Source organism: Actinia tenebrosa, unplaced genomic scaffold, assembly GCF_029948245.1.
Source record: "Actinia tenebrosa isolate PJP-AT-01 unplaced genomic scaffold, QUT_ActTen_1.0 PGA_scaffold6__47_contigs__length_16458017, whole genome shotgun sequence".
NCBI classification, from domain to species: domain Eukaryota; kingdom Metazoa; phylum Cnidaria; class Anthozoa; order Actiniaria; family Actiniidae; genus Actinia; species Actinia tenebrosa.
Genome location: NW_028292583.1, coordinates 4,385,574 through 4,671,164, shown reverse-complemented (window position 1 = coordinate 4,671,164; position 285,591 = coordinate 4,385,574). Strand labels below are relative to the sequence as shown.

Here is a 285,591-nt window from a genome sequence, read left to right as displayed (position 1 = left end):
GTCAATACGCTTGTCTTTTGTATTGTTTGCCCTGAACCTTAGCATTTTCCACCTCGATGATCAGTGTCCCTGCAATCATAGCTTTCTTGGCTGTGATTCTCTGCTTTCTCATACGTATTTTGAACCTAACCGATCGAGAGCTAATGCCAGAAACCTTTGACTCCGGGAGCGACTTTGTAAAGGCAATCAAGGCTTCTTGTCCATTCTTGAAGGAGAAGTAAGTAAAAAATCTGTACTTATAACCAATATTTGATCACTAGTGGTAAAACAAGACTCCTCGTTATATTTATGAATCGAATCAGTTAGTGTTGGCTATTTATTATTTAGCTTAGAAATGACTGGTTTGTAATGTTCATTTTAAATTCTGTTCTGACAAAGAGAAGGCTGGGAAACCTCTGTTTATATGGGCTAAATAACATCAATCTTAGTAATAATCTTCACACAATATTGAGAGACCAAAATAAAGGCTGCCATTAATGCAGCCAAGGGCAATTATAACACTGCTTTTCTTAGCTTGGTATTTTTTATTCAGCGAGGCTGTGTAATAAATCGGTAAATGATTGCATGCTTAATTTTGTACTTTGAACCTTCGAGAATTCAGTAAATTCTATATTTATTTAATTTTCAACCCGAAATAATCTGCTTTTGCCGCTTAAAACCTATGTTATTGAAGAGAAAAAGGCTTTGAAATGTGTTCTTCTAGAGAGTTCTGCATAATTAATGGTATTACTAGTGATAGACGTTGTTTTTGTTTTCTATTAACGACTGGTCTTGTGTTAAATTAATTAAGCTTGTTTTTTTGGCTGTGCAGTTCCAAACATCCTCGATTTTTTTATTCTATTAACGACTAAGCTAACTATAAAGTCCTTCGGTAGATAAACTCCGATATATCCTTTCAATGCATAAATTAATGAAATTGGTTTCACCAAATATTATGTATTATCCTGCATTTCATTTTCATTTCACTTGTCTCATTTTTGAATGCAAAATTTTTTTAATTTTTACATTTCATAGACATATTTTTTTGTGCTTTATCATTCTTGTCATCCTTGTTTTTCTCTTAATATCGTTTAAACAAATCATTCTTTTTGCAAATAGTTATTAATATTAAATGAAAAGATTTATAAAAGACAGAAACGTGTGCTGAATATTCAATAATTTTGATATCTTTACATATGGTAGCTTAATAAATGACTGCATAATTAATATTCTTAATGCCAAACAGCTGGTTTCAAGCAGAGACAAAATATGAGTCTTAATGGCTTTGAGTCAAAAATAAATGATGGGTTTCCAAAATTATGAAGATTTCCTAGAAGAAAGATGAGTAACCTGAGTATAAGTTTGAATATATCTTCAGGCATAAGATTTAAATTCAGAATTAATCTTTCCCATGTTAATCAAGAGAAAAAACTATTAAATATTTTGGGAATGAAATTGAAATAAAAAACTACAGTTTGATATTTTAGAGTGCAAGCCATATTTCCATGAAATAGCGCAAAAACTAAATAGCACTAAACTCATTCTGTTTCTTTTGTTTAAATTAGAGTGCAAACAGTTAATCCATGAAATGAGGAATGGCTGACCTGGTGCTAATTAAACACTAGAAAACAATTCAATTTGCATGAAATTGTGCTATTTACATGTAGTATATACTAAATTTGCACGGTTATATTGTTTGCACTCTAGTCGTTTCATGTTTAATAAGCTAGTTCTATTTCATGGATATGATATATGGTTTGCACTCTACCCACATCCTATATTTAATACAGTACTTTTATTTTATTTATGATTTAGTTTTATATTAATTGTTCAAATTTGGATTGCACATTGCTCAAATTGCTGTTTCTTTTCTTTCACTTTACTTTCACCCCTCTATAAAATAAAATAGCAGCTGCTTCCCATACTTTAAGTGCTTCTTCACAGTATCTTGCCCTGACAACTCAAGTAGGATCTTGTGATATAATCAATAATACCTCCCACTAGATCACTCATGTTAAGATGAGCTATTTCCTCCCAGACAAACTTAACTATTGTTTCTTTATTTTATGATAGCATACTTTCATTATATCAAGGTTTTTTAGTCCTCTTCACTCCACCGGGGACATTCATTCAGCAGGGCCCGATTGTAAGAAGGGTGAATAGCGCTATCTGGCATATAAATCCTTATCCAGTGGATAAGTTGATGTTGTTATCCAATAAATTTATCCACTGGATAAGATTTATCCATCGGATAGTGCTATCCAGGCTTTGTAGGACCGGGCCCTGGGTGGCAAAATTAAATTACTCTGTTGCCTCACCTGCAAGTGGGGTGAAAAAGAATGAATTTGTTTTCCATAATCAGGGAAGTTTTCTGGGTGCAAGGAATTAGCCCACAGCCCAACCCCCAACCTGGAGGGCCAAGGGATCACTCTTCATCTGGTCTCTATCCTTTGACCTATTCGGCATGGTGTAAGAAATTTATATGGGTATCTTATTTGCTTCTCAGGTATGTTCCTCCAGTATGGGCAAGAAGTGGACACATGCAGACATTGTTTGCTAGTCAGGTTGGCAGAGTAAATGCACCAACTTTATTAGGCAAGCACCATACGGTTAAGATGAAAGATGGAGCCACTATGACCTTTGATGTTTATGAACCAGAAATGACTAAGAGAGAAGAGGTATGGATTTAATCTTACTGTAGAAATATACATTCAAGAATTAATCCATTCATCTGGATCTGCCCGTCCATGTAGTTCATCTAACTATCCATTTATCCATGTATTCATATGTTCAGAATTCAATACATCTACATCCATCCAAATACTTTTTTCCATCTGTCAGTCCCTCTACCTATAGATCCAACCAACCATCCATTTCAACTGCCTGTCTGTGCAACCATCCATTCATCAGCCTAGTCATCCATCCATGTGTCCATCCGTCATTCCATTCATCCATCCATCCATCCATCTATGCATCCATCCCTCTGTCCCTCCCTCCATCCCTCCATCCATCCATCCATCCATCCATCCATCCATCCATCCATTTATTATCAATTTATTTGTTGATTAATTTCAAGATTTGATCTTTTTTCTTCAGAAATTAAATACCATTATCATAGTTCCTGGAATAGGGAATTGTAGTGACACCAAGTATGTACGCACCTTTGCTGGTTATGCCTTAAATCATAATTTCCGAGTGGCTGTTCTGGATCATCTTGGAGCCAGAGAGAACATTAGGCTGACTTCTCCAAGAATATTTACATACGGTACATATTGAAACTGCTTTTTTATAAAAATATTAAGGTGGATGAGCTTGTATACTGTATAATTAATACTTAAATACTAGGACCTTGGGAAAACTGTGTGTTTTGTTGTCCTTTGACTGTGATGTTAGATGTAGAGCTCTACAGTACTGCAGTAGTTCATGCCTGCCAGCTGGGTCTTGGGTTATTAAGAAATACTCAACTGAACTGCATACATGTATATATGATTATGTGAGTTTACCAGTACTGTAGTTTGTTTGAGTTTGCTCTCTCCCTTGCTTGCCAAAAGGATCAACATTGGCTACTCATAATTACACAACATTTTGACCATGTTGAAATAAAGAAGAGGACAAACCATCAAAAAGTTATCAAAAAGTTTGTTTGTTTGTTCCTTCGTTTGTTCGTTCCTTCGTCGTTCCTTCATCGTTCCTTCGTTCGTTCCTTTGTTTGTTCATTTGTTTGTTTGTTCGTTCATTTGTTAGTTCCTTTGTTCATTCATTGGTTGGTTGGTTCCTTGGTTGGTTGGTTCGTACATTCGGGGTTTTTTGTTGTTGTAGGTTTGTTTGTTCATTCTTTTGTTTCTTCCTTCCTTCCTCCCTTCCTTTGTTCATTCATTCGTTCATTTGTTTGTTGGTTTGTTCATTCATTCATTCACTCACTCACTCATCCATCCATCCGTCCGTCCGTCTGTCCGTCCTTCCGTCCGTCCGTTCATTCATTTATTCATTCATTATTCATTTATTCATTCATTCATTCATTTATTCGTTGGTTCGTCTGCTCATTTGTTTATATTTTCTTAAAGTTCAAATTTTAAAATACATAATTTCACACCAGTTTGTTAATGATTTCTTACTCTAACTGAAACAGGAAGCACAGATGAGTTGAGAGTCCTGGTCAAGCAAGTCATAGCAAGGTACAACTGTCATCATCTAATTGGAGTTGGGTTTTCCATGGGAGCTAATGTTCTTCTCAAGTATCTTGGGGAGAAACCAGAAAGACAAAAGAACTTCACTTGTGCTATATCTGTTTGTCAAGGGTATGACATTATCAGGTAAGCACTTGTAGTATTGACTGATGGGCCCCTAGTTGTCACATGGTATACTTTGTGATACAGTCACCAAAATGTCTCTAGACATTGTTATCTGATTGCTGTACAGATGTATTAACTTTTGAGCAAATTATCAATTTAACTTCTTTATTTGGCTCCCTAAAGCAAAACCTTGTTATTTAATCCCGATTTAAAATGTCCTTTCTATTTTTTTTAGGAGAAAAAATAAACAAATCATATATTTGAATAACAATGTCCTGAACATTTTGAAATTTTATTCCTAAGCTAGAAAAGAAGTATAGAATAGTTTATCATTTCTCAATAGCTGTAAGGGGAACTTTTCGGATGCCTGTCAGATGCTCTAACACTGAGCTACATTTTGGTGACAATGTTTTGGTAAACACAAAGCATACTATTACATTGGCCGCTAAAGGGCTAATTAACTTTCATGCCATGATTCTTCAGTTGAAGCATCGTTGAACTGTAAAGAAGTTAAATCAGCATTCTTTGTTAGTGTGCTGTCACTCTCTGCTATGTTCATGGGCTTAAGCCTCTGACTCACCATCAAGCTGAGGTCCTCATTGGTTCTCTCCAGACCTGTATTTTATGGATTTTCACTGGATTCTATGTTTCCTCGCACCACAAAAAGTGTCTTCTACATTAGATCTTTTTTTCCATCCACCTGCTTCCCACCATTCCATGCTCTTATCCCATGCATTGAGCTTTTTTTTTCCCTCAAAATTTTCCAATAAATTATCATTTCTTCTTTTTCGTTTTTAACAGTGCATCACAATTATTCTGTGACTGGGAGGGTGCAAGAAGATTCTACAGCTTTGCCATGGCACAAAACATGAAGGCTCTAATACTTAGGAATGAGCACATTCTGTTCAGAGACCCTGAAATGTGCATGCAAAAGGCTCATGTCTGCAGTGCTACATCACTGAACGAACTAGATGAAGCATTCAACAGGTTAATGTTTGTTTTATGATCACCAGTACTTGATAATGTTTTGTTTTACAATCACCAGTTACTTGAAAATAATACTTTGTTTTTGCAAAACATTGATGCCTGAAAACTTCAAGGTCAAATTTATCAAAATGCTTGAATTTTCTTTTAAATTTTCTGAAGCTTGAGCAAATAACCTATCCTCTTCGGCTTTACTTAAGTGGAATTTAAAAACCAATATCAAAAATGGGCAACAAAGCAAAGCACCAACACTTAACAGTGATAGAAACCATTATAAAAACTTTTCTTAAAATCTGGGAAATAGTTATTTTTTTCTATTAAATTGTTTGCACCCACAATTTTTTTAATTTGAAGTGGAAAGCTAGCAGAAAACCCCATCAAGCCTTAACTTGGGCATAATGGTTTCCCATTTTAGACCACATTATATGGGTAGCATGGGTGGCGTAGTAGTTTACCGCTTGCATCTCACCCCTGTGGTCTGGACTTGAGCCTGGCCGGCTTGGAATGGATCATATGTGAGTCGAGTTTGTTGATGTAGTCTCTCGCTTGCTACAAGGGTTTTCTCTGGGTTCTCCGGCTTATATTGTAAATATGGAATGTAGTGGTAACATGTGTTGAGAGCCTCACGGAAGGGCCCCATACAGGAAATGATGGTTGTAAATTATGAGTTTTTTTATTCCCTCAAGAATAATTAGATTCTTTATTTCATTCATGTCTTTTCATGCGCAACTGTTAAACAAAGAAATGATACTCTAAGGAATGCCACATGCTTCTGAAATGGGAAAATATTTATGCACATTTATGCGAAATAAACTGACATTTGATAATGATTGTTTTATTGACTAGGAGAATGGCACACTTTGATGATATAAAATCATTTTATGAAGAAAACAGCAGCTGTAAATTCATGACTAATGTAAGTGGAAAATAATATAATTGCATGTTCCTCTACCTTTTAATCCTTTCACCACTTGTGGCCCCTTTAACTGCCACTAGAAAAATATACCCACAACACTTGTGCCCTATTGAGCGGCCACTAGAAAAATATACCCACAACACTTGTGGCCAATTGAGCAGCCACTAGGAAAATATATGCACAACACTTGTGGCCAATTTAGCAGCCACTAGAAAAATACACCACAACACTCATGTCCTCTTTTGCAGCCAAATCATTAGCATACGCGTTTTACTCCAAAACAAGCATATCCATATATTGGGGTCTAGAAATTGGTCATTACCTAGGGTAAGGTTTGAGTAACAAAATAACATTACTTCATTTATATCAAGATTAATTCTTCTTTATGATATTTCAGTTTTAAGCAAACATAAGTAATTTGGGTACCAAAAGTACCAAATTAGCTGGTGTATAGGGTACATTAAGAAAAAAACGAGTTGTGGTGAAAGGGTTAATGATAATAATTAATAACTTATTGATTTATATTGCGCATATTTTGATAAAAAATATCATATGTGCATTACAATTATAATATAAAATTAGTTTAAAATAATAATTTTCAAAAATTAAAACAGAAAGACTTTAATGCTTAGACTAACATTTTTCCCCTTCAGATTAAGATGCCTGTTCTGTTGCTTAATGCTCGTGATGATCCCATTATTCCTGAGCAATTATTTGCTTCTCCTTTAAAACATGTTGGTAAGTGTTTCCAGCTACATGTACATATAGTTTCTCTGGAAAACACCCATAGGACTACCACCTTCATTGGGATGGGAAAGTTGATGGATTGGGTATTGGGGAACGTAGGGACAAGGTACTGTATGAACAGTATGAGTATGTTCTGGTTCTACCTTTGTCTGCTTTTGATTTCTGTTATAAAAAGAAGTGTGGCCTTGAAACAGTACACATAGTGCACTCAACTCTCACCTCTGGGGTCTTACGTTCATTTCCTAGACCCGTCATCACTTGCAAGTAGAGTTTGTCAGGTCTCTGCCTGCATTCAAGGGTTTTATCTGGGTTCTCCAGTTTTCCTCACTCTGCAAAACCTAACGAGCTAAATTCCAATTTCATATACGAGTAAGCCATGCCCTGACTTTCATCAGCCAAGTGGTCGTTCTGGCAAAGTAAGATCTGTGAGTAAGCTGTGCCCTTACTTTCATTAGCTCAGAGGTTGTTTCAGGGTTCAATAAGTTGATCAATCTACAATTCCTTATTGATCTATCCATCCCATTCATTAATCCATCCATCTGTCCATCCATCCATCCCTCTCCTCCCTCCCCATCCATCTGTCCATCCATCCATCCCTCCCTCCCTCCCTCCCTCCCTTCCTCCCTCCCTTCCTCCATCTCTTCCTCCATCCCTCCCTCCCTCCCTCCATACATCCATCTAGTATCCATCCATCCATTTCCATCCCTCCCTCCCTCCATACATCCACCCACCCTTCCATTGCTAATTCATTTGTTCTTCGTTCATTCTTTCTTTCGTTCCTTCCTTCCTTATTTCCTTTCTTCATCCTTTCGTTTATTCATCACCTTATTCTCTGACTGCACAAATCTCACAATATTTTTCAACTACTTTCTTTGATTGCAGAGGAGAATCCTCAAGCATTGTTTGTGTTGACGAAACATGGTGGTCACCTAGGGTACTACGAAGGAGGGCTGTTTGGAGTCTCCAAGATAACATGGATGGATAAGTCAATTTTACAGTATATTTTAGCTGCCATAAGTATTTCTACTATCCACAACTTCTCAAAGGCCTCAAAGAGCTGATGATCATTTTGTAGTTTATATAAAATAATAATTAATGAAGTGTTTTAAGCACTTAAGGTGGCTCCATATAGTTTTTGTACGCGCATGCGCCAGGTTGTGCACAAACATGCGCAGTACCAGAACTTTTATTTTGATGATGTCACGAAAAGTTGGTTGTATGCGTTATTTAAGAAAAAAAACTCAAAAGCTACTTGGTCAAATATCTTTAAATTCAAAGTGTTTTTTCTTCGTAGAATGATAAGTCAGCTGATGCAATATAGAAAATATTTTGACTACAGTAAACTTTTTATCTTGAAAAATCAAAATTTCTTTAATATCTTGGTTTCTGTAGTCACAATTTCAATAAAGCCCTGTCATATAATAGGTAACAAAACAAACTTTCGTATTACACAATCAAAAGATTTTCATTTTTTAATGGCAAAAAGGGCCGCATTTTGTGGCTAACTTCTAAATTCTAAATTTTCACAAAAAATGATTCCTAAACACAGTCTTTAATATGGTCAGCATATCAGATATCAAGATATAGATCTGTATTTGCTATGAAATAATTTCTAGTTCTATTACTCTAAAGCCCGAAACTATATGAAGCCACCTTAAAGCACTGGTAAAAGTGGGGCTCTCTTGTAAAACAAGTATGTGTGGGTGTAGGTTACAGTATTGACAGTAATAATGCATCTTAAGGGTCAAGAGGTTACTGTAGACAGTAGAACCTACTCCTAATGGAATATTGTGTTGTCAAAGTAACCCCTAGCTCACAAGATCTGTTATGGCAACAACTTTGGTTGCCATAACAACATATCTAATTTCTTAAACTAGGACCTTTATTAGAGTGCAAACAATTAATCCGTGAAATGCTAATTGCTAATTAATAGTACAAAATAGTGCTAATTAAACAATAGAAAACAATGGACAATTTACATATAATTGTGCTATTTAGTATTACTAAATTAAGTTTCACGGTTATATTGTTTGCACTCTAACATAATTAAACTACCATGTGACATACTAAAGAAGTTGAAATTACTGACAACTACGTGCAAATGACTTTGATTACCATGACAACACCAAGTGCCAAATGCAAATGACTTTGATTACCATGACAACACCAAGTGCCAAATGCAAATGACTTTGATTACCATGACAACACCAAGTGCCAAATGCAAATGACTTTGATTACCATGACAACACCAAGTACCAAATGCAAATGACTTTGATTACCATGACAACACCAAGTGCCAAATGCAAATGACTTTGAATACCATGACAACATCAACAGAGATACAAATGACTTAGGTTACCATGACAATCTAAAGTGTCACACGCAAATGACTTTGCTACCATGGCAACCTAAATCGCTAAATGCACTGGGACCTTTGTTACCATGACAACTTATACATAAAAAATATGTTCATCTCAACCTTAATTATTATTTTTTAAATTGGAGTTCATTGGTTACCTGTTTATTTATTAGGTATATATGACTAGCACATCAGCTTGTGAAAAGTTAAACCCTTGTAAAACTCAGGTTGATAGTTAGATACCATACCATTCTTTGCTAAATTTTTCCATCTTTAGGAAGGCTTTTACCTTTGGAAGAAAAAAAATAATGAGGAAAAGAAAAAGATTATAAAAATATTTATATTTCTATGTAATTTAAACTGAAAACAAGAATCAATTAACATATTATTTCAGTTGCAGATCCAGGGGAGGTTTGCGGATCCAGAGTTGGTTCTATAGAACCCCACCTTTACGATATTTGGTTTTTACGCTCAGTAGAATGGAACCCCTCTTTGTAAAGCTGATCATACCAGCTTTTTCTGCATGTAGCTAAGGGCCATTTTGGAACTGGCCTTTTTAAATTCCTAGAACCGCCCCTGGATTGTATAAGATGAATATAAGTAACATAATTGTAACATCTTGTTAGGGAATCACACAAGAATAAAGGAATTTATTTTTAAATAAAGATCTTCTATTATTTTCCTGTAAACTCTCTTTCACCATTACACATGGAAAGGCTGGTGATGTGTTTAACAATACTTATATCTTTGATTTCCAAGGACTTTGAACTTTAGTCTAAAAAAATAAATGTGACCAGCATATAATTCCATGTGGAATGTTTGTATAATAGTGCCAGGTAGACTAAATACACCTCATTGCAACATCCTTAAAAATTAAAAAATTATCGATAGAAATTAATTTTTAAAAATATTTTTGATATCTTGATTTTAAAGCCCTCTAGGTAGATAATAATGACTATTTATTATATACCAACAAGGCAATCTTAAAAATTTTAGTCCATACCTTCAAAACAGTGGTAAAACTACATCTGTTTTGTTTAAAGTAATAATTTCTTCCTATTTGTTATTCTTTTGTTCTTAATTTTATATATGACAACGTTACAACAATTAACAATTGTAAACACCAAGTAGAAAAAACGTTAAATCATCAAAGCCAATACCGAGGGGTGTTCTGGGAAGTTGATATCCTGGGCATAAAAGGTATATATTTCTCTCTCTAGAACGCCTTCCTTACTGATCACCTTTTCCATCTCCAATTCATTTATCCCTATCTGCAACAGATCCTTTTAAGCTTCGTATGCAAACTTTTCGTTTCAGATCACATGACATTCCCTTGAGAACTATTCTTTTATAACATACAGACACGTATGAAGAGTGGCAAAATGCTTTGTTCAGTAACTTGCATCTATGTTTGAGATCTGCAGAACTGCAATATGCATAACATGATTAGCCTCATTAGCTGTTTACCCAGAACACCTATCGGTCTAAGCTTTGATTATTAAACTTGACAACGTACTTTTTCATTTACTAGTTTTTCAATACTATTTGTTTCATAGGAAGACTGATATTTGTTAAAGTTAAATGCAAAAAATAAATTAATTTCAAATATACAAGTCTTGTTTTTTTATGATTATGGGCAAAAAGGGTTGAGTTTGATCAAGAAAAGCGCGCTGGTTGGAAAACAGACCACATCACTGCATGCTGTTCATATTTATTTACTTGAAATTTTAGCGTATATAAAATGCGTGGCTTTAATGTCCAGATCTAAGTTGGAAAATTAGGAACTGAAAAAATGATAAATTAATTTTGATATAGAAATCCGAAATTCACTGTCGTATTCATGACACATGCGCAGATCATAAGACGAGGACATCCCACACGTATTAATGGGTCCTGAGAAAAGAGGTTACTATAACGAGTTTCCAATACATTCAAATAGGACATAGGAAATACATTCAAATAGGAATCCTATCCTGGAATTCGGGTAATCCGAACAGAACACTGTATGCATAGTTCTTGAACTTAGTGATTGCATGACATGATTCAAGGAAAAGTGAGCTTTATTTCATGAAGCAGGAATAATTTTCAACTAATCCGATTAATGAAATGTTCCTTTTTTAGAGGGATATACAATTTGAATATAATTATTTTCGGGATTGTTTGTTGTTCCATTTCAGACCATGTGATGCCACTCTTTGGAGTTGATTCTTTCATGTGTAAAGATTTGAAAATGTTCGTCATAAAAGAACAATTCTCAAGAGAATGTCATGTGATCAGAAACGGAAAATGTGCATACGAAGCTTAAGAGGGTCTATTGCAGATAAGGATAAATGAATTGGAGATGGAAAAGGTGATCAGTAATGATGGCGTTCTAGAGAGAGAAATATATACCTTTTATGGCATGATGGTCATGAAATATTTTCTTAAATAGTCGATAAAAAGATAAAGAAATAAATAGTTAGGACTTTAATAAGTAGATAAAAGCGACTTATAACAAATACTAACAAATATTAACAAATATTAATAAAAGATATTTGATAAAATATGTCCCCCTTTTATCTGCGCAAACATTAAATGTCTTAGCAATGATTCCTTTGGAAAAAGTGAATGTTCACTGCGCGTGTAATTTTAAATCAAGAAAATTTCATTCTGAAATGCCTCGCTGATAAGATGTGCATAACAATATATGATGCGCATCCCACATGGAAAAGCCTGGAACAAATTTTGTTATGCGCCGCATGCTAATTCCCAAGGGATTCGATGTATTTTTTTCAAATTTATTGCTTATTTCGTACGGCCGCATATTTATTTGATCGAGCAAGAAAGGAAACTTGTACAAAGATTGTACATCCCACATGGACCACGGTGTTGGTATTACCTAGCTAGTTGCATTTTTATGAGACGGGGAGGTAGGATGGGGATGAGGAGGATCCTATGTGAGTTTTCAGCCACTTTTCCAAGGATCTACCAATGTTGACATCCTTCCTTGCTGGATACCCAGATTTATGCGTCTTCCATAATATCTTCCCGTACAGAATAGTACGATAAAGGGCTAAATTAAAGATACTTGCTCGAACAGAAATCATGATAAATTGTACATTTGTTAACAAATTGTACATCCCACATGGACAGTTGTGTTTAAAAGATAGAGAAGGAAGGCACCTGCATGGGGAGGAGGAGGGTGTAGATGGAGGACGAAATTATGAAACGAAACTTAGACATTCTAGAGTGTCTCTATAATTGACACTTGTTATAAAGTCTAAGATTCTTAATTGGTCTTTAGGGGTCGGATCAAAAGTACCCCCTTTAAAGAATCAAAAAATAAAATTGTTTTGGTATAAAAAAAAAATGAAGTTAAAAATAAAAAAGATAAAAAATAAAAAATAAAAAAAAACAAATGAAAAAAATGTTAAGGTTAGGGTTAGGATAAAAATCGTTAGGGTTAGGGTTAACACTAACCCTAACCCTAACCCTAACACAATTACTCTAACCCTAACCCTAACGATTTTTATCCTAACCCTAACCCTAACGATTTTTCTTTTGATTTTTTTCTTTTGATTTGATTTTTTGATTCTTAACACCTTTATTTTTTATACCATAAAACTTTTTTTTTGATTCTTCAAAGGGGGTACTTTTGATCCGACCCTTTAAGAGACTAATTAAGAATCTTAGACTTTATAACAAGTGTCAATTATAGAGACACTCTAGAATGTCTAAGTTTCGTTTCATAATTTCGTTCTCCATCTACCCCCTCCTCCTCCCTATGCAGATGCCTTCCTTCTCTATCTTTTGAACACAACTGTCCATGTGGGATGTACAATTTGTTAACAAATGTACAATTTATCATGATTTCTGTTCGAGCAAGTATCTTTAATTTAGCCCTTTATCGTACTATTCTGTACGGGAAGATATTATGGAAGACGCATAAATCTGGGTATCCAGCAAGGAAGGATGTCAACATTGGAAGATCCTTGGAAAAGTGGCTGAAAACTCACATAGGATCCTCCTCATCCCCATCCTACCTCCCCGTCTCATAAAAATGCAACTACCTAGGTAATACCAACACCGTGGTCCATGTGGGATGTACAATCTTTGTACAAGTTTCCTTTCTTGCTCAAACAGATGAAAAATGCGGCCGTAAGAAATAAGCAATAAATTTGAAAAAAAATACATCGAATCCCTTGGGAATTAGAATGCGGCGCATAACATAACCTATGCAAGGCTTTTTCATATGGGATGCGTGAATTCTTTAATAGTTGTAGGTTTGTATCGGCTATCTAGAATATGTATGAGGCGCGCACTGCTGTTACTTTTAATTTTGGCAATTCCTACTTATTATCCTACAAGTTGCTTCAATTTCGTTTTCCTTCTTTTCTACCAGCTGTGTATTTCACAGCGTTCCATGTTAAAGCACACAGTGTACATAGTCTTTTTGTTTTGGCCATCTCACCAGTGATTGACCCAGGAAGTGCAATGGGTCAAGTGTGGTGGTCATCAGCTAGGAGGGGTCCTACTAGGACGCCGACCGCACGCCGGGGTTGTGAGCCCCGCCCTCCAACAAAAACGTAGACAAGCATAGCCTTATGATTTCTCGCATTGGCTTTGCCTTTTACGACTGAGAAAATATTAATCACAAAATACCCTCTCTCCCATAGAACATAAGTGGATCACCACTCATTGAATTATAAGTTTCGATTTACATTATTATTTCTCGAAAAGCCAACTTTCACTATTCTGGTTGCTTGGTGAAGTAAAAAGAAATCCGAATAAATTGCAAGGCAAAAATTGTGCAAAATTGTAATAGATCGCAGTTACTCTTATTTGTTTCCCCCAGAGCTCCCGTTTGTGTTCCAAATTCCTTCTCAACAATGTCATCGAGAACATGACTGGTTCACATCGCGATTTAAACAAAACCGATTACTCTAGGTCACCACTATCTGCTCCAAACTCTGACACGTGTGGGACCCATTAATCAGCCCTTGCGCATGCGCAAATTGTGCGCATTCAAGAAAAAAGTGAGTTTCTCCAGTTTCGAATAATTCCGTTCAGCGATCGATTAAAAAACGTTGGTTTGATTGGCTCCGAGTTTTATCCGAGAATTGAATTGGACTATTCAACTCGGCACCAACTATAAAAAAGACAAAATGAAATGAAATGTGAAAATTTATTTAATTTCGTTCTAAACTAATATAGGTTTACATTACATATACTTAATGAATAATGAATATCTTACTGAGTCTTACTGAGTATATGACTACTATGCTATCAACTATCCGGTTTTAGGTGCAATTTCGCTGGCACTGCTGAATCTGAAACGTAAAAAGTAAATAAACAACAACAATTACTAATAATATGATGATTAAAGAGAAGAGAATGAAAAGCAATAAGTCAAACAAACAAAATAACAATAATGATAATGACGAAAATGATAATGATGATGGTGATGAAGATGATGATGAAGATGATGATAACGATGATGGTGGTGATGATGATGATGATAATGACGGTGATGATGATGATAATGATGAAAATGATGATGTTGATGGTGATGAAGATGATGATAATGATGGTGGTGATGATGATGATGATGATGATGATAATGACGGTGATGATGATGATAATGATGATAATGATGATGTTGATGGTGATGAAGATGATGATAATGATGGTGGTGATGATGATGATGATGATGATAATGATGATGATAATATATGACGGTGATGATGATGATAATGATGATGTTGATCATAACAACAACAACAACAACAACAACAACAACAACACAAGAAAGAAGAAATATTAGTTCATAGTGAATTTTGGCCAGTGTCTAGATAGCTTCAAACGCTTATGGTAGCATGGGTGGCGTTCGCGGCTAACGCGTCGTCTTTCACCGCTGTGAGTCCAACGGGTCGGGTGTTGGTTCGTTTGATGTGTTGTTCTCTCCTATGCTACGAGGGTTTTCTCCGGGTTCTCCGGTTTCCTCCCCGTAAAAATCAACATATGTGAGTTGAACGTTGTGTGCATAAAATATTACCAATATAATGTAGTGGTAGTGCGTGTGAGCGAAAAGTGTCCCCAATTAGTGCGAAAGCGCTAGAACGACTAGACACTTTTTATTCCTACTTACCGGCAATTTTTAACAGCATCTCTTAGCGTACACGCAGGCTTCACTTTTAGCATCGTCTGTCCACCAACAATCCTCTTCAATCGAATGACAGTACTTCAACTTGTTAGTGGGGCAAGGACCTAGATAGACAGGTGGAAAATAGATTATGACATGACCAGAAGAATGCAATGTGGAAGTTATATTGGGAATCAAGGTTGGGGTAGCGGTAGTAAGCTAACGGGGCTCTTTATTAATTCTTGGGGCTCAAGCTCGATTGCTCGAGTACTCGGCGTAGCGGCATCACACGTGGGTAGAGTTTGCAAGGTCTCTCCCTTCAGATTCGAAGGTTAATTCGCGTTTTTCTTCGGGTTTTCTGGTTTGTGTCCCTTCCTAAAACCCCAAGACGCTTAATTCCAATTCGATCAGTGAGTTAGAGATGCTCTAAATTTTTATTTTGTTTTTAGAGGCTAGTTGCTTAATTCGGCGTTTGGTCTGAAAGTTTTTTCATTGGCTGTATCAGGATTCTATCTTTAACCGACCACCATGAGTTTAAGAATGTCCTGTTTTTACATGAGGTTGTGTAGGGCTCGTGACCATTTTGAATAATGTAATGACAGATTGTGGCAATGAAACCAGCTTTATACTTAGTAATTTCAAAATATCTCATACTTACTCTCTCGTTTAGCTTCTAAAATATCATCATCAACTAAAAGCGAAGAAAATGGTTGAAAAAAAAATAAAAATATTTCAAATTAAATTTTTTTTTACCAAAGTGTTTGAGACTAATGAAGAAAAAAGACTAATAAAATCGAAGAAACAAAAGGATTTTATAACAAAACTAATAATAATAGAATGGAAAAGGGTACTTTACATTTAACGTCGTCATTTCATTAAATTCATTTTTTTCCCGTATTTTTTAAACTTGTTATTGTGATCGTTTTGTGTTGTCGCTTAGCGGCAAAGGATACCGGACCGCGCGCGCGGGTAGATACTAGAGAGTTTTAGATTGACTTTTTTTTCTCCCCGCAAACGGCAAACATGACCACGTTTTCATAGTTTTCGTGTATTTTACTTTACCTTTTACAAACCTTCTCACCAAGCGCAAATATTCTTTTGTTTTTCTACTACTTGGACTTTTTTCCGATTCTTTTTTAGTCATTTAAAAGAATTTTTTACTGGTCAACTGACGTTTCACGTTTGCCGTGAACGTAAATCTAAAACTCTCTATTGACAAAATACCGCCCGCTCAAACAGCCAATAAGAACGCACGATTTTTTAGGATACCGGACCGGAAAAAAATTAAAACATTTAAGTTTGTTAGCTTTACTGGATAACCATTCTCATTGGAAGCCATTTTAATGTTACTACATGAAGTACCGTCAGTATACGATAATCATTCTTATGGGAAGCTATTTCAATGTTACGGCATGTCGTACCGTGTACGTGCTGTAAGGGAGTACCGTATGTTTCCCACTCATATGAAAACTGCCCTATCAATGTAGTTGAGGACCCGCCAGCTCAGACTTTGTGGCGAATTTCAAATTTAAAACGGCCTTGTTAACGAATACGATATCCAGACTAGGAATATAATTTGATAACTGGACAGATCTTAATTTCGTTTCTCTAGATTTGAGTATGTTTTTATCCTTTAATCAATCGGGCAGGCACACTGACTATAATTATAACTATAATTATAACTATAAGTCGACGGGTATTTTTCCTCGTAAATTCTTAATTGTAGTCAGCTTTGTTAACTCTTACCTGCTGGTAAAGCTGTTGTGAAACTAGCAAGAGCCACAAGAAGGGTGAAGATCAGGGCAGCCTTGTACATTTTCAGAGGTTGTCTGCTTTAAGAGATACTAGCTGTGATACCAAGTGTCCAAGATTTGAATGAAAGGTTAGTAGACTATTCCTGCGTATTTGTGCTCTTCTGTGATGGACCATAATCACCACAAACACGTGGTGACCAACATTGATGATCATTGGACACGTGACACCAAGGTAACCAACAGAACTAAGAATTATCTCAGTAGGAATGACGAGGTTTCGATTAAAAAGGTTATCGAATAAAGGGGAAAAACTTAGTAGAACTACAATGGAAGATCAAAGAAAACATTACTCTTAGAAACGAAATACTCTTAACCTCTTTAATTTTGAATTATATTTTGAAACTTGGAAATGGAAGTTTGCTGATCCACATTCCATCTTTTCGAGGACCAAAATCCATAGCAATACGGAACACCATGCTGATGTACATGTATAACAGTATGTATTGCTACCTTGCCAACAGGAGTATGACTATTCTGTTAACTAAACATGTTCCTTACACGTTTGAAACATCAGCTCAGTGAGTTAGCACTGCAGCTGAATTCCCTGGAATTTTGAAATATTTCAGGGACTTCTCTTATCTAAAACGTTTTGTAGCTTGGCACTCGAACCAATTCAAATTATTACAGGATCTGCTTCAAAACTCAACAAAATAACAAAGAATTAAGCAACGTAGAAATTTTTAAAAAAAATACAAGGGCGGTTGCTCAGTCTTGCTTCGAATACTTGGAATTTAAACAAGTATAAGAAAAGCATTGGGAACCTAAACTGTTAAAAGTACAACTATTATCCACGAGTTCGTCAAAGGGCGGTTTGATTATGAGGAAAGTAGCCCAAAACAATCAGCGTGGGGTTTGTTGATCACGGTTGCTCAATGTTACCGAGTTATGACTATGATTGTTGAAGAAAGAAAGTCAATTTGAGCCCGCGATGTGCACGCGCTCAAAACCCGCTGAAAAATCTACAAGGTTTTGTTGAAGAACCATACGCGTTTTGAGCTTCAACCATGGGATGTAAGAGAATATTTGGTTTGTGACGGGGAAAATGCTTGTTAGTAGACCAAATAAATCACTAATTACTCGATTGGATCGTTCTATCCATATTTTATTGATTGTTAGATGAATAAACATGAATTCCATAGTCTTTTTGACTACCTTTTGCTTTGATAAAACTCGCCACTGTGCACTCCTCAGTCGTCCCCTCCTCTTCCCTTCCACTCCACTCCATCCCGCCCGCACCGATCCTCAGCTTGTTTGGTCATATTTGGCAGTCAAAGAGATTGGTTGCAAAAAACATTTACCCGTGTTGTGCTGAAAGCAGACATTTTATGAGCAAAGACTTTCGCTTTGAGCATCATGCCAGCGAATTCATTGAAGCTAGGCCGACTAGCACTGGTCGCAAGAGGTCAACTGCTCAAGTACTGTCAAAGCCCTAAGGAGAGACCAACCACAGTCAAAATTGAAGCCTAATGAATTTTTTATTTTATTTGATATCTTTAAGTGAGCAACGAGGGAAACGTTGCGTGACCGACACTAAGAACCTCTGCGTAGAAGGCTAGAATAAACCCAGCTATTGCTTCCTCTTTAATACCCTCGCGTGTGAGCGGTGGAAAACTGAGTTGCGCGTGTGACACTGCGTGAAATCTTTCTCGACGTACCTCTGCGCGGCGTTCCAATCGGCTGATCGAATCTGCAGTGTTCAGCCTGACCTTACTGAATAGTACATAATAAAACCTTTATTGACTGAATTAGATTGCTGGCGAATTCCAAAGATCGAAAGGCAAAAAAATGCTTTTTTTCCTTCCTTCCCTGTCTCTATCACTGTTTGTGTCTTGTCGTTTTTTTCAGTACCTTTCTATGAATATATAACTTTCTCCTGTTCTCCTTTTTTTCTCCTTTATTTTTCTTTACCATTTTATTTCGATTTATCAACACCAACTTACTAACCACCAGTGAAATAATAGCCGAGCGTTTGTGGCCCTGAACAGGCCAAACCAGAGCATGAAATTCAAGGGGTGTATTAATCCTTCACCTTGTATTACCTTCCAGATCTCCAAATGAGTGATCGGTATTTAGTTCCTCGACAAGGAAAGACGTGTACAGACTTGTGGAGAAGCTCCTTAACTTACTCTGTAACGTATGCAATGCCCTCAAGTGTCTTAATTGCTCCATAAGTACTTCACAACAGACCCTTATTCGCCCAAAAAGTAACTGTTAAAATAAATGTTTTAGCGTCTATGAAAATTTTTTATCGACTTCGTTTTTGACCATGTAACAAGAGAGCGTTTAAGCTCTATTGCATGTATATTTTACCGAGCTTTAGGACGTGTCGTCCATTATCAGAGCTGGAAATTACCGAAAATAAAAACAAAAACGCACGAGCTAGCTAATTATACAAGTGATATTAACTCGAAGAAATAAAATTCGGAGTTTTTGTCTAAATTCTTAAAACCAGGGAACATAGTATAAGATAGAGTACTTATGAGATAGCAGGATGATAAATAATAGTAGAATAGAATAATATTTTAACCTTGCTAAAGACAGATCAACCTAAAGCTTGAAACATGCCTTATCACAAAGCGATATGTATACCGTAGTATCAATTACCTACGGTCAGGACACAGTGTTGTAAGAACTATTTTTAAAATGAAATTGAAACTATACCCCACATAAATATGACCGCTGCATTAAGAACTGGTCTTAACAGTGGCTGAAGCTTGTGGGTTGTTCGGAACAATGGCTCTCAGTCACGTAGTTTTTGTTTGTATTTTGGTGGTTGCGTTTTGGGATTTTAAGACTGTTGCGTATCCTGATTTTATCGAAGAAAATGGTTTGAATATCAATGGGTAAGCACTAAAAAGTCTGCCTAAAGACTAGATAAAGAAACTAGATATTATTAACTCGAAAATTTATACTAGCTACTTTATACACCACTGTATAATTAATTCACATTTGTAATCTCTATTTTTTTATTTTCTCCTTTAATTTTACTATTAAGCGTGACTTTCAGTAATTCATGTGCACAATAAACTCAAGTAGGTCAAGTCAATATATTAATATGCAAGTTTACTAATCAAACATTTGCCTTTTATTAGTTCCAATATTTGCCAAGATCCCACTTCCAAAACCAAAAACGTCACATTTCGAGAAAAAGTCAAGAAGAAAGTGTCTTACGCCGTCCCATGCTATCATTTGATTCCAATGATTATAGTGATATCGAAAGTACTTGTTAAAAATTGCACCAAATACAAGTAGGTGTTTAAGTATATAGAATATGTTTTTATGACCTGAGTGAAGCACTGGAAATGTCTCAGAGTTTGACTTTTTGTTGGTTCTAGAACAGAGATAGAGGAAATAGAAAAAGTATTTCCCCAAAAGCTCCACGGGTATTCATTACGCTGCTGTTATGGATGGAAGAAGATCAACCAAAACGATACAGAATGCTTGAAACGTAAGTTTATACATTGAGAGACTTTACGCATTGGGCATTCAAGTGGGACTTTACGCATTGGGCATTCAAGTGGTAGTTCCTTTACATACTTTTCTTTTTTTATATGGATAAGCAATATGCGTCCATGGATGTAAACACGGCAAGTGTGTGGCAGCTGATACTTGTGCCTGTGATCGAGGTTGGATAGGCTTCACGTGTAGCCAAGGTAAGGCGTGGTTCGTTATATTGGTAAAAAAAAAAAAGAACAAACAAAAAATGCTTAAAGTTCTCTGTTATTCTGTCATAAATAAATCGTTTGATATCGTATTGAAGCAAATTCTTTTATATTTAGAATGTAAGAACACTCTAGGCCCGTAATTCTTGAAAGGAACTTAATATTTCAATTCTTTGCTTGACTTTCTTATGAAGACGTCAACGAATGTGACAAGAACAATGGCGGCTGTCAACAAGAATGTCTCAACACTCCAGGTTCACATACGTGTGGCTGTACAAGAGGATACATCACTGATGCTACGGACAAAACCAAATGTAAAGGTATGGCATAATACTCTAGCCACACCGTTTAAAAATGTCCATGCTAATAATGCTATTTCCTTATCATTATCAAACAGATATCAATGAATGCCAGGCACCACAGCCACGTTGTCTCTGCGCTAACAGCGTTCCACAATGCAATGCAACTTGTGTGAACACTATTGGTAACTTCAAATGCGTCTGTCCTAAAGGGTACCAATTAAACGGGCCTAACACCTGCACTGGTTAGTGACTTTTTCCTTTAGCTACGCTATATGCTTTGACCTAAATTCATCGGTCTGCTTCTGTATTGATAGATGTAGACGAATGTCTGTCCAGCATTACTAACGACTGTCCACACAAGTGCATCAACAAGCCAGGAAGCTATGAATGTCCATGCTTTAAAGGATTCAAGTACGACAAGAAGACCAGTACTTGCAAGGGTAATGCACAAATTGAATGATTTACAAATGAAAAATCAATGGGGTCAAACAAATGGTGGGAGTATGGATGGAAGGATTGAATGAGGGGTGCATGGGATGAATGGATAGATTGAAGAATAAATGTATACAACTAATCAATGTACTATCTATAATGATCGTTCCACGTCAGATTTAAACGAATGTGCAGACAACAACGGTGGATGTGAGCACAGATGTCTAAATTTCTACGGTTCGTATCGTTGTCGTTGTAATCGTGGCTACCGCATGGCACCAGACCGTAGGAAGTGTCTACCATATATATAAAGGTAACCTACCAACACGATAAATCTTATCAAGATTGATATTCTAGAACGCAAGTCTTCCTGATAATCGTGAACCGCATAAATTGGTTGCTATAAAAGAGAGCCGAAGAGAAGTCAAGACCAAATCTCCGTACATAATATTAAAACGATCGACACGGAGGATGGAAGTCAAGTCAGCAATCATACATATTATCTTGCATTTTATTAGTATTCGAGTTTTCACATATTTTGACCTGGTTAGTTAATGCACTAAATATATTTCGTTTTTCAGTGAACACACCGTAAAACTATCCTTGGAAGATTCATTGAATTACGCCGGAAGAAATTGGAAATATACCCTAAAGGAAGACAAGAATTATCAAGCAGTTTTAATACTGACAACTAAAATCAGCATGTTATACATTAAAAAAATAGCTGAGGGTGGGGGATATCTAAGAAATTATCACAACCTAATCTAGTCAGTGAAAGCCCTTATTAAACTGTAATGGCATGTCGAACATACATTTTTAGATAAACATTGGGTTGGCACATTTAACGTTAGAAGCATAGAATCAATTTTTCTGAGCTATTTTTCAACCCGGCATGTCCCTATTAATCGTTTTATCATAGCGTGATTGTCTATGGTGTTTATAATGCATGTTTTAATGATGTATATCTGGACATTTAAACTACACATGTTATAAACAAAAAAATTGAGAAAATAAAGATTGTTATTAAAAAACAATAATATAGTGTTACATGTCATGGTATCTTATCCAACTTTTGCTGAACTTTCACGAATGAAGTGTCGAGATGAGGAGTTATATGTAAGTTCAATATCGGATAAAATTGCAAACATGATAGGTATTTCAAGGCTGGAACAACGGGGTGTTGACGCACCCAGTTTGTTTTCTTCAGCAAACACCAAAACAAACCGATACCAAAAGCAACAGCAACTACAACGACAACAACAACGACGACAACAACAACAAACAAACAAACAAACAAAAACAGTCACACAAAACTTATATTAAGGTGTTTTCCGAGAGATGGTTTGCACTTTTATTAAGGTCAGCGATAAGATTGTATTTCATTTTGTAAAGCAACCGTCACGTTTCGTGCTTTAGCAAAAAGGGCAAAATAACTCAGGCCTGGCAAGTTACCGCCTTATCCTGCAGCTATTTCATTGTGAAATAGATATTTACTAATACACTTAGTATTTCACTAGTTATATGCCTTAACTCTATGCAACAGATGAGGATTTTCAGTGGCAAATGAGATCTGATAAGAGTGAAAATGTTATTTTCAGTCAATTGGGTACTAAGTGGAGGAGCTAATAATAATGTAATTTAGATATCATGTTAAAGGTCAAAATTATCAGGAATGTGCTTCCTTGTTTTGTTCTGTCTTGTTTTCTCATACCAAAATAACGTGATGATCCTCAATGATGGCCAGTGGCCAGACTGTAATGTTTTCTCAATTATTTTCTAGCTACCTGCAAAGTTTACTATCCATTTTTGAGGAGTTATTATGTCATCGTCTATATGGATTAACATTGCAGAGAAGGAACGGGGACTGATTCATGCGTCTTGTATGTAAATGTAACACCAAGCAATTTGCAATGCTAGAATATGATTTCATATGTACTGTAAGGCCGACAACACGAAAAACTCGATATGGCTTAATAGAGCTTTTAAAGGATACTCGCTTTGAATCCACTTGAACTTTGATTCATGGTTCAGGCAAGTTGGAACATATCGGTGGACTGTGGGGAAATAAACAACCTTTTTACTTGTGGCTGGAGGGACGTTTCCATGTCTTTAGTGAATTCTAATTGCTTTGTGCGAACTTTTGTCACTCAAAAATGAATTTTCCTTGTAAATGTTCTTTATAAAAGCCAACTAGCCTTAGATCTCACACAGTGTGAATGAATCAAAATAAATACTAAAATAAGTCGGAGAGCCGATATCGATATTTCGGTAGAAGGATTAGATGTTGCTTGGAATGTTGTTCCTGTTTTGATCCCAATATTAGAAAGCAAACAAGGTTTTTGTTACATGTGCACCAGTAACATTAGAAGCTTGAAAAAAAAGATAATAATAATTCTACGAGTCACCCAAAACGCCAGGCTCGCTTTGAGGCCCGTAATTTAGTAGACTTGAACTAATAATGTCATCCTTGCAAACTGGGCTTTAGATTTTATTTGTAGCTGTTTTTTTAAGGAAAGATGTTCAAGAATTGGAGTTTTCAGTTTTTAATTCTACTGCTCACTTTGGTTCTTGTCTACTCCCAGAAGGTGCTAAACCCCGATATGTTCTACCTCAAAGGGTATGAAGTTAACTTAGTAGCTATGGGTGTGTATGCATGAGTTTATTCATTGTAGACAATGGGCGAGTAAATGTTACGAAGCACAAGTAACCACTTAATAGATGAGGCAATGGGATTCAAATCATTTGGACTACAATATGAAATCGTTGTTAAAAAATAATAGTTTTATTTACATAAATTTTCAATTGACTTGAAATCCACGCGAAATAATCGCAATCTAAAGGCTCTATAAGTCTCTTTTCTCAAGGGGATACCGAACAAAGACCAATTCAGCAGGGCCTTTACTATTGCTTTCGTTGTTTTATATTGATTTTTCAAGTTGTATAAAAACATTAATTCAAATATTAAAATATCACGGAAATTGCTAAAAAAATTGTTGCTAAAGCTATGCCGATCAGGACCAAATGAAAAGACATTTTTACCCATGGGAGCGCCAGCATGGAGGCGACGTTTTGTAAACTCTCCAGATTTCTTCAAATTTTTGCTCATATTTACATCCTTTTACAAGCTAAACAGAACCATCTTGGCAAGCGTACAATAACCACCTCAGCTACTTATCATTACGAGTAAATTCTATGAATCTATTATTTATTCATTTTTATTCATTATTGTATTACTGTTGTGTAATTTAAGCTTAAAGTCTGTAAAGGGTTGTTGAATCTTGTAGAATTGACGCTATATAAAGTAAAGGTATTATTATTATTTATTATTCGTTGTTTATTATGTTAATATTTGTCTTGGTTCTAATTATGCATAGAGGAAATGTTTGCCAAAACACAAGTTATGAAAGTTTTACTTACCCTCCGATGCCGGAAGTTACCCATTTCATGGAAACAAGGGAAACCTCATGTGGACTTTTTGGTTGGAGTCGTTGCAATGTAAGAAGGTGAGGTATTCAACACGTACAACCTCGAGATCAGGGGAAAACCGGGGTCTATCCCGTCATGTGTTGCACAAGTAGTATAGGGGATGGGGGTTCCAGCGCAACGACCAACGGAGGATTACCCGTCTAAAGTGAATTCCTCGATTCGTACCGCGATTACCCGCATCCCGTGTCTATGTAGTTAAATATGTTAGTCTATATATGGAGTGCGAAGATTGTAAAGAGTTTGTTTATGACTTCTGTGTAAAGTGCTTGAAACCTAAGTTTGTACCTACTAAGCCAAATAAGTATATTTGTTGTGGTAAGAAAATGCAAATAGAAGACGACACGTCAGCACAGTGTTACGAGTGTGGTAAGAATATTCGTAATGCCGTACCGAATGCTACCAGAGAGCAGTATTACGCCAATGGAGGTCGTAAGAAAACACCTTATAAGAGAATAAAATACTTTAGGGACTGGATGAGTCATATCCAAGGTTTACACCCGGTATATTTAGACAACGAAGTAAAGAAGAAAATCATAGACCACTTATTTTCGTATGTTGGCAAATGTGGCATTTCTTTGCCTTGGTAAAAGCCTCCTGGTTCTCTTTGGTAAATACCATCTTCTTTGGGTGTCTTAATTGTTCTCTTATCTCTTCCTCCTCTTCTCGCAATGCTTCTAGAAACTCATTAGCTGCGTTCTTACCTCGGTAAATCACAGGAGGGTCGGCCTTACCATCTGATCTGACTACTACGTAACCAAAGGAGCAGATCTCGTGCAATCCCACCTTATTCGTGGCACCACTTTTCTGCTCTTCCTTAGTTATCAACGCTTCAAAGTCTGCATATATCACGTAAGGCACCTGCATCTGCTTTTGATGGTCTGAGTACGATAGGTTCTTATCTGTGGGCATCTGGATCCGTTGCGCCACTTCTTCGACTCCGCGACATATTTCGTCGTGATCCTTTAGAGCTTTAACGCTGGTAAAGGATAACAAACAACAGTCGCAGAAGTATTTCTTGCCTTTGTGTTTGGTGTGTCTGTAAAATAGTCTGCTAACATGTTTGACCCACGAATAATGTCCGCCGTGGTAGAAAAGGTGTATTCGTTCTCCTTTACTCTTTCACAGCACTAGTGGCACTATCGTTTGGTCTCTTGCTCCGTAAACGTTAATGGCTAGGTCATTTTCCTGCTCGAATATCGGTATGTCTATCAACTGCATTGGGAACTCTACGCCATCCCACTCCAAATCATCTGTTGGGTACTTGCTTGGTCTACATGGATCCTTATCTACTGGATACAGTGCGGATCGTATTGCCCACATAAAGCATCTGTTGTCATCATTTTTTACGTTGACTATGGCTTTCTTCCTTTCTACCCACGTTGGTAGGGGCACGTAACTTCCTCCTCGTATTGGCACGTACCTTGCCATGCTAACCTCCATACCTTCTACCTCCTCCACTGTCCAACCTGATCCTTCTTTCGTGTAGTTAAACAGCGACTCCATTATTGCTTCTAAGGCTTCGCTGAGTGACCTATCCAGATTCGTGGACTCTAATATCACTAACGACTTCGATCGCAACATTGCTGTCGTCATTACCTCGTCTTTTGATAGACTCACTTCTACCATTATGCTTGCTTTCAGGGCTCCTAATTCTTCTATACCTTTTCGAAGCGTTCTCTTGACCTTCCTTTCTGACTGCCGCCAAAACTGTCTAACGTCAATCTCACCGTTACTGGGTATTGACACCGTTTCGAAATTGCTTTGGGATTCCATCTATATAATAGGAAATATCTTATACCTAATTCCAGACCCTTTTCAGATCGTCGTAGTCATACTCACAATCCTGACAATGCCAAAACAATTTAACCTTAGTCTCAAACTTCTTACCACATCCACAATCATAGCTGCTCATACATTTCGTCTTCATCTTCAAATGCTTCTTTAAGTCCACTTCTTTCTTAAAAGTTCTCTTACAATCTTCGCACTCCATATATAGACTAACATATTTAACTACATAGACACGGGATGCGGGTAATCGCGGTACGAATCGAGGAATTCACTTTAGACGGGTAATCCTCCGGTGGTCGTTGCGCTGGAACCCCCATCCCCTATACTACTTGCACATCATAATATACCTATGAAATACAGTATGAATTTTAATTTATCAGAAGGATTCTGATGATGATGATGCCGATGAAGATGATGATGATCGTAATGGTGATAAAGACAGTCAGGGTGATGAGTGATTTTGTAAATTTTTGTAAATCTCTCTCTCTCATAATCCTGAATCTACCGGAGCACTTGATAATTTTCGTAAAGCTTCTATCCATTAATCCACTATATTTCGTTGTTGTTACTTCGGATTAGAAAAGCAACAAAAACTCTATATGTCATTCGAACTGGAACAGAGCCAGTGATTCAGTTGTACTGCTGTCCTGGATGGAGGTCGAACACGACCATTGATGGCAAAAAAGTTTGTGACCAACGTAAGTATAATAAAGTTAGTCCGCTATAGTTAAAAAAACAAACAAACAAACAAAAAAGAAATACCAGAAGCTCTCCTTCAGCTTATTATATATTTTTGAGGCCAAAGTTTTTGTGTGTTTTACAGCACCTTAAAATAACTTTGAGCAGTCCATCAAATATGTGTGGTGAGGTGTGGTATGATATTGTGTGGTCCAGTTTAGTATAGTATGGTATTTTATGGTGGTGTGGTATGGTGTGGAATGGTATGGTATGATATGATATAAGGTATGGTAGGTTACGGTACGGTACGGTACGGTACGGTACGGTACGGTACGGTACGGTATAGTATGGAATGGTATGTTATGATATGATATGATATGATATGATATGATATGATATTTTATGGTACGGTATGGTCTAGTGGCGTGTGATATGGTGTGGCATTTTTTGGCATCACTGGGTGTGGTTTTCTGCAGGCTTTGAAGTGTTACGATCAAAATGATAGTATTCAATTCCTACATTCCTTTTAGCTACTATAGGTCTTTAATAGAGACGAAGCATATAGGGTACATTTGTAACAACAACATTTAACAACCTTGCAACAACACATGACACATTATCAAATCCCAAACTACCATGCTATCTACACCACACCACAACACCACCAGAAAATACCAGAGCACACCATACTAAACACACACACCAAAACATGTTAAATAAATATTTTCCTCAATTTATAGCAACTTGTTCTCTTGGTTGTGGTCCCAATGGTGGAGAATGTGTAGCACCAGACACATGCAAGTGTAAATCGGGATGGACTGGTACCTTCTGTGGAAGAGGCAAGACCTTTTGTGCATGGCTTGGCTATAACGCCTCAATATGTGGTTAAATTGGTTATTACGACAATGGTTATTTACGTTTTGTTCAGGGAATTTTAATTAAACTAACAAACATGACTCTGCTTCTCTTTTTAGTTTATATTGAATGTATAAATAATGATAATAATAATAATAATTATTATTATTATTATCATATGTTTATTTCAACTTCAGACATTTTTGCTACATGAATACAGAATATTGCGGGCATGAATAGTCTAAGCAAATTATCTGCATGACTGGTTTTACAAAGGTGTATACAAATTTAACAATTGTACAGACGTTTCACAATCTCACAGTTCTGTGAAATAACCCATTTCTGACACTTTCTTACATTTTTTAGACCATCAGTGAGGCCTACATCAGCCAGTTTACTAATCAAATCCGTGTGATACCCAGATAGAAAATCAAATACTATGTTGACTTGCGTTACTTTATATCCAGGGTACATTCTTTTAAGACTAGATCTTAAGTCAGTATATTTAACAGTTTTATTTTTATCCCTATGAAGTATCTCTCCTACATTACAGACTGTTCCTTCAAATATAATTAACTTTTGGAGGGCTGTCTTGGTAGATAGGGATATTCCACAGTACTTTTGCTTCATCATTTTCGACAGTGCTCTTTGGGGGTAGTTCTTTGTGCCAAGGTGTTACGTTGTCTTTATCATCAGAAAGTTCAAACTTCTTAAGTATCGCGTGATACGCAGGTCTAATCGTGTGATCATGTCTTGATGTGTAGAGCGATTGGGCTATGGCCGAGCATTTGCACATGATGTGTGCAATACTCTCATCTCCAGATTGGCAAAGCCGACATTTCAGATCTTCTTCTTCACCTTTCAGTTTCTTTGCCTTATAGACTTTAGTTGGCAATAGTTGTTGAATAATACTTGTGTGAATACTGTACAACAGTTGGAATGTTTTTCCAGACTTTTGAGATGTCACACCATTCTTTGTGCAGGTCTTTGTTTTTCCACTGTTTAGCCATGAATTGCCCAACCCAGGGTTGCTGTTCAACTTCGAGTTCGTACTTTCTCACTAATTCGTTCTTTACGATGGACTTGATGCTTTTAGGTTGACAGTTATTCACTTCTATAACTGTGTCGTTGGAGGTTAAGATATATTTATTGCTTTCGGCATTATACGTTATGTCCACATTGAGTTGGGCTGCAAATGTTCTTGCGTACTTGATGATAGATCTTAAGAGTGGCTGTCCGTAACGGTCGAGAATGGCGGGACAGCGAAGGAATTTTCAAATTTCTCATATTTTGTCAGAAGACAACCTTTGGTAAGCTCTTTTAAAAAATCCAGTTTAAAACTTCGAGCGCTTTTTTATTTTGGCGAATTTTACGAAAATCTAAAACTCGACTTCCGGTTCGCTCTGGACCGGTGTGAACAGCCCAAAATATTACCCATATTTAAGAAGGCCTCACTCGTTCAAAAATACTCCTATCGATCTGATACTTTTTCAACATTTTAACTAACTATCAGACTCCAAAAGGGATAAATAATATTTTTGGGAAAATATTTTTTTCTCGCTTTTTGGGATTTTTTTTCGATGGCATTTCAAGCAGCTACGACGCGAAGCAAATTTTAGCCTAAGTTGAATGCCCTAAATCATCACCTGGTATATATTTTATTTTCACTAAAACTATATGATCTGAAAGCTTGTTTATTGTAATTCTTTTCCTGAAAGTATCAGCTTTGGAACGCAAATACGTCCTCGCGATTAATCGACTCTTCTATGTAGCATACGGCGGTCTAATTTCGGATTCAGAATCAAAGCGCCTGCTTTATAAATACTCAAAAACTTTCTTGGATCACCCAGAATGAACATTTTAATCGTAAACAACATTAGTTTGATGACTGTAAACTATACTCCAGCTATATATTATTGACTTATTCTTTTGTACTGGAATGTTTTAGAGAGTAAGGACTTAAGCGTACGAATTCTAAGTTAGAAAAAAAACCTTTAGACCCCATCAAACGCAGGGTTTTTTTATTTTTCTCTTTTCTTTGTTTTTGTTGAATATACTTGCTCAAAATCCTCCCAAATTTCAATTAGTTCCACGTTATTCGTAGAAAAAACAAACTCATTTTCGTACTTTCTCAAAATTAATGGAATAAGTTAGAGGACATTATGATTGAATAAACAAACTGAATTAGTTGAGAAGCGTGGCACGTGAACGTCGATCACTTGTACCTTTCTTGAATTATATGAACTAAACAAACAACCTTTATGTTTTGTATTTTTTGTCTTTATCTCTTGTCAAAATTAATAATAACTAGTGACTAAAGTGCGTGCAGTTGCTTTCGTACTATTTCATTTAAGCCCCTTTCCCGATAACGTCACACATTTGATCCGCATCAACACTGCCTACTCTGCTTTTTTTCCCTTCTCTTTTGTTGCTGTTTTTGCTTGTTTTTATATGGGGTTTCAGAATTGATTGATTTAACTTGATTCTAAATGAAAAAGCCAAAAATCGTCCTTGTTTCATTAAGAGAAGTCAGTGGCTAACAAACCTGTTTCCTTTCCTATTCATTCGCCTAGAATAAACTGTTTGACAGGAACAACAAGTATCTTTTTACCAATAATAATAACATATTATATATACATATATATATATATATATATACAGCCATTTGCAAAAACTATGGCCGCTTCCAATACATATACGAGTATATCGAAAGCATATCAAGTATTATGGGATATCTTCCACTATATATTTTTCAAGTTGTCTATCATTAGGGCTTTCTGGAAAAAAATATCAAGAATGATATCCCGCCCTGTCTGATATACTTTCGATATAGTTGTATTTATATTTGAAACGGCCATAATTTTTGCAAATGGCTGTATATATATATATATATAACAAAGTATGTAATGTGGTCTATACTGGTGAAACAGTGCTCGATGCGTAGGGATGCAGAGCAACAGATATATAGTAAAGATTGGATTAAAGACGAGACATGTTCACTGTAACTCCGAGTTTCGTGCTTACGCACTCATCAGACAGACGTTTTTTTCAGAATGAGTGGCCGTGTTGTATCCGATATACAAACACGAGGCGTAGCCGAGTGATTGTATATCGAATACAACACGGCCACTCATACTGTAGATTGCTTATCAAACGTCTAGGTTAGTTCCTTTGTGTTTCACTAAAATTTTCAAAATTGAAGTGAATCTGGCCAAGAAAATCCAAGTTTAAGTTTATGCAAATGAAGACGAATCTATATCAGATATAAAACCTCCTTCATGGTCGTGATTTCTATTGTGTTTTCCTCATGAATTATTTATGAGTTTGATTAAAAAATATATATATATATATATATATCAAATTATGCTTTACAACATTAATGTTTATAGCCAAGATTCAGGTAATAGCTGCTCAGTAGGCAAGCTAATCGTCGAGCTGAGCAGCCGGTTTTTTTTTTTCTTTTTCTTATTCTTTTTTTTAACATTTTGACAGGAACAATTGTATGGTTTCTATCAATTACAGCCGCAATAGTAAACTACATTCTTAATTAAATGAAGGTATGGTGCTCTGGCGGCGGCTGCGTGCGAGTGCGAAGATTCTCTGTTCTTGAAAAGCATTTTTCTCTTGAGAGATGGTCGAAATCTCTTGAGAAACAATCGCTATTTGATCTTGCTAAGGCCGTCAAATACAAAGCTTGGAAGAGGGGGTTGGGGTTTCTACCGACCCTAAAATTCTCGTCTAGTAATATGAGGACCTCGGATTTATCTGCTGAAGAGGCTGGGCTCTCAAAGAAAATAAAAAGTCTGACCGCTTTATCAAAAAACAGAGAACCTACTTGGTCAACAAGCTCAACATTGAGTAAACCTTAGGAAGAAAGTTAAACCCAGAATTTGTAGAAAAGGTCATGAGACGTGCTCGAGGTCCCGACGGCTTGCGTCTTTTCAAGTACTCGGCCAGACCGTCCCTGAAGACCTTGCTATCTCCCCAAACGCAATAGAGGAAGATGATAATTTTCCCAGTACAATACTGTAGAAGCAGCTATCTCGACTTTCCAACCAGGGCCGTAACCAGAACTTTTACAGGGAGGGTGCACATCGAATAAAAAAATCGGCGGACCTTAAGCTTTTATGTGGGGGTGCACGTGCACCCTGTGCCCCCCCTGGTTACGGCCCTGCCAACTACAGCACCCTGTCACTTACGACCAATACGATATATGTTCCAATGGTGAAAAATGACAGACTTAAAAACTCTCTAGGTAACAATGCTGCAGATTTTCTGTGAGGCTCTAGAGTTACATGTTCCTGTTCCCCTAAAAGAGCAAAGCACCAAATACCTTGAATGTAGTTTACGATTGCGGCCGTAATTGATAGAAACCATACAATTGTTCCTGTCAAACAGTTCATTCTAGACGAATGAATAAGAAAGGAAACAGGTTTGTTAGCCACTGACTTCTCTTAAAACAAGGACGATTTATAAAAAACAGAGTAGGCAGTGTTGATGCGAATCAAATGTGTGACGTTATCGGGAAAGGGGCTTAAATGAAATAGTACGAAAGCAACTGCACGCACTTTAGTCACTAGTTATTATTAATTTTGACAAGAGATAAAGACAAAAAATACAAACCATAAAGGTTGTTTGTTTAGTTCATATAATTCAAGAAAGGTACAAGTGATCGACGTTCACGTGCCACGCTTCTCAACTAATTCAGTTTGTTTATTCAATCATAGTGTCCTCTAACTTATTCCATTAATTTTGAGAAAGTACAAAAATGAGTTTGTTTTTTCTACGAATAACGTGGAACTAATTGAAATTTGGGAGGATTTTGAGCAAGTATATTCAACAAAAACAAAGAAAAGAGAAAAATAAAAAAACCCTGCGTTTGATGGGGTCTAAAGGTTTTTTTTCTAACTTAGAATTCGTACGCTTAAGTCCTTACTCTCTAAAATATTCCAGTACAAAAGTATAAGTCAATAATATATAGCTGGAGTATAGTTTACAGTCATCAAACTAATGTTGTTTACGATTAAAATGTTCATTCTGGGTGATCCAAGAAAGTTTTTGAGTATTTATAAAGCAGGCGCTTTGATTCTGAATCCGAAATTAGACCGCCGTATGCTACATAGAAGAGTCGATTAATCGCGAGGAAGTATTTGCGTTCCAAGGCTAATACTTTCAGGAAAAGAAGTACAATAAACAAGCTTTCAGATCATATAGTATTAGTGAAAATAAAATATATACCAGGTGATGATTTAGGGCATTCAACTTAGGCTAAAATTTGCTTCGCGTCGTAGCTGCTTGAAATGCCATCGAAAAAAAATCCCAAAAAGCGAGAACAAAATATTTTCCCAAAAATATTATTTATCCCTTTTGGAGTCTGATAGTTAGTTAAAATGTTGAAAAAGTATCAGATCGTTAGGAGTATTTTTGAACGAGTGAGGCCTTCTTAAATATGGGTAATATTTTGGGCTGTTCACACCGGTCCAGAGCAAACCGGAAGTCGAGTTTTAGATTTTCGTAAAATTCGCCAAAATAAAAAAGCGCTTGAAGTTTTAAACTGGATTTTTTAAAAGAGCTTACCAAAGGTTGTCTTCTGACAAAATATGAGAAATTTGAAAATTCCTTCGCTGTCCCGCCATTCTCGACCGTTACGGACAGCCACTCTTAAGGATTTCATTTCTTTGGCGTCTTGGTACGTTCTTACTAGCTCAACATGTGGATCAGAGCTGCATGTGATGTAGTGGGCGAGTTTTATCTTTGTGGTCTTGTACAAGCTTTCGATTTCAGTCAGGCCTTTGCCTCCTTTAGCAGTTGGAAGGTAGAGGAGGGGTAGAGATTCATGCTTGTTTTTACAGCCGCAGTCATTAATAACTCGACGGGTTCGTCTGTCAAGTTCTTTAAGTTTGTCTATAGGCCAGTCAGTAGACCACATGTGGTGTTGCAAAACGGGAATAGCAAACGCTTGAGTAGCTTTGACTTTCCGTTGAATAGATAAAGGTTATTAAAATAATAATAATAATTATTATTATTATTATTATCATTATTATTATAGCCGTATATAAATGAGAACAAGCTAAATAGCTTAAATAGTACAATAGGGCGCTATGTATTGCGTAACCTAGAGCACAGGTAGCCCAAGCTAGGTTTCTGTGGTGTCATATACACATATATACCCACACACACACACACTTAGATGACTCGACATTGCATCTTTGGTTTTGTGGTTTTGTTACACGAATATGTGGTGCTTACTCTATTGTTGTTTAACTCATAAGAATCTCTTTTTTTTATCAGACATTAACGAATGTAACAAAAATAATGGTAACTGTCAGCACACGTGCACCAACAAACCAGGATCATACGAATGCGGATGCCACAGAGGATACGTGAAACACAAAATCATTGATAATATGGAGATATGCATAGGTATCTGGATTACTGACACAATTACTCAAGTTTAGCTCATTTCACATAAGCAGCGGAACGCATTAATATTCCACTCCAAATCGAGGTTGACCCAGCTAGGTAACAGTACGCAAATGCATAATTGAGTTTCACATGCAAATTGCATTCCAAAAGGTAGTGTGTATCTTTCTTGCCTGATTTGATTTTTTTTGATTTTAAGAATATGATCTTCCTATAATTTCTTTTTTTTTCTATTTCTTTTCTTTACATTTCTTTCAATTTTTAAGGATTTTTTCTCCTTTGTTTTGAGATCTTGACGAGTGTAAATACCAAAAAGATCCACCGGCTTGTAGATGTGCAAATATCAAAGAAGCGGAATGCAACGCGACCTGCATCAATGAAATAGGAAGTTACAGGTGTACTTGTAACAAGGGCTACAGATTAATAGCTTCAACGATTTGCGAAGGTACTCAATTGAAAGGTCAGAAATTATATTGCATAACATTTTGATGAAGAATGTTTCAACACCTTTTATATTACAACTTATTTTTGGTTTGTTCTAATTCCAAAGTGCAGTTTTGTGATATGCTGTACTAAGGACGGTTTTATTGTGTGTTTTAGCTCTGAACATTCAGAGGTGGTTCTTAACACCTTAGTGGAGCTTATTGGAACTTAAAACTTAGAATTTGATTGCAAGGAAACTGTCATTTGTTAACCATCTTGCGTATCCAGAATCTTTTAGGGATTTGCACGGTTTCTGGGGACACATTGAAGTATCAAACACTGATTAGCTATGTTTCCCTTATGTAGATATTGATGAATGTATTTCTCCAACCACAAATAATTGTAACCTAAAGTGTTTAAATTTGCCTGGTTCTTATTCATGCCATTGTCCCAGAGGGTTCCTACTCGGAAAAGATGGTTCCACATGCGAAGGTAAGTGGGAATGAGACAGACAGTCAGGAGTGATTATAAAAAGGTGTGCTCAGGGGGAGAAGTACAATGGAACAAGTACAATGTTCATTGTTCTCAAAGAAAAGCATTTCTGAAGAACTATTACCTAGCTTTATACACTATGGTAATTAGAATGAAAAACAAATGAGCCTGTCCTATGTAGACATTTTCGTAATTGAATCAGAGATTTTGTGCGATTTCTATTGGTTTTTACCTTAATTTTTAAACAGTTTCTTTTATAGTTGTTTTGGAATATCTGAACTGATAAGGTTTCGTTTATTTATTTATTTTTCAGATGAAAACGAATGCAAGACAAAGAAGGGTTGTCAGCACAGGTGCATAAACACCTTTGGAAGTTTCAGGTGTCGATGTCGTAGAGGGTTCAGAATACATCCAAATGGCCGTCAATGTATAGGTAAGTTGAGGGCTTTAATGATTTAGTGTATGAGCCAGTTAGTCAGTCGGTCAGTCAGTCATTCACATGGTAGGTTTGTTGCTTGGTCGGTCGGTCAGTCAATCAGTCGATCAGTCAGGAAGTCAGTTTTTTGTTACTAACTTAATATATTCTTTTTTTCCTTTTTACATCGGTGGTTCAGATGTTGATGAGTGCAAGGTTTTTAAACCATGCGACATGAAGTGCATCAACTTGCAAGGAAGCTATCGTTGCTCATGTCCAAATGGATACAAATTAAACAATGATAACTTTACTTGTTCAGGTGGGTCTTTTAGTGCAGTTAAGTTGATAAGAGAGAAAACATATAACTGCAAATACTGTGTGTACTTGTTATTCAAGTCATCTGAAATGACATTATGACTAGGGGTTTTCCAACATAGCACAATTGAAGCAATAATAATCCATTATCTTTTTGTGAGTCACAGATATCGATGAATGCCGCCCCGGGAACACCTCTCTTTCCGACTGTGAACAGTTGTGCATAAATACTCAAGGTTCATTTAAGTGCTCGTGTAAACGTGGATATCGACTTCGACGGAACGAAAAAGCATGTAAAGGTATATACAAAGAAGACAAACAAGTTAAAGACCGAAGATATTTTTTGCGTTAGCACACTAACTCAAATGCAGTTAAACAGTTATAAATATTAAATAATCAACTCACAATTTTATCCTGGTTTCAGATGTAGACGAATGCCTGACTGGCACTCACAAATGCGATCAGAAATGTCAAAATAGTATTGGATCTTACGTTTGCTCTTGTGGGCCTGGCTACAAGCTGAAAGACAAGAAAAAGTGTCAAGGTATGTTAAATTACCTTATATTGATTTAATGACATTATTCAGTTGAGCCTAAAGCGTAATGGAGTCATATGTATATTTTAGCACTTCCATGTGAGTCTATTGAGGGTCCATCTCGTGGTAGCATGAAATGTAATGGCTTTTCCACTGGCTCAATATGTACGTTCCAGTGTGACCTCGAATATGACTTGGTTGGATCCGAGGAATCAACGTGTCTACCTTCAGGGAAGTGGAATGGCACTAGAGCGACATGCAAAGGTGAAAAAGCAACTGCAACACTTTTTTAAAATAACATTAAAAACTCAATGTCTTTATTAACACTTGAATTTCAACAACAACAACAACAACAACAAAAGGCGTAAAAAGTGGGGCTCTATGTTTATGTTCTTCAATGGAGATCCTTTTACATGTTTTCCCATTTCAAACCTCTATTAGCAAAACTTCTTGGTTAAAATCTGGCAAACAAGGAAATTATAAATAACGGAATTACACGCGACCTGGAATGTGAAGACAATAAGCATCAATTATAAATACAACTTTTAAATGTGTTGGCTTCTCATTACACAATCCTTTTCCAATCTTTTAGTTAAACAATGTCCTAAGTTGGCTGCACCAGAAAATGCCGAGGTTTTCTTGCCTTGTCACAACACAATAAGATCAAGATGTTTGTTGAAATGTGTGGATGGATTTCACAGCGCAGAAGGTGGTGTAGCGACATGTCAGCTTGAGAGCTTCTCTGGTTTTGGGAAATGGAATTTAAAGAATTTCCATTGCAAAGGTAATTTCTATTTGTCTACAAAGATTATCTTACAACATACGTACACCTGTTAGGATCAATTATTAACTTATTTATACTAATTTCCAATTACGATTGACTAAGAAATTATATAATTTAATTACAGAGCTGAAACTTTGCTCACCAAATCCGTGCTTAAATGGTGGGAAATGTTCACTTCACAACAACAATAAATTTTATTGTGACTGTGCAGACACTGGCTTTGAAGGTCCACGGTGTGAAACAGGTATCATAACAACGCCCACATATCAGAGACTAAAAATAAACCAAGAGTCCAAAGTATACCATCTAAACGCACAACCAAAGAGTGAGCTTAGGGTAACCATCAGATCGACCCAAGCAGTCTTGGTGAAACCACAAAGTGAGTTACGAATTTCAAAACTGTCTCGACAGGTGGCATTCACTCTTGTTTCCAGGAAACCAGGGTTGCACATTATTGCATATACTTTAGACGGCGATGATGCAAAGGTTTTTAAGGCTCCAGAGGAGAACACGATCTTTGTTGGTCCCGATAGTGTCAGCAAGGATAACGTATACAACCGCCTTCAGATTTCGAAAGGGAATCTACCAGAAGGTTGCCATGAGTTGCCAAAATTGTTCCAATGCAATGCACGTCTAACTTCAACTTTTCCTTGGGGTACTCCAAGTGCCACATCAACTGAAGGTATAGTTCACTTACGAACTAAGAGCTTGAACATTCCCATTTCCCTCTTCGGAGTGAGCTTGAATGAACTTTCTTTTACAAGAGAACAGTTACTTAGCAAGATCGAAGAAACCTCCCTTCAAGACGTACCAGCTAAAACTGACTTGTCCTTCATAAGAGATGGAAAGTGTCACTCCACTCCTATGAAAAAAGATTACTTGTTTGATTTTATTCAAAATGATGCCTTGCCAAGGTCCATCTTTAGGTCTCTGTCAAGTGTTCTGCCACCGTGGATTGAGTTGCAGCTTGATCAAAGTAATGACGTCTTTGATGTTACCAACCTAATGGTCAGTGTGGGTAAACCCATGAGCGATGGATCAGGAATGTGTGAACAGCTTCCAATATCTCCTTCAAGTGTTTTCTTCAAACCTAGCATAGCATTCAACACTAAAATCGGCGATGAGACAAAAGCATTCAAATCAGAAGAGCGTGTCTGCCTGGCCCTTGATGTCTGTCAAAGCAAGTCGTTTATAGATCTCTCATCTCAGGCCAGGAAAAGATTTCAGCAAATGAAAATATTCAAAGACATGAAGAGAACAGGTTGGGATTTTAAAGTTTCTAGCTTTGGAATGCAGAATAATAGATCTGATGATGCAGTTGGTAAAAATAATTTTGACATTTGGATGAAAGGCGAGATAAAAGTACGCATGACGGGTCCTCGAGTTGGTGTTCAACTTAACAGCACAGGAGAGATTTTCACAACGTCGGACTGCCCAAAGAAGGTTAGTAAACCTAATTCACATATACTTTTTGATATATGTATGACTCTACCTTCTTTTATGGGGGATTATGAGAGAGCCAAAGCTTTTTTCGCACGTTTTAAATAGCCCACCGTAGCCTTTGGTTTTATATACATATAGGACAGTACCAACTTTGTGTTCTAGAAGAAAAATGTTTTTCACGTATCATTGGATTGTAAATCATAGATTATCTAGTCTGAAAGACGTATATGTATAAATAATATTTACATGAGTAAATAAGTCAATTCAATGCAATTTAATTCAATTCAAAGCACTTGAAGCCTACGTTTGTGCGTTTTTCTTGCAGCTTCTTTCCAGACAGCTTACCTGTTCAATATCAGGCTCTGCTAATGGAAGGATAACGATGCAAACCTCAATAAAAACTGGCGATTCTGAACTAATTCCATTGAAGTTGAAATCGGAAAATATGGTTGGACAATTCCTGCTTGGAGGTAAGGAACAACATGCATGACATAACTCAGGATTCCAGATAGATTGAAGTTCGAAACAACAACAGACATAACAACAACAACAAATAGTAACACTATTAAATTAGAGTAAAACTCAAACGCGCAGAGCTAAAACTCTATCTTTCACTGTCATTTACCAGGAGATAAGTGTGACCAAGGCATCAACCTCACCTTGACATCCTCAGAAAATCCCGTAAAAGGAACCATGTTATCTCAATTCATTCTTCCATATCTAAAATACCCAATGAATGTTACCATCAACCACGACATAGTAGGCGGAGGTGGACAAAGTGGTGTGCGAATTCCAAGAAATTTAGGCACCACAGTCATACTCCTTGGATTCATAATGCAGCAATTCCAGTTCACTGCGCAAAGTATTCCTAATGTGGTGCCAGATTTAAGCTCTGATGCAAACAAATTGCTAGACATTGTCAATGATGTGAATGCTCAAGCGACCAGAATGAGGCAACTTGTCATGTCAAGTATAGACAAAACTTTAGTAAACCAAGAAGCTAAGAGTATAATAAACACGGTTGAAATCTTGAACGAAAAGATTGAGAGTATCCTAACAAGGACAACCGCGCTTTCTCAGAAGCTTTTGTCGCATACCTCAAATCCAATGGTATCGGGGATAATAGCTCAACTTCAAGGTTTTCACACCAACGTGGAACTTTACGCAAAATCACTGAAGCTTGATACTGAACGATCTCCGGTCAAACAAATTCTTAAAGGGTTATCCATTGGTATGATGTCACAAGTCTGTATAGGTAGGTTGTGTGTGCCAGATGTAAAGGCAAAAATACTCGCGAATAACGATGTAACCACGACTGCCTGCCTAAGGAAGAACACAAGTGCTGGAGCAACAGTAAAACAACGAACATTTCCTTATGTGTTTATCTCACCATCTAAAAACATCGAGCTTGGGAGACTGCTACAGGTGAAGGAAGGTGAAGAGATGAGAATGGACGTTTTTAAGAATCTAATGCGCTTTAAAACCACAATGCATTTATTTGGAATGACAAAAACGGTCAACCTGAACATTACAAACCAACAGCTCTATGTTAAAGTGAGAGGGAATATTTTTAACAAGTTCGAATCAGAGATTAACGTAACTGCTGATACTAAGGTCGACGACTGGGAGTCATTGATTTTCAAAGCAAGTGGAAAAATGGGTCAAGGCTCTCAACTTCCAAGAATGCTGGAAAACGCAGTCAACGAATATGCTATCACAATGGTTCGAAAAGCTGAAAATAGAATAAGAAAGGCGAAGACACTTTTAGAAAGTACCGTTAATAAGACGAAAAATACAGACGCGATTTTAATTTCCAAAAAAAATGACTGGGATCTCTCGATTAAGAACAAAAAGAATTTAGAAAACATGCTTAAGAGAAAGAGGGCGGACTTTAATGAATATTTTCAAAAATTTGAAGATGCTGTACAAGATTATGATAAATTCACAAAACGCCTGTTAAGCAAAAGTTGCAATCTTACTGACTGTAAAAGATTGTGCAGCAAAACTTGTATACCAGATATGTGCTGGGACAAAGCAATCATTCAATATCAAAAACATGATTGTGTGGAAGTGAATGCAAAGTACATCAAGTTTGTACCGGGAGAAGTTACTCGTAAAGTGACGTACCCAACGACACCCCAGATAAGAAGAGATGTTGGCAAGTGCAAGTCCTTTTTAACAGCTTTGGGTGAGGGACTCATAAAGGGAGGTGCTAAACTGGCGTTTTCATCCTTATTGGGCAGAAGAAAAAAACGAAGCATCACAAATGGACAAGACTTTCAAAATGTTCCTAATTTTAATGAACTTCTTAAAAAGTCTAACCCAAATCTACCACGTGATTTTGACATCAACGGTGAACTTCGAAAAATATCTAGTAAGCTCCCAAAAGACTTTGATTTAAATAAGCTTTTGGCTTCCTACTTTATAAAGCAACATAAATTCGATCCGAGTGAAATTTTGAAGAGGTATTTCCCAGCACTTCCTGCAGATTTTGATTTTGATGAAGAAGTAATAAAAGCTGTGCCTGAACTTAGAAACAATTTTGACTTCGACCAAGTAATGAAAGATGTTATATTCAAAGCCCAAAGACTCAAAAGGAAGGTCGATTTGAAAAGGGAGCTGGTGAAAAGGATACCGGAACTGAGAAATATCGATCTTGATAGAGTGCTAAAAGAGTCCTTACCTCCACTTAAATCTTTGAAGAATATCACAGGACATATACAGACTTCTTTGGATGATGTTTTGTCTTTTAAGGTAAAGAAAACATTGCTTGAAAGGTTTGATGTCAACGATATCATAAAGACTAAACTTCGAGGTCTGCATAGGGATGTGGACTTAAATAAGCTACTAAAAAAAAGAATACCACAACTTGGTAAAAACTTTAATTTGAATAGACTGATTATTAATGCTGTAAAACGTAACCCAGGAAACCTTGGTGAGCTTAACCTGAACAAACTGGTTCGAGGTGATATGGGATCCATACCTGGACTACAAAACTTCAATCTACAGAACACTTTACAAGATATGGTGCCTGGATTTGCAAAGGGCCTTAACTTCGAAAAATTTATTAATAACAAGCTGCGAGACGTCGTATCGGTTGATATTAACCCTCTCAAACTCGAAAAATTAAATTTCAATAACATAATAAATAAACAATTGCCAATTATCAAGGACCTTGGCGTTAACAAGATTTTCAAAAGTGCTTTTCCGACACTTGGAGAGATGCCAAGCGTTGGAAAGATTCTTAGTGAAGCAGGCTCACTGATGAACATGGTTGAAGATTTTAACGTAAATGGTATCGTAAAGGGAGCATTTAAACATCTCCCCGTAAACTTAAACCTCAATATAGGAGATGCACTAAGAAGGAACATACCCGCTTTGAGGGGAGTGCTCAATATTGAAGGAATTTTGAATAAAGGTTTGAAACAGTTTATCAACCCCAATATTGGAAATATCCTAAAGAACGTTCCAGGCTTGCCAAATCTACCGGGCTTACAAAATCTACCAGGCATGCTGAACCTACCGGACTTGCCCAATTTGGAAATAAGAGAACTATTTAAAAACTTAAAAGCAGCATTCAGTGAAGACATTTTTGCAAACATTGGCGACGCTTTCCAGAACTTTGGTCAGAATCTGATGAAAAATTTTGCTGGATCGTTTGGCAACATAGTAGGCGACTCATTTATGTCGGCTTTCCAAAATTCTGGATGTAAACATAAGTACGTAACTGAAGCTGGACCAACCGAGTACCGAAGTTACCAGGAAACAAGAGCAATAATGGTGGGAAAACAGTTTTCAGAAATCAAATGGAAGTGTACCAATCCGAGAACAGTCAACATGACGTCGGAAGGGTTTAAGCCTAGGTCTTGCTGTAGAAAAGACATCAAGTGTGTTGAATTTTTAGATCCACAATGTGTTAAAAGAAACCAAGAATGCTTCAAAGAAAAGAAAAACATATTTAAACAAGAACAATCATTTTATAATGCGTCGATTTTATTTGAATATCCCCATCTGATAGAATCGGAAAAGGAATTGGCTCACATAGAATTACGGCTTGAGGAAGCAAGATTACGAGAACAAAATGCTGCACATGATTATAGAATCGTCAGTGCTCGGCTTCGGCAACTTCAAGCTTTGGAGAACGCCAGCATGATTTCCTTGTCTAAGATGAAGAGCATTCCTGATGTTGACTTAGGTCTTAAGATCGGGACTATTTTAAACAAGTCTTATAAGGAGCGACCATTTCGAATGTTATCGCTATACTTCCATACAAAAACATCATCGCTGTCAAAGTCGCGCCTTCCTTTAAAAGGAACAGTAACAACTAAAAATGGACCTGACTTGACATTCAACTTTATCATGGATTTTGAGGATGTTAAGTTATCAATAGAACACACTACGAAATCAGTCATTCAAAAACTTGCACAATCCATCGAAACATCAAGAAAAAGAAGATCCGTAGAAATAGACTTTTCAAACTCAAGCCAAAAGTCAGATCCTATAAAAGAAAATGAAAATTGTTTACTGGCTAGAAACACAAGTTTGTTCTTCTCTGAGATGCTTAGTGCTCTTCATAAACTTTTAGAGTCTAAATTTGCACAAGATAATGAGATATCAAATGAAATTACTGCCATAGACAACCTGGAAGTAACCCTTGCTGATGATGCTGCACGATCGTCTGAAAACGATTTGTCAAAAAGCTATGTTAAGACTATCTCATCTTATAAAGAACAACGAAAAGAGCAATCAAGAATGGCCTCTTGGAATGAGACTATTGTTGGATGGAGGAACTTTGTCGAAAACATCTCCAAAACAAGAGATCTAAAGGACTGCTCAAATGCCCTCGACTGTGTTAAAGAACAGAGTGAACGTCTCGTAGAACTGTACAAATCTGTAAAAAATAGCACAAAAGCAAGAGAAATGCAGACTTTGTTACCAAGATTAGCTGATGGAATGAAAGAACTAATGGAAGAAGAACTAGAGATGGAAGAGGTTAGATCGAGACTTCAGAACCTAACTATGCTGTTAAACGAAACATACGATGACAGTCTTCTCTGTGGCGAGAAGCCAGTTATATTGACAAAAGACAGCAAACAAGTAAACCGACTCGTTGGTGAGAGTATCAAGCTTTCGTGTCTCGCAAAAAGCCAGACAAAAGTAATTTACACATGGAGAAGGGATAACACAGTCATAAAGGTTTCTGACAAAAGTGGCGATCTTGAATTACGATTACTGAATGAAACCAGTCAAGGATTGTACAGATGTGAAGCTGCAAATCACAAGGGAAGTATCTTCTCAGGAATAACTGCGCTAGTCATACAAAAAAAGCCAACAATTGTCGAGCATCCAACAAATGTACAAGTTCCTTTGAACAAGCAGTCAGGGGTTACATTCTCATGTGCTGTTAATGCAAAACCGTTGGCGACTATAAAATGGCTTTTTGAACCATTGTCATCGAATTTATCAGTGGAGCTGACCAACGAGAATAGTAATCTGTTGTACGTAGTTCCAGACGAAGTCGAGAAAAGTGGTCACTATTATTGCGAGGCAAGTAATGAGAGAGGTAAAGCTGTGAGCAGAAAAGCAAGGCTCGATGTGTTAAACATTGCAGCAACAAATCCAAAGATAGCTGTTATCTTCAATGCTACAAATAAATGTCAAGTTTCGTCAAGTTGTCAAGGTGAAAATACTCTAGGTATTCCCTCTCGCTTGGACAAGACTTTAAAGACGAGTATTACGAGCTTAGTGACTACAGCAATGAATGTATCTAGAAAGAGCATCTCTAATATGAGATACATCCCTTTATCGAAATCCATGGCAAAAGTATACTTCTTCCTTAGTGAAAGTGTCAAGCTCGAAGCCATAGATTTCCGGCTTCAGGAAGAAGTCATGGAGAGATTTTCAGAGGCGCGTCTTAATGTTGTTGGGAAATTAAAACAATTGATGCACGCTATGAACAGAACAACGTTTGTATCACAAGGATCAAAGGCAAACCTCACTGGTATTGCCAAATCTCTTGGATTTCTCTACATGGCACCTGACTGCCCATCTGGTCAGTACTTGCATGACAATGGATATATGTGTGGTAAGTTCAATATATGTTTAGAAAACTGTCAGGTAACTTAAAAACATAAACATGCATTTTGATCCAGTTCAGGCGTTATTTTCAGGAGTTAAGTAAAACGAAAGTTTGTTGTTACTGGTTTAAAATGATTCACAGGGAAAAATAAAAGGCTTATTACTTGAGATCACAAAACAAAATAGACTGATGACATTCATGTTCCATTTTGTTTTATATTCGTAGTACAATGTCCACCTGGTTCATATAAAGACGGCATAGAAGAAACATGCACTAAATGTCCCATTGGAACATACCAGCCCAAACCAGGTCAAGTCACCTGTCTTAAATGTGATCAAGATAAGACAACCTTGCAGAGAAGCACCATTGAAAAATCACAATGCATCGAGAAAGGTTTGCTCAAGAGTCTAGTTTGAGATTTCTGGTGCTAGTATTTAATTTTTCTAATACATGACATATTTAATGTGTAGAGCTGTGTCCTCCTGGAACATTCGACCAAGTTCTTGATGACATATGCCGTAAATGTCCCATTGGAACCTACCAGCCCCGACCAGGACAAACCAGTTGCATTAAGTGTGGTCCACTCAAGACTACCTTATTGGAAGGCTCCAGCAATCGATCGCAGTGTATTCAAAAAGGTTTGTATTTTAAACCTAGGTTTATAGAGCAGTTTCTGTATAACTATGAAAATCTTAAGGCTAAACTAAACAGTGTGTCTTGACTTTCCATACTCATTAACAATCTGCTCTTTGCCATCTAATCAGTGAATTATGTTATATGACAAAGCAACCCGATGCTTTATCTACTGTATTTCCAGTCCTGACCTATGTTTAAAAAATGATGAACTCCCTCGTTCATTAATTCATTACAGATGTATGCCCTCCTGGGACGTTTTTAGATGGAGGATGCATGAAATGTCCCATTGGCACCTATCAGGATCTACCAGGACAAACGAGATGTGTCAAATGTAGTCCTGAAAAGACGACCTGGTTTCAAGGCTCCATTAATGAAACGCAATGCGTTAAGAAAGGTTTGAAAATGACAGTACCTTTTAATGTAATATATTCTTCTACAATTCAACTGGGAAATGACTTTGTTGCGCAATATTAAAATAGTTGTAGCTTATTTTGAACGTGGCTTTAAGCTTGTTTTATGTTTGTTTTATCCCTACAAAAAGAATGTCTACCAGGAACCTTTGAAGAAAAAGACGGCAACTGTACAAAGTGTCCACCAAAAACATTCCAACCACAAGCTGGGCAGAAGCGATGTATTCCTTGTATTTATTCATTGGGACCGCTTAAAGACGTGGAAGGGAGGAAAACATGCGAGAAACCAGGTAATTTTTTTTCATTAGCTCAAAGTACAAAAGTGGCCCCTCATTCTTTCTGTAAGGAATCCAGTATCAGGGTGTGAACCCTAGAGTTCAAGAGAGAACCCAGATTCCAAATTCCAAACCGGCAAAAAGTGACGCAAAAGGGCAAGGTAAATTGGATCGTTCGTAAGCATGATCAAAATGGAATCTTATATTTTTCAGGTCCAGGCAAACCTCGTAGCCTTATGGCATTTTCACTTGGATCAGACTCACTTAAAATCGTATGGTGGAAACCTGAGACTAGTGAAGTCAGCCATTACGACCTTGAATATGGATTTATCAAAAAAACTCCTTTACAGACCATTCGAGTTATTCCTGGAAAAAATTGGGCAAGTGGCGAGATATACAGGTTGAGAGGTCTTCTTAAGTACACTGCGTACAGGGTCAAGGTTTATACTGTTGTGAATAATGAGCGTAGTAAGCCTGCTATCATTACTGTTCGTACTATGGATGATGGTAAGCCTATAGAGCTTATTCTTCGTTTGCATGACGTCCTAGCCGGCATCTTGGTTGAATTTAGCAAAAGACTTGTCAATGAATTCTTTTGTTATATCATCCAACATGGCCACCTTGTCTTTCATTATTTTACTCTCTTGGGGATGATTGAAAACCATCAATAGCAGATGATTTCCATGTACGTTCTCCTGGTTTTCCATCGCCTATTACCAGAGTTTTTATCACACCTCATTTCCCCCTTTATCCGAAACAACATCAGCTATGTCTCACTTTTCCTACCACATAATCATGGTAATCTAATTTGTATTTTGGCTGTATTTATTTTCTGGGTTGAGTGAATTGTTAAGAGCAATTTTCATCTGTTTTTTTCAAAGTTCCTGGAAGGTCTCCAACAATTACATCTGCTACTGCCATCAATGCAACAGCCATCAAAGTAACGTGGCAACAACTACCCATCAGTCAAAGAAATGGTATCATCCTTGGTTATGAAGTTTATATCAAGATAAAGTCAGATTCCTTCTTCAAAAAACAGAATATAGATAGGGGAGACCAACTATCAACCGTTTTGACCAACCTCAAAGAAGACACACTATACTGTATCAAAATGACAGCCTTTACACGCAAGGGTGCCTATCCACATTGGCAGAGAAAAGGCTGTAAATATGCCAGGACACCAATAAAAGGTTTCCACACACTATAATTATTTATCAAATACCATGGATTTTTGTTTGTCAGTTCATGCCTGGGTCATTTATCATTACAAAAAGCCATGGGTGGGTCATTGGAGTTGATTTTCATGAGATAGTACATAGATTTAAGGATTTGCTTTAAACAAAGAAGAGGTATGAAATAATTTAAAAGTTCAGTATAGATATATATATAAGAACATTCTACCATATTCTCTTATGCTATTCACTTTCTAGTCTCAAAGATATTTGGTAATGTTACTGCACATGTTATTGGCCAGAATGTTGCAACCATCACCTGGAAGAATAAAGATGGAGATCTGAAAAGCCAATTTGTCGTGTACTATGGAAAACAAGAAATGAAACTGGACCAAACAGCAACATGTCAAGCTCAGCTATGCACAATCCTTAACCTTGAGGGTGGCACCACCTATTATGCACAAGTCCATGCTGTTGGCCAAAGTGATGTTTCTAAAGTTATATCTTTTTCAACAGCACTGACGTAATCATAAGTCATGTTGCTATTTGTACATAATTATGCATGGATCCTGAACAAAACATTTCAGCATTATTGATATAAGTATATGTAATTTGCCATATTATGAATTGCAATAGTTCCAAAGTATAGAAATGAATGGATGACCTATAATCGGGAGTTCAAACATTAATTCTGCATTGTGTTGACATTTTCTGATACCTTTTAATCAAAAATATAGCATATCAAAAATTTTAATTCCGCAAAAAAAAAAAAAAAAAAAAAAAAAAAAGAAAAGAAAGAAATGCAAGATTTATTGTCCCGACTGGCATCATAATTAAGCCACAGATTCAATGTTCAGTTTTCAAGATCACATTCTAAGGAATTTAACTTCCATAATTAACTACCATAATTTGTAATGTTCACTTGTTCACTTCTTATTTCTTGGTGTTAAAGGGGAGATTTAGGGGATAATGAAGATGTTGATGAAAATGATAATAATAATAAAAAATTAAAGAATAAGATGAAATCCTAAGATATGTTAGCCTTTTATAGTCAAATTATGTAAGCCTCTTTTAGTCACTCCTCTAAAAATTAAACAAATCATAGTTAAAAGAGGGGAACTATGGCTCAAACGAGTAGTACTAGAGGTGGTTAGTTTTTAATATGTTGTAAAAATGATCTTTTGCATATCTTTCTAGAATCTTATCTTTAATATTATGTTAGTAATTTAGAGTATCATATTAAAAACTATACAATGTTCTAGTCTAACAAAGGAAAGAAAGAAAGAGATTGGGGAGAGAGGGGTATGGTTGATGACAATCAGAACTAAAACAAGCAAATAAAGCTAACAGAAACAACCACAGAAACGAAACAAATACAACGCATGTAACATACTTGAAAAGTGAAATGACACAACATCTACATTTCGCTCCATCTTTCTAAATTCTAAAAGTAAAAAAAAAAAAACTTTTCTTACCTTATCGCAAGTGAGTGAGAGTTCAGCATGTTGAAGTTTCCTTTGACAACATTAATGAAAGAACATCCATTGAACATTTCTGAGCTCTCAGAAGTCTCTAGGTATACAGTCAATTCAAAAAACGTTGTCGTCGACCGGCTCAAGCCTACGCGACTGGACCGAAAGGAATATGGGTAAAAATCACTGAAGCGGTTAAATATTCGTTCTGAATAAATTGTTCCCGCTAGTAATAAGATAATAATGGCGAGAAACAATCCATCAAATGTATGTCTTTGGGTTTAGGGAAAGAAAATCAAAGTAGTTATGATTCAGTTCAGATTTCCGAAAATATGAAGGCATTAAAAAAACGTCTCCTTCAACACTTCCCGCTCGCCTACGAAGGTTCGTGCTGTAAACCAGGCATAACTAGTCAGATAAAATTATGGAGTCAACTCGGCTTCAATGATTACTACCCAGAGTTCCTTTCGGTCCAGTCGCTTAGGCTTGAGTTGGTCGACGACAACACTTTTTGAATTGACTGTATACATATTGATTTGTCGTTACGATAGAAGAGAATCATTTAGTTTTCTCGTTGATTTTACGACATTTCTTCATTGAAAGATCACAACTATCGATAGACTCTTCCACTGTCTCTCACTCGTACGTTCCGTCTCCACGCTTATAGACTGTAACGGTACAATGACCGAAAGGACTTTGGGTCCCGAAAACTTGGACCCGGCGGAGACCCGGCGGAGACCCGGCGGAGACCCGGCGTGCGTTGGCGTGCGGCGAAAACGAGAGAGGCTGTGGATGAGTCTAAACTATACCTTCCAGCAACTTCCAGCTATACCTTCCGAGACCTTCAGCCATGATCTTGAATGTAATCTATCGAGTAATTTGATTGGTTGATAACAAAATCAAGGGTAAAAAATACTGCCCAATGAAATTACAGGACAAGAAAAAAGTAATCGATATGAAAACAAAACGAAATATAATAATAATAATAATAATAATAATAATAATAATAATAATTTACAATTTATTTAAATATAACTAATAATAAAATAACAAATATATATAATATTTACTTATTTATCTATGAAAACATATTTGTAAAATAAATTAATAGCTCAAAACAAATGACTAATAATTAATTTATTATTATTATTATCATTATTATTATTATTATTATCATTATTATAAAAAGGCTTTGTCATTGTAGTTTTTTATAATTCTTTTTATATTATTTATTTAGTTGTTTAGTTTTTCTTTAGGGAAGTTAGAATACCTAAGGTTTATGGTTTAAACCTGGTCAAATTGTATGAACTTTATTGTCAAGAATAAAATAATAATAATAATTTTTAAAAAATCTACCATTAATTTCTCACTAAGAAAAAAATTGTAATGATAATAATAACAATAATAATAATAATAATGATAATAGAATTGATAATAATATTGATAATAATTATCATTATTATTATTATTATTATTATTATTATTATTATTATTATAGACTACTATGATTTGATGCGAGGTAAAAGCTAAATAAATAAATACAGTCCTTTGACTAAATGTTGTCGTTTGATCGGCTTCATCACTACGCGCCTAGACCGAACAGGATCATGGGGATAATTAATTCACAGTAACTAGCTGCCGCTTAAGCAATAGAAAATTTTTTCCGTGTTTACATAGCCTGATAGCAACACGAGGGGAGGTTGGGAGAATTCGAGACAGTTATGCAAACCCGAGACGTAGTCGAGGGTTTGCATAACTGTCGAGAATTCTCCCAACCCCCCGAGTGTTGCTATCAGGCTATGTAAACACAGAGAAAAAGTTTTCTATTCCTTTTATAAAATATATAATAAGGAAAAACATTACCACTTGCAAGAAAATAAATCTTTATTTGAATTTGATTCTCATATCAAAATACAAATTCTCCATACATCACAAACTTCAATCGTTAGCCAATCAAATTTCGTGTAATAGACGGCAAGGAGGCAAATGTGAAGCGAGAAAGAATCGCTAGCTATTTTAAACATTTATCATTCTAAAACTTTAAAACAAATACGAAGAAATGTTCAAAGATTGAATAGAAATCTTGATAAAAGATTTCAGAATTGATTATCTTTACGAAAGTGATCAAAAGTAGATAACTGAGTGTCACTGTGGCTGGAATTCTCGGTTGAAAGAAACGTGGTTTTGCTAAATTTGACAGCCAGAAAAAATGGCAGCGAATTTGAATGTTTCGTCTTGCTTCGAGAAGATATTTTGTGGAGCTGAAGAGCTATCGCTGGAAAAAGTTTGAAGCTGCTGACTGTCTCCTTGAAATAGTTGTATTCCTTATCGGGCGCGGTGCATTTAAATCATGAGAAAGCACGTCGCTGAACAACCGAAGCTGTCCTGACGAAGGACATGTGGGGCCGTGTTGTATCTCCTGAGGGAATTCTCTTTGCGGTGACCAACGAGAGATTAGAGAGTTTTAGATTTACGTTCACGGCAAACGTGAAACGTCAGTTGACCAGTAAAAAATTCTTTTAAATTACTGAAAAAGAATCGCAAAAAAGTCCAAGTAGTAGAAAAACAAAAGAGTATTTGCGCTTGGTGAGAAGGTTTGTAAAAGGTAAAGTAAAATACAGGAAAACTATGAAAACGTGGTCACGTTTGCCGTTTGCGGGGAGGAAAAAAAGTCAATCTAAAACTCTCTATTGTCATGATATTACGATCAGAAAGACCTGCATGAGACCATAGGGTTATGCCTGTGGCCCTGACACAAGTCAAAATTTGGAACTTCATCTTCAAAACACATTTTTGGGGGCGTTTTTTTCCTCGAAAGAAACTGTAAAGTTTTAATTTTTGAACTTGTACTGGGAAAACACGAAAGTTGTGACGTCACAACTGTGTTTACATATCCTCATGCAAACATGGCTATCAACCAATCACAGCGTGCGTACTATTTAATTTATTTTATAAATATGTTATCTAACACGTCTTGAGCTCGCTAGCAGGGGGGGAATTTTGTCTGCGCATAGAATAAATTTCATATATATTAAAACTGGGCACCAAGAATTATAGGTTCTACCGCCGTAACTCCTCTCGTAAATCGGAAGTTTTTGTGCGTACGTAAATTTAAAAAATATTTTCATGCCCGGCCGAATTTTTCCGATGTTATAATTATGTTAAATGAATGGTTGAATACGTAAAGAAAAGTAAAATGAAAGAAATTTTTTGGAGGGTTCGGTAAATTTTGAGCTACATTTAAAAAAAATTCGTAATTGAGTCAAAAAATCGAGGATTAGAATCTTTCTGATAAATTTTTCCACACATTTTTTTAAACGTCAAACAAAATGTATTCATTGAAGAACATCAAAGCATCATTTGCAAATGCAATGCAGTTGCTAACCTTTCTCCTTCTTTTAAAGTGACCAAACTTCGAGTTTTTCAAGGCTTAGCCAAACTTAGTCTCCATGACCACGTAAAATGCATTGATAAGCGTTGATACATCAAAACATCGTCGTGATTCATAAGACATTTGGTAGGCTAGATGTAATTGATCAGTATGTAATTAAAGAAATCCTTCAAAAAGGTTTTGAATTTTTTAGATGTTGTTTGAACCAAGACCATGTGCTGCTAAGGGTTTCATCAAAGCCACCAGTGATATGATCGAAGTTTTAAAAAAATCTTACAGCGAGAAAAAAGTCCTTTTGTACTTTTTATAGGGTAGAACTAATGCCTCAGATTTAATTTTAGCAAAAATCCTCCATTTCCTGCAAGTTTTCAACGGGAAATATCTGAATAAAATCACCTTTCACTACAAATCCTTCGAAAAGTAAACAAATTGGCGCTTTTATGTGGAAGCCCGCGAATTTTTTGGCCAGCGTTCGCAAAATTCCCCCCTGCTGAGCTCGCTGTTTTTGATCCCATTTAATTTTCTAAAACCATGCCTCGAGCATATGGCGAAGATTTAACGCTGGCGAGCAGTTTGGATAACGGATAATTTACCCGTTATCCTTTTCGGTCTAGGCGCGTAGGCCGCGTAGAATGATCCGATCAACGACGTTTAGTGAAAGGACTGTATTCAAATGAACTTTTGCCAATATGAAGGCGTGTGTACGTGCTATATAACTGTTGAGACTCGCACGTCGCGCGGGATTAGCACGAAAGAGAAGGAATGGTCATCAATGTTACAAGATAAGTGATACGATAGTTTTCGTTGGCTTCTCAATACAATACAATACAATACAATTTTATTTGCTCATACAAGAAAATTTACATGAAATGTGAAAAACAACTATAGAAAACAACTAAGAAAATAAAGAATAGATAATTGTCAAAAGAACATAATTCAGAGCCTGGGGTCTAAATTAACCATAAGGTTTTCGAGTTAGACCCCAGCAATTTAAAATTTAACATTGGAGTAAACTGAAGAAGAACCAAGTACATAAAGAATAATTACAATTTAACTGAACAATAAAACTGTTAATCCACAATTAGAGTAATGACATGTATGGTATATATTAACATATATGAAGAAAGAAATAGAATATTTAGAAAAAGGAAAATCTAAGGAAGAACTAAATTTTTATCTGTAATTGGTCGGCAAGTAAATAACTTTTTAATTTTTTCGCAAACGAAAATACATTAACATTTTTTAAGTGGCTAGGAATTTGTTCCCAGAGTTCAATCGCCATATTAGCCGTCATTTGCTTGCCTATATTGGTACGCACTTGTGATTTATGCAAGTTTTGCTTTGCTGCGTATCTGGTATTGTAAGGATGGATATCTTTTGCACATTTGAAAAAAGAGGAAAGTGTCTCTGGGAGCTTACCTTTGTGCCATAAATGAGTAAATTTTAAAGCATGAAGACGATAAATATTATTTACTGTGAGAAGCTCCAAGAGATTTAGCAAGGGAAGAGCGCTTTCGGTGTTTTCGCCAAAAGATACAGCAAAGAACATTATTCTTACAACTATATTCTGTTTGACTTGCACTTTCTTAATGTGCGTTTTATAAGCGCTTCCCCAGGCCAATATTGCATATGATATGTAGGGATAAACAAGGTTGTAATAAATTTGTTTCAGTTGATGAATGGAGAGATAATGCCGTAATTTTGATATCACTCCAATATTTCGTGAAATTTTTGAGCAGACATAAGAAATATGGTATCTCCATGATATGCAGTCATCAATTATGACTCCTAAATATTTTATGTGGTCTTTTCTTTGTAAAGAATAGCTTGAACCATCTCTGTTTTGAAATTTCAGATCAATTACCGCGTCTTTCTTTTTACTTGATTTCGCGATCATGAAATTTGTTTTTGTATAATTAATTGATAGTTTATTTGCGTCACACCATGTCTTAACTTTTTGGAGCTCAGAGTTCATTAGTTTTTCAAGTTCCCTTAAGTCATAGTGCGAGGCAAAGACATTCGTGTCATCAGCAAATATTCTAAATTTCAGAGTATCAGAGCAGTTTGGCAAATCATTAATATATAATAAAAACAAGAGAGGTCCAAGAGAGCTACCCTGAGGAATTCCACAATTCATCGTTTGTTTTGAGGATACGTTGTTACCAAAAGCAACATATTGTTGCCTATTTGTTAAATAACTGGTAAACCAATTTAGCGCAATACCTCTGACTCCATATAGTTCTAACTTTTCTACTAGAATTTTGTGATTAACAGTATCAAAGGCCTTTGAAAAATCTAAAAATGCACCACAAGTATACATTTTATTGTCTATTGCTTTCCTTAGGTTGTCCGCTATTTCAGTAATGGCTAGTGAAGTTGAGTGGCCTTTTCGAAATCCAAACTGAAACTCCAATAAAAAATTGTGTTTTTCAATGTAATTGATCAACTGTTTGTAGACGAGCTTTTCGAAAATTTGAGTAAAAGCTGATAAAGTTGAAATTGGGCGATAATTAGCTGGATCCATGGCATCTCCTCCTTTGGCGACAGGTGTTACCTTAGAAATTTTAAGAACATCGGGAACAATACCTTGAAGCAGGGATTGATTAAATATTATTGTTAATGCTTCACTAAGGTGGTTGCTCGATATTCTTATGCACTTTTGCGGAACACCAATGCATGATTTGTTCAATTTCAGGTTTAGAATTTCATCGTGTACCTCATTTGAAAGTATCCCACGAAACATGAAGCTACTTGGATTCGATGTTTTTATGTATTGGCTTGGATTGACATCAACCTCCGGTATTTTCCCAGCAAGATCTTGGCCAACATTTATAAAATATGAATTTAACTGATGACAAATGCTAGCTTTATCAGTATGACATTTATTGTTATGAATGATCTTTTCGATACTTGTTACTGACGATGCTTTTTTCCTTTCGATAATCATACCAATGAGCTTCCATGTAGTTTTTAAGTTTTCTTTGTTTAAATCAAACTGTGCTCTAAAGTAATTTGTTTTAGCAGCTTCTTTGATTTTATTTAATCTATTGTTATACGTTTTATAATACTTAATTTTTTCCGGGTCATTACTTAAGAAGTGTGTTTTAAAGAGCTTTTGTTTTTTCTTAATTGAGTTAAGTACAGCAGCGGTAATCCATGGTCTTTTCAATTGTCTTCTTTTTTGCTTAGTTACCTTCCGTATTGGAGCGTGACAATCAGATATCTTCTGAAGCGTTTCAACAAGTCTATTCATACTTTCGTTAACATCATTTGTAATAAGGCTTTTAAAGTCAACATTTTTTATGTCTTTCAAGAAAGCATCATTATCAAAGTTCGAATAATCTCTATAATACTTATTTTCGCCTGTCACAGGGAGCCTGTTTGATACTGTACAAAATACCGGAAGGTGATCGGTAATATCAGCTAAACAAATTCCTGCTTTCAATATTTTATGAGGTACATTCGTATAAATGTGATCTATTAAAGTTGAGGTATGATCCGTGATTCTTGTTGCTTTAGTAATAAGAGGAAAAAATCCAAGGTTCAACAACATATCAAGAAACTCGGATGTTTGATTATCGACATTATATTTCAAGAAGTTGATATTTATATCTCCTAAAATAAATACCTCATACCCCTTATTGTTAAATTTTTCCAATTGGTCCTTCATAGTTTCACTAAAAAGCTCACGGTCACCAGAGGGATGCCTATAGATACAACCAATCATAATGTTTTTTCCTTTCTTACGCATAATTTCAATCCAGCATGACTCGACGTCAATTGTTGATAATTCAAGGTCTTTTCTTCGGACAAATTCCAATTGATTAGACAAATAAAGGCCAACACCTCCAGCCGAAGTTTTGGAATTTGTATTCAAGAATTCGTATCCTGGTATGCTAATATTTAGCCGACTATTTTCGTTAAGTTTCGTTTCAGAAATAGCTATAACATCTGGAACCTCTTTTGTTATAGAAAGAATATCATGCAGCATAGATATATTTTTAGATAGACTGCGTATATTGCAATGTATCATGGAGAATCCATTCTTCCTGCTGGTCTCAGTGAAAAAATTTCCCATTTGTTTAATGGTATAATATTTAGATTCGATATTACTCCCATAATCCTGAAATCCTGGATCTTTATCTGGGCTTTCAATTACATCTTGGAAAAGATCTTTTGAGTCTAGCAAAGTGGCAGAGGAATGATAAATCCATGCCCCAGTTGCTTTAAGAAACTCTTCTAAGTCTAAACCGTAAAAAGGCAATTCAGAAAGAAAGTTATCCGCCGTTGGCATTAAGTGATCTTAAATTAAATTAAACCTGTTATATAAACCTTTAAGCACATAATAAAGAAAGAATATTAATAGTTATAGTACATTATACTCTTACTTGACTCGATATTGGAATTTTAATAAAAGTTCACAGCATATGTACGGTGCCCATCGGCGTTCAAGCTTGAAGGATAGCAACTGTATATTTCTATTCATATCGTGATTCAAAGTTTTCAAAGTCTTCTTCGGTGTCAAAACTGTACGTTGGAGTTCCCTCTGCTTGCTTTAGAAATATTCTTCCATTCCAGGTCCAGATAAATTTCCAGTGCCAACGTTTTTTCAGCTTATTCACATCGCCAAAAAGCTTTTTCTTGTACGGGGTTAAAGATTCGGATATGAATACACGATGGTCAGAAGTTAATTGAAGATCTGGTAGATCTTTGATCTTCTTATTTGCAAGGTTCTTGCGCTTCGAGTAGAAATTATTCCTAACATCTCTTCGAGTGAATTTGACGATGATTTTTGGCGGCGCATCTTTGTTATAGGAAGGTAAAGGATGTGCGATAGAAATATCTTCTTGTGTGATAGGCACACCAATGGCTTTACCAACCGATCCGGCAATGGCTCCAGCAGTACAATCCCTCGTTGCTTCAATCCCAGATATTTCTAGACAATCCCTTCTTAGGTACTGGGCTAGCTCTTCTATTTGATTCTTTGCTTCTGAGGCAGATTTTTCGACATTTTCCATTTGAAGCCTCATATACTTGATACTCGAACTGTGAGTAGAGATTTTCTCGTTCACAGATTTGACTTGAGTAAGTAACTCATCGTATTTTGCCGATAGAAATTTAACAGTTTTGTTCATTTCATCGAAGGTTTCCTTCAAGTTTTCTAATGTAGAATGAATTGGCGATAGTTCAATCTTCAGTAACTCCTTTATCTCTTCCAAAGATGCCATAATGGCCACTTAGCGTCTTTTTTTAGGAGGAACGTGTTAAACACGTCCATCCACCATTACGACATATGCTAATCTCTATGCGTTCTCAGAATAGCCTCAGGATCCGAAAATATGGGGTCTTGGTAAAGTGCGAGTCCGATAGTTGCAAGTTGCGAGTTGCGAGTTGTGAGTTGCAAGTTATTGAACTTCACACTTGTAAAATTATCAAAATCATGGTTATCAAAACCCAAGCAACAAAAGTTTCATTTATTATCATTCGGTACATTGAGGCGTTCCGTTTCTTGTTACATATGCAAACAACACTGTCACAGCAAAAAACAAAAAACAAAACAAAACAAAAAACCAGCAATAAATTAGCAGATATGTTTAAAAATGTAGGGGTTCGTGACGGTACGTTCTAACATTTTACCACCGACGTACTTTCAAAATGTTTAATGATGACAAGAAGATATCTTGTACATAATTATCGTAAAGTCTTGAAAAAAGATGATGCTGCCAGTAGGAGAAAATGCGACGTTGGCTCTGAGTTTGTCGACTTGGCAAATCTTCATTGACTTCCACTACTGATCGGCAGAGAAACCAGAGAAACAATAAAGCTTATATATTTTTTACAATTTCGTGCAAATGTACATTCTTAGACTAGCTTTTATCAGACGTCTTATCTTGAGTTCCTTAAAATGGGACGGCTCTATCAGTCTGTGTCGGGTTGTCGTGTTTACATAGCTTCAAACAACAGTCTTCTTCCTCTTCTGTGCACGAATCGAAGATTTCAGGTTGTAATAACGATGGGTTCACACTGGCTTCAAAGTTGGAACTTCAACCAAAAAAAATATCGCGCAACCTCTTCTGCTGGAAGAAACACATCTAACTGTACGCAAAAAAAAAAAAAAAAAAAAAAAAAAAAAACGTGCAAGGGTTGAGCCAAAAAAATAAATATCGTATCATGCAACCAAAATTCCTGCAACCCCCCCATCAATTCTCTTTGGACCGTTATTCCTAAGTATATTACTTATGTTGTGCCTGTCAATTTTTGCAACACGAGAGCCACCCGATGTCAGGTTGCTGGGCGTTTGCTGTTTACATAAGGGAATATCTTTTTTTTATATAGCGCATTAGATTTTTCGAATCTGAACTTATTTTTTGTCTTTGTTTTTTCGCTTGGGCAGCTTTGTATTTTTATTTGTTTAGTGCACCGCTCTTGCTGTTCACAAATTTAAACTAACCTTATTTTTCCATTTTCTTGTTTATTTTGTCAATTTTTAATTTTAATTTCCATGCCAACAGTAGCCTTAAAAAGCCATACAAGTCAAGTGTTCTATGAAGAAAACATCCGAGTTGTTTTTAAAGTACAATAACGTGTATTTTGACCCGGAAGCCATTTTAATCCTCAGTAAATATCGAGTTTATCGGCCTCCCTTTGTCCTGTAAGAGGAGTTTAAATGAATATCATGAAAACTTCAAAAAGTGTCATGATAAATATCCAAGCAACACCAGGTCACTGATGAGATTGTGCGGGCTGTGAGGTCTCAAGTTAAAATTGCACAATGGTAGTCTTGTATAAATATCATACAACAGTATTATTTTCAATGCAAAAATAATAGATTCATTGTTTTCCCATATGTGCAATAATAATATTATTTGAAGTTAATATTTGGAAAACAATATATAAAACTGCTTTCTTTATTTAACTTTTTTCCTTTAATTTCTTTTTGCCGATTTTATCCTTTTACGTTATTTGCTTTAAATCCAAATGGAACACACTTTCCTTTACAAAAATATGACTTCCAAACTTTTATATTTGAAATCATCATAATGATTTGTTTCTAAAGGGGGATTTACACAAAACAGGAAGACAGGAAGACGTTTGACCTTGTGGGACAAAATAACACGATCTCCTTAACACTCATGGTGGGACGAAAATAAATACAACAGGGTAAGACACGCACATCTTGATGATACATTTTTGGCATGTCAGATCAAGTTAGCAGAACACAGAAGACGTCAAAAAGCCAGAATTGCAAATTGCATATCTAATAATGATAATAAGACGAATATCTATGCAGGATGAAGACCCTTCAACAATAATGCTGTTATCAATGGGGGTCCTGCTAAAAATAACATGTGAAAAATGTTGATGTAGATGTTGATTTGTGTAGTGAAACAAGTTCATACAAGTACTAACTCAGGGTTAATGGCCATCGGTCCACTTGGCTCAAGTTATATTATGTTTCTCTTATAACTTGTCTCTTCTCATCCAGAAGTACGGCTTTCACGTGTCATCAAGGCTTCTCGTATTTCGTCAGAAATAAAATAAAGAGCCGTTTATCAGCCAAATGAACAGCATTTTAATGGAAGAGCTGTTCAGGAAACGTCTTTTCACTTGCACTTATTGGGGCGATGAGCTACTTTAATCCATTGCTTGGGGCCTTGCTTCTGGTCTTGACTTTTCAACAAAGCAATGAAAGTGGACCGTATTCCTGGGCGTAAGTTATCTTTTATGTTATAACTTTATTTTTTGGCATAAAGCTTCCCTCAGTGCTAGTTTACGTATGACTTAATGATTTTTTGATTTTAGAAGTCACGTTTGCTCGAGTCCTAAATACTTTACTGCTTACGAATCGTACCATGCTTCCAAATTAACCTACCGCCATTATTATACAAGTTGTGGGTTGTGGGGATGGTCGAGATGCAAGAGATCAAGGTATGTTATATCAATCCATCTAAAACATAGTAAAAAGTTTAAGATTTGACAATTAATTTCAAATGTTATGCACCAAGTCATAAATATAATGCATGTTGTTGTTTTCCATAATTTTACTTATTTCAATATAAATGCGGTAACAATGTTTTTCCGCTCTTTGTTTCTCAATTTCTATGGTGAGCCACAACTGTTCCTAGTGTAGAGGTCCAGGGGACAGGATGGGAAGGAGGAGGGATGTTGTCTATAGAGGATAACATCTCAAGGATATTAAATTTCGAATTTCGAACTAGAGCTATATTAATTATTGCAATTTCATAATAGGTCTTACCGGATCTACACTCTTGGGCAAAGATCTATGGCAAAGCTTGAAAGCAACTACTACTGTTGTAGTGGATGGAGAAGAAGCGGACGTTACTGCTCAATACGTATGTTATCAGATATTTATTTCATGTTCAGATGATAAAGATAATAAAGATAAACTTGCCACTTATCACACAGGGAGCCCGTCTCTACATAAACAAATAAATCAATTAAGTACTCTGGGTTTCCGGTGTAAAGAGATTTAAAAAAGACTGACGTAGTCGTATTAGGGTGTGGGAAGAACGCGAGTCAAAAAGTTGCGAGTTGCGAGTTGCGAGTTGCGCGTTGCGAGTTGCTGAAATGAAAAAAATACATAAACTACAAAAATTAAAATAAAAAATTGACAAAATAAACAAGTAAATGGAAAAATAAGGTTAGTTTAAATTTGTTAGCAAGATTGAGATCGAACAGCAAGAGCGGTGCACTAAACAAATAAAATACAAAGCTGCCAAAGCGAAAAAACAAAGACAAAAAAAAGTTCAGATTCGAAAAATCTAATAAGTGCTAATTTATAGTGTAAAAAGTAATGGTATAAAACCAATCACTTAAACAGTTATAACAGTTATCTCGACTTTGTTTCGGTTATAATTCATCGATATTCACTTCGCCCCCGGTTAATAATTGTTAACTATGCTGAGTGTATTTTCTGAAGTCATGTACGTTTTTCAGATCAGTGGACGAGGATTTTCGTGAGGATTTTCTTTTACAATGGAGAACGAGGTATACTGGCTTGAAGAAGACGAAAGTCATTGCGCTATAAAATATTATTCGAAAATATATAATTAACAGACTAGTTTTACCTCTAAATCAAAGCATAGCAATACTAGTATCCACATCAAATCGAATAGTAGAAATTATAATGTAATTTAAGACGTATGTTTTAGATAGAATGTTCATAAAATTATCAAAATCATGGTTATCAAAATAACCCAAGCAACAAAAGTTTCATTTATTATCACTCAGTACATTGAGGCGTTCTGTTTCTTGTTACATATGCAAACAGCACTCTCACAGCAAAAAAAAAAAAAAAAAAAAAAACAGCAATAAATTAGCAGATATGTTTAAAAATGTAGGGGTTCGTGACGGTACGTTTTAACATTTTACCACCGACGTACTTTCACAATGTTTAAATATTCGTTCGGATATTTATGTGACAGGAGGTCGTAGAAAATGATCTCCTATTTACCTGTCATCAACTTGACATTCTTGAGTTTTGTTGCTTGGGTTTCGATAACCATGATTTTGATAGTTTTACAAAGTGAAGTTATCGTTAAAGTATAATTTTTTCAACAACTCGCAACTCGCAACTCGCAACTCGCAACTATCGGACTCGCACTTTACCAAGACCCGTCGTATTACCAGTAACAATAGCAGATTAACGTAAACGTAAACGTAGCTTGAGAGGAGCTTAAAATTCAAATCTAATTATCAAGTTACGTATTTTAAAACGTCTTGTTTCAACACACTGGAAACCTAGAGTACTTTGTTGATTTATTTGTTCATGTACAGCCGGGCTCCCTGTGCTTATCAGCCACCACAGTAACTGTAATCTGCATGAATCTTTTAAAAGATTAATTATTTTTTAATTTTTATGTCATTTTAAAAATTGGTTTCTTAATTGAATTTATACTTTGCCTGCTGTTGTCTGTACGATACTAATTATAAGTTTATTCCAAGTTATTTTTGCGTGTACAGACCATCAAGGGTTTTGGTCTTACAGAAAATGTATTGACTTACGAAAAAATGCTTAAAATTTACCTTAAACGTCTTCAAGCTTCTATCTTTTTCTGTTTTTTTACTTCTTCATCATATTTTTGGATACCAAACAAGGTATTGTCAACATTAATAAGTGGGTTTTTACCCTCTGGTTACTCCCCAAAGACGCAAAGTAGTATGGGGATGTGAAAGTAGAGAATATAGACTTCTTGACTTACATTTGTATTTTGCACAAATGTGGTATTTATTCAAGGGCGCCAGGACAGACGGATTGGGTTTTAAATATGTGTGATTGTTTCAGTTATTCGTAGATTTTATAAGTGAATTGATATATGTTTGTTTCTAAATGGATACTAAATAGTGTTCACTTATCTTTCCATCCAACGGTCTTTCTGGTTCGAATCAGCCGTACGATATGAATATATTTACCACGTCCACCAACGGTCTTTCTGGTTTGAATCAGCTGTACGTACGCTCTGAGTATTTACCGCTGCACTATCCGTGCCAAGCAGCGCCGGCGCCGCTTCGTTAGCGATTACTCACCTTTAATAAGTTTATCAAATTTACCTTCAGTACAGTAAAATAGACCGGGGTAGGAAAGCAAGAGCGGTTCTTTTGTGCTCTCGTCTGCTCGGATAATCCAATTATTTTGGCAGCACATAGGGCACTTTGTTTACACAGCGATGACAGATAGGACTTTGGCGAACGCAAAACGAAGCCCGAACCACGGTTCGTTCTTCGTAATACGACACTTTTTCGATGACAGACCCGTCCTCGAGAACATGCCCGTGTGTGCCTCAGTGTAACGTACTTTTTGCAATAGTGGGTATAAAGTAATCGCAAATAGATCATAGGAACAAAACAAATGGGAAATCGAAAGCAAACCCTGCTAGAGAAAAAGCCGTATGTACTTAGACAGGAACCCACGCAATAATAATCAACATGTGTAGAGAAAGTTAGATGACGATACATATTAACTATATCACAGATCATATATCACATGTCGATCGGTTGGCTACAAATGGGCCCAGATGGGGCATTTATTTTTTTGAGAATCTAAAAATATTTCGGGCATTTATTTTGTTATTGATTTTGAAGATATTTCAGGAACCCACTACCTTACCAATGACTATGACCCTACGAACCGCACCATAACACACTTGTAAATTGAACACAATGATCGTTGGCTAGCTTGACCTCGAGTTCGTATTACGAAGAACGAACCGTGGTTCGGGCTTCGTTTTGCGTTCGCCAAAGTCCTATCTGTCATCGCTGTGTAAACAAAGTGCCCTATGTGCTGCCAAAATAATTGGATTATCCGAGCAGACGAGAGCACAAAAGAACCGCTCTTGCTTTCCTACCCCGGTCTATTTTACTGTACTGAAGGTAAATCTGATTAACTTATTAAATGTGAGTAATCGCTAACAAAGCGACGCCGGCGCTGCTTGGCACGGATAGTGCAGCGGTAAATACTCAGAGCGTACGTACAGCTGATTCAAACCAGAAAGACCGTTGGTGGACGTGGTAAATATATTCATATCGTACGGCTGATTCGAACCAGAAAGACCGTTGGATGGAAAGATAAGTGAACACTATTTAGTATCCATTTAGAAACAAACATATATCAATTCAATTAGAAATCTACGAATAACTGAAACAATCACACATATTTAAAACCCAATCCGTCTGTCCTGGCGCCCTTGATTTATTAATAAGGTTTCGTTTCAGTACCGGCTTTTTACTCGGGCTTCCTTAGAAATGCCCGAGGTATAAATTCGGTTTCATTTACCTTTTTTTTTTTTTTTGCGTTCAGTCACGAATCGCTGTGGGGTTTCTTAAGCGCATGCGTGAAGTCTAAGCGCATGCGTAGAATGAGCCATATATATGAGCACATGGTTGTGCAAAGGCGGATTTGTCGAAAGTCTCGTCGCTGAATGTAAGCATGAATACTATGATATCAAGACCGCAAAGAACCTCGTCCGCAAAGCTCTTGACACTGGCTCAGACCCATACATAGCGATACTTGACTTTCGCAATACACCGACATAAGGGATGGACTCGATTTCAGTACAGCGCCTATGAGCCGAAGGACGCGAAAACTCCTGCCCACAACCAAAGTTCTCCTGCAACCCAGAACTGCGCACAGAGACAGAGAGATCAAGGATTTGACAAAACGACAACAACAATCTAACTACTACAACCAACACATTCGCGACCTACCTCCCTTAACTGAGGGTGAAGTAGTACGAATGAAGCCCTTCCAAGTTGGGGACAAGGTGTGGAAGAAAGGTACAGTAATGCACGTCTAGACTAGATGAGATACATGGTAGAAACACCCGACGGAGCAGTGTACAGGAGAAACTGCTGCCACCTCAAGAAGACGAAAGAGGTGAAGCCTGACAATACAGAAACGACGCCTATGGGATGCCCTGAAGAACATCCCCCGCCGAGTGTGCCTACATAAAAGCTCGACCACACCGCATCCGACGACCCACATCCTATGTGAAGGATTACGTTCCGTAGATGACAGCTGCACGGTTACTGAGCCAGAAAGTACATTAGAGACTTAGAATTAACTTTATGATTAATAACTCGAATATGATTCCTGCGAATTTATATATCATATTACTCCTTCTATCAGCATTGAGCTATTCTGAGTCGTTATAATCGTTGTAATAAAACCAAGAGAATATGAAGTTAGATTTTCAAGAAACTTTCATGGTTACAGACCCATGTATGGGAGATGTGCTCTCTTACTTAATATTCTCTTGAATAAAACACATTGAAACAGGTTGGTCAACGAGAGATCAATATACGAGCGAACAATCGTGAGTGAGCCTATCGAGAATCATGCTATATCAAATGAGCTATCTCATGTTAAGTCAAATAAGCATCATCATCGTGAGCCCACTAGAATATGTTACGAACTCTAAAACGTCTCAGAAACAAAAGCAGGAAGCTTAGAGAGTTTATTTACGAAAGTCTTCGTCCAAGTATACCAAAGTCCTGTTATATGTACGCTGCATTCTTATTTGAAGGTTAGGAAACTTCCAAAAATGTATATAATATACAAAGAGAATAAATAAAATCACAGAACATAAAACGCTAGGAAATTAGGCTCAAAATTCCCTGTTAAAGATAAACCACGCCTTAAGCACAAGCACCACCTCGTATATAAAGCTACATGCCCAGAACCAAAGCGCTCTTCAACATATATCGGGGAGACGGCTAGAAGACTTGAAGAGCGCATAATAGATCACGGAACCAGGGACAAGAAATCTACTCTCTTTAAACACAGTAAAACCAACAACCACGAACATGTGGAATTGATCAGGACGACTTCCAAGTACTTGCTGAGAATTATCCTTGGCAACAAAAACGAAAAATAGCTGAAGCCATCCTAATTAAAGAACAAAAACCAGACTTGAACGAACAAGGACAATCTGTCGCTCTAAAACTATTAAATTGAACAATATCTATGTACGCATATTAGTCCCTAGGGTTTACAGTACTTCATTAATACGTATTAGTCCCTAGGGCTAAAGTATTCACTGTAATGTAACACTTATGAAGTCATTAAACTGATGATGGACGATGGATATCGTCCGAAATATCTACTCAAGAAACTTCAAGTTATTCTTTTTGTCTATAAACTCTTAGCCCAAAGAAACATTTTCATAAAAGAGAAGCTTTGTTTAATTACTCTAGGAGGCTTTATCAGAGGTAATACCATGATCACCTCGGATTCTTTTGTCTTTACAAACCCGAATTTCCCGTACTAAATTTCCCTGTCGCATATATTAAATGAAGGGAAATTTAGTAAAAGACAAAAGATATCATTTCATCGCATCGCATCGCATCGCATCGCATCGCATCGCATCGCATCGCATCGCATCGCATCGCATCGCATCGCATCGCATCGCATCGCATCGCATCACATCACATCACATCAAGGCCAATCTGCATGCCAGTGAAAGCTCGTTTAGTATGGTGACGTTATTCATAGAGGGTAACACCGATGACCCGTGGCCCTCTGTCTACTGAAATTATGACGACTATACGTTATATTTTGAATAAATAGAAATCCTGCCCCCTAGTCTCCCTCGCAGTCGCTATCAGTGTCATCACGCAACGCTTAGGGGAGAAAGCATTGCATGACGACATTAATAGCGGCTGCGAGGGAGACTAGCCCCTTCCCTGTTCGGTGATAACCTATGTCCTTACCAAAATTACTTAAAAACTATATTTTGAATGTATAATTAGCAATCTGTTCCAGTGGGTGTGCCCATGGATCGTGCACGTCACCAGATACGTGCTCCTGTTATAGAGGATGGCAAGGATCAAGATGCCAGTATGGTAAGGCCCTTTTACAACCATGATTCACTACGTTACTTAAAATGTACCTTTAACCCCTGATACATTAATGATTTCAGTATTGATTCTACAAAGTGAATAGTTGAATGTTAAAATATTTTTGCCATTTGCATTGGGTCTTTTTACTTCCATTATGTTAATGACCGTGACGTCATCCCAGGCTTGATTAAATATACACATTTTGACTGGTTCCCACACACAGTTTTTTAAAAAGCATCCATCATTATACTCAAGGTTTCTACAATATTTACTGTAAATTTGATGTCTCTATGGCTAGTGTTTAGTGCTGAAAATTAAAACAAATACACTCAAAAGCCTGCAGTGATGTCACAGTCAGTAACAGCTTTGAAAATGCGTGAGAAAATTGCTTGACAGAACTTGACTCGCAATAAATCAAATAATCAAGCCAAACATCGATAATAAAAAAGATCGTAAATATTTTCATTGTATTACGTTAAAACAAAATATTAGATAGACAGTTTTGTGGAGTGAATACAAGTGTGGACTTGGAGCCTTTATTAGGCTCTGGCTAAACGAGGAAACACGTTTCCAGAAACATGTTTCCCGCGCGCATGTTCAATCAGTGATAGATTGTGGCAATTCTACTTTCTCTAAAATCCTGAATTTAGAATCTAAAAATCACAATTAATTCAGCTTTTACAATATATTTTCTTTCTTAGGACGTCAATAATCCTACCCTTTTCATAGATTTAAAAAATAAATTCAAATGATTAGAAAAGGTACCTTTTTAGTTGATAAAAAGTTAGAACATTTAGTGTTTTATCTATGAATGGATGTGATGAAATTTCCCACCTTTTTTCAAGTTTCACCCTTTGAAGGAAATCCGAAAAGCAGATAAAAAGGTACCTGTTTTTGCCGTTTTGGTATATTGGTAATATTCTTCTTGACAAAAGGTAGCAATAAATCATACTCAGGACGGTTGATTATCTTATTATTTCTACTAAGATAAAAACGAGTGTTCTTCCAACAACGGAGGCTGCCAACAAAACTGTATCAACTACAGTGGCTCATACAAATGTGCATGCTATCGTGGATACACGGGATCAAAATCATGTCGAGGTCAGTTCTCTGAAAATTGTTTTTAATGTTAACCTAACTATTACCGCCACTTATTATACAGTCGTTTCTTCTTCCACTTCTTCTTTTCTTCCCTTATACAGTAAAAACCGCATATAAGAACCAGTGGATTAAGAACCACTAGGCTAAAATTTGCTTTTTAAGCACCAATTATACAAGAACCACTTTAGCCTAAAAATTGGACTGGTTCTTATATAAAAGGTTAACTTTGTTGGGTGATTTTGAAAACATAAATTAAGATTATGAAAATTTTACCAATTTTGTTTATTTTTGCTCGCGCGTCCGTATCTAACAAAATAAAAGTTAGCATTTTGACCTCACAAAGGATTGAATTTTTTGTGCAGGAGATTTAAAAGAAATTGTTGGAGTCGATTTTGAGAAAAGTGGTTCTAACTTCGGTTATTTCTCAATTGACACGGTTTTCTTTGTTATTCACAAGGCTTTATTTTTGTTATAACCCTCATTATAAATGCGAGGTCAATATATAGTTATTAACTCGGTTAATAACTATATATAGACCGTTCGCATTTATAATGAGCAACATTTGATAGAAAACCTTCTCAATTGATAAATAAAATACTTAATTACCTCGAACGTCGGCAAATAGCCTATACATCCCTCGGGCCTGCGGCCCTCGGGATGTATATGGCTTATTGCCTCCGTTCGAGGTAATTAACTCTTACTTTTGCATGATATATTTTCATTTGCATTTTATCATATGAGCCTCTCGAAAATAAAAATAATTAAGAAAAAGAAAGCGCGCGGATTCGAGCAGGGCCGGACGGGTTTTTCCGGCCCGCTTGCGTCAACCCGTCCGGCCCCCATCACGTGACTTTTTCCAATGGTTTTATTAGAGCGCGCGAGCAGGGCCGTACGGGTCATATGATAAAATATAATACGCAATTTTAAAAGTTTGACATTGTATGTAAATTCACAAGTTTCACATTTGTGAATTTTGTGACATTTATTATTGTATGGTTATATTGTTATATATTGTTACAGGGGCGGACCCAGGAGAGGGGTGCAGGGGGTGCGCACCCCTCCATTGTTCCAATTTGTGCCTCTACTTCGAAGATAACCAAAACTATTTTTACATCTGATTCTAAGGGGTGCACCCCTCCCTGGGTTAACATTGTGTGCGGCATCCCTACCTGAACAAAATCCTGGATCCGCCCCTGTGATATGATAATAACTTATTATACGCTATATGAGGAAATTAATTGTTTTGGTTCTACATATAAGAACCAGTTAAGAACCCCCTTACCCTAACCTCTCACTAGATACCAAATATATAAGAACCAGTTTAGCATAACCTTGAAAATAGATGGTTCTTATATGCAGGTTTTTACTTAATTAGATTTTAACGAATGCAATAAATCGCCATGTCGCTGTGCGTCGAGCACTACTGCTTGTGGAGCCAGGTGTTTAAACACAAAAGGCAGCTATAGATGTTCTTGTGGAACAGGCTTTAAGCTGGTTGGCAGTACAGTGTGTACAGGTAAGTCAAACCGAGCAATTTGTTTAGTTGCACATGATAACAAACGGTCAGCAGGTAAACGGCATGCTATCTTTGTATCCAAATTGTTCCGGGCTTTGATAAAGGGTTTTGCTTGCGTCTTCAAGTCTGGCACCTGCTAGAAGTAGAGCCCGGATTTTCGAATTCTCCGAATCAAACATTTTTCGGACTTCGAGGTTGTTGAAAAGTTGGTTAAAAATAAAAAATAAAAAAATAAAAAAAAAGACAAAACACGAGAAAATGCACAGGGAGCCCAATTTAGATAAAAGTGATAGGTGAAAATAATATCGGAAAAATGAAATAATTAATTAGTTTTTTAATTCGAGGTGAACATATTATTACCCGTAATATGAAAGAGCAAACAATCGATTAAAAATGCACTTAAACATTCTTTTCGCGCTCACTTTTGCCATATAATTCCTCTAGTATGGATAGAGTACGTACAAACACTATGTGTGTAACATAAATACCACTAAATACTGCTAAATTATGCTAATCCTATTGTTTTCTATTGTTTAATTAGCACTACTTACTACTAAATAGTGCAAAGTGTTGCACACTTTTAGTGTTTGTACTCTACCATGATATAGATACCAGATATATACCTAGATGGGGGAATTATATAGAAAAACAAAGATGCTCCCTGTGGAAATTGCGTTTTTCGCTTCTGCTGGCTTTCTGGATCGAGGAACATTGCGTACAAAGCTTTCTAATCTCAATTTCCACCTTCTACTTCATGAACAGATACGGACGAATGTGCAGAAAACGTTTGCCAACAAACATGTGTAAACACTATTGGAAGTTATAGATGTTCCTGTCGTCAAGGATACCGACAAAATGGAACATTGTGTGATGGTTTGCCATTTTTATTTTCAATTGTAGATTAATAATATTTCATTAACGAGTACACGATTATGAGTCAATCTATAGTCCAAAGTATACTAGGCGTACTACGGTAAGATAAGCCACTTATATAAGCTTACATATTAATCTCTGGGACAACATGAAAACCACTGAACTAGTTTTCGTTTTCTCCAGCACGTGACCCGCCCGCATGCAAATTACTACATTATCATACATCAATTATTATTTCAGAGTTGTGGAAATGGATACTATAGGCTATATTTCTGGATCCAATTTAGATATTGACGAATGCAAGAAGAATAATGGCAAATGTGAACAAATTTGTAACAACACTGCTGGCTCAAGGCAATGCGCGTGTAGAAAAGGATATCGCCTGGAGGAAAATGAAATGGCTTGCACAGGTGAGATTATGTTTTTGAGGTAATACTATAAATTAATAGCCATTTTGAGACGGCAATATCGCAAAAAAATGACGGTTAGTTGGGAGAAAATATATAATCCGTATTGGGCGGAGTCGCGAAGCGTTGGAGCCCAATTCGTGAATATATTTTTTATCAACGCCGTCAGTATTTCGTGGTATTGTTCCGTCTCAAAATCGTTTTGTATCGCAATTCTCCTCAATTCAAAAATAAAGGAAAAAGCAAGTAAATCGATTCTGATTTGAGATTCTCACTGACTGAACAGTGGTCTTCCTAACAACGGTTTCTGACCGGGAAAGTTTGAGAAAATGGACGTTTAGCGTTTTTGAAAACTTTGTTTTCATCAACATTCCACTATCATTATAAAAAAGAATTAGATTAAGTTTAAAAGAATTTTATTGCTTCATCTGTTTTCGCTGATATTTTTTTACTTCAGTTTTACATGCTAATGCATAAAAAAAAGTCAATAAAGGATAACTGATTCTACGATTTTTCTGTCATATATGCAATCAATTTGTTGTAAGCTTAAAGCAAATTTTCGTCGAAGCGTAGCTTGAAAGGCAACAAATTTTGTACGATATTTTTCACCCACCTGTAGCAGAAAGTGCAAGATATATAGCTCAAAGGCGTACGCAGAGGGAGGGGGGCAAGGGGGCCACTTCCCCTCTCCCCACATTCGTGGCAACAAAACAGCGATTTTTTTAGAAATCAAGTACAACGTGTATAAGCTACTAGTTTTCAAGTTTTTTTTTTTTTACTTTTTTGTATAACTTAAACGTAAAACCCAATGCCGTTTTGGGGGTTCGTCGTTTTGGAAGCTCAAACAAAATGGCGGATTTTTGAATGTGTCCCTCCCCCACTCCCCCTCCTGCCGTCAATCAAATGGTATTAAACAATCGAGAGTGGTAATTCTAGGCCACGGCTCTTATAGGAGAATCGCGATACTGCAATCTATTAATCCACCTTTATATTTCAAGAAGATGACACTAAGGTGTATTTATGACTTTCATTATTATCCTCTAGATATTGACGAGTGTTCAGAGGACAATCCTTGTCATCACAATTGCACGAACAGAATCGGTAGTTTCACCTGTTTTTGTAGGAAGGGATATCAACTGAACCCCGACAACAGCACATGTTCAGGTATATGAGAGATTTAATAACGAGTCTATGAAATTGGCTAGTTTTACAGCTGCAATTTTTGTACCTAGAACGTTTTGTGGAGGTCTATTAAATGGTGACATTTTCATTCTTATCTAGATATCGATGAATGCCAATCGCACAAGATAGATGGTCTTTTTAATGCAAAGTATTCCCTGTCTAACTGCGAGCATACATGCCTCAACACGAAAGGCAGCTACACTTGTGGGTGTCGAAGTGGATTCGCATTACAAAGAGACAGAAGAAGTTGTGAAGGTTCGTAAAAAAGATAGTAATCATCTCAGTATAAGTTGCTTCTATTATTATTAGTATATGTAATAGGACTCCATGCTGTCCAATTAAGAAATAATTGGACGAGAAAAATTCCGAGGACTGACAAAATTGGAGGAGGCCGTAGGCCGAGTCCAATTTGGCAGTTAGAGGAATTTTTCGAGTCTAATTATTTCTTGATTGGGGAGCATGAAATCCCATTACCTATTAATTATATAGCTGCCTAATTAATCCCATATCAACAAGACCTGTCCAATTAAGAAAATAATTGGACAGTTACCTATATGGGATTAATGAGAAGCTGTATAATAATAATAATAATAATAATAATTATTATTATTATTATTATTATCATGACAGCAGTATAAAATTAGATATGCTCATCAATAAAATATTAACAAATCTTACAGTTATTTACAATATAAGTCGTAAAACGTAAATACAGGCTAATATTTGCTCAAAATCTCTCTCATAATTGATTTACATTTTATAATTTATCGATATTTTTTAATGAATCGCCATTTTTTGAAGGAAAATTAAAGGAGATCATACGCTCAGAACGGCAAAGATCAAACCCTGGAAAAGAAGTCTTAAAAATAAATAAATATTGCTATGTACCTTATGTTCCTTTGTGAGTAGACTTTGAAGCCAAAACAGTTAATATAAATACATAAAAATAGGTTATAAGAATATATTGTCAAGTTCAAGAAAATAACGAGTCATACCGAATGAAATATTTGTTTACTACAATATCGCTTATCGTATAATTCTGACTCTTGAAACCCTGTTCTCCTCATCGATCTTCGCTTGTTCGTGCAGAAAATACTGTTCGAGTAGATGAATCATGAATAGATGAACCAAAACAAGGTTTTGCACATGAAGTTCATTGGAAATTCTTGGGAATAATCGCTTCAACTTCTCTGCTTGAAATCCTTGACTGCGAAATTGATAGTAAATTAATATTTCTAGTTCGGCTGTCTTTTATTACGGCGGTCAACGAAATAGAGCATGCGTAGACATAAACCTGTGCCACGTGATCTGCTAGCTCCGCCCTCTCTTGATCACTTGACAACAAATGATAACATTGATTGACATCTGATATATGATAATTGATTGGAGTATAGATGGGAACCCTATAGCAGATACCCACAAAGGTCTTTTGGGTAAGTTCGTGAAGACCCATGGGTACTATTGCGCAACTTGTTCAAATTGTTTTGCAGGAATCAGAAAAAAAACAAAGGCATTTTATACCTGGTATACCACAGTTCTTCTTCGGTCAATAATGTTCTATATCATGTTGTATACAAATGTTCATGTTATGATCTTAAATGTCCTTGCTATAGTTAAAGTTATTATCATTATTAATATTATTATTATTTGTGTCCTGCATCAGATATTGACGAGTGTATGATGGGAACCCACAAGTGCAGCCAGACATGCATCAATACGCGAGGAACGTATACATGTAGCTGCGTCACTGGATATGAGCTTCATAAGGATGGCAAATCCTGTAGAGGTATGCCATGTTTATTGTGAGAACTTTAATATTAGTAATATATACAGTATGAATGGCCGTGTTGTATCAGATATACAGCTACGAGGCGTAGCCGAGTGATTGTATATCTGATACAACACGGACACGAATGCTGTATATGACTTATCAAACGTCTAGGTCAGTTCCTTTGTGTTTCACTAAAGTTTTCAAAATTAAAGTGAATTTGGCCAAGAAAATACAACTTAAAGTTTATGCAAATGAACACAGTTTTGTTTCATATTTACAATGAGTTTGATAATGAAGTTTTAACGTATAACTTACCGATATGTTTCAGCACTTCCTTGTCCGACTCTCGTACAACAACCTCATGGAACAATGACCTGTACTGGCATGGCAACCAACGACAACTGCTCATTTGCATGTAGCCATGGCTACTACATGGAGGGTCCTTCCAGCATAACCTGTATGCCAACGTCACGATGGAGTGGTCCACAAGCAATATGCAAAGGCACAGTCTTAGTAAAATTGATTTTCGTTTTATTGTGATTTTCGAAATCTTATAGATGACAATTTTTCTCTGTTATAGCCAAGATGTGTGACATGATCAAACCACCAGTCAATGCAATCCTGTCCCTGCCATGTTTCAGGACTTATGGTTCTTCCTGTACCATGCGATGTGCATCTGGATTTTATCATACCGGGAACAGCAATTTATCTTGCGTCCTCACAGCAGATAAAATGGGAGTGGCTTGGAAAAACAACTTTCAATGTCATCGTAAGTAAAATGTTTATTTTTTTTAGTCGTTAATACTCCAAGCAAGTGTTTTTATTTATTATTCTTCCTTTCCTTTATTTTTTTTTCTACAAAAGATGCGAGGTCCTGCATGCCCAACCCCTGTCGTCATGGAGGTAAATGTACACCACTCACATCCAAGGATTTTCAATGCGACTGCTCTAACACTGGTTATGAAGGGAAACAATGTGAGCACGGAGTAATAAACGTTCCATTATTTCCAAAGCTCAAGGAAAATATTCAGTCTTTGCCATTATCTTTTAAAGCCAAACCCTCAAAAGAAATTCAGATCTCTATTCAATCCGACGAAAATGTGATTGCTCAACCTTCGAAGCCGAAATTATTCAAATCAAGTAACAAAGCAGACGTTACTTTAGAATCCAAACAGCCTGGTCTGAAGGTGTTATCATTTTCCGTTCATGGAGAAAGTGCAAAGGACTACATGAATCCTGCAGAGAGCGTTCTTTTTGTTAGCCCAGAGACTCCCAATCAGAAAAATATCTTCACGCAAATCCCACTTTTACCAGGGGAACTACCTGTTGGCTGTTACTTGAAGAGGGCTGACATGTTCAAATGTCCTGCGCAATTGTCATCAACGCAGCCATGGAAACAAAACCCATCAACTAGACAAATATCGACAAAGGGATTAGTGCATTTAATCTCTAAAGAGGGACACCCCATTCCTTTGTCTTTAATTGGTGTAGACTTTTCATCAAAACCTTCTGAGGGTTTTTTAAACAGAGTTAAGCAGATAAGTCAAATGAACAAAAACGTGAGAATTAAAAAGATTAACTCAAAACATGCTTGCGAAACAACAACATTAGATTTACCTCAGATAATGGAACTTGTCGAACACGATGTCTTTACTGCATCTTTCTTGCGCACGTTCTCGAAATCAACTCCACTATGGCTGCAAATACAAGAGAAGAAAAATTCTAGTTCCTTTGATTTGAGGAATATCTATGCCAATATTGGATCCAACTCCAAGATTTGTTCCTCTATCTTCAAATCATCGAGTGCAATCATGACATATGAGCCCAGCATCGGATCGATGATAACCCTTGATGAAGACATCACTTTACCTGATGAGAGAGGCTTTTGTTATGCAATCGATGTGTGTACCTCAGACGTTGGCTTCGCCTTTCCAATTGAAAGTACAAAAACAATCAAGTCATCAGTACTTTTCCAAGACATAAGAAACGCTGGCTGGGACATTGGTCTTACTGGTGCCATGTTTCCTGGAAATGGAAAAGCTATAGTTACCATCGGGCAGAGCTTATGGTATGGAAGGCAGTTTGAGAATCTTGAATCGCATGAATATAAAGTAGTGCTTAAAGGAACGATAAAGACAAAACTAGAGAACGAAAATACCAAGATGTCGTTGGATTATCAGGGAGAAGTTTTTGTTGACACCTTCAACATAACCGAAGTAAGTGGTTTCAAACAAAGGTAGATTACGGAATTGTAAAATTATTGATTTTGTATTACTGTTTCACAAGGTTTTGCACTATGGATTTGCACGGAACATCACAGGAATATGGAAAGGAAAGGCAGCTCTTAACATGACGACAACTGTCTTTAACAAACAGCTTAATATAGAATTACCATCCGAAGACGTCCTTGGAAAATCTATCTGGGGTGGTAAGTTTAACATTACCATCATGTTTGAAACGTAGTCATGGTTTTCAACAGAAGATCCTTAAAACATTTTTAAAATTTTCTTTTGCTTTAATGTATGCAGGAAGCGCCTTACGCCAGGGGATTTCTTTGAAATGGAAAAAAGTTCCTCGACTGCTTCAAGGTACGCCTCTTAAGACCATGATACGCCCAGCAATGAACCAACCTGTCTTTGTCTCACTGGACCACCAAGTACAAGGAGGAAAACAGACAGTAATCGTGAACTTAAATGATTACAATATCAAATTAATGAAAATAGGTTTTCTAGTTTTTCAACTTAAAGGAATTATGAATAACCCACAAATGGATGGTTTAGCGAAAAAAGAAAATATAAGAAGATGGACAAATTTTATCGATGAATTGAACACTCTCGTAAGTGACATTCGTTCTATCATCGGGACTCTTCCTTCCAAGAATAAATTAAAATTTTCGCTTTTGATCTCTCGTTTGCGAAACAAACTTCGCGATACCAAATTCCTGTGCAAAGTAATCGAATCAACAGCAAAGATAAAGATACCAACGACAGGAAGCCTCCTTGTTGCCCAAGTAAATCAAATAGTAATCAGTTTTCCTGAAATTCCCAATCTGGTTTTCAAGCGTTCAGCAGTCTCAAAACGTTTCAATGGTTTCAAAATATTATTCCAAGGAAAAATTTGCTCTAAACGACTTTGCTTCGAAGGCTTGAACGTAACACTAGACAGCAGTCGTTCCAAGACGGACCAAGCACCGAATCATTCCAGCATTATTGTTCAAGGAAAAGCCTTGAAGTCTTTGCAATTAGGTAAACTTATGTCCCTAAATAAAGCCAAGAAAATTTTACTAAACGTACCAAGAGGAGAAGCAGCAAGCATTTTATCCTTCAATCCAACTATTAATTTCATGGGGTTAGAAAAGAGTGTCCGTTGTAAGATAGAACAAGATATACTTTCTTTCAATACATCAGGCTTACTTTATGGAAGACACGAGGTTTTGATGAACGTTAGTGCAAAAACAGAGGTTTCGGACTGGTCTTTACTTAAGTATCACGTTTCAGGGAAAATAAAGAAGAACTCTCGTCTTCCCCAACAGCTCCAGAGAAAAGTCAATAACCACATTAAAGACTTAGCGCAGAAAGCAATTCAACGAATAGAAAATGCGGAGAATTCTGCCAGGGAAGCAGAACATAAATTTGACAGTTTTCAGAAAACACTACAAGAAAGGCAAAAGGCCCTCAAATCGTTAGGGGAACTAAAGAAAAAGGTGATAAAAACCAGGGCAATGGTAGAGACAGAATATGAACAGGAGAAAGTTTATGTATATGATAACTATGGCGAAGATGTAAATACCTTACCAGATTGTAAACTAAAGCAATGTAAATGGGAATGTTCAACAACTACACACTGCACTTATAAAAGTGAGAAGCTAAAGTTAAACGTCGATGAATATAAATGTGAAGAAAAAGAAAGAACAGTCGTTAAAGAACGAATCGTACGGAAAAGTGGAACAGGGTATTATGAGAAGAAAACGTTTGTGCTTGTTGCCAAAGGGAATTGCGGAAAAAGGAATTACGAAAAAATACTCGGACCAGTTGGAGCAATTTTAGGTACAAAAATACCTGTACCTGTAGTCGGACAAGCTATTGGATATTTGATAGGACATATGGTTGGAAAAGTTCTCTCTGTTTTAGCAGATGCAATCTTTGGCTGCGATCAGACTTATGAAATGGTTCCTGGTCCAATGAAGAGTGTATCATATACAAAAGTATGGAATGAGAGAAAAAGTTATGAATTGCAAGAAAAAGTATTTGATTGCACTGGCCCTTTCAAGGTATTAAAAGTCATAGAAAATAGCTACGCTCCGCCAACACTAATCTGTATGAACGATACCTGCAGTACAAAGATTATGAATGCACAATGTATCAAAAGAAACAATGCATGTTATAATGAGAAGCAACTTTACAGACTGAATATTCCGAATGCAAACCTAGAATATGAGAAAGAAAAGACCCAGGACTTTGTTCGATTACATCGTCTTGCTAATAGGCTGGAAATTGCAACCATCGACCTTTATAAGGCAGAAGCTAAATACAATAAAATGTTAGAAGAAACCAAAATGGCAAAAGCACAGTTGAAACATTTAGAGCTGGCTAAAAATCTAACTAAGGCTGTAATACCCGAAGTGAAGGTCTTCCCGAGCACTAAAATTGGCCTAAGGCTGTCAAGACTTCTGGAGGAAAGAACTAATGAACGGGTAGTTTATGTATCAGATTTTATATTTGATTTCACCTTCACAGAGCAAACCAAAAGACAAATACCAATTACTATTGCCGTGAAATCCATAGATGGAATGAAAAAGGACTTGTCTGTTTTATTTGATTTCGACAAGGAGGAGATTTCACTTCACAAAATAGTGGTAAAAGCCATAAAAGAATTGTACGAAGAGAAAAAAGGTGCCAGAAGGAAAAGATCCATTTCCGAAGAACTTTACAACAGAATCAACAAAACTGTCGGGGACAATCAAGATGGAATTCAGACTTTGAAGAATCACGATCTTTGCCTCGAAACCAGAAAAGCAAATGCTTTCTATAAAGACATTGTAAAGTCTCTTGAAAACCTCGTTAATGCAAGAGAGCATGTTGAACGTGTCAACAGGAATGACATTGAAAAACTTACTTCTGTTTACCAAACATTTGAAAATGTGACATCAAATGGCACTCAGGATGAAAATGAAACCAAGACTTCGCAAGATATGACAAGATCGTATCTAGATTATTTAGGTTCAATTATTGAAAACAAGAAAAACTTTTCGATGATGTCATGGAACGAGACTTTGGTCAGCTGGAGAGCATTTCTAGAAGTTCTTACCAAAGAGGAATCATTTCTAAATTGCGCAGGTGCTCAAGATTGTCTAATCGATATTGGTGAAGATTTGGATGAGCTTTATCTCTATGAAAGTGACTTTGCACGAGCAAAAAACATAAGAATGGGGTTGTCTAATATTACGGCACGTCTCATCGACTTGATCTCACAGAACTTTACAGTGGAGGAAATTCGGTATAAGCTATGGGATCTGCACTACCTCTTGAACCATACAGAAGACACTAATGTCCTCTGTGGAAGAAAACCAGAAATTACCCTTGTATCATTTAGGCCTGAGGTTGTGATAGAGAACGAGACTTTGACTTTGTTTTGTAATGCAACCAGCGATACAAAGGTAACTTACCAGTGGATACACAACAATGAATCAGTCATCCAATCAGATAATGGTTTGTTGACTATACGAAAGGTTAATACAAGTCATGCAGGCTCCTACAAGTGCAAGGCGATAAACAGAAAAGGTTTCACTACATCCAATGTAACCATTATTTATGTAAAAAGCAAACCAAAGATAACAGAGCATCCCAATGACACTAACGTGTATGCTAAAGATGGGAAGGGACTTTTGTTAGTGTGTAATGCAACAGGTGACCCTGAGCCTGATATCGAATGGTTCTTCATTTCTCAGTATCCAAACAGCTCAGAAGTCAAGATCTATAATGATAATGGAACTTTCTTGTACTACGAGCAACCCACCACAAATTACTCTGGATATTACTATTGTATTGCTCGTAACAGTTATGGACAAGTGCGGAGCAGAAAAGCAAAGGTTTGGGTGTTAGACTTGTCTCCTGGTGAACCAAGGCTAGGAGCAAGAATTAATGTCACCAAAACATGTAAAATTGAACGTAGCTTGTCTTGGTGTGGAAAAGTCCATGCGAGAAGAGACCTCCCTCGTCTCAAGAAAGCCCTCGCCATGTCTTTAAATAATCCAGTATCTAATGTCAAAAACATAAACTTTGCATCAAATGGCTTACAGATTGCCACTGTCAGCTTTTTGTACGCAAGCAAAAAAACATCAAAGGAATTCATCAATGAACCTCTCGTTCCAGCTGTTGAGTCGTTTGCAAGAAAACGGAAAAGGTTGGTGAATGGTTTGCAAACCTGGTACCAAAAACTGAAAAATGATACATCTCCTATTGTAACCAATTATTATGAAGTAATCAATGGGAATGCGGGCAGTTTAACTGCATGGATTGCTCAGCTAGGATGTTCAATGGGGCAAGGACCTCATTCCAATGGATACATGTGCTGTAAGTGATATATTTACTATTTTACGTAAAATTATGCATGATAATTTTAACCGTATCCGCCTTTTATATGTTCAGACAACTGTCCTCCTGGAACATATGGGGATGCAGATGGTCTGTGCACTTCATGTCCTATCAAAACCTACCAGTATGAACAAGGACAAACCAAGTGTATTCCTTGTCCATACGGATTCATTACCAAAAGAGAGGGAGCCTTGAGTCCTGATGAATGTTACGACATGCGTAAGTTCTTAAAAACTACCTGGATACCAAACAATTATAAAACGAGGCTGTGCAGAAGTAAGCTGCATGCAGATAAACCTATTTTATGAATAAATTATTGCATGCATGTTTATAATAAATTTGTTACGTTCACACGCTATGCACAATAGCAGTCACTATGGATGCCTGCAAATGAGATGAACACCTGCGGTAACACTTAAAAAAGACCATTGCATTAAGTCTAAAACTACTCAAAAGATACAATAATACATTCACTATGGAATAGATTACATTTGCAAACTCGGTTTTGACATTTTGTATGGCAGGTCCATCGCCACCAAAAGAACTACGAGCAACTGTAATAAGTTCGACAATGCTTCGGGTCAGTTGGCTTGTCCCTAAAGAAAACAGCAAGTCAATTTCAAGTTATTTCATTAGAGTAAGAATTCAATTCTATAGCATTTTATAATTAGATTTATACTCTTGAGAGGATCAACAGTAACCTTACCGTGAAAGTTCTTGATTCTTCTTCAAATTTTTTTCATCTCAAATACGTAGATCCCATAATGCGTCCTAACAGGCACTCTCTCTACCCCATTGTCCTTTTTATTCTAAAATCAATTATTTGCTCGTTTTCTTTTTGTCGTGCATCTCATATTCTTTGATATGAATTATCTATCAGTACAGAGAGCCAAAGACTAGATTGAAGACAGTAAGAGTACCCAAGACTGTGACCACATGGACCTTGACACGCCTTAAGAAGTTCACCGATTATCACATTGAAGTGTATGCAGTAAACTCTTATGGAATTAGAGCATCCAAGATTATCATCAAATCAGGAGAGGATGGTAAGAAAGATATCATTATGAATTGAATGGTTTAATGAACGAATAATTCTTTTGAAAACTATTTTCCTTTAGTTTTTGGATTACAGCGCACGTTATAATAATAATAGTTACAATAATGCACGTATTGTGCTCAAAACTCAACAGCTGTGTTAAATTATTCAGTTAACAATCTATATATAAATTACATGAAACAGATCAAGAAAAACGTAGTTATATTAGTCAACTTTAAAGGAATAGGAAACAATTCTTGGCTCCTGTGTATGACCTCATGATACTTAACAAGTTATTATTGGTGGAATATTTACCGATCCGCGAGAATTATTTTTAGTATAATTTTATACTTTTCAATTAAAACGTTTTAGTATTACTTCCACTCCGGTAAACTTGGAAAAACCTCATAATCCACGCTTGAGCAGTGATTATCGTCTCAGAATCACTGGTCGCTCGAGCAATCACAGCACGAGAAACTATTTTCAAGTCCACAATTATACTAATATCAAATAAACGACTCATAAAAACTGCCTCAATAGGTGACGACATTTCACTTGTTTATTTTTTTTCAGTCCCTAATGCGGCCCCAGTTATTGCCCAGTGCATTCCAGTCAGTTACGAAAATATGAGCGTAATATGGCAACCAATACCCTTACATGAACGTAATGGCATCATCCGCGGTTATCACATCTACTTCAAAGAACTTACCGAGTACAAATGGCAAGTCTATACCACACCAACTGGGAATCTGACCAGTGCCATTGTTCCTGGACTGCAGGCGTATACAGAGTACTGTGTGAAGATATCTCCTTTTACTAGTAAAGGAGAATATCCTAAATGGAAAAATGCACCTTGCAAGAACCTGAAAAGTAAGACACGTGGTATTTTGTGTTTTTACAGCCCGTCAATCAAATTTGCGACTGGTCGATTGCGTCATCCGATCATGGGCGACAGATATTCCCGAGACTCGACAGCGTTTTCCAATATCGAGCAAAATATCAAAATTAAGAGGTTGCATATTAAAAGAACTAAACCTGCCCTTCTTTTCTACTTTATGGACATTCTCTGATCTGGTAACATTCTTTTCTCAGTACCGTACACAAATCTCGAATTTATAATTCGTTACTGTTAATAATACCTTTTTCCCCCCAGCTCCTTCTCGTCCAGTTAAAGTATCAGGCCGTGCATTAAGTCCAAGAGAAATCCTTTTGAAGTTCAAAAAGCCTAGCCGGTCCAGTGCATACAATGCGTTTGTGGTTCACTACGGTAAACAGCAAGATCGTTTGGATATAACAACAGCATGTTACTCGTCTTCTTGTGTAATCAGCAATCTTCAGGAAGATACCGTGTACTTCTTCAAGGTGCTCGAGGACATAGCACAGGCTGGAGAATCTGCAGCTGAGATCCACATAAAAACAAAGAAAAGAGGTTTGTATATTATTAAGTCTTTATGTTGTTTAGTTCTAGTTTTTTTCCTTCATCCATCAGGAATTTCTCATATACTTTTGTATTTCTCAAATCGGGTCCAAAATAAGCTTTCAATACACGTGCACCGATTTAAGATATAGCGACCAGTTTGAATATCTATTAATGATGGTAATTGAACTGAGTGGAGTGCGTAGCGGGAGTGCAATTTGTAATTGCAAATTTGATTTCAGACCAAAAATGCACGAAACGAAGTTTAATTACCACTTAATCATATCCTTTTTGTAATCATACACAAGAGAGAAAAAATACAATAAAGAGTGCAGAATAATCAATTTAATGTAGTAAAAGAACTAAATGTGAACAAATTTTTTGCTTTGATTTTCTTGCTTTATTTTGTTTTATTTTATTGTTTAAAAAAAATCTTTTTCAGGATGCGATTAAGAGCTCCTAAGGATTCGATTTGGGAATTAATCGCACTCCTCTGAACCAATCAGATTGCAGGATTTGGTAGTGATTACAAAAAGGATATGATTAATTAATTAACTAGCCTCGTGGAAACACAAAAGCAATTTCACATGTAAGAGAGGCTAGTCAGTCCAGAACAATACAGTTATTCAAAGTCTATTATTTCGAGTGACAATGTTAAGTTTGCTGTTTTTCAGGTTCCTAATGTGGTGTCCTTATGAAGTCACAAGCATAACAAAATAAAGTGCCCTGAAGATGAACAAATAATCAAAAAATTAAATAATCCCGGCAAATACCATAAGTACGATTGCATAAAGGAGGAAGACGAATACTTCGGGCCAAAATCGAATAGTTGAAAAAACGAATAGTCCGGGCCAAAATCCAATACTTAAAAAAAAAACAAACAAACAAAAACATGAATGCCAAGTCAAATAAACCCTTGATTTAAAATCTTATAAGAAGGAAGTAAATGTAATGTAAATCTAGACCTAGCAAATTTCGAAGAATACGAACAAAAAGTGATATTGCAATCGTGTTTGTCATCAAAAAGGTAAATTACTTTGCGCAAATTGAAGTCAATAACCTTTAAAAATCAAAAGTTTCATTACATTTTGAAACGATATGTAAAGCGCTAACAAAGTATAAGAATTAGCGCTATATAAAGTTTACATTTACATATTATTATTATCATTATTATTATTATTACTATTTTTAATTCATTTATTGCACCATGGAAAATAAACGATCATTAACTGAGAGATTTTGGGTAGAGTATGCATGAAGTTTAACGTAATTATAATATAATCAAACTTCGGCCCCCGTTTTCAGTTTAGGATTTGTTGATCATTTTCTTGGTCTAAAATATTTCCAGAACGCATGGCAATACCACTTCTGGAAATCATATTTAAGACTAAGAGTTTCCTTGAAAGCATGCCCTCAGACCTCCTCTCTCAGCAGTGAGATTCGTCTCAACGGACCCCAAATTGCCCCTCCCCCTCTTTGTCTAAAATTCCTGGATAAATACTAAACCGTATGTGAACACTGATTGACGCTCCTGCACTCCTGGATAGTACGAAATAATTCATGAGATGTATTTTGAATAAGATAGCCGATCCGAGGCACCTCCCTTCGTGACAGCCTACCCTAATACTGCCTTTATTTAACACCTCTGGGGTTTTTTTCCCATTACGATCTAAGTAACCATACGTGGATGCTTAAAGCTGTTTCTTGAATGTATTTATTCTTAATAATATTTAAATAATTATTCAACCTTCACCTTTGATTTACCCCAATAGCTACGACAATCAAATATCTTCAAACTCTAGACTGAAGGATTCTAGCATATCATAAGTTGTTGCCTGATGTCGTCTATTCGGTCGATGGGATTTTCTTTTCTATTGACAAATATAGAATTTCCATCTCCTGTCCCTGCAAAGGAGGAGATCGCAACAAGAAGTTAATAAGTGCCCTCGGTTCGTAATTCAGACTTGCAAAATAGGCAAGAACAGTTTAATGGTTTAAGGAAGAAGAGAAGAAATATGATAAAAAGAAAGAGAGAAAGGAAAAGGAAGGGAAAAGAAGAGGGTATGGCAAGGAAAGGCAAGGCAAGTATAAATAACCGTTTCTCTACATACTGGTAATCATTGATATGATAGCTGTAAGCGCCAGCCAAGTAGTACCCAGATGGCACATCGTAGTTCATGTCACCATCCCAATTATTGACATAAGACGTCCATTTGCAGTTTCTCCGCAGGCGAGTCCCATCACAACATTTAAAATCAAACCTTCGATCGTTGTAGACGTTACTGAACGTATTGGCGTGCATTCCCTCAATGTAACCATTTCTGGGACATATGAAATTCACATTTCCATTGTAGTCATTAAGATACTGATTGTTAGGGAGGCTCCAGGCACAGGTTGTTGTGATGTATGGGTTATGACGACAATGGTAGCCCCATACTCGATCATCATGGTGATTTTCATGGGCACTTTGAATGTTCCATATGCTTTCCTTCGTCCCTTTACCTGTTGACAATAAAAAATGAATGAATAGAAAATACCATTGAACACAGCTTGTTTCAGGGTTTGTTTAAATAGATGTCTATATTGAAGATGAAATTATCAGCCGAGAGGTTGTTTTACGGTTTGTTAAAATAGCGAATGTTCACGAGCACGAATCCGTTGCACAAAGCATGATGGAAAGCCGAGTTTTTGCACTTTTTCTCTAAAAGTTAATCTGACAGTTTTACTTTTGACATTTTCTATTTTCTTCTATTTCTAAGTGTAAGTATTTCAACAGACGAAAATATTAATACATATAAATTTCCCAGAGTGCCTTTCCTGGTTAACAAATAGTGTCATGTACGAGAAATTAAGGTATTCAGCACATAGTACTTACAGACCCATGAGAAGGACTCCAAAAATTTGGTATCCCAGTTGAGATATCGACGGGACATGCCATTTTGTCGGGAGTTACCGGAGCTTGACGAACCGCCACATCCTTGCACGACGTTAAACAAGGAAGTGCACAGGAAGAAACAAACACAAATAAAAAGCGCCTTTATCTTGATCGACATGGTGAAAATTGATGCTAAAAAGAAAAGGAGAGAAAAAAAAGAAAAAAAACAAATCAAAACCAGAAAAGATAAAATATTTAAATTTCGATATAGGATGTCTATTAAAACGACAAATCTATGGAAGAAAATTTTTTTTGAAAATATGTCTCACCTGAATGATGATCACTACAGCTTAGCTGATGAACACTGTCTGTATTCTAAAGTACAGCGCCATTATTTATACCAGAAAATAAAGGTATTATTTTTCTTAAAAAGAGAATTTAATCCCTTTGATTTTAGATTAGTCAATAGTTCTAGAAAACCGCGTAAGCAAAGCCGGAAAACGTTTGAACCTTTTTCTGACCTCTAAAATATGAATATAAAAGAAAATGTATACCAACTGCTCGACTACAAAAAGAATGCGCTCCAGGACAAGGGAATGAAATTCTAAGTCTGTTTTTTTTTAAACCTTCATTTCCGTGTATTTGTTATATACCAGCATGTCCCAACAGTGTGGTGACACTCCAGGCATATCCCCACAGTGTGTGACATGCTGACACAGAACAAATGTTTGGACAGCACAATCATTATAGACTGCTATTAGTTGAAAGTTTCCAAATTTCTCACCCCCTTTTTTTTTTTTTTTTTGGCTTTCTTCCTTGTTGGCTGACTCACTTGACCCTCTCATATCAAAAGGTCTAGGATTTCTAACGGAAACAACAAGAATTAATGCCTATTAATATATTTGTAAGGACTCAGAATTCATATCATTGTATTTACTTTTTATTTCATGTTTTTTTTCCGAGTTGGTAGTAGATGAATTTACAAAAATTAGCAAAAGATAGCGCGAAAAGGTTCATGTGACTTTTGCCTTCAAAAGGAAAGGGTTACGTAACTATATAAATTATTTTAAAGTTGATTAAATAATATTTAGCAGAATTACAAGGACCAAATTAAAAAAAATAATTCTAAATTCAATTTAAAATTTATATACATGGTGCTTAGCTACGGCGAAACATGTATCCTATGAATAAATTAACACAAATATGGTCATACTATTAACTATGAGCCATTTAACTATTGGCCATTTCATCTCATTTGTGGCCCACTAGCATTGAAAAGCGAGGCATACTGAGTTGAGTCATGGCCCACTCAAGCTGTGGATCTGATTATTAAACATATTATAATTCAATCAATATTCCTTACATGTAAATGAGACGTTATATCATGAGATATCCTTTTGCGTATCTCCACTCCCCCCTTTCTCCAACCCCAGCATTTTGTACTGCGTATTTTCACCACCGCGAGAATGGCCAATGTCTTAGACTTTTACAGATCTATAGAAGCTTTGCACTATCAACTGATAGCAGCCATGACAGGAGACAGGAACAATTGAATCTGGTCTAATCTGATTTGCATGACAAAGAATTAAGTTTCCAAGGAGAACAAGACTCTAAGTGTTGTGCCTCCTGTCATGGCTGCCATCACTTGATGGTGCAAGGCCTTTGTCTATTTCTAACAAATTACCCAGGTTTTCCAATATCGTTTACCTAGCTTTATAGATATATAATCATTATTTTACCACATCCCAGGGTTTTTCGTTCAATTTCAATCACTATCCCCTGGAATTCCTAAGGCACTCCACCTTGAAATACACAAATTTGATGCAGCTGCCCATTAATATTGTTATACTAAACTCCCTGGGTTGACGAATATAAGAGGATACAGTTAGTAAGCTAGTGCGAGTCTACTAAAGACAACTCCTTCTTCACACATGATTTGAAGCCTTCCCAGCCAACTTTATCTGTCACTGGAATCTAAAATTTCAGATATCTTATTAGTACCTGTATGCACAGCTGACTATAATGCTTTTGTGAGAGTGGCCAACATGGTACATTTGTATTATGGTACAGCTTGGGTACAAACATTTATTATATGGTGTCGTTTGTACCCAAGCTAGACCAGAATGCATCCTATTTACAGAACCCAGGCTTATTCTGACAATGATGAAATGTTTCTTATTATTCTTATTCTTATTTATTATTTTATTTTTATTAGTACTTACCCTGAAACCGCGTTTCTGCCTGTCCTTCATTAATTCAATAAATTCGTTATAACTCAACTTCCCATCTCCTACAAGAATTACATAACGAATCTCAAAATGAATAGAGGTTTTGCACCACGCTCATAATACTGCTTGGGCCTCCTGTGGTTAGATGGCAGAACAATAAAATCCCTTTTCCCTTTGGGAATTGAATTCTTTCTTATGTAAGACGATTGAATCGTTCCTGCAATCTAACATGGTTGTCGTCACTTGATGGTGAAAAACCTCTATTGACTGTGAGATAAACGCATTGGTAGGCATATTCTAGTTGCTCAATGATTTGGCATTCTTCATGGTTTATTAGTAAACTTCCTTACTGGGCTTCCTGTGGGTTAGGAATATCAAAGAGGCTGGAGGGACTGGGTTCTAGATAAAAACGGTTGCAATAGCGCAGCGCAACCGTGACGTCATAAAAACGAAGGAGGCGAAATTCGGACAAACAAACTTACAAGTTTACTTTCAGAAGATAATTTTCACAGCCGATCGCAGTTGATCTTACTTTACATGGGTTATTATTGTAACTTTAAGTAAAAATTATAAAATCGGTTCGTATAATCCTCGTAGCGGTTAAACAGAATGCAATGTTTGTCCGAATCTTTAAGCTATTTCTAGAATCAGTGCGCTGCGCAATCCACCACTTTCCATACATCGCCAGTTAACTGGTGAAACACAAAGCACTGAATAGAGGCTACAAGGCATTTTCAAAGGATTGATGAAATTTGAACCTCGCAGCCTCGGTTGAATGCTTTGTGTTTGACCAATGAACGGATGTATAAAAAATATTAAATGAATTCACAAAAATCCTAGCATGTCTTTTCAACAGCTTGTTAGAGCAGGCTATATTACCAGGTAATCAGAACTACGATAAAACCACGTTAACTTACCATCAATATCAAACAGCTGGAATATGGTATGGACAACATATGGATCTATGGTGTGACCAGTTGAAATACGAACAGCACGCTGGAACTCATCTGTCGAAAGAAATATACATTCATGTACTCGTCTCCTTATTCTTTAGTCTGTATAGACTACTTTTATTAAACTTGGGCGTAAAGTTTCCCCATTTCCAACCACGAGTCTTTTGAGAATAAGTTTCTTTGTTTGAGTTGTATCCATGTTCATGTGTCTTCCGATGCACAACCGTTAAGCAAAGAGGCGATACTCTAGGGAATGACACATGGTCTTGAGAACAAGATCCGTTGTTTGGATAACATCCATATTCATGTGTCTTCCGATGCACAGCCGTTAAACAAAAAAATGAAACTCAAGAGAATGACACATGGTCTTGAGAACAAGATTCTTTGTTTGAGTTGTATCCATATTTATGTGTCTTCTCATGTGCAACCGTTAAACAAAGAAATCAAACTCAAGAGAATGACACATGGTCTTGAGAACAAGATTCTTTGTTTGAGTTGTATCCATATTCATGTGTCTTCTCATGTGCAACCGTTAAACAAAGAAATGAAACATGGCCTGATATAGGACAATTTTACGCACAATCCAAGCATTCCTAGTTGGTTTTTCTCGGGACTTAACAAGATTGGGGCCCAACCTCTCCTGTGCCAACTAGGAAGTTTTGCGACGCAGGCTAATTTGTACAAGTTTAAAATAAAAATATAATCATAAGCCAGACTAGTATCTATGATTGGGCATTAAAACAAAGAAACCCTTAAAGGCCACGATAAACGATCCTAACATTTGACCCAACATTTAGCTAACCTTTGTTGGGTCAAATATTGGGATCGTTTGTCGTGGCCTTCAGAAAAGCTCCCTTCGTATCAGCCTAAATTGACAAAATTCGTTATGATGGTTTTAGCTACACTTCCCTTGAATAACGATGGGCCTATCTTGGCCCAAGGGGAGGGAGGAGGGGAGGAGCAGAGAGGGCCTGAAACTCAGGTTAATTTCATCTAGAAGCTAAGAGTAAAACGTGCACATCTTGAAAAAATTAACAAGCCAAGCAAAATGCTAACAACGTGTTGGGCTGGTAAATTGAGTTTGGGAAAAGACGGACTGCAATTTTTAAAAGCTTCATTAGATGATCCAGCTGGAAGGCAATTTAGGCACCAATGAAGGAGTTACGTTGCTTTGCTATGTTCTAAGTCATCTAAATCTTCAAAAAATGTAGAAAATAAAACATTAAAAATTCTTTTAAATCTTTATGTTTAGTATTTTGAGAGAGAATAACACAGCTCGAAGAAAACAACACCCAGGGAAACGTTTGTCACTATAGCAACACTGGTTTTTATAAAAAATCTAACAGCTTGAGTTTAATTATGAGATTAAGGAAATCGCAGGTGTTTTGCGCAGCTAATGCGCCGCCTCTCATCCATATGACCTCGGTCGTATGTGATCAGAGTTAAAGTTGGTCGTAGATTTCCTGCTGTGCTTCTCCTGGTTCTCCGGTTTTTTCCCCCTCCTCAAAAATTAACGTCTAAATTCTAATTTGATCGATCGGTCGCCTTATCGAGTGGTTTGTAAAACGTGTCAGGTTTTTGGCCGTCTACTCTGGAATGGTAAATCTCATTAAATTTGTCCTTTTGTACATAAAAACTCACTTCGAATAATCATTGGATTGCATATTCATTGAGAATAAATTTTTCGATAAATTTTTGGCATAATGTTTTCTAGTCATTGTATAGGAATAAAATTTGGGATAACGGGTGCGTTTTAATCCGTACCATCTGCGCAAACAAAGATATAATAATTAATCTTGTGCTGTGATTTTTTTGTCTCTTTTATCAATTTAAGGAAATCCCCTAATGAATATGAATATCACGTCTGTTGAATTGGCAAAAGTAAACTATTTTCTAAGTTATTCGCTCAAATAGACTTTACAATTGTATTTAAAATCATTTCTTTTCATTCAAAATAATAATGATTCTCATATAAAGGCGTATTTTATTTATATTACTTTTTGCTATGCTTTTGCTAGTGATGGTTGTCGTAGTTACTGACAAATTGACAACGGATGTATAAATTGCGTTATGTAATCTTTAAATCGTTTGCACGGAAATGTGATTTAACGTAAATACTATTTATTTTACCGTAAATGTAATTTACGTGAATGCCGACATCGTTGATCTTTTTTTTTGATATTATCTTTCTAAAAAAATATGACACTGGTAATTCTACAGATGTGCTGCAAAAAAAAAACAACAACAACAAAACAAACAAAAAACAAAAACAAAAAAAAAACAAAAAAAACCAAAACAAAACAAACAAAAAACCAAAAAAAAAAACCAAAAAAAAAAAAACAAAAAAAAAAAAAAAAAAAAAAAAAAAAAAAAAAAAAAAAAAAAAAAAAAAAAAAAAAAAAAAAAAACAAAAAAAAAACAAAAAAACAAAACAAAAAAAAAAACCAACAAAAAACAAAAGAACAAAAAAAACAAAAAACAAACAAAAAAAACAACAAAAAAAAAAAAAAAAAAAAAAAAAAACAATATAATATCAAAAAAAAAAAAACAAAAAAAAAACAATCGCACAAAACGACAACAATATTATTTTAATTTCAAACTTAGAACGAATTACTGAATACTCGGCATTTCTTGAGATTTGGGACTTTTTAAGGCAATTCAATAAGTACGCCACGAACTAATTCATTAATACAACCAAAAGAATATACTTTGTTACAGCCATTCTCAATAACACGTGCCGCTCTAGCGATTGTTTCTCTCGCGACGAAGAAGCTTTTGGTGGACGTCAATCAAGGCGTTTCCATGACATTCTATAAGCACGTGACCTTATAGCTTTGTGTTTTCCGACAATGTCATGGAAACGCCTTGTGATTGACGTCCACCAAAATCATGTTCGTCGCGACAGAAACAATCGCTAGAGGGCCCGTGTGATTGAGAATGGCTGTAAGACAGGTGTGCCGAATATTAACTAGCATGCAATCAAGTGTGCAAGATCATTAAGAATCCGATCGAACTATAAACCAGCGCACTAAGCCAGCCTTGCTTCTAACAAAAAACAGGATTTAAAGCCACTCAGGTGTGATTTTTAGATATCTTTTTCGCGGACAGAAATGTTTTGCTTCTTAAAATTAGTCTTTTTAATGACGATTTTAATTGTTTAATTGTTCTAATTTAAAAATCCCAGGTGGCTTAAATGGCTATTCACGAATATATCTCGTAATAAATGGCGAAAAGCCTCTCGAAGACAAAGTGCACATACTGCACTTATTCAACATGTATCTATGAATCTATCTATTTTAGCTGTTGTATCGCAGCGCGCGGACCCATCAAAAGAGGGCCTGCTCAATCTAGGCGAAAGCCCAAGTTAGAAGTTGAGAAGTTATTTTTGAGGACGGAGGAAAATCGGAGAAGCAGGAGAAAAACCCCTCGAAGAAGAATAAAACGCACCATTTTTAATTAAGCAAATTTTGCAAATCAGCTGTTCACCTTTACGTGTGAAGTCCATGCATAAATCATAATCAACACCTTAATAAAAACCTACAAACAAATGACTACCATAATCGAGAGTTCACTCGGAATCACACAGAGAGACCAAAAAGCCGAAGACATAACTTATCAAGTGCATAACTGAATGATTATTTTAGGTAATGCAGTAAGGAAGCAGTACGATAAATACAAACGATATCCCACGTATCGAGAGCATTGTATAGCCAAACTTCTCAGTTCCACAGAAGATTTAGACCACCTGTCTTCAAAGTAAAATCAAGTGAAGAAAATATCACACTACAGCTTCTTCCACAAAAGAAGCAGCCAGTAAGAATACTACTCTTGTAGGTGCGTCGGAAGAAAAGCATTTCATTTTTTGTGTGTGCTTAATGGGCACAAAAAGACCGAAATTATTGATCTACAAAAAATATCATTTTCCGGATAACCATAAGAACAAATGCTTGCAGAGATTCGCCCAGAGGAATCGACGATTATCTTCCTTCTCTATTGGAAAACCAAACGATACCAAACAAATTCAAGAAAAGCTGGTAATCCGATTAATATATACATATATATTCGTAAATCAATGATATTTTTTTTAGCTCGTTAGGTCTTTTTTATTTCGTTAGATGACATTATTATTAAAAGCTTGTTCAAGATAACTCTAAGAGGTCCGTTCGATCACTCTAAGAGGTCCGTTCGATAGTTATCTGAATTCAGTTTATATATTTGAAACTGAGAAAAGTAAACTTTGAATTTGAATATTGAATATATATATATATATATTCACACATTGAATATTGTATAGACCACATTACATACTTTGTTATATATATATATATATATATATATATATATATATATATGTAGATCAATGATATTTTTTTAGTTCGTTAGGTCTTTTTTATTTCGTTAGAGCATCGTTATTAACGCTTGCTTAAGGTCACTCTAAGAGGTCCGTTCGATCACTCTAAGAGGTCCGTTCGATAGCTATCTGAATTCAGTTTATATTTGAAACTGAGAAAAGTAAACTCAAAATCTGTTTTGAGTAAACACTATTCTATTAATATTAGCATAAGGGATTTTTCTTTATACTGTTTCTGATGAAGCCGTTGGCGGCTTTTCGGAATCTTAAAGCCCTATTTGATAAACATTTACTATTTCCATCTACGGAACAACTGAGTTTCAGTTTAGTGCGGCATAGCATTGCCGCATAACGTCCAATAGTATCCACAGAGACGTTGTTCGAACAAGCAAATATAAATTCAGTTCTAACGATTGAAAAGTCCATCAAAGTACCTGTTCGAATTTCCGTGTCAAGTGAAAGAAGTCACATGTTAAGTCGATAAGATATATCGATATTTTATTGTGTTTACGTCCTATCGATATTGAAAAGTCTATATGTAAGGTAACTGCTTGAATGTTCATAGATAATACACAAGTGAATGAAGTCATATGTTAAGCCGATAAAGTATATCAATATTTCATTATGTTTACAGGGAAACAGCCGCAAAGACAATACACTGCATATGATTTGAGACAGGCCTTGTTTGAACAAAATTAAACCGGACAATCACAACTTGAATCCATCTTTTTTCGTTTAATTTGATTTGAAAAAGATTGGTGCTTCAGAATGGTTGAGTTTCCAACTAATGCCCTTCAGCCAGAACTACAAGCACGAAGCACTGCTGAGATCGTCATTGAAACAGTCATCATGGTATTCATTGCTATCACGGCTACGTTTGGTAATCTCATGGTATGCTGGGCTGTATTCCGCAACAACAGGCTCCGCACCATACCAAACATCTACATTGTAACACTAGCCATCTCGGACATCCTGATGGCGACGCTCTGTATGCCTTTGTCGGTTGAGGTACTGATAACGTCCAAGTGGACCAAATCTTTCGACGTCTGCCAATTCCAAGGCTTCTTCTGCTTCTTTTTAGCATTCACGTCGCTTCAGATCATGACAGCCATGGCTATCAACCGATATTACCGCGTGGTAAAGCCATCCAAGTACGGCAAGTATTTTACCGTTAGACGCACCGTTGCTTCAGTTGTAATCGTAATGGCGTTGGCTTCAGTCGGTGCGGCCTTGCACCTTGTGTGCAACTGGGCAATCTACACCATACATTATGGAAAAGTTATTTGTTTCACAACGTTCATAAGCTCGCAACATGAGAAGGGATATATCGCATTCCTTGACGTTTGTTATATCTTTTCTCCCGTCTTGATCATTACGATTTGTTATATAAAGATATTCAGGGCAGTGAACGCTCACAAGAAATCACTGTTCAAAAGACAAACGCCACTCGATAACAACCAGGGCGATGCTGGCGAGACTAGTGCAAACGGGACGCAAGAAAACCAACAAAGGAAGGTCACTAAACTCCAGATCAACGTCGAAGAAGTTAAAATCGCAAAGACATTGTTTGTGACTGTATTAGGATTCATAACATGCTGGTCTCCCATTGCCATCATAGACATGATTGATTCCTATTCTTCGCACACTTTTCCGTTCCCACGACAAGTATTCCTATTTTGGATTTACATGGGTTACGGTAGTAGTTCTATAAATCCCTTTATTTACGGAATACTCAATCGATCTTTCCGAAATGAGTTTCTACGAATCTTCCGCCTTCAATGCGGGCGTCGAATACAAGCACTACCGACAACTCACACAATTTCGGTGATATCGTTTCAAACTAGAATGAAACAGGGTGATCAATTGCAAGGCGTAAAACGCGCAGGCACATTTGAAACATCTACAAACTAAAGAAAAGATGACTTTACTATCTCCTTAATACTTTCAAAACAATACCAAAGTCGTAGTTTAGTTATTCTAAATCGAACCTGGACCCGGTTGTACGATAGCTGGATAGCGTTTTCCGACGGATAAATCCTTATCCAATGGATAAGTCGATGCTATTCAATAAATTTATCCACTGGATTAGATTTATCCATCGATCGGATAGTGCTATCCACCCTTCGTACGACCGGGCCCTGGAGAACCGATAAATGAGAATTAGGAAGGCAGAGAATTATTTGCGAAGCAGAGTCAATATTTGTACGAAGAAATGCTTTTTCAATTGGAATATTGTGGACAATGAAATTACCCTGGTTTTTCTTTAATTGAAATGGAGGTATTAACATATTTCGTTTAACGTGCGAAAAAATATCAACCACAAACATTAACGTAATAGAATGTTCATGTTATAAAAGACAAGAAGAAGAAAGATGGAGAAGAAAAATGAAGTAAAGAAAAAGAAAAACTAAGAAAGCATGAAAGAGCAAAAAATAAAAAATAAAAAAAATAAATAAATAAATAAAAGAGAGAGAAGATAAGGATAAGAAAAAGATGGAAAAAGAGAAAGTCAAAGAGAAAGAGAAAAGAAAAGGAAAACAAACAAGTTTACAGCGATCTCAAAATTTCATTACAAAATGTGGCAGGTGAATACTAAAAGAAAACACAGATATAATATTGGCATTAATATATCTATGAATAAAGTCAATAAAAGTTAAATTAGATTCTATCTAGAACTGGAGTAATTCTTAAATTGCCTATCACACTTCTGACAATACTCTCAGTATTGATTCTACTAGGGACACGCTGTTAAATGACCCCCCAAAAATTTATAGTTTGAGTGCAGCTTCTGGAAGTTATAAAGGTTTTTCCATGCCATATGCTAATGCTGTGACGTATGAGGAGTAATCATTTAATATACGAAAAATTACTGCCACAGATAAATTAAATTTGAAATACGTCATTGTTTTCCCCATTGCTCTTAAAGAAATTATTGCAAATTAGTTTTCACATAGTAGCCGGTGTTTCAAATTACAAGGAACAACAAATAAACATAAAAGCTTCATCATACGTCACAGCATTAGCATAAGGCATTAAAAAACCTTTATACCTTCAAGCCGCACTCAAACTATAGCTTTTTTTCCGGGTCATTCAACAGCTTACGCCATGTAGAATCAATACTGAGAATATTGTTAGAAGGGTGATAGGCACTTTAAACATTTATGAAACGTTAATGTAACAGAATGTTCGTGTTGGAACGAAACGGCAATATACAAGAGGCACTGTACATGTCAAACATAAGAAGAAGAAAGATGGAGAAAAAAATAAGGTAGAGAAGAAGAAAAATTAAGAAAGTAAGAAAGAGTGAAAAAAAAGAAAAGAAAATAAGGACAAGAAAAAGATGGAAAAAGAGAAAGTCAGAGAGAAAGAGAGCAGAAAACAAACAAGTTCACAGCGATCTCAAAATGTCATTACAAAATACTGCAGGTGAATACCAAAAGAAAAGATTAACCACAATATTGGCAATAATATCTATGAATACAAGTCATTAAAAGTTAAATTATATCCTATCTAGAACTGGAGTAGTTCTTAATCTTAGTACTGTTATAACCAATATTCCTAGATCGAACATAATAAGTCAAATTGCGCTTCCCATTAAAATACAGAGGCGAAATAGTGTTATATATTTACGGCGGTCCCATTGTACTCCTGATTGCGAATTTTGAGAGGTGAAACTGACGGGTCTCGGCACGGCACGCCTGAAAAGCACGGCACGCCTGAAAAGCAGTGTATCTGAGTCGTTAACCGTGGATAAATAAAGTTAATTCAGTCATTCATTCATTCATCTCTCCAAAGAACCGAAACAGCGTGATAAAAAAAAAACAACAACAAGGAGATCAACCACATACCAGGGAAGGGAGACTAAATATCATCGGAGCTATGACCGACGGGTGTTCTGGGTAAACAGCAATCATGCTGACATTATGTTTCAGTTTCTTACAGAGCTCTCACCTCAAACATTGATTCAAGTTACCGAATTAACAGATCAAAAACAGTTTTCCGTGTTTCATACTCTGATCAAAACAAGCGGGATGTCGAGAGAACACGAGAGGAGCGTAGGAAACCACGACGCGTAGCTTCTCTCAACATCTCCGCAAGTGTTGTGATCCGGCAGAGTATCAAACACGGAAAACTGTTTTTTGGATCTGTTTTATAAAATATTAAACACGCCAAAAAAAATATCGTATTATTCTGATGTATTTGTAAAGGATGACGCGAGCGTGTTTCGATATCCTCCTCAAACATGGTTTTCGACCAATCGTGGTGCGCGTACTATCACAATTATTTTATAACAAAGTATTTTGTCGATCCGTTCATGCATGTCTATGCAAACACTCTCCAAATACTCAGGATATCAACTACTCAGAATATCTCTTTCTCTCGATTATAGTTTCGAACATTTAACATTTTGAACCCGAACGATGATTTTTGAATTCGGTGTATATGGAAAAAATAGGATTTTTGTTTTCGTGCCTCAAGTTTTTACATCTATCAGTCACGTTCGTCCGCGGTCAGTTGCGTCACCGACTATCGTCCTAAAAGTAATGATCTACAATATATAATCTTAAGTTACTACAGGATGTTTGACTGAGTTGAAACAAAACGTACATTTACGCATACAAACTCCAGTACAATGCTAGATTTCTGGTCACATTATCCAGGTCGTTTCCTTCATTTATTCATTCGTAATTTCCTCGACTGTATTCAATATTCCTTTTATTGTTTCATTTTTAAAGTCCTGTACAACAGGATGTCTATTTGTTGTCATGAACTCGGATATTTTCGCCCACATATATCTCACCATTGTCCAAATTGCATTTCCTCTATTTTGTTCGCCTCAAGAGAATATCAACTAGTAAATTTTCAACAATTATCGATTTGAATCTTTTAAAGAGTCCTGTGGGGTCATTACATTGTTTACAATATGCTTCAATGATTCTGTTAAATGGGAAATCAGTTTTACCATATTTTTTAATGTTTTATTTTATTCCACTTTTTTAAATTCCTGGGTTGCAACCACACGATTGAAAAATACCTTGAAATATAAATAACATATAAAACAGCCGTAATATGCACCCAAATAATTGCTTCCTCCATTTTGTGTTCCCTTGTAATACTTTTAAAAAGAACCTTTTAAAAGTCTTTTCGGGACCTATATAATGACTTATGCTATGTTTTAATGGTTTCTGGTCGATGTGGAGTGAATTCAAAGGATTACAGAATCCTTTGTAGGGACATTCGTATGGAATTCTGGTTTGAATTGTTTCAGTTATTCCCTTCATTAATCTAACCGGAACAATCCCCAAGTAAAGAACATATGCGAGAGAAAACTATTGCATGATTGCGCTCTTTGCTCTAATAATGCAATTATTTCCTGACTAAGAATTCGATAGTTTTTTAGGTTAACCACCTAAGACTAGGATCAGTACTACCGAGTGCCTCGCACTAAGCAGTACAGATTGAATTTTTTCATTTAGATCGTGATATACTGATTGATGTTGTAAAATGGTCGAGTTCCCGACTTTCAGATATCAGGCCGAACTACAGTCTCGCAGCAGTACTGAGGTCGTCATTGAAACAGCCATCATGATATTCATCGCTACCACGGCTACTTTTGGTAATCTCATGGTATGCTGGGCTGTATTGCGCAACAAGAGGCTCCGCACCATACCAAACATTTACATCGTAGCATTAGCCATCTCGGACATCCTGATGGCGACGATCTGTATGCCTATGTCGATCGAAGTGCAGATCACTTCTAATTTTATAAAATCTTTCAGTTTCTGCCAATTCCAAGGCTTTTTTGGTTTCTTCTCGGGTTTCACGTCGATTCAGATCATGACAGCCATGGCTATCAACCGATATTACCGCGTGGTAAAGCCATCCAAGTAGAATAGAATAGAATAGAATACCTTTATTTAAACACGATAAAATTTAAAGCTAAAAGCTTGTGGGGTCGTGCATAAAATAAATTAAATAAATAAAATATAATATAAGTATGAATCTGTAAAAATAGCTAATTAACTTAGATAACTTTAAATATCTTATATATAATTCTCACACACATTCACATACACAAACTGCGCAAGCTATTAGACCCGCCAGGGGCAGAAAACACAGACAAATGCGGTGAACACCGTGTCAATAGGCATTCACCCCATCTGAACAGCACCCGCCACCCATAGCGAGTCCAACAGCCCGCGCAGTTACATTCACTCCATAATAAAATAATGTTACATATATACAAAGTCCTTTTTTCTAAAGCGAGACGTCGAGGCAGTAGAGTCAAAATTGAAATTTATAAAATAGTCCTTGGCACTGAGCTGTACTTTGATGTCCTTAAAATTTGAATGTGTTACCTTATCAATATTACAAATTATTAGATTCCATAGAACTGAGCCTCGATACACCAATGAGTCCTTTAAAAATCTGCTTTCAAACCTTGGAATTGCGAGAGTTTCATTTCCGCGTAAAGAATATTTACTATTGCGCTTTATAAAAATACTTTCTGATAAAGATTCTGGTAGACTACGATTGCTTGCTTTATGAAAAATCTTAAATATTTCTAATTTATAATCTAACTTAATTGTTGTCCATTTGTCAAATGCAAGTACATCAGATGACGCCATATCTTTGGGTAAATTGAAGATAATCCTAGCTGCCCTACAATGTAATCTCTCAATGGAATTGAAAATTTCTGAATTACAGCACGAACCCCATAAAACTAAGCCATATTTTACAGAGGGCAAAATTACTCTAAAGTAGAAGTTCCGTAAGATATCCTTAGGTAGAAATCTTGAACGTTTTAGCAGTTCTAATTTGTTGACAAAGTTCTTCTTTAGTTCCAACGCATGTGGTACCCAACTAAGCTTGTCGTCCACAGTCATACCCAGAAGACGCGTTTCTGAAACGTATCGTAAAACTGAGTTGCCCAGAAGCACAGGAGCTAACGGTCCAGTAATGGTCTTCCTGCTAATTATCATCACTTCGCTTTTTCCTGGATGTGGTGTTAAACGGTTGACCAAGCACCAGCTATAAACTTCTCGTAAGGCTTTATTGAGATGAGAGACAGCAATATCTGCAGATTCGCCGATACAGAAAATTGTTGTGTCATCTGCATACATATACGACGATCCTGAGACAACAACAGATGGTAAATCGTTAGCAAATAGTGTAAAGAGTGTTGGACCTAACACGGATCCTTGAGGAATTCCGGTAGACACTGGCAGCAGTTCAGATGTAACTCCATTCAACACAGTAAATTGCTGTCTTCCTTCTAGATAACTCTTCATCCACTCTAATAGGCCACCTTTGATGCCGAAATTATTTTCCAGTTTACGCCCCAAGATGTCGTGCGAAACGCTATCGAACGCCTTTTTGAAATCGATAAAGGCTACTGCCACGACCTTACCCGAGTCTACGGCCTTTCTCCACATCTCCGTCAAATGAACCAACAACAGTTCTGTTGAATATCCAGCACGATATGCCCATTGCCTTTCTGAGATTAGATTATTGTTCTTAAAGACATGCTGCACCAGTCTGTCGTTAACCTCACTTTCCAAGATCTTACTCGGGACACTAAGTAAAGAGACGGGCCGATAGTTACCACAGTCAGTATCATCGTCCTTTTTAAAGATTGGTGTCAGCCTTGCGGTCTTCCAAGCCGTGAAAACTGTCGTGTGGTCAATGCTATATCTGTAAATGTCAACAAGTGATGGAACTATGGCGTTTCCCGCAAGTTTAAGAATCTTGGGTGAGATACCATCAGGTCCGGTTGACTTGTTAGCTTTAAGTTTACTGATCTTTTCATGGACTGTGCGGTGAGAAATTAATGTCATCGCTAATGGTGATGGTTGATGCTGCAATACTACGTCATCATGTTGACAGTTATCTTCAGATGCTGGTAGCGTATTTACTAAGTTTTCCCCAATCGTAGCAAAATAAGAATTCATCAGCTGAGCTTTCTCCTTGTCTGTCAATACGAGAGTACCATCATCTTTTTTGAGAGGGCCAATTTTACTTTTGCAGACTGTGCGATTTGTGGCCTTATTAATTAAATTCCAGTAAGTACTTGATTTTTTGACTTTATTGAACATCTGATTAAAATAGGTTGCTTTGGCTTTCCTTAAGGCTGAAGTAACTTCGTTCCGAGCCTTCCTGTACTCCTTCCACAACTCAGGAGATCTCGTAGATATAGCCGCTTTAAACAGCTTGTATCTTCGGTTGATTTTAAAACGAATGTCATTCGTTATCCACGGTGCAGACTTGCTTCTAATCTTTACCTCTTTCCAAGGAGTGTGTTCATCACAAATATTAGTAAACAGTTTCTGCCAAGCCCACAAAACATCATCTGGATCGTTAAAAACTGAGGCGATATGAAATGGCGCAGTTTCAATGTCATTTCTAAAATTATCCAAGTTAAGATTCTTGTAGTCCCTTGTCTTGATGTATTTTGGTGGCGGTCTTTTGTTCTTCAGTCTCATTGTCGCATATATTAAGTTGTGATCTGAAATGCCCAAAGGGAAAACTCCACTGGTACTAATGAGATCTTTTCTTGTCGTAACAATAAGATCGATTAAAGAACGTGATGTTGAAGTGATTCTTGTGTTTTCCACTACGACATTCTGCATATTAAACATCTCGAAAATGGAACGTAGTTTTTCGGTGTTAATATTTAGCCCAGAATCTTCTTTAAAATCACAGTTAAAATCCCCCAATAGGACTATATTAGATGTTTTTAACCAAGCCTTTTCCAAAGGGGATACGATGAGGTCGAAGAATTGACTCGCATCTGGTGGTCTGTATATCACTGAAAACAGAACAGAAGTACTTGGGAATTTGACTTGCAACCAGACCGCCTCTACTCCAGTTGTAGATAGATCCTTGCGATGAATTGCTTGTAAGTGTTCCGCGTAATAAAGTATACATCCTCCACCTCTACGTCCTTTCCGATCTAGTCTCACAAACTTCATTCCAGGAATATCTATCGCTGTATCGGGGACAGATTTGTCAAGATGAGTTTCGGTGATCGCTATCACTTCAAATCTGCACAGAAGTTGTAAACATTTAAGCTCCTCGATCTTATTCCTCAGACTACATATATTTAAGTGTGCTACTCTTAAATCCTTGTTTGAGCTGGCTTCTAGTTGTTTTACCAGATCTGATAGATCTTGCTGACTTTCTTGATCATACTGGGTGGCATCGGCTTGAGCAGCTTGTTCATCGGTGAAGGATGACAAATCCGACACGGAGGTAAAAGGAAGGGCTGACAAATCCACATCACATCCTACAGTAGGCTTACTAATGCATTCGGGACATGACCATATCATCGGGTCATTTCTTTGCAACTGTTTGAATAGTTTCGGTGTAACTTTACCACACTTGATGTGAGATTTACCTCTACATGAATTGCAGTCGAGCGACCGATGATTTCGGGCGATGGTTCTAGAGCAGATATTGCACTTTGGTTTTACGGAACTTGGGCCAGGATTCAAGTTTATATCCCAACTTATTAACAGTCGAATGAGCTGGAATGTAGATTGGCTGTTCGGGTATCTACTTATTCGACGTCCATAATATTTCCGAGAAGGCGCTCGTAGGAGCTCAAAATGGCGTCTATTGTGAAGTTCACACATGGACATTTGACAGCAAAAACCATCGCTATCAGAACTCTGCTTAGTAATTCCTTCTGAAAACCTGTAGATACAGCTATCAAATAAGTAAAGGTTTCGTTTCCATCCATAATTGTGTAAGATAGTGAAGGGAATAAGGTATATGAGGACGCATCTAAGTACAGCACGTCCTACCGCCATCTTGCCATCTTACATAGTACGGCAAGTATTTTACCGTAAGACGCACCATTGGTTCAGTTGTGATGGTCGTTATCGTGGCCGCATTTGGAGCTGGCTTGCATCTTGTGTGTAGATGGGCTATGCATGCCATACATTATGGAAAAGTGACATGTTTTACCACGTTTAAGACCCCGCAACATGAAAAAAGATACATCGCATTCCTGTCTATTTGTTACATCATGTTTCCCGCCTGTGTCACCTCCGTTTGCTATCTGAAGATTTTCAGATCCGTGAGCAATCACAAAAAAATGGCATTCAAGCAGCTCCCTAACACACAAGGTGGAAGTGCAAACGGGACGCTAGAAACACAGCAAGGAAAGCCGCCGAAACTCCAAACCAAGGTGGAAGAAGTTAAAATCACCAAGACTTTATTTGTGACTGTATTAGGATTCACAGCGTGCTGGACTCCCATTGCCATCATAGACATGATTGAGTCTTTTTCCTCGCATACTTTACCAATCCCACGGCAAGTCTTCCTTCTTTGGATCTATCTAGCAAACGTCAGTAGTTCCATAAACCCATTCATATACGGAGTGCTCAACCGATCATTCCGAAAGGAGTTTCGAAGAATTATCCACTTCAAAAGTAGAAATCAAATAGACGGAACACATAAAGCCGTGTCTATACGAGGAAACGCCGCAGCAGAAGTACGAAGCTGAACGTTTTCGGATAATTGTTTCTGGGCCTAACCTAGTATGTAAACTTAGTGAAGCTAGGCTAAACTAGGTTCGCAGTCATAGTAAGATTTGAGAGACTGGGAATGATGATTATGAATATATTATATTATTATTAAAAACACTCGCTCTTACTTAGTTTGGAAGGAAAAGTGGAACTCTCTCAGTCTAGATTATGATCCTCAAGGAAGCCAGACTGACAGTATACAAGTAGACTACCTTCCAGTCTACAATATCGCCTGATGAAGACTAGAAGTAGCAGTCGTAAGGAAGCCAGACTGGCAGTATACAAGTAGACTACCTTCCAGTCTACAACATCGTCTGATGAAGACTAGCAGTAGCAGTCGTAAGGAAGCCAGACTGACAGTATACAAGTAGACTACCTTCCAGTCTACAACATCGCCTGATGAAGACTAGCAGTAGCAGTCGTAAGCGAGCCAGACTGACAGTATACAAGTAGACTACCTTCCAGTCTACACCATCGCCTGATGAAGACTAGCAGTAGCAGTCGTAAGAGAGCCAGACTGACAGTATACAAGTAGACTATCTTCCAGTCTACACCATCGCCTGATGAAGACTAGCAGTAGCAGTCGTAAGGGAGCCAGACTGACAGTATACAAGTAGACTACCTTCCAGTCTACACCATTGCTTGATGAAGACTAGCAGTAGCAGTCGTAAGGAAGCCAGACTGACAGTATATAAGAAGACTACCTTCCAGTCTACAACATCGCCTGATGAAGACTAGCAGTAGCAGTCGTAAGGGAGCCAGACTGACAGTATATAAGAAGACTACCTTCCAGTCTACAACATCGCCTGATGAAGACTAGCAGTAGCAGTCGTAAGGGAGCCAGACTGACAGTATATAAGAAGACTACCTTCCAGTCTACAACATCGCCTGATGAAGACTAGCAGTAGCAGTCGTAACGTCGCATTCCTCCTAACTCCGCAACCGTGATAAATAAGTTTAATCTTTGATTTATATCCACGATGGATAATCTTTTCCATTTTATGTTAATAATTTATTGCCCACGAAAGTCACTGAATATTGGATTCTTGGAAGGTGTCTTAGTCTCTGATCTCGGGTATCGAGGGTGGGAATTAAAAAGAACTCTTACATAACCTTTAAGCAATTACATTTCAGTGCGCGTTTATCATTAATTAATGAATTATTTAGTTTGAATTCCATTTGTAGTTTCTTGAAAATGTAGTATAATAATTGATTAAAAAAAAACAAAAACGCTTAGAATGTTGAGTTCTGTAAAGAGCTCCTGTAAAGAAACGAGTTGGATTGCAGGTTCCATGCAGGCAAACCCTGATTCGTAAAACTAGTAGAATCTTGGAAACTACAGATGTATTATAGTTATAAACATCATTAGTTATCATAATCATTTATAAGCATCATCATCATATCACCATTAGTGAAAAAAATCCTTTCTTTGTAAATATTTAAGAAAAGTTAGAGTGGGTTTAAAGAGGTTGAAGCAACAAGATAAGTGAATATTTTAAGACTCATACGATATATATATGGGTTAAAGGAAGAACATAGAAGCTGATACAGAAAGGTATGCTGGAAAATGAATTAAGTATCCTCTGAAAACAAATGTAAAAAAGCCTCAATGCTTTCAGATTAGTTTTTTACTAGATACATGTACATACATCTAATTAACATTCTTTCCATGTATCACTTGGGTCTCAGCTTCTATGTTTTATGTTCTATGTTTTTCAACCATACATGTACATGTAGGATAATTTTGCAATTGAGTGTATATACAATACATAAACATCTATATACAATATATAATATAATATATACATTTTAAGATTGATATTTTAAGATTACCTTGAGTTACCGGTTGGCCAGCAATGGAATAGATCCTCATGGCCATTGCAAAGTCATCTAAGTTATTGAGAAATAGACAGAAGTCCACATACTGGTGAAGAGTGATGCCCTGGAAGATCATATAACAGGATTATTTTAACATCTGCATGTCTATCTTTTCATATCCCTACCCCCACCCCCCAGAGATTATACAGCTCCCTGCTGGTTAGTTTATTTGGTAAGTCAGCAGTATTGGCCTGTTGTGCAGGCCCATTCATAAACTGTACAATTAATATAATAAAAAAGCTGACAATTCTCTTATGATGTTAAGATATAATTCTTTTTATGAAACCAATGTTTAGAATTGAGAAATAAATCCTTCTGTTACTGTATGTGGTATTTATAGAGCGTTTTCACTCACATGAGAAGGCAGCCATAAACAACAGAAATTTTCTGCACAGTGTTTGCATAAAAATAAAGTTCAATTCCTGGAGGATAGAAAATGTATTGTTTTGGTACCCCTTAATGGCCGCTGTGACGTCACGTGAAAACGCTCTATATATTAACAATTTTAACATTGGCTTAACATGATATGTCCTTGTCCTCTTATTTACCCCAATTTGATGTCAACAGTGGGTCAAAATGCTAGGTACCCATGAGGAGTAGTCAAGAGTTGATACACAGCAGAGGACAAAGCAACGTTGTCACCTTACACCACTCCCTTTCCCATTCCTTTTCCCCAATCTTTCTTGACCACCCAATGCCAAGGGTTGCTAAACAGACTATATAGACCCTTTCAGCTTGGATATGTTTTAATTCTCATTTCAGACCACATGTCATTCCCTGGAGTACCATTTGTTCGTTAACAGTTGTTATGAGAAGACACATAAAATGAATGCAACTCAAACAAAGAAATCTTATTCTCAAGAGAATGACATGTGGTCTGAAATGGGAACACATTACAACCAAGTCTATTGATGCTTAGGCCTAGGGCAAACGTCAAACTTTCCATGCACCAAACTCATTAAAAACAATGGATATCAGGTGATAATGAGGCGGCATTCTTTGATGTAATTAAGTTCGGTGCATGGAAAGTTCGATGTTTGCCCTAGGCCTTAGATAAAACAATTTGCCAACCTTTCTGACTTTTAACCGGTTGTTCAGCCTATCAATATACTGTTGGATTTGTTCAGTTTCCAATGCTGTGTTTCTGAGCAAGAGACGGCTAAAACTCTCTTCTGGTACAGTCGGCATTCCACGTGAATACTCCATGAAGTGGTAAATGTTAAGAATAATATCTCACATCAAGTTATTTAAATTCGTTATATATAACAGTTTTCACATACAGCTGTAACATTGTGCACCAGACAACTTCATTTATAAGTCTGTAACTAATCAAAGCACCATCATATGTTTATTTATGAAATATAAAGTAAGAGAGTTATATTCAAAATAAAAGGATATTTCCATCTCAGAAACCTCAATTTGGAGATCAACCATAAACCTGTCAAAAGTAAACATAAAAGAAATGTATACCTTATTGCAGAGGCAGATCCAGGGGTGGTAAAAGGGGTGACTAGTCACCCCCCCTCCCTTTGCTCAAATTTCTCAGTATATTGTTAGTAACAGTCACCCCCCCCCCCCCTTCCCACCCCACCCCATTTTACTTTACTCAAATTCCTGGTAAAACCTTTGTAATAATCACTGCCCTTCTAAAATTCCTGGATCCCAATACTACATGGATTATGAGGTAATTCTCTATTCTATTCACAGGACAGTAAACTATTGAAACAATTCATAATAAATTTTCCGCCATCAGTTTTAAATTCTGAGATATTCTAGCTAATTTGCTGAGCTTGTGGGACATAGCAACGGTAACTAAGGGGAGTCAAAACCACAAATAGATTTACATACTTTGAAAACTGATCAAAAGTTAATTGCCCATTTCCTCTAGGTGTAAAGAAATGCACCAGCAAAGTACTTGTATTTCCTGGAATGGTATCAGAGATGATACTGCTTTTCCGTGTCTCCATTGATTTGGCTTCCTGTTCAACAAACATATAATGTGTAGTTCCAGAAATTAGCCATACCCACATCACAGAGGAATTCGGAATTTCCGAAGAGAAGGGGAGTCAGAGGAAGAATGAAAATTACAGAGTTTGTATGGAAGAAAATTGGAATTTCTGGGGATAGGGGGGGGGGGGGGGGGTCTTAAAAAAATTCTTCCTTGGAAACGGTATGGATAATTTCTGGAACTACACGATGATATTATGATTGAAATTATGATTTTCATTTACACTGATTACATTCATTTTGATTTCACTTGTGGAATCATCAAGTCAAAGCAGGTTTTTTTGGACATGAATCAAAGCTTTTCCACGACACTCCATGGACAATGGACAATGTCATGGAAACATATATTGATACATCAATCAATACATAAAAAGAGTCTGTGTTAAATTAATGAAGTAGCCAACATGTACAGAAATATCACTAACCATTGATTTTGATGTTGATTTTCTATTCACCATTTCTTCAAGCTGAAATTAAAATAATAACTCGGAATGAGTTTATAGCTACTGTATACTTCGATAAATACAAAATTTAAATTATCGATCTGAGTTCCTGTACAAACAATCATTCAACCTTAAGTCCTCTAATTTATTATGTCATTACGACAATGACATTTCAGCTATTTTTTGTGATGTCTTTTAACGTTGTAACTTCTATTGCAGACATCTCTTACTTTTTAAATATCATCCAATAGCAGATGGATGCATGCAAATGAGATGTTAATGAGAAACAAGCTTCGTATGCACTTGTATGATTCTTAAACAAAAGAATATCTCATTGCAGGCTCAACTGTAATAACAGCTATGGCTGGGCTACCTGTGTCTGTAATAGTTTAGCTGACACAGGAAGACCAGAGAAGAAAAAAAATGCAATTACAAGATGCACTACCTTTTAAACCTACATGCAGAATCTTGCAATCCAAATAATACTCACTGATACATGGATACTTACGACTAAAAATTCTTCTTTGGAAAGTTGCTGGTTACCATCTTTATCAAGCATGCAATAGCCAATTTCTAGGCCTCGTTTTGACTCTAAGGTTGTAATTATTGCAAAACATTAATTAACACTGTCCTTAAAAAATAATATGAAATAATAAATAACTTATTAATGTAATAATACTGATAGTACTGTACAATTTTATACTTACTTGTAAGGATAGTAACAAGGAACAGATATTCTGAATATGTTATAATTCCTAGAAAACAAAATATTATATATTACGACAAAAATATCAATATGCTGAAATCAACAAGGATTTAAAAATTGATGCTACTTACCTTTGTCATGTAAATTTCTAAAGAACTTGCTGGAGCCTTTTGACAATGCTGGTGTCCTGTACACCATATTTTCAATATCCTAACACAAAAAAATTTTGAAATAACTGGTAATTACGCCAGTAAAGTAGACATACAAGTACATTGTAAAAGTTATTGAGCAGTTTCCGTGACATTGCAAGGCATATGCCAGAGCAATCACATGCAAAAGCATTTACTCTCCATCCAATCAAATGCTTGAAACACTGCATGAACACGGTGTGGACACAAGCCAAGGTCAAGGCACTGCCAAACCATAATCACATTACGTGAAAAAAAAAAACCAAATCAAAATTAAAGAAAACATCATGGTCACAATAAGGCACGCATATGGCACTGACTTTTTCACAGTCATATGTAACTACTCTATTATCACATTTATCAAGGGCCTGTAGGCAAAGGTGTAAAATACTGAGAAAAGGTGATTGAAAATTAAATATGGGTCAGTATGTATATGATAACCTAGCTATTGTTAAAATGGTTGACAGATTAATATAACGATGGCAATTACCCTATTTCACTATGACGTCACTGCTTGTTTATGTGGGGGATAGAATCGCCAAATCTAATAGAAAATTCAGCAAAATTTGCTCCCAGCGAAACAGTTTAATCTAAAATGGCCTGATTTTCAGATATAATATGTGTTAATATGTACTAAAAAATATTCTGAGAGTTTGCTAGCTATTCTACTTCTCTTCATGGATTGATACAGATTTTTGAACAATTTTCAGTGAATTTGGCTGCGTTGATTTGACCCCCTCCAATGACCATGGATAAACAATGGATTATTTTGATGTGACGTCATAGTGAAATTGGGCAATTAATGTATTTTACATCCATGCGCCTATTGGTAGTGTGCATAATACAACTTTCAATTTAATTCTAAAAGGTATAACAGCATATTAATTGTTAGCTTCATCTAACCTTTTGTGTTAGCTGTCTTTTCCTGCTCCACCCTGTTAACCACAATACACACAAAACTTAATACATGCATACATTCACAAGTAGCCCTTTTCTTCACAGATATACATCTCTACATTCACTTTTATTAACCCCTTCTACAAGCTATAAAAGGAAAAGATGTTCAAGATGTACATAAATAATGATTTCATGAGAGGTACAAGTCTGTGCACTAGAAAGCCACCCCTCTCCCCCCAAGAAATTCCATTCAGTGGAATCCCTTCACAACAGTGTTGTAAATGTAATGTGCACATGAAGCCGGGTGTATTATTGAAGAAGGGAATACCTGTAATGCAGGCCAATAGCACAAGAATTATGTGCAACAAATAAACTGTCCGTTTTCAATACCTGGTAAGTCTTGGTGCATTAAAGACTCAAGAAAGTCAGCCGGGGTCATAAGATACTGTCCATCCATCTCACAAGACGCAAACTTCTCAAACCTCGCTTGTCGTCTAGTATGTGGCGTACTACGACCAGACCTTGCCAACACTACCCCAACAGGTGAACTTGGCATCTGACCGCCATTTTGTCTTCCTTTCCACGCTCCGAACGCGACTCCTCCGCCTAAAGCTCCAACAGCAATACCAACCAAACCCTTCTTACCAACTATTCTGGCAAACATACTGGTAAAATTGTCCTTCAAACAGCTAGAAGTACATATTTTTCGGGCTCAAACTTGATCAACTTGTAAACAAAACTTCGACTCAAAATGAATTCCACTCCTTCCTTGGTCGAGTAGGACTTGGGAGGAGTTGATGTCCGCTGTTCAAACCGGAAGTGTGTAGGCTCAAACCGGAAGTAATATAACCAAACATGACCGCTGTTCAAAGGCTTAGGGGCTCATACATTGTGACATTCCAATTATTATTTGAGCACAACACAAGTTTTTTATCAACTTTATTCTTACATTTAGTGCTTGAAATCATGACTTCTGCTGTCACTGACTACTGTAGATCCTTGGTAAGTATTGGAGATTGAGTGATTTGGAGTTTATGGTGATGTTGTGTGGTTGTTTTATAGGGTATTTTTGTGTTTTGTTAGGGGGCGAATGGACGACAACTTCGTTTGGCGGGTCATGTTGGATTTGACAGTTTACCCGATCAACTCGTAAATAAATCTGTAAATAGTGGTTTTGCCTTCAACATTTTATGTATAGGTAAGAGAAACATGTCCTTCAGAGTCAAGAAAAATTGTGTTCTGTGTCCTTTAGTGATTCCTTTGTTAAGCTAGGAGGGACGGCGCAAGAATGTGCCAAGCTTCCGTTTGTAAAACCCTGAACTTATTAACTCAGATTTTGTTGTTTTGTTAGGAGAAACTGGGATTGGAAAATCTACTTTGATGGATTGTCTTTTCAAGACCACATTTGAAGGTACATTACGGACTAAACCTTCATATTTCTGGTCGTAGTTTGTTAATTTTTGAAGGTGTTTTGTAAGTACTTGAATGAAGTGTTCAAAATGAATGAAAGGCGTTTCCCATTTTGAACAGAATGTTTTCATTAAAATGCTTGCAACAGGTGGGCTTGAATTGCATTGGAATATGCTTGAGTTTGTCTTTTAAGCTAACATTGAAAATATTTTTCAATAATCTGAAAGAAGTAAAGAGAAAATCTTGCTAAAATGTTTTTTCTTATTTTCGTTTTTGATTGATTTTGTTTTGTATATAAATTAAATGAACGTACGAACTCCAAAATGTATTCATATGTAATATTATGCTTACGTTTTTTTTAAATATTTTATAAGTTGAAACAAAAGATTTGTAGCAATATTCAGACAAGGAATTTTGTAACATCTTTGTGGTTGTTTTTACAGGAGAACCTCACTCACATCATCTTCCTGGAGTTCAAATTGAACACCACAGTTATGGTATGAGGCATGATAAATTTATTCTATAAACAGGGATTGTGGAAAACATTGATCAACAAAAATTGATGATAACATTGTAGGACGTTTCAACATCTCATTTATCATTAATTTTTGTTGTTCAAAATTTATTCTAAAACACTTAAGTATTTTGTATGTAATTTGGTATGATGTACACTATGCAATTTATGTTTTTAAGAATTTTTTAAAAAATGCATAGAAAGTATTTATATAATACGTGTACCTCAATAAGGCACAGAGAGTGTGGTTGTTGATAGACTCTTTCTTTCTCTTCTCCAATGAAGTTCTATAATATATCGCCAAAATACTAAACTCTCTTCAGATCCTCCCGTCCCTTGGAAGTTGATCTACACAGGTCTGAAGTATTTCTACCAAATGCATGGGTGGTGGTGTTGATCATGATAGCATAGACCCCATTCCCTTACTACATGTACTTATAGCTACTATAAATTTCCATGGTTACCCATTACATGCTCTTCTCAGATCCTCCCTACCATTTTGAAGCTTTAACCCCTTCTGATGAGTAGGGTATCCCATTATTTACATGACATGATTTTCTTTAGATTTAAAGGAAAGTAATGTGAGGCTAAAGCTGACAGTAGTGGATACAGTAGGATATGGTGATCAGATCAACAAAGAAGATAGGTACGTTATTGCAGGGACGGTGAAGATAGAGGGGCTGGGAGTGCTACTATATACTTACTCCATCGCCCCCTCCTTCCCCCTCCCCCTCCTCCTCCTTCTCCCATAGGATTATTATTATTTTAGGGTTATCAATATCGATTTTCGCCTTTTTTAGCCATACTCCTATTATAGACTACATAGACAAACAGTTTGAAGCATATCTGCACCAAGAAATGAAGATAAAGAGGGCTCTAAATACCTTCAGTGACACTAGAGTACATGCTTGTCTGTACTTTGTATCTCCTACTGGACACTCGTAAGTAGAACATAAGTACCCATTAACTTTTCGCAGTTCACAATTTGGTGTTTCTCAATTACATGAAAGTGTTATTTTCTTCTTAGCAACAACATAACCATGAGATTCTTTACTACGTTCATAAAAATTTTAATTTAAAAAGAGATAAAACTTATGTATCTCAGACAGCTTTACACATATAAAACAAATCCTAGATATGTAAAATTGAATTAATATGTCCTTTTTTCTCGACAGACTAAAGTCTCTTGATTTAGTGTGCATGAAAAAATTAGACAAAAAGGTAATGATTTGATTGTTCATTCAAACCTTTTCCCTCCACTTGGATTGTGGCATCTTTAGACATGTATACATCCAGGATTCATGGAATTCCTCAAAAATCCTGGAACTTATAATTTATCCATTTTAAAGAGCACTTCTCAGCGCCCTTGATTACTCTTTAAAAAATTGCTAATCTTGTTGTGGCTGGAAAAAAAATCAAATAGATATGCTGCTAGAAAAAATATGGCGAATTTACCATAAAATTACTCCATTGCCAACTTAAATTCATTCAACATTCACGTTATTTGACTGGAAATGTTTTGTCACTTTTGCATAGGTCAATATCATACCAATTATTGCCAAAGCAGACACCATTGCTAAGAGTGAGCTACAGGCATTCAAAGAAAAGGTAATAGGACTGGTACTGTGGTGGTAATTAAAACTTATATCATTAAAGCTAAATTTATTAATATTTGCTAATTGTTTTAATTCTAAAGATCACGGAGGAGCTGGAGAGCAATGGAGTTGAAATCTATAAGTTTCCAACTGATGACGAAACTGTAGCTGAGATGAATAATTCAATGAATGTAAGTTTACTGATATGTGTCTACTATTCTTTACCATCGGCTTCTATTGATAGCAGTTGAATTTCAACTGAAGGAACTACCGACGTTAAATATAGGTACTTTACCTTTTTTTTAATGCTTTAATTTATGTACAATAAATTCTTTTTTTTTTTTTGCAGGGTGAAATCCCATTTGCTGTCGTGGGTAGCAGGGACGAAGTAGCTGTCAACAAAAAAAATGTTAGAGCACGAGTTTATCCATGGGGCACTGTAGAAGGTATTATGAATGTTTACAGATTATGTATATTAATAATACTTTAGAGCTGTATTCATATTCCTTGCAATATATAAACAATAGCTTGTGTACAGCTGCTTCTTACCCCAGGGGAGACGGATGGATTGGCTGTTCACAGGCTATATAAGTCAAAATTGCCCTATTTCACTACAATGTATGACATCACTGCTTGTTTATGTGGGGGATAGAATCTGCAAATCCAATAGAAAATTCAACAAAACTTGCTCCTAGAGAAACAGTTTAATCTAAGATGGCCTGGTTTTCAGATATACAAATATGTGTTAACTTTTACTAAAAATATTCTGAGCGTTTGCTGGCTATTCTACTTCTCTTAATAGATTGATAGGGGTTTTAGAACAATTTTCAGTGAATTTGCGTTGATTTGACCCGCTCCGACGACCATGATCCTTTGCATTTAAACAATAGATTGTTTTGATGTGACGTCATAGTGAAATAGGGCAATTGAAACTCTTACTATTGAAAACAGGGACCAGTACTTGGTATTCGCATTGTAAAACTATGAGAAAATTTAAAGAAAACATAAATGCTACAGGATATTTTAGGATTATTGTAAGCAATTCTAACAAGGGATGCTTTTAATTTCAGTTGAAAATGAGAACCACTGTGACTTCGTGAAACTTAGGGAAATGCTGATAAGGTACATGTGATAACTGTAACCAGTAGATATACATGGTATATACACCTAATTCAAAAAACGTTGTCATCGCCAAAGGCGATAGGCAATAGGTCATTCCGACATGGAAATGGTTTCGTTGAATACAAAGAACATCGAATCAATCTCAGCACGAAGGTCCATACTCTTGACGAGAAGAAGAAGAAGAAACACAAGTCATTTCGAGCTATTCTTGGATCTTGGAATAACATATATCCTATCACTTTTCACTTATCGCCTATTGCCTATTGCCTTTGGCGATGACGTTTTTTGAATTAGGTATATACAGTACTGGGAGGAAAAGCACGCAACTCAAAGAAACAAAAAAGATCGAATTGGAATTTAGATCGTTAGTTTTTTTCTGAGGGAGGAAAACTAGAGAACCCAGGTAAAACCCTTGAATCAAGGCAGAGACCTGACAAACTCTACTCACATGTAATGCTGAATCCAGGAATCGAACCTGAGACCCCAGATGTAAGAAGCCAATAAACTACCACTACACTACTCTTGATTCTCAATAGTCCCCTTCACCGTTCCCTGCGCCATCTTGAAATTGAAGGGTGAGCTTGCAATGATAGAGACCTTTTTTAACACCTTGGACAATTATTCACATGTCTCTATCACTGCAAGCTCACCATTCGTCTCGCTTCAATGCAAAACACTGCTACTTTTACCTTACTATTCTAAACTCTCATCATAAATATTTAATGTTGTGTCACAGAACCAACATGCAAGCCCTGATTGACAAGACCCATGCCTTTCATTTTGAGCTGTATCGACGGAGCAAGCTAGAGGATATGGGCTTTAGTGATGGTGATGCAAACCACGAGCCCCATAGTCTGCAAGAAACTTATGAACAGCGCCGTAAGGAATACATGCAGGAGTTCCAAGAGAGAGAAGAAAAAATGAGACAGAGATTTGTACAGAAAGTTAAGGATAAAGAGAGTGAACTCAAGATGGCTGAACAAGAGGTAATGCTTTTGAGTCATTTTAAGCATTTTCCCTGACAATGGGCGTTAAGCCTAAAAGCTTGGAATAAAAAAAAACAAGGTTGTTAATATATGTAATATGGATTCAACCAAAAATCTATCCTAGTTTTATTTTATTTTTTTCCAAGCCTATTTGAAACATAATAATTGTAGATAAATTGCTTCAACTACCTTAAAAATTATAAATTTAATACCAGCCTACAAAGAAACACTTAATGTAATAATAATTGTTTATCATGACGTCTTTAGCTTCACGCTAAGTTTGATCACCTGAAGAAAGTGCAGGCTGATGAAAAGAGAAAGATTGAAGAAAAACGTCATATGTTGGTGAGTAAATATATAAGGTGTGGTCTTACTTCCAAGGACGCAAAGGATCATAAATTTAATTCGTTCTCAAAAGAAATCCTAGAAAAACGTTATTTGAGATTGCATGTCCACTGATACGAAATCCTTTAAGCCATGTTTTATACTAAGAAAACATGATAAGAACTTTTGAAGGAGTGACAGGATCGTCACAAGGACCACTGCGGTTTCAATTCCAGCCAATCAGAGCTGGTGCGTCCGAGTTGAGGAAGCTATAAACACACTTTGGTCTTTAGTAGGAGTTTAGAAATGATTAGTGAATGAGTCGTACTGTATACCATGTTATTCATAGTTCCAACTCAGATAATAGCGAACTACGAGGATTACGAGCCCTTCTCTATTCTATTCACAGGGCAGTAAACTATTGAAACAATTCATAATCAATTTTCCGCCATCAGTTTTAAATTCTGAGACATTCCATATAATTTTTTAAGCTTGTGGGACATAACAACGGTAACTAAGGGGAGTCGGAACCATAAATTATCTTACGTTTCTGAGCGAGAAGACAGGGTAAAGACGAATTGACAGCTAAATCTCCGTATATTCGTACCTATTTTTGATTGGTCCATAGCGGAAGCCACTTCAGTGCCAACATGCCTTAATGTTTTCCACTCACATCTTGATTTATCTATCATTGATAGGAAGAAGAAATAAGCCTGTTCACCAAGAAGAAAGCAGCAGTTACCGCTGCTCAAGCCTCGGCACAACAAGCAACAGCACAGGTCGCTAAAGAACAACTCAAGAGCAAGAAGAAGTAAAAACACCCAATGTTTTTTGGTGTACTTTTTCTTTTCATCGATAAATTTTAATCGGCTAGTGATATAACTCGTTATTAGTCACGACTCCGTCTGTATTATTAAGTATTATATTATTATTAAATTAAAGAACATATTAAGCAACTTTTCCTTAATATCTTAATGATCTTGTTAGTGCAATGTACAAAACCTTTTATTGATTTGAGTTTATTACTATTAAATGGTATCCGATATTGATTCATGTGGAATTTTGTTTCGTTTTGTTTGGTTCTTTGTTGGATGTTTCTCGCGCAATGCGTCAGCCGAAACCCAGGTGCATGCTGGGATACATGACGAAGATCGTTCCCTCTTCGTCCTCAACTTTTAAGGACAAATCGTAGCAGCTGAGGCGACTCTAGGAACAAGGATGTATTGAAGGTTAAAGCGAAATAGGGATGACGCACTTTTAAAAACGTTAGCAGCTCGTATAAATAGACGCGCAAATCAAATATGTAAAACCTAATTAGATAAAGATACCGCATTGGATGGGCAGCGATGGTATGATTAGCTTCTCGACTCCTGATTTTAAGGAAACGCAATAACGGCATCAGCTTACCCACAGACTAACCACTCTTATAAAGAACGGAGAAGCAATTATTTGTTTCAAAGGTTATATATTGTAACTTATCAGAGTGATTAGCTTGTGACTTACCTGGTTTTAAAAACCTTACCTGAAAATGTATTTCTTGCTTTGTTTGAAAGATAACGCGTTGCGCGCGCGTACGTGTTGCGAGAAAAGGGGGATCCGAAGACATGGAAAATATCCCTAATTCCTCCCATACGAATACTAACGGGTCTTTGATGACAGTGAGAGGAAAATTCAAATAACTGGTACGCAATCACCCCGACGCTACCTGTGCCGAGCGCATCTTGGTCAACGCGTGAGAAGGGACTCAACTAACACTAGAATAAGTAGATAGTTTAGAGCCCCCTTGCGGTATTTTTTTGATATGGTCGTGGCAAAACTCCCACAGCATTATCATCAATACGTCATTTTTAATGACTAACTATCTCGAGCACTTGGAATATTTTATACTCGACTAAGTATATGAATAGTAAACTTACATAACCCTCCTGCCTCTGTCATGAACTGCGACTGGCGGAAGTACAGTGTGCCTTTCCCGAATGGTTTTAGCGGGAGACTGCGTTACGTAAGTTTCCCACTCGTACGAATTCTTCCCTATTGTACTGTTATTACAATTCTCATTTTACATTTTGAGCTAGAGAAATAGACAAGCGAAAAATGAGAGATTTTTTTTGCGTAGCTTTTTCCATAACATTTACACCTTAACGAAAAAAGTCCTATCTTAACCCCTCCGAGGGGATATTTCAAATTGAAATTAGTAAGTAAAAACCCTTCAGATCAAAGAATCGATCGTGAATCACCAACAATTATGAATTATAATCTTCTATTTTGTGCTTTGATTTCTCTTCAGTCGGTGCATCATCACTTAAATACATTTCCCTAGTATATTTAATTTCGTTTGGAAATCGAAATGAATTAATAAAAATCCTACATTCGGTTATTAGCCATTAACATATGGCTTGACATGCTATTAATTGAACTGTACGTTTTGGAGCATGCGTCGTTTTGTCACCAAAACTAATATCGTAACGAATCTCGCTCCCAAATCATAACCGCTCTATAATTTTCGATTATGCAGTGCTTTCTCATACATCTTAAATATTGAAATTTACCATTACATTATACAATTATATGTCATAAGATTATTATTATTTAGTTATACTTTTAAAGAGAAAGCCAAGTGATACCTGTTTAGTCTTGCGGATACTAAATAATAATTTGGGCCCCCTGTGGTTTTCATGTGGATAACCCTCCTCCCTACCCACCTCCCTGGTAAAACCGCTGACTAGATCCTGAACAAATCCTCGATACGCTTTACATAGACAGACACTGTTCGATTACTTTATAGCGAGGAGAATAGCCTGTAAAACTAGGCTTGTGCCATCCTCGGGAACGCAGGGATAAAATTCTGTCGCTCGTTTCTCGCACAGAATTTTATTCCTGGTTTTCAGAGGATGGGAGTGTGCTATTTACAGATGACCTGTGAGTTTAGAGGTATGTTTATAGTAGAGAAATTATGTATCGCTTGCTTCTAGGGATTCGAGAACATTATGAGACAGAAACAGGTTGAGCCTACGATTATATTAATGGCCAGCGGCTGAAGTCCGTTGCTATGGCGAGTATGCTTCCTGATGCTAATCCTGCTACGAGACACCTAGAAACAAAGAAATATGATCAGAGAGAATCTCATACGTTTTCAGAAATTCAGGAACGGTTTGTACCTGACGCTCAAACAACACTAGAGTTTTCTAAATTGTTCGTAACACGTCAAAGTGCAGTTGTACGATTGGGGTTGTTGAGTTCGCAATGCAGTTGTGGTTTGTTGTCATGTGGTCTGGTGTGGTGTGATGTGGTGTGGTGTGGTGTGATGTGGTGTGGTGTGGTATGGTGTGGTGTGGTGTGGTGTGGTGTGGTGTGGTGTGGTGTGGTGTGGTGTGATGTGGTGTGGTGTGGTGTGATGTGGTGTGGTGTGGTGTGGTGTGATGTGGTGTGGTGTGGTGTGGTGTGGTGTGGTGTGGTGTGGTGTGGTGTGGTTTGTGGAGGATAGTGTGGGGTGGTGCAGTGTGGTGCGGTGCAGTGTGGTGTGGTGCAGTGTGGTGTGGTGCGGTGTGGTGTGCCGTAGTGTGGTGCGGGTGGTCGTAGTGCGGTGTAGTGCGGTGTGGACAGTGGTGAGGTGTGTGGTGCAGTGTATTGGGTTTAGGAAGGATAGGGTATGCTTGGAAGCAGTAGGCAGGTAGTATTCTAAGCAACTTTCTTCAATGCAAGACTTTAGCTTACTTTTCATCTGTGGATATCGCCAAGGCACGAATACTCCCATCACAGGGTGGATAAGTATGGATTAAGGCCAAGTCATGAGTCCGCCATACTGTCAAGTATCGACTGAATCCACCAGCTAACATAAAAGAACCATCCTTGGAAACTGCAATGGCCTGCGACCATAAAAGCATAACCGACGTAAAAACGATAATATACGGTATTGTTGTAAGATACCAATATGGAGGAAATGATGCTTTTTAGTGAGGTGGAAGGGATAAAGTCGTAACGGATTGCAACACATATCACATTAAAAGTGATATGTGTCTGCGCAATATGCAATGCAATGTTCACTCATTTAGGAACGATGTCACTGCCCCTAGGGCTTAGCCACTCGTGACAATGTTCCCGTCCCCATCCCTCCAAAAAAATATTGGCCTCTCTTACAAAAAAGATCTTTTGGATGTCTTACCAGCACATGATCATCTAGTTTCTTGGCCTCAATCATCATGCCATTGATAGTAAAGACTGCTAGGTGACCACTGTTGTCTGTATAGTTGACTAGTATCATACCCGATGATAGTAGACGAACCAGACGTGGTCTAATGCAGTCACTTGGTGCGTAGAGAATATGGAGACGATCCCCTGTCAGGGTGTGCACCAAACAGGGACCCTCTAGAATAACAAGATTTTTTATAAACGATTAAAATGAGAGCTGGTCTAAATAAGGGAACGATTGACTAACACATTTGATCTATATATTCCAGTTTCGAGTTCCGTGTTGCTTAGGGTTAGCCTCGAATTTGTGCAGAATATTCACGTGTTTCAGTGAAGATCCGTGGAATTTCAAAGTGTTTGTATTGTTGAAGTTGTGCATGCATTCTTTACTTTACCGTTGTTATTTGTGAATAATTAGACACTGATTCGAGGCTAATCCTGTGTAAATGAGTCTGTAATCAAGGAACACAGCGGTAATTTGGAACTCGAAATTCGGTCTATTGTTGAGTTAGCGGAAGGTGGTATACTGCATAATCCTTTATTTATTGGATGAAGATAAATGTTTACTGACCTTGTGATCCACTAACCACTAGTCCTAATGACGCATTGACATCTACACAAGTGATAGGCTGTTCATGGCCGGTCAAGATCGCCAGAGGAGATGGACTAGCATCTACAAAACATTGATGTCCAAAATTAAATGTATATGCAATACATCCCTCCTTGAGACAAAACAATATTACAATCCTATTTCTTTAACATTCCCTCACCTTCTCCTTCTCTAATTCAATCTCTCTTTGTCCTCGTCTCCCCATTCCTCTCTTTCTCTCTCTCTCTCCCACTCTACGTCTCTTTTTTTTGTCTTCCTTCTCTACTCCTTTTTATCTATATCTCTCTTTCATTTTTTCATGCCTCTGCTCTCACCTCCCTGTCCCTCCCCGCTTCTATTTTAATTCCATCTCCCTCCACGTCCATTTACTTCCCTTCTTTCCCTAAACCCTTTCTCGTCCTCATTCCCTACAGTTATACCGTACTTGCGTAGCGAAGAGGCACTCACCAGTTGATCCGTCCGTCGCGACAATTCTCTGCATCCGTTCGTTCCAGTGCCACACCAACAGTGTTGCGTCACGTGATCCTGACACTACGATCCCATAACCTCCCATCAGACCAGCGTGTTGATTGTAGGCAAGACACATGACCACGTCCCAGTGCCCAAACACGCACTGTGTTAATTTACCTGGGGGGAAAAATATCCATGTTGTAACAACACTATACCAACATTATCTTGGATCTGTTTTTGTACCCATTTTCATAATAATTGCTCGACCCAAAACCTGTAAACATACCGCTATCAGTGGAAAAGCATTTAAAACTGTTATCCCAGTAGCCGCACGCCATAATCGTCCTGTTATCACCAGTGACAACAAAACAGGAGGCGCTTGGGGTGACGTTCTGATCCAGTGGTTCACCAAGCTGACGTCTTTGACGACCCGCAGGAGTCGCTATGGAAAGAAAACATTTGTATTGGTTTTTGTCTAGTGGTTCTTAGCAGTTGGTTCAGTTCTACTGTATTTCTCGATGCTTTTGTTTTTTGATAAAACAGCTTTTAACGCGCTCCGCTTAGTAATAAAGCACGCAGGAAATGATGTAAGAACGCCTCAGCAGCCGTGCTTCGTACACTTATAAAGCACAGTTCTCGACCAATCAGAGCGTGCATACTATCTAATATCTATAAACAAATAAATGAAATAACTGAAATATATGTATGAGAGGAAAGATTACCTAGCATGGGATCCTGTTCTATCTGAGCTCCACGAAGACTTTGCAACGAATCTGGGGAAAATAGACGTCGTCGTGATCGTCATCATCATATAAAACTAATACAAATAATCTCAACGACTTAGAATTAAGGAATCTTTTTCAATCAGCGAATTTCAAAAAGCCAGAAAAGTCATTCAAAAACAAACCAAAACCTTAGCAACGCCATAACATATAAATAAAAAAAAACAAAATGTGGTTTTGACATCTGGTTGCCTTGGAAGCGCGATGTTGACGTCACTGGTATTTTGACTAAACCACGTGACTATCAAGTTCAGTATTTTTAGATCAATCTTACCTATATTCACCCAGCGATTGATAGAAAAGCACTGGTTACAACTGATGGTGACCACGGCGGGATAGACTTGATGATTAGCTGTGTGCGCAGCAACGTATGTTACAGGTACATTCTCTGTTACCTTGAATGTTAAGTATATACCTGTATATACACCACAAAAATCACACGGTTACGCAGTGGATCTACACAATTATAATATACCGTGAACCTACGAAAATAAGTCCCTTATAACATGATTCTATTGTTTTTCTTTTGTTCTAAGACCCAGGGCTTATTTTCGGCGGTTTACGGTCTGTAAATGGTATGAATTTCGCTTTGTAATTGGTTGAGAGCGCGTGGTTTGTGAGAGCACAAAGCACGTGTGCGTACTTCCAGTTGCATCCTTGCTATAGGAAAAAACGGCTATTCTATTTCGTATTTTAAAAAACGCTTGCTGTACTGAGTGGAGTTATATAAATGTACTTGGGGATTAGTATCTGCGTGTACTTTAAAACTGCAGAGCACCCACGCGCGTTTTTTCTATTTCTTCGTTCCAAATAGCATGTATTATAACATGTCTGTTTTTGCTATTATGATTGTGATGCAGTTCTCAATTCCATTAAAATATTAAGACTTACTCTTAAATGGCTCTTTATTGAGTAGGGCCTGAAATAAGAAGAAAAATAGGGTTCACAAAAAGACGATACGATAATACGAAAAACGTTTTTACATCTATACTGATACGGTGGTGTTGCTCTTTTGCTAACAAACCTGTTGTTCTGGTGTGATACGAGGTAAATGAGGTTCTAATAATAACTGTGATGGTGTTTGTCCAAAGCTCTTGATTTGCTGCTGTACAGCCTGGAAACCACAGTAAAAACAATCAACCAGAATGAAAAGAGGGGGGAAGAGGGAAAGAAAAAGAAGATAAAGTGATAACATAGAGAGCAAAAAATGAGAAAGTGGGATAAGGCAGAGAAAAGCAATGAAAAGGAATAAAAGGGAATTGAGAAAATTAATGACGGGAAAAAAGGTAAGAGAGGAAAAGAGGGTCGAAAAGGAGTAGAACATGAAGAAGGTAAATATCGATGACAAAGGAAGAATGGAAAGAGAATGAAAAGGTGGGGGGAAAGGTAGAGGGTATGAACAGAAAAAATGGGAAAAGGGAAAATAGCAAATAAAAACAAAAAAGAAAGAGAGAAAGAAAGAAAGTAAAAAGGGATAAAAGGAGTAGAAGATCAAGAGGGTAAGTATCAATGACAAAGGAAGAATGAGAAGAGAATGAAAAGGTGGAGGAAAAGGTAGAGGGTATGAAAAGAAAAAATGGGAATAGGGAAATTGGCAAACAAAAACAAAAAAGAAAGAGAGAAAGAAAGAAAGAAAGTAAAAAGGATTAAAGGAGTAGAAGATCAAGAAGGTAAATATCAATAACAAAGGAAGAATGGAAGAGGAAGAGAATGAAAAGAGGGGTGGGGGAAGGAAGAGGGTGTGAAAAGAAAAATGGGAAAAGGGAAAATGGCAAACAAAAAAGAAATATAGAAAGAAAGAAAATAAAAATTAGAAGTCGGGGAAAAAGAAATAGCGAGAAGAAGAAAGACGGTTATTTATTGCGGTAAGTGTAGCATACCTTTCATCGTTATGTCATTTTTACATTTATATCTTGTACGACACGCTTTCTTTACGAAACAAACGACGACTCTCTCTCTCTCCAGGCTTCCTCTCCTTAACAACACAGGGTTCCCTAGTCTTAACCTAATACGCATAAACATTGTCTTACCTCTTTCATGACGGGATCACTGATGGAATCTAGATCAACACTGCCTTCATACGTCAGATGAAAGAACACATTCGTTGCTTTAACAGCCTCAGGACCTGAAGATAAAAACACCAGTCTTATTAATAGTCCTTTGTGAGGCAGTGCTATTGAGCTCTCGCGTCTTTCATCTCTTTCCTACTAGAAGAGTGAATGAATGATCTTTAATTCAAGGGGGTAACACACGACAGTTATAATTTAAAAAATCATACTGATAACCCACTGGCCCTTATGTCTTTCTTATGAAAATTCTGACGAGACATCGTGCATCAAGACATCTACTATTTCTTTCACAGGATTCGTCTGTGGGAGACTCTGCAAGCTGAACTTGATTATTGTCTACTGTACCTCTTTGTTTGAAGCCGAAGATTAGGTCAATCCATTCATGTAGATATAGTGAAACATAATCTGACTCGAGAGCCTGCAATATAAAAAACAACAATCTATAAGACTAGTATTACATGTGTGTGTTGTTGTGTCGGGGAGGGGAGGGGAGGGGAAGAGGGTGCGCATGACTTTCATACTAAAGAATACAGAGAATCAAATGAATATCTTACCGCCCTGTGCAAGGTGATGAAATGTTCAGCAGACGACGCCCATACAGGAAGATCTACGTCATCGATGACCGTCCCGTCATCGTCTACTCCAAATGTGAACTGTTTAGAAGCAAACCAAATTCAATCAAACTAAATATCAATCAAGTTTTAAAGCAGGCTTACCAAGTATCGCATCCTTTTGGTTTGTCAGGAAAGTACAACAAATAAATATAAATACTTCGCTGCTTGAAGTGGATTTTATCAACTATGATTTTATATCAGCGCGAAAGATGACTGCACGTGACACGGTCACGGCACAGACTGAACTACATCGATACATACATGACTATATTACTAAGGGCTATTAGTACTTTTAATCTTACCCTGTTACTGTTGCGGAACATTTCAGGAAGGTAGAAAAGTTCAGGGATCAGTTCCTAAGGAAGTAATGATGATAAGAAATGAGAGTCAAACAAGCTAATGGGCTATAACAAATCCAGCATTAAGATTGTCCCTGCTATTTTTAGTATTTAGAAACAGCCCACTGGTAGATATCTGTTATAATCCATCTATAATCACTGCCTGACTAGTTCGTGAGTCAAATGGCTCACTTGTGCTGCAGGTCTAACTGTTTTGATTAAAATTACGATTCCCAAGCCTAAAATACGATGCAATTTTTAAAATCTCGTTTTACATTTACTGAACAGCTACACGATCTTACCTTGACGTCTGAGGTATCCCTTTGACAATTATTCCAAGCCCTCTGAATGCTACAGAACGTTCTACCGGGATGGTCAAATTTACCGCCTTGAAGGTTAAGGAACATGGTTGCAAAAGGTTCCTACAAGGCAGAGAGTGTACTCATTGTTTAGCTTCTCTTGGCCTCGATAACACTGCTTAAATAAGCGCAAGTACAAATGCAAATGCAAGTGTAGAGAAGTACAGAAACAAGCGTTAATGCCGCTAATGTGGAGGTAAATGAAAATATCATGCAACACTCGAGACGCTAGTAAAAAAACAAGGCTAAACTTACAGTATGGACAAATATAAAACACGCTGAAATAGCCTTCAGAAGCAGTGTGCTTATAAACTTACCAAGCGTATGAGCCAAGCAAGAGTGAATCCTGATGTAGAGTAGTGAGTACCGTAGTGGAATGGAGGAATGTCATCATTCTCGTCCCAAGATGCGTAGCGCTCTACGAACTGACTGTGACGACTTGGGTTCAAAGCACCAATGGGCTAAACAAACAAACAAAATGGATAAGGGGAAAATTGTTGGATCAATGACAATAAAAACCGAGCATGACTTGCTAAAGTAAGGAATGGGTCCGCCAGGTTATTCGATAACAGACAATGGAAATATACCAAGCACGATTTGCGGCTAAAGACAGGAACTAATCCCTCCGCTCCCCTAGATCGCCTGCCTGATCACCCGCTCGATCGCTTGCCGTCCGTCCGTCCATTTAATTATTTCATCACATTCATTCATCTTATCTCATTCATTCATGTCTATCTTTCGCTTGTTTGATTAATCCCTTCAATCTCTCTCAAAGAAGACATTTAAAATCTACGTTACAAACAGGGAATTGGTCATTCAGGAGTCGATAAAATCCTGGTGATCCCCAGGATAGCAAGAGAAATCTTAAGGGATCACTAACCTTAGAGAGATCTCTGTAGTTGTTATGATCTTTCAGATCAATAGTTGGCGAGTCATAGTTTGTTAACACCCACGGGAAGACTGGATACTGGTTCAAATCACAGTAAGTGCGTCCTAACAACAAAAACAATAAAGGAAATTAGGCGTTTCATAGACTTCTTTCCCTTGAGCATCATTTCTTTGTTTAATGGTTGTGCTTGAGGAGACACGTGAGTATGGACCAACTCAAACAAAGAATCTTATTCTCAAGGAATGACACGTGGTTTGAAATGGAAAATTACGCCCAAGGTAAAGAGGTAAATTAACATATAGAGCTTTTAAGTGTGAGGTCAATCGTCTTTCTAGCATATTGAATTTAGATTTCTTTGAATCCAGTAAAGGCATTACTAACCACGGTAACCGGTCATGACCCCACCCTTAACTACCCTCATAGAACCGACTAGGAAATTCACTAATGGCAGCCATACAACTGCTTCCAAACATTTCTGTATGCGTCACATACCCGCTATGGTGTTAAGGAACATGAGATATTGGAAGTTATCGATCTCTCCTCGCTGCCATCGTTGTGTCATGGTGGACTTCTGGAAAAGTTGTTTTGGAGAATATAGCGAAGCGGCTCTGAAATATGGCAGCATAACTATATATTATTATAAACCGTCTTATGGTCTATCACAAATTCTATGCTCTGATTGGCTAAGCTACTAGTGTTTTTTTAAGTGATAAAACGCAAAAAGAAAAAAAATCATTTCAACCGAAATTCAAGATTGGGTGTATCCATTTATTTAGTTTATACTAAAACAGTTAAACTTCTTGCCCCCAAGGTCCATTCGGGATGCCGATGCAATCGTTAAATAGAATTCCAGATTACGCTAGAAAGCATCACCTACAGCTTCCTGAAACACAAGCCTACAACAGCAGCCCCTTGTTACTGAACCGTTATTTTGGTGATAGAAGTCAGTAAATGAAATTCATAATGTAATGAGATGTATTACGGGTACCTTGTTTGTGTGACTCCATAGAACGACCCCACCCCTACAGGGGGAAGTGCCCTCACCACTTTCTTCACGGTCTGTTGATCAGAAAACTTGAACATCGCAGAAGCTAAAAACGAGATAAATAAAGGTGTTTATTTGACTATAAAGATCATTTATTAGACGGAGTTCCTGATTACATGACTGCTAAATTAACTGATTATTTAAGGTTTAAGGGAATGGGTAGTCAGCCACTTTCCTGAGCCCCCCTCCCCGTCCCCCCTCGATGCTTGGGAGACCTGGGTCCTTCTGGCCACTGTGACTTGGCGTTCCGTTACCGTAACGGCGCCGCACCCGAGCGCTAGCATTTTAATTAAATGAGGAGTGAGCTTTTAATCAATCCAGTATCTAGCGTGTTGTGATAGGTTTACAGAATGTTGTCAATTCCGTGCCGTGCCTGTGCCGTCCCGTTTTACAGTTATGTGCAATCTACTCGTATAATTCATGACTTACATCCACCAGCAAAGAAAATCTCCGTAGCACAATTTTGTAGTAAATATCTCCTGGAAAAGATAGCCTTGATTTGTTCGACAGGCCATTTGCCTTGCAGACCATCCAAATAAAGCAGAACCTGAAACACAATGTGATAGACCTTGAGGAATAAACGCGACAGTTTACACCATGTTGGAAGACAAATAAGAAGGAATCTGGTACAATAATAGAACGGGTTACAGCAAGCGAGGTGCTTCTTGAATCGCATCTGCGCTTGTTATTACTGGTCTTTCTAGATGGCCTAAGATTTCCAATAGCCAAGCTGTATCCACATATAGCACAGAGAACGGAAGTTAAGGTCAGTAGGACCCAATCAACAAATATTTAGAGGGGTATCTTTTATCCAATATTTATCAAATATGCTTTTTATGTGATCTAAAATCGGTACAAACTTTTTTCTTTCATCATGCCTTATGTGTTGTTTTAACAAAGCTAGACCACAATGCATCCTGTTTATTGAACTTAGCAACTCCTTAGAAATTCTGCGTTTAACCTTGGACAAGAGAATATTCTCTTGCCCTGGACCAACACTATAATGCCATGAATGATTTACGAAGTATTTTCTAACGACCAAAGAATATCTTTTGGCGTACACTATATTACTGACATTATATTGTTAGAATGACTCATTAATATTTAATAAGAGACTCTAGACATCTGCGTTTGATTCTTGAAATACTAGGATAAATCTCTTGACCTAGCATGCAAGAAGTCAAATGAGCATCCAGGGGTCACACTGAGCAACACTATAGCTGGTAGATAGATACTGGTTACTGGAGTTAACACACTCGCCCCCTCTTACACACACACACGCACACACAATCACACCGCATTGACAAACCTATCAACATAGACAGATAAACACGTCTAGACTTCTAAACAATCAGTCGAAAAAACACTTGGATTCAATAACGACCTGACTGACATTAGTTGATAAACAAACTGACGGAAACAGTCAAAGCCTCTGGAAGAAACTCAAATTAATTATGATAATGTGTATCCGATAATACCAGAAGCCAACAGAGGATTAACGAACCGACAAAAACACTAAATTCGTAAATCGTCGATAAAAATATAATCTTCCTATTTTAAAAACTCTTTCAGGATTTATTTGACTAATTTCCGTGATTTCCGTCTTAAAACCCATATTAAAACTATATCTTCTTGTTAACAGAACGTTTATTAAGTGCTACTTATTTTCGTTTAAAGAATTTAAAATAATTATTCCTAGACCTATAAATACTGCATTGACGTAGAGTGGCCTTGTTACTATGGTGACATGGCTTGACGCGCGCGCGCGGTAAGAAATTCTTAAATTCCCGCCAAATTTGCGCTTAAGCGGTTTATTTCGTTCAACTCAAAACCGAAACAAAATTAAGAAAAACGAATATTAGAAGACCACGAGGGGGTCACATAATTAGATAATAATCTCGCTTTTCATATAAGAGGTAAGATAGGGATTTGTACGAGTGAGAGCCGTATATTGAGCGGTTCTTGCTTGTGGGATTACAACCCTAACAAAGTTGCAAATATTTGATGTTAATTCCTTTTGTTTCGCCATGCAAATGTTTCTAATTTTCAAATTTTTCCGACGATATCTCGTTTAGCTGGTCTTATTGGAGGAAAGCTCTTGATCCACTTATCCAAGGCTCGTTGTTGAGGCGCCGCGGGAACGCTGTGATTGACTGCCGCGAAGCCCGCGATACGTATTATGACGTCACGCGGTTATCTCAAGAAAAACGAGAAGATTCCATTCAAATTATCATCTCGACATTATCGTTTAAGGAGCGCTAATCCAAACAGCAGATACTTAACAATTCAGCCGCAAAGATGTCTCGTCCTATAGAAAAACTCTTAAGAAAACTACGCTGAAATGAGGGCAAACGCAACAAATGAAGACAGCGTAAACTAGAAATGTGAACCAATTTTAGTATAAGTGGAAAACGACTGACAAGAGACTTTATTTGGTTACGAATAGAAGATACTCGATAACTGTTATCGCAAGAAGGATACGTGTTCAAATAATACTGTTGACAAGTACTCTAGAAAATTAGACGACGCGAACGTTTAACACTTTAACAGCTCAATCCCGTCTCTTGGAGCAGCTCTATCGAGCCGCCAGGGTAAACTGAATGTTTGTTCCGAAAGGAAATGCATAATTAGTACGTTTAATTAAAAATAAAAGGAACTAAAACACAAATTTATGAAAGCTGTGTCGAATGATTGAGTTATTCTAGACATGATTTGTAATGAAGATGTTTTTTTTTTAGTTATTTAAAAAGAAGCCATTCGAGTAGTAGAAAAGTGAACGAGAATAACTATTCCCTACAAGAATAGATTCGCAAATATTTTCTTAAAATAAAGTCAATAAACCTTGGCAAAGTAAGTGGTGAAAAGGAATATTGTATAATTGTTGGTCTTTCAGGTTTTTTCTCTTTTTTTTTTTCTTTCTTTTTTTTAGTTTCAGTTTACGCAAGTTAGGAGCGCGAGGGTTCCAATGCCAAGTTAATATATTTTAAATTATCCAATCCATCTAATACTTGACAACGAAGCAATTAACAAACTAGAGACGAAAGATCTTCATATTGCTGATAAGGTTTTTAATCTAAAATGTAAAGATTTCAATTAGAACACAGAGGAAATAGAAGTCAAAAATTATCAATGCCCTAACTTGAAGAACGGATTATTTTCATCAAGAAATAATGAAGCTTTATTGGGGGATAATTTTGCAAATCTAGTACAACTTAACTTAAGTAAAAATACAATAACAGCTTGAGTAAATTCCCTACCAAACTGTCTAAATAAAACGCGTTCCCGATTTTGTAAAAACTTCGTTTTGGATTTTGGATAACGTAAAACAAGTTTTTTAAGAACAAGTTGAAATGTTTTAAAAGAACTAACAAAAATGTTAAATAACGATAGAAAAAATTAGATAAATAGGTCTGGATAGTTTGGCTGACAAAGACAATTCGTTGGGATACTATCATTGTCAATACTAAGAAGGATAAACTACTTTTTGGAATAATAGAAATATTGAATAAAACGTTGTTGTTGTAAACTTCGCTGGCAAAGAGGCAAAAGTGATACGTTGTCTGTTAAAAGTAGACGTACGTTGAATAGCAAATATACGAGAGCTTATTCAATCTTGAAACTTGCCCGATTTTATTCTTTTTGGGGTTTAAAGAAAGTTCATGTAGAAATGTGTGACCGACCTGTTGTTCATTGGAAATGGCAGAGTTAGAAAAGTATTACTTTTTTAGTAAATCTGCTGTTAACTTCGTGCAAACATTTCATTTTTCTTCTCTAAAAATACATGTTCACTTGAAAAATAAGCAGATACAATTTATCTGTGAGAAAAACTTTGTAATAAGCAAGGCACTTTTTCTTTTGGAATAGGATTCGTGTAAATCCTAAAAATTGTAAAATTTAAATGCAGCTGACTTAAATAAAGTATTATATAGAAATGGTTAGAAATGAAATACAAAGAATTGATAAAGCATTAATGAACGATACTGTCGACACTAAAAACTAGCTTCGTTATAAAGTCAAATACTGTGGCCATTTTGAGCCACGTGCTCGAAATCAGAATCGTATTTTCATTTTCTTTCGCGACAGAAATAGTTTCAAGGATTACCATCATTTTAATGCTATTATTGATGAAATTAAGAAAAAAGTTGAAAGAGAAACCGAAAATTAAAGCGAAGACAAAGAAAGGCTTTGCTGGCCGCAAAAAACAATAGAAATGTTTCTTCCTCGAATTGGCGCAAATTACCGCGAGAATGTTCGTCTGTAGAGCATGAGGAAGACATTAAAGTTGAATCAAGAGTATTTGAAATTCTACAAGAACACATACTAAATTATTCTAAAAAAAGTTTTTTTTGAAAAGGAAAGAGGATGGGGTGAAAAAGTTTATGACTTCTAAGAAAAGTAAAAAATAATAAGGAAAATTGAATTAAAAAAACTAGACATTATTTAAAATTATGTCAAAAAGATGAGAGAAGTACTACAACTTTAAAAAAGAGAATAGAGAAATGAAACAAATGAGAATAACTGAAAGCAAAACAAAACAAGCAAAGAAGGAAACAAAAATTAAATATGAATGAAAAATATAAAAGGAAAAAGCAACAAAAAGGGGAAAGAAAACATAAAGAAAGAAAAAGAATACAAAATAGAAAACTAAACAAAACAAAAAGAAAGGGAAAGAGAAAGAGAAAACTAAATAGAGAAGTGAAGAGAAGAGAAGAGAAAGGAAAGGAAAGGAAAGGAAAGGAAAGGAAAGGAAAGAAAAGGAAAGGAAAGTTAAAAGGAAAGGAAACGGTAGAAAACTATTAATAATAGAGGAGCTTAATTTAGTGATTTCTCTGCTGTCAACCTGCAAGACAAATGGACTATTACCATCTTCATTTCCTGTACAAGTAACGCCCTTTACCATCAAATAGAAAACATTTACAAAACATCCATCAACCTTTCTTAAATAACTGATTACAGACCCTCAACAGGTCATACAGGATAAAAACACTTACAATCACTATAAAACAAACTTCAAATATCAAACACCACCAAAAATAGTAATTCATTAATATCATTATATTCTTCAATAAATTAATAATATTTTGTACTTGGTACATTTGTGCTCTAAATATAACCTTAGATATAGCACTTGATTTAAATAAATCTTTTAACATCATAGCTTAAGGTCCTTGAACTCTATTTCTTATTAATCACTACGGTTCTTGACCTCCGGAAGGTGCTGTATTGGTATTAAGGGCACATGTAAACGTTCAACAGTGACCTTGGGGTGGAGTAGATACTCCCATGGACATTCTCAAGAGGCAAGTCTCAGTTATGAGGTACAAATATTTCATAACGATTCAAATCCTATAGGGTTTGTCGTCAAGTCTCGAGCTAGAATCCATACTTGCTTGGCTGCTTGATCTAACGAAGTCTTGGATTTTCCATTAAATAAGTCGACGCCCTTTAAAAAAAAATGAGGACATTTTCTGCATTGAAGACAGGAGACCAGCTGGAGTAATACCCCATTGATTCTGTCGAACAAGCAGTCTTCATCCCATTCATATTCCCTCGGATGCTTTTCACATTCGTACAGGACTAAGTTTGTTAGATGAACGTATTCGATTGGATCTCCAGTGATGTTAAGATGTTTATCGCACAAAGCCTTCAACATGCTTACACACAGCTTTCGGCATCCACCGCTTAGCAAGAGTTCCTCTGCTTCCGTAAATGACAAGACCCAAGCATCGCCTTCGGTGTTGATCGGTTTGGCTGCAGGATAAGGATCCCGAGCTAACAAGTTAAAACCCCGCATTTTGACGTTCGCTATGGCTGGCTGGCTTGGCCAAGCTGTGCCCAGTGTTGGCCAAACACATGTGTTTTGGGGCCATATCGACCCGCAACGAAAAGCAGGGACAATTTCAACTGTATAAATATCCGTCACACTTAGAACAGTAGAGAAACTGTTCGTTGAAATAATACGTACTTGAGCTTGAAGGTTGCCTCGTCGGATGGCTTCAGAAACCAGCGAAGTAAACCTGGAGCGCATTTTACGTGCGGAGAGATAGCCAGACGCGGTTATGAACTCAGTCCAGAGTGACATCGACCTCTTACGCTCGTCACTCAGCTTTAACATAGCACAGCCAGATGGACAGCCATCGTCGATAAAATTAAATACTCCCATTTGATTGAGAAACAAGCTCACCTCGAGATGCCTTGGTGAGAGGACTTGAAGTCCAGCATAGCGTCCATCGACTTGTTTAAGGGATGAGATGAAGCGCGGTTCCAAGGCCTCGACATGTTTGAGAACATCTTGCATGATACGGCAGACAGTAGTTACAGCTTGGTAGATATCGCTCTTTCTTCGGTGTACACGATTTCGCACGAAGTGTTTCATATTGATTTGCCTTTGGCTAAGAAAACATGCCATTCCTTGAAGACCGGTTTTGATAGTGTGAGCAGCTCGTGGCCAAACTCGAGCAGGTCGTAGTGGCCAAATGAATATATGTCTGTGTAACCGGTGTACTTCACAGTAAAGTTTTCCGGACCAAGGTATTAAGGTGCCATAGTTGAAGCAATTGAATCTGTCACGACCTATTAATCTCCTTAACAAAGACCAAAACCGACTCAGAGCCAATAAAACACGAGGGTCGGTAATTTTGTCCGATCATTCAAGTGATTCTATTAAATCAATCTCTCGGGATATTACACCGATCTGCCTCACTTCTGCGCGCGCTTGCATCCGCTCGACGCTGTAAATTAAGACTTTCTCGCTCGAATCCCCTCTGGAATCCACAAAAAAAGCTTTTTTGAGTGAAAACTTGCTTGTTTAAGAGCTAAAACGGTGCTTATTTCATCGGTCGGTCTTTATCACATGCCAACCGTTTGCTTATCTTATTAAACTTTCTAAACAACGACCGCCCATCGTTTGTGTATTATTGCAGACGATATTGAAACCTTGCCTTGGGATAGCCGGTTTTATTACAGTCACTGAAGCAGGAAGAACTGCATTCCAGCCTTATTGGCTACAATGAAATCTTTCTAGAACTGTAAATAATCAATAACCCAAATAACAATCTCAGTACCTGTTTTACTTCTAGTGTCCAAGGGTGCTACTTTCATCTTCCTAGTTTTTAATAAGCAAAATCGTTTTACTTTACCGGCGGTCTGAGTCAAAAAAGCAATAAACTAGAACAAACACTAGCGGCATAAAGACAGCCGGCAAAAAGCGAACACATGAAAAAATAACCAAGGTTTAAGTTTATAGTGACCACTTTTTTTGATTAACTGCCATTATGGTGGTGAATTAGAGGCAAGCTAAACTCTAGCAACAAAAGCGATGGTAATTTCGTCCTTTTAGGAGAGAAAACAAGGTGCGAATGAAGCTTCATGGAATCGCGTGAAAAACTAAACAAGAATGAAACCACATCAGGACTTTGGGGATTTAGTGGTTTTGGAAGATGGGCGTGATTTTGAAGGTAAGCCGATAATACTGCTAAGCGATAAGGACATCCCAAGCTGCAGAAACAAGAGCGCCTCCAAATCCTCTCCTAACTCAAGGATTGGAAGAAGTGAAGGACAAAAATGAACCATAAAGATAGCAATGACTGCGGCAGATTAGCATGATAGCGTCGCATGTCACTTGGCAGTTGGATTACCATTTGGTGTTGACCTGCTGAGAGCCGCTAAACTATTGAGGGTGTTCCTTGATAAACACCAAGAACACCATCACAATGACTTCACAACAGCCCTAGTGATTCATGTGTCAAGACTTATTTACATCAGGACAGAAATAGCCCCAGAAGAGTATTTGATGGCTGTTTGTGCTTGCTCTGCTCACTAAAAAAAGCGGAAGTGTCAGGAAGATTTGATCATTTTGTTGTTCATTAAGGGATTCTGCTGAGGCCTTTCAATTGACGTGTTGTTTTTGTATGACCGGATCTTCATGCATTTATACCTCCGGTTCTGACTAAACAGCCACCGTTAGACTTATTATCCACGACTTTCAAAACTCTCCCTTTTTTTAATAAGATCCATGAATGGACACTTGCAATGATGGGCTCTGTTCAAAGCTATTCGCTCGCTTGACAGTCCATTGGAAACAACTAGAACTTGTCGGGTATCAAACCATCGGTTCATAATTGGCCCGGTTGTTTGATAAAGAGAGCCCTCAATTCAAAGCTCTTGACGCCAACACCGTCAGACTGTAAACAAAAGGCTAGATGATTAAAATCGAACATAGCAGATATTGATAATAAAATACCTAATAAAACCGTGCAACGCTTCGCTGGGCCTGCAGATTAAAATAAACTGGCGTGAGTTCTGTGCGTTTGATTATTAGGTGCCACTCAAGCCACACCGTACGAATAAGACACACAAGGCTAGTTTACCTAAAGAAAACAACAGTCCGGGTTTGGTGTCCAAGATTTACCGTTTTATAGTGTTTACACAAGCGTGGAAGTAGCTGTTAATTGAATAAGCATCACCTTTTTTGTAATTCGCGACAAGACCATAAAACTTCAACACAATTCACTTCATTCTCGCTGAATTTGAACAGTAGTTTCGGGCAGTCAATGATTCACACTCAGAAGCCTTCTCAACGTGATGTTATTCTTTTCAAAGCGGTTTATTGTTCTTAAAAGAGCGCTCTTTCAGTCAATTAAATCTTAAATGCAGACAGCTTGCAGTTGATGTTTCAATAGCTGTTGTTTCATGACACCGTTGCGAGTGAGCCATGGTCAACGAAAATCACAGTCTATTAGAATTTGCTTTTTTTGCTTTGGAATAAAATCACAATTTCGTATTCATTGAGATTTTTATGTGATGCTAAAAGAAGAAGAATATAAGTACATATAATAAACATACTTTTTATCTTTTCGAGATTGAAATCAAGACAAAGGGTTCTTTTTTTAATAGCTGGATTCATTTTAAATTCGTTTTTATTTTTTCGTTTTATTTCTGCAGCAGACGATTTCAACACTGTCTTTGATCGACAAAGTTCTCTTGTCTAAAGCAGGACGATTTGGTCCTCGTTCTTAGGCGAAAAAAAATCAAAAACAAAAAACTACAAAAGCTTTTTTTTTCTTGTTTCATCCCTCAAAAGTAAAAAAAAGTCAAGCTTTCATGTGTGTTTTCCAACTTAGAAAAGAAATTTCAGCTTCAATTATTAAAAACAATCCAAAAATAAATGTCAAAATAGAGTGGGGTTTTTAATGTGAAGACCTTTGAATTCTCCGCCTCTGCGGACCCAAACAATGTAATTTTTTTTAGTTCTAAATATTGAAAATCAAAGGAAACAATTACATGAGATCTTAGTTCATAATCTTAGTAAAGTTTTTCCGGCAGCACTGCAAAAATTACTAAACCCAACTCCTCATTTCTATAGATATTACGAAAAGACTCTCCCATCTATTGTGCTTGTGTAATCTATCTTCACTTGATCAAGTCAACTCGTAAACTTTCTTATAGAATCAAGCAAATAAGCGCAAACTATTGATAAATAATCAATGAAGTGATTGAACGCTTTCTTATTAGACAGACCCTGTAGTCACCAGAAACTGCATGTGGATATGGTAAAAAGAGCTTTGTATTACACCGGTAGTTTTAGTGTAGTGAAATAGGAGGTAAAGATTGATCATTTGGGTTACACAAGCAGAGCAAAGTAAAAAAAATAAAATAAAATCTCAACGCCTTAAACATGAGTATGGATTGAATCAATCCTGTTCCTTTTCTTTGTACATTTATCCCTCGCCACATTATATCTTCTAGGGATTTCTAATAATTAGTACTAAAAGCAATTCAAGCGATATAAAAATGACTTTACCACACAGGTGAAAACGAACGTCTTTTCCAGCTAGCTAAAGAGCCAAAAAGGTTTTTAAAACATACTAAATCAATTCGATGATAAAATGAGACATTTATTAGCACTTAAAGAGGACCACGACGGCATAAATACTAGTAATAAAAACCCCAGCACTTAGAAAAACGACTATCTAATCGATGAAATTTGAGCAAGAATTGTCATCCAATTTGAACTAAAAATTATCGCCTTGCTTTTAGTTTTTAAGAGATCATAAATCGAATTAATTGATTAAATGAAGTTTGAAAGGAACTGAGCTGTAAATTAAAGAACTATTAATTAACTAGGATGAAGTTAAACATGGGCTGAAAATGAGATTAAGTGGAATGGATGCTGTTTTTATTCATTTTTGTGTTTTTAATATTGTAGACAAGAATGTCATATCAAAAACATAACGAAACTTTCCGGCAACGAAGCTAAAGAAGTACTTTGATGCTTCGATGGTATGGAATTCAAATACTAGCCGATTCTGTAGCTCTTAGAAATGAAAAGAAATAAAGAAAAAAGAAAAAAAACTTTCCGGCAACAAAGCTAAAGAAATACTTTGATGCTTCGATGGTATGGAATTCAAACACTAGCCGATTCTGTAGCTCTTAGAAATGAAAGAAAAAAAAGGAAAAGGGAAAGAATGGACAGACGCCGGAGAAAAGAAAGGAAAGAAACCTTTTGTGCAATTTTCTCTCCAGCTTAGGTTGTTTGAAATAGTATGTTCAATACCGTCTATGAGACGCCCTTATCTAAGGCAAATTGTCTTGCATATGTTAGACTGAAAAAGGCCAACTTCTAACATTGATAACCAGACATTAGAAGTAGAGATCTCGCCACAAATACTACAAGAAATATGCTACCAATCTGATTTCATTCAACATTGAAGTTCATAGGGAAAAACAAAGCAATTGAGATGGTTATCTATAACGTTTATTACACTCGAGATGGCAGGATAGCAGTCCAATATCTTTTTACTTTTTTCATTTTGAAAGATTCACAAACTCGACTCGCGACAATGTAATAGATGATAATGTTCGCCTTAAAGACTAACATTGAATTCAAATAATTAAAACGATCAGGCAAAGAATTGATCTTTTTGGAACAAAAAGAAGAAAAATAAACACTGTTATCTTTGACTTGATAATACAGAAATTAAATTCAAAGACTATAAAACCACTTCTAGTTTCTCCACCCGCACAATCAAAGTATTGGTTCAATTCACACGATTAGCAATCAAGATGGTTATCTATCAAGTTCATTACACTCAGAAACGTAAAAAGGCCTGTCTTCCTGATACTGCATGTTAAAGAATAAACACAAACCAAAAAAACTGCTTAATCCTACGATGAGTTGCGTGATCCGGATAAAATTAAAACATCATAAAAGCATTTTGTACTAAAAAGTGGAAATCCTAAGCCAATAAAGAAATAATCAGGACAAAAAATACACTTAAGTCTAAAAAACAACATTAATCTTTAAGTCAGTACCAAGAAGGTTGGATTCTGTCAGTGAGACAAAAGGTTGGCAATAAATCGGTAGTAGTAAGACTGTAGGTGTTGACAGGTATATGGAATGATGTGATTGTACACGGTTTATCCCACACAAATACTAATTAAATTAAACTCTACTCGAGGACACACCTAAACAAGGTATAGATAACAATCGGTGTAAATTGGATTTTTTTGGTTGGGATCAAACTAGTGTCGGAACCTGGTTCTGACAAAGAGGAGATGGACGATATTCTCCTTTGTGGTGTGGTTTTGCATACCAATGCCTCAGGAATCAGCTGAGCAATCAGTAAAACGGGAGGAACAATAAGCATCAACAGTTGTCGTGTGTTGAAGAATTTCAGAGAAAAGATTTGAAAAAGTGTTGGGAAAGCTTAGCTCGATTTTCTATATATGAAATGGAAAAGAAAAACGACGAGAAAAACAACTGAAAAAAGAAAATGAAAAAGAAAATTTTCTCATGAAACATTTTCAAAAATATTGGGAGAGCTTACTTGAGGTATAAAATATAATTTAAAAAAAATAAAATTAGGGGAAAAAACGAATGGAGAAGTGTGAGTGTTGAAGAACCTATCCATAAACATTTTGAAAAGTGTTGGGAGAAGTTAGCTTGGTGTTCAATATATAACAGACAAATAATCATCTGTTCTTAAATAAATGTATAAAAAATTCTCACGACATAGTAGATGACTATTTTGTGTCGACCGCGCAGGGAGTGCCCTCATTTTATCTCCCGCACCATCGTTAGAAAGTGGATTGAGTGCGGCTTTCGAAATAAGAGAGCTTTAGCACGACGTTATCGCTAGCCCAGCAAACCTCAAACTGCAATTTGACGTGAGGCGTTTTTCGTCAAACTTTTGAAATTTAGAAAGGTGTCATAACGAAGTTGTTGCTGGACGAGCCGCCATATTAAATGCCATTGATGCCGAGTGTTTCCCCGTGTTTGCGGGCGTTTTTCGGGGCCATATTCCTAGCGTTTAGTGGTGAGCAGTAAACCCGATGCTAAAGGCTGGTCTCTATTGATTTTGATCTAGCCTGGATATAGAATTGTGGAAAAAAACCTGATTTTTTCTTCTATATTGTCTAAAATTATCTAGTTCAGCCCAATCTATAACTAGAGTAATATCCCTACAGGTCAACTACAAATATATGACATCTTTATCTTCGTCAAGTACGCGCTGTTCACTCTTGATCACTACATCGCCCCACTTTTTCATAACCGTAATCTCACAGCAATCAATAAACAATAACGTACCTGAGAAGATTGGTTAGTACTTGGAACTCCTTACAGTAAGTTTGATTACATCTCTTATCAGTTTATAAGAGAGTGTAGTCTATTTTATATAGTAGGTATCACTAGATAAATCTGCTTTAACCATGCTGCACAAAATCATCTTGGTGTTTATTTTCAGGGAGGTGAGAGCTGTGTGTATAGAATATTCGAATATAGTAACGAGTGTGTATGGAGGATACGCGGTCCCATAAGCTTATAGCTTATCTTGAAAGCTTACATTGTGTTTAAATAAGTAAAAAATATTTTATTCTATTCTATCGTGTTGTCAGAATTATGAGGTATTTTGTAGTGTAACATGAATAAAATGGAAACGAAACCTTTGGCGATGGCCCTCTAACTTTCAAAAAGAGAAATCACCTTGCTAAGCTATTATTGACAAATTTCTTATTGGAAATAAGAGAAGCTCAAATTCGTAAAATCCTGCAGTTCTCCAACTATTTATAAACAACTTTTATTTTAGTTGAGAAAGAAGGATGCTAAGCTACCGAACGACTTTGCAGTATCAAACCAACAATGAAGTAAACGGGAATAGAAAAGGAATGACAAAATGAACTATAAAGTTCCGATGAGAGAGTTTGTTTACTAAGGGCAGGGATCGACGCGTAAGTTATCATGCGCAAAGAACAAAAAGAGCATCAAGACAAAGTCAGCTTTGAGAAACGCAAGCGTCTGACTGAAATTGGGTTGGATATAACTAGTAAGACTTTTGGCTGCAGGAGTAGGTTTTATGGCTCTTTCTAGATAAAAACTGGGGGAAAGGCAACAGGAATTGTCCACAAAGTTCTCTGTTGAGAGTACAAAGGATTGTCAAGCAAAAATGTTTCTTTGGGGGAGAGGTGGGGGGGGGGGGGGGGGGGGGGCTAATGACATTTCTTATTATTAAGCAATAGAAGTAGAAGTAGAAACGGGGAGGTATAAGAGGCCTTATCTCATTTACGATGAAAGGATTTGCCCAGTGTGTAAGTCGGGAGTAGAAAACGAAAAACACTTTCTAGTTTGGTGTCCACTATATGACTCTCATAGAAACGACTTAAGAGAGTTCATAGAAAAAAACACCAGCATTAATTTCAACAATATGAGCGCTGACAGTCGTTTTATGTTCTTAATCAATTCAAAATCAGCGTCTCTACAAAGAGCCATATCAGCATACATTCATCAATGTATGCTGATACGTGAAAATGAATTAAGAAAATTACCTAATACATAGTATATATATATACCTATAATATATTTGGAATCAAACACTCATGTACTATTAGTATAAGGTGCCAAATAAAATTGTATTGTATTGTATTGTAATGTTGTGCACACAACCGAGTTAAAAATGCATGAGAAAAGCTTGAATACTTTCAAAAACGATGTTAACATCAGCAACAACGAAAACAAAAACGACAAGAAATGAAGGATTTGTTTTCACTTCATTCAAATATAGTAGTCAGCCTGTAGGTATTTCACATCACAAAAACGTAGGTTCGATTAGGAGTACACCTTGATTAACAATCGGCTCTGTTTGGTATCATATGCAGTTTCTTTTAACTTATAGCGAGAACCCTTGAATTAACGAATAACGTGATTACTAAAACGACTTAACCAGTAATAATAAAGAACCGCTCCCAATTATCAGAGTCTTCGTATAAAGCTACAATAAGTTGGATGATCTAAAACAAAACGCACCGAATTCATTACTGAGATTTAGGGCTTGAGGCGAATCAGTGTTAGTGTGCCAGAGAAACAGGACATATTCTAACTGACCCCTGCCACTATGAGAATAGTGCACTAGAAAATGAATAATATTATATTATTATTACATGTTATATGTGTTCTAGATTTAAACATGAAAAATATCAGCTTATTATATATTATATATTTTATAGTATTACAACCACGAGGTACAGTAAGTACAATATTTACGTACAAAAAAAGCGAAAGACTACCAAGCCAGGCGCTACCGACTGAAAAGCCAAAAGACGCACGCTTGCTTTACAAAAAGGTTTGTTAAACTAAGTAAGCAAAACTGGAGATAAAAATAAAGGAAAATCAAACACTAGAATGAATCTACGAACCTTGGGGTCGAGTTTACGATATTCTTCATCATCTTCGTCAGCGGAGAAGAACAGTGCGGTCGAGGTGATAGTCAAGGAGCCTGGGACGACCACACATGGCGCAATCATGTGACAATTTGTAGAGAACAGGACCTGACCGGAATCATCAGTTTCCAGGCTCTTCTCGTCCGTGATGATCTCATTGAGGATATCCTCTTCGTCTAAGGAGTAGGAGTCTTCGATAGCAGACGATGAGATTTTGGCGAAGTTGAGTTTTTGTTGTGCTTCCTTGCTCAATAGGTCTTCGGTGTCTGTTGATAAGGGCGATTTCAAATAGTGTCAAACGGACCCTTTAGCTTGGGTTTATAATGTTTTATTTATTTATTTTTTCTTTCGTGTTTTTTCCATTTCACGAGAAATATTTTCTCATTTCAAGTGTCATTCGCTTAAAAATTTTTCTTTGTTTAGGTTCCATCTATAACCATGTCTTCCCATGCGTAACCGTTAAACAAAGAAATGATGCTCAAGGGAATGACACGTAGTCTGAAATGGGACAATATGGACCAAATCCACATGTATTTTTTTTTAGAATAGATTCTTTATTTGAGTTGTATCCATATTCACGTGCCTTCTCTTGGCAATCATTAAACAAAGAAATGATACTCAAGGGAATGACACGTAGTCTGAAATGGGAAAACATTAAGCTGAGCGCATCCGACCAGAGGAGGCCTATAAAAGACAATGAAGAAGCAATGTATAGTAAAACTTTTTTTTTCCGTTCCCTGTGTCAATATATTAATTACAGTACATTTTTGGTTGACCTTTGCATATGACCCAGTGTCCTATTGGTCAGTTCTTCAACCAGTTTGGCAGAGCGTATTGGATTTTTGGATTTTTTGTATATATATTTATGCTTTTGTAGGGTTGTGTCTTCTTTATGTATAGTTCGTGTTAAAATTGAAAATTAAAAAATTAAAAAATTACCTTGTAAGGATTGGATTAGAGTAGCCTCTGGGTGACTCGATCCATGCTGGTTCTTGACGAGCAGCATTCGTCGTCTGCTGTCGTCCTCACATAAAGCAAGACGATGGAACGATACTTCATAGGATGGTTCAGCTGGTGCCCAAGCTCCTTGTTCACTCGTTAGGATGTCTTGGATCTGCAAGGATGAAAATTAGATATAGATAAAATGCCTATGATTTAAAATTAACCCGGGTCTTCTGTTAGGTTACTTAGGGTTTGAAGCATGGTGTAATAGTGTGAGCAGCCCCGCAATAGGTTGCGTTGCATAGGGAAGTCCTTTAAGCTTCTGTGAAAACAAATTAAACCAGAATTAACTGTCCCCAACCTCACCCCACCCACCCACCCTGACACCATTCCTACAGTGATATGTAGTGTTTCTGAAACGAACGTTTTTCCATTTCAGACCACGTGTCATTCTTTTGAGAATAAGTATGCAATACCGTTAAGCAAAGAAATGATACTCTAGGGAATGACACGTGGTCTGAAATGGGAAAGCATTACGTCCAAGCTAAAGAGGTCTATAGACTCCTTGCATTGATTTCCTAGAGGATTATTGTTCTGGAAGTTCTTATGCAAAAAACAAAACAAAACAAAACAAAAAACAAACAAACAAACAAATCCATTATTTCGTTCCCCAGAACAATTTATCTCGGGACTCAATGCTAGTGGTGTGTAGGAAGGGCGAAAAGAGAGTTCAATCTTTGAAACGTTTCAAGACCTCGTGTCAGTTTTTATTCTCACCTTAACGAGCAGGCCTTTAGCTACACTACTATCTCGTCGTCTTGAAGCAACCAACATCTTGCTTTGCAGGTCTTCGCTCTCCAAATAAAGATCTCGGGTGAGCCTACTGAGTTCTTCAAACTGGACATGCTTCTGCTTTGAGATGTCCTGTAGTTTGGCCATGATGACGTATGCCTCGCTGGTTGTCATGACAATGCGTTCACGCATCGCATGGGACAGTAATCGGCCTTCGTTGATCAGCTCCATAAAAGCAGCACCTCCATGTCTATTATACAGAGACAACACTATTAGTAAATCTGCAATAAATCTTTATTCTTAAATCCATTAATAAAGTCCTAGAGCCATGTCTGTCTGTCTGTCCATGTCAGTCACTGGCTATTAAGTGCTACCCTTGTGAAAACAAGGACGAATAATACAGCTTTGTCAAATAGCTAAAAAAATAATAAAACAAACCTCTGTAACGAGTTCTGCCATTCCTGAGAGCACAGAAGCATGACGAGCTCAACACTAGAATCACTTTTTTGACAAGACAATCCCTCAAACACCAACTCTTGCCCGTGGCTTCCAAGCAACACGCGGGACAAAAACGGGCTGAAGTCCAGAAGAATTTCTTTTAACAGAGAACCACATGATTTAAATCCGACCTCGACTTTCTCCGATAAGCTTAACCGACTGAATTCCGACGTCTTTGGAATGGTGGGTATCGCAATCGATTCCTCTTGGTAAGAGAAAACGTCATCTTCGGCGTCTACTGTTTTGCTTCGCTGACCACCCCAGCTGGCGGCTCTGTTTCTTGTTTTGTCTACTCCATTTATGTTGAGCGTGTTTTCTTCTGAAAATCAAATAACAAACGGTTAAAAGACATAAGTAAAGACTCCTTCTTGGGGGGGGGAGAGGTCTTAACTTGACCATTATGTCAAGGGTAAAGATCAAGCAAACGAACTGGGGTTTGGTAAAAGACATTAGTAAAGACTTTTTCTTGGGAGGGAGGAGGTCTACACTTGACCATTACATCAAGGGTAAAGTTCAAATAAGTGGAAATGGAGAAAAGAATGAAAATCCTCAACTGGGGCGAGTTGTGAGGGGAGGGGAATAGGGACTTAGAAATGAAAGCGTTAGGGTACAAAGCAAAGTCTGAGCCATGTTTGTGCTACCTGACAAAAGCATTAAAATCAAGCTACTATTGTGGAAATATCAATGCGGGGGATCAAATATTCCAAGCCAGAGGATTTTAGACTGATTCCATAAGTCGGTGTTTTCGCTCTTTAGTCGATTCTGGATATCGCTAACACAACCCACAAAGGAGCGAAAACTACGACTTATGGAATTAGTCTAAGAGGATTTATCATTTAGCAGTACAATCATCTTACGACAGGGACCTTTTACCTGCAGAAGGTGATGTATTAAACCTGCCTCTACCATCTCCCTCATCACTCTTCAGTAGATCCCTATACCTAGCTACCATCATGACAGCGATGAAGTACACTACTGTCAATGCAAGGAACTGAGCCTGTCTGCTGTCCTCGAAGTCGCGGTATACCACAGCACGCAGTCGGTTCACGTCCATCTCTTGCAGAAGCTTTTCGGGATCAGTAACGGTGGTCATGTGGCCGGGGATATTCTGAAGCATATCCTATAAAGATTAATATGAAATAAAATAAAGATTATATTTCAAATGACTAGCGAGCTAATCATTCCTATAGTAAGTCATGACTGTAAACGCCACAGCACGGTAGTGGTACGTAATTGACAAACATTTTTGGACCAATCACAGAGCGCGAAAACAGTGCGGTTTGTTCATTAAGAATGCTCAGACATGGAACCGTTACGGTCACGGTACCACACAATTGTAACGTGATTATTTTACAGTCTGAAGATTCTGAAATGCGCTCTTTTTTAGGGCGCTCTTCGTTAGAATGACATAGGGACCGCTTATTTTTACCGGGGAGGGGACGGGGTAGAGCGGTGGGCTAAAGAGGGGACCACACAAAAAAAATCAATAACAAGAATCGAAAACTAGGGTGGTCCTATTCTTTAAGCGACAACGGAGAGGGTGGGTGGGATTTCTTGTATGAGATACCAAGCAAATTCCAATGCTTCTCCCCCCCCCCCTCCCCCTGATAATAAGAAATGGTCCTAAAGGTCATTGACATACCATCTCAGATGGAGGCTCCGTCGAAGCGATAAGTGCCTTGATTGCTTCGCGTGTTTCTTTCAGGGTTTTCTTGGTAACCCGGCCGTCTTTGGCCAGCGGAAATATTGGTCGGTTGCGTTGTCGACAGACGAGTCGATTGCGTGCCGCACAACAAAACACTACAAGAAAATCGTATTCGTTAGTCATGATTTAATGGTATAAATGGAGATTTCTACGAGTTATTTATTCCAGCCTTAAGTTGAAACGAAAACGTGCCACAATTTTCCGTAACACAAATTGTTTATAATAGGGAAGAAAAAGTAGTAAAAGCTATCGTCTTAATAGACCCATATAGATCAGATTGGGATTTTCTCAGTTGTTTTCCCATTTCAGACCACCACAAGTCATTCCCTTGACAATGAAATTATCTTATCTTTTCAAGTGTTTCTGGTAAGCAAAGAAACGATGCTCAAGGGAATGACACGTAGTCTGAAATAGAAAAACATTAGGCCCAAAATAAATAGACCTCCTCGGCTCTGACGTAATGTTTTCCCATTTCAGACCACGTGTCATTCCCTAGAGTATCATTTCTTTGTTTAAGGTTTGCGCTCGGTTGCACATGGGAAGACACATGAATATGGATACAACTCAAACAAAGAATCTTATTCTCAAAGAATGACACATGGTCTGAAATGGGACAACATTACGCCGAGCCGAGGATGTCTGTTAAGAAGGTAATAGGTTATTTTTCGCAACTCACCGAGTCTAAGACACTGTCTCAGAAAACCCCCATTACTCATGTTTCTATTCGACTCTACTCCACCAAACGCAAGAGAACTGGTAAACACAATCACATCCACCAATGACATTAGTCGATTAAGAAACGAGAAGCTCGTCTCCAGGTTCATTCCGCCACAGGGTTGGATGACGTCCTGGGTATAGTCACGTGACGTTACGGAGGACAAGAGAGGAAGCAAGTCTCCACATGCGTAGACGATGTTGTCCGCGAGTACGGAGACGAAGTGAGCGAGATTCCAGATGTATGTAGTGTTTTCTTTGGAATTGACGAAATCCATGACAGTTTTACGAGTGTGGCTGAAAAGTAAGAAACGATCAAAAATCAAAGCAAAGAAAGGAAGCAGGAAGGAAGGAAAAGAGAGATGAGTATGGATGAAGGGAAGAGAAGGATGGACGGGTGGGAAGAAAGAAAGAATAAAAGAAGGGAGGGGTGGAGGAAGGGAGAAAGGGAAGGACGGAGCTGGGAAAGAATTAAGAAAGGATGGAAAAAGAGAAATAAGGAAGATTGAAGTCAGAACTATCCAGCTGAATAAAATATTTATGCGAAAGCTTGGGGCAGGTGAAATCTTTAAATGACAAACAATTTCTTAAGACCCCCCCCCCCCCCTTGAAGTTCCCAAAAAAATAACTATCCCCCCCGGGCAATCTCTTGTAGCTTCTTCTAAAAATTTTGCATCCCCCCCCAATTTTCTGAAAAAAATTTTCAAACCCCCCATTTTACTGGTAAAAATTTTTCCGATCCCCCGGCCTAAATTTCACCTGCCCCCCCTCCCCCCTCTGCCATACATTTTGAACGCAGCCTTATACCTAGTTATAACTAACCTTCGCCAAACCTGTAAATCTGATTCGATAGCAAAGAGTAAATCACCAAGTAAACGCTGATGCATCGTAGACCAAAGAAACTCGGGAATATTCACATGTGCACGATACTGAGAAGCCTCTTCTGGGCTTGCTGCGGTCGTGTCGGTATTTCTACTTGGAGAACCCTGGGCACTAGTACACGGAGATTCTGACGTGCTTCCGCTTGGTTCCGGAGACTGCGCACCTGGGGACGCACCGCTGGCTTCATCGTCTGTACTTTGTGCTTCAGTTTTTGCTCCTCTTGGGGAATTATTTACAACTTCATTTTCATTCTCAGAGGTAGCAGCTGTTGCTCCTATGAACGAGCTTTTCATTGTTAAACTAATACTACTATCCTGGTCTTTCGCTCTTTCTTCAGCTAACAATTCCCCATTCTCCATGTGGGATGGTCCTTCAGAGTTCGTTTTAGATTTATCATTGTCACTAATACTTTGTTCTCCAGATTCCTCTTTAGGTGACTTTACTTCAAGTCCTTCAGTAACTTCAGATCCTTTTGGTATCGAAACAACACTAGAATCATCTTCTTTGACGACTGCCTCAGAAATCGTTGCGATTTCTTTTTCTTCGCTTTCATTCTTAATTTCACTACCATTATCATCATTACCCGATCCTGATCCCTTTCTTTCATTTTCAACTTTCTCTTCTAAATCTTTCTTGGGCGAATCCACGCACACAGCAAGACCAGGAACGCTCTTTGAAACATTTTTACTTTGAGAATCAGCAACTTCAGTACCCCGCACATCAGATCCAACACCTGTTACACTTCTTTCGTTTTCCTCTTCCTTATTATCTATTTCTGGCTCAGGTTTTTCCTTAGTATCATCACCGACATCCTGCGCAGTTTTATCTCCGACTTCCCTACCTTCTTGACTATCTAAATTTTCTTTTACGCCTTCCTCGCGGGAAATTGCAGTCTCATTTTTGTCTTCACTAGGAGATTCAGATTCTTTCTCCAGATGTATATCTGTTTCCTTCTCCTTCGTGTCATTATTTTTCGCGCTGTCTTCTGATGTAGCAACAGAAGTATTCCCCTCTAATCCTTCAGTCTCTGTGCTTCCAGTCTTTTCATCGATAACAGGAGCCTTCTCAGAAACAGGTAGCCCAGACACATCACCATCTTCCTCTGATGAGCAAGCATGGTTCTCTGGAGTTTCGTTTTCCTTAGAGCTTTTAGGAATCTCATCGGTTGATTCCTTCTCCTCAAGAATAGGTCCAATCTTCTCGCTACTAGAAGCGCTCTTTCCCTTTAATATCGACTGGAAAAACTTCTTTTTTTCATCATCAGATTCTGGAGATTTTGGTCTTCGTCTAGAGGGGTCGGCGTCAGAGTCACTTTTTGTCCGAACGAGGTGCTGCGAGCGAACTAGATGTGAATCACTTTTTGTCTTTGGAGGTTTGTTTTTCTTGGCATCTGCTTCCTTTTCTTCTTTTTCTTTGTCGTATTGGCTGACCTAGAAAACAAGATAATGCGTTTATATTAAGTAGGAGTTTGTACCCCTGTAAACACATGGACAATAGAGGTCATGTTGGTCGTTTGTATTTGTTGTGGCTGGCAGTAAATGTATAGAGCTGTTAAACAGCTATGGGTAGTAGGGTCTCAATGGGATGGTGTTAAAATCTCACGATACGAATTCATGCTGTTCTGTGACCGTGAATATGCAGTGTTCTTGGGCTTTCGCTTGTTGAATGACCAATTAAATGAAGTCTATGGATCCATTCAGCTTGGGCGTAATGTTTTCCCATTTCAGACCACATGGCATTTCCATATTGATATATCTTTGTGCGTCATCGATAAAAAAATAAAACACAAGGGGATAATACATGTGATGAAATGACGTCAAAGCTACTAATGACGTCAAAATTGGTCTATTGATCTTGACTGTGCCGTGCCATGCCCTTTCAGTTATGCTAAATATTGTCCAATGAAAACTTGCTGCTTAATTTTTACGCGTCATAGCTAGGTTATGTAATATTACCTTTCCATGTAAAATAGCCAGTGTATCCACCCAGATCCGCCAGCCTTCTCGTTCTTCTTGGAACGCATGGTGAAGAAGCATCCGAAACAACGAGAACACTGTGTCTGTTGTCCTCTGCTCGACTGAATAATAATATACCCACATGAGAAAACGTCAAGGAAACAGTCATCATTATTATACAAGTATGTGAGTAAAGGTCTTACGGGAAGATGATAAGGTGTATGATAGTAAGAGGAAAAGTAGAATGGGAATGAAATGAAGGGAAATTGGAATATGTATGGGTAGTAAGGTGAAAGGGATGCAGACTGAAGAAGCATATGAAATAAGACAGGTTGATATGAAACAGGATGGAAGAAAAGAATAGAAGGGAAGGGAAGGGAAAGGAAAGGAAAGGAGAATAAAGACGAAAGAAAACAAATTGATAGAAAAATTATTATTTTAAAGGTTTAGAGCCTCGTATCATAAAACAGAAAAAAGCTTGAGTGAATTTCAAGAAAATGAATCCTACCTTTGTCTTTCGGTTCTATGTAAGCTAAAGAAAACAGCCAGTCTTGCCAGCAGGAGAGCTGTAAGAGTATACTGAAGGAAAAAATGATAACAGATATTCGATATTTTTTTCTCTATGCAAAAGAGCTATAACTATTAACAAAACAGCGGTAGCTATAAACAATGGTAGGGACCATGGCTGTGGGAATAAAATAGATCATATAATAAATATTACGCAAAAAACTGGCACACCTTAGTCTTAGCGAAAAGTGTCAGCTTTTTAAACCAAAACATCAAACAGAACTTTAATTCAAAAGTTGATTGCATCTATACATTTGACCGAATAGATGAATTTGACTAAAAAAAAATATCCTTTCGCCCTCCCGGCCTTTGAGTCAATAGCCCATTCGGGCTCGGGGACTCATTCCTAAACAGTCTCACTCTTCCCTCCATTGCCACAGGAAACCCAGAGAAAAAAGGGCATAAAGAAGGACTCCTGTGGTTGGGCCTTGACATACCAATCAATAGTAAGGGGCTTGCCGGATTTTTATTTTTTATTTTCATACCTTCGATTTTCTTTGCTATGATTGAGGAGCAGAACCAGATCAGACAAGAACAGGCGTTTGAGGTCGTGTTTTCCATTTGGTGAAGAGTTGCTGCTTGATTCAATCGACGCTTCTGCTGCTGAAGCTTCTGGGAGCTCATTTAGTGGAGACTTGTCTTCGAGTTGGTGCAGCATTTTGACGATAACAGGGGCGAGATCTAAAACAAACATGTTATAACGTGTGACAAAGAACGTTTAATCTGCTACCGTTAACCCGAGGCTGCAATCCTCGTTTCACTACGTTAAGGAATACACACGAATTCACACGAATAAACAAAACGACAAAATCTTACTTGGATTATGAATGACATAGCTGGCGTCTGGCTCAGGGTGTCGTGCACTGACTATTTGTTTGGATACACGTCCAACAAATATCTTCAACACAAAACATGGTATTTAATTTCATCATCCTAACCAACTTGGGCGCTGGCTGAAGTAAAACAGGCCTCAGAGAAATAGAGAGTGCGGGGAAACGCTAAAAAGAATCTTGGAGAAATTCAACTTCAACTTTCTGTTTAGAATGAAAAAGTCAGAAAAATCTAAACAGTCTCGCATCTTGCTGCGGACCCGAAAGTTTTTTTGTTTTTTTTTTTTTCACGCGACTAACTCGCAAAGCCAAAAGCATCTCATTATAGAGGTTTTGGATCATCACGTGACGGCAGCCATGTTAGATGTCAAGAACAATACAATCGTTTTTACATGAGTAAAAATTCAATTCCCGAGAGCAAAGGGATTTTATTGTCCTGCCATCTAACCACAGGCGGCCCAAGCAGTATTGTGGGATGGGCACGTGATGATGCAAAACCTCTATTTGGTGAGGAAAAGACGAGTATACTCACTTCAAATAGTACATTGTACGTGGTGAGCGTCAGGCCATGTATCATGATTTTCTTCCCGATCATTGAAAACAAACCATAATGTTGTAGAAGCTCCACTTTTCGCCTGAAGAACAAAAGCCATAACGATAAGAAAAGGGCGATTTTAGAAACACGGATAAAGACAAGAGCCCTGCCCTTTTTGCTTCGTGATTATTTAACTCTTGTAATGAGACAGCTACATGGCAGTAGAGTGACCACACTGCTTTTGTTTTTAGTGTGTCCACTTGGGAAAGAGACTAATGGATTATCCCTAGCACTAGGGCCATTCTACCTTTATGTAAAGGGTATCTATATTGTGACGCACGTACTTAATATTACAGTTATGGATGAAACAACCAATGATCTTCAAGGCAAATACACGGACAGACTCTAGAGAGGCGTCTAGAAACTTGAAAATAATCCTATAGAAATATAATTAAGAAAAAAAATCATTTAGTTATTAGTTCGTTCGTTCGTTTACTCATTCTCCCATTCTTGCATCTATCACTTTCTCTTGTATCTCTCTCCCTCCCTTTCTTCCTTGTTTTCTTTCTCTCTTTGTTTTTATTTATTCATTTATTTAATTTTTTTCTCCTTTCTATCTATCGTTTTTTCTTTCATTTTCTTTCACTCTTATTTTTTCTCTACGCACCTTAAACCATCTACTTTATCCAGAGCAGGAACAGCTGTTTCAGGTTTCTCTGTCATGATCGATAACACCAGCTGCAATACGTCCAGGATATTTTCTTCCTGGAATAACAACAATTATATTCAAATGTTAGTTAAACACAGATCCAAGAACTCCTGACAGGGGCTCTCTGGGGTAGGGTATTGGTAGAGCATAGGTAGGGCATGGTAGAGCATGGTAGAGCATAGGTAGGGCATAGGTAGAGCATATGCCCTTCTCGCTCTCCAAACCCTACCTATATCTGCTTACGATGAGGTTAATAACTAAATATTTGAAATGTTTAAGGATTGGGTATGCTTGCGTACAAGGGGCCACTTCCAACCTCTTCCCATAACACATGAATACAACCAACTCTAATGGGAATTGGCACAGTATTGCTTCTGCAAAAAGGAGCATACATCACAATAAAACCTCACTTCCCTCCTCCAGCATATCTCTGAAACGTTAACAGGAAAAATAAATAAGAAAGAGAATATACAGACCTCTTTAGTAGCAACCAAGTAGGCTAAAATACCATACAATTCATCTTCTGCTATACCGTGATCCTAAAACAGTAAAAAAGAAAAAGTTGGCTTCTTCAAAGACGTCAAAAAGGCCCAAACATAAAGAAACCAATTCTTGTTTACCTTCAGGACAAGCTGTTTTACTAGAAGAAGTAGGAATGCTCGAAGAGACTTGACGTCTTCTTTACTAGGACGTGGGGTGCCTTAAAAGAATGACATTAAAACTTACGAACTTTTCTAATGGAAAACTGGCGATGGAATCATATGTTAAAATGTTGAGCGCGCATCTGTCTCTGAAACAACGAAATAGCCGCGCGCGCAGCTGGTAAGACGAATGATTTATTTTGCTCCCTCAAGGACGTGTGCGCAACACTTAATTCACTTAAATGTGCGCAATTAATGCACCGCATCCCGTCGCGTGGTCGTAACTTCGATCCTAGCTCAGACAGTTATCATATATGATAAGAGCTTTTCTTTGATTTTCTCCTTTCACAAAAGTCAACACTTCCAAATTCTCATTAATTCAATGACAGAGCGACTAAGAGGGCCTTAGGTTATTTAGCGTTGCCTTTATAAACATGGACGGTGTGTATGTGTATGCGTGCATCCTTACCATTGTCAATCTGTTCGACAGGGCGATCAAGCCAGTAATATTTTTTTAACATGTACATCAGTCTTCTGACTCCAACCTCTCGTCGAATATGTGCAGCACCCCCTAATCCCGTCACAAGGTCTGTCGCAAATACACTGAATAGCTGAAGTTGTACCTAGGGAGGAGTGGGTGGTGGTCAAGCGAAATTAAACAAAAGCAGTGGGATTTAGGAATAAAATACTTCAAGTTCTTTCTGGTCGGCTAGTTCTTCTCATTATGCATTCTTGCTTGAGCAATTAATAAATGTAATAAATGCGCACATAATCTTCAGGCCGCAAAAAACACACACGCCATCAAAAAAAAGACAAGAAAGAAAAAGATTGAAATTGCAAATGGAAAGCGTGAATGAAGGAACAATAACAAGAAAAAGTAGGGTTTTGTGAAACGGAATAAAAGCAAGAAAGAAGAAAGCTGTGGGTATTTTTACCCAAATGCTTTGCGCTCTCGCCTCGCGACAAATACATGTAAACCAAAAGCCTGACCTCCCATTTACTCCTTTCAAAAGTAATCAGCTATGTACAAGACTGGAAATAATACCTTAGCAGAAGTCTTCACCCATAGGTTAGGGTTGAACAACACGTGATCTAGAAGGCTACCTAGCAACGGTCCACCTCCTGGGGTATACAACAGATGCCTGAAACAATATCAAAATAGAAAACACTTAGTAATCCTGAAATAAGATCTTAGGGATTATTATTTCTGAGTGCATAATATCTTGCTCTGCAGATTCTTAATCTCCATTGACAACGGAAGAGTATTATCAGCTTATCCACTTGTAAGGGTTAATCTGAAGTTGACGCGCAGTATCATTGTCTAGTTGTCCATCTTCAACGACAAGAACGATAAGAAAGCAACAGCATCTACATTCTTGTTTTTTTTTTTTATTTCCTATATTCTCGTTTGGTTTCAGGCAAGAAATAAAGGAGTGTAGGTAAATATGGCCATTACTTTTGTGATGCACTAACACAACGGAGACAACGGGAAAAGTTAAAAAAATCAAAATAAATAAAACCAGAAAATGAACATTTTGTAGACCAAAAAAAAAAAAGGGAACATGTCAAAAGTGCATTCCTTTGGAGGCCTTTTTTCGAACGACGTCAAGTTTTATGGTGTTCGATCACACTTTTTAATGATCACAGTTAAAACAGTTATCTATTCCTCAACGTCAGCTGTATATATATCGTTTCCGATGTAAAGATACGAGTATTCCACGATTTCAGTAACCGGTTTAATACACTACCTTGCAAGGGAGAGCAGTATGTTCAATGACTGTTCCGTGAGGTAAGGTACGCTTGTCTGTTAGAATAACAACATACTCAAAGTCAGGAAATAATTAGGACAATATCGTGGTCATGGTGGAGAACGTAGGGTTAATAGGCTGTTCAACTTGTAAGTGGAAAATCTAATCGCTTCCGGTAACCGTCACGCACATGTATGGAGTCACATGGAGTCGAATAGAGTCATAGTCGCGAGAATACAAAGTCTCTCTTAGTGTTGATGTTGGGATCGGTATTAGCCATTCCGAGGTTAAGAAAAAGACTAGGTCGAGTTGGCAATGCATTATGGGACTGAGACGAATGGACGCCATCTTGGAAATATGTCCCTCTAAAAGAGACCCACAATGCACTGCAATGCCAACTCGACTAAGTCCTTTCCTCAAGCTCGTAATGGCTGATAGTATCTCCTGTGGTGTGATGATGTAGCTAGGAGACGGTTTTTTTTTCAACGCAGTGAACCCCAATAGTTTTTCCTGTACCTTTTCAAGAATGTTACTGATAACAAGGAATCCCTGACATCGCATCATCTGCTGTTGACTCGTGGAAGAACTTTTGAGTAGATCGGAAAGCAGAGACAGCAAAACAGCACTACAAAAGACAAAATAAGAATCAGCTCCGTAAACGAAAATATCACATTCTGAATAGGAATAAGAAGGGGAGAAATAGTTATCTTAGTCTGGTGAATGACGTCATAACCTGTTTCCACCTGTGCCACAGGCCTCCCAATTTTAAAATCTAACGTTCAGAAGAACCTTACCATATCGTTACGTCTGGTGCGGATTCATTTTCGTCTTGCGCAAAATCAAGTTGAGTAAAGAGAGGAAGAAGCATCTAAATGGAAATTATAAAGCCTTTTAAAATAGGTAAACAAAACACTTGAACCGGCACAGATTAGGACGAGCAGTTGTGATAAAATGGTAGATAATCAAACATACCTGAATTCCGCCAAGTGAATGAAGCGCACTTTGAAATGAATGAGTGATTACAGCCTGGACACCCTAAAAGACCAATGAAGGAAAAAATAAAACAAATTTTTTTTCATTGTGGCAACTCCTTCACGCATTTTTTTTCCTCTTTTTCTTTTCTTTTTTTTTTTTTTTTTTTTTTTTTTTGCTTTTTTTTTTTTTTTTTTTTTTTTTTTTTTTTTTTTTTTTTTTTTTTTTTTTTTTTTTTTTTTTTATTTTTTTTACTTTTTTTTTTTTTTTTTTTGTGCCGGCTTGATTTTCTTTACTAAGAGGAGAGGTTGTGCAATATATCTTTCATAGGTGAAGTGCTTGCTCGATATTATTTTAAGATTTAAGATTTACGCCACCCCCCCCCCCCTCCTCCTCCTAAATGATCTAATGATCCATCCCTTATATATCCTGTGCATGGCACAATTTTTCTCCTTACCTCAAGCATAAGTGCGTGAGGGGAATGACAAAAATATGAGGTGTTTTCAGTAGGTGAGGCTTCCATGCACAACTGTTGGTCACACGACTTAGGACTGTACATGAACATGATACTTGATGCAAGATGTCCATCATAGAGAACCTGAAAAAAACAAATGATTGTTTGATGAAATACAATGCGAATGCAACTTAGCTTAGGCTGGCAGAAATTCAATTCCATTCGTACCCTTCTGTCTTGCTCTGAGATAGGAATATCAATTTCCGCTGCAAATTTGAACTGTCCCTGTAAAAAAAGAACACAAATAAATACCATAAAACTTTTATAAAGTGATCGACCCCATTGAATTTTTTCAGAAACATTTGTTGCAATCATAAAGAGGAAAACCTTCAAGGGCGGAGGGGGGAGGGGGGGGGCTGTATCATAGGAATGTTAAAAATGTTCTAAATAGACCAACATCATTGGGATGATATTTCCCGCACTTTGAAGGACAATGACTAGAAACAATGACAATGACTAGGAACCCAGGGAATCACCCTGCAGCTGCTATTCACAAATACAATTGGCACTAAAAACAATTGAAAATATCTAAAATTTCATTGTACGCGGCAATGTGGGAATCATATTCAGCATAAAATAAGGCTTCCTACCATGTATCCTGGACCCAGTCTGTGGATAGCTGCTATAGTATTAGGTGTTAAGGCGTCTGAGAACACATAGACAGCAGCTGTTTGGCCATGGAAGACACTGGTCACATCTGCCTTGGGGGATGACCCAATGTAGCACTTGTCAAAAGGCTGATAAATAACATGTAGAAAAAATATTATTACCTGTCCACCAAACTTCTAATGCAAACATCATCGGGAAATAATCATAAAACACTGGTCACTAACTAGAGGTTGGCCCCTTATAATAAATGTATAAATACATTGGTAGATCTAGGGGAGGGATGTCTTACTTCATTAGTATGCAGCAATGTCAGATCTCCTGATGACGAAAGTTTTCCATTGACAAAACAGCGCACTTCACTGGACCTGAATCGGTTGTAAGTGTACACTACTGTAACCATGTACCACTGAAAATAGAAACCAGGATTCAAATAAGGGGATTTTTAAAAATGCTCGACTCAAAGTGATGAAGCTGTCTAGCGCATGCACATCTCTCTTTTGGGATCTATTTCAAACTTGGCATCACATGTGGTATTTCTCAAGTTTTTCCAGTTTCAAAACGATAAATTATAACTCCATCTGTGAGTCAATTAGCTCAACTTTGACTTAGATCAGCCTAGAGGTTGTTTCAGGGTCCAGTCTGAGAGTTTGCCATACCCTGACTTTGATCAGTCAGAGATCGTTTCCAGGCAGTGATAAAATTCGACCAGAAGGTACAGTACATTTCTCCTTACATGTGTATATATGGGTACTACAGTAAATGATTGTTAGGGGATAACCTGCCAAGATGCAGAGTACCCTATAATGAACTTCCGCGTTATCTACAGAGTAAGAGGAAGGGGAAGAGAAAGAAGTGATACTCCTATGATGGAATTTAGCATCTTAAGAAATACAGAACTGGTTAAGAACTGAAATTAAGGACTGTTTTTGCCACAAACGTACTCCCTATGTTTTTTCATCTCTGAATATGAGCATATTAAAAAAATTCCAAATTAAGAATTTCCAAAGAATTTTAAAAATTCTAATCAATAACAGAAAAAGTACTGTACTTATCAAAGTGATGTACATGAATCTACCTGTTGCGGGCGGAAATCAAATTTGACAAGATGAGTGTGGACTTTGTTCTCCTTTTTGCCAGCCTTCACAGCTGCTTCAAGTACAAGCATTGGACCAGAGAAGTGAGCAGAGTAACCAAGGCCTTTGCCTGTGCGAAAACTAATGAAAAAATTCACAATAATAAACAATTAGTCAATTTTCAGGGGATCGGGAAATTAGACCATTTTTTATTGGAAGGTCTTATAAATAAGAGAAACAAGGTGTGTGGTGCTAAATGCACTATGGGCTTGTTGTCATATATGTATGAGTATGGAGTTGCTTGTCAGTTCTCTCGTGTTTCAAGGGTTTTTCTTCAGTTGTCCTCCCTTTGCAAAAATCAATTCCTAAATTCCAATTCTATCTTTCATCCAAATCATAAAATGTGGGCCTCTTATTCAGGAGACTGATCAATCATGTTCAATGTAAAATAGATTTTTTTTGTAAACTTTTTTTGACATATCCATGGTTTTAACTCATAGGAAAAAAAATTCAACCTCCAGCACATAGAGTCACATATATCACAACCAAGTTAACCCAGAACTGGCCAATAAAAGGATCCAGATACAGACTTACCAATAAAGAAATGGTTTACATTTCGGAGCATCAGCCATGTGTGAAGTGTCAAGACAAACCCAGGTAGAAAATGTAAAGCCACTCTGCAGTGGCCATTTGGAGATGGGAGGAAGAGTGATAGCCTGTGACAGACAAGGAGTGTTTATATTACAGTAGTTACAGTATAACAGGAATATTTTGCTTTCTACCCTATGCAATGTATCAACCCACTAGTTACTAGTGGTGACTATTGAGCACTTTTTCCCTAATGCAATAGCATTGCAATATTTGTTCCAACAATAATATTGCGATAGTATTGCGATAGTAGACTAGATATTGCGATAGTATTGCGATAGTGGAAACTTGCAGTTAAATTGATGTGTATTATAGAAAATAGAAATGCCTTTGTTTGTCGCCATGTTTTTCTTCAAGAGCTTGTAGAGGGCCCTGGGGACGAGCTTGGACTGAATTTTATGCTTCCCCAAATCCTTGTTACCAGGCTCTCACACTTTTAAAGATGGTGACTCGACAGAAGTGTTTTGTGAGATTTTATTCAAGCAGGCGTAATCTGAAGCAGCAAAATGAGTAATTTGTGCACCACACATTGTCTACTAACAATTTTTTATGTTTCTTATCATTTCAGAGTGAGACAATTGATACAATCGATAGTCAAAGTCAACTATCACAATAGTTATCGATAATACAATGTTTCCATCAATGCATCACTATCGTGGCTTTAATATTGCGATAAATCGATATTCCAAAGCATCGTTACACCCATACTAGTTACTGACTATATGTACTTACAGCTCCATCCTGTCCAGTAAAGTTGAAGTACACATCTGGTCCATGCTTCTCTAACATCAGTTTCAATACTTTCAGTAGCTTTATAGCATGAAGTGGCTGAAGAAAGACATATCAGGAAATGCTTGATAAACCACTATTAAATACCATTTTTTAAGAAAAGAGTGAAACCCTTTAATTTGCAAAACATTATTACCAAGGACAGATCCAGAAGGGATACAAGATACAAGATTTACTTTAAACCTGGCAAAACTATCTAAATTCTAAAATTATTCTAAAATTATGAGAATTTATGAATAATTTACCACCACCCAGTTAGCTCAGTTGGTAAGAGCTTTGGTGCGGGAGGTCGTGGTTCAAGCCTTGGCCGACCAACAATCAGGGTCTTAAAATAACTGAGGCCTGCAAATGGTTAGGGTCTACCTTAACGTGGCTTGGATGATCATGTTAATGGACAGTCCCTTCCCTAATTAACTACAGGTGCCACAAGTTTATCAGTTGAATTACTGTTATCCTATATAAACAAAGTTAATTAATTAAAACAATCAACTGAACTTCAGTTATGACAGGGGGTCCTATCCCTCCTCACCCTTCCCCTGATCATAATTCTGCTTCTGATTATTATACAGTAATAATAGTATATAAGGTACCAGTTTTTATTACCCATGACTCTTGGTCTCCCTTCAATGCACCAAGTAGGTTCTTTAGTTCTTTTACTGTAATACTATAACTGGACAATATTCCTAGTAACTCCACAAGCTTATCTATAAAATAAATGAACAATCAATAAAATTTTTAAGCCATTTTCATATGACTGTATTAAATGAAGAAATAGAAAACACACGCGCATGCTGTGTGCAGTTATAAAGCATGCAGGGGTTGGCAGAACACGAGAGAAGTGTTAGGAGAAGCACGACGCATAGCGGAGTACTTCTCGACACTCCTCGAGCATTCTGCCAATCCCCAAGTGCTTTATAACTCCACACAGCACAGCAAGCATGTTTTTTATTTTCTTTATAAAATACAAATTACAATAACCGCTATTTTAGATAGGAATGCTGTACTAAAAGTGAGAGCACATGCTGTGTGCTCTCATAAAGCATGCGCTCCCAACCAATCAGAATGCCAGATTCATAACAGTTATTTAATAATAGAATATACATGTACATGTATGTTATTGTATTGTGGTATTTGTGTCATGCGTGGTATTTAAATCAGGCCATAAAACAAGGTATAAAAATATGATATTCCCTCAATATGCATACTCAGTTTATTTGCATCTAGGTGCAAACACCAGACATCAAAACATATTCCAACTGGGTCCTAAAAACTTTCTACAATGTTTGACAGCTAAAAGCTTAACATTTGTGTGAATTTCAAACGAGACCACCTCTGGAATCAACAAATGCTAACATTTTTAGAAGACAAATATACAAATTTCAGGAACCAGATTGGTACTTTAACATGAACATTTTGCTGTCTCATGTTAGATGCAAAAGACTGACATTTCTTAAATATCAACAACAATTATGACATTTTAAATAACTTACGAGCCACTATTTCTGGTTCAGTGGGCAGACGGCTAAGAATTCGTTCAATTAATCCTATTTTAGTAGCTGCCTGGAGGTTAGGAACACTTTTCCTTAGAATAGCAATCAATAGACCAAGTATTTCAACCTAATAAAAAGAAAATATACAATACAATATATGTTTTAAAAAAAGTTTCATAAAAGCTAAAATATCTTGATATAAGGCATACACTTCATCACATCTCTCCACCCATCAAACAAGAAGTTATAATTTGAGGAAACCGGCTTTCCATTTAAAAATCATATCTGGTCATCATGCATTTACAGTGTAGTAAAGCTGCTGCCCAACTGTGGCACAAGCTACAACAGAACATCAAGGACCATCAATAACATTGTATTGAAAAAAATCTAGGATGAAAGCAATTTTGTTAAAGGGGGTTGGTGACGTTAAATGAATATTTTATCATTATAATTATTTCTTTTCTCGTGCAGTAATATAGAGTGCCACTGAACTCAAAGAAATGGTACTGTAGTTTCATTAATAAATGTCTTGTTTATTTTATAAGACATGTTATTTTCAAAAAATGCCTACAGTAGGTAATCAACGAGTTTGGTAAACATGCTAAAAATCCTTCATTATCATGCATACACTCAATTGAAGAATCATTGTCGGGTTCAGAAACATAGAACATAGAAGCTGATACCGAAATGGCACATAGGAAATGACATAATTATATTATAATTTATTCATTTACGCCATCCATGCAGTCGGTTTAGAATGCAAATGTGTATTAAAAACAATGGATGATGCCATGGGTCGCCGGTCACAGCATGCATCTAATTAACATACTTCCCATATGCCACTTCAGTCTATGTTCTATGTTTCTGAACCCAGCAACGATTCTTCAATTGAATGTATATGATATTTATAATATGTAGACAAAATTGCAAACAAAATTGAATGAAAACTATTTTAATTTATTGTTATCATAATAATAATTATCAGAATTTTATTTATAACTACATGATACTCAAAAGTTTTAGTAAGAAATATATTTCATTGCACAAAATGTAATGTTCATTATCTAATCAACTATTAGTATGAACAATTCCTTATTTCATGCTTAAAAGCTAACGAATGATTTGCCTTTCATCACAATCAGATCTATAATTATACCTTATTCATTTGCACATTAAAAAATCATTTATTAATTTATAAACATAGCATTTTTTTTAATTTTTTAATTTTTTATTTTTCAAGATGAATCTCATTAATATTGATTAGCAGAGCCTACACTTAAAATTCATACCTTGATTTTTTTGTTTTGTTTAGTCTATTTGCTTGTTCATTTATTTATTTTTTTACTTGCACACGTCATAACATGAAATTTTATACATTTTGAGTTCAGTAAATATTGTTTTTATTTTTTATTTTTTCAACTAGATGAATCTCATTAATATTATAATGGTTAGCAGAGCCTAAACTTAAAATATCATACCTTGATTTTTTTTGTTTTGTTTAGTCTATTTGCGTGTTCATTCATTAATTTTTTTACTTGCACACGTCATAACATGAAATTTCATACATTTTGAGTTCATTAAATATCTGAATGCATCCTTATAACTTATGATTATAAGAATATAAAAGCCATATGAAATGACTGTCTAGACTTTGAATTGATGATCTAAAACTTACAAAATAATTATGAATATTAAGTTAATATTAACCATTAAAAACAATATCACTGAGCAAATTTAAAATAGATATTTCAGTTATGTTATATTATGCTATCAGATATGTCACAAGGATGCAAGTTTTATCAATTAAAAACAATTGAAAATTTTTCATGTTGACTGAATAAGAAGAAAGTTAATTAACACTCCATCCTTAGTTAGAACACTAACCTTCAAATTCTAAGATGTCCACTTTTATGTTATTATTCATAGCTCAATGACAAAATTCAATTTGTTGTTGAATTAAAAAGAAAAGAAAATCTAGAACAATACATCATTCAAAACATGTACAGAAAATACAAAACATGTTTTGTTAATTCATAAACATTTAAAAAAATTTTAAATTTCACAGATAAAAACTTAATAAATATTTGGAACAATTTCACAAGTATTTGGATATCTAAATATAATTATTAGTATTTTAATATTTTTTTTCCATTTAAAAAGAATCAATATTTTCCACAAATAAGAAGATTTCAAATGTGTATATTATAATCTGATACAAGTGATTTATTCATGTCAAATCAGCCTTGCACTGACTTTGCTCAGAGGTTGTTTCAGGCATTTACGTGTTAATTAATGAAAAAATATATAAATGTTTAACATTTTCTTTACGAGAATGAAAATAAAAGAAAATACTTTATTTTTTGGCTTTGAAATTGTAGCTGTTTTTTAGCTTATTTATTTCCTTCTTCACTGGTTCATTAATTCAAAAATCTTTTTACTGTACTTTCTCAAAGTAGGTCAATAAAAATGCATTACTAGAAACTAAATAGGTACATGTAGATATCTAAAACTATATTTCTAAACAACTTTGTTAGTCGTCATTCTCATAACTGCATAATTAACATTTTTTTTAAATTTTTATCTAAAATTTGTATGAAATGCAATGTTTTAAAAAAAATTAAAATCGAATTCTACAAATGGTTTTCTGGTGAAGAATGATCAATTTATAAGCTTTTCGCAATGCACAATAAGTTTCCAGGAAATTTCAAACACAAAAACACAATTAAACCTTAGAGTGAATGGGGAAAATCGAATTCACTAGCTTACAAAATATTCTAGATACATATGTAGGTTTCTCTAAACAGATCATAGCCAAATAATTAGAAAACGTCAAGAACAATACATGTATGTCAAAATAGAATGCAGCTGCCATGAAACATAAAGACTTTTTGTCAAAGATAAAAAATCAGTATTACTTACAACGCCGAAATTTAAATGAAATATTTAGAAAAAGAATGGAAAAAGTGGAAGATCAAAAATTGACATTTTAAAATACTTTTATAGTGGCTGTGCTGATCATGAGATTTTTGGTTTTCCCTTAATATACTCTATGGTTTCGCTAGATATGATAGGAAATTAATACCAAGGGCCTATAATTTCGTAATATTGGATTTTAGACCTCAAGAACTAGATTTAATCATTATATTAGATCACACGCAAGTTACCTTGAGTGAGACATTACAGTGTTCAAGAAGCTCTAGTAAAATCAGTAAGTCAGCTGAATCTTGGATGGTAAAGCGACCTTCAAGATCAAATGTTCCTCCCACGAGCTATGGAAATTCAAGAAAAGTATTTTAGGAAACAGAATGTAAAGGATTTTTTTTCGCAAATGAACGAGCGCTCATTGTAATCGGGAGGAGTTTTGTGGTATGGTTATTGTATGAATGAGACCAAAAATAACAGAGCGGTTGTGGGGTCTAAGTGGAGCTCACGATTTCCTCCTAAGAGCCGTGCCTTTGTTTTGCGTTGTGTCAGCTCTTTGAGCTACAGACAAGAGAGTTTCCCCTTCATTAGAGGGTTGTTTACAAGCACTCCACCTACCGAGTCAAACACTTTATCCGCAACTTTCTTATGATCAGTTTTACCATCGCTCTCCGCTTCACTTGCAATCTGGATTAACGAAGCTAACTTATTCCTAGCCACAAGACTTGCAGTACTGAAGGACCTCAGTCTATCTAGCTTGCCTCTTGGTGGGTTTTCGTCGTCTTTAGGCTCGTGGTTTTCTTGTTCTTCGGGAGGTTTTACTGACCTTTCATCTTCGCCTTCCGCGTCCGCCATGTTTTTTCCATTCCTCCTAGTGCGCCTGCGTACTAAGGACCCTCGTGACCAGCCAGACGCGTCCTTCGATACCAAGTAAGTCATCTTGATCAACACAACTCATCTTCTACTCCACTTTAAAACCTTTTTTTCTCCACATAGATAATCATTCAGCTTATTTTAACCCCTGAGTAACCTTCATAACGATTTTTAGAAGTCTAAAAAGACCAAAAATGCCAACGGGGAGGTCAAGATCGAAGGTAAAAACACCATCAAATGAACAAGCTGTTTTATGTTCGGTTGTCAACTTTGGCAGGTTATTTTTACGTCTTTCAATAATCTCATCACGACTTCATGGCAATTAAAATCAACAAGCTAAGGCAGTTAGGAATAATGCAATGTTTGAAAAACTAGAAAAGGTCTATTTTAAAAGGAGTTTGTTTTTGCTTGACTCCAAAAAGTCGTCGTCGTTCACATTCCTCTCCAAAAGTTTGTTTACGTTTTGTGTTGTGGAATTTTCGCATTATATAACCACTAATTGAACTCATAATCCATATAATAAGATTAGTTAAGTTCATTTTGCTCAGATTGTTCTCTGTTATTAACAAATGTTAAGGAAACGCACACAGCAATGTTCAAGTTTATTTATTAAAATATATTATATTTTCTTTTTCGTAGAGGTATAGCTCAGAATACAAGAGTCATTACAAGAAGTTTGAGTCAAAGCGTCCCAACACAGTCAAGGGAGAGCTCACAAGATCAATCATTCCTAACGACATACAGAGTATTTCATCAACTCCAAGGGCAGGGCTCCAGTCAACACAACTTGGAGTTATTCATGAACCGCCATTACAAAGAAAACGAATAGTTCCTTATGAGAAAAATCATAATATATTTCCAACTGGCACTATAAAAGAGCTGCAAGACAGGGAATGGCTGGATGTCGACAATACTTCAAGAACTGAACGAGTACCTCCATCAAGACATAAGGAGACTCATGCATCAATGAAAGTAGGTCTAAACTTGATGTGCAAACTCTATACACCAAATAGAAATATGGTGACCAATTTAAATCTATAGTTTTGCACTGACTTATCCACCGACTAGCCTTGTGTTCATGTGGAAGTGTTTTCACATGAGTGAGAGGCTAGTCATGCAGTCGCTAGTCAGCCCAGAGCAATACATAATTATTCAAATCATATTTCAATATGATGTATAGCACACCCCTCGATTCCTTCCCCACTTCCCCCCACCCCCACTCCCCTAATGTTCACAAGAGAAAGGAATCACAGATACCCCACCTTTGTCTATCTATGTGTGCCAGGTTGGTACTAAGCGCTTGACATTGACCTTCACCAACCAGTTCACAGGCACCCCAGTACCCTCAGAATATACCCCCTCCCACTGCAGCTGTTTACATCAAAATTATTATTTTGACATCTGACATATTGCAGATTGATGGCCAGTGCTTTACCAACAAATGGCTAAACAAACCGAGACATGTGTGTTACCACTAATAGTACTGGTCAGCTAATATCTTTCTTTCTCATTGTTAAACTTAGGCCAAAAGTAGTGACCTTCATAGAACAGAGTCTCCAATTCTTGCTGCTGAAAAGAAAATATTGAGAAACACAGCAGAAAGACCAAGAGGATATCCATATGTACCTGATGGAGTCAAAAGAAGAAGCACCTATGATCAAGACTTTGGGGCGAATGGACGCAAAAGCAAGACTACCAACAGAAGTAAAATTGAAAAATCCCCAATAAGAGGTAAAAAGACTAAGCTTGCTATTGGTGGGAAAAAATTTGGTAATTACTTGTAAAATAACCCTTTTAGTGTTATTTCTTTTGATAAAAATTTTGATATTTTTTTCTATTTGGTAAAAATAGGAGGTAAATTTGTTCTTTATCCATTATAATTTTATGATATCTAAAAATGAATTTTTATCAATGAGGTATTACTCCAGATCGCATGGCTCCTGCTGGCATACAAACGATGACAAGTATTGGAGACAAAAGACTCATACAACCTTCTGATAACTCACAGTACTTGAAATCACCTGAGAGAGAAGATGCCAGGTATACTCCAGTTTCGATTTCTTTTTGCTCAGCCTTAGTCACACACATTAATGATTTTCCCGTTTTGATTACTTAATTACTTACCCATATCTTTACCTTTTTTAATGATCTAGGGTATTTGACTCAGAATATAGCAGCCGATTTAAGTATGTTGATGGAGCGTGGATTGAGTCTCCAGAATTCCAAGGCCGTCCAAGCCCTGTAAGTGCAAGATTTTTTCACCAATTTCATATTTTAAAAAATTATTTCAGTAAAAATTTTTAAAAACATAGCCTGCAAATGAGTAGTAAAAGATTGAGAGGATGGTAAAGTATGTGTGGAAAGTTATTTAATCTATGGCTTTTTTTATCCAATAGGTTAAGAACAAATTGGATTGGTACAAAGAGGTAAAGACAATGTTTATAAATGCTTTTTAATTGTACTATTCTAACATTAAGTATGTTTTATCCAGGCCATTACAAGACGTAATGAGGCATATGGTTATGCAAAGCAAGCAAGAGGAACACACTTTTCTCGAGAGGAACTTGATCATCAGAATCGACTAAATGCCCAATATCTTGATGATCATGAAGATTCTGTGTCATCAGTCTCTGAAACCTCTGTCAGTCATTCTTCCAAAAAGAATAAAAGGACAAATGGAAATGCACACAAGGAAGGAAAAAGAGAAAATGAGAAAATGAGGAAACATGTCATCAAAGATGAGAGACCACCACCAAGAAGAGAAGCTTGGGGGAAAAGACCACCTTCACCAGTAGAGTCAGATAGGTCATTTTCAACTTCTTACTCAGGAACAACAGAAACTACAGCAGATCAATTCTTTCTTGAGCGAGGCCGTTCACCAACCCCAGAACTACGAGAAACTGGACAAGCAAGGAGACACCATTATGATATGACCACCAACATCCTGAACGAAAAGCTAAGAAAATCTCTTACATTTTCAGATGAAAAGAAAAAAGGTCCTGTAAATGGACATCATAGACAGACAGTTCCTTTGAGTGTGAGAAGTCAAGATGGATCATACGTGGCAAAACACAGAGATGATGATGTTATGTCAGAGGTGTCTATGGCTAGCCGTGCATCAACGGCATCCAAAATGCTGGAGAAAGCTAGAGAAAGGAGAGATAACTTTTGGCATAAGGAAAATGGACAATACGAAAACTAAAGCAGAGGGGTCCTCAGTTCTCGATTAACTAAAGATCCCAAAATCCAGAGTCCCTTGGTTTATGAATTCCACTTCGCTTATTCCATATAGGTCGAGGTCGGGTTCCGTTCCAAGTCTATTTAGGGTTGTTTTCTGTATATAAAAGTTTTAAAATGTGATTTACATTATAATTTTAACCTGTCTGTTGTTGTGTAACTGGGTTTTTTAGTAATTTTATTAAAAACAAAAAAATAAAAATGAATGGTATTAATGATGTAAATATGATATTTGTATATGTATGACCATAAATATATGAAAAATTGAAGTATTGAAGGTGATACTAACTGAAAAATAGATACATTTAATTAAAAAAGAGAAGCAATAGAATTTAAAGAACATAAAAGGGTGCGAAAGTTAAAAGAAAAATATTAGTGGCAGCGGTGGGATTCGAACCCACGCCTCTGACGAGACTGGTGCCTTAAACCAGCGCCTTAGACCGCTCGGCCACGCTACCATTTCATACGATTAGGGGTAGATAATATTAGCTTAATAATTAATCATGCCGCAGCTAGTTGCGTAAAACTCCTTTGGATTTTTTTTCTAGGCACTTAATTCCATTTTAAGTAGAAAGAAATAAAAAGATTGAAGTTAACATAATGAACTGAAAAGCATTCATTAGGCATGTCACGGTAGTTCAGTTATATATAAGCGTGACTGTCACAAAATCGTCACGAAGGTGTTTTGGAATTCAGGACCATAGCTGAGCAAACAAAAACTAGTAATTTCTGCCAACAAAATTTTAGCTTTATTTTCCTAGTTTTTAACGTCCTAATTTCCCTTCGTAAACTCTAGCTTTATTGACAAGTATTGAAAAAATTGCCTTTACTTTATTTTCAATCTCCTACCCAGAGCTTCCTCTTGGTCAGTACCCAGAATGACCAAGAGGAACGTGTGGTCTTGGTACGAGAATGCTTTATTTCGAGGTGCACCCAATGACCCCACCCCTCCCCCGTTAGTCTTGTACCGTGTACATTCAATGACCCCACCTCTCCTCCGTTAGTCTTGTGTCGTATCATCCTCTAGAGATTAAAGAAGAATAGGTCATTGCTGCATAATACGCAAAGTGCAAATTGAGTGCGACTTTCAACACATCTGAGTACTTAGCGAATGTTAAGTACTTACCTTGTATACAAACTTCTAACCATGATAGCATCATATGATGTTTTGAGAAAACAGCGTCAAACATGAAGCAGATAAAGCCACACCATAAAAATGAACTACCCAGCTGTTTGAAAAAACTTGGAATAGTTTTACCACAAGCAAACAAAACCAAAGGTAGGATTTCATACCATGGCAACCTTCGTCATACTTAATAAACAGTACTTTTCGTAACAAAAATAATCAACATCTGATATTCAAAAATTTCGTTTATATATTCTTTTGACAGGTATTTATGCGGACAAGACTCAAACGCTTGAAAAAGATAAAGGACTAAGTACATATAGGGAAGATTTCAAGGATTTTTCAGACTTGAAGCTGAAGGCTGTCAGATGGCATCAGTTTGACGTTCAAAATGTCAACGCAGACAGAGGTACTGTATTCGATTAAACAGTGTGTTTATATTTAGTACAAATCTTCAAGACTAATGGAATAATGACATTCTGCGCAGCGATTCAAGCCAACGTTTATGAACATTTCTTGTTGTTGCTTTGTAAGATGTTTTGTTGTCTAAATAAGAATATCACTGTGACTAAGAATAGCAAGTTTGTTTTTTTTTTGAAATGATCATAGGCTTGTCGGACCAAGAGTTGCAACCATCGTCACCCTTGACAACAACCTTTCGTTCTAGTTACAAAGGTGAACACGGTGCTCCTGCTCTTAGCTGTCGGTACGTATTCTTTTACTGGGTTAGTCACGCTACTCTTTGAAATCATGTTTAAGGGTTCCGACTAGAGAAACCATATTCACATATTCGCAACAGTTCGGTTTAACTGGTTTAGCCATACTGAGGTGATCGTATCACGCAGGTCGGTTGGTGAGACCGTTGTTGTCACTAGGTGCAAAGTAATCTAAAATAGCTAAAATTTGATCAGACTGGTTGCTTATTTTTAATACCTATTTTGCTTCATAAACTCTTTCAGCCCTAAATGATCTGCCCAACCTCCTCATAGACCAGGACCAAGTGGATATTCAATAGACTTTGCAGTCAAACCGTTGAAAAAGAGGTCTCCCCCACCAACGAGAAGAGGCAACGTACTGGACACTTATCCAAGGAACGTGCTCCTACCATACACACGACCAGAGCAGGTACGCCATACTTACGACTTGACCCATTACCCGACATAGTACTCAGTGTAATATGCTTAACTAGAAAACTTGGAAAATGCCAGAGCTTTGGACTTCTTGAGCAATAAAAATAATGAATCAACCCCGTTGGGGCTTTACGATATATTTAAGGCAATACCAAACTAACTTCACTGTAAGATACCTAGAGTCATAGTATAATGTGGTAAATTCCCATTCTTGCTTCATGCAGAACCCTTCATCTCATTCAAAGAAGCGCTATTTCCTTTTCTTTCAAATTAAAAAAAAAACACTGTTACCTATCATTGAAGGATCAGCTATTTTAAGATGGCCATTTGTCCTATTCTTGACATTCATTTATTTGATTCAATCCGCAGATTGTCACAGTTTGGAAGCCTTTTCCTATTTTACCTCCAGTAAAAAATGGATTGAAAACTTCTGATCTTCTGGATCTGCTATCAAAGGATTCCTTCAGCTCCACCTACAGACAAGACTACGTACGATAAGAGACTCGAGTTCATGAAGTCTGCATGCGTTAGTGATGCTAAGAAGGTGTTGATAAACTTGGCACGACATGATGCTTTCTGTTTAAATCAAAAACCAGTATCCATATAGTTATCTTTTTTTTTATATAGTTATCTTTGAACCATTTTTAGGCACCATGTTTTAGAATCACACCGATCACTTTATAGCTGAGGGCCCCTCACTTACGCACGTTGGCCCATAAGGGACATGCAGCACGTTTGAGAGTTGCTGAAAATGAGAAACGAGTTGCTGCATGTTAGACGAGTTGCTGCATGTTAGACGAGTTGCTGCAAATAAGAAATGAGTTGTCGCATGTTATATAGACGAGTTGCTGCAAATAATAAACAAGTTGCTGCAAAAGATAAACGAGTTGCTGCATGTTAGACGAGTTGCTGCATGTTAGACGAGTTGCGACTTGAGAAACAGCTTGTTTCTTTTTTGCAGCAACTCGTTTCTTATTTGCAGCACTCGTCTACCTTGCAGCAACTCGTTTTGTATTTGTAGCAGCTCGTCTAGCACCCATGCAGGAACTAGTTTCTTATTTGCAGCAAGTCGTCTAACTTATAACATGTCCCCTTTTGAGTCATTGTACCTCATGATGACGCGAGGCTTCTCCTATTTGTGTTAGGTCTTATCTGCTGACGTCTCAGTGGCATCAAACAGCCAACAACTGTTGGAGTTAATTAAAACTCACTATTGTATATTTTTTACCTATAATTGCTTTTTTTACGTTATTTTTAATATCTTGTAACATAAGTTTGGTGTGTTCATCGGGCTGTTCGGATTTCAAATCATATAATACACTCAACAAATTTACTTGGCTCTGATTGGACAATAGGAGTACAATTAAATCCAAAATCGTACTTTGTAGAGTCCCAATTAAGTTTCTCAATTTTGTTGAGTGTGATTATAAACAATCGCACGATATTCTCGTACAATTCGGAATTTATAGATACTCGTGATGAAAGTTCTCAAACTGGACTGGCCTGAAGGCTCTTTCAATTTTGAAAACCATCACTAACTCGTACCTATAAATTCCGAATTGTACGAGAATATCGTGCGATTTCCTATACAGATTATCATATAATGTTTCCCCATTACAACAGAAATTCGTTACACGTCGTGACATCGATCTTTTGGTTTACACATGGTATCATAATGATGCTACTTTCTTTACTACAGATTTTATATGAGTGGGAAAAAAGTCGTTGCATTATTTTGTTTTAATGTGTTCCCTAATATTGTCAGGTGTTGCTGAACACGTTAACTGCAAATGCAGTCATTCATTTATCGGTTTAGCAAGGATTGCCTTTAACTAATACTGCCGCCTAACTAACAAGTAAAGCTGGTTAGCCTAGCTAGATCTAGAGCTAGTTATTTATACCAACCTATCTATACGCCGAGACAAATACATAAAGAGTGTGTACGTATCTAGAGATCAAGTCTCCCCCATCAAACAACTCTCCAACAAATTCTAAGACATAATCATGCCTTTGTCTGAAGGTAATGCGGTTCCATATCTGGGCTTGGTCGGCACCAACGCGTTTGATCTCAAAATGACCTAGTTCGTTCCCTCTCCGGAATCTATACCGAATATCTGGCTTCCTGTAGCCTAGGAATCAAATTATAAAATGTGGGATTAATGGACTTGTTCAGTTTGGGAACAGTGTTCGTTTTTTAACCACGTGTCATTCTCTTTGTTATGATTTCTTTGTTGACAGGTAATGCTTGAAATGAAGTTAATATGGATAATGCCACAGAAAACAAATAAATATTTTGTCCTGAAGTAATGGCAAACACGTGGTTTTAAATGGAAAACCGTTAACCCCAAGGCGAATGGGTCTATCAGCAATATACTAATGTATATAAATATAATTAGTCCAATCCAACTAGTAGCCTATCATCAGTGCTGCGTTCTAATCAATCACTATGTAATCACTCCTAAAACTTGTGTCTGCAGAGAAAATTGCATTCACCGTGTAATCGCGCCTTAAAACAATAAGTCCTCTCGCCCTCATGGCCTTAGTCAATACCCCATTCGGGCTCGAGGACTAATTGCTAATTAGTTTCAAATAAGGTTTGCTGTAAGTCATTTACATAGAGTTCATACAACCACGGGAAGTGCAATGCGGGAGGTGGAGATGACACAAGTGAAAAACGTCTACGCATGCGCTAAGTCCGTATGCAAATTCGTCGAAACGTGTACGTACTATTTTAAAAATATGTAAATTTGACTTTCAAACATGCCTGATAAATGGACTTCAGAAAATGCCAAAACTTGGGGTAATTGAGGCTAATTCATATTATCATTACACTCGCGAATTTTTTTGTATACTCGGAGAAAACGAACATTTATTTTCTCACTCAAACTCTAAATTTTTAGAAAACGTGCTGAAAGGCACGCATGCGCAAACGGTTTTCTCTATAGTGTGGTTAGAGATTATAATTAACCCTGCAAAACTGTAAATCATCATTTCCTTGTTACCATACCTTGAGCAATTATTTTGTAGGCGAATATATTCCCTGGTGGTGAACCAACTACGATATTGAAGGTCCAGAACTGATACACTTTGTCCTTTAATTGCGAACAAGCTCGGTCGCCTTCAGGACAATTGCGCAGACATTTACTGTAAAGAAACAAAAACCAAAGTTGCAGTTTTCTCTCTAAAGGAATATGGATTGGCTGGATTGCGGATTTTTGGAATCTGGTTAGTTAGGTTTGGTCTCCTATTTAAGTGTCTGTGGCATCCAAATCAAGAATTTCAGCATTCATTCTACAATAAGTGAATGGATTAATGGTTGATAAAATATTTTTACATGAATTTGAGTGATGCGTCTTGGATATATCATGGTTTATACTTCCAATATGTTAATGAGTGTGATGTCATAGGAGGCATTTGAGTTTATTTGTCATCATTTGTTAATTGAACCACTGATTATTATGAGAAAACAAACTTGCAATGATCTTTCTATAAACCTTGTATGAATAAGACAATGATTTTTTATACAGAATATTTTACTGCCCCAGAAAAGTTTCGTATATTTAATAATAATAATGCCTCTTTTGACGTCACACTCATTAACATATTGGAAGTATAAACTATCGTATACAACACGCTCGCGCCATCCTACAACTCCAGTCGTAGCGTGTAAATCAAGTCTACAACTCGCCTACGACAGACGCGAGCGTGTTGTATACGATAGTTGTAGGCGAAAATCGTACCGTCTAAACCGGCATTCAAAGATCCATCACTCAAATCATGTAAGAATATTTTACTATCTAACTATTCAGGTCACGAGAATCAATGATGAAAATATTGATTGATGTGACATATGCACTTAACGAGTCAAAGCCATGCCTACCTATCACCTTGCAATGAATAATAGGGCCGAGGACAGGAGAATGGAATGCATCGGTAGTGGCCATTAGTGTTACGGCAGAGCGTCCCACGACCACAGATTGCTGAACCTTGTTTGCACTCGTCAATATCTGGGGGGGAATATAGTATTTTTAACAAGAAGTCGCCTTGCAAAAGTAACAGGCAGCCTTAATCATGATTTACAAAGAATGCAAAAATGTGTATTACTTCCTTGGACTTTGTAGTTCAAGGTAGTCTTCCGTTTTCTAGCTCAAAAGAGCATAAATCTTGGTTACCTTCAACTAAGTACGAAATCTGCACATTTTTCATCCCCCCCCCCCCCCCCCCCCACTTTCCCCCACACCTCTGGGGCATTTCGCATTGTTTGTAACGAATTTTTATGATTGGTTTAAAATACATTAGGAATAAGGATTAAATGAAAATAGATCGGTCTCCCAACAATCACCGAAAGTAAAAGGAACATGAACACTCATCCAACTCCACACTCTCCCCTTCCTACCACCGGCCGCACCCCACCCCTTCCCACCCCACCCTCCTTTGAACTGAGAGGTGCATCAGCATAACCATATTTACTATTGGTGAACAACATACCACGGCATGAATGTCTATCGGCTGTTTGTTCATATCCTGATGGACATTCACATCTGTAGCTTCCAACAATATTGGTGCAGTTATATTCACAAGGCCTTCCGTAGACGTTTGCATTACATTCATCGATGTCTGAAAAACATTATAGGGTTGTGATCAATTACATTAATTATGATCATCATCATCATCATCATCGATCACAGAAGGAGCATCGTAACGAAGAACCATGAGAATCAACATCATCGATCATTACCACGAATTATCATGTATCATCATCATGTACCACCATCATCAAGTGTTATTCTCATGTATCATCATCATGTATCATCATCACGTATCATTATCATGTATCATAATCATGTATCATTATCATGTATCACCATCATGTATTTTCATCATGTATCATCATCATGTATCATCATCATGTATCATCATCATGTATAATCATCATGTATAATCATCATGTATAATCATCATGTATCATCATGTATCATCATCATGTATCATCATCATGTATAATCATCATGTATCATCATCATGTATAATCATCATGTATCATCATCATGTATCATCATCATGTATCATCATTCACATAATGCAAAAAAGGTCGTTGCGTTCAGGATCAGAACATACCTTCGCAGCGGCCATTAGCAGTTAGCCTAAATCCCTGATGACAAGAACAGTAGTAGCTGCCTCGCGTATTAGTACAACGGCCATTCTGGCAAGGCCTTTGAGTCGCACACTCGTTAATATCTATGAAGGAATTAACAAAAGACCTGGATTAGAAATATTAACGTTACCAAAAAACTAATAGCCGTCATTACTTTGAACGTAATGTTTAACCATTTAAGACCACATGTCATTCCCTAGAGTATCATTTATTTGTTTAATGGTTGCGCATGAGATGAGACTCATAAATAGGAATACCATTCAAACAAAGAATCTTATTCTCAAGTGAATGTCAGGTGGTCAGAAATACAATGGGAAAACATTACACCGGAGCAGAGGAGGTGTATTGACACCATCACATTAATTAAGCGCAATGTTTCCCCATTTCAGACCATGTGCCATTCCTTATAGCGTATCATTTCTTTGCTTTAATGGTTGCGCATGAGAAGACACATGAATTTATTCTCAAGAGAATGACACTTGGTCTGAAACAAGAAAACAATACGCCCAAGATATAAACCACAAAAACGATGACCGATATATGTAATGACGTTCTTTCCTCTCCCTCGTTAATTAAATAAATCATGTGAGGCGTGCCGAGGACGTTAAATGGAAAGAAAGGATCTGGGTGGTGGGGATTATGATAACTCTAAACCTTTACAAAGTCTTATATAACACATTTTGAGCTTTCAAACCAATCCATTCCAAGCATGCATGGGCCCTATATAACTCCAACCCCCTCAGATACACCTATATCTAAAGTAGAACGGCAAGACGTTATCCTCCTTCTAGCTCTCTCCCCATTATGTATAATGAATTTTAGCGCCACCATCATTATTATTATTATCATCATCATCACCATCACCGACATCACCACCATCATCATCAGCAACCATCATCATCATCATCACCACCACCATCACCATCATCATCATCACCACCATCCCCATCATCATCATCACCAACCATCATCATCATCATCATCATCACCACCATCATCATCACCAACCATCATCATCATCATCATCACCATCACCACCATCACCACCATCACCACTATCATCATCAGCAACCATCATCATCATCATCATCATCACCATCACCACCATCACCACCATCACCACCATCATCATCACCAACCATCATCATCATCATCACCATCACCACCATCACCACCATCATCATCAGCAACCATCATAATCATCATCACCATCATCACCACCATCATCATCGCCATCACCACCATCATCATCATCATCGCCATCACCACCATCATCATCATCATTATCATCATCATCATCACATCATCACATCATCATGTACTGACATACCAATGCATGATCTTTTGTTAATATCCAGCCTGAAGCCTGGATGACAGGAACACGTGAATGATCCAGGGGGTGAATTAACGCAATTGTGTTCACAATATCCTCTAAAGCACTCGTTAATATCTGCAATCAAAATAGAAAAATATTATTGCTGTTATCATGTCCTTCTTTTAATTTACTCCTAATTTATATTTGTTTAGCGCGGGGGTCGACATTAAATATGGAAGGAAAAAAATTAATAATTAAAAACGTTTTTCTCCGAATAAAATACGATCAAGCAAATAATTTGAAGATCAAAGATCATGAAATGAATAAAAATATCTCATGTGGATACGGTGAGATTCCAACCTAATTCCAAAAAAGGAAATTCAAAAATTCGATTTTATTGTGCCATACCCCCGAGACATCGGCCGCAGAGCTGAGGCGGCGTATGGACTTCGGACCCTGATGGGAATTAAGGCCTTCTGCCCTTGGGTGTATGAAATTGTTCTAGCTCAGAGCATCAGGGCCGATGCCGAGCTAGTGGGGAAATTGAGGCATTCAAGAAACTGTCTCAAGCCCAGCTGAGAAGGGCTAGCAGTTAGATGGCAGTTAGATGCAGAACTTTGGAATGCAGGACAAAACAATAAATTGCAATTCTAAGGAGATTAAAATTCTTTTCTTTTCTTTGTTTTTGTTTTTTGTTTGTTTGTTTGTTTGTTTGTTTGTTGTTGTTTTTTTTTTTGTCCCCCACACGCTGCTTTGATGTCATATGCAAGGGGTCTATACCGAAATGCTTTACTCAGTCGCCGCGCAGCCGATTAGCACCCAGTCTCCCATAAGCACTGAAAAACTTTTTTGTGTTGCGCAAAGACTGGATATACGTACCCCTACATTGGCGGTCAAACTGGTTTTTTTCGTAACCAGATTTGCATACGCACAGGTGAGTACCAGGTTTGTTGACGCACGTTTCGTCGCGTTTACACGGGTTTCTAAGACATTCGTCGATATCTAAAACGAAAACAGATACTTGTGTGGGCTTCCTGTCTATAAATATGTATAACGTCTCAGGGTGTTGCTGGGGGGAGGGGTGGGACCAAAGAGGTATTAGTCGATATCTAAGAGAGAGAAAAATTACATGTATGGACTTTCTACACTTGATTGTTGCCAGAGATCAAATCTATGAATTTGTATAACGTCTTAAGCTACGTACACACGCGGTGCAACATTGCGCGCAATGTTGCATGTAATTGCCCTACTTCACTATGACGTCACATCAAAACAATCTTCAACAATCTATTGTTTAAACGCAAAGGATCATGGTCGTCGGACGGGGTCAAATCAACGCAAACTAACCGAAAATTGTTTTAAATCCCGTATCATTCCACGAAGAGAAGTAGAATAGCCAGCAAACGCTCAGAATATTTTTTTAGTACATATTAACACATATTATATCTGAAAACCAGGCCATTTTAGATTAAACTGTTCCGCTAGGAGCAAATTTAGTTGAACTTTCTATTGGATTTGGCGATTCTATCCCCGACATAAACAAGCAGTGACGTCATAGTGAATTAGGTCAATTGATGTTGCGAGCCATGACACACGACGCAATTTGTTGCACGCAACGTTGCTGAAGTAGAAAACTATCCTACTTCAGCAGCATTGCCTGCAATGTCGCGCGCAATGTTGCACCGTGTGTCAGTGCCTTTAGGGTGTCGATGCGTTGAGGGGTGGGACAAGTTTATCATGCAATCATACCTTTACAAACCGGTCTGTTGGATTTGAGTTTACATTCATATCCACTTGGACATAGGATATCGGCGCAGGGGTCGTCAGCTGCATCGAATAACAACCCGTCATTTTAAGTTGAATAAATATGATGTAACGTAATCCAAGGTGTTTTGGGGATATTAAGAATAAACGACTGGCGACAGGTGCACATGATTGAGAATAGGGATGGGATGAATGGCATGGAGTGGAATGGATGGATGGGATAGACGATTGGCAATATCAGGATGGATGGATGGAGGGAGGGAGGGAGGGAGGGAGGGAGGGAGGGAGGGAGGGAGGGAGGGAGGGAGGGAGGGAGGGAGGGAGGGAGGGATAGATAGATATTTTAAAATCCTAGTAACAAATTACAAATAATAAACGAAATTTAACATTTGTTTATTCTAGATTATTTTAGAAAATAATTTTTAAAATATGCATGCTAAATAAATTAAATATTATTTTTTCCAAACACGAATTATGCGTTCTATGGCACTGGAAAAGTAAAGAAAAAACGAGATAAGTGAGACAAGCCCGAAAATAAAACCTTGAAAGCAAGCCGGTAAAATGCAGCATGTGTTGTTATATTTGTAGTCTGCCAGATAGACTAATGAGTTTGAAGACAGTAAAAGGTTTTTCTTTGTTAACTCAAGATCCATATACATAGCAATTACCGCAGCCCAGACGTACACTGTCTTCAGTCGTCTCTCATCAACATTAACTCACACACCACTCACATTTTTAATAGTATTCTCACACACACAGCAAAATCCAGCTGAATTTTACCTATAATAAGTGAATGAAAATGGATTGATCGATGTTTAAGAGTAATTTTGGTTGATTTTGTGAACAAATTTGTTCAAAGCTAAGCATTATTGAATACAAAAAAGAAATGTCACAAGTCAATGCGATAATTATAAATTATGCCCACACACATCTCTGGTTTTTGTGTTGATAATTATGATTAATCGAACTAGTACACTGGCAGCTGTAGCCGAGATGAAGTTTGAATTCTGAATCTATTTGTTTACACCAAAATTAATATATTATATATTGGTTGAGTACGCGGTCAGTCTAATAGTCTACGAGTACGAATTCGAAAATGGAAAAGAAATTTAAATTGGGTGAATTCGTCTAAAAGCTTTAGCCTTATTTTGACTAATGAATTGCTTACAAAATCGTTAATTTTCCATTGAAAACGTCAATAACTGTTCTGTTCAAATAGTGCTATTCTAATAGTTGGTGAAAACAGGCATGAACTTTTTTATGGCTTGATTAAGAGAGTGTGTCATAAATGGCGAAGCAAAATTGTATTTTCTTAAAGGAAAAACTATGTATGTAGTATCGAATTGGTTCCTGAATAAATGCCTGATGCGTAGAGAATAACAAATGGATAGAAATGCATTGTGTTTAAAAGAAAAGAGTTTTTCGGATACAGCGATGAACTAGTTTATACAGATTAAGAATGATCAAAAATGAGTTTTTACTTCTTCTCTCGCCTTTGAACACTCAACTTAATGGCAACAAAAAAAAACTTCTCCTTCTCTATCCACATGTGTTGTTTACTAAGTATCAGAGTTCGGCTTATGAAAGTCGGCTTAATTAGAGATATGAATTGAACCAAAACGTCAGATCAATATTGTCAAGGCAATTCAATCAACGCTAATTATTTGTGGTTGTTGTTTTGTTTTCATTTTAATTATCATTCGGACAATGGCCAAATGGCCAAACAAAATTTAAAGCGAGGTACAAAACACTTCTAAACTCGTCTGTCTGCCATAAGAAGCCTTAGAAAAGCCAGTAGTTTTGCTGTTGACGGTTTAATTCTCTTCGAAATAAAAAGAATTGTCATAGAGCTGGTTAGACGGATATTAGTTTGAGGCTGACGTGACAAAAAGCATTTTTCAATTAGCTGGAATATAAAAATGGGAGGCAATTAGTAAGATAAATAATTTAGAAAGCGCTGTCAATTGTATAAGAAACTTGTGTTTTTGCCTCGCGGCGGTAATGCTGTAGATCTCTAGCTTTGTCTGAAAGTACACCGAAGTAGTTTACGGCTACGAGATCGAGAGAGAAAACACTCCGAGGTCCACCTAATTCCTCAGCACGTCGCACTAGCAGTACTAAAAATGAGTAAGTACATGTCAAGTAAACTATGGTTAGCAGTTTTTTAAGGTCTACGAGAGCGAGATGTTATAATTATTGATAATAACGTTGACCAAAGAATCCCACCGAGTATTTTCGACTGCTACTAAACTAGGCTAGGTTAAAAAAGCGAAACAACTTTATAAAACGTTGTAGACAGCTGATAACCAATTTAAATAAGAAGTTGGCCAGTTTACAACTACACTATTAAATATTCGCTGAAATCATCGCTTTAACGGTACGGTAAAGAATGAGTCATTTATATCCTATAAATATAAATACATATTCATCGACCGTTTGCTTGAGAAACTGGACTGAGTTTGCTATTACAAACAGACCAATATATGTCTTCAAAAATTTTATAAATCCTATTTTTTTCTGTCTTTATGTAAGTAAATAAGAGTCTATTCCTGGGCTTTCTACTAAGACTAAATTTCGTAATTGTCACATTCGGAACTATTAAAGTCAAAATACAATATCGACACAAAAATTATCTCTCCTGCCATAATTAGAAACCTCCTTCTAGTGGACTTAATAAATAACTCTTATGCAGGAAGAAGAAAGATTGAAAGCATCAACTATGTACAATCCAACAGGAATAAAGATAGCACATTTTTTTAATTTGGTGCAAGTGAAATGGCAAAGAAATTAATTAAGAAATTTTAAAAATTCATAAGAAAAAACAGAAATGGATAGTTGATTGTTATCGACAGTTTAATTAAATAGCAAAGTATCCAGGTAATAGCGTATTTTTTTCTGTGTTATCTTACGCGTTACTTATTCTAAACGTGTGCTAAAAAATGAAAAATGAAAATACGACAATTTTCACAGTTTCGTATATGTATATTACGATTTGTAAGCTGTTACTTTCACTTTCTTAGTAAAACTAGTAATTGAGGACTATAGCCGAAGTGTTGTGTTATTCAAACCTTTCTTCAATCCAGCATGCATCCATTGTTGTGTTTATATTATTTTCAGTCCAGTTATTGAAGATTTCTTTGAGGATTTGCTAAAGACTGGTTTTGGAAATAGTTTCCAATTTTTTTCAAACGAGAAAAAGACATGAACAGAGATACTGATACTTTTTGACCCAAGATCCTTTGCGCGCTTAGTTCTTGATGAGTTACGTTTTCTACGGTCACTGCGAAATTCCTGCGCTTTTTTCATTCAATAATATAATGCCAATTGTCGCTTATATAGTAATTATTTCATTTAGATTCTGTTGACGTAGCAATCCAAGACATCCAAACTAATCAACGGATGTGTCGAGCCTGCAATCAGCCAATCACTGATCGATACGTACTGAAGGCATTAGACTCGTTCTGGCATGAAGGGTGCTTGAAGTGTGCGTGCTGTGAGTGCAGACTTGGTGATATCGGGTCCAGCCTTTATTGTAAATCTAACTTAATTCTTTGCAAGCGAGATTATCTAAGGTAAGATGAATTCAATCTTGACCTCTATGTTGGTTATATATGAATTATAAGATTATATATAAGTGTGACTGAGTTGGATGATGCAACAAGATTTCACACACTTGGTTCGATAGCCGGGGGTGTGGATAAGGGTACCCTCAACCTGTTCTTAACTGATACTTATTCCCTCATTTCTTTCGTTTCCCAGGCTGTTTGGTATTCCTGGGAAATGCTCACAATGCAGTAAACCAATCGCAGCCTTCGAGCTGGTCATGCGAGCGCGGGAAAATGCCTACCACATCGAATGCTTTGGATGCCAAATGTGCCGAAAGCGACTAGTCGTCGGCGAAGCTTTCTGTTTCCATGACAACAAAGTACTATGCCTCGATCGATGCGCCAAGAAAGCACAGGACGCTATAGTGAAGGTGAACGATAAGCTGACACTTAAAACCATAAAATCTAGCGCTAAAGCTTTAAAGACTAATTGAACATCGAGATAAAAATATCAAAGACACCAACGAGATAATAATTGTGAATAGACTCATAGCCAATCTTTGTAGTTTGCAATCAATCACGAGAGCCTATCATGTCAATCTGTGCTGTATACCTGTGTGCAAACGTCTGTAAGATCCAACCGTTCAGACTTGAACGCAGAAGACGAAGTATTGACGAATCAGAAGATGCGTAATAGGTGAATTACTAGCCTTAGCCTTATCGACGAATTGTGTTAGGGTATAGTACTCCTAATCAGAATAGACTGGAACTGGTCAGCGTGAAAACGAGACTAGTCCTGCCCCACCCCTCCCCCAAAAAGGAAAGCAAACACTCACGCCCTCGCACAAAGAAAAGAGGTCGTTATTGTCTTGGTTTTCTAAACACATTGACCCACCAGCCTCGTTTTCGTGCTAAGATTTTCGTACCAGATCTCCCTTAGGAATACGAATACGAGCGTGTGTATTAGCCTGGTGTAAATTTCACAGGAATAAATACATACGAGTATTAAAAGATAAGATGTCTATAAATTGGTATACATTTTTTAATAATCATATTTTGTATTGTCAGTAATTATAGATGTCTATCTTTCTTTCTGCCAATAATCTGCCACGAAAAGCTTTAAGCTACTTACAGGCTAAAAGGAGTGTATATGTAATAGATTATATGAAAATAATTCTAGGCAATAAATGTCAAATAATGCATGTGAAAGAGAAATAGAGAAAAAACTTATAATAAAATAAAATAATAAAATCAAAATAAAATATCAATATCGTTTGAGTACTTACAGACCACACACTTTCCATCGACAAGTTTGTAACCACGTGAACACGAGCGGGAAACGACGTCGACACAGCGATATGAGCCCGCGTAGTTTTCACATCGTTGGCCAGCAGAGCGGCAAGCATTAGAAATAGTACACTCGTCTATATCTATTAAACCATCAAAACAAGAACAAGATTTAATGACCTCAGGGAATTAAGTAGTGGCTAGAAAAAGTCTGATTTCTTTTGTGTTTTCATGCCAACATCCAAGATAATTTTGAGAACGATCAATCCATTGTGCTGCTATAAGAACTTCAACAAATATTATTTCACCAAAGATACGTACCAAGACAACGACCATTCTTAAACTCATATCCCGAGGTGCATTGCTGACGTCTTTCACATCGGTACGAACCACGAATATTGGAACAAACTTGGCCTGTTGGGCACCTGACTCTATATTCAACGCATTCATCAATGTCTGGAGAGAAAATTGAACACGTGACAAAATGACGTCATTAACCGCTAGGAAAAATCGGCGCACTAAGTGACGAAAGCATTGTGTGTGAAGAAAAGCACGAGCCATGGGCGGGCTTTACTTGTAATTGGCGCTCCCTACGTGTCGTATAACCCTCCTGGCAAGTGAATTCAATGGAGCTCAATTTGAAGCACAAAACAAAAGAATTTCGTTCTCCTGAGAATTGGAAACCTTTGTTTTGCCCTACATAGTGAGCTGTATTCCCCAACGTGCTTCAAGAGGTCTATTCTTGAATGAAGGACGAAGAACGCGTTGTTTATTTTGTTATATTTAGCAGAAAGAAAAACTACTTTGCAGTTTTCAGTACCCTTTCTCTTACACTCACATGGGCGCGCAAATGGCATTTGCAAAGCGCAGTGCTTTATTCTCAAGGAAACGCAGTTTTAGACCACTCATAGTGCGCTTTACATACTAACCTTCACAACGGCCATTCACCAGTTTATACCCATTTTGACATTGCGATTGAGAAAGACAAGAGTAGGAACCTTTTTCATTCTTACATTGTTTTCCGCTCGGGCATATACTTTTGTATTTTACACACTCATCAATGTCTAAAAGGTAAATAAAATATCGTAGTCTTTAACTATTTCTAACTCAATTATCAAACAAACCAATCAATCTTCTGCCCACCTATTTATCCATTAATCTATCTCTTATCTAGCACCTCCCTCCCTCCCTCAATCGGTCGGTCAGTCCGTCCGTCCGTCCGTCCATCCACCCATCCACCCATCCACCCATCCACCCATCCACCCATCCACCCATCCACCCATCCACCCATCCACCCATCCACCCATCCACCCATCCACCCATCCACCCATCCACCCATCCACCCATCCACCCATCCACCCATCCACCCATCCATTTATCTCGTCAATCTTTCTATCGTTTGTTCGCTTTTTTTCATGATGTGCGCCATACTCCTTGATATGAGTTTCCAGATGTTGAGAACATGCATCTTGGCGTCGATTCATTTAACTTACCTACACACTTTCCATTAACATTCTCATAACCCGAAAGACAAGCTATTACTGGGACATCAACGCAGCGATATGAACCGGGCGTGTTGACGCACTTCTGGTTTGACTGGCATCGATATCGATTTTCAGCACATTCGTCAATGTCTGCAACAAACACACTCTTTAAACAGCTTTTTAAAAAAAGTGGGTATTGGTTTTGTTAAATGTTTCATGCTGTATATTGCATGTTGCTTACTGCTTGAAATGTATTATATTCATGTGTAAATAATGTCAACACAGAAGAAAATATGTTGGTAAAACGTGTAGACAAAGTTTAGGAAAAATTCGTTTTGTTCTGGACGTGCAACCTGCAACATGCAACATGCAACATGCAACATGCAACATGCAACATGCAACATGCAACATGCAACATGCAACATGCAACATGCAACATGCAACATGCAACATGCAACATGCAACATGCAACATGCAACATGCAACATGCAACATGCAACATGCAACATGCAACATGCAACATGCAACATGCAACATGCAACATGCAACATGCAACATGCAACATGCAACATGCAACATGCAACATGCAACATGCAACATGCAACATGCAACATGCAACATGCAACATGCAACAGCATGCAACATGCAACATGCAACATGCAACATGCAACATGCAACATGCAACATGCAACAACATGCAATGAGATAGCTGTATTCAACCAAGTTTTGTGTCTAACATGCTAATGTAACTCAAGCTAGATCACAACTTACCAACGCACGCGTTATTCTCTGCCCGAGTACCCGTGGGGCATGGGGCACATCGATAGGATCCGTCTGTGTTGATGCATCTTCTGTTGCCAGTGCATTTAGCGAGATTTGTTGCACATTCATCGATATCTTAAACAAAGAAAGCAAAGTAACAATGACATGACATTCAGCAAAGCAGCCAAATAGCAAAATTTAGAAACAACCATTTGAGAACTTGGCCTGGTTGTACGAAGGGTGGATCCAATGAAGTTATCCATTGGATAAGATTTGTCCGTCGGATAGCGCTATCCACCCTAGCTACCTTATTGTCTTCTAGCAATACTGTTATTACTTAAGCGCATCTGGTAGTTCTGTAGTTTACATTCAGTAGTCCCCTTCACGGTTCCCTGCGCCATCTTGAAAGGTAGCCGTGCCTTTGCATCGAAGCGAGACGAACGGTGAGCATGCAAAGTTAGGGACCTTTTTTTTAATACCTTAGACAATTATTCGCATGTCTCTATCATTGCAAGCTCACCGTTCGTCTCGCTCCAATACAAAGGCACGGCTACCTTTCAAGATGGCGCAGGGAACCGTGAAGGGGACTATTTCGCCTGAAATTTAAGACATCGTTTTGCTTACCAACACAACCACTCGCGGTTGATCGTTTTCCTGCTGGACATGTAATACGAGTACAAGTATACGATCCCGGTGTGTTTCTACAGACTGTTCTCTGGGGGCAGCGCGCTTCTCCGTTTGTGCACTCGTTTTTGTCTGAATGAAAAATAAAATAAAACAAATGCATGAGCACTTATTCTAATGCCATGTATTCAGTGACACCTTAATATTTTATTGACACCCTGAAACAACCTCTTGGTTAACCTGGGCACGGTTGTCTCTCAGATAAAAGTAGAATTTATGTTGGGTTTTGCTTTCGGAAGAAACATGCATTTGCAGCTCCTCAGCTCTTAATATATATGTGTATTTATTATTGAAAAAAAATCACATTCTTAAGCTATGTTTATTTATCGATCACTATTATTGTATATTTTATAGATGTGGGGCAATTGGGAACCAGCCCTTAAACGCTGTATTTGATAGGCAATAGGCGATAAAGGCAAAGAGCAATAGGAGATACTGAGGTCATTCCAAGATCTAAGAATAGCTGGAATGACTTGTGTTTCTGCTTCTTATTCTCGTCAAGAACATGGACCTTAGTGTTGAGCTGATTCAATGTTGTTTATAGTCGTCGAAACCATTTCTGTCTCGGAATGACCTATTGCATATCGTCTTTGGCGATGACAACGATTTTTCGAAATAGGTGTATGCCATTGAAAGAAGGGTAACAGCACTTTAATTAAGTGGGGTTTTGGTTTGAGCAACTGACCTACACATCTGTTGTTATCTGCTCGGAATCCTTTCCCGCATGGAACGCAGCGATAGGAGCCATCAGTATTGATACATCGTGTATCGCTACCGCACGGGGAATTACCACCGGCACATTCATCGATATCTTGAAAAAAAAATTTATTTATTTATTTAATAAATGCGCTCAAACTAGAGGCCTAAATAGGAAAACATCGCGTCAATTCTTAGGCGAGTCTGATTTCGTAGGGTTGTGAAAAAAAACGGCGCACGGCGCTGTCAGTCCTATGGACTAATGGACTACTTCGACGATACGGCTGCCATCTTGGATGGCAAGGAATTATGGGGCAAAAAAGTTTTATTGCAGTAATGACGTCGATTGATATCAATAGCTCACCAAAAGAGAATACAACAAATGATGAATTAAGACGGCACGAATTGTTAATCTTTTATGATGAACTTGTTAAAATATTTACATATCAAAGAATCAACTCCAAAGAGTGGCATCACATGGTCTGAAATGGGACAACAAACAACGAAGGCAAAGAGCTCTATAGTCCTTACCAACACAACCACTTGCCGTTTTTCGTTTACCAGCCGGACATTGGTTAGGTCTTGAACAGATGTAGGTGCCAGGTAGATTTCTGCACACACTACCAGGAGGACATCGTGCCTCACTTGTTCTGCACTCATCTTTGTCTGATTAAAATGATATAAAAACACCAAGGACTGAGAAGATCTTGGAGATAAAAGCAAGAAAGATCAAAACAGGCCTTTTATATATATACATACAGTGGAATCTCTATAATACGGACATGGAAGGACAAGTAAAAGAAAGTGTCCGTAATTTAGAGGTGTCCTTAATATAGAGTTCACGTCTATGAAACAAAAAATCATGATGATTTAGAGGGACCTAAATATCTGTCCGTAATATGGAGGTGTCCGTCCGTAATATACAGGTTTCCGTAATATAGAAGTGTCCGTAATATAGAAGTGTTCGTAATATAGAGGTGTCCGTAATATAGAGGTGTCTGTACTATAGAGGTTTCCGTAATATAGAAGTGTTCGTAATATGGAGGTGTCCGTAATATAGAGGTTTCCGTAATATAGAAGTGTCCGTAATATAGAAGTGTCCGTAATATAGAAGTGTCCGTAATATGGAGGTGTCCGTAATATAGAGGTGTCCGTAATATAGAAGTGTTCGTAATATAGAGGTGTCCGTAATATAGAGGTGTCCGTAATATAGAGGTGTCCGTAATATAGAGGTGTCCGTAATATAGAGGTGTCTGTACTATAGAGGTTTCCGTAATATAGAAGTGTTCGTAATATGGAGGTGTCCATAATATAGAGGTGTCCGTAATATAGAGGTGTCCGTAATATAGAGGTTTCCGTAATATAGAGGTTTCCGTAATATAGAGGTTTCCGTAATATAGAGGTGTCCGTAATATAGAGGTGTCCGTAATATAGAGGTGTCCGTAATATAGAGGTGTCCGTCCGTAATATACTGGTTTCTGTAAGGAGAACTTCCATTGTAGTATAAATGATTTTCGCGATGCTTCGATCAGCTTCCAATTCCAAACCAAGTCGTTCACATGCTTGTTAGCCACTGGCTATTAGGAAATGAATATATAAGAGAGGAAAGATTGCCACTCGACTTACCGACACATCTTTGGCCAGATACTTCATAACCTCGCGCACAAGTACATCGATATGAACCAATGGTGTTGACACACGTCTGTTCGCTACTGCAGGTAGAGGTACCTCGTTCACATTCGTTGATATCTACACAACGACAATAGTATTAAGTGCTCAGGCGAGAAAGATCTGATGGTACTTAGCAATGAATGAGGGCAGATCACGTGACTAATTTCCCGCCAAATTAAAACGGGTCAAACTAAAGGGAGTGCACACTAGATAAAAGTGATGAAGGATACATCACGATCGTGTTGATCTTTGAAGCTGTTTTAGATCAGGAAAGTCAAATAAAATAAAATTACCTTGGCAGGATCCTCGTACCAGTTCATATCCATCATTAGAACAGGCAGCCAGCAAGGTAGGTGTTGGCTTTGATTTTGGGATGCATCTGTAAGAGCCTTCTGTGTTGATGCATTTTTGGTCATCTGAACACACCGGAGTACTCATCGTACACTCGTTGACGTCTGTAGTAAAAAAAAGTTTATAATGAATAAAGAATGAATAAAGAATGAATATATATGGAATATATATGGAATATAAAGACTGACTGAGTGAGTGAGTGACTGACTAACTGACTGACTGACTGACTGACTGTCTTACCAAGGCAGTTTTTGCTGTCACTGGCAATAAAGTAACCATTACGACAGTAACAAATAGGGTTTCTTGAGCTGTCTTCCCGACAGATGTGCTGACAAACACCCGCAGCACACCTTTGTGCTATTGGTTGTTTTGTAGACGGTGCAGGAGTCAAAATCGGAGGTGATAATGTCAAGTAGGGCGATGCGGTAACTTTCTGGCCTATGAGGGAAATGAGATATTAGGAAGATTGAAAAGCTTGCTTATCTTACAGTGGCAAATACAACCCGTGTTATAAACGTGGTCGTAATCTTTATAAACATTGCCATTGTGGTATTAATGTGCAACCATGTTGAAAATAGGTTTCTGTCACTTTGCTTTATTGGCATGGATTGTCCAATGGATTTCTAGTTTGCAATTTAAACAAAAAATATCAACCAAACGTAAATATTCTTCATCGTACGCACGCACGCGCCCTTTGCATTTTATAAAATAAATAAAAAACTTACTTGCTGTACTGTGTGGAGTTATAAAGCACTTCGGGATTGGCAGAACACTCGAGAAGTATCGAGAAGCTTTCCGCTACGCGTCGTGCTTCTCCTAACACTTCTCTCGTGTTCTGGCAATCCCCGCGTGCTTTATAACTACACACAGCACGCGCGCGCGTTTTCTATTTCTTCATATATATGCTAGAATAAGACTTACCAGAACAGCATTCCTGGTAAACTGTTTTACATGGATCATTCCACTTGACCGTATCACAGCCCACTCCAACTGAACGAGCCTTGATACCCAGAGCACAACAATCACAGCACTCAATGTAACGATCAGCACCAGCATTCCCGTGAGGTCGAGCACAGGACTTTGCTTGGCTAGAATAACAAATAGTGGTATTTAAATCTTGCGAATACTAAATATATCATTGTGTATACACCTATTTCACCTAGATCCAAGAATAGCTGTCTTGTTTTTCGGCTTCTTGTTCAAACTTTTTTATTGCTTTGGCCCCCTTTGTTGGGATGTAGTGTGCGCAAGAGGTCTATATTGCAATGATTGTGTATAACGAGTGTCGACTTACAACGCCTGGTATTTGCCGCGTTCACATGCTACTTTTTGTAGTTCTTTGACGCAACAGACTCTCTCAGACATTCGACACACCATCCTATCCATGACACTTGTGAAGGTGCGCCTGTCTAAGTCATCTTTGTTGCAAACCTCAAAATGACCTTTGAAGTTCTCTGCTTTTTGTCTTCCTTTGATGCAGCATCTGTTTACCCAGTCTATCATGGCAGCTGATGAAGATTAATAAGTTAAATAGGTTAGTAAAGGAGGAAGGAAGGAAGGAAGGAACGGACGAACGAAGGAAGAAAGGAAGGAAGGAAGAAAGGAAAGGAGGTAGAAAGGAAACAAGGTAGGAAGGAAGGAAGGAGGCAAGGAAGGAAGGAAGGAAGGAAGGTAGGAAGGAAGGTAGAGGGAAGGTAGGAAGGAAGGTAGGAAGGTAGAGGGAAGGTAGGAAGGAAGGAAGGTAGGAAGGAAGGTAGAGGGAAGGTAGGAAGGAAGGTAGGAAGGTAGAGGGAAGGTAGGAAGGAAGGTAGGAAGGAAGCATGGTAAGAAAGAAGGAAGGAAGGAAGGAAGGAAGGAAGGTAGGAAGGAAGGAAGGAAGGAAGGTAGGAAGAAAGGAAGGAAGGAAGGAAGCAAGCAAGCAAGCAAGCAAGCAAGCAAGCAAGCAAGCAAGCAAGCAAGCAAGCAAGCAAGCAAGCAAGCAAGCAAGCAAGCAAGCAAGCAAGCAAGAAATATCCCAAGCGTCCATAGAAAAATAAAGCGTTATTAAAAGTGCTATCCTTAATATTGATTCTTTTTGCCCTTTGCTTCCTTCCTTACTTCATTCTAATTCTGTAAAACGATGGAATGGGATTCTCTATTGGTTTTATAAACCTGAGTGTCACATTTTGGTTATGCGCGCATCACGGCCCAATTAAGTATGTCATTTTTCAGCGGTCTCGCTTTCTGGATGCGCGCCACACCACAAACCTGGCGAAACTTCTCTTCCCGCGCGCCAACTACTTTATAAGGCACACGTGTCTATACCTCTTGAAGGATAGTTTCCTGTCGATAGGATCAACTACGTCTATTAGCACAAATTTGACGTCATGTAAGGCGTGAGTACTCATTAACCCGATGATCGCATGTCATGTGTTTTGCTTGACAATAGTTCGAGGAATTGGGCAAAAGAGAAGAGAAGACAAGACAAGACAAGAGAAGAGAAGAAAGATATTGTCAAGAAAATATCCACATAATAGCAGTTGACATGAAAGGATTATATCACTTGTTATGACAGACAAAGTCTTTGCTTGTATTACAAACAACAGAAAAAGATGATCAACAATTATTTGACATTTTACAGGAAATTATAATATCTTTCTTATCCTGTTACTTATTATAATATTGAATTTCAAAGCAAGGCAACCACGAAATAATAATTTAAATGCTTTTCACATTTTGGGCTCTTAAAATTAGCATTTAAGAATTGAAAAACAATAAGAACTTTTTTAAATGTTTGAAACTTATAAAGCGCAACTTTAACATGCGTCTATGATCTAATGTACAATAAAAAATAAAAACTTTAAAAACCAATGACAACTTGGTAATCAGATAACTCCAGTTCGCATACCGCGATTTCTCTGGTAGATAGTCCAAGGGAATTGCGTTGCTCTATGGTTTACCAGAATCTGAGACTAATTCAAACCTATTCAGCACCCCTTATTTCTAGAAACTCTTGAGTAATACGCGTATTCAATCTATACCTACTTAAAGAACAAAAATTCTGTGATGTCTGAGGTTACGCGGCTTCGTCCCAATGGTAAAAGTGGTCTTGTGTTTCATTGTATTCTGCCTCTCGAGGCTTCCGTTTCAGTTTTAAGGGAATTCAAATCAGAATTAAGAAACGTATGTCGTATGAACTATGGGAACTTTCAGCTCGAGAAAAATATTCCAGATCTGTTGGTTGCGGAAATTTGGTATGTTTAAAGTGAAAAATCTGTTTTTGATCCACTAGGACACAGAGTATGCAAGGTATTTTGATACACAAATGACACGTCCATAATTTCAAAGTAAAAATATTTTCAAAATATTTCTCGCGTTTTTTGTGAAGATAAAAGCCACGTCAGTTTAGCTCTGGTGTGGGTCTTCATAAATGCTTCATTGAAGACAAAGCAAAGCATTCCGAGAAGACAAACTCGAATGATTTGAAGTGGTTGAAGTCTGGCTACTTAAGATAAAAGTGTACTGTTTGTATTCACTTATCTAGTGCATCAAAACATTCTTAATTCACACGAAGTATAAAATACCCGATAAAAGGTTTGTTGGAATACGAAGGATGAGGATTTCCCATCATGTGTAAGATAACTTCAATATGATTTGAATTCGCAGGATGATTGCTAATTCGGCGTTATAGTTGTATTGCATGATTGCTCACCTTGAGTCAGTCCTACGTAGGCAATAAAGACTACAAACACAAGAATTAGAGAAAGGCATCTCCTAGTCCAAATAAAGCCAGTCATGTCGCTGCGAATCGATAACTAGGCTGCTCCAAAGAATATTTTTACGATGGAATCCACAGCGCGAGAGTTTCTGACGCTTAACGACGACAAGCGAACAGATCTGGAAACCCGACCTCGTCTTTTGTTGCGTGTTCTGAACGTAACCCTATATCTCAGTGACCTCTCTCTCTCTTTCTGGTATGTGCTTCATGTTTTTCTCTCACATTGTCATTTTTGGTAAGCCAGAATATCGATCTGGCCTGGCGCACGATCAATTTAAAAAATCCGGATTCTTTTGATAAAGTTCGGAAGTTGGGCGGATGGGTGGAACATTCGATCAAATCAAATGCGTTTATCACGAGTTTTCGAGGAATCTTTGTAGATTTTGAACGTCTCAGGAGGTAAGGAATTAGGAAGACCTTCTCAAACAAAAAAGGGAGTGATATCAACCCAGGCACCACGTGATATCAACCGGTTTTTTTAAGCTCGACAATACTGCAATGTCGACTATCTACCTCTACGTCGCTATGCCGTGACCGTGTCGCGACCTCGAGACTATGATTTCATTGGTTACTCTCACCCCCTTGTCGTTTCATAGTCATGGAAAATCCGTAGACCTCATCTTGTTTTAGCACCCCTTCCGTATCAATCGTCTAACCTCGTTTAATCTTAGTCAGCTGCAGCCTCGTCTGAGTATGGAAAGAATCCAAGGTGTGGGAGCTAGAGTACTGAGTGGTTAGAGAAATGCAGCTACTTGACGTTAACCTCACCTTCACACACGTACTTGTGCAACCGCGTGTCATTCCCTAGAGTATCATTTCTTTGTTTAACGGTTGCGGTCGCACATGAGAAGACACATATACAACTCAAACAAATTATCTTGGAATAACACGTGGTATGAAATGGGAAAACATTACGCCCGATCCGAGGTCTATTTCTTATCACAGAACCATAACTAGGCTGCGCGTATGGCTTTGCTAACAGCCAGTTATGTTTTAATAGCGATCCATTGTTGAGTCTTGTGCAGCAGAGAACGTACCAGACTAACGTTACCGATTATTTACACATTATTATCTAATTGCAGTTGATCGTCGGTCTGTGAATGCAGAGATAAGAAAGGTTATACATGTTACTTTGTAATGTGCTCAAGTGGTCAGATAGCGAAATTCCACGCGAAAAAAACAATACCTTGGTCAGTATGCAGTAAAAATGGATGGAAATGAATTGGATCGTATATAGGAATATTATTGTACGTGAAATGGATTGGATTAACGTATAGGAATAAGAGTGTACCTGAAATGGATTGGATAAACGTGTAGGAATAAAAATGTACCTGAAATGAATTGGATGAACGTGTAGGAATAAGAATGTACCCGCCTGAAATGGACTGGATGAATGTGTAGGACATAAGAATGTACCTGAAACAAATTGGTTGAACGCATAGGAATGAGAATAAACCTAAAATGGATTGGATGGACGCGTAGGAATACGAATGTATACCTGAAATGGATTAGATATAAGGAAGAGATAAAATCACAATATACTCGTTGTCTCACATAGTTAGTCTAGTTTATATAAAGTATACACGCAGTACAGAAAATAAAGAATACACGCGTCGATATTTTACGTTTTTGATATCTGTTGAATCTGTTTTATTGAAGAAATAGAAAACGCGCGCGCGTGCTGTGTGCAGTTATAAAGCACGCGGGGATTGCCAGAACACGAGAGAAGTGTTAGGAGAAGCACGACTCGTAGCGGGTGTTCTGCCAATCCCCCAGTGCTTTAGAACTCCACACAGCACAGCAAGCAAGTTTTTTATTTCTTTTATAAAATACAAAGTACAATAACCGTTATTTTAGATAGGAATGACGCAACTGAAAGTGCGCGTGCGTGCTGCGTGTTCTCATAAAGCACGCGTTACCAACCAATCAGAACGCGAGATTTATGACAGTTATTCTATAATTGATGTTTCTAGAGCATGGTATCAAACGTTATCAAAAGTTTTAGATGAGTTTGATATAATTATACAAACAAGTGATAATTGACTTCGTTATAAAATCAATGAATAATGATGAATAAATACTAAATATCAATACGGGAAGAGTAAGCAAATATTTAAATATCAAATCCACGTGATCATATGTATCACGTGACGCCAAAATGTGTGCATATATACATTTATTATATAGATATCGATGAAATACCAGGTTTTCTCTAGTGTCGAAAACTTGATATCTTTCACCAGTGGAAGATACCATATCTTTCTCACGTAAAGATATCGCTGTTGAATCGGCTTGCTATTTTAATAAAGAATTTGTGAGCTTTTGTTTTATTTTTTCATCGATATCCATATAATAAACAGAGCATTTCATGGCCGCTTGGAGATACGAATTTTATCTTCTCGTGTTCAATTTAGATATCTCACTCTATCGCTGCGCTCACTCGTGAGATATCAATTGAACACTCGAAGATAAAATTCGTATCTCCGCGCGCCCATGTAATATCCTCTATATATATTATATGCAAGGGAAAATAAGTAAAGATAAAAATCTTTTTTAGATTCAGGTTATACTCATTTGATAATGGATAAAAATTTTGACTAAATATTAAATTTTTCAAGTGCTTGGGTTTTTTAAAAAACCCTCGAATAGATTGATATAGATAAATAATAATAAATAATTTTCCATTGATGTGTCATTTGAACATGACAAGTTGACATGACAAGTCTTACTTCACGTGACATTCGTCCGTAATGTTGGAAATTTTCAAAATCGTGTGAAAATATGGAATTATGACTACAACTATATTCCTTAAGTTCTTAGTATTTAGCTCTCTGATTGGTTGATTACTATGGCCGGTCTTAAATATAGTTTTGTTAAATCTCACCGTTGCCGTAACTACGCATTGTGATTGAGTGATTTACTGGAGGACAATTGGAAACAATCTCAATGTTACGACATGTCGTACCATGTACGTGCTCTACGTTACCCTGCGAGCAGAGTCTCCTTTTAACTCCTATACGCCCGTAGAGGAGTTGAGGAGACTCTGCTCGCAGGGTAGCTCTACGTTAGTATCGTATGTTATCCACTCGTACGATAACCACTCTAGCTCCGGCGATTTGTTGTAGTATGCTGGTATAAAAAAAAATGATTCACGCGAAATCGTGAGTCAAATTTCACATGGGAGTTAAAATTGGCATGCTCGATCCAAGATGGCGGACAATTATCACGCGACTCATTAGTACAAGCAGCAAGAGAGAGGACATTTTAAATATAAGTCGAATACCAAAAAAGATATCTAACTTTTGAACTACGAGATTAAAAATATTTTAGTTTTTATCAAGTTATAATTAGAAAGCCATAAATATATAAGTGAGTGGATTTGATGTAACGCATGCATAATTGTCATTGGAGTAATAGAACAAGCATCTCTTTCTACATCGTGCCTTGAGTCTTCGGTTCATTTGGTCAGCGTTAAATTGGTTTCCGCAAAAAAGCCGGATTGGATATGTTAACTAGATAAAACTGGATTAGAATATGCGTTTAAATAAAGCTTAAATGAAGCCCTGTTCCACGTAGAATAGCTTGCTCTTGTAGAAATCCCATGACTTGATCATGTGACAAAATGCCACATGACGATCTCCTTGATATTAAGGTCGGTCATTGTTGTTATGGCAACAAGTAATCTTATAGTCCCCGGATGTGCGCATCAGGGATACTCGGTAATGCCGACTCAATTTGCCTTACATTCTTCCAGAGAACAGGTTGAGGTATTTGTAGGCAAAGATCCTGGCAGAGCCGAATCTTGCGGCGCGGATACGAGAAGAGCAGTTTCAATTTATAGTGGACAATAACAGGTCATGCAATATCGTAACGGTGAAGCTAGCTTTTCCAAGTTTGAAAGAAAGAATAATAAAGATCTTGTGATGCATAAGATCGTGGAGAGCAGCTTCAACAATTTATAGCGGGCATAACAGGTCGTGCAGCATTGTAAGGGATGAAGTTAGCTATTCCAATTTTGAAAGGAAGAATGATAAAGACGTTGTGGAGTTGAAAGTGACGTCACGATCGAGTTCCACAAACCTGTGCAACACGAAACTTTAAGTTAGCATTGAAACTTGGAACGAGAAACGAGTAACACGGGAAGTCCCTTTTAATTGCTTGGAGGAGTTTTCCAAAGAAATTCTTCTTTTCCTGCTTTCTTCTTCTTTGAAAATGATAAACTTAATCCCTGTCCTTACGTATTCATTTCTCTATTCGTTAGTGCCATCTACATCCCTGGCGCCATTGCAGGATTCAACAGTTACAGGCTCTGTGGTGAATTCAAGGCGTGCAAAATTCTTTATCCTAAACTGTGGTAGTTGTACTTGAGCTCATGGCATTGCTTAGGGAGTCATTGTCTTGTATACTCTCGATACCACCTTTCTTTGCAAGAATATTTAATAAGGTATCAACTTTACTTTCTAGTCTTTTGATGTCCTTAGACATCTGTCGAAACTTGTCTGTCATGTCATGGCTAAGAATATGAGCGTCTCCCTCACAATCTGTACAAGGGAGATCTGAAAGAACTGGCTCATCGTTTTCTTCTTGTCCATTGTGTTGCTCGCGTTGTTCATCATTTTCATCACCCGTTATCACCGAAGGTTGTAAAACGCTCATGTCTGTAATATTCACAAAGCCAGGGATGTGCGACGTCTTGTCGAATTGATCCTTTCTGCTGGCCTCCCTTTGCATGTATGGAGACAGCGGGTCACCTTCATTGTATTCCTCATCGGACCCCTTTTTGCATCCAAAAATTGGACGAAGCTTGAAAGTTTGGCTCACAAAGTGTCTTGCATCTGATTCAACGCGTCTTCTGTTTGGCTTGATCTCTTCTTGTAGGATGTGAGATATGTCTCCATTATTGGGAGCTTTCTGCTGATAATGAAGATATGAATACGTGAAAATTAAAACATTATTAGACCAGCATACTAGCATTTAAGAAGCGCTACTGCTCCATTTTTGATTTCTTTAATATATTGTAATAATGGAGTGCCTGTGGTTTTGGCGGGAACTTTCGTGCAGAACGCGCATGCTCATCAACCCAAATTTAATCATACACATTACGTCATAGCCATGTTGATTTACGATAACAAAGCATTCCTCATTAGCTTCTCTGGTTAGATCAATCAACATGGCGGCTGTTTCATTGTTATTGATATCTCAAGGGATTTTGAGTCACACGATTGCGTACACACTGTATACTCTCGTCTTAAGTAAACCTCATGACGTACCTCGTCTCTAGGCCACTGGACAGCGGTATCCATCAAACCAAGCAGGTGCTGACGTATATGAGGATACGATTCCAATACGTCATTCAATTCTTTGATCTTAATCACGTGACAGTCCACGCAAGCAGAAGCTCGTAGACTGATAACAGCTTTGGAACGAACATCTGACTGTCTAAGACTGATTCCAAAAGCATCCCCTTCGACTACAACAAATGATACATTCAGTCAAACGAAAGATCTTTTTTTAGTTCGTGAAATACCACTGTGTTCCATGATCACATATTTATTTACGCAGGGTTACCCGCGAATTTATGCAAAATATTTATGTTATCCAGTGAAGGTCTGTGGAGTTTCAAAGTGTTTGTATTGTTGAAGTTGTTTATTCTTTACTTTGCCGTTGGTATTTGTGAATATTTAGACACTGATACGAGGCTAACCCTGTGCAAATGAGTCTCTAGTCAAGGAACATAGCGGTATTTTACATATTCGAAAAAAGTCGTTGCAAATCTCAGGGTTTTTCATCGTTAATTCTCCCGTTAATAGAGCAGTTTTTGTATGCATTTGTAAAACGCACGGTCCGTACTTTGCCGTGACGTGACCGCGAAAGTACCACTTAATTGAGCGGTACTCTCGCTTGCACATATGTCGTCTATTCTATACTACAACCCCCATTGGACAATTCAAAAAAGTCAAGTCACAAAACCTACTGATAAAATGGTTGACTTTAAAACGTGAATGTTTACAACGCGAATTTATTTATGTTATTCTTACCCAATTTTCCTTTGGGGACTCCACTTGCAAGAATCTCAATCTTGCCTTTCTTGATAAGGTGTAGGGTATCCACCTCGTCTCCCTCGTATAGTATATAATGACCGGGTAAGTGGTGGTTACGACGCATGCGCATTGATATACTTCTTAGACAACTACTTTCAGCGTTAATGAACAGGAAAGAATCCGATAGAACTGTCAGGTGCATGTGTAGATGGATCTCGTATTGAAGGCCTTCAGGAAACTTTTTGAGAACCTTTAAAGAATTATCAGGAAGTTAAACTTCAACAGGAGGTTAAGATGGTTGGATCGGTAACATGGTGGGAAGGAGAGCTGAGCCGATAGAAGGCACATAACGGTATAAATAAATGGATAGACAGATTGATCAATAAATGGATGGGTGAGTGGATGAGATTGATGGATAGAATGTTGTGATGGGTGGGTGGTTCGGTGTGAGAATGAGCTGAGCCGATAGTAGAAGGCATATAGCTGTATGGATAGATGGATATTTTATGGCTGGCTACCTTGTTCATATCAGTGCCTTTAGTCTGTGACCACGTGTGTCTTGAGTACTCTCTTAGTCGTCGGGCAAGAGGGTTTTTGACCTTGAAAAAATGAATAAATTCGTTGATGGCCATTGATTCTTTTCTGTAGCGAAAATTGCTTGAATATTGACCATGAATTATCGCGGTCACATTTCCAAAGATCCCAGCATACATAACAGCTAAAAAATAAATTCATGAAATTAAATTAAATTAAATTAAATTAAATTAAATTAAATTAAATTAAATTAAATTAAATTAAATTAAATTAAATTAAATTAAATTAAATTAAATTAAATTAAATTAAATTAAATTAAATTAAATTAAATTAAATTAAATTAAATTAAATTAAATTAAATTAAATTAAATTAAAAATAAAAATAAAAGATGATAAAGCGGGGAAATAGTAAGGTATCGTAGTAATCAGCAACTTTTGACACTGCAAGAACTGATGAAGAAAAAGGTGATGATTGATGAATTCAGAAACAATGGGTGCAAGACTAGTATATAAGAAAACAGGAATAAGGCCACTTACATAAGCATAAGAGTGTACATCCTCACTGGGAAGTTCAGTGAGAGAATCATAAGGTAATAGCGATAGGAAAAGATAGATATCAAACAAGGACCAGGTCATCACTTAACTTTAATGTACTGTATCAACCCGTGCGCTTTTCCCCGAATACAAACAAAATCCTTACCTCCGAGTAACATCCCACAAATAGTGAATATCCTTTCGGCATTCGTGTTGGCTGAAACATTCCCAAATCCAACCGTCGTACACAAGGTCATGACGTAATACAATGACGTCAGATAACGTGCGCTCAATGAAGGGCCAAGCATAGGGTCACCTGAGAAGTTGAAAGGCTTGCCACTTTCGTCCGCTAGCTTATAGAGCCAAGAGGTGGATAGATGTTCGACTTCAGAAAAGCCAATGGCATACCAGGCACAGGCCATCCAATGAGCGACGAGCATGAAAAACATAAGCATTAGAAACAGTAGTGACGTCATGTACTCGTAGTTCCGATCCAGTTTCCTCGCGGCTCGGAATAACCGAAGTAGTCGCGCTGTTTTTAGGAGACTGAAAAGGGTGGTATTCTGTAAATAAAGAATAAGAAGTACAAGATTGAAGTTAGTCTTACTACACGATTGAATGTAATGTGAATTTATTTGAATGCAATCAGTGATGCCTTGGGTTGCAAGTTACCATTTCACTTTCACTTACAGATGTACTTATTCTATAGGTAACCTAACTTAGATTGCTAGAGTGCATTCCATACATCCGTGAACATTTTATCTAACAAAATTGTACAAATAAACGCAAAGTAGTGTGCGGTCTAATGAACTTACTAATTTGTGCAAATTTGTGCAATTTCTTACAAACGTTTTTCACATATATATGGTATTCACTCTATTCGACTGCCTTCTTCACATATTATGGTACTCTTACATTAATGCACATATTTAGTTGTTAATGTGGTGCATCCATTGGCACTGCACTACCAATACTGACGCTCGCATACAACTTTGCCAAGACACACTAAGAACAATGTAGTCCCCACCCCCTCTTGTCCCCTCAAAAGTGTCGACCGTTCATTTGCTAACGTTATATTTACCCCTTCATCATTAGCATTAATTAGAAGCTCCCAAGGAACAGCAGCGACGAGGTCCATCAAAAAGTAAGACTTCAAGTAATGGATAGCGATCTTGAATGGATTCGTTACGAGCGCCTCTCCTTCTTCCACGTACGTTGAGCGAAAGTTGAGCACAATATCGATCATGAAGATCACATCCACGCACAGGTCTGTGATGAGGAGAGGATAGGCTGATGGGTAGAGATACTTAATACTCTCAAAGGTGTGTCCTTTCACGTCAGGGCCTAGCAAAAAAAAAACAGAACACAAACATTATCTTATCGAATGTGAGGCGTTCTTCCATATTCACTGTTTGCAACAAGTTTCATGTTTGGTTTAAAAACCGTTCAAATAAGATTAAAATGGAAAAAGGTTGGTCTTCTAAACAATTAAAAGACCTAACCTAACAAAAGAGGTGCTTTACTAAGGGGCCATCAAAAAGCAGCTTCCAAATGGTATTACTATCGAATTTTTTGGCCTTCCCCTCCCCCAAGGGTTTCAAGGAGGACTGCGATTTCGATCCCCTCCCTATTGACAGGGTTTTTTTTTTTTTTTTTGTAGATTCCATGTGAATGGACTACTTCGACGATACGTCGGCCATCTTGCCAGGGGGCAAAACAAAACAAAGATGACAGAAAATATATAGAGTTTCGTTTGTTTGTCTTTCTTTTATGGGTAAAGGTGATCGATGTGCCGTCTAAATTCATCTTGTGTTGTATTCTCTTGTGGTGAGCTGTTATTATTTACTGTAACAAAGCTTTATTTGCCCCTGGACTCCCCATTATCCTGGACGACTCTTGGCCACCCTGCTCTTTTCATTAAAAAGATCTTGATTTAGCAGAGAGGATGTATAATTTGCTAAAGCTAGTAGTGCGAAGAAAATGGCACCCCTCCCTCCCTCCTATCTAACCCCCCCCCCCCCCTCTCCCCCAACCTTAACCCGGTAAGAGAGGATCTGAATGTAATGTTTTGTACAAAGCCATGCGTGTAGATCGGAACTCTCAACTTTGATGAGTCCTGTGGTCATTCTACCATCTGCTGTTTTTATCACACAGGCCACTTAGGAAGGAAAAGCACAAACAAACAAAGTTGACTATCTTGGGAACTGTCCAAGTTCAAAATAACAACGTCAGCTTCGGGAAATAAAGTCAGGATTAAATGTACCATCTGATTTTGACAGGTCAACAGTGTGAAGTCGAACCTCTTTAGTACGGAAATTCGCGGGGATTAAAGAAAGTGTCCGGATTATTCAGGGTTTAGCCAAAAATAATTTTCTGTTATGGGCTGCCTGAGTTTAAATGACTTCAATGCAATAAATATATTAGAACTGCCCCCTCAAAGGCGCGACGCTGGAAATCTCCGCTGTTTAAAAAAAAAAAAAAAAAGTCATAATAAACATCATTAAAAATTAAAAGAAAAATGCATAAAGACTCTGAATGTTTTAATAAACACTGTATAAAATGTCAAATGCCCTGTGCCCACGCGCTTATCACGTTGTTGACGAACACACACCTGGTTCGCGCCAATTTTTCAGAAAGGTCATTGATCTCTACAGAGTAAAAGTGTGATAAGTCCTAATAAAATCACAAGCGATGTGATTAGTAAACTGGTCGCCTAGCAAAGGAGTTGAAGCGGATGTGTGGCAAACAGACCCATGCCATGGCTAGGGTTATTTACACTTTTCGATGCTGAGTGGTATGACGTTCAATAAATACTAAAAAAATACTAGAGGGATAACAAAGAGAAGTTGCTGCAAGCATTCTTGCTAAACTAACAAAGATCGCATAAAAGCTTAGCATGGTGTCACTCGTATTTATGTAGAAATGACAGTATTTTTGTCCGCGTTGTCTTGACGATAGATAATGTTCACTTAGAATGAAAACAAGGATACTATAGGCGCAATTTCTAGACCGATAGAGGCTTGAAAGAACTGACCTTGAATTGGCCACGTTTTAAAACGCGTTATTTTTTCCATCGCTGAAAAGATATGCTAGTCCTAATAAATTTGAAACCTGAATTAGACGAACGTGCGGGCGGCTCGATAGTGAACCTTGAAAAATAGTCCATTACTCAAAAAAGCAATATTTCAGTTATCTTAAGAATTATCGCTAATTTACATCCGCTTGAGTACCTTAACACACATAAGAATAAGTATTTTCGATCTTAATTTTTGATCAATAAAAAATTTGAATCCTTAAAGTGTCTTAATCTTATCGTACCCGCGAAGGAACAACATATTTGTCTGATTCAAAACAAAATTCTTGGAAAAATTGAGGAAATGAAAAAGAAGATAATTTTGTGGTCAACCGTAGGCAAACTCATTTGTGACTTTCCCAGATAATGATCCTAAAAGCCTCGAGCTCTTTCCAGTTTACCGTTTACTAGCTTATTAAATTCGATTAATAGACGTGAGGTATCTCAAAAGTTATCTATATTCATCAGTTAGACAGGTGTTCCATTTGTCTTCTCTAGCTAATTGTAAAATTCATATAAAGCTTTTTTCTGTGTGCGTCACAAGTTTTGTGGAGCAATCGTAACTACTCTTGAATAAGTTCTAAACACATAAGCCATTACTCATGTTATTAGACATTTTTTACATTATATATATTATTCTAATATATATTTGTTTTCTGGCACCTTCAGCTAGTAGATAGTTAATATATATCATAGATTAAGAGGGTAGTCAAGTAGGTGAGCAATATAAAATGGGTTTTACTTTGCATATCATATTCAAACACCTTGGTTTTTCAATTCATTTATTATTTATTTTTTTATTTTTTTGGGGGGGTTTACAGTATTTTGGTCACATAAGATTCCATTATATTTTAATTATAGGAAACGAAAAAACTTAAATAAACTAAATAAACTTGGACAACCAATTCATTGGCTCGAGATGTCGGTAAAAAAATGAAACAGAAGAAATCTCCCTCGAAAACAACGATGCGACTGAACTACCGTGTGACGGCGATTAGAGAGAGAACAAACATATTCCACTCAAAAAAAAAAAAAAAGAAAAAAAAAGCGATTTGTGAGTTAAGATAAGTGTTTTTCAAATGTATTATAGTAACGGTGTTTTTAGAAACGACTTCCGATTCTGTATATTCAATGAACGAGAACGAGAACGAGGAGGAAGAGGATGAGAAAATAAACAAAAGAAAAATATTAAAGGAAAGAATAGATAATGCAGTAAACTTTAAAGCAACTCTTTCACCTTTGTAGAAAAAATTAAAATAAATTAACTATCCTGCCTAAATTTATTCGATCCTGACGAATATTTTAGTAAAAAGAATAAAAGTTCAGAGTATTTATAATATAATAGTGAGTGTGGCTATTTCCTTTTCTAACGGAAAGAAACGAACGTTAACAATCATAAGTTTAAAATTGTGGTTCCATTATTCCTAGGCCCTTTGCATGAATTCCTAGACAAGTTCAATTTGAAGGACAAAACGATAGATTTTCAATCTCATGGAAATTGAAATCCATTGTCTGTCCTCTAAATTTGGCGGCTCTGGAATTTGATGCAAGGGGGCGATCTATGGTTAGTTTAAGGAGGTTTTACTATAATAACTTACGTTTCGACTTGTTTTTATCGACCTGTGTCATGACGAAGGAAGAAACAAGTGGCACTTCGACTGCAGTGTACAACACTAACATCATTATCATCCAATCCCAGGTGATTTTGAATAAACCATAATGTAGGATGATTCTATTTCGCATTTGAGGAGGAATTTGAAGCTTGTAGCGTTTGTATCTCGCCTGCCATCGCTTGAATGCGGCCATGACCTGCGATAAGAGATACAGGAAAATCGTTATAACAATTCAAAGTCACATCCTATGGCGATAATGTATGTTCTAGTTTGAACAAAGCTAATTATTTGCACAAGCCAAGCAGGCTGTTATGATCTAGACCAACTAAAAGTTCTTAATTCTAAGCTGTGTCAGCGTTAGTAAGAGCTTGTTGCACGGTGACTGAAGGAAGCGAAGAACTATAGGGTACTATGATGATTTTTGTCTTTGAATTTTTTTGTCACTTGTCGAGGCGGAAATTGAACTACACAGGCGTCCGCTCTTCAAAAGAAAACAGGTGAGATTCAAACATTATTCGCTCAAAAAAGAGAATAGCTACTCATGTATAATTTAATGAAGTCTTCTGGCTTACTACAAGATTAATGTCCGACAAGTATCGCGTTTTAATGTAATCTTTCTCAAGGTCTTGCAATTTTGCAAGCAATAATCACATCACGGACATAAGAAACGATTTACTGATCTCCCAAGAGAAGGGATATTTAGGCAAGCTAAGCCAGCCATCGATAGTTATAGTTTAACGAACTAGATCTATTGCTATACTTAATATCTTTTTGTAAAACGCCGTCTGGTCGCGAGCACTGAAATATAGACAGAATGAGAATGGCTTTGTTACAAACTATGATTACTCATAAGTGGATTTTAAGGCCGAAAAGTGGGCGACTAAAGTTAAAGCAAAATCCTCAGCCCTAACAACCTTGCCAATCATACTGCGTTCGTTTACATAATTTACGGGAATCTTACACATCAAGCCTGGAGATCCTCGGCACTTTTATGCGTTAAGTGCAGTAAATATTCGAACAATAGACCGGAAATTTCAGGTAAAAAAGACTTTTACATTAAGATAAGTCACACGAAGTTTCTGTTTTAACAAAAAAAGCTGCCAGTTTTTTATGTTTAAGTGAAAAAAGCGAGTGTTTTCACACTTACGAAGATAGATTAAGTGACTTTAAGTTATTCAAAAAAATACTAGATTTTATATTTATTTACACGTCTTCAGTTTTGCCTAGAAAATGATATCGACTGCACTAGTGATGACAAATAATAAAACCACTCAATTGTACCAGTAGGATATGAGGTGAAAACAAAAAACCATTTTCCAAAGACTGTTCGAGCTCAGTGTGAATATACAAAACAAAATATAATGTTCGTACAAAAACTAGCAAAACAAAAGAACATGAATTATATTAAAGAGTGTCCAAATTTAAAATATAATAAGTTTCTTGTTAAGATACCTACCATGTTGACCGCCATTAAGAGAATTTTCATCCAAAAAAGCTGGTTTGAATAACGGTTCTGTTGTTTGGTTTACGAGTCGAGAATATATGGCAAGAACTCATCGCTACCGGGTAAAGTAAAGCTAATTAAGTTGATAATAAATCACGTGATATGGATGGCATCTGATTAGCTGAAACCTAGCTACTAGTTGTCATTCTTCCTTTTTTTAATATCTTATTCCTTCATATTTTTATTTATTTTAGTTGTTTAATGAATTCGTTTATCGATTCAGTAAGCTATTCTTTTTATCAGGATCAAACAAATCGAACGAGAATCTTTGAGTCACACCCCATGTTTTTGCATCTTTTCATAAAAGCAAAGAAATAATTCTCAAGAAAATGCAATGTGCCATCATAATTCTCAAAAAAGCCATTTCAAAATGTTTGACTATTTTCTATTTTGCAATTAAAATGTTATCAAAAAAAACACAACAACATCATGAAGCAACAAAAAATGAAAACAAAAAACAAAAAACGAAAAACAAAAAACAAAAAACAAAAACAACAAAAACAAAACAAAACAAAACAAAACAAAACAAAACAAAAACAAACAAACAAACAAAAAACAAACAAAACAAAACAAACCGAAACAAACAAACAAAAAAGAAACAAAAAAAACTATAAATCATGAAATATCGCATGGTCGATTCTAGTCATTCATTCGAACAACATGAATCACGGTTTTTCGGGTTGTAATCGGGACCGTCGAGCGAAATTTTCGGCACATCGGTTAGTAGTCGGAAAATCTTAACTTCCCGAAACCGAGAAGTATTTTGAGAGTCAGCCCACGCGTGGAGACAAAGTTAATTTTTTTGTTTTTAAAAAACAGGAAGAAAAACAACTCAGTTGTTTAAGGCCCCGAGGCAAGCGCTTTGGTTCATGGATGGTTTGGACATGAAAGCCAAAAAAAAAAAAAAAAAAGAAAGAAAGAAAGAAAGAAAGAAAGAATAAATAAACAAAACAAAAAACGAGGCAGCCATGTGTAATTGAAAATCTTTAGATAAATTAATTCAAACAGCATCCTGGTTATGAAAACTAGCCAATCACTGAATGAATGGGCTTTCAGTGCCAAGATAAGATTAAGAGCTAATCGATCTCATCGAGCCGCCTATTTTTCAAACTATGTTTGTGTTAGCTATCATAGAGATGTTTAAAGATCGAGATATAAACCTTCTCCTCTGCTGGCGGCTCTTACCAGAAAATAGACTAACATCTTCCTGTCCCCACCGCTGAAAGGGGATATATTTGACTTCCTGTCCCCACCCCTGATAGTGGATATAATTTACGTCCTGTACCTACTTCTTGCCGCATCTCATAATATGAAAATGGTCAGTCTTAGCATCTGTCTTCCTACCCCCGCCGCATATACATTGTCACACTCTTACTTTCCGTGTCAGTACCTTATTGAGCGGTTTACAATTGTCAAAGTAATTCAATTGTTATCCAGACGGTGAACGAGTTATCCGTCACTTGAACTTCAAATTCATTAAATGATTCAGCTAATCATACAAGACGCACGACTATAAAACGTACTTACGTCAATATTCATTCTAATTTTATCAGTGTCGTTGTTGTCAAAAATATCGCCCGCAGTTCTTGGGTTTTCATGCAAATATAGTATTCGTCAGTATTAAGTACTAAAATCGGTGTTCCGCGGAAAAGATTTTAAAAAAATATTTAGAATAATCAAATTAGCGCTATTAATCTTCAGGAAGATATAAACCCTACTTGAAGTGGGGTTTTTTACTTATTTATTTTTATTTTTTTCGTTTTCCAGATTTTGTACTGTCAGTAACACACACTAAACAACAAATCTTGTCCAAGTCTGAAAGCCTTCAACCTTTTTCGTCTTAGTATCAACGCAGACTGAGGCTAGACATATCGCTCGTGGTCTGCTAACGTGGTGCACTTTATACTTACATTTTTGGTTCGGTTTAAAAATAAAACAGGACACGTTCATTGCTTTTAATTTAGAGGAACTTGAATGCAAACGTGTTAATGAGATTTCTTGTGTTTCCAGACCGCATTATCATTCACGACATGAGATTTTAAAAATATACTTTAAAAAAAATAATATAACAAAAGATCTTCCTTCCCAAAAATGAAATTGAAAATTACTTACAAGGTATAACACGTCTTTAAGAAATGTGTTATCTAAAATGCATTAGGATAAACAATGAAAACAATTCCTAAACTTTTCATGAAGATGTTAGAATGATTCTTACTTGTGTATAGATTGTAGGCTCTTCGTCTTCAGGGAATTTCTTCCTTGCGCCGAACATCTTTTCTCTTGCTTTCTCAACGGAAGTAATATTTTTTACTAGAAATATATTTTACTACAATGAAACTCTCATCTAGATGCGCTCAGAATCGATTCTTAATAATATTGAGTAAGGAATTCAAGCAGTTGATTGGTACTCTTTTCTTACAAATTGTACTTGTGTTGGTAAACCATTAGTAACATATCCAAGCCTGAGATATCAGAAATGAAACCACGTCTAAACAATCACACCCCTCTAAGAGATGATCATGATTTTGGCATCACCTTGTAACAGGTTTGCACCGCAAATAACCTAATGTCCTGCATACGAGATTATGGAACCCACAGAACAAAGAAGACGCGGCCGTGAGGCTCTCAATAACAAAAGAAAAAAACTATTTTGGTTATTTAGATCGATAAGAAAACCAGAAACAGACAGTTTCGTGCTTTTAAAGTGTGAGGGGCGAGTTGACACTCATAATAAACGAGAAAAGCGCGTCAGCCATAATGGAAAAAAAAACCATAAAGATAAGCGTAGTGCCTTCAAACCAGATGGCTACTACTTTTTCTAATTAACAATAAATCCATAAATGTCTTCTAATATTTCACGTAAGGCACGTACGTAAACATAAAGGTAGTTAAATTTCTTACGGATCAATGCAAAATCATGTAGTCTTAATTCAACTATCTATTTGTATTTGTATTTATTTTTTGGATCTTTTTTTTTCTTCAAAATTGTCTTTGAGCATGTAACCATTTAACTCTGTATATTCATAATTTTATTTATAATCTGCGATTAGCATGCGCAAAGCACCTGTGCCATGAGCTATAAGAATGAGATAATAATAAAGTTTATCAATATTATTATCATTATTATCATCGCTATCGTCGTAGTCGTCGTCATTATCATCATCATTATTATTATTATTATTATTATTATTATTATTACTATTACTATTATTATCATTATTAGGCTGCCATATTGTTTAGAAAACGCCGAGAAAGGCAATCCAAGAAGGGGGCTACATTTATTGCTTTTAGTGCAACAGATCCATTCTAATTTTTAATATTTTTTTTACAGAAGACTGACGTCTCAGAACTATATTTAAAATATCTGCACATATATTTCTTGGTTCACATTTTTAGCGGACGAAAGAAAAAAAAACCGACTTAAATTTTTTTGTTTGTTTGTTGTTTTTTTTTTTGTTTCTGTACTTGTTATATACGCGTTAGTGACTATTTCTTGTGTGATATAAAAAGATATAATCCATATTAAATCCATCGAATGTCTATAATAGATAAGATAGCATTTCAAAGAGAAAACCTATAGCGTCAATAAGTCTTTATTGGTCGTATTAATGGCACTTTCCCAAAGCAATGTTCTAAGAATTTTCAGACATTAAGGCGCTTATGAGTTATTATTGAACGAGATTGCTCGATTTTTCACTACTAATTATTTACTTCCTTTGAGCTTTTCTCGTCTCTTGCCTTCGAATACACCGTTTTTCTAATAATGGATAAAGGAAATAAAATGCATTTCGAGACAGGTTTTTTAATAAGGAAAAAACGAAGTAGCCTTGAGGGTTTTCTGGATGACTTCGGCCACGACACTCGGCCTTTATTGCCGAAATGAAGTCAAAATCAAAATCATAGCTAGAAAATTTGCAAAAAGAAATGACAAAAGAAAGACGATGGAAAAAATCCAAGCTTATGAAAAATATTTCAGTCGTATGAGATCAGATAAAATTAAAAAATATATATTTAATAGTACAGACTTTGTAAGTGAGATATTTTTTAATATATTGTTACTTCAAATTAAAGCTATAAGATTTGAAGATACAATGTTTCGCTCCTTGACTTATCCACCTTCGTTAGCGAACACAGTACACATTTTATAGTTCTAATAGGGGAGGATAATATATATATATACGTGTATAAATAAGCCTTTGTTTTTGCCCGTTCAAACTCGTCCTTCAGCACTTGAATGCGAGGCTTGCCGTCCAATGACGTATTGATCCAACCAAAATGGCGGCCGAGTGAGAAAGGTCTTCTATTCACTAGTATTAAAGAAGGATGCAGCTGCACAATATTGAATCCTTTCAAATTGACGTCTTTTATAGTTCGGGGGAAATGAAGCTCAGTATAACCTGTCTAGTTTTAATAAGATTTAAAGCTGTTGTAGAGACAAGGTTTCTTAACCTTTTTCTTCTGTAATAACCTACGAGAACTATCGGCAGAGTAAAATAAGATTGTGCAATTGCAGTAACTAAAGATGAAAATTTCTCGAGAAGGCTCTTCATGCTAATAGCCTTGTTTTTCAGCATAACCAACCGATTTTTTTTTTTCTATGACAAGATAAGCGAACAGAAGTAGACAATGTTAAACCTGTGTTTACATTGCTTAAGAAGTTATGGCAACATTAGTCTAGTGTATTGCAAATTATCATGAATTATACGAAAACGTCTGATGTCCGTCATGTTCAGGAAATACTTTATCTTGTAAGAGACAACGTTAAAAGCTCTTATATCGTAAAAAAGCTCTTTGGATCGATGTATAGCAGCAGAGCTATGATTGATGGATGGATGCATGGATGGATAGATCGTTCGTAAATTATTATCAATTTAGTTTATAGTGCGCAAATATCAATCAATTTAAAGTAATTTTCAAATGCGTTCGTTCGTTCGTTCGTTCATTTATTTTATTTTATTTAATTAATTAATTAATTAATTAATTAATTAATTAATTAATTAATTAATTTTTGTTTCTCTTTTCCTCTCTTCGTTTCTTTAACGCCTTTTTTCCATTTTTGCTATCTTTTCCTTGGCTTTCATTCCTAACACTCCCCATCACACACCCTTTTGTCTATTCCACAGCTAGAATTGTTTTTAGGCAAAGCTTTAAGAAAATGATTTCCATAATCAGCTTCCTTTACTGATTTAGTTTACTTATACTTGACCACATACCTCTCCCATATTCAAGCGCACGTCTACGTTTTTAAGACTCATTACTTTCAATTTTTTCCACAACGTCAGTTCGATCCGACAATTAATTTTTTGTCTTAGAAACTTCCAGTATTTTTAAATTAAATCGCAGATATTTTAATCTTGGATTTCTTTAACTCCCTTATAAGTTTGCAGAGAAAATTTTTAATGAACCACAAAGTCTAAGCAATTAAAAAAGCAAAACTTTAAGAGACTTCAGAAAATATTAGATGTAACGTGGGCCAACACGTCGCAATGGTTAACCGTTAGAGGTTGCGAGTCTTGGTTAGTTCAGTTTGATTTGGACTTTACTGAATTTACTCCATTTGATATTTTAACTAAAATCAACTTACTTCTGTGAGGGGGGAAATGAAATAACATTCGTTGCTCTGTGTAATAAAATGGTGGCTGTAGCTTGTCCCTAACAAAATAGCAGCTCTATATAGAAACAATTTATCACTCACAGAAATGTACGAAAAAGTCACTTGACTTGCATTTTTAAATTAAAAAAGGTAAAGAAAGATAAATGCCTATTGTTTTGAATTCGGCCACATACTTTGATGGTGTTTGTTCTTTCATTTCATAAACGCAATCAAATCGTCGAAACAATCACTTTAGAAGCCAAAAACTAAACTACATTAATGAACTTTGTTATGAATATTTTTGTCTAAAAACTAACAAATGCATTCTTATTTTAAAGCTGTAATTTACTTAGACTTTCACAAGAAATAACAAGAAAATCTAATACAAATTTAAAATAACTATGTACAGCAGCAAAGCTGTTTATTGTGTTAAAAAGGTGTAAGATTATATAACTAATAGCATCAAATCATAATCGTAGTTATATAGGAAAACCATCCATATTTATCGTTGCTGCATGGTCTTCCTGTGTTAAAAGAATCACCAGTCCATGGTGCTATAATTAACTCATAACCGTCCATTTTAAACACTACTATGCACAAAACTATACTACATTTTTAAACACATACCAATATAAAAGATTCCAAGCCTGATTCAAAGAAGTGTCGCACAGTTGCAGATCTACAGGCGAATCAGTTGGTCATCGTTAAATAATGAATGTCTTTAGTACATTAGCATATATCAAGTCAAAATGCGACAAGATTGTATTACATACCCCAGAACAGAAAAAGGGAAAAGTGCTAACGAGAAAGCTAGAGGTTATCAACAAAATTAACGGATGAAAAATTAAGATCCGGTAAAAAGAGCTATTTAGGCGATTTTTTCTTTGATGGCGACCGATTTAATGGTTTTTGGGACTCTAGTAAGAAAATGCTCTACCGCTGTTGAAATATCCGGTGTTCTTAGAGAGAGAGAAATAAGTGAGTTTGTAATGCATTTCAAAATGTCTAGAAAATGGGATGAGCAAGCTTAAATAAAGAAAACATATCTACGAAAACAAAGTAAGAGCCTTTAGAGATCATAATCATGATTGATGTGAAATCAGTTATCTTCGTTTCTGACGGGCTTCAAATCAAAACTGAAGAATATTGATGAGACCATGGATTAAAAGTAAAGTGAAAGCGTTAGATTTGGGTCAGAATTTTGTGCCTAACAACCTGGTGTCCGTGTCCGTGAAACACAATAGATATGAAACCTATATATAAACCTTTTCCTTAACTAAATCTTCAAGAATATATTCTTGCTACTTTTTGAAATTTTAATCCTGTAAAACGCAAAATTAAACAAACGTTTCTTGAAAAAAAAATTGAATATAACTCGACCTGATGCAAGCATGTGGTTACGCGAAAAAGCCACAGAAGAAGAAGAAAACGATTTCAGATGATAGACTGAATTGGGTCGTCACGAGTTAAAAATAACATGAGAATTAAGGTTTAGCATGATTTTCAGACTGTTTTTTAAAAAAATGTCTTTACAAAACGGTGGAATAAAACGAGTTATTTTTACTGGTGTTTAGGACGTAATGTCTGATTGAAATTTTGGTTGACAAGTCACCAAATATAGACGAGCATGTTGATGAATACTATCAATATAATATGACTTCAAGTCACTATTAGTAATTCTAAAACGTTTTACAGCATAATAAAGACAGCTTTTAACCTAAACTTTCCCGCACTTCAGTGGAAAGAAAAAAGATTTTATAGATTGAATCTCTTAATGGTGTGCTAAGATTTTCAGTGCCAATGCGACCATTGCGTAAAGTGTGATTTTGAAAATATAATATTTGTACTTTCTATAAGAAAAACTATATGAATTGCATTTTAGATTGGAATAGAATAGCTCATGAAATCAAAGCTTTAATTTTAGTATGAATTTGGTGGACATAAAGCAATACTTCTTTCCTAGTACTTGGCAGAGAACTGCAGAAGGCGAACGACCTAAACGACCGTCGGTTGCAAAGGCTATCTAAAAGCATATGCTTTAAAAAAATGCATGTATCTACTTACGAGGAAGGGCTCATTTTCGTACGGTGAGCCAGGGACTTGGTGAGCTCCCAATTGATGTAAGAAATCAATGACAGAATTCCTAACCAACCCGGCACGAGTCGCATTTGTACGGCGTTGATCCGACATTACGTTGCCCTATACTGACTCATTCAACGAATTCTGACGCATATTTTGTAAACCATCCCAAGAAGATGGACCCCAGTCTGGGATTTGGTCATTTTTTTAAGTGTACGTTAATAGTTGCGGTTTGGGAGGTATCTTAAGTGCAATCACTGTCTTTCTATTGGAAATCAATCAGCCTGGCGCTAAAACCACACAGTTGTACATATATACATATGTCACGATTTCTAGGTTGTCATGTGACCAATTTATATTGCACGTCGCTTCCTGAAGTGAGTTAGAGTCTTTAAAAGATTAAATATAGATATGTAAAGCCATAAATATATGAACGTTGAGTAATTATATAGTAGGTGTTTAGGGAGAGAGGAAAGGGATAAAGCTAGTAGCGAGGGAATGAATTTAGAAGACGGGAACTAAAAGAAGAAAGACTGAATGTGCATGGGATGAAAGACGAAGACGGCCAAGAAGAACACAGAAGGGAAGGAATTGAAGGAGGAAAAAAAAAAAAAAGAAAAGCAAGTCTCTCAATTTGCAGCTGCATAAGTTGCTTGATATACTATGAGGATCAGCTCAATTTGATAAAAGCAAGTAAATAAGGAAGAATTATAAAAGACTGGAGTGAAAAGGAAGATCACCAAGAGGAACACAGATCAGGAAAGCAACTGAAGGAGATAAGACGACGAGAGCAAGTAAACTAAGGAAGAATGAAGGGAAACTGTGGCGAAAAGAAAGAGTCATTAGGAAGAACACAGAAGGAAAGCAACTGAAGGAGATGAGACAACACTGTGAGCAAGGGTAAACTAAGGAAGAATGAAGGAAAACTGTGGCGAAAAGGAAGAGTCATTAGGAAGAACACAGAAGGAAAGCAACTGAAGGAGATGAGACAACAAGAGCGAGTAAACTAAGGAAGAAGGAAGTAAGTGAAACTGTGATGAAAAGGACTAAGAGTTAGGAAGAACACAAGGAAAAGAACTGAAGGAGATGAGACAACAAGACTGAGTAAATGAGGAATAATGAAGAGAAACTGGGAGGAAAATGAAGATCACATCTAAAGAAGAAGAAAAAGGCCGTGATCTTTTTTTGTTCCCGGTACACAGAGAGCCTGATAAGAAAATTATCGAAATAAAACTTACCGGCTCCGTACGTGACGACATCAAAACTGCTCAAATATATTAATCAAAAACAGAACTAACAAAGAAGACGGTAGATTTACCTGCAGTGACAACAAACATCTTAGACATAATAATAAGGGTTTACTTAAAATAGTTAATTAGCATTATGGCCTATGAAGTTGGGCGGCTTTTAGTGAGATGATATTCGACGTATGTTGTACCGAGAGAAATTGAATTACGCGTTCATTAGAAATATCAGTTAAATTCTGCTTGGTATAAAACACGATATTCCAACCGTCAGATATCAGTTGCCAAAAAACAGCTGGTTGATCGGTTTAAGCCACTATGAAGTTACAGGTTCACGCTAATTACCTAACGTTATTAATGTAACTGTCACTCAGAAGATATATCTATATACAAGAAACATTTGTGATAAAATATAGTACAAGTATATCTGAGTAGTGGCATGCCACTACGCAGATTAAAGTACATCAAAATTATACCAGAAATTATGGGATACCATCCCTGATATTTTTACTTGAAACCCCTAGTGATAGACAACTTAAAAATACCAGGAGGGATATCGCATAATTCCAATTAAGCTTGTCGAAAACAGATTGCGAGTAAAGTTATCAATGATTAACTCCCTTTCTTTGCAGGAGGTCGCGTGGGGCCTGTGGGGCCATTTCAAAACTCCACGTTAAGGCACCACTTAGGGGGTTAAAAAAGAAAAGCCAGCATGGCAACGAAGCTAATTGAAATAGAGCAAATTAAGCGTATTTCTATATATACTCGGGCTGTATTTTGGTTTAACTCAAAACCATCATCAGGCGAAATAATTACAAAGCTTTTGTGATACTTTTTACAATACAATGTATATATCTATCGATATCCATCTATATAATTTCTTAAGGATGGATTTCTATGGCAACCTTATCTAATTATTTATTTAAATTTTAATAGATCTGATGGCCTTGAGCAAAACATATGAACTACTGATGGACAAACGCTTGTTATCAGATACCACTATTTAAATATTTATAAGGGCAAACAAGGAGGAATTGCTAACGAGAGCGTCAGCTAGGATTTCGATTGAATCAAAGTTTGGTAAATTCTTGACTTGCCGCTCTACAAAACTACACCATTTTCCTTGTGTCCGGATTAAAAACAACTTTTTTGAATTACGCAATAAGCCAACTAGAAATGCAACGAAAACTTTTTCTTGTGACTTTTTTGTCGTACAAATTAAGCGGTTTAGTTGCTTGAATCTACTAAAAATTGTCGAATAATGATAAAAAGTTCAAGTATTAAGAAGCAGCTGCTACACGAGGAAACTGACAACATAAAACTAAAAAAATAGAATATTGTTTAGGTGTAAAAAAAAAAAAAAAAGAAAAAAGAAAAAGAAAACGACAAACGCTGAAGTAGTAAATGATGCTGTGACCGTGGGGTTAATAGAATAACAAACAATTGATTTTGTCCAAGTATAAACAGTCGGATTGTCTTTTTGAATTCGATACCATATGGCGAAGGAGATGGGACAAGATCATGAATATGACATTGAAAATGAAATCAAAATACAAAAATATTTGCAGAAAAATGGTGTTAAGAAATTAAAATACGGAAAATAGCAGCATTATCTTGCGCTGAAGCTAGTTTGAATATTAAAAAGGAAGTGAAAACTGACAAATTGAACAAAAAGATAACACAGTTTACGCGAACATAAACCTTAAACTAAGATAAGATTTTATAAACGTAGATATCATACTTCTCTTTCCTCCTGCGTCCAATGAAGTGCTTCGGAAGACATTTTACAACGCAGTTCAAAAAACCGCTAATTTTTTTTTTCGGCGTCCAAAAAGTACGATCAGAAGAGAATCTAACGTTTTTTAGTCGTGTTGTTGATGTCCCTATCAATCGCAGAGCACTCAGTCTGCAAACAAAACAAAAAATCAAAAAGGAAAGAATACGATCGACAATATTAATTTCTTATGCTTGAATTTCATTGGCCTGACGTGCGGAAACTCAATATCGATCTTAACTTGGTTTATCTGATATATGAATATTTTAACGGAATCGAGGAAATTGATCCGAATTAAAGACTATTTAGTCCATAACTTTGACCATAACCATGGCAACCAGCATCGTAACTAGGCAACTAATTCAACACCTGCTGAGCCCGCGAACACTTAATGTGAAAGTGACTGCATTTTTCATCATCACCTCTAAATAATATGAACAAAGCCTAAATCAAATTGAGCGGCTTGTTTAGTCTAAATATCAATTCACTGGCGGGTTACTTAGTTCAGGGAGGTTTTCTAAGTTTGGAATTTTTCGAGAGGCGTCGGCTAATGATGTATCTACTTTCACAAAGTAAATATTTTATGTTTGGGAGTTAAACAAATTTGTTTAGTCGACTTCGCAAAATTGACCATCTGGTCGCTATATATTAACCGGTAAAACGTAAAACAACCAAGACCCATTCAAGAAAGAGTTCTTTTGTTTTTTATTCCGCTACCTACAGAGTTCCTCTTCAATTTAGCGGAAAATAGTCAAGATTCAGGTCAGGCGCAGAAACGGAATTAAAAAATACTCGCGCATTTTTTGCACCTCTTTACGAATTTCAGCGGGAAAGATTAAAGAAATCCAAGAAATGCAAGCTCGCGATCGTAAATTACCAAAAAAAACCTGATCATCATTGTTACACTCCTCAACGGCGATTCTACTTGAAACATGAATGACAATAGTGTAATAATGTCATACACTGTCGATAACGTCTTTACCCCACAAGTAATTTCGTAACGAAGCCTCCAAGCTTCCCACTATGAAATTTTTTTCCCTTCTAATATGGCTACAAACATGAAGAAATCGTCTTGCATAAATCATTTCGTTATGAAATTTATATAACTTGAACTTTTTATATCTGTCTATGGCATCCCTGTCACACGGTGTCTGTAAAGACCTTTGTTATGGATAGGCGTATTAGAGAAGACGATATTAATGTTAGTTTTTTATTAATGTTTTTCAAACACGCAAAATAATACACGTAAAAGCACTTAGTTTTACTAACAACGACTAGTAATAAACCATGTTAAATAATTTATCATCCGTTATAAGTTTTCATACTTGTACGACTTACTACCATTTCTGTAACCGTTTCATCCGCGCCGCATTTATCAAATATTAATTACCAAACTTGCGCTTGTGGTTGGTTTGAATACCATCAGGTTTAGGTGTTTTTTAGGTATATTATCTGTGAATTCGTAATGGAAGAATAACTGACAAAGATTATTTGTGCTTGATAAAGGAAAGAGTCAAACGAAACAGCTAAAGTAAGAAAGAATTATTGGTGTTTCTCTTGAGATTGAATAGAAAACTTAGCGAGACGTGACACCAAGCATGAAGTGAGCACACGGAGGCCCGTTGACAACATTCTTTCTCTCTTGCTTTGTTCCTTTATTTCTTTTATTTTTCTTTTATTTATGTTTTCTTGTTACTTCTTCTCCTTCTTCTTCTCTCTCCCTCTTCTTTTTCCCCCAGTTTCTTTCTTTCGTTCGTTCTTTTTTCTCTCGTTCTTTCCTTCCTTTTTTGTTGAACATTTTTCTTCCTTTTTCTCTTTCTTATTCCTATTTTCCTTCGCTCTTTGTTTGCGCGGTTTTTTAGTCTCTTTTATCTTTTTCCTTGTGTCCTCTAAGGTTATTATTAAACAGGGCTTTTGAGACGTGTCCAGAGCTCCTTATTATGTTTACATAAGAGCTTGTCATAAAATTACCATGAATCAACACTGAATATCTGATGTCTCTTCTCAATAACAAGGCAAATAAAAAAAGCACTTCAATTCTGAGATATTTAAGAGGCAATGTCTGTAAAAATCAAACATAATCGAAAATCCGTGGCCAAGTTGAAAAAATCGATTTTTTTCATATTTGGTCCAAAGATGTAGAATACCATCCCAATAAACGTACTAATGTTCATTTTGAATAATTTCACTTTTATTTTGAGAAAATCGTGAAAATCGATTTTGGCCGTCGGTGCCCTCATTTCAGCCTAAATCCGAGGTGAAAATGGTAGGTCTGAGAAAGGCGCTCGCGTTTAAAAATGAAGCAAACTAGAGAAGATCTGTTTTTGGAATATGGTAAAGGAAAGATTAATGATTATTTTAAGCTAAAAAATGAATGGGGAAACGCGTTCTAATAAGCGAACAGGAACGTTTTGTAAACTACATTTTTCGGGTTCTCAAATATTTAAATTTCCCCCTTAGTTTGCAAAGCGCATTTTCATGTGCACCGGGTGTTCGGATTTATCTGAAATTCCAGCCATAATACCTTCGAATGTTCAGCAAAATCATATGTAAAATTCAGCTTGGGTTATTTAATGAGCGCTTTATACGAAACTCTCGAATTCAGAGAAATTTGCGTTGTTTGAGCTCGGCATCCGACGAAACCTTTTCGAGGCAGACATAAATATATCCTTAATATATTTTCTTGGTGTTCAGTTCCGACATTTGTTTTGATATTATTATTTGTCGATTGAATATTGAGCAATAAATTGTATTTTTTTGCTCTTTTTCGACATTACTTTAAAATGCTGTTACTTATTAAAAATTATAATTTGAAACAAGCATGTAAACACACGCGTCGGCACGATCTATATGACACTTATAAACAAGCCCATATAACTTCAGATTCTAAAAAGAGTTACATTTATGTCCAGATTTAGGACATTTAGACTAAAAAACACCGGGAGATCCTACCTAAAAGATAAATTGCTTGATTATTGTTCATACCTAGTACTGAATTTCGGCTTCTATAGTTTTTTTTCTATAGTTTTCTCGGATGCCGAGCTCAAACAACGCAAATTTCTCTGAATTCGAGAGTTTCGTATAAAGCGCTCATTAAATAACCCAAGCTGAATTTTACATATGATTTTGCTGAACATTCGAAGGTATTATGGCTGGAATTTCAGATAAATCCGAACACCCGGTGCACATGAAAATGCGCTTTGCAAACTAAGGGGGAAATTTAAATATTTGAGAACCCGAAAAATGTAGTTTACAAAACGTTCCTGTTCGCTTATTAGAACGCGTTTCCCCATTCATTTTTTAGCTTAAAATAATCATTAATCTTTCCTTTACCATATTCCAAAAACAGATCTTCTCTAGTTTGCTTCATTTTTAAACGCGAGCGCCTTTCTCAGACCTACCATTTTCACCTCGGATTTAGGCTGAAATGAGGGCACCGACGGCCAAAATCGATTTTCACGATTTTCTCAAAATAAAAGTGAAATTATTCAAAATGAACATTAGTACGTTTATTGGGATGGTATTCTACATCTTTGGACCAAATATGAAAAAAATCGATTTTTTCAACTTGGCCGCTAGATGTTTGATTTTTACAGGCATAGCCTCTTAAATGAATTGACAGTATTCCTGAAGGTTATGTGTGCTTATGCTTTAAGTAGAACACAGAGATTAATCGCGGATCCTCAAAAAGTCTTGAACGAAACGGTCATGCGTGCAGTTCAGTTATATTATCGAAACAAGATTTAATATCAAGAGATAAAATTGTTAAACTGGATCTGGACCATCAAGTCTGCAATGATGAAATTAATGGAAATCGAAAAAAAAAACCAGAAAGAGGGATTCAAAAACACATTAATAATTCATGAAGGAAACACAGTAGAAATCATGACTATGAATGTGATTTTATATCTGATAGAGATTCGTCTTCATTCACATAAACTTTAACTTGGATTTTCTCTATCAAACTTGGTTCATTTCGTAAAGAATTCAGTACAATATGAGAACATACATCATGAGTTTTCTAAGCCGTTTAATAAACGAGCAGGAGTGGTTTATCGGGTATAAAACACGAGGCTCAAGTAAATAAAAAACAGATACGGAGGCGAAGACAAAAAATAAGAAAAACGAATTAGCAAAATAAAAGACAAACTATGGAATAAAAGGCAAGAAACAAGTAAGGAAGGAGAATAAATAAATGAATAAAATAAATGAATGAATAAACGAATGAATGAATGAATGAATGAATGAACGAACGAATAAACGAATAAATGAATAAACGAATAAACGAATAAACGAATAAACGAATAAACGAATAAACGAATAAACGAATAAACGAATAAACGAATAAACGAATAAACGAATAAACGAATAAACGAATAAACGAATAAACGAATAACGAATAACGAATGAACGAATAACGAATGAATGGATGAATGAATGAATGGATGAAAGAAAGAATGGATGAAAGAAAGAAAGAAAGAAAGAAAGAATGAAAGAATGAAAGAAAGAAAGAAAGAAAGAAGAAGAAAGAAAGAAAGAAAGAAAGAAGAAAGAAAGAAAGAAAGAAAGAAAGAAAGAAAGAAAGAAAGAAAGAAAGAAAGAAAGAAAGAATGAAATAATGACATAAATAAAGGAAAGAAAAATGAAAGGAAGCCAATAGAAAAAAATGACAAGGACGAAAACGTCGGGTATCTTTGTGGCATCATTTACTATTTAATATATTAACTATTTAAGCTAACATATTAAACAGCCATTTTCGTATTTTTCCATTAAGCACGTTCTGGAATCATCTCATCGCATTATTGTTCCCCTGAAGCGGAAAACATATTTCCTGTCCAGCCTCGAGGAATCCAATTCCCTTTAGTGAGGGCTTCACAACAGTGTCAAATAAATATAATGAGTCATTTGATAGTGCAAAAGTATTGTCAGGCTTTAAATAGAACATAGAAGGTGAGACCGAAATGGTACATGGGAAATGCGTTAATTAGATGTAGCTAGTGTTATAAAATGAATCATAATATGGATCATATAAAATGGGTTTTCCCGTAGGGGGAGGGGTGGGTAGCCGATCTTGCAAATGAATGACACTCAATTAAAAGTAAATATAGATTCGCTATGTCTCCTGCTCAAACACGTTGGGTGTCAGTGAGAGTAAGCTCATTAGGAAGCTCAATCCAATCAATAAGATAACTTGTTTTTGTGTGGTAAGCATATCTAGTAATTTAAGATTCTCGACTAGTTTAACGGAAGAACGCTTGGCATAAGTAATATACATATGACTATATACTTCGTACGGTGGCAAATAAGGCTTGTTTTAAGATGGGAGGGACAATTAAGCCAAAACGAAAAACGAAAACATGAACCAGAATCGGCTGAATGACCTAAGTGGAGTGACGTGAGCAGGCAAGTCAACTATTGAATATCCATATGCTTATCTGATTTTGAGCTTTCTGGTGTTTTATCTTGAACTTTAAGAATCAGTTACAGGGGCGGCGGAAGCTGAAAAATTTGGGGGGGGGGGCACTCCAATATTTCACAGTACCTTGAAATGACCCCCCCTCCCCCCTCCCTGTTTAGCTTGATTACAAACGTGTATGTGTGATATTTCAATCAGTAACATTTTGCGCGCATTAAAGCACTTGCAATTGTGCTGAGAGACACAAAAATGATGCAAGTTGTCGCTAGATATATCGTATATTTTTTAGATACAGAAAATTATGTAATATCAAAATAATAAATAATGGTAATCATAACCAAATCTCATGCGTTTTTTTTTGTGTGTGTGTGTGAGGCATTATATTCTGGGGGGGCCAGGCCCCCCCCCAAAATCTAGTGGGGGGGTCTGTGCCCCCCCGGCCCCCCCGCTTCCGCCGCCCCTGGTTACTCCTTCATCAGTTCATACATTCATTCAGTCATTCATCTCACTCACTCACTCACTCACTTCCTTCCTTCCTTCCTTCCTTCCTTCCTTCCTTCCTTCCTTCCTTCCTTCCTTCCTTCCTTCCTTCCTTCCTTCCTTCCTTCCTTCCTTCCTTCCTTCCTTTAGTTAGTGTTCAATCCTTCAATCTCTTTTTCTTCGTTTTATTCATATATTAATTAATTCTATCAGTTAGAAAACATCTCAATAAATTCATTAAAAGAACACCCTTCATTGTTACGGATGTAACAATCCCGTCAGGCTTTATGTACATTATGCCTGATCAAATGCTGATCGCTAACCGCAATCTTTTCCCCCCTACATTCTGTGTATGTACACCTATATATTATACAATAAACTCCGTACAAACTCTGAATATTTGGTCCCATAATACGATGGAAACTAAATTGATCATTTTAAATCCTCAAAACACTCTATTTAGCATCGGACAGCTGGGGTATACTTTCATAACGTGATGCATGTTGTTTGTCTTTTAGCCTGCGTTGAACAGATATATAGAAAAGTAGTCTCCAAATACCGCTTGAACAAACGTGTTCTTATCATAAGCAAACTGGTATCCTCGATTGCGTTCACAGGTTGAGGAGATCCCCGCATAATCAATCTAATGTCATCATGCACTAAAGACCAAAGGAACACTACACTGTACTACACTTACCCCGAAGTCAGGCATTGTGAAGTTACTGGACAGCGAAATACTGAGATGGAAAGAAAGTTAAAAAGCCTTTTTCTTAGGGAACAAAAATGAGCAAGTCGCCGTACGACTCAGAATGATGACAAATGAAGTGGTAAACTGATAAAAAAAACTGGAAACAGCTGTCATGTCCAAGGATGTATGGTCTTACGCTTAACTCGTTCTGTGAAGGATTCATAATAAGATAATAATCGACATTTGATAGGATACGAATATATGGTATCAAGTAAATGAACAGATGTCTCAAGACTTCGTTAATCTGATGGCAGTATATAAGTCTGTAAGGGGGGAAATATGGTAGGTGTTAAGCATTAATATAGGAATGAACCACAGATCACCTGCCAGCTGGTTACGTTAAATCTAGAAGTGAGATTAACAATTGTTTTCAATTACGCGATTCATATATCTGGTCTGTAATATACACTGAACAAGATTGTACTGGGTAAAGATGAATCAACAATTGCTGACAAGTTCTAATGTACCCTGCGTAATCAATCGAGCTTTTGGTAATCGAACTCAATCGAACACCAATCGTTTGATCGATTTTCGATTTGTTCGGCAATCGAACACAATCGAACTCACAGCAAAGTCTCAATCGAATAAAATCGAACGTCCAGAAATCGAACTTTGAAGCAATCGAATACAATCGAACCTCGTCCCAAGCTCCAATTCAATAGCCTTGCTGTCATTCTCATTTATATACAAGAATGTTTTCACGAGGTTTTGATTATGCTAGCTGCTATAATCGCTGAATTGCTTACTGCGATAGCCGTGGCTTGTGTAGGGACTATGCCTACAGACTTCACGTTTTGGACATTGGCAGCTCTGACACCTTCGACTCTCTTCGCACTTTAGGTCTACGCCGATTATCGACGTTGCGGTTTTTCTACTGTTTTCTTCCTGGAATATGAAGTAATTAAAGTGATTCAAGTGAAATTGCTGTTACCTAGATTATCTTCCTTGTCACATGTTTATTTATAACTACCAAAATCGAACAATCCAATCGGGTCGCGGTAAAAAGCTGAAACGGCTGAAAGAGCTAAAACAGTTGAAAATCATAGAAGTCCAAACATTTTATGAATTCAAACCGAAACGTATAAATCATTAACTTAGACAATGTTCAAGTTTTTTTTTGTTTTTGTTTTTGTTTTTTTGATAAAGGGCGCTCAAAATGTCTGCGCACATCAATGGAACATACTATAGATCACATATACAATGAACACTGTTATACAATACTATAGACAACTTCACGGAGAAGTTTTTTTTACTTGCATATTATTGGCTGCATTTATGGTGTGGGATTCCTTTACATCAAACTACTTCGACGCATTCGGGCAAGAGCAACGTTGCCGCAAACCCTGCGCACCGACATGGCTGCCAACGATAGACAACAAGACAGTGAAATGCATGTATATGACAGGATGTGTCACCCAAATGCAGAGTCTTACAAAGACCTCACCCCCGGCAAATATAAGGCCTGCATGAAAATGAGAAGAAGCACATGTATGCCAGCAAAGTCTAAGAAGTCGAACAACTTTTACGCCTTTAGTATCCACTAGAACGGGAGGTAAGGCAGATGAGTGTAGAAGATACCGCAGTAGGCTCGCCGAACTAATAGTCAACAAGAAAGGAGAAGATTATGCCACTGCTGTATCCTGGATACGAGCAAAGGTTTCCTTCTCCATTTTGAGATCAGCTCTTCTGTACCTTAGAGGCTCAAGGACCAAAAGAATATTGAAAAGGAGCATGATTTTAAGTTCAGTATAGATCTGGTTACTGACAATATTATTATAAATGAAGGATAGGATTTGATATGCATTATTCAGTAAAATTCTATCATTATTATCATATGACTGGGCTTCATCAAGAGATCATAATTTTATAAATATTATCTTATAATATTTTACTCATTATCTTAGGAGTACAGTGTTAAACGTCTCTTTAGCATACCTGTAGCCGATACATCCATATTCATTATCTACACATCTATCTACTTGTAACGTTTATAGCCAAAACACTCTTGACATTTTAACAATTAGTATCACACACAGACAGACAGCTTATCAACATTTGAACATGTCAAACATCCATTATTAATGTTGATGTTAATCATTAATTGTTAATAAAAAAGTGACGCATAATATTGCGCAAAACAATTTCAAAATTCTCAAGCTCCGAAATCAAAGTTCCATCCGTGCAATTTTTGGGCGGCTAAATACAATACTAAATACCATCCTACAATAGGAACCATTAAAGCATATCGAATCACTAAATAAAATACCCGTATATGTGGTCAAAATAATGACCAAGGGCTCAAAAAACTAACATTAATGGACGACCAGACTTTTCCTCAGCTGGTTGTTAAGCAAAGAGCTTAGAGTTCGAACTTTTTATATCAACTTTAGGATAGTTAGAAGATTTTTAGAAAGCTGGACCTGATCAGGCATGTTCTAGACCATTTTATATTACGTCGTAAAAACTACGAAGTATTTACAGATGTTTTAAACAGCAATATCGAAGTTAAGAAGCCCTTTATTGCTAAAACGTTTCAAAATTATCTACTTTAGTTAATCACACTGGATAGGAGCTGATGAGAAAGATCACGATCCTTAGAACTCTGCATCTGGTACTATGACAATTCGCATATCAAGAAGGTTTTGTAAAATGTTTAGGATATTTCGTAGAAAAACGTTGAAGATCAAGGAAATAAGCTGTCTAGACAGATGTTGTATTGTTATCAAAATCAACTTGATGAGCGGCTAAACTCGATATTTTGGGAGCGATTTAATGACGAGTTTATCAGGCTGATATCATAGTATGATCCTAAGTTATAATCCATACCTTGTTTCGGGTGGTCTCTTCTGCTATCGGTGAGATGGGTTTTTTCTCTGGCGATGCTAAGAAACTTTGGTCAGACATACTCGAATCTGTTCACGGTCAGCACCTAGGACTCTTGGTATCTTCGTTTTCAACGGAATCTTGTTGGATACCTTTTGCGTGGGTGACCCTGTCACACAATCACAATCCTATTGTTGTCTAATTGTATTTCATCACGATACAAATGCAAATATCATGGTGTCAGATGTTCTGGGGCTGCATCACTCACCCAAGTGACTAAAAAGGTACTACAGAATTTGCAAACAAACTAAATATTTCTTATAAATAGCATCCATTGTTAACGGCACCACACTGGCGCTATTCTAGTGTCTTGAGACTCTCTTGGGAATGCTTGCCACCCATCATTAGTAATTGAAAATGTTCTACGGAATATAATGGGAACAGCTAAAACCTATCGGTAAAGCATTAACGAGCATCAGAAATTATTCTTTTTTTACTGCCAGATAAAGTATCATTTGGAGAGGAAAATAAATGTGCTGGCATCTTAAAACTATACTGAATATCAAGAAACATCGAATTATATCAAAAAGTCCATCACCTTATCATAAAACTTTAAAGATAGTGAAAAGCAATTTCTTCACTCGGTATAAATATTATTTTTCAGTTTCTTTAATATACAAGTTGAAATTAATGCATTATGGATGCCTAAATAATAATCTAAAGCTAAGCCTACAGGCGATAGTATTAATATTATATTGTACTTAAACAACAAAATCCATTTTATATATATTTACAAGGATAGAAATGATGTTTTTTAAATTTCATGTACTACTTAAACTGTTGTATATTCAAATTAACATCATACTGAAGATGACTTCCACAGTCGACAACGTTTTTTTAAAAAACTTTTTAAAAAATCGTTTCTAACCTTGTAAATATATATTAGTGTCAAGAAGCAGTCTCATGACAAAATCCATTTTAACTACGCATGTTTAGGATATGATACAATAGTTCATAGTTCATGATTTCTGCAGTGCACGAAATCACGCAACTATAAATACACATTTAAAAAAGGCAAAGCAAAGCTTCAGTCTGCAGCTCTATGTACTTGGTAATTGGTTTCGGCGACCTTTTTTTTTAAAACAAGTATCTGCTAGGCTGAGTTCCAGATCAACAATCATGGTCGACAAACATATGCTTCATGCCATTGAATAAAAAGTCTTTAAAAACAAATATAACATAAGGTGGAACTTTAAGGTGGGTCCTGGCCGGAATAAGAACGCATATTAGAAGCATATTTTGTGTACTGCGCTAAACTGCACTCACATTTGCTGCTCGACTAATTCACGCCCTGAATTTTTTGGCGGGAAAACTGAAGCCGCGCGCGTGTGCATATGTTTTTGGGAAATGACAAGCCAAAACACAGGTTGCATCTTTGATAATAACTAAGTTAGAAACTACTGTTTGTGAGTGAGAACAGTCATTTTCCTTTGAATGTTTTTATGATATTTTCCTAATTTGAAGTGTTATGACTGAAGTAAAGACTTTTCTATTATAACTCTCTTAAGTCACAAGTATCTTTCATTAATGGTAAGCTAGGTTTGGGTGCCAGCTTTTGAGATATCATATTAAATGAAATTGTTTGATCCCTCAGTGTTATAAAAAAAAGATTCCGGTTTGAAATAGAGCGAGTATTAGGGCGATAATATATCATTCTATTGAAGATACCTGCTGTTAATCTAGATCGAAGTGGCGTCAACTGAATTACGTACATGACGTACAATTGTTGCACAACCTACGCGGGCTAGGAAATTGGAAAAAAAATTGACACTAATTACACGAAGAAATCTATGATCGGGAGTTAAGTAGCCACCTTCAGAGATACTTACGAAGTTACTTCCAAACTTACCTTAAACTTAGTTAACGTAAATTAAAAAAAAAAAAAAAAAAAAAAATTTAAAACGTTACTGGTCCTAAAGAGAGAATTTCAGAAGGAATTTTGATGTTTTTAGTAAAGAGGTAGGTTAAGCATCCTCTCTCATGTTTTCTTTTTTAATTTCTTTTTTTTTTTTCTTTTTTTTTTTTTAAGCTGATACTTACGAGTTATGATACAATTGTAAGGAATGAAGGTCGCCTCTAGCAATAAAATATTAATGCACTGTAATCTATTAGCTACTAACATGCCTTCGGTTATAGATTAACTAGCATGGCATGAAGTCATGTACAACTCAAATATTTCAAAAGTTAAGCAAAACATATATATAAGATTTGATGCTTTGATACACGGAGATCGATACGTAAATTATCAATGTCCAAGGGCAAAATGTTTTCATAATGTTTTCATGGCATGAAGCATGCACAATTTAAATATTTCAAAATTTAAGCAAAACATATATGTAATAGAAATCTTTAAGATTTGATGCTTTGATACACGGAGATCAATACATGAATTATCAATATCCAAGGGCAACGTGTCATTCCCTGGAGAATAAGATTCTTTGTTTGAGTTGTATTTATATTCATGAGTCTCAGTCTGATGCGCAACTATTAAACAAAGAAATGATACTCTAGAGAATGACAAGTGGTATGAAAAAAAGGGGAACGAAATACTCCCGAGCTGAAGATGTTTATTCTGCATGTGCAAACTCAAGGTTCGGAGGACTGAATTATAACCCGAAAAAGTATGTGCATAATATTACTTCATGGTTGAGTTTGAGCCAACGCTGATCGAGTGCTCTATACGATTTAACAGGCACTGGTTATGTAGTAATGTCATCTTGACTGTCTTCTCAAAGTACACCGAAGTAGTCAACTACTAGTTGATAGATAGATAATTTGTAACACCGTAGGGTATGTGAAAATGAAACTGACGTTTCGGACGTTAGTCCTTCATCGATGGTTTACTCCGATGAAGGACTAACGTCCGAAACGTCAGTTTCATTTTTACATACCATACGGTGTTACAAATTATCTATCTATCAACTGTTTTACTGAAAACACCGACGCAGTTTACACTAGTTTTCACTAGTTTTCCACCTTAGTCAACTACTAGTTTATACTAATTATATACCAAAAAGGAATCTAGGAATCAAACCTAATAAATTCTGCAAATATAGATTAACATCCGATCCAGCTATTGTATGTGCGTGTACAGCCATATGTCACATAAAGGAACTTACACTTTCCATAGTGAAGTCGGAACGTTTCGGTTCGAGAGTTCTAATTCTTGGTTTTTGATCAACGAATGATGTCGACATCGTGTACCTAATGATAGTCAGTAAATTACACTTGGTATTCGTTAATAGTTACCAACTATAAGCTATTACTAGCCTCCGTTGCAGACGTCCTGCGGGGTTCGGTTCGGATAGGCTAAAGCTATTACGACTTTATAAATATATTAAACCTAATGAGTTTTAAGAAAAAGTTGTGAAATAGTAATTAATAATCCCTTAGTGCATATCGTGCAGATGAGAGATAATTACTTTAAACAAACAGAGCTAAGACGCATATGAAAGCGTTGAAACCGATGCGCATTATGGTATACACTAATGTCGAACTACGCCATATCGTTAAAGGTTCTCATGATCTTCACGTCACGATCTTCACGTCACGCAACGTACATTCATGCACACTCACACGGCACACGATCTTAGCTAACTTAACTAATAGTGATATATCGTCCTTCTGATATCTCAATATATATAGCGACTTTTGCTTGCTTAATAATTTGCCAATAAATTCTAGTCTAAAGCATTTTTAGTCCCAGATAATATGAATATAAAACCAACTCATGATGTTAATAACTGTCTGCATGGTGGTTTAATGGCTACTTGACGATTCTTTTGTACCTACCTAAAGCTTGAAAGAAAACCACAAGCTTACATAAGCTTACGTTACTGAATTCTAGCTAGTTTATCAGTCGTTAGAATATATATTTACGCCAATGAGTTCGCTTAACAAAGGCTTCGACTTGCGAGAAATTTTGAAGCGTCGCAAGCGGTAGCAGGTTGGAAGAACTTGCGTCTCGTCTCGTTCTGCCAACACGAGTTCGCTTCCGCGGAGTTATAATTTTTTTGAACAAAAACTCTATTTTGATATCCTCAGGAACCTAGAGATAAAGTATTGTGGAGCGAGAAACTAGCGACAGAATATATTTTATTACCCCTGGGTTTCCGACGATGTAGAAAACGGGATTCCCAGGACGTACTAAAATTGATTTTGGTTATAAGATATAGTCGACCAAAAATGTATCCTATATTTTTATTGCTTGATTATTTGTTTGCTTTTGAAACAGACTGTAAAATGATCGTATGTTTATTACCTTACAGCAGGTAGCTCACTTGATGTATGAACCTCGTCGGCAGTCACAAGGCTGAATCTGGCCTACTGACATGCTCGATAGCTTGTTGTAAATAGAATCCCTAGTAGGCTCAGTATTCTTGTGTCGTTCTCCGACCACGTAAGTACTCAGTGCAGGCAACAACAAACACTGGAAAATTCGAAGCCTTTTGTTTTATGAATGTCAAGCCATATCTACGACACGTCGTTGGACGCAATTACTTGCACGCGCAATTTGACAGTTTATTGTATAAGGATGTAAAAACTCTTTTAAAACTCCTATTAGCTTTATAGTCAATTCTCGTGAGTACGGTTGTTGATGTAAATACATTGACGGAAGCAGCTGGTAAAACGTGTTTTCTTCCCGTGAGGAGGGAAATAAACTAAAGTGGAACGTGAAACACTTTTTTTTGAATACAAGTCATAGCTGGATTCTAATTTATCTTGTTTCTTTCATATGATTCGAATTTATGGCAGCAACTCTTTCTATCACTTTGGAGATTATTTCAAAATGAAATGTCATGACGTTGAAAAGAAACGAAAAACTAATCGTCTTATCATTAACGCAATGAATGACTAGATCAGTGCATGGGCCGCTGTCATCCTCGTTAACCCAGGGGTCAAATTCTGTCACTCGTTTCGCGTTAGCAAAAAAAAAACAAAAAACAAAAAACAAAACAAAACAAAACAAAACAAAAATGGTAGCGAGAAACTAACGACAGATTTTAAGATTTTACCCTTGGTTTCCCGAGGAGTGGGCTTGGTGGTCGATTCATGATAAAAGCTAGACAAGTAAAAATTACCTGTTGATGTACAGCTTTCTTAAACCATTTGCATTGCTCTTACAGTCAACCGTTCTTTCTGGCCAAAGGTAGTACTTTTGACAATGGATGATGATGAAGTTCATTTAGGGATCTTGAGTCTTATATATCTTGACGCACCACTGTAGAAGAAAAAAATTTGATTCAGATCCAAGTCCAAGACTATTTCATCCCCCACCCCACCCTCCTACCGTGGCTGGAAAGGGTAAATTATACGTTTCCATTTTTGCTCAATGTATTTCCAAATTGACTACTTATAAACCTTGTACTGACCTACCCTACGAGCTGTTTTGAAATATGAAAACCTGTGCCGACCATCCCTGAAGTAATGGCATACTGCCAGTATTCATACCAGTGACTTCAATGAAATATCAATTTTTTAGAGTGCTTTTAAAAATTGAGTGTTATTAATGGTTCCAAGCCACTTAGGCATAATTTCTCCATTTCAGATCCATATTATTCTCTTAACAACAAGATTCTTTCAGTTGTTTGAGTTCTATCTATATTTATCTGTCTCTTTCGAGCACAGTCGTTAAACAAAAAAGTGATACTCTAGGGAATGACAAGTGGTTTATCAGAAATGAGAAAACAGTGGATGAGATCTATTATTTTATTTCTATTCGCTATCTCATTTATTCATTCATTTTTTGTCCTATTTTTTTCCTTTAACAACTTGAAAACCAAATTCAGCTTGAACTCAAAAAGGGATACGCCTGGGGTTTCTAACCCGTGCTTCTCTATTACTCTAAAGCTATCTGCCAGCATGTTTTATATCACAGTACAGAGTAGCGCATAGACTTATTACGCGCGCGCTTAAAACTTTCTTTGTGTGTTACATAGATTAAGGTAATTAGTAATTCATACGAACTTAGTTGTGACATCAATGAATACACTCATCTTGATAGATTGACTTTAGGAAGCCCGGATATACAACGCCAATGGTATGACTACATTGCATTCTCAGAAATATTTTTATCTGTTTAAAAATTAATGCCTTCACTACAACATATCATCTTCAATGCATATTTTATTAGGTATGTGTATCTTGTTTTTTTGTGATTAATTCGGCTTAACTTAGCTCGTTCTAGAAGAAAACAAACCTTCAACAAATCCTCCCTCCCTCAAGAGGTACTACCACACGGGTTGTTTATTCATGTAAAGATGCCAAATCAATAAACAAAACCAAAATATCTTTCGTTCTCCTGTCTTTTCTACCCCATTGAAAATTGGAATAAGAGTTTGTTTTCAGTTTTGCCGAATAGTGTCTGTTAAGGTTTTCACATCAAGAAGAATATAGAGAGTATTTTAATCTTTCTTTCTTTCTTTCTTTCTTTCTTTTTTTCTTTTTTTGCTTCAATATACTTCCCTATATTTCCTCTGCTTCCTCCAGTCCTCATCTCTTTTCCTTTTTACCTTTCCATTCTCTAATTAATTGTTTGTTTTGCCTTTTTTTTTCCCCCTTTCTCTATGATAGCCAATATATCAGACAACTGATATCGGTGTCAGTTAATTTGAACTTGTGATAATTTCGGTTTGGACGTGTGAAAGACATTCTTATTGTCTTTCTTCGTGTAAACTCTGCCAAATAATTGGATAACACTGGGCACCTGTCATTGCCAATAAAAACTCTTTTTGTTATCGCAAAACAAATACTCAAAAATACCTATAATTGGCTACTATTAACTTCAGGCTATTTAACCTAAAGCAAACGAAAAACTTACAAAATTAATTTCGCTTAAGTTACGCCATGTCATATTATAAACCTGGACTGCAAGTATACCACACTAATACCAGGTCATATTATACACCTGCACTGCAAGTATACCACACTAATACCAGGTCATATTATACACCTGGACTACAAGTATACCACACTAATACCATATCATATTATACACCTGGACTGCAGGTATACCACACTAATACTATGTCTTATCATACACCTGGACTGCAAGTATATCACACTAATACTTTGTCATATTATACACCTGGACTACAAGTATACCACACTAATACCATGTCATATCATACACCTGGAATGCAAGTATACCACACTAATACCATGTCATATCATACACCTGGACTGCAAGTATACCACACTAATACCGTGTCATATTATACACCTATTATACACCTGGACTGCAGGTATACCACACTAATACCATGTCATATTATACACCTGGACTGCAAGTATACCACACTAATACCATGTCATATTATACACCTGGACTACAAGTATACCACACTAATACCATGTCATATCATACACCTGGACTACAAGTATACCACACTAATACCATGTCATATCATACACCTGGACTGCTAGTATACCACACTAATACCATGTCATATCATACACCTGGACTGCAAGTATACCATACTAATACCATGTCATATCATACACCTGGACTGCAAGTATATCACACTAATACTTTGTCATATTATACACCTGGACTACAAGTATACCACACTAATACCATGTCATATCATACACCTGGAATGCAAGTATAGCACACTAATACCATATCATATCATACACCTGGACTGCAAGTATACCACACTAATACCATGTCATATTATACACCTATTATACACCTGGACTGCAAGTATAACACACTAATACCATGTCATATTATACAACTGGACTACAAGTATCCCACACTAATACCATGTGATATTATACACCTGGACTGCAAGTATACCACACTAATACCATGTCATATTATACACCTGGACTGCAGGTATACCACACTAATACCATGTCATATTATACACCTGGACTGCAAGTATACCACACTAATTCCATGTGATATTATACACCTGGACTGCAAGTATAACACAGTAATACCATGTTATATCATACACCTGGACTGCAAGTATACCACACTAATACCATGTCTTATCATACACCTGGACTGCAAGTATACCACACTAATACCATGTCATATCATACACCTGGACTACAAGTATACCACACTAATGCCATGTCATATCATACACCTGGACGAACAGTATACCATACTAATATTATGTCATATTATACACCTGGACTGCAAGTATACCACACTAATACCATGTCATATTATACACCTGGACTGCAAGTATACCACACTAATACCATGTCATATCATACACCTGGACTGCAAGTATACCACACTAATACCATGTCATATTATACACCTATTATACACTTGGACTGCAAGTATACCACACTAATACAATGTCATATTATACACCTGGACTACAAGTATCCCACACTAATACCATGTTATATTATACACCTGGACTGCAAGTATACCACACTAATACCATGTCATATCATACACCTGGACTGCAAGTATACCACACTATGAGATCTATTATTTTATTTCTATTCGCTATCTCATTTATTCATTCATTTTTTGTCCTATTTTTTTCCTTTAACAACTTGAAAACCAAATTCAGCTTGAACTCAAAAAGGGATACGCCTGGGGTTTCTAACCCGTGCTTCTCTATTACTCTAAAGCTATCTGCCAGCATGTTTTATATCACAGTACAGAGTAGCGCATAGACTTATTACGCGCGCGCTTAAAACTTTCTTTGTGTGTTACATAGATTAAGGTAATTAGTAATTCATACGAACTTAGTTGTGACATCAATGAATACACTCATCTTGATAGATTGACTTTAGGAAGCCCGGATATACAACGCCAATGGTATGACTACATTGCATTCTCAGAAATATTTTTATCTGTTTAAAAATTAATGCCTTCACTACAACATATCATCTTCAATGCATATTTTATTAGGTATGTGTATCTTGTTTTTTTGTGATTAATTCGGCTTAACTTAGCTCGTTCTAGAAGAAAATAAACCTTCAACAAATCCTCCCTCCCTCAAGAGGTACTACCATACGGGTTGTTTATTCATGTAAAGATGCCAAATCAATAAACAAAACCAAAATATCTTTCGTTCTCCTGTCTTTTCTACCCCATTGAAAATGGGAATAAGAGTTTGTTTTTATTTTTGCTGTAAAGTGTCTGTCAAGGTTTTTCATAGAGGAATATAGAGCATTTTAATCTTTCTTTCTTTCTTTCTTTCTTTCTTTCTTTCTTTCTTTTATTTATTTATTATTTATTATTTATTTTTTTGCTTCAATATACTTTCCTACATTCCCTCTGCTTCCTCCAGTCCTCATCTTTTTTCCTTTTTACTCTTTTTCATTTTCTAATTAATTGTTTGTTTTGCCTTTTTTTTCCCCTTTCTCTATGATAGCCAATATATCAGACAACTGAAATCGGTGTCCGTCAATTTGAACTTGATAATTTCGGTTTGGACGTGTGAAAGACATTCTTATTGTCTTTCTTCGTGTAACCCCTGCCAAATGATTGGATAACACTGGGCACCTGTCATTGCCAATAACAACCCTTTTTGTTATCGCAAAACAAATACTCAAAAATACCTATATTTGCCTACTATTAACTTCAAACTATTTAACCTAAAGCTAACGAAACACTTACCAAATTAATTTAGCTCTCTAAAAATATCAGAAATGGTGAACTTGAAAATGATGGTCGATTATTCTCCAAGAGTTTTATTGTTAGAGCTACTTGTGCTACAAGTGTGGATACATGGTAAGTAGAGATGCGCATTCAATAAATGAGAAATGCTCTCAACAAAACAAGAACTTCGGGAAGTGTTAATTTAAAATGCTCTCAAAAAATGAAATTTAGTGTTAAGTCTATCCAATTGTTTTATTCGTCATTTATCAAGTTTGACTTTTCATGAGCATCGTTTTCTTTTTTAATTTCCTTTTCTTGTTTTAGTTTGTAAGGTAATAGATATCGACTTGAGTTCTCTTACGAATTCCTCACCAACCAACCAATTCCTGCCATATACAAATTGTGAAGTTTTTGACATTATATTACTCGTTAGCCCAGTTTCCATTGCTTGGATTATCCCTGTAAGGTATATGGTTTCAAGAATCCTTAATTTTGTTTATTTTCCGTAGATTGTACAAGCAGTCAGATAGACAAACTAACTGAAAAATTATTTAACGGATACAACCCCAAGGCTCGCCCAGTTTTACGTGACGGTGACGTAGTAAACGTTACCTTTGACTTAGCGTTACGTCATGTCATGAAGGTGGTAAGTTTATCAGGATGTCATAAAATCTATTGATGTATCTTATAAACTAAATATCATCAATCTACCTGCAATCGTCTGCGTTATGAGAGAACACAGCACGCGCTCACACTTTCTATTTCGACATTCGTTCCTGAACAAATGGCTGCTCTAATTTGTACTTTTATAAAAAAATAAACGCAGCTTGCTATGCTGTGCTGTGTACACTATTATAAAACACTTGGCAGAACACTCGTGCAAGTGTACTGAGAATCACACCGCTGCACGTGCTCCTCCTAACACTATTTATTCATGCAGTAAATGGCTCCTTTCAACATTATTCTTCTTGGTGCGAGGATAACAGAAAAATATTGAATAAGAAATTTTTTTTTTTTTTTGACAGAATTTGAATATTTTTGTTGTTTTCAATTAATTTCGGATCCAAAATATCCCTAAAAGGAGTCTATAATGAGTGAATTGTACACAAGTGTTACAAGTGTAGGATGGTAAGAAGTATCTTAAAACAAAGTGTCATAAAATATATTTCCATATCCATTATTCCCCCTTTTTCACTTTTTTCCAGAACGAAAAGAGCGAAGTTCTAACAACCAATGTCTGGGTCAAACAGGTAACCAATTGGAGATTCTAACAACTGTCTAATGATTCTTATTGGTCAAGCTCTAAACCTATGAAAACTTGCACTCGGTGGTAACGAATTTCCTAACATTTTTTCAGCACAGCAAAAATCCCACTAGAACACCAAAAACGTAGCCAATTTTTTTGTGATCATTCTTTTCCAATGTCGACCTGTCCCTTATTTCTTACTGCTCATGCTCAACTAATTATTTTGTCGAACATGCGCAGAAGTTATAAGGGCTCTGGGTACGAGATTGATTCTTTTCGCTAATCGATTTTTCCATCAGTACTGGAACGACCCACGTCTAGTTTGGAACAAGACTGAGTACAGCGGTCTCGATAGCATTATACTAGAACAAAACAGGCTATGGCTACCCGAAATATATCTCCTAAACAGGTAACTATACAAGAATGTGAAGGATAGTACAAATATGGATGTTATGATCCTATTGACTCGCTCAAACCTATACAAGCCGTTGCGTTGCTTCAATTACCGTATATTTCCCTTCTGATGACCAGCCCGCTTTGCTACTATTTCCTGGACCTATTTCCCTTGATGATTATCACCAAACAGAATGAAAAAAAAACTAAACATTTTCCAATGGACTTTTTGTTCTACTTTCTAGGATTTTATCGATGGATATAAATTTTTAAGCTAAAAAAAAAAAAACCAACAACCTGTTAATAGATTTTCAATAAAAACGTTTCTCATAGCGAAGAAACTTTGGTGTTAACACTAGATTCCCCCGCATTCAAGCGCTTCAGGATGAGTTTACGCAAACATTAACAAGGTACTATTATAATGAGCATAAACAATACTGCCGCATGATACCGAACTTCCAAGTTTTCAAGTCGTTGTTTGTTCACAGCGCAACTGCAAATATGGAAGCGAACGGAGAGGGATCGGACTTAGTGGTCCAGCACAATGGAAATATATCTTGGCTCAATCCTGCTGTCATACAAAGCTCATGCACTATCGACATCGTACATTTCCCTTTTGACGATCAGGTGTGTGAAATAAGGTTTGGTTCGTGGTCTTTTACTACATCGTATGTGGATTTCATCGCTGCTGGGGATTCTGCGGATCTTTCACAGTAAGTAGAAACTGAGTGGAATAAGTGAGAGCTAATCCTATCTTGGCTGACGGTGATTGGAGGAAATAAAGGTGTGGTGAGGTTCAACCCATATACCTTACGCACCAGGCTAATCGTTGGGGTATAATGTCTTCTAAGTCGGTTACCAACTTTGCGTCTCTTACTTTTAGTCGGAGAGAGAACATTATAGAGTGCAAATAATATACCCGTGAAATAGATAGCTAGCTAACTAATTACTAACCTTTGGTTGCCAAAGTCTAATTAGTTAAAATAGTGTGCACGTGTGCTACTCGAGGAAGCGCATTTTAAAATATTTTTAAACACACCTACAAAAACTGAAACAATATTTTGTTGTACATGCTTTTCCTACGTATAATTTGACACGTTTGCACTGTTGTATCTATTCATTCGCGTATCGAGTTGTTACTCTAGTAAACGCCCGTTCCCTTGTCATGCCTCACTGAATTTCTATGTTTTGTTTAATTAAGCGCTAACTATCTCCTATTTTATCCTAACTATTTCACGGGTATATTATTTGCACTCTATTAACGATGGTTTGTTTCTACAGCTATGAAGAAAATGGAGAATGGATTCTACTAAGTTCTAAACCGGTGCGTCTAGTGAAACAATACGACTGCTGTGATGGTTGGTACCCAGAAGTCGCCTACAAGATACATCTTCGCCGACGCACCCTCTATTACATTATGAACTTCATTCTTCCTTGTATACTTATTGCCGTCCTAACACTCCTCGTTTTTCTTCTGCCGCCGGAGTCTGGAGAAAGAATGTCTTTTGGGGTGACGGTTTTGCTCTCTTTCACAATATTAATACTCATGCTTATGGTAAGATGTTTGCTATTGAAGAGAGAGAAAACTCCTTGCTTGTGCTATGTCGAGTTATACAAGCACGCGGGAAATTGCGTGAGTCAGAGAGAAGTGCTAGGAGAACGGCACTTCTCGAGGGCTCACGCAATTTCCCAAGTGCTTGTATAACTCAACATAGCACAAGCAAGGAGTCTTCTCTCTTTTTAAGGAATATAAAACGCGCGCGCATAGCTCTGTACTTTGATATAAACACGCAGGGAGCTGTAGAGCACGAGAGAAGCAGGTTCAGAAACACGAGGCATAATCGAGTATTTCCCTTGCTTTTCGTATGCTCTAAAGCTTTCAGAGTATTAATGTCACAATGTAGAGACATGCGCGCGCGTCTTATATTAGTTTTAGAAAATATTTTTGAACAATTTTGCGCGAGCGTATCTCTGTCTTCTTGGCGGCAGCCATTTTGTAAGTCGGGTTAAAAATTTAAAAAAATTTCTATCCTGAAAAGGAAATCTCGTTATGCAAAAGCATTGCACTACAATATGGCTGTCATGAAAGATCTATTCTCGCCTTTCATTCATTTTACAAGTGAACTGAATTATTACATTATTTGTCCCACAGGATAAGCTTCCCCCAACATCCAATGCCATTCCCTTACTTGGAGTCTACTACGCATGCACTATCATAGAAGTATCGCTGGCCATGTTTGTAGCGTGTTTGTTGATGAGAATATACTATCCTGAAAATTCCTCAGCGACTCTACCAATTTGGGCAAAGGTAAGCAAACTAGCCAGGGGTTATAGCCACGTACCGTACACCTCGACCCTAGAGCTCTCTAATTCATACTGCGCATGTGTTGAGCATGCGCAGTAAGGGTGAAAGGGCTCTGGAGTCGAGAGTAAACAGGCCACATTGGATAACCAAAGAAAATCTGTTGTATACTAGTAAATCCTGTTTTGCTGTAGGTATTCATTTTGAACTACTGCGCAAGGATCGTTGGGCTCAAAGAAGCCGCTGATCGTATGAAACAAGGGCTTGTCATTCAAGGCTTGCAACAAGGTAGGCAAGAAGTGCCTTCAGAATAGACCTTCCTAGAACCCCTTGATTACAGACCCATTTACTCAGGGTTAGCACTGTCTAAATATTCACAAATATCAACTATAAAGATAAGAATGCCCAGCTTCAACAATATACGTTGAAATTTAACGGACCTCCACTGGAACACATGAATATTCTACACAAAATCGAAGCTAACTCTGCGCAATAGAGAACTTAATAAGAAGGTCCATTCTAAATACTGCGCAAATATTCTTTTTTTATAATGATATGCGCAGTATTTAGAATGTTTAAAGTTTATGCGGGCGATAAAATATTGAATTTTGTCGAGGAACATTGTTGCAAGTCGCCGAGTGAATGTCGCTCGTATTACCACTCTGCGCACAAGTTTATTTATTGCACGAAGCAAGGGCCTTCCTCTACTTATAGCGACAAATAAAATTCATCGCAATCCTGTACTCTTTAGTTTTCTTCAAATTGCTGGTGTATCCCTTAGAGGGAAAAGGAAGGGAAGTAATAGTTGGTAATAGGAGAGTTCCAACCAGCTAAGGCACATCTTTGGCCACCCATAGTCGCATGCTTCTTGGCATTGACGTCCAGACCCTGGTTGCATAAAGCTTCCTTATCTTGAGCTTTATGCAAGCGGGACTTAATCAGAGTGAGATCACAAAGGCTATTATCAACGGCCCTCTGCATGTCTTGTCCTATTAATCACCCTATTTAAAGATATAAAAACATCAACTAATTTTGCTGTTGTAATTTCAAGCAAAACTGCGCGACAACCTAGATGACAGTACCCCTACCACGAACAAGATCAACATCGTGACGGATAGTATTCTAAGAAAAGAGGACGCTGAAGGAATTCAAGAAGAATGGAGAATTTCATCCGTCATACTCAATCGCGTCTTCGCATTAATATACCTTGCTACGATCATTGTTACGCTCTTAGCTGTGATGTTACAAGCACCTAGATTCACAGACTGAAATTCATAAAGGATTTCCCATTCACGTCCAGCTCATAACATAGTGATGTAGAATGACGTCGCTGCAAAAAGGAGGTTTCATGCATGGAGCCTGCGAAAAAATGACAAGCGAAAACTAAAAACACGCCCATCATCCATTAAAACGATAAAACTCATAAATTAGTGTGACACTATTATCAAGCGCATATTAACGTTATTCATTTAGTGACACGGAAATCCATAATTTCAAGAGGAATAAAAATTCTCAGATCAGCTGGGTTGGTTGACACCCTGCTCTGATGCACACGTAGACCACCCAAAGATTTAAGCTCAATTTAGGCGCTACAGGACTATTAATTTCCCGATCACGTGATAACCTGATTTCCCCATAATAGACGGACATTATCGATTCTAAATTTAGACGATAAAAATCAAGTGCATGGAGGAAAATAAGTTTAAAACCAAGCACTAAGCTTGGAAGAGAATTATTTTTAATGGGCTTCAACGCTATGTACCTTATAAGATATCTAGCTAGCGAATGGGATCCCAGTGGATTACTATCATTGTTTTTCCCTTCACAACCTCCCCCTTTTATACCCTAGACTTATGCTCGACCAGTCAGTGTTGCGTTTGTCGGTGAAAGAAGATACTTATCAGCTGAACGTTAAACTCAAGAGTAAAACTCAATCACACCTGAGGGGTGTGCTCAAACCTGGACTGGACCTTGGACAAGACCAAAAAAAGTCCAGTCAAAAGTCCAGTCCAACTTTTAGTCCTGTCCAGGTTTGAGCACATGCCCACCTGACAAATTCTATTTAAGCAAAACATAATGCGCTTAGTCAAATAATAAGCATTAAGAGAGCATGTCAGCAAAAATCAAACATCGGGCGGCAAGGGTGAAAAATTTGATTTTGCTAATATTTTAAACTTAGGTAGGCCTTAGTGTAAGTAAAACCACTGTGTAGTTTGTTTGGTAAAATAGCGCTTAGTTTTCGAGAAAATCGAAGAAAAGAGTTTTGGACTAAATTCGCTAATTTTCGGCCGATAATTTACATCAACTTTAACAGCTTATCGCGACCAAACAAAGCAACCTAGCACTGTAATAAGACTAAATAGTAGTTAATTGGTATCTTAAGAAACAATTGGTAGAGTGTTAGTAATTTTGGTGAAATTTTTCGATTTTTACTTAATTTATTTTTGGAGCACATATAAAACTCCTCTTAAAATGGGGTCATAATAATCAGATTTTTTTTCATGTGCGACGAAAAATTTTTACCAAAAAGACAACCTGAATTAAAGTTGAAATAATGATTTCCACGAATCATGCAAATTTTTCTTGGGGAAATTATTTTGCGCGTTGCACCACAGCCTGTAAGTTGTAAGAAACTCACGGATTTTATCTGTCGGCGAGTTCAATCAATTTACATTTTGTTTACTAATGTAAACGAATTCATGTTGACTTTCTAAGAAATAAAAAAAAAGAAACGATTTTAAAGAAAAAATAAAAGCTCTTGGACTTATTCTGAAAGAAGTTGAAACAGTAAACTCAAACTATGAATTAAATTTGCTCAAAATTCACTCGACTAACCCAAAATAGTATTGCACGTCTCTGGCCTTAAAATGATAACATGATTATTTTTATCAAAACATACAAAATATTTGCTACAACCTGCCAGATTCCATAAAATAGTTGATTAAAGTTTAAATTTTAAGAATTCTTGCTATGATATATTTTTTACTATGATTTTGGGTTTATATAACAAGACACCCTCCAAAATAACAACAAAAGAAAGTTTTAAAAATGTCATGGTTCCGGTCGGCACCAATTAACGTTGCACGCATGAAATTGACAAGTAATTGTTGTCCAATCATGCTTATGTTTTTTAAATGCAACATAATTCCTTTAGTTGGTTACTGCGTTGCTTTTAAGTACACTGAATAGAATGGAGATTTGCTGTTCATTTAAAACGATTGTTGGAGGAACCTGTGGATTCGACAGAAAAGATCGAAAGCAAGACACCACAGTTATACCTTTACAAGCATGTAAAAAAGAAATCAATGCGCATAGATCCGCATTTCAGTTTACGGGCATCGAGAATGAGATAGATCTAATTCTTAGCCGAGCAGCCATATTTACTTCGCCGGAAGATATCCATAGTTGGACTGTTTGTCCCCTGCATCGATCCAAACTTGGGCTAGGATGGGCTAGAGGTAATAACGCCAGGTGTAGAGTACCCCCTGCTCTCTCTAATCACAGTGAAATCAAGGGAAAGTGGCCAAAGTGCTATAGGGGTATTAGTAAGGACGATTCGCAGCTGATATTAAAGAAGACTGGCATTTTCCTGCAAGTTGGATCAGGTAAGAAATATGTAATGAATATTTAATTTCTGTTAATTGATTGTATCTGAATGTTTGATATGCTTTTTTTTTTTTTTTTTTTTTTTTTTTTTTGTCAGGTATCTGTTCATCTTGTCGTAAGACGTTGAAGACATTTGGGCCAATTACTCCAAATAAAGCAGAAAGTCTTCTCGATCAGATGAGTGCATTAACACTTGTAAGTTAGAACTAGTAGTTCACTACTGAGGTTTTCCATATTCTGTGAACTCAGACATTTCATTGGCTTGTTGTGAAATTGGTTTTTCACTGCCGCCAGTCAAGAACAAAGAAGGTACGGACTGATTATTTTTGATTGATGGCAGCGAAAAACTAAATTTGAGTGTGCTGCTCACTACCGAGTTACTGTGCGATGCAATCGATTATTTAATAAATTCAACGAATATGAGAAACTTTTTATTTACATTTTTGGCAGGAAATGGCGCACCTGCGGCATTTGTATGTACTGCGCTAATAATGTTGTTTAATACTAAATAAATAAATGAAAAGAAGAAAAAAGCAAATAGTTGTTTTATTTCCACTAAATACTTACTACTAGTATGTACTTTCTATTTCCAGAATAGTGATAATGAGGATGAGAAAGTAAAGTTTTGCCCACAATTTACCACCCCAACGTTTCAAGCATCAGCGGGTGTTGTTACGGAAACCCCTATGAACCCCTATCTCAGAAGATGAATCTACCACTCTAACCACACCGAGGGAAAAACTGAATGCATTTCTCATTTCAAGGGATGTAAGTCCGATCAGATACGCTCTTTCAGCGCCAATGGAACAGCTTTCAGACCGTACAAAACGTTTCCACATGCGTAAAGCTCGCCAAGTTGTTACTAATTGCCTGGAAGAAATCGCGCCTGGCCAGTCGACCGCTCTGCTTGAAGGCTTAACATGTGACAAGTTCGATAAAGATGAAAAAAAGATATTTCTCTGTTGGATGCTTTGGCAGAATGCTATAGAAATACCAGTCACTGGAGCACCCGAAGGCAGATTTTGTCTATTATGGCTGATAAGGTTACCTTTAAGGAACTTCAGAAATGGATACCAGACTTGACCAGATACCGTTTCAACATCGCTAAACATCATCTATTGCTACATGGTAGGGGCTCTGTACTCCCTCCTTTAAAAAACACAAGAGTTTGTGTTGAGCCAGAAAAAATTGACCACTTTGTTACCTTTATATCAAGTTCTCATGTCATACAGGACTTGCCATTCGGAGAAAAAACATTAAAACTTTCTACTGACAGAGATATAAAAATCCCAAATGTTGTACGAAATCTTATCCCAGAGCAATGTATTCAACAGTACGAAAGATATTGCAAGGAGATGAATTTCCAACCGATGAGCCGCAGCACATTGCGCAGAGTTCTTAACGTCTGCTCTGCTTCAGTCCGTAAATCCTTACAAGGACTTGATTATATCTCAGCCATGGGCGGAAAAGCCTTCGATGACTTGGAGAAAGTCGTTGATAAGCTTGGAGATTGCTATGAAAGGGGTTTGACGTGGGCCAAACAAAGAAACCAAAAACTCAAAGATGCCAAACGCTACTTAAAGGGTGACTATAAGGTAAGAACAGGTGGAAGGTATATGCATGATCAATTCCATGAACATGCGAATCTCAACTTGTTATAATTGAAATATAATAAGTCTTTCCAAAACAGGAAATAAAGTACGCTAGGGCATGTTTTGATAAACTACCAAACTGTTGAGTGGCATCGTTAGTTCATGTAAGAATACAGCAGGACTAATTGTTGTTTTTTGTTCATTCATTTTTCCAGATTCATATTTCTAGTCATTCTGAAGTTGCCGATCACTGTAGGGCATATGCTCTTAGTCTTTCAAACGATTACAATTATACTGCCGTCTGTGATCATGAACACAATGCGAAATGTGACAGATGCCGCTTATTTCCCGATGTTTTGACTGAAATTCGCGCAGCTTTGGATGAAGTACATTGCTCTTCCGAGGAAAAAGAAGCTATGGAGTACGTAACTACACAGGCAGCCCAATACATTGAGTCTTGGAAAGCACATATTTTAAGATCAATCAATCAGGACGCTGCACGACACGACATTTTAGAAGAGTTGGATTCTCATTGCGCCTTTATTGTGTTAGACTGGGCGATGAAATTCGTACCTCGTAAATACCGTGAAAGCCAGAGAGACTGGTTCGGGAAACGGGGACTTCCGTGGCACATAACGGTATTAACCAGGAAGAAGGATGATGGTGAGGTACAAATGCTTACTTTTGTACATGTGTTCAAATCCTGCAGCCAGGATAGTACTAATGTTGTGGCAATCATTGACGATGTCTTAAGGCAGCTCCCATCGATTGCACCCGAGATAAATACCGTATATCTGCGACAGGACAATGCAGGGTGTTATCACTCTGCATTAACTCTGCTGTCTTTACCAATGATAGCGAAAGCAACTGGGATCAAAATCCGACGTATCGATTTTTCAGATCCTCAAGGGGGAAAAGGGGCGTGTGACCGCAAGGCAGCCCATCTCAAAAATCACATGAATAAATATTTGAACTCCGGGAAAGATATCGAGAATCCAAAGCAAATGAAGGCAGCGATCGAGTCCTTTGGAGGCATCCCTGGAGTGAAAGTAATAGTGTGTGATTTACAAGCTAGCCCTGAGGGCGTGGCTGGGAAATGGGAGGGTGTGAGCCATATTAACAACATAGAGTATAAACGCGAGTCCATGACAGTGTGGATGGCTTACGATACTGGTCCAGGAAAAGTCTTGTCTTTGAGTAATTTTTGTCTGCCCTCATCCTTACCAAAGCTAATCCATAACAAAGATACCACGGACCAGAATCAAATATCGTTCACTACAGTGAAAACAAGGGTACAACCAAAGAAATCTCTTCTAAAACGTGATGCTGAAAATGACGAAACTGAAAGTGACGACGAAACTGAAAGTGACGACGAAACTGAGTGACGACGAAACTGAGAGTAAAGAAAACAGTGATCAAAGACCCGACACTTCCAGCAAATTGTTTTTTTGTCCCGAACAAGGCTGCACTAAGTCATTCCAGAGGTACTCAGAGGTACTCTCTAGAAAAACATTTGGATTGTGAAAACCATAAATACGCATTAGAACATGAAACACTTTATGACAAGGCAATGAAATTATATGCAACAAAACTTGAAAAAGGAACCAGTAAAAACCCGGAATCAACAAAAAGTAACAATTTGCCACAGCTTGATATTGGTCCTGAGCTTCATATGGGCTGGGCCTTAAAATCATCTGCTAAGAAAAAACGGTTTTCTGATACACAGAAAAAGTACCTAGTTGATGTGTTCGATGCCGGGGAACAAACAGGTCAAAAAGCCGATCCAGCTGATGTATCGAGAGAGATGAGATCGGCCAGACACATCGACGGTTCACGTCTTTTTAACAAGAGCGACTTTCTAACATCACAGCAGATCGCTAGCTTTTTCTCGCGCTTAGCGAAAAAGAGGAGGACAACAGCAGCCGAAGATGAATATAATGATGATGATGACGGTGCTGATGATGATAATGATGACGATGACAAGGACAATGACGATATAAATAACAACGATTTCGAAAAGCAAAAGCAAAAAGAAATCCAAGAATTGACGAAAATCTTGATGGGCACGATAGGCTTGAAACATCCAATAATGTTCGAAAGGCATAATATTTGTGAATTAACTACTCAAAGGAAACTTTCGAAATTCTCTGTTCACATGTTACGAGAAATCTGTACTTCCCTTGAACTTGATACATCTGACATCAAGGTAAAGCGCAAAAAGCCTTACATGGATTTACTGGATAAACTGGTTATCAGTTGCACTTGCTGAACAAAATAATAATGGTATTGGACATCAAAAGGTAAATAAAGTAAAATTGCGTTAGGATTCTATTGCGTAATTACTTGTCAATTTCATGCGTGCAACGTTAATTGGTGCCGACCGGAACCATGACATTTTTAAAACTTTCTTTTGTTGTTATTTTGGAGGGTGTCTTGTTATATAAACCCAAAATCATAGTAAAAAATATATCATAGCAAGAATTCTTAAAATTTAAACTTTAATCAACTATTTTATGGAATCTGGCAGGTTGTAGCAAATATTTTGTATGTTTTGATAAAAATAATCATGTTATCATTTTAAGGCCAGAGACGTGCAATACTATTTTGGGTTAGTCGAGTGAATTTTGAGCAAATTTAATTCATAGTTTGAGTTTACTGTTTCAACTTCTTTCAGAATAAGTCCAAGAGCTTTTATTTTTTCTTTAAAATCGTTTCTTTTTTTTTATTTCTTAGAAAGTCAACATGAATTCGTTTACATTAGTAAACAAAATGTAAATTGATTGAACTCGCCGACAGATAAAATCCGTGAGTTTCTTACAACTTACAGGCTGTGGTGCAACGCGCAAAATAATTTCCCCAAGAAAAATTTGCATGATTCGTGGAAATCATTATTTCAACTTTAATTCAGGTTGTCTTTTTGGTAAAAATTTTTCGTCGCACATGAAAAAAAATCTGATTATTTTGACCCCATTTTAAGAGGAGTTTTATATGTGCTCCAAAAATAAATTAAGTAAAAATCGAAAAATTTCACCAAAATTACTAACACTCTACCAATTGTTTCTTAAGATACCAATTAACTACTATTTAGTCTTATTACAGTGCTAGGTTGCTTTGTTTGGTCGCGATAAGCTGTTAAAGTTGATGTAAATTATCGGCCGAAAATTAGCGAATTTAGTCCAAAACTCTTTTCTTCGATTTTCTCGAAAACTAAGCGCTATTTTACCAAACAAACTACACAGTGGTTTTACTTACACTAAGGCCTACCTAAGTTTAAAATATTAGCAAAATCAAATTTTCGACCCTTGCCGCGGATTTGCCAAAATGTCTGATTTTTGCTGACAACCACTCTTAACTATTATTTTGACCTAATATGTAGCTAAGTATTTGTAGGTCTTTGGCACTGAAACACAAAGCAGAATAGAACAGCAATAAAGGTTTAAATGTTAAGGAAAGTTTTTCTACCAAATCAAAGCATGGGACAAACATGATAGACCAGAAATTCCTTTCATGCCGACACCACTGACACAAGGGGAAAGCTTGGATTTATTTTTATAACTTTTGTCTTCTTAAAAATGTCACTAAAAACATTGAAAGGAATGGGTTTTTTTTTATATATATATCCATAGATGAATCCAAATGCGTATGCTTTTTTGACCATTATTATTTTGCATTCGCAAGGTCTTGGGTTTTGATTGCAAGCTCAGACAACTCAACTAAGCCATAACATTCAATTTGCCTGTAACTACTCGCAGTACATCTGAACTAAGCCTACTACAGACTTAGCTAAGGCGACACTACATTACCTAAAGCACTGAGTCTTGCGCGCGTTAATATTTCCTTCAAAGAGTAACACAAATGAGAGAGAATGCTAAACAGTTAAGATTAAGAACGTGCTTGTATTGCGCTTGCTTATTTGTCCAGAGGCATTAGCAGAGTCTATATATATAAATACATGTATTTTTTAGTTTAAAGAGGTGATGCGAGGTGTGAGATTTTTTTAACAGACCTATCTGCAGCCACGGAGGAAAGACCCTCGCTCTGACACACTGTTTCGTCCTCTCTTCTTGATAATGGTGTTAACGGCCTCTCTCTCGTTACCGAGTATGGCATCGTTTTCTGCTTTAGACCAAGGACTTGCTCCTAAATAATGAGTACATGGTGAAAAAGAAAGAAGAAAAAAGGGGTTTGTCTTTATAGCTCGCGGAGGGAGAAGGAGTGGGCTTAACAAAGGGTAAAAATTTAAGGCAAAAATTACTTGCGGAAAAAGAAAGATTTCCAGTTAGTTAACCATAGACATTGATCCATTTTTTAAAAAGGGCTCCCCCTGCCCCCTCCCCCTCAGGCACACACACACCCTTCACCCTCTGTACATTTAAATGCCCTGCCCTTAGCCCAATCATAATAACCCCCTATCCACACCCGAGAGATGCAACCAGACTTCATACCGTTGGCGAGTTTTCCTGTCTTTACGTAGTTTTCTGTATCTTCAAGAGTACCATCCGACACAAACAGTGCATGTAACAGCTGTGCCCGTGTCATCCCCTGGGTGCATGGCAATCTCTGTTTAATAAAACATAGCACAGCACTGCCGATTAGTCTTCACTGGACTACTTCGAGGATACGTCGGCCATCTTGGTTCGCAAGGCATTATGGGGCGTCCAGGTTGCTAATATAGCTTTGTTACAGTAAATAATAACAGCTCACCACAAGAGAATACAACACAAGATGAATTAAGAAGTCACATCGATCACCTTTCCCCAAAAAAGAAAGACAAACAAACGCAACTCTATATATTTTCTGTCATCTTTGTTTTGTTTTTCCCCTGGCAAGATGGCCGCCGTATCGTCGAAATAGTCCATTGGACGGACACGAAGGAAGCTTGAGAATTGGAATGAAAAGGCTCCTAAAGATACCAGAAACTCAGGAAAAGGGCTGGATAACTACATTTAAAATTGGTCCCAATGAATTGTTCTTGGAACGTGTTATACTGGATCCCAATGCGTTTATACTAAAAAATATATATTCAAAACTTAAGAATATGAGTTAAGTTCTAGACTTAAATATATAAATGTTACTTGACTTCTTCAAGACAGATTGAGGTATTGCGTTTCCTTAGACACCAGCATGGCTTCTCAGCGTCCTACGCACTCGTTCTTAGAGTCTGTACACGTTGCGTGACAGACACTAAAAACGTCTGCCTATAGGAGACTACATGGCGATGAAATATCATGATGTCAATTATGATATTTTCAAACAAATTTATTTCCATAAGAATGGTTTTATTATCAGAACATCTGGAGCTGCGCTTACCTCAACCTTCAGATAATTCTCAGACATCTTCTCCACATAATTCCACATGATACCATGATCAGGGGTCTTGGCCGTAACAGTTGATTCCGTATCTTTCCTAGTCTTCCCCTTTGTCCGGCGTGGTGTTGATTCTTCGTCGTCGTCATCACAAAACAAGTTTCTACTGCATGTTTCCTGTGTCATCTCTGTTTTTCTCCCTCGTCGCGGTGATTTTGAAGGTGACGCTGTGGAGTTCACTCGGGCTTCAGAATTTACTCGGGCCGCCGTTGGAGATTTTTCAGTTGAGGACTGCCCTCTTGTGACTATCGTAAATGTTTTCTCACGATTATCTGACCCCTTTTCTTCCAGACTTGATTTTCTCTGATTGTTATTTCTTGTCGTTCTTTTTCTCCTGTTTTGTCGTCTAAAAATAAATTCATCCTCATCATCTTCCTGGGTATCTTTCGCGGACGTCTCATCTTCAGACCCTTTATCATCGTTATCATGCGATTCCTGATGACTACGGCTAAAAGAAGCCTTTTTAGCTACGGATAATAATCTCTGATCGAAGTCATCTGTGTCACTGTCCCACTCGATGACATCTTGGTGGTCTGTTGCCATGGTGACACGAATTTCGGGGTCCATACCCGAGACCGTGTTTCGGGTTATAGCTTTTCCTTTGGGAGAAGGGACACTGCCCGCACTGTCACTGGTCCTGGTCCTGGTTGGATATCGACGCTTCGTTAAGGGGCTTCCCTGTTTGTCCTTGTCTTTCAATCGAAACACTGGAGTCACTTGTCGAGCCACTTGCTGGCTATATACATCAAAGCTGTTGTCTGGCAATGAGTGGTCATCCGATTCACTTTCTGATAGCTTATTCTCTACTTGTCTTTTAGTCACGCCTTGAACCTCTGGGCCAGCATCTGATTTCATGACCCTTTTGCGCCTTCTAGTCATACCTCGCCGTTCCAGAGGCTGTTCGTCAGTGTCGTCATTGGAGTCTAATGCTTTTTGTTGACGCCTGGTTATAGCTCGTCTACCTGACGTCTGTTCAACAGTGTCTTTATCTGATTCGATTTGTTTTTTATGGTTTCTGTTTAAAGCACGTTGAGCCAAAGACTGGTCATCAGTGTCGTCAGTGTCGTCATTGGAGTCTAATGCTTTTAGTTGACGCCTGGTTATGGCTCGTCTACCTGACGTCTGTTCAACAGTGTCTTTATCTGATTCGATTAGTTTTTTATTTCTTCTGGTTAGAGTACGTATATCCAAAGACTGGTCGTCAGTGGAGCCTGATGATTTCTGCTTAGACCTTGTTGCAGGTATTTGACGCGGTGGCTGGTCATCAGTGTCGTCATCAGATTCCATTGCTTTCTGAGGTGGTTCGTCGTCACTATCATAATCAGATTCCAGTGCTTTCTGACGTAGTTGGTCATCACTGTCATTATTAGAGCCTGATGCCTTACGCTGAGCACTTGTGACAGCATTTTCTTTTCTTCGTCGGGGAGTTAATAGATTGATTTCAACGTCACTATCTGAATCAGTAGAATCTTCTTTCCTTGACAAATGGGATCCTAAAAAAATAATAATAATAACACCACCGAAAAAGGTGGTCCTGTTTTTTTAATTTTACTTGTGTAATAAATATTTTTTACGAGGGGGGAAAATGGCTCTGAAAGGTGAAAACGGTGTGGTTAAGACTGGACCAAATGTACTGGTGGCTACAGCCCTGACATATTTGTAATAAAACATTGCTATTGTACCTGATCTCTTTGACTTCTTTCTAGGAGACTCAGATCCTTGAGCAGAACTCATTCTTTTGCCTGTCAAAAAAGAAATATTTTGACAAGGCTTCAGTTATGGATATTTCGAATTTTAAAACATACTAATACTGAGTGACTTTAGATACATGGAAGTGCAGGCTGTGCGGCTATCGGTGGTGCTCTTGATGTTTTTGGATGATAAGCACTTCTAAGTGCCAAGTTTGGTGAGATGTGTATATAATTCTTCATTAAGAATTAAAATTCCATACCTGCTGAGTATGTTTCCAGAGTTTTTTGGCCTTTTGGGCACTTTTTTCTCTTTCCATGAAGAAACTCAAGGTAATGTTTACGCATTGACTGCCAAGTGTGATTAGTAACCTAAGAAAAGATTTTCCATAGTACTGTTACAGATAATTGCACATTAGGAAGATTTTTGTGATCAAACAAAGTAGTACTTTTCATTACTTTATTGTAGGCCATGGATTTCCATAGTGAGTTGCCTTGAACCCTAAATTTATTTGCATTCTCTTTCTCAATATAATCTAATATTGCTTTGTCATCATGAGCTGTATACTTTAATCGTTTCTTTTTATTCTTCTTCCTGAAATATATCAAAGGATTAAAATTACATCATTTCATAATAATTGGTCCTCCAACCAGTCTACTTTATATATGTTTGGTATATTCAATACCCACCCCCCACCCCCTCCCCAAATGAAATTTGATCTACAATGTAGACTTCTACACCTTCACTCTCCAAAAATTTTACCAACTTCATTTCTAGAGTGCAAATAATTGAAAAACCCCCAAAACAAGATAAAAAAGTCTCAAATATGTATGCACTAACCCTAGGAAGACTATTAAGAAAGCATTACAATACATACTGTACCACAAAATATCCTTCAATAGATTACTTATTTTATGAACTTACTTGGCAGAGCCTGGTTTTTCATCTTCGTTAGATAATTCTTTATATCTCACCACCTCTATTATACGATTTGATCGCTTACTGTTAAATGTAATGTATGTATATAATGAGTTGAATAATAATAACAGTGGCAAATGGCTGGACATGATGACCATCCACATCATACCTGATGAATATCTGACCAGTTAGTGTGCGGTCTAAGAACATATTGGCCAGATAAGTGCCAACATTATTCTGGATATATTCTTTTGACCATTCTTAGCACTGATTATTTAACGATTATTTGCCAAATGCGAAGTGATAAAATAAATGAATAAATAAATGAAGTGATTATCGATGAATATTTACCGAGCCGCAAATAACCTGCAGAACAAAAAAAGTTGGAGTACTATTAAAGTGGTGTTAAATAACTTACTTGACAGTGTTCGAGTCATTTTCATTATCTTGCTGTCTTACCACCTTCTCTGCATCCTTTTTCTTTTTGCTCTTTATTCTAAATGTATATAAGAGAGAACATGTAAGTTTTGTGCCAAAAATTTAACACAAGTTTTCTGTTTCCCAAATACTGTTTACGTTGACCATGAAGGAAGTAATTCTTCAGAGAGTCTTATAATCATGACAACAAAATTGGATAATAGATACAACTTTAAGTTCCTTCAAGCTTGAGTGTTCACCAATATTATCCAAGACAATTAATAAAAAAGTAGAAAAATTTTTCTTAAGTCAATTTAGCCTCTAGGCATTCAAAAATGCAAAATTACAAACAATTTCCCTCATATTATACAAAACTAAACCTATACATGGTAATTTAGCTGAAATAATATATAACTTGAAATGTATTATGCTTGCAAATAAAAATGTATTGTATTGTAAATATCTTAAAAATTCCAGTCTTACCTATAATCTTCGATATCCTGGAGAAACTTTTTTTCTACGCTATCAAAAATGAAATCTGAAGACACAAACCCTTCAACTGGATTTTTAGGATCAGTGAGCCTAAGATAAAAAAGAAATTAGGCAGTCTTTAGCTTTTTAAAAAGCTGAGGTTGAAAGTTACTTGAAAACTTTCGACAAGAAGTTGCTGTTTTGAGGAACTGAAGAGTTAGAGGTGTGGGATGGATGGCTTTATGCACTAGTCATTTGAACCCCACGTGAAGACCCCAGGAAAGGGCTGGGAATTTAACATTTATGTTAGTGTTAAAAATTTACAACTTTCCCCTGTCCCTGGGGAAAGATTTTCTTGTAGTTGCTGCTGTTAAAATCGTTAAATAAGTAGTATGCCTTGACTTCCTCATATCATTCTGCATTCTTGCTGTTTAATGACCATTAATCCCAGTCTCGCTGACTTATGTCATCCCAGGGTCAGTGGGTGAGGGTTTTAATTGACTAGTGCATTAGCATCCAGTCTTTGCTAACATCCATTAAATTTTCAAGACTCACTTCACAACTTTTAATGTTATGAATTATACTATAGACTGCTATGTTTTTCAATCTAAGACCCTACTTTTGGGGCTCTCAGCAGTCATCGTGCCCCATAAATCAGAATCACAAGTTAATGCACAGTTGATCAAAACCAGCTGAGTTGAGTTTATCATTGGTGCTAATCCAAGATCTCAGATATTATGACAGTACAAAGGCTTCACATAGAATTTAATTCCATATTAAATCTAATGTGTATATGATCTCAGCCCAGACTAACTTGAAACCCCTTTGAGAGCTACGCTGGTTTGAACACTTCAAAACAAGGAATATCTAGACCCTAAGTTTAAATATTTTAGAAAGGCAGGCTTTTGCTTTAGTACTTACAAATACTTACTTAATAACTGTTTCTGAGGTAGATAGTTCGCTAGTGAGCGTCCCGCCGCCAATCTACAGTAACAAACAAACCAAGTAAGCATACAACTATGGCTCAGGAACAAAACAACAACATGAAGACGTACGTCAAACATCGTAAGAATTGAAATAAAGAAAAACCTAGCCTTAAAACACCTTGTAGCAATATTTTTAAAATCCTACCTCAATAATAGGTAGTAGCTTCTTTTTCAAACTACAAGGCTTAATATAAAACTCCATAGGACGACCATTTTCTTCGAGAAAAATCATCGGAGACACGAAGCTCAAGTCGCGCGCCATTTTTGAAACAGTGTGCGCAGGGGATTCTGGGATAGCAATCCTTGCGCCACAGGTAACCCAAACTATTTCATTTTAACACTAGTCATTCATTACACAGAAAATTTACAATGTTCGTGGGAATTGGACTAGGAAAGGCACTAGGAAAGACATTAGGAAAGCAGAGTTCGTAAGGAAGATAATGAGTAATTTAATTGGATTCTATTGAAATCTAAGTTCTGGTTTCAAACACCTAGCGTGGGCTACCTGTGCCAGGGAAACTTGAGGAAAAATTGTTAAAGTTTTTTTTTATGAAACCGAGACTAACGATAAGATAACCGTTCTATACTGAATAGAACCTACCAGAGGAAAAAGTTAGAAAAAAAAAACAAGGAACCCCTTCGTCATTTAAGTTCGAAATCCGATACACAAGGTCACGTGACGCCTCAATGTCAGACAATCAAGTCTGCGGTCTGCGTCCAAGCGTGGAAAGTAGCTAGTAAACATTGACCAAGTAGTGATAGCGTTCGGATAAATTTGATAGTCAATTTAAGAAAATTTAAGCTTTTCTCTCACCCATAAACTGGTGATTTCAACATACTTGATGATCAGGGTAATATCAAGTTCATTTTAACGTATTTTATAGGTGTTTCGATTGATTAATTCATGATGAAAGAGGACGTCAATTTGCCACCTTCTCGAAGCCAGCCTGAAAGACCAACAACATCTGCTCTAAAACAAAGATCAGCGGAAGCTATACCCAGAGATATAGACTCTAGAGCTTCCTCCTGTAAGTATCATTACTAAATTACTCTGTTTTAGTTTCAGAATTGTTTGTAATTGAGATTAATATTCTTTATTTCAGTGAGCAATACCCCAGTATCCAACGCTCGACCCGTTCCACCTGGAGTAAGACTAACTTCGTTATCAGCTTTATACAAGCCAGCTTTCAAACCCTACGCTTTTTCACATATGTACAATACTAAATATAGCAACGATTTTCAAGGGACATACGCAGCACCGCCGTCACCGCTAAGGTAACTTAGAAATGTGCGCTGCGCTCATGATCGTTTTTGTAGTCGCCATAGCAACGACCCTTGAAATAACTGCGTGTAGCAAGATATCGTTTCCCTAGCGCTGTTGTTTAATAACTAGATAATGTTGATAATAGATATAATTATACTGTATCGTATGTATTATACTTATAAAGTTTATGGAGAATTATACATTAATAAAATACTATATAAGATTTTATGAATGTTTATCGATCGAGTTGAAACTCGTGACACAGGAAGCCCAATATAACATAACCTCATAATACTCTTATACAGTATGCATAGGCATGGAGGAGGGTTCGGGAATTACAAGTTCTTGTTTTGTTTCTGGATCCTTTGAGTTTGAACAAGATGACAAAGGAGATGCCACCTGTTCAGTGATATGCATGTTTTTATGTCAACAGGCCTGAATCAACTAACTACGCAACAATAGATTATAATTTCACAACAACCATGTATAATCAACATTTCCAAAAACCAAAGCCCATGCCATTAGCATTTGTGGTACCTTATTCAAGACATCGACATAATAATCCCCAGCCTCGTATGGCCAACAACTACAACTATCCAGACTCTGTGAGTACATATATAGTGATATATACTGCGGTTTGCATAAACTTTGTCCCATTTTATGGAATATCATCCCTGATATTGTTTTTGAGTTGTCTATCACTAGAATTAATTAATGTAATGACTTTGTTGATAAGTTTCTTGTTAAACTTGCACTTCCAGTCACGGTGGATCTGGTCATCTCCTTCAGCGCTACAGGGTAGCCGAGAAACACACTCTTCACAAGGTATTGATTGTAATAGCATAACGTGTCATGCCATATTTTTATGTCAATAGGAAAATCCACAAATGATACAAAGAAAGCTACCCTGAGACTTGCTTTAGTTTTTCTTAGTCATAGGCTTTGTAGCCTATATGACCAAGAAGCACTGGAACCAGAGAGCTTTTAGGTCCCACGGTAAAATAATTCTCATATATTGACCTCTTTCTCTTTTACTCCGACGAAGGACTAGCGTTCGAAACGTCAGTAAGTTTTTTCATCTTTTTCACGGCGTATAATTTACCTTTTCATCATTACTGTTTCATTAGAAACACCAACGCAGCTCACACTAGTTTTTAGCTAGTTACATCTTCTTAATTCTCATATATAAACATTTAATTTCCATTACTTGAAGACTTCAAGACACCCTCTCCTTTAGCCAACACATGCAACCCCTGCCCCTCTTCCCTAAAAATAAATCTCAAGCAAAATAAATTGAATTCCTGGGATTTTTTAACAGGTCCTCAAGGATGGAACTCCAATACTCGTATTCCTTACCCTCGGCACCATCGCTGGTGTTCAAGATGATGATCTAGCAATTCTACACTAGCTTGCTTTTTCATCCTGTGAATACTGTGTCTAATGTATCCCATTGCCAGTGGATCAGCATCAAGCCGCTGATGGTCAGAAAACCCGCTAGGCTCTGGAAACAAGGCAATTCCCCAAAATTAAAAATGGATATGTTTTAGGGAAAAAGTTTTAGTTTGTAAAATTAACTTATTTTAAATATTAAAAGATAGTCTTAAAATTGATTTCCGAGATTTAGTATCAAGATTTTATAATTATTCAGTCTTAAATTGAAACTTTTACTCAGCTGCAGAAATGTGCAAAAATGGCGTCTGTTAATTTATATATTTTAAAAACAATTGCTTTCTCCTTTTTTCTTCTAACGCGGTGTAAATTTGATGTTTAAAAATACAATATATATTAAGCGTTTGCTCAGTTATAATGACTTAACTGAAAGTTTAGGCAATGTGTATATGTAAATTTTGGATTTTCCCCACAGACCCCCACAGCAGGTCAAGACAATGAAAAAAAATGACATTGTTAGTTGAACCTGTTATCTCCACTAGCAACATTGTTACGTCAAATAATTATATTCGTTGAATTGTTGACTGTAAGATATCTTTTGGGTGAAAAGATTCTATTGGTTCTTCATTGTCAATAAAGCAGCGAACGGCCGATGTGGTTTGCAAATAATGACTTTCTCTCTCTTTAAAAATAAGAGACGACAGCGATGAATTTTTAATAGTAAAAAGTCATGTTTCGTCCATTTGCAGTCTTTTCATATTATCGCGTTTGAGAGAGAGATTTAAGTAACGCAGAGGAGACTTTTCTCATGAAAATAATCTCGTTATGGCTCGGGAAGAATCAAAGACTCAGCCATCGCTCCACAAGTACATGAGGAGAAGAAAACTTTTATCCAAAAGTGGATTTTACTTGGAAATTAAAGGAAGTGGCGAAGTGTCGTGCACGAGAGACGAGTCAAGTGTTTACAGTAAGTTCTGAGATCTTCTCTCTTGAGCAGTGTAGTGAAGAATATACACGATTAAGCCGTGAAAGTAGGCTTTATTCAAGTAAACCATGTGCTTACACAAACATGGCCGTCGTTACAAAACGTGAGATTCCGCTGACCTAAGGCAGGCACTTACACAGGTAACCCAACAACTAGTAATTACTAAAGAGTGTTTTTGTTAATGTTTGGTACATTAATCACTATTATCAGTACAAGCAGTTTTAAGCGAGATAAACTCGAAAGACCAATCTAAAATAACTGAATACTTTTTGCTGCAAAAATTCAGGGAACTGATAATTGAGCGGGGAATTACAATCAGTGGTTTGTTCGGTCACTCTTTAATACTGAGGCACCTGACTGCATGCTGAATTGACCCATTTGCACTGCAGTCTTTAATTTTAATATAATAAATAAACTGTTCTGTGAGATAATGGGAAAATATACCCAAAAACTAAAACGCTATAAGATGATTGAATCATTTCTAATTACTCTACATTTATAGGCTCGCTTCTATTCCTATCTATTGGACCAAATTTTGTAGCCATTGTTGGCGAGGAAGCAAGAAGGTACTTAGCAATTGACGAGCATGGCAAAGTGTTTACAACGGTGAGTAATATAATTTATAATATAGTTAAAGCTAGGAAAGGAAGAACACACTTTAACTATGCTACGTTTGCTGCTTAAAGCAGTTAATTCGGTGCAGTAGCCGCCATGTTGCTGGCTGAATTTAGGAAAACGTTTTGTCACTAATGGTTTAAATTTCAAACATGGTGGTCGCCATGATTTTCAGTGTTAATTCATCCTCGAAAACAATTATAAATAACCAATCTAAGATTTAGTGATGAGCTCTTCCATTAAATTTGATTAAATTAGTGCCTTTTATTTTCAGATGACTGAAAGAAAAGAATGTGTGTTTCGTGAGTTTCTGGGCAGGAACTTTTTCTCTCTCTTTCGAACCTGCCATTCAGACTCCAAGGGACGAGGATGGTACCTTTCCTTAGATGACCTGGGTAAAATAAGAACAGAAAAGGTATCTTACAGTAATGAGCCTCAACTTCACTTCCTTGTCAAAGTAGTAAACGAAAAACATCACGGGAAACTGTATCAAACACGTGAAAGGAGGGCCAGGGCACCGATGAGGCATGTAGAAGATGAACCAGTGTGGGTTCGTCGTTCCGCCTGTGAAAGTTCACATCGGTCAAGGTCAAGATCGTCAAGTCCAGGAAGTAAATCTGGAAGATCTAGTAGCGCAAGTCCAGCTAGTACCATATCTGGTCAGTCAGAATATGGCAGCCCGGTTGGGTTCTTGTATGGTCGCCCTGACATAAGAAGTCCAGTCAGTGTGTCTGGCCGATCTGAATATGGCAGTCCATTACCATTTCCTCAACATTCTGGTGTAACAAGTCCAGTCAGTGTGTCTGGTCGATCTGAATATGGCAGCCCATTACCATTTCCTCAACATTCTGGACAAACAAGTCCAGTCAGTGTGTCTGGTCGATCTGAATATGGTACCCCAATACCTTTCCCTCAACATTCTGGTCGTGTAAATAGTCCATCAACTTTAGCTGTTCATCCTGTGTACAGGAATCCAGGGGCATCAATGTCTCATCAGTCAATTCAAACTAGTCCAGTGAAAGATGGTCAACCAAGTCCAGGAAGTTTATCGAGTCAATCTAGCAGCTCTGTGTCCAGTAAAGGCTCTGTCCGTTTTGGGAAGATATACAAAGATACTCATACTAAACATCTTTGAGCGCGATCGTCATTTAAAAAAAATCAAAAGCCTTTTACGATATAGTGTCTTAATTTTGGTATAAATCAAAAGACAGTTACCTAAAAACACTCTTTTATTTCTTCTCCATTCGTAAGTTAGTTGTTAATAAGATTATTTTACGTATTGCATGTCCCACACGATTTTTTGCAAGTCTTTCTCACGTGTCTGTTTTGATGACAGAGTTTCTGCTTTCTCCAGAAATGGCACATGACATTATTGTCGGTACAAAGAATGTATTCTGGTAAAAGGAAAAGAAAAAGATGTTTATATTCAAAGAAAGTATTGAATGATACGATAAGATGCTGGAAAGGGGAGGAGAGGATCGGAGAGAAGAAGGAGGGATAGTCTGCGTGCGTGCTTACACTGTAAACCCAAACATTATTGGTTTGTTTGTTACTTTGTACCCTTAATTCTTCACTTGCTATTATTATTGTTGAAGTGCGACCCTCAGAAATTTGATGTATTGTTCACCGACTAACATTCAACGATTATCAGTCAAAGAACTATAATAGAATAGCAACACAGATCTCGATGGAGATTTTGGACTAAATTAAAGGTCTTAGAGGATTAGAGTATTAACATTTTTGATTTAGTGTAAAATCTACCTCAAGATTTTTTATTTTTTATTTTTTGAAGCTCTTTTTTTGACTGTCGTTAAAATTTTAGTCAGCGAACGAGACTTCAAACTTCAGGGGTCGCATTTCAACAATATTGGTTATAAAATGTCTTGAAATCAGTTATTATACTTACTGCTTCGTTTCTGGCATTTTTTACCAGCGCTGCACAAACGAACCAAGGATGGTTTCTGTTGTGTGTGACATTGTTTGTCATGAAACCTCTTCCCACTCCTTGCACGGCAGACCACACTTCTTATCTGTCTTCCAGTTCCGCATGTCACGGAACATTGCGTCCATGCACTTGTCTGATCAACCAAAAGAAATAATATTAGTTCCGTGTCATTGAACCATTCATTTGGGCGTAATGTTTTCCAATTTCGAACCAAGTGTCATTAGCCAAGTGTCATTTGCTGAGAAGAAGATTTTTTATTTGAGAAACGTTAACGCACACATTAATGAATCTTCTCAAAATCATTATTTGGTGAACAAAGAAAATTATGATACTCAATGGAATGATAGCCCAACCAATCTGAATGGGTTTATATTGCCCGATTAACATTGGTCAAACTGAAGCGATATGACCAAAAACGGTACCTTCCATTTTGGGACATCCCATTGTTTTTTATTTGGACATGGTTGGGTGTTGCATCTGAAAAATGTATAATGTTAACGTTAAATGGAATAGTTTTCACCACATTTTAGCTACCACTTTTAGTCCTAAGAAGGTCGTAAGGTTGATTAAAGCAATTTATGCCTTCAGCTAGCATGTTGCGCGCACGATTGTGGGGTAAAATCATAACATGTAAATCGGCCATAATTAACGTGCGTCGTCCGCAAGTATTCATACAGTCATCAGCATCTAAAACATCTCATAAAATAACTGCTATAAATCTCTCGTTCTGATTGGTTGGGAGCGCGTGTTTTATAAAAGAAATGATTATGTTGTGCTGTGCTGTGTGGAGTAATAAAGCACTTGGGGATTGGCAGAACACTCAAGAAGTGTTGAGAAGCACCGCTACGCGTCGTGCTTTTCTTAACGCTTCTCTCGTGTTCTGCCAACCCCCTGCTTTATAACTGCAACAGCACGCGCGCGCGTTTTCTATTTCTTTAATCATCTTTACAGCATACCTTCTTTGCCATACTGGCGTCTTGGTATGATTACACATTTCCCATGCTGTTGACAACATTGCCTTGGTAGCGCAAACGATTTCTCTTCTCTGATATCCACCTCCACAGGTAACGGAACACTTCTGCCATTCTTTCACATACCATTGGTACGGGGATGGACAGGGCTGTGTATTGCAGTTTTTCCAGGCATCCGGAGGAGTCCCTAGATAATTAGAACTATAAGGATGAGGATATAATCGATTTATGCCTGCTAAACCTGCTCGCATGCTAGTTGATTTCACAGTGACACAGCAAACACAATGACTGCACTATTGTACTAGCTTGGTTGCAGTTTGACTTTTACTTAAGCTCTTTCTAACCCTGAGTTAAAGTAGGGCTGCCCACAGGCTAGCTGTAGATAGCACGTACCAGTGCAGTTTGAGTAATGAACTTTTTCTTCGCCATTTTTTCCTGCGCAGAATGTTTCTCGGTGTCTCTGACCACCTCCACACGTGACTGAACATTTACTCCATTCTTTGGCGTACCATTTGTATTCTGATTGGCTGGCTTTACTTACGTTTGGCATTTTATAACCTTGCAATTCTGAAATGTGAAGTACAAAAATTTCACATTTGCTTAGCAATTCAGAGTAGCCTATATGATTGATTTAGCTGTTAAACGGAATATCTGACTTTGATCAGCCTAGAGGTTGTTTTTGGATAGCGATAAAATTTGTAGGTTTTAAGCGGACGGGAATAACCTTGTTAACGCGGCAAGTGGATTTCCTTTATTCCTGGTTAAAATCGAATCCCGATGAAATAAATTACGCATCTTCTATTAACGAGGACTGAACTACCGTCAATAGATAATATGACACCTTGCTTCTCCCATGCTTCTTCTGATTACAATCTTCTCTAACCACTTACCTATCTTACAGACAGAGGACCGTTTGCTTGCACAGCTATCTGTTCCCCAATTCTGATGATTCCGTAGGATTGCGCAGTCCATTCCCCAGCGGGGTTCTCCCTCATTCCATGCGTGAAAATCAATGCTGCTCTCATCACTCCACATAAAATCACCGGCTGGTGAATCATACTTTGCTCCTGTTTGTAGAGATTTGAGACAGTAATAAAATTCGACGCACAACATTGCTTTTAACAGAACGACTTATATCACCAACCTGTCCAGAAATACAGGGTCTGTAGATTTTTACTTCTTATGAATTTTCTGATTTCTTCTTCTTCCTCTTCGTTACGAATGCTTACTAGACCTGCGCCTTTTTTCAAACAGCTTTCTTTCGCTTCGTCCCAGTTTGTTCGAGCCATTTGTAAATAGTAGCAGGCTTCTTTGAATTTGTGCCATCCCTGAGGACAACTTGCTGTAAAAATAAATTGTAAGAAGAAAAACTATTACGGGGAAATATAATCTAATATAATCTATATAATATATATATATATATATGAAGGCCAGAAAAATAATTATAAATCCTTATCACTCACTGCAGTTGCGTCCGTAGCACTTCCGCTCGGTTTCTAGTGGCCGCGTGTTTTTGCATTTTTTATCGGCGACTTTCTTTCCATCTTTCTTTGCGCAATAGATCTCTCTCTTCTGTGTGCCAACACCGCAAGGCTTGGAGCAGTCACCCCACTCTGTAGATCTCCACATGTATGGAAAATCTGTCATTAGACAGTGAAAAATTAATGGAGCCAATAAAGTGGACTAGAATTAAATTAAGATTGTGAGAATTTTTTTTTACTATTATAGAGGCTTTCACTGCTGAGTGAACGAATTTTTTTAATGTTTTGAAATGGGCATTGTGACTACAGGTTTACATATCTATAAAACTATCGTTCAACTAAACTATTTGAAATCTTAAACTACGATGAAATTTTAATCATTATGACTTACTAATCATTGATGAAAAATATTTTAGTAACTCGAAAGCCATGATATTTATGACGTTTAGATATGGTTTTTTTGTCTGCAACAATTCGCAAAATGATTAAGAATGGTATATGGTATGGCTCTGGCATTTAACATGTCAAAAAAAGGCTAACGCAGCGCGCCACGCGTCACGACGCGCAGAAACCACCGCTGGTCTTACTGGTCATACCTGGACATCCATACATCCTATTCACTAGAAGCACATCTCCTTTCGACAAAAAACTTCGCTGACCAATGGCGTCTTGGTATTTTGGATCTTTTGTCTTAATCGTCGTAAGAATGTGAGACTTGTCTTTGGAAAGCTTGCCAAAGAAATCCTTTCCATAATGCATGATACTTTGATAGTCGTACATCACCCCTAAGGTGTCTGCTACTCCATGGCTGTAGATCTTGAATTGGGAGGACATTCCTGAATATAAATGCGCATGCGCAAAAAAAGTTTATTACTGGACTGCCTGTGGTAAACCATCCCTAAAGTAAAGAACTGTACCGCATCCGATCATAACACTGGATCATGACACGGCACAGCAAGTTCATGTGTCCGAATCGCAAAATTTTCACTGTTATTAAAGGCTGTTTATTTACTGGGATTCAAAAACTGGTTATATCTTTATCCAACATAGCTAAAATTGCACAAAAATCGTCTTACCTGGAATGACATTATCCCACAATATTTTGACATACTTGTTCCTATCAGGTCGTGATTGTGTGTGCCAGAGCCCTAACGAGTGTCCCCATTCGTGAATGACACTCCCTGCTGGGCATAAATCCCCAAGCCTCATCTGTTGATTGCGACCATTTCTACCTATAGCCGATGCGCACCTGCAAAATAAGGAAGAAGTTTCGTATAACTGTGAAAATCGCGGTACGAATGTGCTATGTCGTTACCGTGACGATTCTGTCTTCAAGCATTTTGGATCAACAATCTCGCGCGCTGTAGTTATTAGGATAAATTTTCTTAACGGTGCGCCGTTCGCGTGCGCAATTTCTCATCCTAAAACGAAATCTTCTATAAATTCATGCGTATCAGAATGCGCACGAATGATGCCCATGAACGTCCTTAAGGTCTTATGCAATAATGAAAACACTAAGATATCGTGTATTATACAACTAGATGAGTCCATGAAACTAAAAAGTACGACTACGAAAAGATTGCATACCTTCTGCTCAAGGGATCCTTTTCTCGTACCAATTGCACCCAGTCGCGATGATTCTTCTTTGGCACGAACTTCACGCATGTCTTTTCTTCCCAGTGCTTGATCCCAGATAACATCTTTTGCTCGAGCTGGTGATTTTCTGAGATAAATCAGAATTAATATGAAACTACGTGCGATATATCCATTACTCTCGACGCCATTAAGAAAATATATTATTTGCGGTGCAAATAGGACACACATTGAAATACGAAAATTTTATGATTCGCTGTGACCTAAGACAAGCACTTAAGCGGAGTACTTCATAGCTTTACTTACTTAGTCTGGGTGGAATAAGGTAAGGTATGATGCGATCAGGCCATTCGAAGTCAGCCTTGTCCCACACTGCCTTACTTGCGACGTCACTGTCGTAATGTAGTGACATGGTCATTGCTTGTTGAACTCTGGACAGTATCATATCTCCTTCAAAATTTGCGACTTCGGGCAAGTGGCCTAGAAATATTTTAAAGACGAACCAGTAAAAGAATTTTGAGGCTTTCGGAGTAAAGATATAGAATTGAATAGATATGATAACGTATCTATTGGAGCAAAGTAAAAATGGATGCTTCAGCGCTGTATGCGTCTTGAATGTATTTTGATAATAATGATTTGCCGGGTTCTATCTTTAATTTTCTCTTAAATTCTATGCATGTCGGCCTGTCTGTCTTGTCCGTCTCTTTCTCTCTCTTTCCCTTAAAGCTTAAATATACCTTTTAATTTATAGACATTCATAGCTTTATGACCACCTTCTCCGTCTTGACACTCGTCCGATTTCCCCTCCTTTTTATAAACCTGAGAGACACTGGCGCTAGTCAGGCATTCTCCTCCATCGCGTACGGCGAACATGGAATACCCAAGACCCTTTGCAGCCCATGCGCACTTTAGGATAGGTTGTACTCTAAACGAAATTAGGAAATAATGTAGATAAAATACGCTGTCATCTGAATAACACAATAATGACAAGTAAAGGTAGAATTAACAAAGTTGTCGTCAATTTATCAATCAAAGTCTTATGCGTTAATCCGTCGTGGCCATGCAGTTCAGTGCGGGTTCTTACCTGTCCCAGTAAGCACCATCTAGTTCATCATCCTGGTTCTCTACACTTGGAATCAAGTCAGTAGTAGTGATAGTCCAACAACCAAGGCTATGATATCCTGAATTCGCAAAACAGGCAAAATATTAAAGGATTTGCATATGAAATAATGCTATTCAATACTATACAAAATAGTAACATGTCTTCTTTTTTATAAAAATACCCACCCGTTAATGGCAACTGGTTATTTTCAAGGTACGGCTGTGGTTACTTGTCATTCATTTTGTAACATGAATGTCCAAAGGTAATTTTCAGGAAAAAGAACAATAGCAAGGCGCATTTTTCGACCATTATATCTTACGTATAATCAAATAGTTTTCGTCTCCATTTGCATTGCATCCTTCCTTCTCACTCTCTCCCTCTCTCGTTTTTGGTCGTATCAACGTGTTTAGTAAAAAAAGCATAGAAAGAAAAATATTTTTGCTTGGATATACATAGATTTACCTAAAGATAGAACATATGATATATATTTATGGATGACGAAAGGGCAAAACGGCTTATAAACATGTATAGAATAATGGATGGGAAAATATGTGAACGTTGAAACTCACCAAATGATTTTTCGTATCCGTTGGATAAAGAACAACAATAAAACAGGACAAAACAACACAAAAAAGCAAGTTTAACTACCATTGGAATCGAATTTATCTATCTAGAGGAGATATCCTTAAGAATCCTTGATTATGTTGTAGTTTTATTTGCCATTGACAGCTTGGGTATGGTGTTGCAGTAACCAAAAATAATACAAATGCAGCGAAAACTCCACTGCTCAGCTCTACTGGACGCGTAATTTTCTGGTGAATAACTTGGATTAATGAATTAATATACTGGATCTGTGGACCCATAAATTATTCAATAAATACAGTGATCAATAAAAAGAATATAGATACATGCAAAGCAGTTTTTAATTGGTTGCACAAGAAAAAGAAGAGAACAAAATTGATTAAGAGGTAATCTTGAAAATTATCTAAAAAATAATAAGGAAAAAAATGACCGGGAAAAAAAAATTGGGAAAATGGGAAAACTAACCTGAAAAAAAAAAACCCATGAAAATAAATAAGTTAGGCTAGAATATCATAATTAAATTTGTTAGGTTATTTCAGATTATTTGAAATTTAAATTTATTAAAGATTTAAATATTTATTTTTAGATTTATTGATTTTATGGCCGTGAGAGACTGGCATTTAAAAGAAGCCATTCATGTGCCCTATTGTTCCATCTCCACAGCCGATTGGCCAGTTGTCAAAAATATCCGTCAATCAACGAATTTTAAACTTGGAAATGTGATCGTTGTAAAGTGAGTCCAAGGAGAAAATCGAGCGGTCGATTGTGAAGGTGGATCAAAAGACTTCCTAAATTTTCAACTTTAACATCCAAAAATACCCTGGAGCATCCAAGATACTTAAAGAACAAGTGCTATTTTATGGTATTTCCGAGTTTTAAAGCCAAAGGAAAGTGGTGGTCAATAATAATCTTCTTCGCTCGGCTTCCGGGAACACGGTTCTCAACGTTTGAACTAAAATGCCGTCTTTGACGTTCCCAGAAGAGCTTACTAAACACTACGATGTCAAAGAAACCATTGGAAGCGGTAAGTACTGCACTGGTTAAGCACGATACCCGTCTTTATTAATATTGCTATTTCATGAGAGAAAAACTATTTTAGTTCGACCTTTGAGCGAAATGTTCGTTAGCGCTGCGTTTGATTCCATTTGTAATCGAGTCTCCTTCCACTATATTTATCTTCCAAATACACCCCTATATATTTACCTAATACTCTTTATTTCAAAACTATGTTTACCTCTGCCTTTGGATCCAGAATATGGGAGAATATAGGCTTTCTTTTAAAATGAAAATATTTGAATTCGTTGCTAGAGAGTTCGGAATTGTTCAAAAACATCAGCAAACTGAAACAGAGTTTTTGCCAACTTTAGCTGCCTTTCCTTCATTAATTTCTCGATTTATTTATTGTTGTACAAATTTGTGTTATCAGCCAATTCAAAAAAACATTGATCCAAATTTGTACTCCAACCTATTGTCCACTAAATTTGTACTTTGGATTCAAATAAGTCCTGCGTTTTGTAATTCAATCTTTATGGATTTTACAGTGTATATCGATGTTATTGTTTGTTATTTTTACCGATTTCTAAAGCTTAATGAATTCCTTAATTGTTCTGGAACAATCCTATGTTTAATAATATTCAGTGTTTGATTCTCATATGTGGGTATTCTAGTCTACTAGTGTGCTATGAAGATAAGGGTTATGTAAGCTCTACTGAGTGTTTTTATATATATTGAAGAAATAGAAAACGCGCGCGCGTGCTGTGTGCTGTGATAAAGCACGCGGGGGTTGGCAGAATTCGAGAGAAGTGTTAGGAGAAGCACGATGCGTAGCGGAGTGATTCTGGACACTTCTCGAGTGTTCTGACAATCCCCAAGTGCTTTATGACTGCAGCAAGCAAATTTTTTATTTCTTTTATGAAATACAAATTGCAATAATAGATAGGAATGACAGAACAGAAAGTGCGCACGCGTGCAATGTGCTCTCATAAAGCACGCGCTCCAAACCAATCAGAACGCGACATTCATAACAGTTATTTTATAAATTTATATGTATGATACTAACTTTATTCTATAACCAAACTTTACCTAAATTACACACATTAGATGAGATTACAGTTCATGTAAATACTGTTAATAAATGTCTATCAGATAATCTCTAATCAAAACAACTAAACTTCAAAAGTGCATTTCATACATGCATTAAAGTGTGTAAACTCTTGACTTGGAATGGAATTCAAAAGTAAATAGGCTAATATAGTTCCAATATTTTCAGTCATACTTTAAATCATGCTGTTTTGTTTTTCACCAGGTGGTTTTGCAAAGGTCAAACTTGGTATACATCAGTTGACAGGGGAAAAGGTTAGGGATTTCATATCATAACATTAGTGTTTGAATTGATAATGTACCCTTTGTTGAAGCATGTTTATGGCTATGTCAAGTCTTCTCCAATGTCATTTCTATTAATGTTTTCTGTTTTCCTGTAGCTACCTCTTTATGATATTAAACTAACTGCCAAAAAAATCCTGCTTTAGGTATATTGGTTTACAAGAAAATTCCTGTCAAACCTTCTCATGTTGACCTTGGAAGGGTGTGACAGTAGCTTGACAATTGCATTCAGCACCGGAATTCTATCAGTTATTAAATACGTTATAATTGTTTGCTCTTGTTCCATAAAATACTAGTTAAACCCTACTAAATGTTTTGCTTTATTTGTTGTAGGTTGCAATAAAAATGATGAACAAAGCAGCTTTAGGGGTAATGAGAATAAATAAAATAATAGGGAGTTCCTTTTTATAACTTCTTATTATTTAATAGCACACATAGTACAATATAATTTTCTTTATTGTCGTAATGCAATTTACATTTATGAGAGGTGGAGGACTTTACAAGCTGCACTATTAACTTATGAGTGAATTGTTAATATATAATTTAGTTTTATGCCTCCAAAGGGATAGGATGGTAGGTGATATGCATACTCCTTAAAGTTTATAAATATTATGCATAATAGCGATCAATTTACATGTTTTAATGTTAAGATTAGTTGGAAAGAGTATAACAGCAGCCTATCACAGCACTTGCGCTGGAGCACAAGTTCTTTGGGAGAGAAAGGAAATGAACTTTCTGATTAAAAACTTAAACATTAACATAATACATTTTTCCTCTTGACTTCAGCATGACCTCCCTAGAGTCAAGAGAGAAATTGGAGCCATGAAAGAGTTATGTCACCAGCATGTTTGCCAGCTCTACCAAGTTATTGAGACAGCAGAGAATATCTTTATGATTCTTGAGGTAATGGCATGGAAGAGTATTCCAGGATAACCCATCACAATGTAGAGTGAAAATGTGAACCAATCAGGAGAGAGCTTCAGAAATAATAATCAATTATTTCATGAGCCTGAGTCTGCTGAGTTGTTAATTATATTTGATAATAATATTAATTTTTATAGTTAAAACAAATCACAAACAGGCAAACTGTTTGCTTTGGGTTTCACAATGAATATTATTTCCAGTTTAAACTCATCAATAATAAAAACAACAATAATAATTAATGTCTGCCTGACTTAATATATCTCATATCTTATAATTGCCTTTGATAATAGCAAGCTCAACTCCTGAATAGCTCAAGTTGCAATGCTTTGTTTTTATCTTATCTTACAAATTGTTTACTTTATTTGTAAGAGCTATCATAATAATTGTAATCATTTTTTATTTAACAAATCTGCTTATGTCATTATTTTTGGTATTTTTGTGTAGTTTGCCCAGGGGGGAGAGCTTTTTGACTACATTGTGGCCAAAGACCGTCTTAAGGTGAGCAAAACACTGTATCTGCACTGTAACTGGAGTCTATTATATAAATGATTGGCAAATTTAATATGGTTATCCATATCCTTAAATAATTTCTTCATTCTGTTTTTACAGGAGGAAGAAGCAAGAGGATTTTTCCGTCAGATAATTTCAGCTGTTGCATATATTCATGATAAAGGTTATGCACACAGAGACCTTAAACCTGTAAGTAACTGGATGAAATAATATAGATTAATAAATACTATGTCAATTATAGAGCTAGTGGCTGTTTCCACCTTTGGATTCAAATGAATTTTTTTTCTAGGTTAGAATGTTCTGAATTTTACATCATCTGTCATCACTGACTCTACAATATTCACAATTGATTCTCAACATCTTATTTATATTCCTAGGAAAATTTACTTCTTGATGAAGATCAAGTAAGTGCATGTGCCATTTATTTATAGATACTAATTAATTATATATTCACAATCTTTTCTTTGTATGTCTGTCTGTCTGTCTGTCTGCCTGCTAAGAAACCAGCCATCAAATTTATCATTAACCTCAAAATATCTGTACAACATTTTACCACATTTTAGGGCTCATGCCAAGGCATGTTTAACTCTTTTGTAACCATCGTGTTTCTTCTAGAATATTAAATTGATAGACTTTGGTCTTGTGGCTAAACCAGAAGGGGGCATGACAGAACAGCTGGAAACATGTTGTGGTTCACCGGCATATGCAGCACCAGGTACTTTTCTTTAAACAAGTCTGGGAAAATTAAAGAACGTACTCATTTATCTTCTAACATTACCAATTTCTCTTTTCAGAATTGGTATCTGGGCTGCCATACTTTGGAAATGAGGTAAGTTCAAGCATATGCTTTGTTTATATAAATTTTATGCTTTAAATTTGTAAAAAAAAAAGGTTTATTTTGGTCATCTTTACTGAAAAAAGGATACATTTATTTTTCAATCCCCACCCTGGTTGGGCACGTGGTTGGCGTATAAAAATAAAAATAAATCACTTTTATTTAAGTGTCTAGTCATTCTAGCGCTTTCGCACTAATTGAGGACACTTTTCACTCACACGCACAACCACAACATTTAATATTCTATGCACATGACGCTCAACTCAACTTATAAATGATTTATTCAAAGTATATCTTAATACTCATATTATTTTACCTGTTTATTTTAGGTTGATTTATGGAGTATGGGTGTCTTGTTGTATGCTCTTGTTTGTGGATTTCTTCCATTTGATGATGAAAATACATACAAGCTATACAGGCTTATCCAGGTAAGACAACTCTCTAAATATTATTTCACTAAACTGATACATTATAGGGGTAAAAATAACGAATTAAAATTATGGTCAAATCACAAGTTTGGCTTGCTGGTCATTTCCAGTAGTGGAGCCGAAATGAGGTATGACTGAGCTAAAACTAATTTGACTGCTCATTATTGACCAGTTATAAATGATTTGATAGTCATCGGCAAATTATGCTTTAACTTAGGAAATCATTCTTTTCTCTCCTTCATTCATTCATTTGTTGATTCCATACACTTTCACATTATTTTTTCATTTTGTTTCATTCACATTCTTTCTTTCCCATTTTACAGAAAGGAGAATATGAAATTCCATCATGGCTTTCACCAGGTATTTATTAGAATAACCCGCAAGGCTTTATTTCTTAAAAACTTCATGGTTAGATTAAACTTGTAGTTTGTTGCTGACTTTCTCTAGATTATTTAAAGATCTTCAGAGTTACAGCTCTATATTTAACACTTATTTTTATTAAGCCACCATTTCAAGCTTTTACTGAACTTACTAATTTTCATGCTGTTATTTTCTAGGAACATTAAGAATGATCAATCAACTGTTGCAAGTAGGTACCAACATTTACAGGGGCGGATCCAGGAATTTGTTAAGGGAGGGGTGCAGCACACAAAGTCAACCCAGGGAGGGGTGTACCCCTTAGAATCAAAGGGAAAAAACATTATTTTGTATCAAAGTAGGGGCACAAAGTTGAACCAGGGAGGGGTGCGCACCCCTGCACCCCTCCCCTGGATCCGCCACTGATTTACATACTTCTAAGCATGGGATTTTTGATGTTAAACAAAGCTCTTTTACATGCCTTAGTTTTTTAAAACCTGCAGCCTGCTTCACATGGAAATAGTCTGTTTAAAGTACACATTAGCTTATGCTTAAAACTATGCAAATTAATTATCGTGAGTCTAAAGGATTGGCCATGGGAGTCTAAAGGATTGGTCATTGATTAGCATGCTTTCATTAAGTTTGGGTGCATGCAGGAGGCTGCTAAGTACGAAGGACTCTAGCTTCTTGAGTGCTTAAGCAATTGCTCTATTTCACTATGACGTCACTGCTTGTTTATGTGGGGGATAGAATCGCCAAATCCAATAGAAAATTTAACAAAATTTGCTCCTAGCGAAACAGTTTAATCTAAATGGCCTGGTTTTCAGATATAATATGTGTCAACATGTACTAAAAAATATTCTGAGCGTTTGCTGGCTATTTTACTTCTCTTCGTGGATTGATATGGGTTTTAGGATAATTTTCGGTGAATTTGCGTTGATTTGACCCCCTCCGACGACCATGATCCTTTGCCTTTAAACAATAGATTGTTTTGATGTGACGTCATAGTGAAATAGGGCAATTGACCAAATGCAAATTCTAAATTTTAATCTGCACTTCAGGTGAATCCAAGAAAACGCATAACAATAAAGGAAATGTTAAATAATGAATGGGTCATGAAGGGTTATGCTGCTCCAGTCCAGTGGAAATCAAAAATAAAGGTATATCTAAAAAGAAGTTGTTTACAACTACATTAACATGACAATTTTTGTAGTGACTGCTTACTTTTACTGGACCATACTTATCAAGAACAGTAGTGACTCTGACTGCCTTTGCCATGACAACCTCACAAGAGGAAAGAGGCATGTAAATTATTCATCACTTCTCTTCCCACACTTTGCTTACCTTTACGTGCTTCACATATTTTCACCATCATTCTGATGAAGACTATCACTAGTCATAGCCCAAACATCATGCCCTTAAAAAATATATGCATGTTATCCGTAATCTTACATTTAATTGCATACTTTTACTTAGTCATATCATGCATTTTGACAGTGATTCTATTGCTCTTTTAATACTTCTTTTCACAGCGAGACTCACCAGATATTGAAGTCATAGAGGAAATGGCATCCTACTACAATGTCTCACCAGAGAGAATGGCCAAAAAAATTCTAGAGGTACGTGCACCAGACTTTGGTAATCAGAGTTTACATCAAGGGAAATCAAAGAATGCTCCAGTAACTGAGCAAAATTCTCCATAACTACCATTATCTGCCCATATTAATTCAAAACTTAATGAAATCCATGCCAGGATTCTCTGGCTAGTTCATGATCTTCTCCTAATATTTTAAGTACTGTTTAATAAACGAGCAGGAGTGTTTTATCAGGTATAAAACACGAGGCCTAGCCGAGATAGACCCGATAAAACACGATCTGCGAGTTTATTAAATGGCTTAAAAAACTCCAGATGTATGTTCTCATACTGTACCGAATTCTTTACGAAATGAACCAAGTTTGATAGAGAAAATCCAAGTTAAAGTTTATGCAAATGAAGACGAATCTATATCAGATATAAAACCTCCTTCATGTTCATGATTTCTATTGTGTTTCCTTCATGAATTATTAATGAGTTTTTTAACACATAATAGAAACCTTGGGACGGGTTGTTCATCAAAGCTGGATTAGCGCTAATCCAGGATTAACTCTATAGGTCTTATTAAGAGTTAACCCAGGATTAGCACTAATCGGGCTTTGAACAACTGGGCCCTGGGAAGCTAAGTGGTAATAACGGCCAACCCTCAATGATTTTTGGAATTCCTTTATTAATACCTGTATCACATTTAGTTATTTTTTCGAATCCCCATTTTTGTAGTGGAAATACGACTCAGTCACAGCTACATATTTCTTGTTAAGAAAGAAAAAATGCAATGGACAATTGCCTCATCTTCTTCCAAAATATTCCAAGTGAGTGAAATTATGTTTACTTCTTTCTCCTTTTTACCACTTTATTCTCTAACGTTGTGTGATGTGGTGTTCTGTTAACAGGGCATTCAGAGACTTTAATGAATCAAAGGAAAATGAGGTAAGTGTGAGTCAAAGTCTCCTCTCCTCTCCTCTCCTCTTATGTTAATTGGTTTGTGTCATATCCATCTTGCTTCAGCATCCTAATGTCCGTAAAACCGAAAACGAGAGAAATGATGTCGAGTTCGTCCTCCCTCCTCCAAAGCCTGCACCATACAGAGGGACCAAGGGACAAAGGCCCATTCTGGGGAATATGGGGCCATCTGAGGACATTATTTGTAAGCCACGAGCAGGCAGCATGCCTAACAATATGCCCAGTTCTCCCTCTAAAAATGATACCATTTCAATGCCACCACCATTAGCGCCAATCACTCCAAGACGCAATGCACAAGGTAACTACATGACTAGTTTTATCTCTAATGAGCTTGGTCTCAGTTGCACTAACTTCTGATCGTTTGCTTTGACTTGTGCAAAATTACAGCAACTTGAAAAATAAGTGTCAAGTTTTTCTTTGAACAATAAAAAAAGCAAGTTAGTGCAAATAATGTTATATACATTGATTTGCGATTTTGTTTGAACTAGTTTTTAAAGTAAGTACCCTGCTAATAACATTTGTAAGAAATTTGCATGATCGTTGTTTATCTTTTTTTTTTTCTTTTTTGCAGAAGGTTGTGACATCCCAATGTCAAAATCAGATTACCAGTTTGGTGCTAGTGGGCTTACGCCTATTGGACAAAGTAGTAGAATGTAAGTAAATGACATGATGATGATGATGATGATACATGATGATACATTAGATGATACATGATGATGATGGTGATACATGATGATGATACATGATGATGATACATGATGATGATGATACATGATACATGATGATGAGACACAGATGATACATTACGATGATACATTACGATGATACATGATGATGATACATGATGGTGATACATGATGATGATACGTGATGATGATACGTGATGATGATATGTGATGATGATACGTGATGATGATACATGATGATGATACATGATGATGATACATGATGATGATGATACATGATGATGATGATACATGATGATGATATATGATGATGATACGTGATGATGATACGTGATGATGATACGTGATGATGATACATGATGATGATACATGATGATGATACATGATGATACATGATGATGATACATGATGATGATACATGATGACGATACATGATGATGATACATGATGGTGATACATGATGATGATACATGATGATGATACATGATGATGATAATACATAATGATACATGATGATACATGATGATGATACATGATGATGATGATGGCGACAATAGTAATAAAGAGAGTTATGGGTCGCAGGACTGCGCATTCTAGTTTGGCTCCAAGTACGTGTGGAAATACATAATGAGGTAACTATTTTTGTTTTTTTCTCGATCTGTTGCTAGGATTTCTCACTCGTTAGATACGGATCTCGACAAGAAAACCAAAGGAGGTTGGAGAACACCTTTCAAGTCTCCTTTCACACCAAGAAAACGAGTGGGATCCGAAAAAGACACACCTTCTACAGCAGGCAAATGGGGATCAAGGGTAAGGTTGATTAAGAGGGGTTTTTTATCCGATTTCTTACATTAATACTCGTCGTGTTTTTCCCTAACACCTTTCTCGCGTTTTGCCAAAGCCCCGCGTGCTTTATAACAGTGCGCGCGCATTTTCTATTTATACATTATTTTCTAGTATAATATTCGGTGTTTTTTCCACAGGGTCTGATGTCAAGTATAGAGGAAGGATTAAATCGAGTCATTGATGCTATCACTCCAAAGAAAGGAAGCTTTACGTCGCATGGACCTCGAAAAGTCAAAGTATGTAAATCTAATACGGTTCCACAAAACTAACTCGCTAATGAAACTCAGTGGTATAACGAGCGCGAAGAGAGATCACGAAAAAGTGTATTCAAAATTTAATTTTTGCTGTGTATTGGACTTTCGGAAGTGGTGCAGTGGCAAGCGCAAGCAACGTTCACACGTGAAACGCAAATGCAAACAAACGAAGGCACGAAAACGGAGAAGTGCTCGTTTCAATCAAAACATTTTTTGGTCTTGCGTTTGCGTTTTCATTGGTCCACAAGTTTAAAACGCAAATGCAATAAAATGAAATCGTTTCCATTCCTTGCTTTTGCGTTGCTATAATTCTCACTTTGCTTGCCCTTCCGTTTGTGTTTCTGTTTGTATTTGCGTTGCTCGTCTGAGGCAGATTTATTCATCTTGTTATTATCCTGCAGGCGTTATACAACGTATCGACGACATCGACAAAAAGCCCCGAAGAAGTGATGGAGGAGTTGAAGCGAGTGTTAACCGAAGCTGACGTACTCTTCAGACAGAAGGGGTGAGTATGCGTGTAGTTGTATCGTCGGTCCGATATATCTACTCTGATGCCAGGGGGACGTGAAGATTTTATTGGTGGAGCTGAGTACTTGAATATAACGATCAAGATCAGAAGAGCTCTTGAATAGAGGATATTATGGATACATGCAAATGAGACAATCGTTGTATTGACCCGAAAACATCACTTGTATGATTCTTAAAACAAAAGAATATACCATCGTGGGCTCAATTGTAATAACAGCTATAAAGGTTTTGCACCATCACGTGTCGGCGCCCATAATCCAGCTTGGACTGCCTGTGGCTAGATGGCAGAACAATAAAGTCCCTTTGCTCTCGGGAATTGAGCTCTTTCTCATGTAAGACGATTGTATTGTTCCTGCCATCTAACATGGTTGTCGTCACGTGGTGTAAACCTGCGTAAACCCGCACGATGTCTAAGAGTAAAGTGTTGTTATGCGCAATAGTTTGTATCCTTTGGCAATGTCATTACTGTACCGTAGCCGTGCATTGGTGACATGCGGAAAAATTTGTCATGAATAAACGTCCTCCCCTCCCCCTCCCCCTCCCCCTCCCCCTCCCCCTCCCCCTCCCCTCCCCTCCCCCTCCCCCTCCCCCTCCCCCTCCCCCTCCCCCTCCCCCTCCCCCTCCCCCTCCTCCCTCCCCCTCCCCTTCGTTCTTCGTCTTACATCAGATCAGGGGCTTGATAGAATTGTACTGTCTAACAGGTATTCAGTACGATGCAAGACCATAGATGACAGAGGGAAGGTTATTTTAGAATTCGAAATGGAAGTTTGTCATATACCAAAGATGGAACTCATCGGTAAGTAGCACCACATGCTTAGTGCTCGCTATAGCCCGCCCCTCTGCCCCCACCCCCTTCCATGCCACGCCCTGCGCAACTGCCACGCTAGTTAAGACATCTAGATTCTTCCGCGCATTTTCATAACCCTGCTATCGGAACAAGTAACAATTATCTCCAGAGATTCTGTTTCGCTTTCTCACTTCCCTTCAAAACAGCAAAGAACCTCTGGACCCCAGGGTATAGCCACACCGTCACTCACACCGTCACGGAATCCAAAAACCTTGTATCGAGTATAATAAACGTGTGTGCATCTAAATATATGCAGTATTTGAAGCAGAGGGCCAATATATTTAAATTCTAACGTCATATGAAATATCTTCTCCTAACACTAATCTTCTTACGCAGATTAGACACTCGTATAATAATATATGTAATACTGTATTTGGCACAGACCAATGTCACGGAACAAGACAGGTTACAATGGTACTAATAATTTGTTTGAGGTGGAATTCCTGAAAAGAGGATTCAACTCCCCTACACAGTATCCCTTTTCTCAAATCTTAATCACCTTCAGACAATATACTGATTCTTTAATGTGTTTTAGGTATTCGACGGAAGCGTATGAAAGGAGACACCTGGGCTTACAAGAAAATCTGCGAAAATCTGTTGGCCGCTGCGTATCTGTGAGAACAGATCAAATCCGCGCGCGACCAATTTGTTTTATGATAAATAATGATAATATACAATAATCAGAGGAGCGAGACCCCTCACCCCCGTGGGCCACACCCCTGTATGGTGGCTTTGCTTGGCGGTTCTAGTTGAAATAGTAAAGAATTTAATCCCCGTTAAAGATAATATAAAACCTTGTTATATGAATTAGAACTAATATTACCAGATAAATTAGCAAAAGAAATTTAATAGAGTACAAACAATATATCCGTGAAACACTAATAGTGCTAGTTAAACGAAAGAAAAGAATAGAATTAGCATAAAATAGCGTAAGTTAGCATTACTAATATTTCAAGGATATATTCTTCGTTTGCAATAGACTTCATAGCCGCCATGCTGGAAGAATTTGACAAAAGATTTTTCAATGAATTCTTTTGTTATATCTTCCAACATGGCGGACATCCCTTTTGTTATTCGGCTTTCTTGGGATTGATTGCAAACCAAGAATTGTTTGCACTCTACCTAGTCTCCCTCGCATCCGCTTTCGACCGACACTAAAAACGGATGCGAGGGAGACTACACTCTACCCGTATGTTTAAGAAATACAAGGCTTTTTGGATCTTATACCCGCCTCCAGAGAATAGAAGAGTGTTAACCCATTTCTTTCCACGAAAAGAATAGATTTTATTGCTGGTAGGTTGGATGGCTAGATAGTTAGTTCTTTATAAGACATACGAAGTGGATGACGATGATGGTTATCTATTAGAGTGAAGTCATTAAACCCTTGAAATAGATATTCGACTATCGCACGTTAACTAACATTTATTTATTTCACGGTTAAATGCCTTCATTCTATGATTCCAGACTTGTAAATAATATACGTATACATTAATCTCGATGTTCTGTTTTGGGTTAATGAGTAGTAAAAATGAGTAGTATAGGAGTTTATTTGCATAACTTATTGCATTCAAATGAACAATGTTCCCCTCTCTTATAATACGATAATAGTAACTTTTCTTTGGCGAACGAAAGACATAAAATTCGCGACACCAGAGTTCGAGTCAAATTCTAGCCTGTGTTCGTTGGAGTTCGGCGATACGTCGTAGCAAAATAACCGCAAAACGTCAAGCAACGGAGTTCTGAGAACCAAAAAAACGAGGGGAATTTTGCAGTTCTTATAATTAACCTCGCACAAGCAAATTTCAAAACGTGCTTGCCTGAAGGAGATAAATAGAACGAACATACTCAAAAAACCAGACAGATGAGCCGATAAAATCTAACCGTAATTTACTGGCCTCTATAAATACCTCGGTACTAAAAATTGTCTTTTGCACATTAATTGATTCAAGATTTCAATTCGTTATCTTAATTGCTTGCGGACTATGAATGCGTAAAAATAAGCTAAATGTCTCGCGCTAGCGCAAAGAATGTGAATTGCTTCAAGATTTCGATTTATCTTCATTGATTTTGGCTACAAATGCGTAAAAAACAAGCTAAATGTATTACGCCAGCACGTTCTATTAAACTATTTCTCTTCGGCGTATTGAATGTTTTCCCCCACGAACTTACAGTGGCTGACACTGTTAAAAACGTATCTCGCCAAATGCCTTTTCGTTTATACTATATATATATATATTTACTTTGAATTGCAAAAAAAGGTTTGGGGTCTACTAACTTTTCTTCGCATCAATGACGCGATCGAACTACGTATTTAGCAAGTTGGCCGGATAGAGAATAACGAAGTGTAGTGCCTTTTCACGGGATTACGATGGAGATCTCCATACATGTTCACGTTTACTGGACGTCATCGCGGATTTCCTCTTTATTGTCACTTCTTTTATTTCCTAGCGGTATTCCTCTAGCACTCGAGGCAACAAAATGAGAGAGAGTAAAGCAATGAAAAGAAAAATGAAATAGGAAAAAGACGAGTACTTAGCTTTACTTAGCCTTTGAACATCGAGATACTGGTCGTTAAAGGGACTCTGAGGTGCCAGACACATCATAGCTTAAAATGTACATCAAACCTTGTTGATTTTGAAAATCGAAATGAAAATTCCATGAAATGCGTTTTTTGGGGTGATATCGTCCGTCAAAGTTGCGAAATGACTTAAGCTGGGCTCCCTGTGGAATATCGCGGATTTGATGGCTTGGGATGAATGAGGTGTGATGACGTCAGATAGTGGAACGTGTTGGATAGTTGGAGCTGAATCAACCAAATTTCGCTATGGAAGTATGGCTGTTCTTTATCAATTTGAGCCGGAAATTGCTTGAGGAGAAGAATATAATACACCCGATGAAAGTGTGAGCGAGGACAGTGAGCTAGAAGAAGTGGCGAACGAGGAAAGGCTTCTAGGAATCGATCTTAAAATCAACAATGTGTCGTGATGATAACAGCTAGCTGATATGTTTTTATGTTGTTAAATGAGCCTATTAGGTAAAAGATTATGTGGTAAATGAAACATTTTATTTCACTTAAGATTTCAATATTTTCTGATGTTAAACTCAACGTAATTATTAGACATGACATGCATCACGACTATTGTGTCTGAACCGAGATGTGCTTAGGACTGCATTTAATAGTTTCTCTTCATGACAGAGAAGGCTCATTCCAAATTGAACAAATATTACAAATAAGTGAGTTTTTTTTAAGTATTTTCTATTACGTTCTTATATTCCAAATAAGTGAGCTTTTTCCGGTATTTTCTATATCATATACGTATACGTTCAATGCATATTCATTTCGCTGAAATGCTTTTTCAGCCCTCTGCGTTGTGCTAGTTCTGATATCGCCAATTTATAATTACATGGTGAATGCACGGTTATCTTAGCAAAAAGATCAGCATGTGTGGTATCTAAGATATTAAAGATCTACCTTCCCGGAATGTATGAGGAAGATACTGGCTTTAAAGAAGATGGAAGTGAAGATGAAGTTGCTGACACGTACACCACATCGATTCCTTGAAGCCTTTCCTCGTTCGCCACTTCTTCTAGCTCACTGTCCTCGCTCACACTTTCATCGGGTGTATTATATTCTTCTCCTCAAGCAATTTCCGGCTCAAATTGATAAAGAACAGCCATACTTCCATAGCGAAATTTGGTTGATTCAGCTCCAACTATCCAACACGTTCCACTATCTGACGTCATCACACCTCATTCATCCCAAGCCATCAAATCCGCGATATTCCACAGGGAGCCCAGCTTAAGTCATTTCGCAACTTTGACGGACGATATCACCCCAAAAAACGCATTTCATGGAATTTTCATTTCGATTTTCAAAATCAACAAGGTTTGATGTACATTTTAAGCTATGATGTGTCTGGCACCTCAGAGTCCCTTTAAGTAATTTCTATCTGTCTAAATCAGTAAACACTGCATAATTTTCCTTGTTCGAAAACCAATTTAGATCTTGTTAACTCAGTTTGTTTTCTTAGCGATTCAAAAGTAAATATTACTAATGCCTTACAACATTTACTAACGAGGTGCGTCAAGAGAGCCAATAGCGTACGTCAGTTTGGGTATACCTAGCTCTCTTTCCGGCTAAACAGGACATGATAAGACAAGAGTAAAGAAACTCTAGCTGATCTAGTCAAGAGAGATTCGTGTGCACTTGCCGCATGTCATCTAACGCACTGTTCGAAAAAGAAAGAAGCTCGAAGACGAACGCAAGCCTTTTGTTTCAATACCGTATACATTATACTTTTTCTTGTTTGAGCCATTTTGAATCGAAAAAGTCACAAAATTGCTTTTATAATATGGACGATTTTACTATATATCTAGATTTGAAATCCAAATCTTGAGACCTTCGTAAAGTGACTCAGAACAAAGTCGGTCATAACCAATTATAAGAAATATACTTATTTGTACATTGAAATCTTATGTCGGCATTCAATAAATTAGATGATTAGGTTGTCAAAAAACAGGTTTAAAATTAGGTTTAAAAACAGTGTAAAATATAATTTTCTTTTTCTATGACTTTGAACTATATAATCAAGATATTAGGGTGCTCCATATATAGTGGTTCATGTATAATTTTGATTTCAATTAAAGTCGAGGCCTTTGCGACTATGGATAGCAAAGCGCGCAGTGTTCCAATACGAGTCGCAGAGGGGGGATTCAGATGTGCCGCGCCCATATAAACTTACCGTTATAAAGCATGTCAACGAGCACTATTAGAATGTTTAAAATATATATATAGTCATCGTGACGCAAAATCGTTAAGGTTTTTTATTTAGAACTGTTCATTCAGTTTATCGTCCATTAAAAGGTTTTTAAAAGGCCTGTGAACTATTTGAAGGTAACTCGAGATACGACTGAAAGGAACTAGCTGTCAGAATATATTTTCGCTAGAGGCTAGTGTTTCGGAGATAAGACTTAGGAATAAGGCCGAGAATCTAATGAGATTTACGTTTGGAACAAGAGAAGTCGTTCGAGGTGACTATAAGCGGAGCCAATCACAGCTTTTCGCTTGACGAAATCATCTCAAAAGCCTCTGGCTCTTATCGACTTGTTGGTTTTCTCTTGCGCAAATCATCCCTGTCGTACAAAGTGTTTATCACGTTTCTTAAGCAAACAAACTTTAAAAGGTAACGTGTCGGAGTACTGAGAGCAGAACACCGGTCACTTCGAAAGGAAAGTACTGATCAGTGATCAGAATATCAAGAAGAAAGATCTTGAAGGTCCATTTTTATTCAAAAGCATCTCACAAGCTTTTTAGCTTCTTAGACAAGATCCCAAATAGGATAAAAATTGGCTCGTCATTTTTTGGTATAATTGACATCTATTATTGATCAAAGAAATTGCAATTTCCTAACACAACAACAGGAAAGGCTGAATCGAACAATCAACAAGACATTCAAATTCCCTTTCTCTGGCGAAGGAAGACGATAAAAAGCTAGTGGAACTGTAAGCTTATGCTTTGGAGTGGTGCAAAATGCCTCGTAGATGCAATTGTTCAAAGATGAAGACAAAATTCTTGTCCAAATTTCATCGACCATCTTCGTATAAACAGGAACAAGACGAACCCGATGATCAAAAGACAAAACAAAGCAAGCGCAAAAACCACGAAGCTGAAACAAATGTTCAAGCTAAAAATATCCAGGAGAATGCATCGAAAATTGCAGAAAAGGAAGAATCGTGCTTGGAAAACTGTAAAACACAAACACTAAAGCTTCAAGAAACGTGCTATTTACGAGTCTGCGAGGAATATGGCGACAAAATCGATGAAACAGAAGAACGAGAGGGAAGGGAGGAAAGGGAAGAAAGTATTGCAGCCAGTGGCTCAAGAAGAAAAATGTCAACACATTTCGATAGACTTCGCAGCTTGTTGAAGCCTACTAACAGGCGGGATGCAATCTGTGACGAGATGGAAAAAAAGATCGAGCCGGCGAAAGGAGTTAGTCTCAGGCAGTACAGAAAATTCCTCGCGACGAGCTCTGTCTTGCAAGAACTAAAGATGCTGTAGATACTAATTACTATGGAAGCTAGCTAGGGACTGACTATATATAAGGGATATAGGTCAGGAACAGTAAGGTGATTCAGCTCCTATTTGAAGGTTATTTAACTGTTTTTTGTAGTAGAATATTTGGAGGCGTTTTTACGTCTAAACCTGACCCAATACTGTTTTATCGGACCCTGAAACAACAACTAGGTTGGACTTATAATCAGAGCCCGGCAACTCGCATATCAACTTGGATGATTATATTTAACGTACATGATATTACTTTATCAATGGATAGATAAACTTGCGGTAAACATTTGTTATTAACTTTTAAAGCTAAAAGAAGAAATTCATAAAATATTACTGTCTTATTTGCCAGGATATTAGCTTGGGTAGCCTGCGAATTTCCAAGAAAACGCCCCTTCCCTTTTGCGACAGATAGAAATTTATTATTATTATTATTTTTTTTATTATTATTATTATTATTATTATTTTATTATTATTTTTTTTTTTAATTTTATTTTATTTTATTTTATTTTATTTTATTTTATTTTATTTTATTTTATTTTATTTTATTTTATTTTATTTTATTTTATTTTATTTTATTTTATTTTATTTTATTTTATTTTATTTCATTTCATTTCATTTTATTTTATTTTATTTTATTTTATTTTATTTTTATTTATTTTTATTTATTTATTTCATTTATTTTATTTCTTAATTTTTTCATTTTTCTTTTGCAAAAGCTTCAATTCAGTCTGATAAGCTTAGCAAATCTGATATGAAAAGACCAAAGAAAAGAAAGTGGAATCACCCTCACAATAATGAAGTGTATTTTAAGAGAAGAATACGGTGTTCACCATCTCGTGATGTTTCAAACTGATAAATATTCATCATGATATTAAAGACCTTTATATTTCGTAAGAAATTAAAACGCCATCGATTAGAGCTGGCTAGATGTCACAGAAATCTGAAGAGGATTTACTTTTCATTAAAAAAATACATATATTTGACGCTTAGATGAACTGAGACCTGATTATGATTTTTGGAGGCAATTGTATGACAACCAAAAACCGGCTAGAGCTGTAATAACAACAGAGCTAAGAAGTTTGAATCACAGTTATACTCTCTAATAGATGCTAAAAGTGAGAGGCTGGAGTTGAAATGCTAAGGCCTATTAGCCTATATACATATAATGATAAAAACCATATTTCATTTAGTGACATTCCCGTTCTGTTGAACATCGCTTTACAAAAATACTCAACATCATTCATAAAAATATTATTAAGAAATTTCACAAGAAAACTTACATATGTATATATATTTAAATAAATTGTATAAACTATTTAAAACTATTCCATTGAAAATACTATCATAAAGACCTTAATGCATTATAAAATAAGGCTAACATTGTCAAAATCATATAAAAATATCTATAATATATAACAAAATGTTCTATAGGAACAAAGTAAAAGACGCGCCATTGGTCGTACTGAATATTTATTTTAAATTCTTACTGTGTAAAAAAGAAAAGACAATCTTAAAAGATTCAAGAAATCGTTTTCTCTTCTATACTTTTTTTTTTCTTCTTTTTCTTTTGGTTTGTTCTATTTGTTTTGCATTGATGTACACCATGTTCTATTATAGAATGATGACGGCGTTATAATCTTAGACAAATTATATCTTTTTTCCCCTTTCTTTTTCGTTTCTTTCCTCCTCGCTAGCTCCATTCTACTAGTAGTATAGAAAGCAAGCTTACAGGCAGTCAGTATTAATTGGTCATATTCACTCCTTATAATAACCACTTATCTCTCACAGAAATCTCCACACGTGCTCTTGAATAAGATATAAACAAGCTCAAGTAATTTTCACTATCGATATTAATCAGAAATCCCGAGATGTTCATATTATCTTTGCCTATTCCGTGATTATCTTCGTAATAAGATTTAACCGCTAGCGCCATGCAAAAGTAAACTAGACGAAGGTATATTTGCCTCAAAATCCACATGCTCACCG

At 36.9% G+C, this 285,591-nt stretch overlaps 24 protein-coding genes, 1 long non-coding RNA gene, 1 other non-coding gene and 2 pseudogenes across 37 annotated transcripts in view; 18 read left to right on the top strand and 10 right to left on the bottom strand.

The window, feature by feature from the left end:
• The window catches only part of LOC116298789 (monoacylglycerol lipase ABHD2), a 9,978-nt gene extending 36 nt beyond the window's left edge, over nt 1–9,942 (top strand). Inside the window, exons 1-9 of one of the 2 annotated variants that reach the window (XM_031707344.2) lie at nt 1–217; nt 2,486–2,657; nt 3,076–3,244; nt 4,109–4,292; nt 5,073–5,258; nt 6,102–6,171; nt 6,825–6,909; nt 7,289–7,343; nt 7,801–7,934. The exon at nt 1–217 is cut by the window's left edge and continues 36 nt beyond it. In XM_031707344.2, coding sequence (XP_031563204.1) covers nt 57–217; nt 2,486–2,657; nt 3,076–3,244; nt 4,109–4,292; nt 5,073–5,258; nt 6,102–6,171; nt 6,825–6,909; nt 7,289–7,338 — 1,077 coding nt within the window. In that variant the 5' untranslated portion in view covers nt 1–56 and the 3' untranslated portion in view covers nt 7,339–7,343; nt 7,801–7,934. Of the gene's footprint in view, nt 218–2,485; nt 2,658–3,075; nt 3,245–4,108; nt 4,293–5,072; nt 5,259–6,101; nt 6,172–6,824; nt 6,910–7,288; nt 7,344–7,800 lie in introns of both variants that reach the window. The other variant, XM_031707342.2, reaches the window with a different exon arrangement.
• Nucleotides 9,943–14,427: 4,485 nt separating this feature from the next.
• LOC116298793 (uncharacterized) lies at nt 14,428–17,301 on the bottom strand. Its single transcript, XR_004197381.2, has 4 exons — nt 17,145–17,301; nt 16,057–16,089; nt 15,405–15,523; nt 14,428–14,586 (listed from the first exon to the last, which is right to left on the bottom strand). It is a non-coding gene; the product is annotated as an uncharacterized LOC116298793 (long non-coding RNA).
• Nucleotides 17,302–19,892: 2,591 nt separating this feature from the next.
• Nucleotides 19,893–22,415, top strand: LOC116298791 (uncharacterized). Of its 2 annotated transcripts, none has more exons than XM_031707345.2 (9): nt 19,893–20,055; nt 20,305–20,460; nt 20,542–20,660; nt 20,773–20,865; nt 21,069–21,194; nt 21,272–21,418; nt 21,491–21,616; nt 21,786–21,921; nt 22,190–22,415. In XM_031707345.2, exons 1-8 carry the CDS (start codon nt 19,946–19,948, stop codon nt 21,917–21,919), a joined length of 1,011 nt encoding a protein of 336 aa, XP_031563205.1. In that variant the 5' UTR covers nt 19,893–19,945; the 3' UTR covers nt 21,920–21,921; nt 22,190–22,415. The 2 variants fall into 2 exon arrangements, with proteins under 2 accessions (XP_031563205.1, XP_031563206.1); XM_031707346.2 differs by having other exon boundaries at nt 19,894–20,055; nt 20,548–20,660.
• A 592-nt stretch (nt 22,416–23,007) lies between these two features.
• On the top strand, nt 23,008–28,516 carry LOC148905875 (multiple epidermal growth factor-like domains protein 10). The gene is made up of 4 exons (XM_089038819.1): nt 23,008–24,225; nt 24,983–25,111; nt 27,462–27,580; nt 28,301–28,516. The coding sequence occupies exons 1-4, from the start codon at nt 24,125–24,127 to the stop codon at nt 28,447–28,449; spliced, it is 498 nt and encodes a 165-aa protein (XP_088894945.1). The 5' UTR covers nt 23,008–24,124; the 3' UTR covers nt 28,450–28,516.
• Nucleotides 28,517–34,528: 6,012 nt separating this feature from the next.
• LOC116298788 (uncharacterized) lies at nt 34,529–49,073 on the top strand. Its single transcript, XM_031707341.2, has 19 exons — nt 34,529–34,838; nt 35,128–35,283; nt 35,628–35,753; nt 36,067–36,186; nt 36,368–36,487; nt 36,651–36,782; nt 36,908–37,027; nt 37,109–37,282; nt 37,611–37,802; nt 37,927–39,245; nt 39,571–39,715; nt 39,874–45,330; nt 45,550–45,717; nt 45,795–45,962; nt 46,196–46,354; nt 46,502–46,660; nt 46,859–47,152; nt 47,527–47,835; nt 48,076–49,073. The coding sequence occupies exons 1-19, from the start codon at nt 34,652–34,654 to the stop codon at nt 48,342–48,344; spliced, it is 9,774 nt and encodes a 3,257-aa protein (XP_031563201.2). The 5' UTR covers nt 34,529–34,651; the 3' UTR covers nt 48,345–49,073.
• Nucleotides 49,074–60,203: 11,130 nt separating this feature from the next.
• Nucleotides 60,204–84,129, top strand: LOC116290603 (uncharacterized). Of its 2 annotated transcripts, XM_031697670.2 has the most exons (22): nt 60,224–60,391; nt 60,484–60,609; nt 60,931–61,034; nt 66,949–67,041; nt 68,026–68,139; nt 69,515–69,655; nt 70,418–70,528; nt 70,816–70,938; nt 71,980–72,099; nt 72,217–72,372; nt 73,781–73,903; nt 74,217–74,390; nt 74,469–74,657; nt 74,753–76,104; nt 76,175–76,316; nt 76,417–80,460; nt 80,536–80,700; nt 81,006–81,118; nt 81,362–81,527; nt 82,091–82,387; nt 82,671–82,946; nt 83,609–84,129. In XM_031697670.2, the coding sequence occupies exons 1-22, from the start codon at nt 60,306–60,308 to the stop codon at nt 83,614–83,616; spliced, it is 8,223 nt and encodes a 2,740-aa protein (XP_031553530.2). In that variant the 5' UTR covers nt 60,224–60,305; the 3' UTR covers nt 83,617–84,129. The 2 variants fall into 2 exon arrangements, with proteins under 2 accessions (XP_031553531.2, XP_031553530.2); XM_031697671.2 differs by lacking the exons at nt 81,006–81,118; nt 82,091–82,387; nt 82,671–82,946; nt 83,609–84,129 and having other exon boundaries at nt 60,204–60,391; nt 81,362–81,521.
• A 503-nt stretch (nt 84,130–84,632) lies between these two features.
• LOC116290604 (hemagglutinin/amebocyte aggregation factor) lies at nt 84,633–86,253 on the bottom strand. The gene is made up of 4 exons (XM_031697672.2): nt 86,139–86,253; nt 85,810–86,001; nt 85,046–85,436; nt 84,633–84,839 (listed from the first exon to the last, which is right to left on the bottom strand). The coding sequence occupies exons 2-4, from the start codon at nt 85,985–85,987 to the stop codon at nt 84,806–84,808; spliced, it is 603 nt and encodes a 200-aa protein (XP_031553532.1). The 5' UTR covers nt 85,988–86,001; nt 86,139–86,253; the 3' UTR covers nt 84,633–84,805.
• Nucleotides 86,254–86,727: 474 nt separating this feature from the next.
• Nucleotides 86,728–110,775, bottom strand: LOC116290651 (calcium uptake protein 3, mitochondrial). The gene is made up of 13 exons (XM_089038816.1): nt 110,383–110,775; nt 109,999–110,030; nt 109,039–109,117; nt 108,909–108,956; nt 108,710–108,792; nt 108,184–108,225; nt 107,600–107,730; nt 107,150–107,189; nt 106,823–106,960; nt 105,707–105,815; nt 88,955–89,044; nt 88,032–88,099; nt 86,728–87,783 (listed from the first exon to the last, which is right to left on the bottom strand). The coding sequence occupies exons 1-13, from the start codon at nt 110,654–110,656 to the stop codon at nt 87,703–87,705; spliced, it is 1,215 nt and encodes a 404-aa protein (XP_088894942.1). The 5' UTR covers nt 110,657–110,775; the 3' UTR covers nt 86,728–87,702.
• Nucleotides 93,981–95,252, top strand: LOC148905874 (melatonin receptor type 1B-B-like). The gene has a single exon (XM_089038841.1). It carries the CDS (start codon nt 94,110–94,112, stop codon nt 95,250–95,252), a length of 1,143 nt encoding a protein of 380 aa, XP_088894967.1. The 5' UTR covers nt 93,981–94,109.
• LOC148905873 (melatonin receptor type 1B-B-like) lies at nt 98,847–103,851 on the top strand (annotated as a pseudogene).
• Nucleotides 110,776–110,877: 102 nt separating the features above from the next.
• LOC116290636 (septin-2) lies at nt 110,878–116,992 on the top strand. Its single transcript, XM_031697718.2, has 14 exons — nt 110,878–110,994; nt 111,076–111,190; nt 111,344–111,403; nt 111,846–111,899; nt 112,481–112,562; nt 112,717–112,857; nt 113,092–113,137; nt 113,453–113,524; nt 113,613–113,702; nt 113,861–113,957; nt 114,582–114,633; nt 115,370–115,619; nt 115,887–115,964; nt 116,642–116,992. The coding sequence occupies exons 1-14, from the start codon at nt 110,959–110,961 to the stop codon at nt 116,756–116,758; spliced, it is 1,290 nt and encodes a 429-aa protein (XP_031553578.1). The 5' UTR covers nt 110,878–110,958; the 3' UTR covers nt 116,759–116,992.
• A 778-nt stretch (nt 116,993–117,770) lies between these two features.
• Nucleotides 117,771–164,394, bottom strand: LOC116290635 (lipopolysaccharide-responsive and beige-like anchor protein). 2 transcript variants are annotated; one of them, XM_031697714.2, is made up of 54 exons: nt 164,156–164,394; nt 163,780–163,884; nt 160,616–160,742; nt 159,729–159,829; nt 159,069–159,164; nt 158,283–158,404; nt 157,691–157,829; nt 156,905–157,021; nt 156,597–156,743; nt 156,175–156,231; nt 155,950–156,090; nt 155,493–155,555; nt 155,315–155,388; nt 155,037–155,145; nt 154,521–154,576; nt 153,818–153,914; nt 153,242–153,395; nt 152,752–152,831; nt 152,608–152,670; nt 152,090–152,187; nt 151,767–151,859; nt 151,420–151,522; nt 150,874–150,955; nt 150,543–150,738; nt 149,999–150,069; nt 149,491–149,612; nt 147,476–148,965; nt 146,616–146,950; nt 145,877–146,034; nt 145,108–145,354; nt 144,175–144,553; nt 143,722–143,986; nt 142,942–143,116; nt 141,979–142,268; nt 127,717–127,834; nt 127,231–127,333; nt 126,735–126,850; nt 126,234–126,346; nt 125,671–125,814; nt 125,297–125,416; nt 124,959–125,012; nt 124,597–124,695; nt 124,388–124,460; nt 124,004–124,098; nt 122,998–123,087; nt 122,865–122,892; nt 122,248–122,388; nt 121,914–121,964; nt 121,478–121,633; nt 121,189–121,368; nt 120,703–120,804; nt 120,106–120,308; nt 119,658–119,809; nt 117,771–119,034 (listed from the first exon to the last, which is right to left on the bottom strand). In XM_031697714.2, exons 1-54 carry the CDS (start codon nt 164,390–164,392, stop codon nt 118,959–118,961), a joined length of 8,403 nt encoding a protein of 2,800 aa, XP_031553574.2. In that variant the 5' UTR covers nt 164,393–164,394; the 3' UTR covers nt 117,771–118,958. The 2 variants fall into 2 exon arrangements, with proteins under 2 accessions (XP_031553574.2, XP_031553575.2); XM_031697715.2 differs by having other exon boundaries at nt 144,175–144,550.
• LOC116290637 (protein mab-21-like 2) lies at nt 132,377–135,465 on the bottom strand. Its single transcript, XM_031697719.2, has one exon. It carries the CDS (start codon nt 133,694–133,696, stop codon nt 132,617–132,619), a length of 1,080 nt encoding a protein of 359 aa, XP_031553579.1. The 5' UTR covers nt 133,697–135,465; the 3' UTR covers nt 132,377–132,616.
• A 70-nt stretch (nt 164,395–164,464) lies between the features above and the next one.
• LOC116290660 (uncharacterized) lies at nt 164,465–167,871 on the top strand. Its single transcript, XM_031697746.2, has 7 exons — nt 164,465–164,631; nt 165,050–165,382; nt 165,934–166,141; nt 166,327–166,450; nt 166,564–166,651; nt 166,807–166,836; nt 166,902–167,871. Exons 1-7 carry the CDS (start codon nt 164,605–164,607, stop codon nt 167,610–167,612), a joined length of 1,521 nt encoding a protein of 506 aa, XP_031553606.2. The 5' UTR covers nt 164,465–164,604; the 3' UTR covers nt 167,613–167,871.
• Nucleotides 167,872–168,023: 152 nt separating this feature from the next.
• Nucleotides 168,024–168,105, bottom strand: Trnal-aag (transfer RNA leucine (anticodon AAG)). The gene has a single exon. It is a non-coding gene; the product is annotated as a tRNA-Leu (tRNA).
• Nucleotides 168,106–168,742: 637 nt separating this feature from the next.
• LOC116290616 (uncharacterized) lies at nt 168,743–170,835 on the top strand (annotated as a pseudogene). Its single transcript, XR_004196481.2, has 5 exons — nt 168,743–168,926; nt 169,039–169,182; nt 169,383–169,479; nt 169,733–169,898; nt 170,273–170,835. The product of XR_004196481.2 is annotated as an uncharacterized LOC116290616 (transcript).
• A 790-nt stretch (nt 170,836–171,625) lies between these two features.
• LOC116290614 (uncharacterized) lies at nt 171,626–192,516 on the bottom strand. Its single transcript, XM_089038809.1, has 22 exons — nt 192,309–192,516; nt 189,912–190,125; nt 189,539–189,705; nt 188,858–189,055; nt 188,560–188,721; nt 188,222–188,344; nt 187,127–187,261; nt 186,585–186,710; nt 185,840–185,971; nt 185,225–185,350; nt 184,463–184,603; nt 183,899–184,033; nt 183,291–183,425; nt 182,969–183,112; nt 178,123–178,200; nt 177,253–177,375; nt 176,389–176,508; nt 175,022–175,141; nt 174,392–174,520; nt 173,784–173,910; nt 172,911–173,047; nt 171,626–172,032 (listed from the first exon to the last, which is right to left on the bottom strand). The coding sequence occupies exons 1-22, from the start codon at nt 192,391–192,393 to the stop codon at nt 171,809–171,811; spliced, it is 3,081 nt and encodes a 1,026-aa protein (XP_088894935.1). The 5' UTR covers nt 192,394–192,516; the 3' UTR covers nt 171,626–171,808.
• LOC116290615 (LIM domain only protein 3) lies at nt 179,905–182,950 on the top strand. Its single transcript, XM_031697687.2, has 3 exons — nt 179,905–180,264; nt 181,493–181,709; nt 181,897–182,950. Exons 1-3 carry the CDS (start codon nt 180,261–180,263, stop codon nt 182,174–182,176), a joined length of 501 nt encoding a protein of 166 aa, XP_031553547.1. The 5' UTR covers nt 179,905–180,260; the 3' UTR covers nt 182,177–182,950.
• A 1,403-nt stretch (nt 192,517–193,919) lies between the features above and the next one.
• LOC116290665 (voltage-gated inwardly rectifying potassium channel KCNH7) lies at nt 193,920–225,989 on the bottom strand. 6 transcript variants are annotated; one of them, XM_031697758.2, is made up of 8 exons: nt 225,834–225,989; nt 204,155–204,365; nt 200,565–200,827; nt 199,650–200,046; nt 198,934–199,133; nt 198,413–198,665; nt 197,645–197,844; nt 193,920–197,288 (listed from the first exon to the last, which is right to left on the bottom strand). In XM_031697758.2, the coding sequence occupies exons 1-8, from the start codon at nt 225,909–225,911 to the stop codon at nt 196,719–196,721; spliced, it is 2,172 nt and encodes a 723-aa protein (XP_031553618.2). In that variant the 5' UTR covers nt 225,912–225,989; the 3' UTR covers nt 193,920–196,718. The 6 variants fall into 6 exon arrangements, with proteins under 6 accessions (XP_031553618.2, XP_031553620.1, XP_031553616.1 ...); XM_031697760.2 differs by lacking the exon at nt 225,834–225,989 and adding an exon at nt 216,331–216,490; XM_031697756.2 differs by lacking the exon at nt 225,834–225,989 and adding an exon at nt 213,331–213,576.
• A 9,493-nt stretch (nt 225,990–235,482) lies between these two features.
• Nucleotides 235,483–240,680, top strand: LOC116290666 (neuronal acetylcholine receptor subunit alpha-7-like). The gene is made up of 9 exons (XM_031697769.2): nt 235,483–235,602; nt 235,980–236,116; nt 236,676–236,720; nt 237,016–237,125; nt 237,598–237,822; nt 238,391–238,664; nt 239,262–239,417; nt 239,606–239,699; nt 240,463–240,680. The coding sequence occupies exons 1-9, from the start codon at nt 235,521–235,523 to the stop codon at nt 240,678–240,680; spliced, it is 1,341 nt and encodes a 446-aa protein (XP_031553629.1). The 5' UTR covers nt 235,483–235,520.
• LOC116290664 (uncharacterized) lies at nt 240,639–254,718 on the bottom strand. Of its 2 annotated transcripts, none has more exons than XM_031697753.2 (12): nt 254,603–254,718; nt 254,403–254,455; nt 253,484–253,582; nt 253,002–253,079; nt 252,590–252,667; nt 252,124–252,259; nt 251,928–252,036; nt 251,659–251,718; nt 249,920–251,469; nt 249,055–249,169; nt 248,616–248,749; nt 240,639–240,770 (listed from the first exon to the last, which is right to left on the bottom strand). In XM_031697753.2, exons 1-11 carry the CDS (start codon nt 254,687–254,689, stop codon nt 248,616–248,618), a joined length of 2,499 nt encoding a protein of 832 aa, XP_031553613.2. In that variant the 5' UTR covers nt 254,690–254,718; the 3' UTR covers nt 240,639–240,770. The 2 variants fall into 2 exon arrangements, with proteins under 2 accessions (XP_031553613.2, XP_031553614.2); XM_031697754.2 differs by lacking the exon at nt 240,639–240,770 and adding an exon at nt 246,742–248,009.
• LOC148905872 (uncharacterized) lies at nt 242,485–243,727 on the top strand. Its single transcript, XM_089038818.1, has 3 exons — nt 242,485–243,016; nt 243,115–243,212; nt 243,611–243,727. The coding sequence occupies exons 1-3, from the start codon at nt 242,602–242,604 to the stop codon at nt 243,725–243,727; spliced, it is 630 nt and encodes a 209-aa protein (XP_088894944.1). The 5' UTR covers nt 242,485–242,601.
• Nucleotides 244,042–246,092, top strand: LOC148905871 (uncharacterized). The gene is made up of 2 exons (XM_089038813.1): nt 244,042–244,612; nt 244,825–246,092. The coding sequence occupies exons 1-2, from the start codon at nt 244,049–244,051 to the stop codon at nt 245,992–245,994; spliced, it is 1,734 nt and encodes a 577-aa protein (XP_088894939.1). The 5' UTR covers nt 244,042–244,048; the 3' UTR covers nt 245,995–246,092.
• Nucleotides 254,719–255,162: 444 nt separating the features above from the next.
• On the top strand, nt 255,163–257,331 carry LOC116290641 (uncharacterized). Its single transcript, XM_031697723.2, has 5 exons — nt 255,163–255,485; nt 255,561–255,732; nt 256,155–256,326; nt 256,483–256,546; nt 257,040–257,331. The coding sequence occupies exons 1-5, from the start codon at nt 255,362–255,364 to the stop codon at nt 257,105–257,107; spliced, it is 600 nt and encodes a 199-aa protein (XP_031553583.1). The 5' UTR covers nt 255,163–255,361; the 3' UTR covers nt 257,108–257,331.
• A 134-nt stretch (nt 257,332–257,465) lies between these two features.
• Nucleotides 257,466–260,244, top strand: LOC116290640 (uncharacterized). Its single transcript, XM_031697722.2, has 3 exons — nt 257,466–258,077; nt 258,598–258,701; nt 258,985–260,244. Exons 1-3 carry the CDS (start codon nt 257,936–257,938, stop codon nt 259,843–259,845), a joined length of 1,107 nt encoding a protein of 368 aa, XP_031553582.1. The 5' UTR covers nt 257,466–257,935; the 3' UTR covers nt 259,846–260,244.
• On the bottom strand, nt 259,922–266,605 carry LOC116290639 (zinc metalloproteinase nas-36). The gene is made up of 15 exons (XM_031697721.2): nt 266,372–266,605; nt 265,785–265,881; nt 265,438–265,625; nt 265,007–265,180; nt 264,695–264,830; nt 264,184–264,356; nt 263,704–263,943; nt 263,090–263,266; nt 262,771–262,968; nt 262,517–262,693; nt 262,020–262,193; nt 261,612–261,813; nt 261,078–261,132; nt 260,617–260,788; nt 259,922–260,104 (listed from the first exon to the last, which is right to left on the bottom strand). The coding sequence occupies exons 1-15, from the start codon at nt 266,451–266,453 to the stop codon at nt 259,983–259,985; spliced, it is 2,367 nt and encodes a 788-aa protein (XP_031553581.2). The 5' UTR covers nt 266,454–266,605; the 3' UTR covers nt 259,922–259,982.
• Nucleotides 266,606–267,127: 522 nt separating this feature from the next.
• LOC116290656 (maternal embryonic leucine zipper kinase) lies at nt 267,128–279,081 on the top strand. Its single transcript, XM_031697740.2, has 23 exons — nt 267,128–267,408; nt 268,690–268,739; nt 269,100–269,135; nt 269,553–269,669; nt 270,135–270,188; nt 270,300–270,389; nt 270,578–270,604; nt 270,816–270,915; nt 270,995–271,029; nt 271,365–271,463; nt 271,787–271,823; nt 272,021–272,052; nt 272,882–272,980; nt 273,353–273,439; nt 274,135–274,226; nt 274,308–274,344; nt 274,423–274,675; nt 274,949–275,030; nt 275,732–275,873; nt 276,047–276,145; nt 276,565–276,668; nt 277,393–277,487; nt 278,074–279,081. Exons 1-23 carry the CDS (start codon nt 267,342–267,344, stop codon nt 278,154–278,156), a joined length of 1,917 nt encoding a protein of 638 aa, XP_031553600.2. The 5' UTR covers nt 267,128–267,341; the 3' UTR covers nt 278,157–279,081.
• Nucleotides 279,082–282,561: 3,480 nt separating this feature from the next.
• On the top strand, nt 282,562–284,005 carry LOC116290610 (uncharacterized). Its single transcript, XM_031697680.2, has one exon. The coding sequence runs from the start codon at nt 283,069–283,071 to the stop codon at nt 283,597–283,599; it is 531 nt and encodes a 176-aa protein (XP_031553540.2). The 5' UTR covers nt 282,562–283,068; the 3' UTR covers nt 283,600–284,005.
• Nucleotides 284,006–285,591: the final 1,586 nt, after the last annotated feature.

Bases quoted from the DNA above. Each gene is read 5' to 3' on its own strand.
- LOC148905875 (XM_089038819.1), top strand. From the start codon at position 24,125: ATGTTCAAGAATTGGAGTTTTCAGTTTTTAATTCTACTGCTCACTTTG. The intron at 25,112-27,461 runs GTGAGGTATTCA...ACTTCGGATTAG, and splicing joins AGTCGTTGCAATGTAAGAAG to AAAAGCAACAAAAACTCTAT. The intron at 27,581-28,300 runs GTAAGTATAATA...CTCAATTTATAG, and splicing joins CAAAAAAGTTTGTGACCAAC to CAACTTGTTCTCTTGGTTGT.
- LOC148905872 (XM_089038818.1), top strand. From the start codon at position 242,602: ATGGAGATTTGCTGTTCATTTAAAACGATTGTTGGAGGAACCTGTGGA. The intron at 243,017-243,114 runs GTAAGAAATATG...TTTTTTTGTCAG, and splicing joins TTTCCTGCAAGTTGGATCAG to GTATCTGTTCATCTTGTCGT. The intron at 243,213-243,610 runs GTAAGTTAGAAC...TTCTATTTCCAG, and splicing joins AGATGAGTGCATTAACACTT to AATAGTGATAATGAGGATGA.
- LOC116290665 (XM_031697756.2), bottom strand. From the start codon at position 213,456: ATGTCGGATCAACGCCGTACAAATGCGACTCGTGCCGGGTTGGTTAGG. The intron at 200,828-204,154 runs GTAAGTTATTAT...TTTTTTTGCTAG, and splicing joins CGATAAAAACAAGTCGAAAC to GCCCTGACGTGAAAGGACAC. The intron at 200,047-200,564 runs GTAAATATAACG...CTTTATTTACAG, and splicing joins TTAATGCTAATGATGAAGGG to AATACCACCCTTTTCAGTCT.
- LOC116290636 (XM_031697718.2), top strand. From the start codon at position 110,959: ATGACTTCTGCTGTCACTGACTACTGTAGATCCTTG. The intron at 111,404-111,845 runs GTACATTACGGA...TTGTTTTTACAG, and splicing joins TTTCAAGACCACATTTGAAG to GAGAACCTCACTCACATCAT. The intron at 113,525-113,612 runs GTAATAGGACTG...TTAATTCTAAAG, and splicing joins TACAGGCATTCAAAGAAAAG to ATCACGGAGGAGCTGGAGAG.
- LOC116298788 (XM_031707341.2), top strand. From the start codon at position 34,652: ATGTGGTGCTTACTCTATTGTTGTTTAACTCATAAGAATCTCTTTTTT. The intron at 37,283-37,610 runs GTGAAAAAGCAA...CCAATCTTTTAG, and splicing joins CACTAGAGCGACATGCAAAG to TTAAACAATGTCCTAAGTTG. The intron at 47,836-48,075 runs GTTTCCACACAC...TTCACTTTCTAG, and splicing joins TGCCAGGACACCAATAAAAG to TCTCAAAGATATTTGGTAAT.
- LOC116290641 (XM_031697723.2), top strand. From the start codon at position 255,362: ATGATGAAAGAGGACGTCAATTTGCCACCTTCTCGAAGCCAGCCTGAA. The intron at 255,733-256,154 runs GTAACTTAGAAA...TTATGTCAACAG, and splicing joins GCACCGCCGTCACCGCTAAG to GCCTGAATCAACTAACTACG. The intron at 256,547-257,039 runs GTATTGATTGTA...ATTTTTTAACAG, and splicing joins AGAAACACACTCTTCACAAG to GTCCTCAAGGATGGAACTCC.
- LOC116290615 (XM_031697687.2), top strand. The intron at 181,710-181,896 runs GTAAGATGAATT...TTCGTTTCCCAG, and splicing joins TGCAAGCGAGATTATCTAAG to GCTGTTTGGTATTCCTGGGA.
- LOC116290610 (XM_031697680.2), top strand. From the start codon at position 283,069: ATGCCTCGTAGATGCAATTGTTCAAAGATGAAGACAAAATTCTTGTCC.
- LOC116290640 (XM_031697722.2), top strand. From the start codon at position 257,936: ATGGCTCGGGAAGAATCAAAGACTCAGCCATCGCTCCACAAGTACATG. The intron at 258,078-258,597 runs GTAAGTTCTGAG...CTACATTTATAG, and splicing joins AGACGAGTCAAGTGTTTACA to GCTCGCTTCTATTCCTATCT. The intron at 258,702-258,984 runs GTGAGTAATATA...TTTTATTTTCAG, and splicing joins ATGGCAAAGTGTTTACAACG to ATGACTGAAAGAAAAGAATG.
- LOC116290614 (XM_089038809.1), bottom strand. From the start codon at position 192,393: ATGACTGGCTTTATTTGGACTAGGAGATGCCTTTCTCTAATTCTTGTG. The intron at 177,376-178,122 runs GTATGATTGCAT...TTTTCGTTTTAG, and splicing joins CAACAGACCGGTTTGTAAAG to ATATCGACGAATGTCTTAGA. The intron at 172,033-172,910 runs GTATGGTAACAA...TTTGATTCCTAG, and splicing joins CTACAAAATAATTGCTCAAG to GCTACAGGAAGCCAGATATT.
- LOC116290666 (XM_031697769.2), top strand. From the start codon at position 235,521: ATGGTGAACTTGAAAATGATGGTCGATTATTCTCCAAGAGTTTTATTG. The intron at 236,721-237,015 runs GTAACCAATTGG...TTTTTCCATCAG, and splicing joins CCAATGTCTGGGTCAAACAG to TACTGGAACGACCCACGTCT. The intron at 238,665-239,261 runs GTAAGATGTTTG...TTTGTCCCACAG, and splicing joins TATTAATACTCATGCTTATG to GATAAGCTTCCCCCAACATC.
- LOC116290639 (XM_031697721.2), bottom strand. From the start codon at position 266,453: ATGGTAGTTAAACTTGCTTTTTTGTGTTGTTTTGTCCTGTTTTATTGT. The intron at 265,882-266,371 runs GTGAGTTTCAAC...TTGCGAATTCAG, and splicing joins CGGATACGAAAAATCATTTG to GATATCATAGCCTTGGTTGT. The intron at 262,969-263,089 runs GTGAGTGATAAG...TTATTTTTACAG, and splicing joins GTGCTACGGACGCAACTGCA to CAAGTTGTCCTCAGGGATGG.
- LOC116290664 (XM_031697753.2), bottom strand. From the start codon at position 254,689: ATGATTTTTCTCGAAGAAAATGGTCGTCCTATGGAGTTTTATATTAAG. The intron at 253,583-254,402 runs GTAAGTATTTGT...TTTTTATCTTAG, and splicing joins ACCTCAGAAACAGTTATTAA to GCTCACTGATCCTAAAAATC. The intron at 252,668-253,001 runs GTAAGTTATTTA...TACATTTAACAG, and splicing joins AATGACTCGAACACTGTCAA to TAAGCGATCAAATCGTATAA.
- LOC116290651 (XM_089038816.1), bottom strand. From the start codon at position 110,656: ATGTTTGCCAGAATAGTTGGTAAGAAGGGTTTGGTTGGTATTGCTGTT. The intron at 109,118-109,998 runs GTTAGATGAAGC...TTTTTGTGTTAG, and splicing joins AAAGACAGCTAACACAAAAG to GATATTGAAAATATGGTGTA. The intron at 108,793-108,908 runs GTAAGTATAAAA...TTACAACCTTAG, and splicing joins CCTTGTTACTATCCTTACAA to AGTCAAAACGAGGCCTAGAA.
- LOC116290656 (XM_031697740.2), top strand. From the start codon at position 267,342: ATGCCGTCTTTGACGTTCCCAGAAGAGCTTACTAAACACTACGATGTC. The intron at 267,409-268,689 runs GTAAGTACTGCA...GTTTTTCACCAG, and splicing joins CAAAGAAACCATTGGAAGCG to GTGGTTTTGCAAAGGTCAAA. The intron at 271,824-272,020 runs GTATTTATTAGA...GTTATTTTCTAG, and splicing joins TCCATCATGGCTTTCACCAG to GAACATTAAGAATGATCAAT.
- LOC116298791 (XM_031707345.2), top strand. From the start codon at position 19,946: ATGGCTCTCAGTCACGTAGTTTTTGTTTGTATTTTGGTGGTTGCGTTT. The intron at 20,866-21,068 runs GTAAGGCGTGGT...TTTCTTATGAAG, and splicing joins AGGCTTCACGTGTAGCCAAG to ACGTCAACGAATGTGACAAG. The intron at 21,617-21,785 runs GTAATGCACAAA...GTTCCACGTCAG, and splicing joins GAAGACCAGTACTTGCAAGG to ATTTAAACGAATGTGCAGAC.
- LOC116290637 (XM_031697719.2), bottom strand. From the start codon at position 133,696: ATGGCATGTTTTCTTAGCCAAAGGCAAATCAATATGAAACACTTCGTG.
- LOC148905874 (XM_089038841.1), top strand. From the start codon at position 94,110: ATGGTTGAGTTTCCAACTAATGCCCTTCAGCCAGAACTACAAGCACGA.
- LOC116290635 (XM_031697714.2), bottom strand. From the start codon at position 164,392: ATGGCGGACGCGGAAGGCGAAGATGAAAGGTCAGTAAAACCTCCCGAA. The intron at 160,743-163,779 runs GTAACTTGCGTG...TCTTTTTATTAG, and splicing joins ACTGTAATGTCTCACTCAAG to GTTGAAATACTTGGTCTATT. The intron at 156,091-156,174 runs GTACGAATGGAA...TGTTTTTTTCAG, and splicing joins TCTCAGAGCAAGACAGAAGG to GTTCTCTATGATGGACATCT.
- LOC116290604 (XM_031697672.2), bottom strand. From the start codon at position 85,987: ATGTCGATCAAGATAAAGGCGCTTTTTATTTGTGTTTGTTTCTTCCTG. The intron at 85,437-85,809 runs GTAAGTACTATG...TATTGTCAACAG, and splicing joins GGAGTCCTTCTCATGGGTCT to GTAAAGGGACGAAGGAAAGC. The intron at 84,840-85,045 runs GTATGTAGAGAA...CCTCCTTTGCAG, and splicing joins TATCATATCAATGATTACCA to GGACAGGAGATGGAAATTCT.
- LOC148905871 (XM_089038813.1), top strand. From the start codon at position 244,049: ATGGCTGATAAGGTTACCTTTAAGGAACTTCAGAAATGGATACCAGAC. The intron at 244,613-244,824 runs GTAAGAACAGGT...TCATTTTTCCAG, and splicing joins ACTTAAAGGGTGACTATAAG to ATTCATATTTCTAGTCATTC.
- LOC116290660 (XM_031697746.2), top strand. From the start codon at position 164,605: ATGCCAACGGGGAGGTCAAGATCGAAG. The intron at 165,383-165,933 runs GTAGGTCTAAAC...TGTTAAACTTAG, and splicing joins AGACTCATGCATCAATGAAA to GCCAAAAGTAGTGACCTTCA. The intron at 166,837-166,901 runs GTAAAGACAATG...TGTTTTATCCAG, and splicing joins AATTGGATTGGTACAAAGAG to GCCATTACAAGACGTAATGA.
- LOC116290603 (XM_031697670.2), top strand. From the start codon at position 60,306: ATGAGCTACTTTAATCCATTGCTTGGGGCCTTGCTTCTGGTCTTGACT. The intron at 70,529-70,815 runs GTTTGCCATTTT...GATCCAATTTAG, and splicing joins AAATGGAACATTGTGTGATG to ATATTGACGAATGCAAGAAG. The intron at 76,317-76,416 runs GTAAGTTTAACA...TAATGTATGCAG, and splicing joins TGGAAAATCTATCTGGGGTG to GAAGCGCCTTACGCCAGGGG.